At 40.2% G+C, this 288358-nt stretch overlaps 7 protein-coding genes, 2 long non-coding RNA genes and 1 pseudogene across 27 annotated transcripts; 5 read left to right on the top strand and 5 right to left on the bottom strand.

Annotated features, from left to right (window-relative positions):
• Positions 1-61356: 61356 nt before the first annotated feature.
• On the top strand, positions 61357-123802 carry TAB2 (TGF-beta activated kinase 1 (MAP3K7) binding protein 2). Of its 7 annotated transcripts, XM_036316055.1 has the most exons (10): positions 61357-61417; positions 85500-85648; positions 86086-86202; positions 90221-90308; positions 98011-98201; positions 103080-104577; positions 116814-116974; positions 117180-117273; positions 118620-118700; positions 121707-123802. In XM_036316055.1, the coding sequence occupies exons 5-10, from the start codon at positions 98100-98102 to the stop codon at positions 121847-121849; spliced, it is 2079 nt and encodes a 692-aa protein (XP_036171948.1). In that variant the 5' UTR covers positions 61357-61417; positions 85500-85648; positions 86086-86202; positions 90221-90308; positions 98011-98099; the 3' UTR covers positions 121850-123802. The 7 variants fall into 7 exon arrangements, with proteins under 7 accessions (XP_036171948.1, XP_036171946.1, XP_036171947.1 ...); XM_036316053.1 differs by lacking the exon at positions 86086-86202; XM_036316054.1 differs by lacking the exons at positions 86086-86202; positions 90221-90308.
• Positions 123803-136561: 12759 nt separating this feature from the next.
• Positions 136562-139731, bottom strand: LOC118660671. Of its 2 annotated transcripts, none has more exons than XR_004969009.1 (2): positions 137841-139731; positions 136562-137449 (listed from the first exon to the last, which is right to left on the bottom strand). It is a non-coding gene; the product is annotated as an uncharacterized LOC118660671 (long non-coding RNA). The 2 variants fall into 2 exon arrangements; XR_004969010.1 differs by having other exon boundaries at positions 136562-137432.
• Positions 139732-147081: 7350 nt separating this feature from the next.
• ZC3H12D (zinc finger CCCH-type containing 12D) lies at positions 147082-172655 on the bottom strand. Of its 2 annotated transcripts, none has more exons than XM_036317620.1 (6): positions 172466-172655; positions 165213-165588; positions 156261-156400; positions 152427-152661; positions 149139-149245; positions 147082-147882 (listed from the first exon to the last, which is right to left on the bottom strand). In XM_036317620.1, exons 2-6 carry the CDS (start codon positions 165515-165517, stop codon positions 147107-147109), a joined length of 1563 nt encoding a protein of 520 aa, XP_036173513.1. In that variant the 5' UTR covers positions 165518-165588; positions 172466-172655; the 3' UTR covers positions 147082-147106. The 2 variants fall into 2 exon arrangements, with proteins under 2 accessions (XP_036173513.1, XP_036173514.1); XM_036317621.1 differs by lacking the exon at positions 172466-172655 and adding an exon at positions 171059-171298.
• Positions 147244-148605, top strand: LOC118660349. Its single transcript, XR_004968877.1, has 2 exons — positions 147244-147379; positions 148356-148605. It is a non-coding gene; the product is annotated as an uncharacterized LOC118660349 (long non-coding RNA).
• A 5127-nt stretch (positions 172656-177782) lies between the features above and the next one.
• Positions 177783-177883, top strand: LOC118660853 (annotated as a pseudogene).
• Positions 177884-180647: 2764 nt separating this feature from the next.
• Positions 180648-209671, bottom strand: PPIL4 (peptidylprolyl isomerase like 4). The gene is made up of 13 exons (XM_036317001.1): positions 209517-209671; positions 205607-205674; positions 205455-205519; positions 205041-205158; positions 203775-203917; positions 203198-203294; positions 202295-202411; positions 198535-198659; positions 196862-196928; positions 193155-193266; positions 191759-191855; positions 186921-187068; positions 180648-181450 (listed from the first exon to the last, which is right to left on the bottom strand). Exons 1-13 carry the CDS (start codon positions 209584-209586, stop codon positions 181199-181201), a joined length of 1479 nt encoding a protein of 492 aa, XP_036172894.1. The 5' UTR covers positions 209587-209671; the 3' UTR covers positions 180648-181198.
• Positions 209672-210640: 969 nt separating this feature from the next.
• LOC118660045 (non-histone chromosomal protein HMG-17-like) lies at positions 210641-211073 on the top strand. The gene has a single exon (XM_036317011.1). The coding sequence runs from the start codon at positions 210774-210776 to the stop codon at positions 211056-211058; it is 285 nt and encodes a 94-aa protein (XP_036172904.1). The 5' UTR covers positions 210641-210773; the 3' UTR covers positions 211059-211073.
• A 1255-nt stretch (positions 211074-212328) lies between these two features.
• GINM1 (glycoprotein integral membrane 1) lies at positions 212329-228212 on the top strand. Of its 2 annotated transcripts, none has more exons than XM_036317009.1 (8): positions 212329-212486; positions 217860-217919; positions 218050-218146; positions 220860-221011; positions 221479-221635; positions 222383-222516; positions 224039-224202; positions 227525-228212. In XM_036317009.1, exons 1-8 carry the CDS (start codon positions 212370-212372, stop codon positions 227634-227636), a joined length of 993 nt encoding a protein of 330 aa, XP_036172902.1. In that variant the 5' UTR covers positions 212329-212369; the 3' UTR covers positions 227637-228212. The 2 variants fall into 2 exon arrangements, with proteins under 2 accessions (XP_036172902.1, XP_036172903.1); XM_036317010.1 differs by having other exon boundaries at positions 212330-212486; positions 222386-222516.
• Positions 228213-228376: 164 nt separating this feature from the next.
• On the bottom strand, positions 228377-252278 carry KATNA1 (katanin catalytic subunit A1). Of its 6 annotated transcripts, none has more exons than XM_036317005.1 (11): positions 251975-252114; positions 243031-243205; positions 240848-241005; positions 240479-240659; positions 238218-238339; positions 237143-237248; positions 235386-235544; positions 231812-231938; positions 231180-231314; positions 230736-230862; positions 228377-229005 (listed from the first exon to the last, which is right to left on the bottom strand). In XM_036317005.1, the coding sequence occupies exons 2-11, from the start codon at positions 243190-243192 to the stop codon at positions 228828-228830; spliced, it is 1455 nt and encodes a 484-aa protein (XP_036172898.1). In that variant the 5' UTR covers positions 243193-243205; positions 251975-252114; the 3' UTR covers positions 228377-228827. The 6 variants fall into 6 exon arrangements, with proteins under 6 accessions (XP_036172898.1, XP_036172897.1, XP_036172896.1 ...); XM_036317004.1 differs by lacking the exons at positions 228377-229005; positions 251975-252114 and adding exons at positions 229600-229959; positions 252151-252278; XM_036317003.1 differs by lacking the exon at positions 228377-229005 and adding an exon at positions 229600-229959 and having other exon boundaries at positions 252095-252233.
• A 3444-nt stretch (positions 252279-255722) lies between these two features.
• Positions 255723-287366, bottom strand: LATS1 (large tumor suppressor kinase 1). 5 transcript variants are annotated; one of them, XM_036318448.1, is made up of 8 exons: positions 287233-287366; positions 283818-284303; positions 282829-282976; positions 274120-275630; positions 271515-272097; positions 266246-266428; positions 265960-266066; positions 256091-259903 (listed from the first exon to the last, which is right to left on the bottom strand). In XM_036318448.1, exons 2-8 carry the CDS (start codon positions 284157-284159, stop codon positions 259394-259396), a joined length of 3384 nt encoding a protein of 1127 aa, XP_036174341.1. In that variant the 5' UTR covers positions 284160-284303; positions 287233-287366; the 3' UTR covers positions 256091-259393. The 5 variants fall into 5 exon arrangements, with proteins under 5 accessions (XP_036174344.1, XP_036174341.1, XP_036174343.1 ...); XM_036318450.1 differs by lacking the exon at positions 287233-287366 and adding an exon at positions 286605-286629; XM_036318449.1 differs by lacking the exon at positions 287233-287366 and adding an exon at positions 285169-285295.
• Positions 287367-288358: the final 992 nt, after the last annotated feature.

Genomic DNA, 288358 nt, shown 5'->3' with positions numbered 1-288358 from the left:
ACAAATACTTATTTCTCACAGTTCTGGAGGCTGGGAAGTCTGAGATTCATGTCTGATGAGACCCACTTCCTGGCTCACTGATGGCAACCTTCTTGTTGTGTCTTTGCATAGTGGATGGAGAGAAGAGAGGAAGAGAGAGAGAGAGAGAGAAAGAGAGAGAGAGAGAGAGAGAGAGAGAGAGAGAGAGAGAGAGAGAGAGAGTCTTGCTCTTCTTATAAAGATACTAATCCCATTATATAATCTCTACCCTCGTTACTCCATCTAAACCTCATTACTTCCCAAAGATCCTACCTCCAAATACCGTTACTTTGGGTTAGGGCTTCAACATATGAATTCATACAGGACACATTTAGTCCAACGCAGTTAGTATGTGTTATTATTAGGCACATAGAATAAGAAATAATTCCTCCCAATGGATGGCAATCAAGACTTAATCACTGACTCACAATGTCCAGAAGGAGACATGTCCTCTGAGGTTGAACTGCCAACAAAATGGGAGGAGTGTGCCCAATGTATGGTTTAAGAGAATTTCCAATGTGAAACAACACTTTTCTTGAGGAGCATGTAACTCTTCATTTTTGGCAATCCCCCATGAACCCAAGGCCACTCTGGTTCTGGGATGTCTTGCCATGGAGAAAGGATGTGACATAAGGATGGCCCCTCTACTGTTCATGGGGCTGTTAGACTCATCCCCAACACCATCAAAACCCCGGGGAGCTTGACCCCTGGACATACCATCCTACAATGGCAGTCTGTGCAAGTCTCTGCTCACCAGGGAATTACCCACGTATCACACCAGAAAGTGCTTCATAAATGCTAACCCTGGGAACCCAGCCCTTCCATCACTTCGTAATGAACTGGAATTTCCAGAAATTAGAACCCAAATGTAAATTTCTGTGTTCTTGAAATCTAAAAAGAGAGAAGAAATCAGCTGGGCCTGCTGTTGGTCTCAGCATCTAAAATAGTTCCCTGCTGATTCATAATGTAGACACAGGTTAATTTCCTCCTTTCAGAAATCTGCTTGTGTGCACCCCAAATTATTGTTATCTGTGTTCAACCATGAGAGCATGACAAGCTGACTAGCTGCCAGCTTGGCCCTTTGCCTTTCCCAATTTAAATAAATAGATCTGGCTTTGGGCAGGTTTTCCAGACTGACGTGCGCTCCAGACATGAATGTTATTGTATTAAGATATATAGCGACATAAAAATATTTGTATAATCAATATATCTCGCTCAGTTTTAAAATCCAGGACAGGTTTTCAAGTAATCTCATTTTCATAGATCAAGTAGGCTAGTCAGAAGCAATGACGAATGTTGGAAGAGATGGCATGTTTATTTATAACAGATTGATATTATATCTAGTTTCTGTGTACTAGGAAACGGAAATAAGTTTGTACAAACCTTTCCCAGCCCCCATAAGCTAAAAGACAGGCGGTACCTCATCGGAGCCCTTTTACTATATAATGTAATATTTTATCTTTACACAAGGTTATCAATGGCCTATATTTTCACCTACTGACTTATCCCAGGCTTTTTTGCTTGACTGAAAACATTCCCTGTTAGAGCAAGGCTGTTCTTTAAAATGGACCTTTTCATAACATGGTCCCTTTAACAGGTCCCTTTGAAGTATCTTACCTTCCCTAATTGTCTCACTTTAGAATACCATCAAAGGGGAGGAGTGAATGAAAACAAATGAAATTGAAACTGGAACCTGGCTAGGGGTGCTGAAGGTTCTTCATTTAAGAGAGTGGTTTCTTTTCTCCTATATTGTAGAATCTGAAAATACCCCTTGAAATTTGGTGAGCCCAACAGGATCCACCTCCACACTTCCTTCTTCCTAGATTCTCCCATCTCCTTTGGCAAAAAACTGTCAGGCTCAGACTTTTGTAGTGGGCAACTGAAAAAGACACTAAAGAAAGCAAATAGTTGGGCCCACTGTGGCTCAATGGTTGAGCATGAGCCTATGAACCAGGAGGTCGTGGTTCACGGTTCGATTCCCATGGGCACATGGCCAGGTTGCAGGCTTGATCCCCAGTGTGGGGCATGCAAGAGGCAGCTGATTGATGATTCTTTCTCATCATTGATGTTTCTATCTCTAGTTCTCTCCTTTCATCTCTAAAATCAATAAAGATATAATTTTTAAAAAAGAAAGCAAATACACGCTATGAATCCAGTAGCACATAATTTAAGTTGTAATATGACTGATATAAAGAAAGATACATTAGACAATGCACACCAATAAGATGTAAGCACTCACAGGTGCTACCAAATGCAAACACAAATACTGAGGCTTTCAGGAGTATTTGGAAACGACCTAAATAAGGAAGGATCTCAGGGATGGATTTATCCATCCTTTGTTCCTTGCATTTCTTCAACATCAATTTAGTCTTCACTCCATGGCCAGAGAACTCATGGCCATTGGATGAATATGGCTTGTTGTTTAATTCTCCCAAATATTCAAGAGTGGAGAGCTTGGATCCTTTCTTTCTCACATCAGATCGCTTTAAAATGCAGTTTTATATTCTAGAATGGGATGTAAAATCACCATGACATTTTTCCTTGTTCCTTCTTCCTTTTGAGATCTGGTTCAAATTGTTTCTTTAACGTACTTCGAAATCAAATTTCAAGTTTCAAAAGTAATTCAGACTTATTTAACTAAATAAAACAATCCATGATGAAATTAAACATTACTTCTCTTCCTAACCTCCCTCCATTTTCCTTTCCTGAGGTAATATCCCTATCCGTGCTTACACAATTAGATATAATACATATGCACAAAAGTAGGGTTTTGTTGTTTCTTTTTACAAATATGAAAGTAGTGCGCACTTTATTCCACTGCTCACTTGGCTCACTCAGTATGCATCATGGACAATCCTCTAGTTGCTTCTTTTGCTGGTCACACAGTATTCCACACCACCAACGTTCCTCTGTTCCCCCACTGGTTGCTGCTTTCTACTTTTGTGTCTCTCCAAACAGTGCTAAAATAAATATTCCTTTAAATCCATCCCTTCTTCTACCCATTAGGCTTTAAAAATTATAATAGTGTTCAGTGGACTTTTGACCTAAGATGTACTCCTACCTCAGAGGAAAATGGCTGCCTAGAATTTGCTCCGAAAAACAAATAGTCTGTCCAGGCCTAAAAATTCAGTTGTGATCATTAATAGTGTAGTTCTTCTAAGACACTGTTTTCCCAGCAGGTTTCATCAAACAATTTCCAGTAAATGAAAACTCAGATTTTTTTTCAATCTACTTGATTTGCACCATTGAAACAAAACTTTTTATAAAACCACTCATTGGAAGTTCTTATATTGTTTTCTGCTTGACCAGTGCTTTTTAACATAAAAGTTGAAAGGTCAAACAGGTCACAAGTTGGCAGTGGGTGCTCCTGAAAGGGCCATTAACCCTGAACTCTTTGGCATGGGACCCCCCAAAGTGAAGTTAGGAGCCAATGGCTCAAGAAGAAGGCCTTGCTCTCATTCTGAAGAGTTAGGTGTTCTTTTGACACCCCTTTCCAATATTTCAACCTCAAATTTATTCTTATTGACCAACAAGACTAAAACAAAACTGAAAGTTCAAGGGTTCTGCTTTCTCTAAGCCACTTGCTCAGCTTTCCATGTCCCAAGGTCATGGCCAACTTTCGGTTCCTTAACTGGGCAGGCTTCCACCTCCTGCTGCTCTCTGCCCTCTCCACCCTCCTCTTCCAGTCCCAGTCATATAGCTCTTCCTCAGGTCAGCCTTCCTCTGCCCTATTCCCCCTGTGCTGGCTCATTTGGAGTTTGGAGATTTCTGACACTATTCTTATGCTGACCATGCTCCTTATTGGTTTTGATCTTGATTATATGTTTTTCACACCAGCGTTTGTACCTGTCCCTTGAGATCTAAAGCTGATTGGAGAGCTCCTAGTGCATTCATTCATTCTGTTGGGTGTGGCATGGGAGTATGGGCTCCCTAGTATTTTCAATTATACCAGTTGTAATTACACAATACGAGTCCCAGTTGTGAGGTCATCAGGCTTTCTTGAGCCTCCCTCTCTTCCAAATCCTGGGCCATGGATTCTGTCCATCTTTCCCCTGAATTTTAAAAAATCAGCACTCTGAATATTTAGAGTGCATTAACACCATACACAGCTGAGTTTCCCTCGCCAGCTATGCCACGCTTTCTCCCAAGGTGCCCATAAGTAGCACTGTGTGAATTCAAGTGTTGCCTTGTTCATTAAAGTTTATTGAAGGGAACCGTTTCCCTAACCCCTTCTGCATCCTCTGGGAAATGAAATTATCAACAAGCTAAGTCAGGAATTTTTCTGGGGCTCTGTTCTAAAAGGAATGAGATGTCCAGAGAAGACCACCATCACTGCTTTTCTTGACCTGTGCCTGGGAGTGTCTGCCATTTTCTCTGTCTTGTCCCCACCTCCAGTCACTGTCACTTCTACTCACTTTCTACAATAGTTCTGCCTCTTTAAGAACATGTGGCAACCCTCCACTGTTCCTTACCCCATCTTCCCAAGTACACACACACACACACACATGCACACCGAATCACACAGAAGAGGAATGCCAAATGGACACAGACACATTTGCCAGATCCCACCTGTATTTTCTTTAATTTTCTCTCTACTCACCTAGTTTCAAACTTGACTGCTACAGCCTCTTCTCCCTGTTCCCTGCCCCTTACACACACTCACATTCACACACACACACATAAGCACTTATCCTACTAGACACAGCGCCAGTCACATCTGAGAGTTTAGCATGGTGCCTAGGGCATGGCTAATGTCCTAAGCAGATAGAACTCCGCTCCTTAGGGGTTCAAATCACCTCCTAGCTTATCTTCCATATTCTCCTCTACAGCACTGGGTCCTCCAAAACACCCCACCCAGAGCTAGAACTGTTTGAAGGTTTCTCTCTCTCCTCTCCTCTCCTTTCCTCTCCTCTCCTCTCCTTCACTCATCAATCCCATTCACCCTGTGCCCTCACTTTTCAGGTTTGTGTTTTTCCACTCTGATGTGTCTCCTTTATTCATTTCTTTGCTCATTTACTTCCATTAGTGGCTGCCTACCCTGTTTCTAGCCCCTCCCCATCACTGATATTACAAACCAATTCAAAGTCTAGATAAGCAATGATAATAAATTCTAAGTCCTATACTTGAAATACAAACTATCAGCTATTTGACAACAGATAAGGGGGCAACTATTCCTGCCTGGCCTGTGAGGGAAGACTGTAGAGAAGAGCTACATGTGAGTTGGGTCTTAAAGGATGAGTAGGAGTTCTGAGACAAAGGTCATGGTAAGGCTCAGTATGGGAATAAGCAAGGGCCTGTGTGCTACAGTGTGGGAGGCATGTGTGGGCAATGCTTTGTTCACCAGTGTCATGGAGATCCTGGAAGAGCACACAGTGGGCCCTCAGTAAGTATTTATTTCGGATTTTGGATGAAGTAGAATAAAGCAGAATTTTAAAGAACATTTTATGTGATGCAGGGAAGTCTAAATTTTAGTTTATAGACAGTGAGAATGTACCAAACTTGTTTTAATCAAGGAAATGGCATAATTGCATCTGGGGTTTTAGAAAGGGGCAACTCAAGTCTGTGTATAAATAGATTTCTAAGGGAGAATTTAGCAAACTATTTTTAACGACTACATTGATTTGTAAAAAGTTTATCCCTTCCTTTGCTGTATTTATTCCAAATCTTGGTTATTCTTGGGAAATCATATTTACCACCCTGTGTTAGTCTCTTAACATGGATGCTTAGGTCTGTCACCATATAGTTACCTGGAACCAACTTTGTTTCTGCCCCTCCCAATTGTTTTCTCTAAAAATCTCACTCATGTTCACACTTATTTCTAATGATACTTGCTTTCCTCCATAATATCCAGCTTTCAAGGATTCACACTCACTCTCTGTCTCCATTTTCAATCCCATTGGCTGCTCTGTCACTACAAATCTGTCACTCTCTGAGTTAACTGTTAGCATGTTGGCCTTTTGACAAACCTCTGGGAGATGCAAAGCCTTAAGTACTTACATAAAAAACTATAAGGGTGAATATTTTAGGCTCTATATCAGGCCATCATGGGAAATGTTTGGAGGCTAACAGTTCACTTAGCAATTGGTCAGTTCTCACCACATAACAAAATTCTTATTTCTCCTGGGTCTGGTGCCAGCCCCCACCCAATCCCTCCTTTCCGTAGGTTTTTGGGCGCAACTGGATTTGGGGGGAGATAGTGTCAGATGAGGTGGCAAGGTGATTGTCACCGCCATATGACCCAGCATATGATACCCACTAGGATACATTTAAGAAGAAATAAATTATAGCTCTAGCATTTCAAGCTAGAGAAGAGATTTGCTTTTTAAATAAAACAATCCTAGAATTTTGGATCCAATATTTTTTTCCCTTCTGGTTTCTCTGAAAAGTATTTCCCGCATAATCCTGTGGCAGCCCACGGGCCCATGGCAGTTCCACACACAATGAGCGCAATGAACTTGGGACGTCTTCCCTTCCCGCTGGCATCCTCAGTGCTCGGATCAGCACATCACTCACCACACAAGACAGGAGAAAGGTTTCCCTGCACCGACATACAGTCTTGAATTCCTAAGCCGATCTCATTTATAAAAAGCTAAGCACCCATGGCATAACTTGTGATGGATCCAAAAAGACTTTCCCTGCACTTTGTCAAGACAAGTACTGCAAATAAAATCGAAAAACATTATCAGACTTGGTCTCTAGACACTCCCTGTGCTACCCCATTACTTTTAATTTTTCTGGAACTTGTACCAACTGTCAGACTAGCAAAAGAGAAATGGATGCATGTACAAGAACCATTGAATGGAACTTGATTTTTGTTTCTTATTTCTTTTCTTTTTTAACAAAAAAAGAAATCTAAAGAACTATTTTATTCATCAGGATCTCTTCTGGATATTTTTCCTATTAAACTTCTTGCAGATTTCCAGGATAACTGGGTACTTTTGCTGCAGACCTAGAAGGAAACAGGCAGACAAACCTCAAGAGGGCAGAGTTATTTTTATGCCTTCTAAGGCTGAGGCCTGAGAGCCCTATAAAGGGAACATTGTGATTGGTGGGCTATGGTAAAGTAAGCTGTTGGCCCTGATTCTTTACCCTTCTCTATACCGATCCTGTCTTTTAGATTTTGGTATTTTGCTCATAGTGGATTTTTTTTGCATGGTTTTTTATTTTAAAATGCATTTTATTAAGATACCATTTATCTTGATTAAATATCTTGGCACAACGTTAAACTTTTCATTGGAGACAAGTGCTGACTCGCTGCCTCACCCTCTCCTTTGCACTGCCCACAGCCTGGGCCATGTGATTTTGAAGTTCCTCCCCTTGCCAGGCACAGTAGATTTCTTCTCCTATTTAAGGTCAGCTGGGTGACATGCTGTGACCAATAAAATGAGACAGAAGTGATGGTGTGTCACTTCAAAACCTAAGCCCTAAGGGGCCTTGCATGCTTCCACTTGCCTTCTCTCACTTCTACCATCACCATGAGAAGAACTTGCCTATGGTCCTGGGAGGAGAAGCTATATGGCGCAGTGAAGGAGAGATATGTGAGCAGAGGCAGCCCAGCCAAGTCCCATCAGCTGGGCCCATCCTATACCAGACAACCTCCAGGCAACGCACAGACCCATGAGCTAAATAAATGTTCATTGTTAAGCCTTTGTGATGGTTTGTTACACCGAAATGTACTACACATAATAATTATTTCACCCTGGCTGTTTAGTGTGAGTTAGTCCTATTAACCTTTGTCAGTAATTGGCTTCAGAATGGAGATGTCTAGGCTCATTGCAGACAACAAAACATAGGAGAAATTTCTGGAGCCTTCAGGGGAAATTACTCCTTCCTTTTATGAGACATATCAAGTCCTCTCTTTTATTCTCTTCCTTACTTCTTTGTGGATAAGAAAGCATTGTAGCTCTGATGGCCAATAGCAGCCAGCCAAAGAACTCTAGTGGAACTAGCCTGAAAACAAAATCAGGCAATAGAGGAACACAGAGCTCTGGAAATAACAGGAAAAATAAAGCAAAAAGCCTGATCAAACCACACCGGAAGTCTGACCTACCTCTGGATTTTCACTCTTGTGATTCAGTACATGTCTTTATTGTCTAAGCCCGTTTGAGTTGGGCTTCTGTTTCTTGCAGCTGAAAGCATTCTTCCTAGGGAATTCAGATCATATGGCTACTGGACTCACTTTAGGACCATCTCTTTATATCAATCCAGGCTTAATAAATGCAGCTTCTGAGTGATCTGACCTAAACTCCATAAATTATCGAAAGTTCCACGCTCCTTCCCACAGGGAGCTTTACATGGCTTAACTGCCTTCATTGCAGAGCATGTCTCTCCCTGTTTCGATGTGGCCATAATTATACAAATAATTTCTCACCATTCCCCATGCCATTTCTACTTTAAAATGGAAAAGAGAGGGAACTTATTAAATTAATTATAATATTCTCATATGATAGAATATTTTGCATGCATTAAAAATAATTAACTCATCAAATATTTACTCAACACCTACTCTTCCAGGAACTGTTATATGGAAGAATACTTGACAATATGGGAAATAGACTATAATGCATACTTACAGCATGAGCTTAAATACTGCATGTGAAAAAGGAGTTTGTACACATATGTACACTGACCTACAAAAAAAATAAGACTGGAAAGATATTCTAAAAATAAAATAAGAATTATCTCTAAATAGTAGATTCATGGACAGTTTATTTCTTCTTTGTGCTTTTCCATATTTACTTATCATATTTTTATGATTAACTTCTATTACTTCTGTAAACAGAAAAAGTGCCCCAAAAAGATTATGCTACGTTTTTAATAAATCTTGAAGTGTTTATTATCTAGACTCACTAACATTTCTTTCTTTTTTTCAATGAGCCTTGACGTTTAATAGATACTTACACAAGGTTGCTGTGTGTCAAAACTAGAGACAGAACAAAGGAAAGAAATATTTTTGAGTAATCAAAGAGTCATATTTAGTTTTATAATTGTCTCTATTTTCATGTCAGATTTCAAATTTGGAGAAGGGAAGAAGAACCAGAGAGAGGCTGCATACTACATTTTCTGCTCTGACCTTCTCAAAAGCCTGCGTACACTTCTAGGGGCAGGAAAAAGGAGAAATAGAGAGGGTGTCATGAGACTCAGCAATCTGGGGGCTACAGAAACAGTGCAACTAACTCCTCCCACTCCAGTTAGCAGGAGGCAGCTGATGTACCTTTCACCCTCTGATGGACAAGAGAGGGGAAAACCCACATTGTGCTGAAACACTTCCAGGGCCAGCCTGCTTACTATTTAAGGAAAAGACCATTTTTAAAAGAAAGGGAAGTAGAAAGGAAGATGAAACCTTTTTATGATTTGATTTCAAAATTATAATACAATAAGTTATCCCAAAATATAATACAGTAACTTTATCTCAAATGATAATACTTCTATTGTACTACTAGACGGAATTAGAATAAAGGAAAATAAATTGAAATTGAAAAGGCTGGAATGCTTTACTTGCTTATAGAATTGAGTATTCATAAACTACATTTAAAATTATATTATTACAAACACATTATCTTATTCTTACTGATTTTTAAAACTCTTTCACAGATGTTATTATATTTGATTCTCACAGCCTCCCTAAGGAGGACTTAAGACAAATGTTCTCCTCCCTATTCTTTATTTCCCATAAATGAGAACCATAGAGACAGGGCTAGGATTCAAGCCCAAGTCTTATATGGTCCAGGGTCTTTTCTGCTAAATAACTCAAATATATTTGTTCTGCTAATTAGATATTAAAAAATACTTAATTTCCCTCTTTTTAACATGTATATTGAACTAAAAAAATTGATCACACTGGGTAAAATTTTCCACACATGGAAGCACCCAGTCCAGTCCCCACTTTCAGTGGCTATTCCAAAAATATAAGATGACTGACATGCACTTGATCTTAATAAGGAACAGACCTCTTTAGAAAATTATAGCCTTTCTATCAGATTTTTTCATTACTTTTTTCTCTACTTGGAAATCGCCTACATGCTACTGAAAGATTGCATCCTGGGGGATAAAAAATAAATTGTCTCAAATATCAAAGGACTTGAGGCCAAAGTCTCCTAAGGTAGCAATTTCTCCCTCTCCTTTTTTTTAATCAACTCAGTAGAAATGAATTTGAATCGCACTTTTAAAGAAAACCAATCTGATCTCAAATAGCTCATGTGTAAAATGAAAAAGAGTAAACATAGGAATCACACAACCCACTGAAATCAGTTCTGCTAAGAAAATTGCCACAGTCAGAATGGTTTTCTGCTAAGAAACAAGTTGGGTTGGGTTTGGTGAAGGCCGAATCCTCCTCTCATACAATCAACATTGTCTGTGTCTGCACGACAAACAGTAAACACACCATGGATGTGTTTATTGAAAAGTTTAATAAACCATTCAGATGGTTTCAAAAATCAGAATAGTTGGGCCCGTGGCAAATGTGTGAATTATTCATGTATCCACTTGATAAAGTTCTCGAAGAAAGTGTCCTCCTCTCTGGGGACCTGAGAATGTGGTGTTCTGCACCTACCTGCCTGCATAAGAATCATAAACTTTGCATGCCAGATGGGAAATCACTTCCTAGAAACTAGGGTCTATGCTTCTTTAAAATGACTCTGTTCGTTTCCCACTGAGAACCCACGGTGTGCAGACAGAAAGGATGCAACCAAAGGCTTCCAGGCACTTCCACATTGGGCAGTCGGTGTGGCCATGAACCTCTTGCCTCCAAATCACCTGGTGCTTGTCGATAATGCAGATCCTTGGGCCTCACTCAGACCTTCTGAACCAGAAGCTTTTGGGGAAGAGCCTTGGAATATGCATGTTTAACAAGCTCTCTGGATGATTCCCATGAATTTTGAGTGCCACCAATCTCCTATCAGTGGCCGGCAAACTCATTAATCAACAGAGCCAAATATCAACAGTACAACAATTGAAATTTCTTTTGAGAGCCAAATTTTTTTAACTTAAACTATATAGGTAGGTACATTGTTATTAACTTAATTAGGGTACTCCTAAGGCTTAGGAAGAGCCACACTCAAGGGGCCAAAGAGCTGCATGTGGCTCGCGAGCTGCAGTTTGCCGACCACAGTCCTAGCTACTGAAGGAGTAAGATCAACCCAAGTAAGGGTAAGCTAATGCAATTCAGAAAAAGGGGCTCGGGCCCAGTGAGGGTGGAGTACAAACAAAGGAATGATCATAGGGAATTGGACTGGCCAGCCAAAACACCTAAGCAAATGCTAGACAGAGAGAGGTTCAAATAGTAGTGAGTAACAAAGAAACAACCTTTTGCCCACAGGAGAGTAAGCTGAGCTCCCCATCTAGCCCACACCTATGATAGCAACTAAACAGGTCCAGACAGTATTGGCAGAGCCACCAGCTGGTCCTGATGCATTGTGGGATCTGCCCCTTCTCCAGCACCAGGCCTGTATTGCCACACAGTGTTGCTGTGTGCATAAACTGAAAACAGTGAGATTCTACCTGCAATGGTGTGCTGATTAACACTTAACAACGGGCTCTCCGGGGAGAATGAAACCCTGACTTACAGCATTTGTCCATTTCCAAGGTCTAAATTCTCCCACCATGGCTAATTTCGAGCCATTTAACATGATGTCAATGAATGTACACTTAGGAATATAGTTACATAGCGGTTCTCATAAGCCAATGTGAGCCAGCACACATACCACACACACATATACCACACATTTCTCACATAAAGAGAGTCACCACTTTTACATCATTTTGTCCTTCTCACATTCCTATATCTAAAAGAAGTGTCTGTCCTGTCCTATAATTGAACATATAACTATTCTTTGCTAATAATGCATTTAAGAAGGTATCCATTTCTATACAAAAAAAATGATTTTTCCTCTAATTAAATAAAAAGTCTGAATCCAGAAAACATTTACCACAGTTAACCTATCTATTTGAATCAAATAAAGAAATTACCATGTGTCTATGTGGTAGAGTGAGGACCCCCACACCAAAAATGTCCACATCCTAATCCCTAAAATCTGTGACTAGGCTAAATTACATGGCAAAGGGGAATTATGGTGGAAGATGGAATTGAGTTTGCTAATGATCTGACTTTAAGGTAGATTGTCCTGGATTATCTAGATGGGCCCAGTATTATCACCAAAACCCTTAAATGTGGAAGCAGGAGGCAGAAGAGTCAGGGTCAGGGTGATGGGATGTAAGAAAGACTAAAGGCCATTGCTGGTTTTGAAGGTGGAGGAAGCAGCCATGAGCCAAGCAGCATACATGGGCCTCCTCTAGAAGCTGGGAAAGGCAAGACAATGGATTCTCCCCTGGAGCCTTAAGAGAGAAATATATGTTGCCGACACCTAGATTTCAGCCCAGTGAGACCCATGTTTGACTTCTGACTTCCAGAATTTTTTACTCAAGAAAATAAATCTGTGTTGTGTTCAGCCACTAGGTTTGTGGTCATTTTTGACAGTAGCAATAGGAAACTAATACAGCCTGCTTTTCAGGAAAGAGGCAAACTAACGCAAGAATAATATATAACTAGAAAGCCATAAATGGCCCTGGAAATGCTGATCACATTTGCCTGTAGTGCAGAAATCTCTAATTTGTTGCCTTTACATTTTCTCTAAGTCTTAAGAGACCCATTGGTCAAACTGTCACATATTGCAAGTGAGGTCTAAGAGAGATGAAACAAGTGGCTCAAAGCCACCCTTTGAGTTCACTGGCATCAGAACCAAGACTCAGAGCCTGAACCCTGCTCTCAGCCCTTGGTTTCTCCACGATAACTCATGACTTGGATTCTGTGAAAGACAAAGACATAGAACTTCATTTTATCCTCAGGAGTCAAAGGACAGCTATTGATTGTTTTGAAAAAATAAGTAGAACGTATATAAGATTACAAAAGATAGGAAAGGGCTCCTAGTCCCTTATCCCCTTACTTTGGCCTCCTTACCTAACCTCTTTCTCAATCTTTCTCAAGAAGAAACACTAAGATGGCTTTTGAATGCAAATATTGACTGGGCCACATTTGTTCTGGGAAAGGATCACTGGATTTTAAAATGTCAAGCACATTACCTTCTATCATGTTTTCATTTCCACATGACAGAAAGGTAACTAGCCACCTCCTTGGGACAGGTTCTGGCATCATTCTCTTTTTCCTGAGCATTCCAGTCTTGGTACCATATGCTGGTTGGATAATGGTACATCCAAGATATGGGCTAGGGATGGGAGGGGAAAGGTGAGCTAGAGGCCTGACCTGCCGTGAGCTCCAGCTCAGACTTATCAGAGCTCTGCTTTGGGGCGGAGATGTGAGGTAAGAAGTCTTACTGGGCACTTGTTCAATGAATAGTAAAGTCACATGATTTTTGTTTGGTATGGCTCCTTGTACATATGGCTCCCTTCACCTCTCAAGAGGAGAGGCATTGCAGAAAGCCATCTTTAGGAGGGCCAAGGAGGACAACAGAAAAGAAAAGAATGAACTACTGCTATACCCAACATAAACAAAGCATCCTACAGACCTTATGTTGACAGAAAGATGCCAGACACAAAAAGCATGTACAGTTCTGTCTCCATGTATATGAAGATCAAGAACAGGCAAAACTAATCTACGGGGAATGATGTCAGAAGAGTGGTTACAAGGAGAGTTGAGAGAGTGGAATGATACTAAGAAGAAGAGCCTAAAGGGAGCATTCGGTGCTTAAAATATGCTGTGTTTTGATATAAGTGGTAGTCACACAGGTGAAACCGCTATGTTTCAATAAATATGAAAGGTATTTATTGACCTGTGGCTAAGGGTTGGGAACTCTAACACAAAATCCTGTTTCCCACATGAAATGCTAATTTTCAAATAGTTCTGTAAATGAAAGTGCATTTCTACTTTTAGAGCTCTCTGATATCCTTAAAATTAGAAACATAGAAGCTACATAAATTCTTGTTAGGTATAAAAGTATTTCATTTAAGTCATGTCAAATTGCAGTTCTCAGCTTAAATTTTCTTTCTAATTAGAAAGATCAATGGAGAGGCCCCACAGCCTCCACTGTCTCCAAAGGGTCCTTTTTTGTTTGAGGAAAGGCAAGGCAAGAATTAGACATTTTAAAAGAGTTACCACATTTGGGTTTATCTGTAGAAAGCCAAAGCGTTTGCCAACATTTGAGATTGTTCACTGTGTCCTCTTTGCTGCATAAATTTTATGTCCTAAATCTCTTTTTATAAAAAAGGAAATGAAGAGGCATATAAAAGTGTTTCAGAGAGGTGACTGTGGTATACAAAAATTTTTTAATCATCTTGTTGAAGAGTTTAGAGGCGATGTTATAAAATATGCATTTACTGGTATTGGAACAGATGAAAACAGTATTTTAATTTTTAAAGACGAAAAGAGCTATTTTAAAAAGCATGTGTTTTTCATAGCATACTTTATACCAATGATTCTAAGGTTTCTATTAAACAGAAAAACAAATTACAAGTCTGGCAACCACAAAGATGGAAGGGGGAGAAGTCTCCATAAGTGAAAGGGATGGTAACCAATAGGAAAGTGATGACAAAATACCACGGCATATTGACAGCATTGTTAAAGCTCCAAATTATATTTAATGATAGCTAACTGATGTCTGGGGGTACGAGAGCCCATGGATGTCTGACTGTTGACGAAAAAAGGAAAAAAGAGAAATGAGGGCTCACATCTCCTCCAGAGAACAGCTAAGTTAAACTGATCCAGCTGAGACACAGCAGCTTCCAGGGTAAAATAACTTTTATTCTAATCAAGTAGGTACATGGATCAAGCCTGGCCCTCCCTTGCATGCACAACCCAGGCTGCTTTATCAGCCCATGGGGAATAAATTTAGCACCCCAACAGTAGGTCTGGATCCAAATTCCAGAGACACCAGTTCAGGTCAGGACTCTTGTCTCTAAGCAGGTGGAACTTTGCTTGTCAAAGGCAATTTAAATGTGGTATTGAGTGTCAGTTGAAGCTCAGCGAAATCCCTGTTCCTTAGAAATGTAATATTTACCAGGAAATTGTGAGCTAAGTAGACTGGGTCTGGTGGAAGGGTGTGAGTGTTTAAGGGTGTCTACACTTTTAATAGAGAAACTTAATAGTTGCATAAGTAAAGGAGATTATTAGGCTAACTGATGGCCGCATTCATATGCCAAGCATCAAAGTCAGACATTATAAGCTCTGCTTTTCTAGGTAACGATTACAAATGCTAGACTTGTCACCTGGCAAAATATATTTGGAGCTGATGGAGGGAACTTGAGAGGACTGTGTTCCTTGGCTGAATAACGATCCTTGCCATTTGAGGAAACAACAGGATATCAAGAAGAAGCAAATCCACATCACTACCCATCATTTCAGCATCAACTGGTCGATCCCACTGGGAATTGGTCCTGTTTGTAAAAATTAAACCCAAGAGAAAAAAACTGAATTTAATACTTAAGGCAATATTCCCTTAACTCTTTTTAAGAGTTCAACATTCTTTTGTGAAAGAAATAGTCAACCGATCAAAGTTTAATTGGTGCTTTTCTCCTGGTTTTAGACAAAGCACAAACATTGAGAAGTTTTGATAATGGTGTCTAGCTCTCAGAGCTGCTAAAACGTTGTTACTCATTAGGAGAAAGGAGTCATGCTCTCATTGTTACAGAAAAAGATAAAGATGTTTTTAATTAGAAATAAATGGGTAGTTTCTATATCAAAACTTTTTTTTTTTACCTAAATTTAACAAATTCCTATGACTATCCAGACACAGAAACCTGAATTTAATTTGGCCACCTACCATGCACAAAACATGATGTTGATGCTGAGTGGAAGCCAAGACTTTTACCCGTCACCACCCTCCAGAAATTTACAGCATGAAAGCTGCGTGCAGGCGGTAAGTTCAGCGGGAAGAACTGCCATTTTAGCCAAACCAAAGAATTGGTAGGATATCAACATACGAAGATTGACAGAATTTTCCAAATGAATGTCATGAACAAAGTTTCCTCTAAATGGTGGAAAATAGTCCCTCCACGGCCCTGAAAATGCAGAGTAACTTAGCTTCACTTGTACAACCCCTGGCATACAATTTCCCTAAAAGGAATGACTAAAGTTCCTATGGGGCGGGCAGTATTGTTCATACAAGGAGCTCCCCGAGTTCCAAGTGGACACGCCTCTCACGCGGACCCATCTCTGCAGGCTGTTAGGTGGGCAGTCAGTTCTGGGGCATCAACCAGATCTCTCCTTGACTTTGGGCACTAAAGAATCTGGCAGGGTTGACCTCTTCTTTCCATGGCATAGTCCCAGCCTGCCTCTTGCCAGCTTCCAGGGAAGGTCAAGTGAATGCTTTGCAGTGTGCACTGAAGAGGGATCTATTCTGCAAGCCCATCACAGGAGTTCAGAGATGTGAAGGCGACTGCTGTGGGTTGTGTTGGCCCAAGTACCCAGTGGAATGAGCAAATGGCACCCAGTCCAGTCTGAGTCGGTTCATCAAGGGAAAGGAACGAAGGCTACCCTGTAGCTTCTTTGGTAGGGTCTGGAGGCCAAGGAATCCCCTGGCCTCACAGTGAGGTGGGAATGGATGTGCTTGGTGCAGGGACTGTAGGTGACCGTGGACAAGAAAGAACTTCTACTGTAAAGAGGCAACATCTGCCCATTCTCAGAGGGAGTGTGTCCCCACAGAGGGATTTTATGAAAACAAAGACTACGTCAAATGAGCGTTCTGACATTAATGCTGAGGATTGGTATGCTAGTTATTTGTGACTGACAGGAGCAAAGCCTTCTATCTACATCAGGGGCCTGCAACACTGCGGGAGGGAGTTCTTATTCCATCCAGTGCAGTAACTGCTGAAGATGCAGGGAACTGGGAAGCAGAGCAGGCAAGTAAGGAACAGGAACATTAGTGCGCCTGCAGAGATGAGGTCAAGAACAATGTTTGCATGGCAGCCACATGCCCATGACATAGCACGGCGAGCCACAGCAGAAAACTGCAGAGGCGAAAAAGAGTGGATCAGGTATGTGCAGCATTGGTCTCGGAGAAGAACTTCATGACCAAAAAGAAAGTGTGAGCCATGGCGGGAAAGCCATGACGTGGCTACGTTTCCCTTGATTTCCTTGGTAGAGGAAGAGTTAGCCCTGTGAGTTAATAGGGTTGATATTTTCTTGTTTTTACCCAAATATTTTGCTCCATTGCAAGCTGGAGTAGTTTGGGAATTTAGGATATACCTGTCTTTAGCATTGTATCATTTCTAAATCTGATTTAGACAAAGTTAATAGGTTGGAGCCTTAAAAATAAGGGGGTGGGGGAAGAAGAGTTTTGACTCATTTGAAATAACGCTGGAAAAAATGCATTTTAAATGACAAGGGTTCAGAGCCCTGTTTTAAAACACAGCAGTTTCCAAGGTTTACAATTTTGTGGGTCTCTAATGGCGAAGACCCTACAAAGCAAACCCAGCTTTGCCAGCATTCTCTTTTAGAATGTTCTTGGAATTTGGTTGAGGTTAAGGATATTTCCATCACGTAAGTCTACACCTTCGCTGTTTTCCAACATCTGAACATCACTGTTACTGCGACTGCTTCTCTTATATTTTACTGTGGCCTTTCTCAGCTTCCCACAATTGGGATAGTATTTCAGATCCACAGGAATGGAAATAATAACCAATAGCTCACTTTCCTCTTCTGCGGTTTCTGTTTGTGTTTTTCTCCTGCTTTCTTGAGCCTCCACAGCACCCCTCCTCCGCCACCACTTACCCCTTCAAGCTCTGCTTCAAGCATCTTTACTGAAAGCAATGTTTTATGAAGAGTAAGATAAAAGGAATATAATGAGGGCTAATGCCTAGAGAGGCTGACATCTGAGGAGCACTGAACTTGAAGCCAGAAGGCCAAGGTTTCATGCTAACCCCCAAGCTCCACACCGAGTCTGCAAGATTCCCTAATGTCTATAAAAGGTACAAACTCCTTCGCCTGGAATTCAGTGTTTCCCCCAATCTGACATTGACCTGCACCAGTGTGCTGCCACAGTACCCACATGAATTCTCTTCTCCTGCCAGCTGGGAAGTTGCCCCTGAGCAATGCTCATCCCCGATGTCTGTACTGTGCTCAGGGCTCCACTTGCCCATGACTCCAGACTCCAGCCACATCCTTCCCCGCAGAAGTCTTACTGATCTGGAATCTGCTCACAATGGGTCACACACTCAGCTGCTGAAATAAGGTGACACCTTCCAGTAAACGCAGAGTATATTCGGTGATATTAGCTTTCGGTGAAGTCACCTTAAAAAATCTTTAAGTCAAAAGAATAAAAGGAACAGAAAATAGCATCTGGTGTTAATGGAACATAAAAGGGAGCAGTAGTCAAATCCCAGTGCAGAAAGGATGTGTCAACAAAGAAGGACCAGCCTGCGTGAAATCTAGAAAAGGGAAACCCAACAAGTCATCTACCTGGCAGACTGCCCCTTAGCAGGGAGGAATATGCTGAAATCTCATAATCTGGTCACCTCACTGCTGAAACCGCCCCCACGCCTTACTTTTAAAAAAAAAAAATTTTTTTATTGATTTCAGAGAGGAAGGGAGAGAGAGATAAAAACATCAATGATGAAGGAGAATCATTGATCGACTGCCTCCTGCACGCCCCACACTGGGGATCGAGCCCGCAACCCGAGCACGCGCCCTTGACTAAAATCGAACCTGGGACCCTTCAGTCCACAGGCCGATGCTCTATCCACTGAGCCAAGTCAGCTAGGGCCCCCTCCTTACTTTTCCTCAGAGTTCATGCTCACCCAGGAACCTTTGATCACATTTATATTCCCATGTAGGTTTTCTTACAGAAGAGAAAGGCTAATTGGAGAGCATGAATATCCCCAAACGTATGTCATTGGTTTTGTACCTCACACCTTCATCTTCTGTGAGTTTGTTTCGCAGGCACCCATCGCTGAGAACCTAGCCAGCTTGAGGCACACCAACCACATCAAGTCTGTGAGCCTCACAAGCGAAAAGCCAGAGCACAGATGTGGTAACTCTTGAAGGCAAGGCTTTCAGAAAGCCCTGTGTGGGAGGCCAGCCTGATCCCTGCAGCCTCACCTCACTGTCCCTATACCTGCCACACAATCTCCCCTTGACCAGTCAGGGTCTGGAGAAGAGGGGAAACCCACACCAGTTACCTTAACAGAGAGAACTTAATATAAAGAATTGGGCACTAGGTAGTGACCAAAAATGTAAAAAAGGAACACCAAGTTTTCATGGGTGTAACCAGTGCAGAAAGTAGTGTCCACCCCTAGGGCTTGGGGGAACAAAAGAAAGAAGTTTGGATTATTACAATCTAGGAAGTTAGAGTAATGTTATGGGCTAAATGTGTCTCCTCCCACTTCCCAAAAAATCATATGTTGAAGTCCTAACTCCCAGCACCTCAGAAGGTAACCATATTTGGAGATGAGGTAAAGAGGTAACTAAGTTAAAATGAGGCCATTATGGTGGGCCCTAGTCCAATCTGATTGGTGTCCTTATAAGAGGAGGGGATTTGGACACAGATGGGCATAGAGGGAAGACCAGGTGAAGACAAAAGAGAAGATCAACATCTACACACTCAGGAGAGAGGCCTCGGAAGGAGCCAACGATAGCTACACCTTATTTTTGGACTTGTAGCCTGCAGAACCGTGAGAAAATAAGTTTCTGTTGTCTCAGCCACCCAGTCTGCATGCAGTACTTTGTTAGAAAACTAACACAAATAGAGAGGAGGGGATTCCTGCAAAGCTGGAACTCAGAACACTAAGAAGGAGGCATGTGCTGCTGGTATTGGTGTTTCTGAAAGAAAGCAGGCAAGCAGGAAAGAGCATGCATACCCTTCTTCCTCCTCCTGCAATCCAAGTTCTCTGTGGTGCCTCCTATTGGTAGAACCTAGCAAGGATCCAACAGGCAAAGCAGAAAAGTGGTTTGCTGAGTCCCAGCTCCATTATAGTAAAGCAGAGGAAGAAGGATGGTTTGAAACTAAGACAATAGCTTAATAACTAACATCATATTGTATTTATAGATATTCATCATCATCTCTCTCCTCCAGTCAAAAGTGAGCGCCACAGGGTAGAGATTTTATTTTGTTCACTGTTATGCCACCAACATCTAGAATAGTCTCTGACAAATAGCAAGAATTCAATAAATACATGTCAAATAATTAAGTGAATTTGTAACATCACCCCCCCCCCAAAAAAAGGGGGTAAAAATCAAAGACTACAGTGACATATGCTCTCCAAATTACCTCATAATCAATGCATTCGTTAGGATTAGGTTGGCTTTAACTACCAGAAAGAAACAAAATGATAATGGCCTAGAGTAAGGCAGTTATTAATATTTCCTAGCATATAGGGCAGGTGTGGGCAACCTTTTTGTGAGTGCGTGCCAAAACCAGCAAAATCTCTGACAAAAAATTCTTCTGCATGCCAACCCTAATTTTTTGAGAACATGTTATGCCTACTTGATATCTCTTAAGGTGTATGTACGTGAAGAACCTTGAAGAAATAATAAAATTCATTCGAGCGACAAAAACACAGTAGATGATGATGAAAAACACATTTATTTTTTAATGTATACATGTACACCGATAGTCCGACAGAAAACTTTATGACTCTCTTCGATATTATCAGTGGGACTTTTGCTGCTGCATCACTGATGACAGAGATTTTACATCAGGTTTATATTTCATGACCTTCAGAGATATGCACGAGCTACTACTTTCAACCATCAGGCTACTCCTATTATGAGACTTAACAAAATTCATCACTGAGAACAAAGATTCGCAAGCATATGTGGATGAAACCAAAACACTGGTTGGATCTAGGAAGGCAGGGAGAGTTAAGGCAGAGGCATAGCAATTGCTCTTCCCCTCTCTCATCAATCCATGTCTATGGTCTTTAAGATAACTTGTTATGTAAAATTATTTATTTATCTAAGATGCACCTACACTGAATTTATCTGGAAAATAAAAAAGTCGATACTAAGAAAAAAAATTGTAAATGGAAGATTATAAGAGAGGGTTTTGCGTGCCAGCAAAAGTTACTGGTGTGCCATGTTTGGCACGCATGCCAGGGGTTGCCCACCCCTGATATAGGGTATTGAACCTTGAATACATGTGCTGGGTTTGTTGTTTTTTCCCCAAGGACAAAGTATATTTTTCATGGTACTTACCCCAGGCTTCCTCTGGACTTCAGCCACGGCTTTGCTTTATCTCCATGTAGACACTGGAAAGCTCCAAGACCGGAAGCACATTGGCTGCTACTAGCTGAGGAGTGATTCTCCCTTTCTGAAGGGCCAAAGCCTCTTCATTTCCGGAAAAGAATTTGCTGGTGCTGTTCTGAATGTAGTCAGGTTACTTTGCCACCGTGATTATGAAAACAAATCTTCCTTCTGCATTTAATATAAATGATATGCATCTGCAATTGCTTGTATCTGGTTATCCATCATTTCTAATTTCCTTATAATGAATATGTATTTCTTATGTAATAAAAACTTTTTCAAAAAGCACAGTACAGTAGTTGTTTCCAATTTTCATGGTTACAGAATGAGTCAATCTTTTTAATGTCTTTTTTTTTTCTTTCTTTCTTTCATGCTTCTAGTAGAAGGAGCATGAGTCTGGGAGCTGGAAACTTCCAAGTTCTTGTCAAAGTACCGAGAGTCCCTTACTGGGTAGGATTTGCAATTCTTTTGAACTCTCTGAATCTTAGGTTTCTTGTGCAATAAGTAAGGATACTCAGGGACATTGAAAAGTCCAATTGGTTAGTTTTTACTATACCTATAAAGGCACAACAACTTTGTTACTTAGAATAAGTTGAGAATTGAGTCAGAAGCATAACACCTAAATAAAAGCTGCTTTTATCAGCTCTGTGCTGTGAAAAATAGTGCATCCTTTGAGTATACTGTAAAGATCAAGAGTTTCAGTAGGCCAAAGCCTCACAATTCAAAACCTGCTTTAGTTGCCATGGAGAAAGAAGATTGGAAACATTGCTTGTGTACTTTACTCATTTGCCAAGTATTTACTAAAAGCAGCCTATGAACACAACTCACTGGTGGTAAAGGTAGCCTCCTGCATGTTTCTTCTTAAATAATCTAACATATGCCCATAGATAGCCCTGGCGTCTCTGTTCTTCATTACACAAGCTCTCTCCAACCACAGCGGACTGCACTGAAGTGAAGAGCAGGCCCATGAGGAACTGAGTTGGTCAGATTCAGTCTCCTGTGGACTGAGATGGAGTCAGCAATCACTTAGAATTAGGGGTGGCTGCCATATTGGGCCATGGATAAGCAGAAGAGCCTGAGGCGCAGCCAGGACAGGGGAGCATGTAGAGTGGAGAGACCTAGAAACCAAGGAGAGAAGAAAATGGGGGTGAGGAAGAGAAAGCTGCCTGAGGCTGGGTGGTTTCCACAGACCAGGAAGAGCTCTTGTTGGGTCCATGAGAGTCCTCTATAATCCCCAGTAAACTCTTTTCCCAGTACGATTTGAGCAGGTTCTATTTTATTGCACCAACAACCCCTGATTAAATTTATAGAGCCTTGCCTTTTATGGCAGTGAATCCTAGGCTAAAATTGCATACACCAGGAAAAAGTCCACCAAAATCCGGGAACTACTAGAGAGTTGCCAACTTCTTATTCTGCCAAATAAGAAATAAGAAATGTTACATTATACTATCATCAACACAGTGCTATAAATTATAATGTCTGTGTAATATATAACATTTTAAACTTGAATAGTTTTATTTAAAACTCGCTGCATTGTTCTTTTTTCCATTTTTTATTAAAGTACAGTTTGCATATAGTAAATGTCACCCTTTTAAGTGTACAGTTCTTCAAGTTTTGAAAAATGCATAGAGCTATATAATCCCACCACAATGGAACAGTTAAATAGAATAGTTCCATTATCCTAAGAAATATGTATGTGCCCTTTTACAACCCACCCCTATCACCACCCTCGCCTCCTAGAAACCATTGATCTGTTTGCCATCATTATAGTTTTGCATTGGAAGATCTATAACAATAAAAGCATAATATGCTAATTAGACCGGACAGCCAAACGGCCTTCCAGATGTCATTGCAGACCTCCATCTGGACAAAGCCGCTGTGGTGGGAGCCAAGGCAGAGCTGGTTAGGGTGATCAGGCAGGCAGGCGAGCAGTTAGGGGCAATCAGAAAGGCAGGCAAGCAGTTAGGGGAAAGCAGGAAGGCAGGCAAGCAGTTAGGGGAGATCAGGCAGGCAGGCAAAGTGGTTAGGGGCAATCAGGCAGGCAGGCATGCGAGTGGTTAGGGTCAATCAGGCAGGCAGGCGAGCGGTTAGGAGCCAGCAGTCCTGGATTGTGAGAGGGATGTCTGACTGCTGATTTAGGCCAAATCCCAGAAGTCCCGGATTGCAAGAGGGTGCAGGCTGGGCTGAAGAATCCACCCTCTCCCCCCGCCCCACCCCTGTGCACAAATTTTGTGCACCGGGCCTCTAGTTAGTATATAAGTGTAATGATATGTGTAGACTTTGAGTCTGACTGCTTTCACTTATTGCAATGTATCTGAGACTTAGCCATTACTGATGCTGTCACATGCATCAGTAATTCACTTTTTATTACTATGGAGTATTCCATTACATGAATGCACTGCATTTTATCTGTTACTCAGTTTGAAGAATTTGATTTGTTTCTGGTTTGGGGTGATTATGCATAAAGCCACTGTAAATATTCACATGCAGGTTTTTGTGTGAACATAGATTTTCATGTAACTTGGGTGTATATTTAACTTTACAAGAAATTGCCAAACTGTTTTCCAACGTGGCAGTTCCATTTTGTATCACACTAGCAATAGATGAGAGTTCTAATCTCCTATCCTATCCAATGCTTGATAATGTCTGCTTTTTGTTTATTTTAGCTATTCTAATAAATATTTTATAGTATTTGTGGTTTTTTGCATTTCCCTAATGATTAGTGATGTTAAACATCTTTTTATGTGCTCATTTGCCATCTATGTATCTTCTGTGATGAAATGTCAATTGAATTCTTTTGCCCATTTTTTAATTGGTTTGTTTGGTTTTCCTAGTCTTGATTTTTGAGAGTTCCTTATATAGTTTGAGAATAATTCTTTTATCAGATATATGCTTTGCAAATGTCATCTGCCAATCTGTGGTTTTTCATTTCATTTTTTAACTGCTGCATTATCCCTCCTTTTTTTATTTTAACTTGAACAGTTGAAAATATTGTCAAAAACATCATTGGCATGAAGTGTTTAGGAATCCCTACTATGTGGAACACAGAAAATAATGCACAATAATGTGAATAATTTTGTTAGTGAGCTAGTGTACACATAACTTAACCTTACTTTAAGATGGGTAGGCAGCTCTACTCCATGGGGTCACTCAGGGACCCAAGTTTTATCTATCTTGTGGCTCCATCATCTTCTGGCATACTGTATTCATCTATTTGATTGACACTTATTCACCATCCTTTAATTGAATTCCTACCCTAGGGAAAAGAGGAAGTGGAGGGCAACTACTTCCTTTTCAGGACATAACCCGGAAGTTACCAGACCTTAGTCACTGATCCCCAGCTAGCTGCTAGGAAGGCTTGACAGTATACTCATGATCTGGGCAGTGAAGTGCTCTCCTTAATTCTATTCCATTACTATGGAAGAGAATATATTGGAGGACAAGCACAGTTCACCAGAGATAAGAAATGGAGCTATTGTACCTCAAATCAGATTTTCTTACTCATACTCATAGACAACCAGAAAGCAGTTCCTTTCTAAAAGCTAAAAAAGGCTTTTCCCAAAGCTACTTTTAAGGTAAATATAAAGTGGAATGTGATTTTCCTCTGCCTTGGAATTCACAAAAGGAGTCGGCAAAAACTGAGGACAAAAAGGGAGCTAAGCCTCAATTGTGTCAGTCTCTCCCATGAAACCAATACCACACACCTCCAGCCCTGCCCCCAACCTCCCAAAGGCTGAGTTAGTGCAGAGGTTAGAGGAAGTTGTTGAGTAATTGCCCTGTGGGAATGTAATTTTCTGTGGTAAGAGATCATTTCTCCCTCATCCTAGGAGAAGGGAAAAAAATGTGTCCCTTCTCAAAGCTAAGTGAGTAAGACTCAAGAAAATCACTCCTAAAAATTTCTATCCAGGGGAAATTTTGCCCCCTCCCCCCTCCCCACCCCGGGTAAAATGACCAATAATCCTGGTGTGAGTTGGGATTGAGGAGTTTCTAGATGTCTTAGTATCCTATTGTTGCTATAACAAATAAGCATAAACTTGGTGGCTTAAGCTATGAAAATTTATCATTGCACAGTTCTGGAGGTCGATAGTCTTTCGACACTAAAATCAAGGTATTGATAGAATTGTGTTCCTTCTGGAGGCTCCCAGAGGGAATCCATTCCTTGCTTTTTCCAACTTCTGGAGGCTGACTGCATTCCTTGGTTCATGGCACCCTTCCATCTTCAGAGCCATCAATTGCATCACTCTGATCTCTGTTCTTGTAGTCACGTCTCCTTCTCTGGCTCTGGCACTCCTGCTTCTTTCTTATAAGGCCCTACATTATTACAGATAATCTTCCCATCTCAAGGCACTTCACTAAGGGACTTTATCTGCAAAGTCCCTTTTGCCAAGTGAGATAACACACTCATAGGTTTGTGGAATTTGTATGTAGACCACTTTGGGGTTGACAGTATTCTGTGTACCATAACAGGGCATGGGACTTTCAGGAAAATTGGTCACCAAGAGACATTTGGCAATATTTGGGGATGTTTCTACTTGTCACACTGTCATCTAGAGGATAGAGGCAAAGGGTGCTGCTAAACATCCCACAATGCACAAGGCAGTCCTTCCCAACAAAGAATTCCTAAGCCCAAAATGTCAAAAAGGTTGAAAAACTGGATTAGAGGTATCTATAAAAGTCATGAATGGCACTCTAAGAGGTGAAATTGATGATTTTCTCTCTGCTTACCTAAACTAGGCAAATATAAGACAGATATAGGAGATTTTTGCTGAATAACTTTTTATAGCTTTTGATGTTAAAACTACATAAATATACTACCTATCCAAAAAAAATCAAATAAGTTTTAAAACTCTACCTTGTAAGACATAGAAGATCACTATCTATGACACATAATTCTTACTCAGATAAGAGAGAGTCTAAATGCACGTACCATATAGTATACAAGTTAATTATTACACTTCCTATTTCCTTTAAATGAGTCAGAACATAAATATCAGCATTAAAGTCAGGATAATAGTATTTGCTGCAGCTTTTACCTCCAAAGAGCCTAAAGGTAGTTTTAGAGACATGATTTGCAATACATTACAACACTCTCAAATGCATCTTAAGTTAAAGGATACGTAAGTTAAATGATACCAGATAGAAATATAGAGCTACACAGAGCAATAACGAGCATTGGAAATGGTAACTGCTTGGGTAAATATATAAGATTTTTTCTATTATTATTTAAATTTCCTTAAAAGAAAATTGATTTACTGTTTAAGGAAAAACAATAACAATGAAATTTAAAAGTATATGAAAAGCCATGTAAAAATATAAAAGCACAAAGAAGGGAGGGTTGGAAACAAAAGTAACTATTGTAAGGTTCTAAGATTCTATGTGAAATGGTAAAATGGACTTCAAGGTAAACTATGATAAACTAAAGATGTTTACCAAAACCCTAAAGCTACCACTGAAATAACAAAGAAAAGAGTTAGAACTAATAAGTCAGCAAAGGAGATAAAATCAAATCATAAAAATAGTTAATTCAAAAGAAGGAAAGAAAAGGAAAAAAGGAAATAAAGAACAGCTGGGACAATCAAAATAAATAACTAGATGACCAACTTAAACCTAACCTTATCAGTAATCATATTAATGTTAATGGCGCCTAACATACCAATTAAAAGGCAAAGATTGTTCATAATGAATAAAAAAGTGAAACTCTACTATATATTTTCTAAAAGAAATACACTTATATAAAAAGACAAAAAAGGATTAAAAGTAAAAGGATGGGAAAAATATACCATGTTAACACTAATCAAAAGAAGACTGGAGTAGCTATACTAATATCTGACAAAGTAGACTGCAAAACACAAAAAAATACCAAAGATTTAAAAAAGTAATTTTGTAATGTAAAGGTGTCAATTCATTAGAACATAATAAATGCGTATGCACCTTATAACAAAATGTCAAAATATACAAAGCAGTTGCTGATAGAACTGTAAGGAGAAATAGACAAATCCATAATCATAGCTGAAGCATTCAATAACCCTCTCAATAAATGGTGGAACAAATAGAAAATCAGTAAGAATATAGAAGACTCAAATATATCCACCAATTTGACCTCACTGACATTTATAGAATAACACAAAATATTCCTTTTTAGAACACTTACCATCTTAGATTATAATCTGAGCCATAAAAAAAATCTAGAGTTCAAATCATACAAAATATATTCTCCAACTACAATGGAATTAAATTGGAAATTAAGAAAATGTGGCGAGAAATAACTATGATTATTAAATGTGTGATTAAAAATGTTACTCACTGCATTTTTCAGACCATATTTTAGGGCAATAATCAGAACAAATACAAATTTAACAGGAATTGACTTTCTCAAGTCAACAAAACCCAAGACTACGACTGAGTCACAAGGATTAGTCACACGCTGAAAAAGTTCAGCTTGCCACCTCTCTCAGGGAAAGCAGCTCTTGCCATGTACAAACAAAACAAAACTATTGCCTGCATTTAAAAAAAAAAAATCTCTTCCCACCCACCCAAGGCCATAATACATCCCAGAAAAGCATTTGTGACTGCTGGTTCTTAATACATTGCAACTGACTGGCCATTTAGGAGACCTGTAGAGGGGGAGAGATAAAGGGGAAAAAGTCTTTTGTGAAGATTTTATTTCCTACCTTAATCAACAAAAGGTTGACAAGTGACCACCTAGAGAGAGTAATCTAACAATTATTTAACAAATCAAACAATTCTCCAATTAGTAGGCTTGGGTGGTTCTATTGTGGGAGCTCTCCACTCCTATCCCACTGAGCTCTGTTTGAACCACTTGGTTGATGCTAAGTGGGTGGAGATAGTAGAAGCCATGGATTTCAGTTCGTGACCTATGTAAATGGACTGGTAACCAAGAGAGGAATGAAAACTTGATGTAAGTATAATGGGACGATGGGAGGAGGGGAGAGGGTATGTTATATCTTTGTGTAATATTATCAGAAGTCTATTGATAATATCTAGAATTAATAAATCACAAAAACAGACAGAAGAATATCACTTGGAAGTGCAGGGGTAACTACAAGAAGAAAGAAAAAGAGAAGTGGTGGCTTTTGCACAACAAAAGTGTCCTCTTAATGGACATTAGGTTGTTTCTGTCTTTGGCTTTCCTTTTGAGAGAACAGGGGCCATTAATTTTTCTGAGAAGAGGAAAGATGTGATCTCTGTTTTTAAAAAAACACTTTGGTATCATATGATTTTACTTATATGTAGAATCTAAAAGTAATAATAAATGAACAAACAAAACAAAAACAAACTCATAGATACAGAGAACAAACTGAGATATCCAGGTAGGAGGGGTTTGAGGGCATGGGTGAAAAAGGTTAGGGGATTAAGAAGTAAAAAAATGGCAGTTATAAAAACAGTCACAGGGATGTAAAGTGCAGTATAGGGAATATAATCAATAATCTATATATATAAAAGCCTAAGCGACTGGCTGATCGGCCAACTGTTCAACCGGCCGACCAGTAGCTATGATGCGCACTGACCACTAGAGGGCAGACACTCAATGCAGGAGCAGAATCCACAGGCATGAAACATGGAACAGACTGATGAATCTAAGAGGGAAGTGGGGGAAGGGGGTGGGTGGGAAGAGATTAACTAAAGATCTTACATGCATACTAGAGGCCTGGCCTGCACCCTCTCACAATCTGGGACCCCTCAGGGGATGTCAGAGAGCTGGGTTCAGCCTGATCTCCGCAGGCCAGGCCGAGGGACCCCACCAGTGCACGAATCTGTGCATGAGGCCTCTAGTATTGTAATAACTATGGTGTCAGATGGAAACTAAACTTATCACTTCCTAAAGTACATAAATATCTAATCACTATGCTATAAATGTGAAAGTAATACAATATTATATGTGAACTTTAATTGGAAATTTAAGAAATTTTAAAAAAAGATAAAAAGAATCACTTTGGTTCCTGTGTTGAGGTGTAAGGGCAGAGGCAGGGCAAACCATTGACTTGAGAAAAGCTATTGTGTACAATCTTACAAAGAACCAAGGTGAGTTCAGGATACTCTCATCAGAACATTGTTAGCAGAAATCATGTAAGTTCCCCTATCAAGTATTGTTTAGTACTAATAAAGTTTATTACAAGTTCCTTCATGTATACTACAATTGCATCATTTTAAAAGTGTTCTGGGAATCAAGCTTTTCATTAGTCTGGTTAACTATTTCTGCAACGTTTTGGGTGTGAGAGGTTTTGGTAGGCAAGGAGGAAAAGGCCCTTTTCTTTCTCTACTGGCATCCTTGTCACTCACGTCTCAAGGGCTCTGGAGATGAGCAGGACCAGAGGAGAAGTTGCTGGTAGTGCAGTAATGGGGCCACGAAGGACGCTTGTGTTTCCTTGGGGTGTAGCCCTGAGGTGCACAGAGCCTAGTAGTCTCTGTGCGTTTGTCACTGTCTATTCTCTGCTGTTTTGCAGAGAGGGGAGAGGAAAGGCGCCGGGAACCAAAAAAACAACCACTCTACTGAGCAGCCTGTGGTGTGAGACAGAAACAACACAGGGACCACTTTCTTAGCATCTCTGAGCCTCGGGTTCCTCATTTGGAGAGAACAGTGCCCACCTTACAAATGATTTGGAGATGAGTGAGATTGTCCACAGAAGATACTTTGCACAGTGCCTGGCACATACTAAGGACTTAAAAATATTTACTTCTATTGTGCAAAGTGTTTGTTGCTTATGTGTTTAAAATGTTAACTAATTCATCATAACCACAATTTTATTCTTTGGCTTAACAATAATTTGATGACTGAATTAAAATGTTACACATCTTTATGCAAGTATCAAGGCTCCAAATATTATCTAGTGGGAAACTATTTTGTGGCACTTTGTTAAACTGAAATTAATGCTACAACCTCCTTATAAGTAATACACCCAATGCATAAGTTCTCGGGTCTTTTATTTATTAATCCACTTTAGAAAGTGTTCAGTACTAACCTGCCTTTTCCTGAACTCTCTGCAGGGAATAGTGTCATGTGGCAGTTAGAGCAAGCACAATGTCTTTATTTTAACACATATAAAAAATAAAACCAGGCACAGTACGGCGTTGAAAACGGTTCAGTAACAGGCTGACCGAGAGTGGCCCTGTGCTTTGTGGGCTGGCTGGGAAGTTAATGTATACCTCAGCAGTTTGCATCAAAAGAAATGCCTTTCCATCAACTTTTCAAAAGCAGATTTCATTTTCCATCTGAAAAAGTCATAATTTCCTACTACTCTTTTAAAAAACAAACCTAGAAAACAAAGTTTGCTTGTTACAGTTCCCCGTCACTCTATGTGTAGAGGAAGCTTATTAGTTCTCCCCATTTAATATTTCTGGGAGCATTTCCAGTGTGGGGCATAAATTCACATGTTTCAGGTCCTCTCCTGCTTTATTTACTTGTTTTTAAAACAATGATTATTGTTTTTCTATTTTTAAAATTAATACATCTTCAACATAATGAAGAAGAGAAAATCACCTATTCACCCGGAGATAACCCATGTTAACATTTTGTTTTGTTTTCAGTCTTTTTTAAAATATATTCTTTTATGGCTACATAATTGAAGTTAAACAATACATACAATTTTTAAACCTGCTTTGTCCCCTTAACATCATAGCAAAAGCAACATTCTTCATTTTTAAGGGTGCCAAATAGTCCAACACATAAATGCATCATAGTTTACTCAGCTAGTCCCCTACTGCGATAGTTGAGTCTCAGATTTTTGCTAAAATAAATAATGCAGTGGTAAACATTTTTGTTCATAAAGCTTTTGTCAGCTTATTTCTTCAAGATTGGGTTCTGAAAGAGGAATTAATCTCAAAATGTGCAAAAACTTCTAGGGTTGTGATATGTACTGGCAAAGTTCTTTCCAGAAAAATTGAACCTGTTGCCTTTGGTGAGACTTCAAAGCCTGATGGGCTTGCTGGCACTCTTTTTAATAGAAAAAAAAAAAACTTTTTAGATGAATTTTTAAAATGCTATTCACATCCTGTTTTGAAAAAACCAAGCAGAGTAACATCAAACATTAGTAATAACCTAGGAAAACTGAAAATACCCATAGAAAGCAAATTGTTGTCTTGGGTATACAGAAATAATTCACAAGATATATGCCCATGTAATAATATTGGGGAAAATATTTTTCATGGTCTGTGCATATGTCAGATCTTTTTAAGTCCATTGATAGTAACTTAAATCTTTCCAAAATCAAAGATTTAAGATCAGGCATTGTGAAAAATTCAATAGCAGTGTGTAATTAAGTTTGAGAAATATGACTGGAACTATTTGACTATTAAAAAGATATTTGGGGGTAATATATACCTTTTTTAAAAAATGAATGAATTCTTTTAAGAGAATATTAAAAGAGTTTATAAAATATATTTTGGTGCCTTTCTTTCCCTGAAAGCAAAACTAAGACTTAGCGGTTGTAAATTGTACACCATATTATTTAGAGCCATGGTTCTCAAAGTATAATCCCCAACAGCAGGAGCATCACCTGGGAACTTGCTAGAAACACAAATTCTAGGGCTCAAAGACCTAATTAATTGGGAAATGTGAAGGTAGTTTCCAGCAATGTGTTTTAACAAGCTCTCCAGGTGATCCTCATGCATCCCCAACTTTGAGAAAAACTGATTTAGAGTTTAAAAGCAAATCCGTTTGCCCCCCTACCCAAACGCCGCCGCCTAAGGCTCGGTGTCTCCAAGGCCGCCTCTGCCTCATCAGTTTTGCTCATCTGCAAGTGTGGGGAGAAGTCGCTCAGTGTGCTCAGTACACGACTGTGTGTGCTAAAGAAGATGGATCGGTCTATTAAAATACACGTTTTAGAACCTTCTCCCTATTTCTGACTTTATAATAAGACAGGATTCTTTGTGGCTCCCAGACTTCATAGGGTTTATAGCGCGAATAGGTGGAAATGCAGAAACAGTTATGAGAAGGAGGTAGATTACTTTAAGACAGGCCTAGGAGATGTGGGAGGCTACTTCCCCGAGAAGAGATTCTGGGAAATGTACGAGACAGGATCCAGGCACAACTGTGAAATCTCTTCAGAGCCCCCTGGCTTTCTCTCCCCGAGCGGTGTGCCTTCGGTCTACCCATTACGGTAACATGGGTGATAGGTAAGTTTTTCTGAGCCTATCTAACATGCACCCTCTTGAAGAGCTCACTGGGCACTGCAGCATTTCGTCTTGGCAGCTACACCAGGAGAATGTGGCCTCTTACAAACAACTAAGACTCAGGGAGGGAAAATGACCGGTCCGATATCACACAGATATGAGTCAGAGGCAAGTCAAACCAGACTTACCTGATTCCAAAGGCTATGTTCTTACTCTGCACCACAGTGTCCCTCATTCCAGAGAAGTTCATTGCTCCTCCCTGGAGCCAACTTCCACTCCCTCTGATTGTGATCTTAGATGCTGCTGGCTCCGCAGGTGTGGTGGGGATGGGGCAATCCCTCCACAAGGAGAGTGAGCATGATTCAAGGGCAGTCTCTTCCATGATTATTTGTGTCTAAAAGGGAAGCTTGAGAAGGCAGTTCTTTACATCTTAAGCAGTATAGCAGCTAATGAATAAGGTCTTTGAGAGTGGGTTAAGGGGAACTTTCCAGAAACTTTTGGAATTCAGGCAACTGCCTATCCTGCCCATGAGTAAGGACATATTGTTTATATGCTTTGGAGTATGTGTGTAAAGGGATCATTTTCAGCCCAGATTGAAAATTAGATCTAATTTCTTTGCTAGATATTTTCTCCTATTAGTCTTGGGGAGATTAGCATTCTCAGAGCAGACTTTTAAAAAGCAACAACACTTATTGAGCATTTACTATGCACTCAGCCATAGGCACTGAGATACAAAGACTGACTTCAAGAGCAATCTGGGGCATGGTGGGGGGGAGGACTACAGTTGTAACACTATGTAACTATAACCTTGTTGTTAGAACAGTGACGGAAATGTTCACAAAGAATTATGGGAAAGAAGGGAGGCACCCAATTAAGCTTGGGGGAAGTACCGCCTTGCTTATTCTTGAAGAAGGGGTATAAGGCGGAGTGGACAGCAGGCCTGGAGGCACTCAGGTGGGGATGTGGGGAGATGAAGCATTTTGACATTGCTTCGGCATGAAGCGAGTGGAGATGCAGCTGCAGAAAGAGGTGAGGGAATTCACAGGACAGGCATGAAGTTCTTAAACACTGTGTTTAGGAGCCTTGTCTTTCTGCTGTAGTCCATGGGAGGCTCTTAAAACTCTCAGAAGAGAAATGACATAGGTCAGCTTGCATTTTAGGTGTATGGCCTGGCAAATGAGTGTTAGGTTGGAGAAATGCAAGAGATGTTGCAGTTACTCCTTGGTGGTTAGATCCTAGTGACAACACCCCTACAAGCTTGTCATTATTTCAGTTCTGAAATATTGAACTATTCACCTCATTAATTGTAATGATCTTTATTATACTTTCAAAATGCTCTTTAAATCAAACACACACATACAGTTATAACCCACAGTCCTCTCCCCTCCTCCATCCAATTCTCGTCCTATTGTACAAAACTATCACTTCTTTGTTTCTTCTTGTAGTTACTTCTGCACTCCCAAATGATATTCTTCTGTCCCACTTTGTGACTTAATTATTCTGGCCTTCCAATCACGTTACACAAAGATATAATATACCCTCTCCCCTCCACCCATAGATCCATTATACTTACATCACTTTTTCATTCCTCTCTTGGTTATCAGTCCATTTACATAGCTCATGAACTAAAATTCATGGCTTCTACTATCTCCACCCACTTCGCATCAATCAAGGGGTGCAAACACAGCTCAGTGGGACAGGAAGGGGAAGCTCCACAATAGAACCACCCAAGCCTACTAATTGGAAAAATGTTTGATTTATTACATAACTATGAGATGGCCTGTCAACCTTTTGTTTATTAAGGTAGGAAATAAAATCTTCACAAAAGGCTCTTCTTTTCTTTATCCCCACCCCCACCCCCCTTACAGGTCCCCTAGCTATCTCAGTCAGTTGCAATGTATTATGAACCAACAATCAAATATGCTTTTCTGGGATGTATTATGGCCTTGGGTGGGTGGGAAGAGATTTTTTTGTCTGTACATGGCAAGAGCTGCTTTCCCTGAGAGTGGTAGCAAGCAGAGTTCTTTCAGTGTGTGACTAATTCACGTGACTCAGTCACAGTCTCGGGTTTTGTTGAGTCGAGGGAGTCAATTCTTGCTGAATTTGTGTTTGTTCTGATTATTGTCCTAAAATATGGTCTAAAAATGCAGCGAGTAATGTCTTTAATCATATTTTTAATAATCACAATTATTTCTCATCCCATTTCCCTAATTTCTAATTTAATTCCATCATAGAGAATATGTTTTGTATGACTTGAGCCCTTAAATTTTTGAGATTTGTTTTATGGCTCAGATTATAATCTAAGTTGGTAAATGTTCCAGAAAAGAATGTCTATTTTGTGTTCTTTTATAAATGTCAGTTAGGTCAAATGGGTGGATATGTTGAGTCTTGTATATTCTTACTGATTTTCTATTTGTTCTACCAGTTATTGAGAGGGGTTATTGGATGCTTCAGCTATAGTTATGGATTGTCTATTTCTCCCCACAGTTCTCTCAGTTTTTGCTTCATATATTTTTAAGCTTTATTATAAGGTACATATGTGTTTAGAATTATGTTCATTTAGGATTTTTTATTGTAAGATTTTTTATGTTGTTTTTTGTTTCAATGTTATCACATTTAGAATTATGTATGTTATAAGCTGCATAAACATTTTGGATTAAATTTACACTATATTACTTGTAAACATACTTCAGAATATCTTATGCTCAATGATTTTTAATGAAGCAGTTCCATTTATGCTTCACCAAAAATTTCTCCTTCCCCCAACCCCTCTGCCTCCAATGCTAAACTAAGAGGAAGAAAGACAATTCAAAATTTTTCTAATTATTGTATTGTCGTTATTAAGCCCCCTAACTAGAGGCTTGCATTCATGTTGCCTGACTTGAGAAGGCAATTTCTGGAGCTCACATGGTTGTTTATATAGAGAAGCGCAACTCATTTGGAAACTTCCAACTTGCCAACTTTTCAATCAGGGACACTAATGAAGACAGTGCCTAGAGAAATTGATTTACTCATCTGGTCAAAAAATTTTAACTCAATCTTCATATCCTGAGAAACAATAAAAAGGTTTGTAATGAGCTTTGGGTTATATGATATTTTTATGAAAGGAAAACAAAGGAATTTAATTAAGATTAAGAATGTTGAGGAAATAGGTCATATGATTAGCTATGAAATAACTAACTTTTGAATAAGCTCATTGTTGCTTAATTAAGATATATTGATTTATAGAAACTTCAGAGGTGCTTTTGTTCCAAATGGGAAATATGGTGGATATTTTAATATGTAACTTTTATGCTTCTTAATTACCTATTGGAGCACTGTCAATAACATAGTGTTCTTTCAAAAATAAATTTAATAATTTGGTCCTTCCTCTATTTAAAAAAAAATCTATTTAGTTTATTTTATGCTCTTTCTTAAAGTAAACAAAAATTCTAAAATGCTACATGGCATAATCTCATTGTTTAAACTTGTTACTTTAGAGCCAAGCCTTTACTAATGACTTTAATTGCATCAATCATTCTGAAATTGTGCTTTTTATCTTGACTTGTTCAGTTCTCATGGACTCCTGATTATGAAACAGTTTTCTGATGCCAACACTGATAGAGTTCAATCTATGGTCCAAGGCACTGGGAAATGAGGTTAATCAGGTTTTGATGTCAAAAATTTACTAAACCACTCACTCTTTATGAAGCTTTGTACTCATCAGAAGCACAATACTTCTGTCTCGTGAATCAATCCACTTGCCATTTCACTCTTAAATTCTGCAAAATCTGGTAGTCAATTACTTCCTCCTGGAAGGCCACTAAGATTACCTACCCATTTATGTTTGCGGTTGTGTTAATGTGTATAATTATTATGTAAGTTATGTTAATTTTTATTCTCTTAATTTGTATAATTTAATGAATATTTACTGGTATGTTGATTCATAACTTGTTTTCGAATGATATAGTTCTTATGATCTGTCCTCATAGCTAGACTAAACCCTTGAGGATAGACATGGTCTTCTGTTGCTCATATGACAAGTAACATTATTGAGATTAGCACTCTGTCACCTAGAAAACTCAAGTAACATTTCTAATGATCACATCCAGTCACTGTAAAATTCTGAAGTAGGTTTCTGGATAATCAAAGAAAGTTTAAACTGAGCTTCCTGCTCTACTCTAATATTTTGATATTTGACAATCCCTGAATGAAAATGTTCTCGGTCACTTTCTGTTCACAGAGCCTGTGAGCCCCAATCATTCCGAATAAGCAGGGGTTTCCTATGTGGTATTCTGCATAGAGCAGGAACTCGGGGATTGTGTTTGATTTTAACAAAACGGAACAAAATCCCAGAAAGAAGAAAAGCTTTTAAATTTCAATCCCATTATTTTAGATTTTGTGATAAATTGTCAAACAAGGCCCACACTGAAGCATATTCTTGCTAAGAGAGTAGCAATACAGCATTATTAGCACTAGTCGCCATGCTGTACATCCTCTGGACTTCATTGTCATATAACTGGAAGTTTGTACTTTTTGACCACCTTCACCCATCTCTTCCCGCCCCCTCCCCAACTATCAGTCTCACCTTTGTTTCTATGGGTTCAGTTTTTTCAAATTCCACATATAAGTGAGATCATTCCATTTTTGTCTTTCTCTGTCTGATTTATTTCACTTAGCTTAATGCCCTCAAGGTCTATTCATGCTGTCTGAAATATTTTCTTATATGTAATAACAGTGTAAATTTGTTTTATAGAAATCTGCCATCTCATTCAAGATGATTAGTATCTCACTTTTAATCCTACAGAGAAATCTGGAAACTACAATTGAAATTTTCTTCTTTTTGAGCCATCTCCAGTAAGCTGTCATTAATTCACTTCTTAATATGTGTTGCTATTGTTTATTTGCATGGGTTTTCTAGTCTCAAAATAAAACTGGTCTCTGATGCAGCTGTCCTGGCTTGTTGTTTGAATCTTTGCACATTCCAATAGCATTTTCCACTGGAATGTTGAATTTAATGAATGAAAAACCAGATGTTCCAGGTACATGTAGCCTGGGTTGAAAAGGGCATATATGACAGGGCCCCAATACCTTTTGAAATAGTTAATATATCAGTAGTATAGATGTCAACTCTGCAAAATTTTATGCTATAAACATAAGCTTGACATGTTCTGTTAAAGATAAATTTATAGCTTTCAAAATGCTATCAAATCACTTCACAGACAATATGACTTCAGTTATACCATCTGATAACATAGAAGCTCATAAAAGTGTTTATTCTGCTATAATGATACTTTAATTACTAAAAACCTTAATTAGTCCAATACAGTATTATAAAAACTATTGTTTCAATGGTAAAAAGGCGAGACTAGAGCAGTGGTTCCCAAACTTCCCAATGCCTCGACCCTTTAATACAGTTCCTCATGTTGTGGTGACCCCCAACCATAAAATTATTTTCATTGCTACTTCATAACTGTAATTTTGCTACTGTTATGAATCGTAATGTAAATATCTGATATGCAGGATGTATTTTCATTGTTACAAATTGAACATAATTAAAGCGTAGTGATTAATCACAAAAACAATATGTAATTATATATGTGTTTTCCAATGGTCTTAGGCGACCCCTGTGAAAGGGTCGTTTGACCCCCAAAGGGGTCATGACCCACAGGTTGAGAACCCCTGGACTAGAGAGTGTCAAACACTCAATAACAAAGTTATTTTCTCTGGAAAAAATAAAACATCTTAGTAGGGCGTTGCTCAACCACTGAGCCACATCAGCCAGGCTCTGCTTATTTTTTATATGTAAAAAATAGTATAGTATTTTTCTTACTATACTGCAGGTTCCCCATTTATTTAAAAATGCATGGTTTTCTGTGACAATACATTGAATTGTGGAAATTCTAAAAATAATCATTTTATCTTTTACAATATGATAATCAATTTACTCTGTTTTGCCTGGAAAATAGGGCCATCAACTTAAAATACACAAAAAAACCATTGGAACAATATCACAATTTAGTTGAAGGAAAAGAATTCAACAACTCTAGGGGATTTTAGATTATTATCATAGCTACTCTAAAATGTTATACTAAAGTGGCTACTGTTCTAGATATCTCTGAAAATATGCATGCTATTCCTTGGAAATGCATTTTCTTTGAGGGAAGATGTGTAGTTTTAAAATCAGAAGACATTTCAAATCACAACACTACTACTATCTACATGTGTAACCTTGAATCTGTCATTTAAGCTCTTCGAATTTGGGTTTTTTCATTTATAAATTGGAGATTATAGTATGTTCTCTTTAAGATTATTCTAAGGAAAAATTAAAATATGGAAGACATTGTACAAAGTCTAGAACATACACAAACACAGAGAGAAACAGTAATTTTTCTTATTTCAGGAGCAAATCCCTCACAGTGATATTATATTTTCCCACCTAACAGAACCTGTTTGAGAATTTTGAAGATAATTCCTTCTGCTTATGTTGTTTTTGAATTTTAAAAAAACATGCCTAGCTTCATTATTACTTCTCATTAGGGATTTTCTTAAAGAATCTTTTTCATGATAGGTAAATATGGGGATTTATTTTTTTCCTTGACCAGACAGCTAACTATGAACACTTTTACATATTTCATACATAACAGAAAATGAAAAGTATTACAGTGGAAGAGAAAAACTATGTTAAGAATCCATTTGATTTTAGTGGAAATTTTCATCTGCAGATATAGTATTGGTTTGAAATATTTAATTCTGGTCAAGAGACTATAATAATTACATTAGTGTCTATTGTTAGCTGCCATTATAATTCACATCAATATGAATGTTAATAAGCCAGACAGTGCAGTGCAAATTAGGGGAAATTTATTTTTTCTATACTCAGACTTTTGCTAGATAAAAATTAAGCTAGATAAACCAGATAACATTTTTGCTAGGTAAAGATGAAGCTACTGGATGAGAACAAAAGATTTTTTTTCTCACTTTTATTAGAGAATTTTGGTCTCTAAATATTAACAATATAGGAAGAGTATCTTATATAGGACTAGGAAGATGATAAACTGAGGATAGACCCTGTAATCATAATAACTTGTGAGTGAATCCAGTAAAGGATTGCATCCTAAAATGTCTATCTATTGTTAATAGTTACTCTGATTAAATTGTAAGCCCTTATTTGTATGCTTGACTTGAGAAACCCACAATGTCCTATTTCTCACACATAAAAGGAAAATCAGACAGAATAGCTTTGATCAATTAGACATGTTTACTGAATCATGGGTACAAGATGGACTGGAGTCAGATAATCTTGATTCTAGAACTGGTTCTACCAATAACTCTGACCTTGAGCAAATTGCTTAGTTTTCGTGCAGGTGAAATGAGGAAGTACAATGAAATGGTTTTTTAAAATCCCTTCCTTCCAGCTATAAAACTCTACAATGCTGCAAATTATTTTTAAATTTCAATAAGACTGAAAGTGACTCTTGAGATAATTCTTTTTTTTTTTACATTTTCTTGACTGAATATTAGTACTTGAGAATAGTTTAGTGTTATGCAATAGAACTTCTGTCAGTCATAAGTCTGAAACCATCTCTCCCCCTACTACCACATCCACATATCCCAATGTGCATGCATGTGCACGCGTGCACATACACACACATACACACACACATACACACACTCCCACTATCTCGAAAAGGCAGACCCAATAGCAGACTAAGGAAAGGACCAGGAGATCCAGCAGGGAATTAAGGAGACAATGATAGTAAAAAGTGAGTTGAAGGCTAAAAGAGGTGGGGGAAGTCAGCCAATGATCCTTAGCTTTGAGGCCTAAGTTATTGGAGTGGAAAGTTCTAGACTTTGCATCCTGCTGCATGGGAAAGGAGGATCCTGACTCAGTTACCCAAGTGCATTTGGATGCACCTGGGCAAAAAAGAACCCATGTGTAAATTGAAATGCTGTATCAGGTGCTATGCCATTCAGGGTCTATGCCATTCAGGGTCTATGCCATTCATAGGGTTGCTATGAAACAACCTGGGTAGAAACTGAGTGTTGCAAGAGGCCACCTTCCCTCTCACCCATGGAATCATCATGAATTTGGCTAATTGGCAGAGGTTCACAGTAGGGTTGGCCAAAGCCAAACTCTGTGGGAGAGTGCAGGCTCTTGACATGGTGGTTAGAAACTATAAATTATCACCAGTGACACCAGTGACAAACCTCTGGCACTTGAGGCAACCAAAACCAGAAGGTATGGCAAGGAGTCAACAGGTACAGAGTTTATAGCCTCAAGGGACATTTGAGTTTTCTCTTTTCTAATGGACAGTAACAGGGAAACTACAATAATACTGGGAGTCTAGTGGGTGGGGAGGGGGGCACCGACTGGAAAGCTTGATAACCAACTTACAGGTTCTTGGGGCCATTATAATGTAGAGTCCAAGGTAACTGCAGTCTTATTTATACACTGGAGGCCCGGTGCTAGAATTTGTGCACAGGTGGGGTCCCTCAGCCTGACCAGTGATGGGGTCCTTCGGGGCATCACACCCAGTTGGCTGGGGGGAGGGACCGTGGAAGGTTGGCGAGCCATGGCCACAGGAGGTTGGCTGTGGGAGCGCACTGACCACCAGGGGGCAGCTCCTGCGTTGAGCGCCTGCCCCCTCAATGCCGTCATAGCGACCAGTCATTCAGTCATTCGGTCACTTAGGCTTTTATATATATAGATTGACTTTGTTGATGTCTACACTGTATATATTATGCTTTCAGTATTAAAATGTGTTAAAGTGAAGGCCAACAGGAAGCAAATAAGAGGATGAAATGGTTATTTCTGCATGTTACAATAACAACATTCATCAAGAAAACGTGGTCAGGAGAAACAAGAACCCATGTTTATAAATCCTAACTCAATGAATGTCAGTTCACATTTTCAAATCTCTTATTGTTTATTTGTTTTATCCTTGTGAAAGTTGTTTCATCTTCACTCACATACATTTTGACTATGAAGAATGTTTTGTATTCAAGGAATACTTGTCAGCATACACTGTACTAAAAATGTTAACATTCTTTAAAATCTTATTTTTATTATTTCAAAATAAGCCACTTCTATAAGGCTAAGCCACCATTTTGGAAAACAGAAGGAAACTTTGAAGGATTAGGCATATTTTTCCATTACATTCTAATATTATTTAATACAAAATTATACATGCCATTTATGAAAGTTTTGACCTAAGAGTAGTAAATTAAACTATTTTCAAATCTAAGAAGGAAATTATTTTGATATATATAAAGTCTTAAAGTTGTATATGTTGAAAACCTTTCAATCAGCTTCTATGAACTTATAGCTTACCCTGTTTTATTTAGTCAATGTAAATACATACATGTGTATGCACAAACACACATGCACACACACACACACACACACACGCACACCTAACAGGCTCAGGAGCAGGTACCATCAGTCTCACAAATGTTAGAAATTATTATCACACTAGAAGCCCAGTGCACAAATTCATGCATGGGTGGGGCCCAGCCGGCCAGCCCCAATCTGGGCCGATCAGGGCTGGGCTGGCCAGGGGGAGGGGATGCGGGAGGTTGGCCAACCCCACCACCGATTGGGGTGGGGGAGATCGATCAGGGGTGAGGCCGGCCAGGGGGAGGACCTGTGGGCAGTTGGCAGGCCAGCCCCACCCCCAGTCGAATTCCTGGTCAAACTCCGGTCGAGGGGACAATTTGCATATTAGGCTTTTATTATATAGGATATATGTATACAAGTATGCATATTTTGTGTGTATTATGTATACATATATATTCATTATACTGTATATACAAGTATATGATCATATGTTATATAAAATATATTTTTATGGTAATGCCTTTGTTTTTCATATTTTTTTAATCTGAAAAGGCATATACCAAAATATTAACACTGGGTAAAGTTAGGCTTAGAATTGTTAATACGTTTTATGTGCTTTCAGTTTATTTTCCAGTTTCCCTAAAATGGCCATGTATTACTTGCAAAATAAAATTTTCTATTAAAATACTACAGATGAATAGTTTATGGCTGAGAAAGATGTTCATAATAAAAGGTTCCTATTTGGCAGCAGACTTCCAACTTCAGAAGGTACAATTGACCAAGGGCCTCAGCTGCTGGGCTTTGAAGTCCATCAGGCCAGGCACCCTAACTCTGCTCTAAGAGCCCGATAAGGTTACGAAGGCAGGCCCCTCCCTGGGTGACATGGACTCCTCTGATGGCCCATTTTACTTGAGGACCTTCCCAGGGCCTTGCAGAAATTTTCCTAGACTAGAGGCTGTGCAGAATGCCACCACCCAACCTCCCATCCCTCTCTTGGGGTCAGACTTAGGTCATGGTCTGATGCCTCTCCCAGTCTCTCCTAACTCCCTCTCCATTTTCTCTCACAGGTGTTTTCCTATGAAATTCATGTACATTTAATTCTATCTTAGTGTCTGCTTCTCAGCGAACCTGAAATAACACTGTTAATTCAGGCAAAGCAGTATGGCACATTATGATATTTTGGTTAGAAAAAAATATATATGCGTTCGTGTGTGTACACCCACATGTGTGTATTTACATTACGGATATACACATATATCTATGCATGTTTACAAATAGGAAAATAGCAAGAATGAGCGGCTTTCTTTGTATAGAAAAAGTATAGGTAATTTTTGGCTGGTCTATATTTTCTTAAATTTCTACTAGTAGTATGTATTACTGTGTAATGAAAAAAAGTAAACTTTTACATGTTACTAATTTACTTCAATCTAATCTAATTTTACACTTTACCAGATTCGTTAAAGAATAGATCTGTTCATTCATTTCTTCCTGGACACATTTGCCTGTTATGTGCAAGCCCTGTGCTGGGGCATGGCCGATGTGTAGACAAAGATGAATCAGTGAAGTCAGGAAGCAGGAGTCTAAACGCAGTGTCCCGAGAGAGGCACAAAGCAGGTGCTGGGAAGATGGAAAGACGCATGTCTGAAGGACCAGGGAAAACTGGTGCAGAGGTGGCATTTTAGCAGACCCTGAAGGAACAGGTAACTTTCTGTTTTTCACTTTGGAAATGTACTGAAACAGCCTCAGCAGTTTGGGTCAGTGTGAGGGTGCTTCAGAGTTGGAGGCTGAGTGTGTTCATACTCCCTCACTTGTGCCACGTGGGTCTCATCCACCAACTTTATCCTAGTGAGAGTCCGCTTGCCAGCCCAGTCCTGCACCTGCATCATGCAGCAGTGATCTAAGGTTACTGTACACTTGGTTTTCTGGCCACTTGGTATGTTTTCCTCCCGTATTTATCTCAGCTTAAAGGAGATCTCACTAACTTTAAAGGTGCTTTTAGTCTTTATAGCGAGAACATCCCCATTTGGACTGACAGGTACAGTGGATTTTGCCAGAGTCCAGTGCCCTGCTGGCTCCTCCTATTCCTACGGGAACAGGAGTCTGGGGACCTTTGATCTTCAAGTGTTTGTTTTAGTCAGATGAACTCTCTTTTTGGCACTTCAGAAGTTGGGCCTGTCCTGAGTCATCAGAGACAGACATGTGATAGAACAGGTCACATTTGATAGGTAAAGACGGAAAAAATGGCAGGTGCAATAGCAAAAGGCTAGATCCCAGCGTTGTACCTTCAGCTCACAAAGCAGTTGACTTTATGCTGGGGTCCAACCCCAGCAGGTCCAGGGGTCCCCAAAGGTGTGGATGGAGTCGGCGAAGAAGGAAGGACACGGAGACAGTGTTCAGTTGATCAGCAGCCTAGCCAGGATCTCCAGTCAGGATCTCCAGCCAAGTTCTAGTCTGGATCTCCAGAGAGGTTCTGCTTAGGATCTCCAGCCAGGTTCTGTGTCCATGTTCTCTTGCTAGGTTCTCCAGGTTCTCCAGCCAGGTTCTGTAGCCATGTTCCCTCGCTAGGTTCTCCAGCCAGGTTCTGTCCAGGTTCTCCAGCCAGGTTCAGTCACCAGGTTCTAGTCAGGTTCTCTTGCCAATTTCTGTAGTCAGGTTCAGTCCAGGATCTTTTGCCATGTTCTCTCCAGTGAAGTTCTTCTGTCTCTAGGTTCTGTGTAGGTTCTGTCTTCTAAGTTCTGTCTTCTAAGTTCTGTGTCTTGCTGTCTTGTTACATCTGTATTTATACCAGTTGATTCAATCCTATCAATCTCTATTACAAAGGTTAGGGCGTTTCTTATCTCCATTCCAGGGAGTAAAGATTATGTAGCTTAAGCATGATTGTTCATAGTTAAAGTGATTAATTACCTGCCTGGCACTTAGTTAAGAGGTTTTATTCCCTCCCTAACTTCAGGGGAAAATCCCTACCTGGGGAAACAACCTTTTTCAGAGAGGAGACCTTGGTTAAAACACATAGTGCCAAGAAGGTGAGAAAACATTTTAAGAACAGTAGGCCATATATGCCAGGTCCTTTGAAACAGCAAGGATGGACCGGCTCCCGGCAACTTTACAAATTAGTAACGTTGTACCATGGTCAGGATCTCACACGATCTTCCATCGTTTCACCTAAAGGACTAGACCAGCCATGGGCAAACTATGGCCCGCGGGCCGGATCCGGCCCATTTGAAATGAATAAAACTAATAAAAAAAAAAGACCGTACCCTTTTATGTAATGATGTTTACTTTGAATTTATATTAGTTCTCACAAACACTCCATCCATGCTTTTGTTCCGGCCCTCCGGTCCAGTTTAAGAACCCATTGTGGCCCTCAAGTCAGAAAGTTTGCCCACCCCTGGACTAGACTCATGTGTTAGTATTGCGGTCTTTCCAAATTTGGAAACATCACTTGAATAATGCTGAAAATTATTTTACCATGAATACAACATCTTTTTTCCCATTCAAATAGCTTTCTGAAATGTTGGTGAATAGTATACGTGGGGTAGACTTGGGGCGGAAGTATACATTATTAACATAATCTAACATCAAATTCTGTTACATGAGCCCATAATGTTACTTGAAATCCAAATACTGCAATCGCTTGTTGCTTTGAGTGCATTTCCTTTTTGTAAGGCCCTCTCCAACTCTCACAAGACTGGTCTGACTCAGGAACCATTGCACATATGAAAGCACCTTCTAATCATTTCTGTACCTCAAATGTACTGCCTGTTCTTTGCTGTTAATAGATGAACTGTTGGAATCTAAAAACCTTGACATTATCATGTGGAAAGAAAAGTAGTTCAAAGGAAAAACAAAAGAACACCAAGTTCTTCAGTGAAATGCTAACTTTGAGTGTAACATAGACAGAGCCGTTATTCATAAATCTGAGGTAACATTCTTTTCAATTTTATTTAAAGAAATGCTATAGTAGCTGAAACTGGAGTCTACAAGCATTTCCTTAACATGTCATTTTTTCCTCCAATTAAGATACATAGACTTATTATTATAAAGTTCTTCAGAATTCTTAAGATTTTCCATTTTATAATAGCAAGGATTGCAACATTTATTTTGGGGAAAAGAAGTTTAGAAAATTTTGTGAATTTTTCTAGTAAGTAAACCAATAATTAGGCCTAGGAACACAAAGATTACCCAGTGCCTCTCCTCACCCCCGCCTCCAAACAATCAAAGTTAGTTTTCTTTTTCTTTTTCTTTGTATAGGAGTTTTGCTCTTAGAGAAACAAGAGGAAGGGAGAGAAGAGGGGGTGCTATTCCACCCAGTCTATAAAGTTTGGACTCAACAGTCTTACTGAAAACTTGCTGTGTGCTGGGCATTGTGCTCCTGCTGGGTTCACCCAGCAAGAAACCAGGGAGGGGATAGGGGACTCTGCATATACGGAGATAGAAAGGCCCAAAAGACCATACAAAGCTTATTAATTTTGCAGTTTGTACAATTTTTGAGAATAATAACTTTATTAAAATCTAAGTGTCTTAAAATGTGGCTCTCTACACAACAGCAATTGTACTTTTGTTTTTGTTTTGTTTTTTTAGTTTTGAGGCCAAGCTTGAGACCTATATGAAATCACTGACTCCTTATAATAACCCCTAGTCTTAGACTCAGCCCGTCCTCCCACTCCAGGGTCTGAGAATGAGACGCTGTTCTTTTTTGTTCAAAGATGGGTAGAGTTGTGAGTCACAGAACTATTCTGTTACAAATGTGATAAGCGTTAGGGCCTTGAATCCCACAAAAGAGTGGGTTGAATTAAGGATTTTAAACCACCTTAGCGCAATAATGGGTGCAGAGCCCAAAGTACTTACTCTCCAGATAACAGTGCAAGTAAGATCAGGTTCAATAAAGACGAGAACACCGACAGGGACAAGGGGAGCGTTCTCTTGCGCCCTAAAGCCTTATTTATATACGTGGAAATTTCCACAGCTCGGGGGAAAAGTTTTAAATAGGATGACAAACCAAGGAAAAGCAAAAGTCCCCATCTCTCCTCCATCCTGTCACGTCCCCATCCCTGCCAAAGAGCCCACTGCAAACCAAAGGCCAAAGCTGCTCAGATATTTTTATCTGCTGGCCTGTCAAGGTTTATTTTTTTTATTTTATTTTTTTTAGTTCTTTTAACCATCGTGGAAATGAGGTCAGCACTCTAATTGTCATTTTGTTCCAGATTCTTGAAATAGTTTATTATTTACAAAAGATTTCCCTACTGAGTTAGGATAGGGGAAAAAATGTGAATGAGCAAAACCTAGGGGTCGTAATAGCAAAAAATGTCAATTGTCACGGCTTTAGTTAATTAGACAAAGATTATTCCTAAAGGACTTTTGAAGGACAATATTTAAGAAACGTAGTTTTACTTTGTTTCCTTTTATTGGAGAGTTTTATTTGTTTGTTGAGGTATAAGTAGTATACTCATTGTTATAAATTCAAAAATGCCACCCCAAAAAGTATAAAGAATAAAACAAAGGTGTTGCACCTAATGTCACTACCCAGTGTCATGTTTTGGAGTCTATCTTTCCAGACTTTTTTTCTATATATTCCCACATTCAGACACCCGCTCCCCCTCTGTTTTAAATGTGATACGAGTATTTTTTATAATCTGTTACACAATCTATCTACCTTCTTCACTTACTATAATATTGTGGCATCTTTTCATGTCGATGTATATACATCTACATGATCCTTTTAAATCACTGCCTCATATTGTATGGTATCAATGCACCATAATTTAGCTTGTTGCTTATATTCAGGTTGTTTTCTGTTTTGTTTTGTTTTTCTATTTTATTTCTATTATACTGAAGATTGAAGAAAACATCCTTGAACATACTCCTGCAAATAAATGTCCAATTATTCTTTCCTAGGAGTGGAATGGCTAGGTCAGACAGTTTGCATATTTAAAATTCCAATACATGTTGTTAAATAGCCTGTGGGAAGCTTACACTAATTCTACTCCCATGCCAGGATATAAGAATGCCCCTGCCTCCGCAGTGCCAACATTGGTCCTTTGCTTTATTTTCATTTTTACCATTAAATACATTTAAAAATTAAATTCATTGTTTTTGAGTGAAATTGGCTATTAAGAATGAATTTCTTTTCCTACATTTATTGACTAGTAACAATACTCTTGAAAACCTATTTATGCCCTTTGTCCATTTCCTGTTAGCCTGTGGGATTTTAACCTTATAATTTTTAATAACCCTCTGTATATTAGGGGTAGTAATATGAGTCTATATGGATTATAAACTCCATTAAGGACTGAGACCATCTTCTTCATCATAACATAGCCAGCCTCAAGTGCGGTGATTTTCAACCTTTTGCATGTACTGGCACACATAAACTAATCACTAAAATTTTGCAGCACACTAAAAAATATCCTTTTTGCCCATCTGACAAAAAAATATAGGTATGATTTTGATTCATTCACACCAGCTATTGTTGTGTTGGCTATTGCCATTTTTTAATTTGACAATATAAGGGAAAAGAGGTCAGTGCCTCTGACTGAATAGTCAGGTATTGCATGTTTTAAAAAATTCTTGTGGCACATGACTTCAAAATCATTGCTCTCATGTAATGTCTTATCCAGGATGAATACTCAAAAAATATTTGTGGTTTGATTGACCTTGTTCATCATATATGTGGTAAGTATATTTTTCCAGTTTATGTTTTTATTAATCTTTTTTTATTTATTATCACCCATCCAAAAGATTTAAATGTCATGTAGTAATCATCTCTTAATATATTCCTTTATGATAGATGACATTTGAGTCATATAGTTCCCATATCAAGATTATAAAATAACAACATTTACATGTTTACTGCATGTGCCAAGAACTGTTACAAACACAACATATGTTCATTCATTTAATCTTTACAACAAGCCTTCTGTCTTGTAGAGTATATTGATGTAATTCCCCCCAACACACACACAATTATTTCTGCTTTTAAAAACTATTCTGGCCATTCCTCTTAATTAATTTAAATTCACATTTTCTAAATCAGGAGAATAAAAAGAGATATCCCAATCTCTCGCCTTCGTTTCAGCTGCCCCCCATCTTCCTCCTGTGTGTGTGATTCCCTCCCCTTTTTACACTAATTGCAGCATGCTTATACACACTGTTGTGTAACCTGCTTATTTGATTCACTTAATAAAATATCCAATGTTGCCGAAACCGGTTTGGCTCAGTGGATAGAGCGTCGGCCTGGGGACTGAAAGGTCCCAGGTTCGATTCCGGTCAAGGGCATGTACCTGGGTTGCGGGCATATCCCCAGTAGGAGATGTGCAGGAGGCAGCTGATCGATGTTTCTCTCTCATCGATGTTTCTAGCTCTCTATCTCTCTCCCTTCCTCTCTGTAAAAAATCAATAAAATATATTTAAAAAAAATATCCAATGTTCTTAAAATCACTTTGTCAACTTTTGATTATGACTGAGTTAATTTATAGCTTGGGGACAATTTTCATCTTTAACATAGTCTTTCCACTCAAAAAGATATTATTTCTATTTTTCTAGTTTCTGTGTCCTTCATTAGGGCTTTTTAGCTTTCTTCATTTTTTTAATATATTTTGTTGATTTTTTTTTTTTTTTTTTTTTTTTTTACAGAGAGGAAGGGACAGGGATAGAGAGTTGGAAACATTGATGAGAGAGAAACATCGATCATCTGCCTCCTGCACACTCCCTACTGGGGATGTGCCCGCAACCAAGGTACATGCCCTTGACTGGAATCGAACCTGGGAACTTTCAGTCCGCAGGCCGGTGATCTATCCACTGAGACAAACCGGTTAGGGCTTAGCTTTCTTCTTATAAATCCTATATATTTCTTAAATTTATTTCTGAATAATTGGTCTGGTCAGTCTTTATTTAATAGGCTGGAAAAAATAACTACTTTGTATGGGGTTTTCTTAACTTGCATTTACATTATTACCAACGAGATAACTCATTTTCATGCACTTATTGGCCATGTGTATTCTCTGTAAGTTCATCTTCTTATCCTAAACATCTGAATGACAGGGAAGGTTTGAAAAGGTTGCAGAACAACTAAAATCATTGTCAACACTTTAAAAATCTAATTCATCCCTCCCACCAAAAGCAATTTCTTCCCCTTACTCTTTTGTTTCTGTTAATAGGATAGCAATTCTCCATCATTCAGGCTCAAAAATCACAGTGTCTTCTTTGATAACTCTTTTCTCCTTTACCCTCCACTTTATTTCATTTGCCTAACGTGAATTTAAAATATCTACCATCAAAATTTCTCTTGTTCTCTTTTTTTTTTATTGCCACAGCTTTTTTCAGGTTCTCACATCTTTGCCTAGTAAAAGTTGGCTTTATGATCTCCCCACCTCTCTCTTCCTTCTCTCCCTAAACAGAGGACAAATGAAGTGCAAATGCAATTATATGTTATTGTTCATAAAACCTGAATGATACACCACTGCCTACCAAATTTAGTTCATTGTTTTTCTGTCTCTCAACACTATCCTAACTCTCCCTACAGTTCAGCAAAACCAAACTTAATGTTCCCAAAATAAGCTCTACGCTTTTCTGACTCTTTCTATGCCTTTGCTTCTGCCATCACATGCACCTGGGATGTCTTCCTTTTTATTTACTTATTTTAGTTTATTTATAATTGTTGGTTTCTTGCAATCCCATCCCTTCTTCAAGACTCATCTGAAATATGATCACCAAGAAATCTTTCCTGTGATCTCCTCCTCCTCTGAACTCCCAGGGTATACTTAAACTGCCTACCTTATTATTACCACCATGTAAATTGTTTGAGCAAAGAGAATAAGTCTTGCATGATGGTGAAAAGGACCTGGGACATGGGATCAGAGGATCTGTTCAAAAGCCCACTGTTCACTTACTAATTGTTTTAGATTGGGTGAGTCATTTAACCTTTTGAAACTTAAGATCTTTACTTATGAATTGGCGGTGGTAGTAATAACGTATACTACAAAGGAAACTGTGAAAAACAAAGTAGACAATGTATGTGTAAAAACTCTGCAACTTGCAAATCACTATATATAAATATTGGTTAATAATTGGGAAATTTTGCCCTACCCAGTTTGGCTCGGTGGGTAGAGCGTCAGCCTGCGGACTGAAGGGTCCCAGGTTCGATTCTGGTCAAGGGCATGTACCTTGGTTGTGGGCACATCCCCAGTGGGGGGTGTGCAGGAGGCAGCTGATCGATGTTTCTCTCTTATCAATGTTTCTAACTCTCTATCTCTCTCCCTTCCTCTCTGTAAAAAATCAATAAAATATATTTAAAAAAATAATAATTGGGACATTTTGTATGCCCTGAGTTCCTACCCATTTGAGCATCACACCAATGTATCGATGTGCCATATTCTATATCAGATGGTAACAATATTTTCTGATAAGTTTTGGCACCATAATCTAGTCTCAAAAATGAAAATCATTGTTACTGGAAAATAGCAGATTTTTTAACAATGGTTTTATAGTCACTAAAATGTGAAGAAGAGCCATAGCTGGTTTGGTTCAGTTAATAGAACATCGGCCTGCGGACTGAAGGGTCCCAGGTTCAATTCCGGTCAGAGGCACATGCCTGGGTTGCGGGCTTGGAGCGTGCAGGAGGCAGCCGATCAATGATTCTCTCTCATCATTGATGTTTCTATCTCTCTCTCCCTCTCCCTTCCTCTCTGAAATCAATAAAAATATATATTTTTTTTAAAAAAGTGAAGAAGAGCCCTAAAAGTACTGAGCAAGTCCAGCTTAAAGATAGGTGACATTGTTATAGCTTGTAAAAAATTGCAAATGATGCTGACAAAAAACATTCTGAATGAAATGTATTTTAGTTAAAGAGTCTATGATAGATGATGAAAGACAGAGACAAAGATGAGAAGATTAGTAATTCTGATTTTTTCAAGTCTAGTCCTGAGGTAGAGTAGTTGAATAGGTGAAGAGGACTGTTGATCTCTCATGGCTCAATCTGCTATTATTATTCTCCTAAAATAAGTTTTTAAATTATTCATAACAACTTCTGGTATCTCTACCCACAAAACACATACATATTATCTTTTGTACACACAAGAGCATTTGAGTAAAAGACCTTGCCTATCCTAGAGAGAAATAAGACAAGAATGAATGAGTGACTCTCTTCCTTTACATCACTGTCTCCTTTCCATAAGTTTTTAACCCCCTTCTAACACTCATGCTGAGCAAAAGGTCTTGCTTTCCATATATATGAAAGGGAGGAGGTCCCCCACAACCTCTCTAATGTCCCTCTTATTCTAAGATTAAATTTCCCTACATTGTCATTCATCATTCTTCTTTTTTTACTTTTTATTGAAGTACAAGTATAATCAGCAAAGTGCCTAAATAGCACCTAACTTTTGTGTATATAACTCAATGAGTTTTTGCATATGTTTAAATCCAAAACAACCATCACCCAGATCAAAACATAGAAAATACGTATTTTGTTACATGTATTAGTAATTCATTCTTTTTAAATATGTAACAACTTTAATAAAATATAATACACATGCCATAAAATTCACTCTTTCACAGTGCAAAAATTCAGTGGTTTTTAGTATAGAGTTATGAAACCATCACCAATATATAATTTTAGAGCATTTTAATTATCCCAAAAAGAAACCATGTACCAATTAAAAGTCACCCCATGCCCTGACCGGTTTGGCTCAGTGGGTAGAGTGTCGGCCTGCGGACTCAAGGGTCCCAGGTTCGATTCCGGTCAAGGGCATGTGCCTTGGTTGCGGGCACATCCCCAGTGGGAAGTGTGCAGAAGGCAGCTGATCGATGTTTCTCTTTCATCGATGTTTCTGGCTCTCTGTCCCTCTCTCTTCCTCTCTGTAAAAAATCAATAAAATATATTAAATAAATAAATAAATAAATAAATAAATAAATAAATAAATAAAAGTCGCTCCATATTCCTCCAGACCCTGGCAACCACTAATCTACTTTCTGTCTCTATGGATTTGTTTATCCAGGACAGTTCATATACGGTCTATTGTGACTAGCTTATTTCAGTTAGTATAATGCGCTCTAGGTTCATCTAGGTTGTAGTATATGTCAGTACTTCATTTCTTTTTTATTGCTGAATAATATTCCATTGTATGGATATACCACCTTTTGCTTACCATTTATCAGTTGATGGACATTTGGGGTGTTTCTACTTTTGAGCTAGAATGAATAATACTGCTATAAATATTATGTGCAAGTTTTGTGTGGACATATGTTCTCATTTCTCTTGGTTATTACCTAAGTTTTAATTTATATGAAGTCCAATTATCTATATATTTTCTTCTGTTGCTTATGCTTTTGATATATCTAAGAAACCACTGTCCTACACAAGGTCATGAAGATTTACTCCTACTTTTTCTCCTAAGGCTTTTAAAGTTTTAGCATTTATGGTTCATTTTGAGTTAATTTATATACATGGGGTGAGGAATAGTTTCAACTTCACACTTTTGCATATGGCTATCAATTGTCCCAGTACCATTTGTTGAAACAGCTATTTTCTCTCTCTCTTGAATTGTCTTGACACTCTCACTGAAAATTAATTAACCATAAATAAATGGGTAGATTCACTCTTTTTTATTAAGTAATATTCCATTGTGTAAATTTACTACAATTTATTCATCCTTCTCTTGATAGACATTTTGGCTGTTGCCAGTTTAGGGCTATTAAGAATAAAGCTGCTATGAGCATTCAGTTTGGAGCTATTATGAATAAATATGATATGAATATTCATGTACATGTTTTTTGATTGTCATATACCCAGGAGTAAAATCACTGATGTATTAGAGTTCTTCAGGGAAACAGAATCAATAGGATAGATAGAAAGAGAGATGATAGATAGATAGATAGATAGATAGATAGATAGATAGATAGATAGATAGATAGATGATAGGTAGACAAATAAATGATAAATAGACAAGGAATTGACTCGTGATTGTGGAGACTAGCAAATTCATAATTTACAGAATGAGTGCTGGCAGGCTGGAGACCCAAGGAGAGCCAATATCACAGTTTCAGTCTAAAAACCATCAGGGTGGAGAACCAGAAAGAACTGATATTTCAGGACAAGTCATAAAGCCATCTATCTGCTGGAGAATTCCTCCTACTTGGGGGAAGGTGTTCTTTTAAAAAAAAAAAATGTATTCGTATTGATTTCAGAGAGGAAGGGAGAGGGAGAGAGAGATAGAAACATCAATGATGAGAGAGAATCATCGATCGGCTGCCTCCTGCACACTGGGGATCAAGCCTGCAACCTGGGCATGTGCCCTTGACCAGAATCGAACCTGGGACCCTTCAGTCCGCAGGCTGATGCTCTATCCACTGAGCCAAACCAGCTAGGGCAGAAGTTGTTCTTGTGTTCAAGTCAAACCTTCAACGATTAGATGAGGCCCACCCACATCGTGGAGGGCAACCTGTTTTACTGAAAGTCCACTAAGTTAAATGTAAATACACATATCACCCAGAAATACCCTGAATAATGTTTGACCAATAGTCTGGGCACCATGGCCCAGCCAAGTTGTCACATAATATTATAAAATAAACCAACATAGTTGGATCGTGGAATAGGTATATATTTACCTTATTTGAATACTGCCAAAGAGATTTCCAATGTGGTTGAACCAATTTACACTTCATCTGCAGTATATGAGCATTGAGGTTGCTCTATATCTTTTTTTGTTAACACTTGGAGCTGTCAGACTTTTTAATTTTTGCCATTCTGGTGAGTAGGTAGTGATATGTCATTGTGTTTGTAATTTGCATTTCCCTGGTATGAAATTTTGTTGAACACTTTTCCATGAACTTATTGGCCATTTGGAAATCATCTTTGTAGAGTACCTCTTCTAGAGTTTTTCCCTATTTTAAAAATTGGGTTGTTTAGTTTTTCTTATTGATTTGTAGAAGATTTTTACATATTCTGAATGAGTCTATTGTCATATATGTATATAGTAAAATAGATTATCTCTACCCTACCCACTCTCCTGATTGTGTCTTTTGATTAATGGAAGCTTTGGGGGTTTTTTTTAACTCCTCATTTAGGTCTATAAGCCATCTTGAATTAATTTTTTGTGTATGGTGTGATGAGTAGCCAATTGTTCCAGCACCATTTATTGGGAATATTATTCTTTCCTCACTGAATTACAGCAATGCCTTTGTCATAAATCAAGTTCTATTTCTGGATTCTCTATTATGTTTCTTTGGTGCATTCATCTATCCTTGTGCCAATACCACACTGTCTTAATTACGGAGCCTTTTAATAAATCTTTAAATTTGGTAGAGTAAGTCTTTTAACTTTATTCTTCTTCAAAATTGTCTGAGTTATTCTAGATCCTTATGTTTCCACATTTTAGAATCAACTTTCAATTTATACACACACATAAACACACATACATACACAAATATATTGCGATTTTTTTTTTCTTCTCAGAAAGTGTCCCTTCCCCTAAGAAGTTAAACTCTCCTTTTGTGTCTTCAATGTTATTCCCCTATGCTTGTTTTGGATGCTCAAAAGCCATCATCTCATTCTTGCATCTTCAGTCTTTCACACTACTTTGAATTTTCACCTCAGCATATAAACATGGCCAAATGTCTCTTATTTCCTTCCAAATCAAAACAAAACCAAATGTTTTCAACCTTACAGTACCCTCACATTACCATCCTCTGTCTTTGCCAGTTAATATTTTTAAAGATATGCATATACATTTTAGTTATAAAATTTCAGGTGGAGTATTCTCTAGACAATAGGGAGTTACTAATGGTCTTTGAACAAGATAAAATACATGACCTAATAGTTTTTAAGGAAGGTAATCTGGTAGCATGTGTATGACATGGATTTGGTTTAAAGATATAAAGACCATGAAGCATTGCAAGAGCCCAAATGAGAGATAATGAGTCTATCCCTCTGCAGTTCAAAGCTCTTTGTTTTTAAAAACTTTTAATTTTGCAATGATTTCAAACTTAGTGAAAAAACATTACACAAAATTGGGAAAAATAGAGGGAAAATATCCCAATGTCCAACAACTCCAAGACAATTATAATCATATTATATATTTTTCTAGAATCTTATACACACTTCTTGGTGTTGTAATTCAGGTGTTTAATGTTTTTTAAAGTTTTTTCTTTTTCCTTCATTAAATATTATAAAGTTTTCCATATCGTTTCAGAGTCTTTTTGAAAGAATAGTCCATATTTCATGATTTCATGCTTCTACCTACCATAACACCTGAAATCTACCTGCTCCTACCTTACTATGAAGCAACTCTCTTAAAGGTCACAATGACCTCCTAGTTGGCAACCCAATCCTTCTAAGGCAGGATCATTCTGAGTTTCTCCATAGCATTTAACACTGTTGGCCTTGAAATTCCACCCATTCCTCTTGATTTCTGTGCAATATATGGCCTGGGTTCACCTACTTCTCTGGCCATGTTTCCTCTGCTTCCAGCTCATCCTCCAAGGTTGTTGTGTAGACACTCGGTCACTCCTTTGGCAATCTCATGGCTTTATTTATTTTCTCTCTGCAGATGATGCTCAACGTATATCCTCATCTTTGATTCTTCCTTCCAAACTCTAGTCCCATATTTTTGCATGCTGATCATCTGCACCTAGGTATTTCTTTAGCATCTCAAATTAGGGCTATCACAACTATCATATTTCCTTCCATAACTCCTCTTCCTGTGTACCATAGTCATTTAGGCTTAAATCCTAGAGTCGTCTTAAATGCTCACCTCTCTGTCTTTGACTCCCCAACACTTGTTCCAGCATATAAACCTGGGACTGCTTCATGAATGGGCATGTGATTCAACCACGGCGTAGGAGCTGGAAGGGAAGTCAGCCAGAGGGTAAGGGAAGTGGTTCTGGGAAACATTTTCCCTTTCTTAAGAAGATCTCTCTTCTTCTCTGCATATTATGACTTCAGGATATGATACCTGGAACTGTCATTACCATCTTGTTATTAGTCAGAAAATGATGCCAACACCCAAGACATCAGAGCAGATATGGAAATAACCTGTACTTCGATGATAGTATCAAAATTCTGTTCTTAATCTTTCAAACCTGAAGACTACTCTCCTTGTAATCCCCAAATTTGTGAGATATAGAATTTCCTTACTGCTTAAGCCATTTTTAATTGGGATTTGTTAAATGCTGTTGCAAACATCCTTAGTGGTAGACTCATTATCTCTCATTTGTGCTCTTGCAATGCTACATGGTCTTTATATCTTTAAACCAAATCCATTTCATACACAGGCTACCAGATTCCCTTTCTTAAAGAACTATTAGGTCCTAACCGGTTTGGCTCAGTGGATAGAGCGTCAGCCTGCGGACTCAAGGGTCCCAGGTTCGATTCTGGTCAAGGGCATGTACCTTGGTTGCGGGCACATCCCCAGTAGGGAGTGTGCAGGAGGCAGCTGATTGATGTTTCTCTCTCATCGATATTTCTAACTCTCTATCCTTCTCCCTTCCTCCCTGTAAAAAAAATCAATAAAAAATATTTTTAAAAAGAACGATTAGGTCATGTCTTTTCTCTTGTTCAAAGACCATTAGTAACTTCCTATTACCTAGAGAATACTCCACTCTAAGCATCTTAGCATTTATGGTTTCAGACAGCCCTATCCTCCTTTCATGTTACAGATACACAGAATTAAGTTGTGTCTTTCAAATATGTCTCTTCCTTTTCTGCCTAGTTCAAGTTTTCTCTACCTGAAATTCTCTTGTTCCACTTCCTCCTGTCCATATTCGACTTCTTGAAACTATCCCCGATGACGTTTCCCCTACTTCCACACCCTACAAAGTAATCTCTCCTCCCCCTAAACTTCTATAGTGTTTATTATCATATACCTTGTACTAATGTTTTTTATGAGTATATAGTGTAATCTCTTCTACTACCTGTGCTGTTCAGTAGAACTTTCTGTGAAGATGGTTAATGAGCAGTTGAAATGTGGTTAGTGTAACTGAGGGCCTGAATTTTTCTTTTTGTTTAGTTACTTTAAATGTAAATAGCTACAGGAAGCTGGTGGCCACAGTACTAGACTAAAAGACTCCTGACCCTAACCGGTTTGGCTCAGTGGATAGAGTGTCGGTCTGCGAGCTGAAGGGTCCCAGGTTCGATTCCAGTCAAGGGCATGTATGTTCCTTGGTTGCGGGCACATACCCAGTAGGGAGTGTGCAGGAGGCAGCTGATCAGATGTTTCTAACTATCACTCTCCCTTCCTCTCTGTAAAAATCAATAAAATATATTTAAAAAATAAAAGATTCCTGAATGTAGTACAGAGATTATACTTTATTTCTGATATCACTACAGAGATCGCCTAAAAGCAGGAATTGCTTTTCCCCTTATTTTCTCTACAAGCTTGTAGATAATAGGCACTGAATATTCATTGGTTCATTAAATATGGAAATCACATTTACCAAATATAGAATAGTTCCTCACTACTTTCGTTCCAAATTTAAGCAGATTAAATAGGGAAGAAAGGAAAGCTGAATGACCAAAACTTCCATCTGTTACTGAGAAACAGATGGCCAGTTCCACTGTAAAAGGACCTCTCTCTCTCTACCTGTCTATCTCACAACACTCCTCCTCTTTAGTCAAGTAGGAAAACTCCGCACTTCAAAGCTCTTCGTTTTAAAAAACTTTTAATTTTGCAATGATTTCAAACTTAGTGAAAAGGTGTAAGAATGGTACAGAAATTTCCATATTCACCAAGTTTTTAAAATACTGAAACATTTCTTGGAATTTAAAAATACCATGTGGTTGCCAAGGACTGGGGAGAGAGAATTAGTGTTTAGTGGGTGTAGAGTTTCTGTGTGGCAAGCTGAAGAAGCTCGAGATCTGCTGCACAACAATTTAAATATACTTAACACTACTTAACGTTTAAAAATGGTTAAGATGGTAAATTTACTGTTACTTTTTTTTCACCACAATAAAAAACAAAACAAAAACATACCACCATCTTCAAGCATGAGAACCGTTAAGCCATTTTTGGGGGGAAAGCTATGATTTTATTATAGACCCCCAAAAAAGCAAATATCTTCTCTTTTGTCCTGTGAATTATTCTCCTAGGAATCAATCTGTTCTTGTATTTTGGAAACCCCATTTTCTGGAAGTTCTTCCTTATGGCTGATTTTAAATTTTATACGATTATCCCCTTTTTCATCATATTCCAACTTCAATGGAAATAAAATTGGTTCTTCAGAAAAAACAATAATAACCTAGATTTGCCAATTTTTAGATTTTGTTAATCTCTTCCTGTATATGTGTCTGGAAGATGTGAGATTGTGTGTGTGTGTGTGTGTGTGTGTGTGTGTGTGTGTGTGTGTGTGTGTAAGATTTTTCTGAACCATTTGGGGGAAAATTGCATGCATAATCCTATTTACCTCTTAGTATTTCAGTGTTTTCTTATGAATAAAGATATTCCTGTGCATAACATATTCAGGAAATTTAACACTGATACGGTATTTTTATCTATAGTCCATATAGTGCATTAGTTATCCTAATAATGTCCTTCATAGCATTTTTTTCTTCTAGTAAAGGATCCAGTTCAGGGTTAAATATTGCATTTAGTTTCCTTTAATCTGCAGTTTTGTCTTTTAGGACATTCACAGTTCTTTAGGAAAACAGGCCAGTTATTTTATAGAATTTTCCTTTATTTGAGTTTGTCTGATGCTTCCTCATGAGGAAATCCAGGTTAAAGCTCTTAGTGTAGGTGCAAGGATGTATTGTTATACATACTTTCTCTGCCACCCACTGGTTCTTAGACTTGACCTATTCACACCTATAACATCCTTAAGTTTATAAAGAATTTTATTTCTACTAAAATATGTACGTATACATTTCACTAAATACATTCTTTGAATAAAATACATAACTCTACCATTTCAAAAGCAACTGTGCTTATAATGGTTTCAAAGACAAGTGAAATTTACTCAATAAGGGATTCCGTTTCTCTAATTCACTTCATCGATTATTTTAATATTGAGTATGAACATAATTCCTCAAAGGACTACTGTAAAGTATTAAAGTTTAGTGATTTCTTACTGCTCCCAGTGAATACATGAAAAACTATAGCCTTTCCATTTTTTAAATCATAACTTGCTTTTACATCTCTTAATAAAATCGACTCTGTAGAGAAAATACTTCAATTCTGATTTATAAGTACTAATGAACACTTTTGACTTTCGAAGTGGTAGAGGGTTTGAATTGGTCCTATATCCCAAGATTTTGGGTATTTTTACGTGAGTGAAAAGAGCTGGGAAAATCCCCTTAGGGAAACGTGCACTGAAGATGAGCGGGGGGGAGGCTCTGGCAGCAGGAACAGCGCTCACACGGGGGCAGAAGAAGGAAGACGGCCCCGCAGGGTTTCCCTGGGGAGTGAGGACTGTTCCCAGGCGGACACGGCCGATCCAGGCAGCGCGGACGGGGCAGCAGAAGGCCGGCGCGTTTCGGACGCCGTGAAAGCGCTAGAACGTTTGCATCCACGTTTTACCCGGGGAGACACGCCCGAGTGGGTGTCTGGCCCGGAGGAAACGAAGTATTTCTTTAAGAAGATAGAACGAGGCCTGCCCGGCTCCCCCCAAGTTAAAGTGTCGTTGGCTCTGCCTCCAGGACTTCTAGGAACGTGCAACGAGAAGAAAATGGAAACCGCACACGCTCGCAGCATTTCGATTCTGTGTGTTTCCTCCCGGGCGCACGCGAACCCCAGAGCAGCTGGGAGTCCGGGCGTCCGGGCGGCTCCGGGCCCGTCCCTCCCAGCGCTGCCGGCCGCGGGGCTCCGAGGGGGTGTGTCCCGCCGCGGGCCCACCTGCCGCCGCCCGCAGCCCCGGCCTCGGGGCGCACCGCCCGCCCGCCCAGCGCGCGAGGCTCCGCCGCCCCGCCGGCCGCTTCCGCACGGCCCGCGCGGACGGGCGCTCCGGGTCCTCTCCCCTCCCGCCCGCTGCCGGGGAGACCCTGCCTCTGCTCCCCACACGCCGCCCTCCTCCCAGTCTGCGCGGCCGGGGCCAGAAAGTAAAAAAGCAAAAGAGCGCGCCGGGGTCCCGGCCCTCCTCGCGCACGGCCCCCGCGGCCCGCGTCCTCCCTGCGGCCGCCGCGAGACGGGCGTGGAGCCTGCGAGGCCGGGGGAGGGGTGCGGGGCGGGGAGAGAGCATCCCCGCGCCGCCGCCGCCCGCCGCGCCCCCGCGCCCCCGCCGCCCGGCCGGGGGGAGGCCTCGTCACAGCCGCCGCCTCAGCAGCGGCCGCAGATCTCGCGGTGTTTGCCGGCGGCCGCGCCGCCATATTGTGGGACAGTATTTTGATTTGCACTGGGCTGGCCGAGCCGCGGCGAGAGCGAGCGAGAGCTGGGGGGGTGGGGGGAGGGCAGCGAGCGCGCGGGGGGTGGGGGCCGCGGGAGGTAGGGAGGCCGAGCGAGCCCGAGCCGAGGCACCGGGAGCGGCGACGCCACCCGGCCCCCGTTCCTGACCCGCAGCAGCCGCCGGCGGGGCGACCCAGCCCGACCCCCTCCCCTCCCCCTCAGCCACGAGCGGCGGCGGCGGCGGCGGCCGGAGAGAGTTGGCGGCGGCGGCCGATCGGAGCGGCTGAGCGGGGAGGGAGGGCGGGCTGAGGCGTCCCCCCTGCCGGGCGGAATCGGAGGCGGCGGCGGCGCTGGCGGCGGCCGTGGTGGTGGAGGCGGCGGCGGCGGCGGTGGAGACGGCTGCCCTAGCGGGAGAGGCGGCGGCGGCGGCCGAGGAGGAGGAGGGGGAAGCGGCGGCGAAGGGTAAGCGGACAGCGCTGCCGGGCCTCGGCGGGGTCCCCGCTCCGGTGCTCCCGGTCCTCCCCTCCGCTCCCTGCAAAGCCCTCGGTCGGGTCGGGGCGCCGCGGACTTCGCCAGGCCCCTGCGGGCGCCCGCTCCTTCCTCTCCCTCTTCCTCCCTCCGCCTCCTTCCTTCCCCCGGGGGTGAGGCAGAGAGGGAGCGCCCCCCCCCCCAAGCCCCTAGACCGGGTGGGGGTGGGGAGCATCGGCCGGGCCTGGGCTCTCCCTCGGCTGTCTGTGTGGAGGGGGAGGGGGGATCCATCGGAGTCGTCGCCGGGGAGAGCCCGGGTGGGGGAGGGTGCCGGGGGTGGGGTGGGCCCCTGCCGCCCCGGTACCCCCGGCCACCCCTCCGGCCAGTGTGAGTTGGGGGAGCCATCCGGGTACAGATGACCTACAGGCGAGGTGTTGGGGGGAGAGACCAAGAGGGCTGGTGGGGGGGGAGTCTGGGGGAGAAGGTCGTCCCCTTTGCAGTGGTGGTTGTCTGCAGCCTGGAAGTGGGGAGCACGCCCCACTGTGGTCCTGCGGGGGGCCCCCTCGATTGCACAGGGCAGCCCTAGCGTTCTGGTGGGTCGGCGGCAAACCCTGACATTGGCTTGCGGCCGGGCAGGTGACAGGTGTATCCTTCGGCTGCTGATGCTTCGGTGTGGCTCGGGCAGAGCTGGATCCCCGAGGGTCAGCCCGTGTGAGCGTGTATGTGTGTGTTTGGCCACGTTTCATTCCATATATAGTATATTTGAGACGTTAGGTTTCCATTCTTCAAGTCAGCTTAATTGTGGTGGAGAAATTCTTCAAATGTTTCTGATAAGAGGGGTTTGGGGGGGGGGGGGCGTGCAGCCTCTCAGGGGTCTCGGATTCACACAGTGCAGGTCCCCAGGGCAGTGTCAGGCCGTTTTCATTGCCCTTATTCATGGGAAAGTTCTTGAACACTAAGGTGGTATTCGAGGCAGCAGTGAGGCAGTAGAATTTTGCATCCATTTTGTCTGTTTTAGGTAAGTTTGTCAAGTGTCGAAATTCAGGGTCAGGTTGATTCATATTTTATAGGAGTTAATTGGTGCTTTAGTTCACTCAAAAGAGTATGTTGCTCATTATGCAATTTTCAGATTTGGCCGGGAATTTCGGTGGGCATGGAATAGAATTTTTGCTTTCAGTTTTTATACTACTACTGCTCTTCAGACAGTAGCAGGGTATTGACATCTTTTTTTAAAAAAATACCTTTAAACTTTTTTATAACAATGAAGTCGTGATTGATTTTAAGTGTTGACAGCTTGAGACTTTAGATTTTGCATTCTCTAATAAAGGAAGGCATGCTTTTCATCTTATTGTATGCCTTGCCTGAGCACATAAATGAGAAACAATGGAATTGTTAGATAAATGAGCTACAAATTAAATGAGGGCCAAGTTAGTTTTAAAAGGATCCTAGAGTTTTTAAAAAATGTGTATGGGACAAATATATTGAATGATGTTACTATCAGTGTGTTAACAGGAAATAGAACAAAAATTCCAGTGATTCAGAACTTCTGTTGGGGTTTTTCCCCTCTTAAAATCTACTCAGTTTTTAATAGAAGGTGCTTAAGATTTAAATCTTGAAAGGATCAACTGAAAGTGTAATGTGTTAATTAGATAAGTAAGTCATCCAGTGAGTATACCTCCATTATTTCAGTTTTCTCGTGGGTGCATGGAATAATTTTTCCTACGTTTAAAAGTGTTATTAAAGGACAGACACAACCCTCTTTAGTGAATTGTCACTTGTAGAACCTGTGCTTTTGTAACTCATTAAGAAGTGGGAAACGGTCAGACTCTCATATATTACAGATTTCCTGAAAAATAATTTTAACCTGGCTCAATCTCATTTGATGGAAATAGTACTTATATTTGGCCCTCTTTTTAGTGGAAAGGAGAGCTTGCCTTCGGCTAAGGATATTGTTTAAAACTTGCATACCAGTTATTACACCTAATGAGAGGAGGGGTTTTTAAACTCTGCAGAGTTAAAGTAGGTACTACCCATATCCCCAGTTATGTCATTATTGAGAATTGCTTCTTTAGTGTTAGCAACACATTATATTTGAGTAAATGTCTTAACATGATTGGTCTTGTGTGTCTTGATAGAAGTAAAAGTTTATTTACTTCTGTAGTTTTTCCTGTAAGGAAAATTCTTAAAATACTGTTTAGGATGAAATGTATGTACATGTCTATGAACATACTACATTTTGAAAAATAGGTGTAATGTAGACTATGAGTTTCATGCCAAAAAAAAATCTGTGGGAATGTCTGAATTTTCTAAAACAGCAGTTTTTTAGTTATATAAACTGATCAAGACTAAAAGTTTATTTTTTAAAGTTGAAAGGGAAATTTTTGCCTTGTTAAAATATTTTGGAAAAAAGTCCTTGATAATCTTTATAATATGTAAAGTCCATAAATAAAAGTATAATTCAGAATGGCTTCAATTCCATTATATCTCTACTGTCTAGGCCCCCATGACCCAGAGAAGTAGAGTAGTAGCGTTTTTTCCTTATTTCATTTACATTATCTTTACTTGATCCTCTAAATAAATTGGGACTCTCTAAAATAGAAGGATAATGAGGTAATAAGAGAGGCAAATGTGATAATTGGGGCAAAATAGTAAGAAGGAGAAGATAGGGGTTATGGTAGAGGATTAGATAAACAGTTTTAGGCAGCTAGGAATTTGGAGATGTAGGTAGTGGTGGCTGCCAAGCATAGGAAAGTAATCATACTGTACTGAACTGTACTAAGGAGATTTGCTCTAATCTTTTGATAGACTCTGACAATATATATATGTCATCTTATTTTAAACCCTCTGTATTAAGATGGTAGGGATTTGGGGGCAATATATTGTGTGAAATTTGAATATATGTATATTCATACTTATTTACCTCTGGCTCATATTTCCAAAATACTTACTGTATTTTAATATTTCATGAATGATTCTGATCCTAAAAAACCAAGGATACTTGCTTTATCAGAAAGCTGAAGAGCCTGAGTAAGTTTACTCTTAGGCTAGTATGTATTGAATATACTTTTTACATTCTTTTTAGTTAGCCACTACACTTGATTATCTTGATAGTCAGATTAAGAATGGCTGTCTTTGTCTTCTAAGTATTCCATTCCTTAAAATAATACTTTTAGTAGTAAGTACTTACTACTTCTAGCCAGCTACATTAAAGTTATGCTTTTCGCTGAGACTTTTCATTTGGATTTTTGACTCATTTCAGAATATGCTTAGTTTCTAGTTTTTTAATCCTCAGAAAACGAGTGAGCTACTGTTAAAAGCACTGCTAACAAGTTGATGTTTCAGAAAGATATCCACGTCAGAATTGCCACAAAATGAAATCGTGGATATATATTCCCTATGAAAATTGATTAAAGTTTTGGCACTTAAAATGCATTCGTTTGAAATTATTTATGTAGACCCTCTTATTTCCTGACAATGCTTGATAAATGAGGCTTTGCTGAATGTGTATTTCTAACTTGCTTATTATTCTTAATGTAAAACTTCAATAAGAAGTTTTATTATATTCCTAATTATCTATTCCAGTTCAAATTTTGGTATTAAGGGAGTGGTAAATTTCTTTTAACCTTTAATATCTTAATGTTAACCTTTTTAGTGTTTCCTACATAATAAAAGAAAGAGGAAACTAATGCCTACTGAATGCCTATTGGGTAGCCAGCTTTCATTTATTTCACAAATATTTATTGAGCACTTACTATGTGCCAAGGACCTTTGAGATGCTGGAAATGCAGCAATGGATATTAATTGACAAAATTTCTGTCCTCATATAGTTTACATTTTAGTAGTGGAAGGCATACATAAGTAAAATGTAGTGTGTCTGGGAGAAAAAAGTATTGTGGAGAAAAATAAAACAGAAAAGGGGTTTGGGGAATGGATATAGCCTCTTTGTTCTTTTAAAAATTGTGTAATGGCCCAGCCGGTATACTCAGTGGTTGAGCATGGACCAATGAACCAGGAGGTCAGGGTTCGATTTCCAGTCAGGCTACATGCCTAGATTGCAGGCTCAGTCCCCAGTGGGGGCATATAGGAGTCAGCCGATCAGTGATTCTCTCTTCATCATTGATATTTCTGTCTCTCTCTCCCGTCCTCTCTGAAATCAATATATATATCTCCTATGTAATGGCTATCCTTGCTTTCAAAAACTGTCCTATACATAAATGTTTTCTTTGACTAAAAATGCACTTTATAACTTGGGAACACAATTATGTTTCTACTTAAGAGTTACAGTTTCAATTAATATCTATTTCCTATTGTTAGTACTTCAGAAATCTGCTTTCTGACTCAGTAGAAAATTTGGAATTTACTATCCTGATAGCCACCTATTAGTTTTGTGATTTGGGACCAATAAAAATGTCTTACTTAGCTTCTCTGAGCTTGTTTTCTTCTCTGTAAAATGACTTATAATATCTGTAAGGTTGTTGTGAAGATAAATTATACATTTTATGTAAATTACCTGATATAGAAGGGGCTCAGTAAGTTGCAACTTTTTTGTTTACTGCCTACCTGGAGTTCTATAAAAATAGTTGAAGTTGGTGACTCTTCCAAATTCTCATAGTACTGTGTGGGACATTGTTTAATGTACATTTGATTTGAACAACTAAAGCAGTCTTGCCTGATAGTATATAAGGTTAATTAAAATGTAACTGTAACTTATAGTCACTAGTACTTTCTGGGGAGTCTGTATATACATGTTAGCTAGTCAACATGTTATCAGGAGTAAACTTGCTGTCTTCCTTTTTCTGATGAAGAAACATTGTGATACATCTTATATAGGTTGATGAGCTAGGTTTCAGCATTTTGACAAGTAGATATAAATATTGTGTAAGATTCCAATTCATGGAAAAACTTGTAAAAGGTTTAAAACAGTGCCTGGCATATTGTAAATATTCAGTAAATGTTTGCTATTGTCATATTTATTACTCCTTTATTGTGTGAAGAGAGGTAATGCAAAGAATTTACAACTTTTACAAAGATCAAATAACGTGAATGAGTTTCTTGAGGAAAGAGTGGAATAGGCAATCAAACTGCAATTGTTTTTCATTTTTTTATTAGGCAATCACAAAATTGAATTTCTCCAGGACAGACCATGTTTGATTTTCCTTCCATCTTGACTTCACCATATCTTCAGTGCCTGGCCTATAGTCAAACTGTGTGTTAAATGTCAAATGGTTCTTATTGATAGTTTTTCTTTGGTAGTAAGCACCTTCTGAGTCTGAAAAGTGTGTGGTCTAAACATGTCTTTGAATCTCAAATTTTAAGCACAGACTAAGATGTCATGCAAAGTCTTCTGAATGCCTTTTTTAAATCTAGCCAAAAATTTGAAAAATATTCTAGAAATTGAAAAGAAGAAATCAGTTATTTGCAGCTAGATTAGTATTTGTTAATCTATTTTCTGTGAGTTTTTGAAATTAAAGTGAATAGTTTTAAAAAGTTGAAAAAATCATGCATAATTATATGTTCTTAGTTGCTGAAAGACAGTTTTATCTATCTCTTCAAGGCAGTTTCAATAAAACTAGGTTTATACCAGCTTTATAAATTAAGTAGCTCAGTCATACACACACACACACACACACACAAACACACACATACATACATATATACTTTTGATTTCAGAGAGAGAGAAACATCAATGATGAGAAAGAATCATTGGCTTGGCTATCTCCCACACCCCCCATGGGGGATGGAGCCCAAAGCCAGGGCATGTGCCCTGACCAGGAATCGAACCCTGGGACCCGTCAGGGGATGACCACCTGCTGGCTTAGGCCCACTCCCTGGGGGATTGGGCCTAAGATGGCAATCAGACATCCCTCTGGCAGCCCGGCACCCCTCGGGGGATGTCCACTTGCCAGCGGGGAGAGAGGCTCCCACCACCACCGCTGTACTGGCAGCCATCAGCCTGGCTTGTGGCTGAGCAGAGCTCCTCCCATGTGAGAGCGCCCTGACCACCAGAGGGCAGCTCCTGCATTGAGCGTCTGCCCCCTGGTGGTCATTGTGTGTCATAGTGACCAGTCATTCCCAGTCTTTCTGCTGTTAGGGTCAGTTTGCATATTACCCTGTTACTATATAGGATAGAAGCCTGGTGCACGGGTGGGGGCCAGCTGGTTTTCCCTGAAGGGTTCCCCGGATCAGGGTGGAGGTCCCGCTTGGGTGCCTGGCCAGCCTGGATGAGGGGATGATGGCTGTTTGCAGCTGGTCACACCCCCTTCAGGGTGGGAGTCCCCACTGGGGTGCCTGGCCAGTCTGGGTGAGGGGCTGAGGGCCGTTTTCAGGCTGGCAGGTGAGACTGAAGCTCCCAACCTCTTCTTTTTTTCTTTTCTTTTTTTATTCTGGAATTTATTTACCTTCTATGGCTGTCACTGGAACTGAGAGCCGGCTTTAGCTCTGAGGCTCGGCTCCAGCTCTGAGACCTCGGTGCTGAAAGCAGGTATCTGGGTTTGTTTGGTTTCTATAATTGAAACACTGTTGCAGCTCCAGGTCTGAGGCCTGGCTGGCTGAAAGCAGGTTTCTGGGGTTTGTTTAGCCTCTATAATTGCAACATTGTTTCTTAGAGTGTAGCTCAGAGGCCGGCAGCGGCAGGCAGGGAACCTTGGCTTCCTCCATCACTGGAGCAAGCAAGCCTCCTGTTCGCTTCAGCTGCCTGGCTGCCAGGCATCTGGCTAACTGCCATCTTGGTTGGCAGTTAATTTGCATATTGCCCTGATTAGCCCATGGGAAGCGTGTCAGAGGTACGGTTAATTATCATGTTTGTCTATTTTAGATAGGATAAAAGGCTAATATACTAAGTGTCCCTCCCACCCTCCAGCTGGTCGCTATGACACACACTGACCACCAGGGGGCAGACACTAAATGCAGGGGCTGCCTAGCTGCAGTGACTTGGAAGCAGTGGTTCTCAGGTGATGCACCCCAAAACAAGAGAGGAGGGAGCCCGATTCCTCGTGGGGCTGCGCAATTCCACCTTCAGCCTGGGTTATGTTGTTGCTGGGGCACTATCGTCCCTGAGTCTGGTTTACTGCACATTTGTGTTTGCAACTGAATGACAGCAACTTTGCAGAATGCCCTCTCGCACTCTGGGACCTCTAGGGGGATGTTGGAGGAGAGCCGGTTTTAGCCTGATGCTTGCAGGCCAGGCTGAGGGACCCCACCTGCTGGAGTGATCCCACTCACCCCGTAGACACTGGGGAAGGGAGGGAACAAAGGAGGTTGGCTCCAGGGCATGTCCGACCCTTCTCACCAAACCTGCCCCACCAGTCACCTTCTAATTAATTTCCTTTCAATGCTCACAAATCCATGCACTGGGTCACTAGTTTTATTATATTATGATATGTTTTCACAGAAAAGGGAAAACATCCCACCTTACCCTATTTTAACAGTAACCCATTTTTTAGATGTTTAAATCTTAGCACCAGTCAGCTTTTCCTGTTCTGTGGCAAGTTATCCCCTGCCTAATGAATAATAATTTTAGCTTTCCTAAAACTTAGTACTTCCCTTAAGTTGTAAGACCTTTAGTCATTTATACAAATGACTAGAGGCCTGGTGCACGGGATTCGTGCACTGGTGGGGGGCATGGCCTATGGGGATCGGCCAGCTGTGGGAGCGCCACTCATCCTGGTCAGTTGAGCAGCTGTGGACCTGCCCTCTGAGTGGCTGCTCCCTCTGCGGGAGCAGCTGCTCATCCCAGTCAACCCAGCAGCGCTCCAACTGTGGGAGCGCACTGACCACCAGCGGGCATCTCCTGCGTTGAGCGTCTGCTCCCTGGTCGTCAGTGCACATCATAGTGACTGGTCAACCGGTCGTTCTGGTTGTTCTACCACTTGGTAGCTAGGCTTTTCTTATATAGGATACTTCCTGGCTTTAAAGAAGTAGCCACAAACATGTATAGGACAAATTGTTTTCTATTCAAATTTGATGTGACACAATACTATTTTACAAGTGAGATAGAAAAACATACAATTAAGTATTCTGATGCTCTTGTGAGTTGTTTGCTTGTTTTGAACTGTAACAGCCTCCCACTGGAAAAGGATACTGCTGCTTAGTATTAGTTTGAGTGGCTTCAGAAAGAAAGTCTCATTTATCCACAAACAGGTACAGCATAGATAACGGATGGCATTTTAAGAATTTGTAGTATTTTATTAAAGAAAATGACATTCTTATTTTACTTAATTAGAAAAGCAAGCCCTGACTGGTTTGGCTCAGTGGATAGAGCATCGGCCTGTGGACTGAAGGGTCCCAGGTTCGATTCCGGTCAAGGGCATATACCTTGGTTGCAGGCACATCCCCTGTGGGGAGTGTGCAGGAGGCAGCTGAATTGATGTTTCTCTCTCATCAATGTTTCTAACTCTCTGTCCCTCTCCCTTTCTCTCTGTAAAAAATCAATAAAATACATTTAAAAAAAAAAAGAAAAACAATAACAGTCCTAGTACAAGTCACATAAGCCAAATAATAAATTAGGAAAGGTCCTGTAGAGAGAGGCAGGAGAAGCAAGAGTAATAAGGTATATAGAACTTAACAGAGATTATGGTGGAAATACATAAATGCTGATTGTTATTAGTAAAATAATTCAAAAGAACTAATACATTAAAGAAAATGTGTGGTGGGAATGGCTGGGGGGGGGGTCAATTGGGGGAAAAGGAGACATAGGTAAAACTTTAGACAATTAAAAAAAAAACTGAAAAAAGAAAATGTGTGATCCCTGTAACCAGTCCCCCACCCTCAACCTTGCTAAAACAGTAGGTCAAAAGCAATGCCACATTTCTGGGTATATTACAGGAATTAGTGCTACCATTAAAAACTTGAAAGTTTCTGGGGGGTAATTCTGTCCATTTAACTTGCCTGCTTGGCGCAGAAGACAGATAGGTTCTGGGAGAATGAATTATTGCAACAACAACAAAGTGTGTGAAAGTAATATTCAGTTAGTAAATTCTACTTACTCCCAGGTTTACTAACTATACTTTCATCTGAATTATTAAATAATACTATTATTTTGAATTTTACCTTAAAGTTTTACTCTAACATTTATATTAAGGAAAATTTCTTTTGACCTTTAATATCTTAATGTTAACCTTTTTAATATTAGCAGAATTAAACACATCACAAATTTGTTTCCTATCAAATTACCATTCAGACAGGCCAAGGATACTGCTTGTTTCATCAGTATAGAGCCAATAGTAATTGATGGAAAGATTTTCCATTCCCTATGAGAGAAAATACTTGCCAATATAAACAAAAATTTGAAATCAGCATCTTGACCTTACAAAGCGTGGTTCTCACACGCAAGTTTTGTTTAGTCAGAGAAATTAACAAGAACAATAATTCTGATATGAACTGGAGAGATAGGAGTAGAAGGGAGCCTACCTGATTTTAATTTTCGTAGCAACTAAGGAAAATACTGGCTTTTGAGTTGGTCTCTGTCAGCTTGTCGACCTCCACCCCTTTAAATACCTTAATTTTACCATGTTGGGAGTCAGTGAAGTGTAATAATTAAGATCTGGGTTTTAAAGTATGATGAACCAAAGTTCAAGTGAATTCTATTGAGAATTATAGCTATGAGGTTTTAAGTTAATCATTCAAACTCTTTGAACCTAGGACTTTTTTTTAGAAAAAATACATATGTATAGTAACACCTACTCTGCCTGGTAGTTTTAACTACATTATCTGTATTTCTTATGTCAGCTAGTACAGTACCTATCTGAAACCTAGTAGGTAAACATCAATAAGTACTAGTCGAAATGTAAAATATACCCTGTGGTAACCTGTGCTACAGCTTTTCTTCACTGTAATTTATATTAGCTTCATTTTTGAGCACCTTCTATTTAGTAAAGCTTAATTTTTAGAAATCCAATCTTTCAAATAGGACAAGATTGCCCTAGTCGGCTTGGCTCAGTGGATAGAGCATCAGCCTGCGGACTGAAGGGTCCCAGGTTCGATTCTGGACAAGGGCACATGTCTGGGTTGCGGGCTCCATCCCCAGTGTGGGGTGTGCAGGAAGCAGCCAATCAATGATTCTCTCTCATCATTGATGTTTCTATCTCTCTCCTTCTCCCTTCCTCTCTGAAATCAATACAGAAAAGAAAAAAAAAATAGGACAAGGTGAATTCTAGTTCTAGTTACATTAGATATATGTAACTTAAATAATGGGAAGTAATTTCATTGGAGTTTAGTTTTGTTAGACAGTTGTTTTTTTCAGGATACTTGTTCAATTCATTTTTCCTCAACAAATAGAATGAAAAAGAAATAATTTCTATACTGTTTAATTTGCTGGAACTCTTTAGACCATCTGTGGGCAAACTACGGCCCGCGGGCCAGATCTGGCCCGTTTGAAATGAATAAAAAAAAAAAAAAAAAAAAAAAAAGACCGTACTCTTTTATGTAATGATGTTTACTTTGAATTTATATTAGTTCACACAAACACTCCATCCATGCTTTTGTTCCAGCCCTCGGTCCAGTTTAAGAACCCATTGTGGCCCTCGAGTCAAAAAGTTTGCCCACCCCTGCTTTAGACCAAGGATGAAATAAATAAAACATCACTGTTATTTTTTTTAATCACAAAATAAACATGCAAATTATTATTCTTTTTATTTTTCTTACCCATTCTTGTGAAAAACCCACATTTTCAATTTGGAAGTAGTCTACAACCCATAATTCTTTTGTATGAAAAGCACTAGAAAATTGGCATGGATCAGATTTTGAAAACACTTCAAATATGAGTTAAATGTACTATAAACTTGTGCCACTTTATCTGTATAAAATAACCTTGTACTTTTTTTGTTTTAAGTTGCTAATTAATATTTTTTCTGTTATGTCAACGATACTCTTTTCTGTGTCCATGTTTACATTCATTGGGATATAGTGCTAAATTTCCTGATGCTTGTTATTTAATTGCATTGAATGTAACTTGCTGTTTACCTTTTGACTAACATGTACCTGAACTGTACTTGACTAAGTACTGTTTGCCACTTTATGATAATTTTCTAAAGAAATGGAAAGATAAACTTGGAAACGGGGGTTTCAAAAAATTCCTGTTTCCACATAGATGATTCTGCTTTTTTACATATAGAAATGTATTGGCATGTATTGGTTGACCTTGCTTTTTCTTTCAGGTTTTTTCTTTGAGATTTTTCTAGCTGAGGTGATTGGCTGGCCTGCATGAGACATCCTCATTCTCTTCATGAGATTTTCCCCTCATGAACAGTTGCATGAATTTACAGGATGACTGTTTAGAGCAGTTTCTGAAGCTCTGCAAGTGGAACAATAAGTACTTTTGGGGGAAGGTAACTGGTTCATGGGAAAATTGAACTTGTGATCTTAGCCAAGCCAAGCCACAGGATTAGTACTTCAACTTTTATAGGATATCACATGATCAAAAGACTAGCAAGAGACTCCATAGAGTTTGTTTCATATGCCTTCTTTGACACACCTATGCAAAATAGGTGGCTAACCCAAGAAATCTTGCCTGACTCATTCTTTCACTATATCTCATCTCTGCATTTTTTATTAGTCCATCTAATTCACTAATCCAGTGGTTTTGAGTTCCTACTCTGTGCCAGGTACTTTGCTAGGTGATAAGGATGGAGAGATGAGTACAGTTCTTGCCCTCAATAGACATGCAAAATAGTATGCTTTGCTGTAACAAATGCAGTGACAGGGTTAAGCATAGAACACTTCAGGAATCTACAGGAGGGGATGTCTGGCTCAGTGAGGGATAAAGGGATATGAGAAGGAAATCTTCAGAGGAAAAGTGACACTTAATCTAAATGTGTGTCAAATAGAAGTACAAGTTGGGAGAAGAAAAGCCATTTCAGTCAGAACAACATGCACAAAGGATGGAGAGAGAGGAAAGTCCACACGTATTCAGTAACTGAGTAGTTCCACAGTGCATTAGGCACTAGCACTGGGTTAATAGGAAGTGAGGTGAAAAATTAAGGAAGCAGAGTATGAAGATACTTACATGCTTTATAAAGTAGATTTGACTTCATCCTATAAATGATGGAAGGCAAGTGCGTAAATTCATATTCTAGAAAGATTTCTCTGGCTGCATTGTAGAGAGTATCTATATATATAAAAGCCTAAGCGACTGTTCGACCAGTACTTGTGATGCACACTGACCACCAGGGGGCAGATGCTCAAAGCACAGGCATGGAAACATGGAACAGACTGATGAATCTTAGGGGGGAGGAGGGAGGGCAGGAAGAGATTAACCAAAGATCTTATATGCATACTAGAGGCCCAGGGCATGGATTCACGCACAGGTGTGGTCCCTCCGCCTGGCCTGTGGGGATCAGGCCAAAACTGGCAGTCCGACATCTCCCGAGGAGTCCCGGATTGCAAGAGGGCACAGGTCAGGCCGAGGGACCCCACCGGTGCACAAATTCATGCACTGGGCCTCTAGTTTTTTGAAAAGAGCCATTTGTGGGAGAGAGACAGATATTTAAGAGTTGATAAGGAGCTGAATTAGGTCTGTGATTAAGTAAAAGAGTAGGTGATGAATTGAGAAGCCAAAACTGAGTATTAAGTAAAACAAGGTAAGGATTGCACATGCCCTAGCTTGAGTACTGCCATTCACCAATACAAGAACATACCAGGGGACAGCAACAGGTGAGGAAGATGTTTGAGTTCTGTTTGCTGATTTTAAGGTTTCTTTGGAGAGAGAAAGAGGAAGAAGACATCACTTTATATGGTGTGAGATGGGAAAACTTCTCTGATTAGATGAGATTTGAGCAAGTACTTGAAGTGATCAAGGGAAGGGTTTCCAAATGGAGGCAAAAACAAATGCAGAGGACTGTAGGTGGGAGCATGCTTGAAATGTTCAAAGATTAAGAAGGCCAGTGTAGTTGGAGCTAAGACAGAGGGAGAAGGGAAGATGACATTTGGGTATGTGCTTTTCATGTAGCATCTTTAGATTGTAGTAAGGACTTTAGATTTTATTCAGGATGAGATAGAAAGCCACTGAAGAGTTTTAAGCCTTTTGCCCTCACTTATAACATGATTTATTTTTTGGTCATTGTATATGTGTAGTTCTATATCATTTATTATGTGTATAGGTTTACGTAACCATCACAGTCAGGATATAGAACTAGAAATACTCATCACCACAAAGACATTTCTTTGTGTTATCTCTATATAGATGTTCCTCGACATAGGATCCAATAAACCCATCATAAGTTGGAAATACCGTTAAGTCAAAAATGTAGTATGCCTAAGCTACCAACATCAAAGTTTAGTCTAGCCTATGTTAAACGTGCTTAGAACACGTTGCATTAACCTACAGTTGGGCAATTATCTTGAGGTTCATTTCAAGAGTAACTGCCTTCCTCTTCTTATCAGAAGCAAGAGTCAAAGATACGGGCATTTTGTAGACATGATGGGATGTGAAAACAAAACACAGTGTCCAAAATGCTGGCAACACACAACACTGTAGAACACTGGTTGCTTACCCTGATGTTCTTGTGGCTGATGGAGAGCTACAGCTCGCTGCCACTGAACAGCATCACATGAGAGAGTATCTACTGAATATCACTAGCATGAGAAAAGATCAAAATTCAAAATTTGAAGTTCATTTCTACTGAATGTGCATTGCTTTTGCACCATGGTTAAGTTGAACTATGGTAAGTCAGGGACCATCTATATATAGTCAGACCTTTCCCACAACCTTAACCTCTGGCAATCACTGATCTGTTCTCTATCACTTTAATTTTAGTACTTGGAGAGTGTTATATAAATGGAATTATACATTATGTTATCTTTGGTTTATTTTACTCAGCATTATGTCCTTAAAATCCATCCAATATGTTGTGTGTTTCAGTAGTTCCTTTCATTTTAATGCTAAGAAGTATACCATTGTATGGCTGTACTACAATTTGTTTAACCATTGACTGACTAAAGGACTTTTCTGTTTCCAGTTTGGAGTAATAAAAATAAAACTGCTGTAAATAGTTTTGTACAGGTTTTTATGTGAAAATACATTTTCATCTCTCTAGAATAAGTTCCCAGGAGTGTAATTGATGGGTTGTGTGATAAGTATATGTTTTACTTTATAAGAAGCTACCACTTTTCCAGAGCAGCTGCATCATTTTACATTCCCACCAATATACGTGAGATTCAGTTTCTCCGCATCCTTGCCAGTATTTAGTATTTATTTTTTATTTCAGTGATTCTAATAGGTATGTAGTGACATCTCATTGTACCATTAATTTGCATTTCCCTAATGGCTAATGATGTTGAGCATATATTCATGCACTTTGCTATCTATATATCCTTTTTGGTGAATGTCTGTTCAAGTCTTTTGCTCATATTCTAATGGGATTATTGATTTCTTGTTGAAATTAGTGAGTTCTTTACATATTCTGGATACAAATCCTTTTTTGAGTATGTGATTTGTAAATATTTTCTCATGGTCTGCAGCTTATCTTCCCCTTAACAGTGGCTTTTGCAGAGCAAACAAAAAAAATAATTTTGATGAAGTCTAATTTATCCACTTTTTCTTTAATGGATTATTCCATTGTTGTCAAATCTGTAAATTCTTTGCTTATCCTCAGATCCCAAAACTTTCTTCTGTTTTCTTCTAAAAGCTTTATATCTTGCATACATAATTCTGTAATCCATTTTTACTTAATCCTGTATAATAAAAGGCTAATATGCAAATTGTCTCCTCGGGAGTTCTACCGCTCAGTATGACGTGGGCTGACCACCAGGGTGCAGTGCGGAATGAAGGAAGGCCCCGACTGGCAGCCGGGGGAAGGAAGGCCCAGATCAGCCCTGATCACCAGCCAAACCTAGGGACCCTACCTGTGCACAAATTTTGTGCACCTGGCCTCTAGTTTTTACATAAAAGTGTGAAGTTTAGATTGAAGTTTATTTTTTGTCTATGGATGTCCAGTTGTTTCTACACCATCTGTTGAAAAAAATATTCTTTCTCCATGGCCTGGCCAGTGTGGCACAGTTCATTGGCCATCGTCCTGTGTACCGAAAGGTTGCTGGTTTGTTTCCCAGTCAGGACACATGCCCAGGTTGCAGGCTCCATCCCTGGTAGGCGGTATGCAGGAGGCAGCCACTCAGTGTTTCGCTTTCACGTCAGTGTCTCTCTCTCCCCCTCTCCCTCTTTCCCTCTCCCTCTTTCCCTCTCCCTCTCCTCTCTAATAATCAGTTTTAAAAAGTTATCCTTCCTCCATTGAATTGCATTTGCACCTTTGTCAAAAATCAGATGACTGTACTTGTGAGAATCTATTTCTGAATTCTCTGTTCTGTTCCATTGATCTTTGAGGCTATCCTTCTATCAGGAATTACTGTCTTGTTTACTGTAGCTGTATAGTAAGTCTTAAAATCAGGTAGTGAAATTCCTCTAACTTAATACTCCTTATTCAGAATTGTTTTAGCTGTTCCACCTCCTTAATATGTAAAGTTTTGAATCTACAAAATAATCCTGCTGGGATTTTGGTAGGAACTGCATTAAAACCATAGTTCAATTAGGAAATTGACATTTTTATTTTGTTTTTTAACCCATTAACACAGTATATCTCTCCTTATATATAGGAGATCTTTTAAGATTTACACCTAGAAACATTTTTTTGAAGCAATTGTAAGTACTGCTGTGTTTTTAATTTTGTTTTTCAGTTATTCATTGCCAGTTTATAGCAATATGGTTGATTTCTGTGAGTTGACCCTGTATCCTGAGACCTTGTTAAGCTAAACTATTCTAGGAGTTTTTTTTATTGATTCTGTACATTTTCTAATGTGTCTGCGAATAGAGACAATGTTTTCCCTTCTATGTGCCTTTTATTTCCTTTTCTTGCCTTACTTCTCTGGCTAGTATTTCCAGTACTATGTGTCATAGGAGCGGTGAAATCAAACAAGCTCGTCTTGTTCCTGATCTTATAGGAAATGCATTCAGTCTTTCACCATTAAATATATGTTAGTTGTAGGGTTTTTTGAAGATTCTTTTTATTAGGTTGACAAGCTATTCCTAGTTTAAGAATTTTTATCATGACTGAGTACTGAATTTTGTCAAATGCCTTTTCTGCTTTAATTGATATGATGATCATATGGTTTTTCTTCTTTAACTGTTAACTGATGGTATCTTTTCTTTTTAAAGATTCATCCTGGCTGCTCCCTGTGGAGTAAACTATCAGTCTGTTCTCTGTGTCTATGAGTCTGTTTCTATTTTGCTTGTTAGTTCATTTTGTTCATTAGATTCCACATATGGTACTGGTCTTTCTCTGACTGGCTTATTTCACTTAGCATAACGTTCCCCAGGTCCATCTATGCCAGTGGTTCTCAACCTTGGCTGCACGTTAGAATCACCTGGGAATCTTTTTAAAATCCTGATTTCATTCTGTTTCTTTGTTATGGGGTGGGGCCACAACATTAGTAACAAAGAAACAGAATTTCCAGAGGATGAGGCCCAGAAATCAGGATTTTAAAAAGACTCCCAGGCGATTCTAATGTGCAGCCAAGGTTGAGAACCACTGCTCTATGCTGTCACAAAGGGTAAAATTTTATTCCTTTTACTGCCGAGTAGTATTTTATTATGTAAATGTACCATAGCTGTTTTATCCACTCATCTACTGATGGACACTTGGGCTGCTTCCAAATCTTGGCTATTGTAAATAACACTGCAGTAAACACATACTCATTTGAATTAGTGTTTCAGGTTTCTTTGGATAAATACCCAGAGCCTGACTGGCATGATTCAGTGGTTGAGCATCAACCTATGAACCAGGAGGTCACAATTTGATTCCCTGTTAGGGCACAAGCCCGGGTTGCGGACTCGATCCCCAGTGTGGGTATGCAGGAGGCAGCCGATCCGTGGTTCTCGCTCATCATTGATGTTTCTATCTCTCTCTCCCTCTCTGAAATTAATAAAAATATATTTTAAAAATAAATGCCCAGAAGTGGAATTGCTGGGTCATAAGGCAGTTCTAGTTTTTTATTTTTTTGAAGGATATAATAATTATTGTTAAGCCTTTTTTCATTTGTCTCTCTTGATCCCATTCTTTTCTGCGTTTTATCTAACCTTTCTGACCCCTTTTTAGTAAGTTCTTGGTCTTCATGTCTCCTCTCTTCCTGCCTAGTCTCTTTTCCATTATTCCCAAGGTCAATATCACCACCTTCTGCTGAATTGCACTAAAATTATCTTTCTTTGTAATCATATAGTCTGTATATTATGCATTTAAAACCATTCTGAGTGGAAATATGTAGCTTTCTCCAGACTGGCTTAGGGGTCCATGACACCAGATCTAATGGAACCAAACTGGGGATGGTTAGGAAAACATGTCAGTAAGTTTTAGTTGAAGTGCTAAGCAGGGGAGAAGCCTAGTGAATTTTTCATTTGTTTGTTTTAATTATGAAATAAATGTTAATTTAGAACATTTTTAAATTTTATTAAGTTTTTTTTATATATATTTTATTGATTTTTTACAGAGAGGAAGGGAGAGAGATAGAGAACTAGAAACATCGATGAGAGAGAAACATCGATCAGCTGCCTCCAGCACATCTCCTACTGGGGATGTGCCCGCAACCCAGGTACATGCCCTTGACCGGAATCGAACCTGGGACCCTTCAGTCCGCAGGCCGACGCTCTATCCACTGAGCCAAACCGGTTTTGGCAATATTAAGTTTTTAAAAAGAGGGAAGACCTCTTTTTAGCTCACAATGATAGATAAGCTAAGATTTCAAGGTAAAAAAAAAAAATTGTCTATAATCCCAAATCACTTTTGTTACTACCCTCTTATTGTGTATCTCTTCCAGCTTATTAATTTCTTGTTCAAAGGAGTAAAATATTTAAAGCGGTTATGTAGGGGCATTTCTTATTCTGCTAAACAGTACTTGATAGGTCAAGTGGGAAGTCCTTGCCGGCAGGGAGGTAAGCTGTGGTCGGGTCATTTAGATCTTGGATGATTGGGATAGGGTGGTAGCAGTAGGGGTGGAGTAGACTTGACTATTCCAAGAGGTGTTTAGAAAGAAGGACTTACAGGACTCGGTAAATAGTGGGGCTGAAATGCATGGAGTGTAAGGGAAAGTATCAGAAAGGAATAGGGTGCCTAAATTAGGATTGTTGGAATAATAATGCACAGATCCACAATACCATATCCAAAATCCAGAGAACAGCTGTTTTTTAGAATTCAAAATATTTAGTTTTAACATATTGTATATATATAATATAAAAGCCTAATATGCAAATTGTCCCCTCAGGAGTTTAACCAGGAGACTGGGAGTTCGATCACTCACTATGATGTGTGCTGACCACCAGGAGGCAGTGCAGAATGAAGGAAGGCCCCGACCAGCAGCCGGAGGGCCCTGATTGGCCCTGATGGCCGGCCAGGCCTAGGGACCCTCCCCGTGCACAAATTTCGTGCACTGGGTCTCTAGTATTATGTAATACTTAACACCCTCAGTGAGGTCTGAGGCATCACTCAGTAATTAAACACTAATATTTCTGTCATGAAATATGGAAATATTCACAGTAAGTAGGCCTATTAATAGCCTCAAATCAGTTCAAAGCAGATTTTTGCCACTACCAGATGAGTTTTGACATGGTGTTTCATGAAAAAACCTTTTCAGTACTTTTTAGATTTCAGTACTGTGGAAGTGATAGTAAGACTGTATTGACTAGCATCCAGTGAGGAGAGTCTTAGGAATTGTGTTTTAAGAAGTCATAGTTATTAAGTGGATGAGATTTTAAGGAGTTGAGAAAGGTAAAGAAAGGCAAGAGAAGAGCTTAGGTAATTTCAGTTATCAGGCTAAAAAAAGAATTCCTATGTCTTTTAAAAATGACAAGTTGAGAAGGGAAGCTAGTTTAGAAAAGAGTTTTAGGTTTTACCTTGCTTCACATGAGTTTCCCTTTTATGTTTCATGTATTCCATATCATGGGTAAATGAACTTAAAAGTTTGGATTTACTGGACTAAAAAATTTCCTTTTAAGATAAGCTCTGAATTTCTAGAGCCTTCAGACTTTAGTAGGTTGGGAGTGGTTGGAAAGGTATTCCTAGATAACTAAGAATTGGGGCCCTGCACACCTGGAAAATAGACTGAAGGAGTGGAGTTGAGGTACTTGTCCACTAATAGTATTCTTTTCTGTATAGTTGAATCATTAATATGGCCATATTTATAATGATATAAATATATTCAAAAGGAGTAATTGTTGCAGCACCAGTGATAGCTGACGTGTTTTGAATGCTTACTATGTACCAGGCACTGATCCAAGTGCTTTACAGCAAGCAGTCTAGTGATACCTGTTTCTGCCTTGTAAATTGGGGCATGATATCAACCTAGTGCATAGGTAGTGGTGTGATTTTTGATTCCCAGTTCACTTTAGAAATCTGAAATATAGACAATTAATGCCTGAATATATAGAATTGAGTAGGTTTTAACTGTATTGCTATTCTGTGACTTTTTAAAAAATCTACTTTTAATACTGGAATCAGTACATTAATACTGTCATATCAAATCTCTTAGAAATAGGGACAAGTCTTTAATAAATATGAAATGAAGTCCAGTAATTACACTTAAAATTAGTTTAATTGCTTTATATTTACTGTGTATAAATGTATGCATTATTTTGTTATTCATACATATTAAAAGGCAAATTTTGTCGTAAACTTTTATTCAAATTCTGCTACCAATTTGTATTATTTGAACTTTGTTTTTCTTCTTATTAAATAAAGGTGTTGGACTAGATAGTCTCTGTAAGGCTCCTTTTAGTATCGAATTCTATGATTCTGAATATTTAAGTTTCATCACGTGAAATAGAAAACTTAAACTTTAATTCAAAGGAGAGTCTCCTTATATTATGCTCTTAAGTGTAGATGAGATAGATGCCAAAGGAAGAAGGTAGAGAATGAGCACCATAACTTTGCACCTACATACTTTTGATAAACATTAGAAACTAATACAGAAATAAGGATCCTTGGAAACTAGAAAAACAGACCAGAAAAGTTTTCAAGAAAAGAATGATCACTAATTATTCAAGTTAGTAATCAATCAATAAAGTTAATACAGTGTAGAAGAAGGAACCCTGGACCTGGAGTTAGAAAGCCATGAGTGCATTTCTGTCCCTAACTCTGCTGCTTATTGGAGTTTTGATAATCAGTAAATTACTTAATTTTCTGAAACTTGCAAAGTGAGAGTAATAACTACCTCGCCTTTCTCAGTGGTTTCATAAGGATCAAGTGATAATGGTGAATTAGAAGTGCCTCTAATAAAATTTTAAAATATTTATGAACCTAAGTTATTGCAAAAATGTGAATGAGGATCCTTTAAGAGGTTGGATTTGGTGATTTGAATAAAACTAATATCAAGGGAAGAAACTTGAAGGCAGATTAAAACAAGTTGAAGCCAAAGTATAAGTATTCAGTAGATAAGTTTGGCATGGTATGAATGGTAAGAGATACATGGACTAGCATAGCATATTCATTCTTTACATTGCTATAGCAAGGTTTTGTATTCATGTTTCTGTTTCTTACTGGATTAGAAGTAGGTAGAGGACAGGAACTGCAGTTCACTCTGTTTCCTCGGTGCCTTGAAAATAGCAATTTCAATAAATAGCTTTGTGAATAAATACTTGCTAAACAGGACATAACTAGTAAAGAAAATTTTTGTGATATGAGTGTGTACATGGATATATGTGTAAGATGGTGAAGACTTAAGCATGTTCATAGGTTGAAGGGAGAGAATGAAAAGAAAGGGGTTGGTTTCATCAAGAAAATATGAAAGGGATAGCATCTGGAACCATAAATAAAAAGTGCTCGTCTTACTAGTTAGTAAGAGACTTCCCTGAAAAAAGCACCAGACCCAGGAGGAGGTTATACTGTTGAATTCCTTAAAACATCAAGCACCAGATAACTATATTAGAACAGAGAAGGCAAAAAGGTAAGCTTCCCAGTTCTTTTTACAAAGACAGCACATAACATCCTATATAATAAAAGGCTAATATGCAAATCGACCAAACGGCAGAACAACAGGTCACAATGATGTGCACTGGCCACCAGGAGGCAGACACACAACACAGGAGCTGACCCCTGGTGGTAAGAGCGCTCCCACAGGGGGAGTACCACTCAGCCAGAAGTCGGATACACAGCTAGTGAGCGCAGCAGCGGTGGTGGGAGCCTCTCCTGCCTCCGTGGCAGCACTAAGGGTATCCGACTGACAGCTTAGGCCCGCTCCCCACGTGGGCTCCCGGACTGTGAGAGGGCACAGGCCGGGCTGAGGATCCTCCCCGCCCCCCAGTGCATGATTTTCGTGCACCAGGCCTCTAGTGATAAAATATGAGCCCAAAAGGCTATACACCAATCTCACAAAAGTTGTTGCAAAAAAATGCTTAATAAAACTATCAAATGGAATTTAGCATTACATTAGCAGAATAATACTGTAATGGGATTCACCCTAGGAATATAAGAATAAATCAAATTAAATTATATTATTAGGTGAGGGTGGGGGCAATGACTAAGGAACCAAAAAGGGAGAAATAAATGTTTACTTCTGATAGGAATCCTTAGTGAAACAAGAATAAATTAATGTACTTAAGATTTTATATATCTCAGACCAGAAGTCAGCATTTTTTATGGTAAAAAACTAGAATTCCTATTTTATTATTTAGTGAAATACAAAATTCCTTTTAAAAAGCCATGAATCAAAAAAGGTGTGGCCAGCATTAGTATTACGTAACATTGTCTTGGGAATGCTGGCCAATGTAATTAGACAAAAAAAAAACAAAATAGGTGTAATTATTTGAAAAGAAGGAGGCAAATTCTTTATTTATAAGTGACATTATATGTGTGGGAAAGCCAAAAGAATCAACTGAAATATTACTATAATGAGATTTCAGTATGAAACCTAGTTAATCTAAAGTGGGGGGTTTTTTGTGTGTTTCTTTTTGTTGTTGCTTTTATGACCTTTAAACTGAAAATCTATCCATATAGGTTAATGGGGATTCTCATTCTTAAAATACTTTTTTTTTTTTTTGGCCTTCTGGGGAATGCACAGACTTATTTAATCTTATCTCTAAGTAAATTGCAGTCTATTTTGAATAAGACACTTTTCAGGTTAACTTCTACAAACTAGTTTGAGCCCAGCTAGCGGTCAGGGCACAGGCCTGGGTTGCAGCTCGATCCCCAGTGTGGGATGTGCAAGAGGCAGCCAATCAATGATTCTCTCTCAACATTGATGTTTCTCTCTCTCCCTCTTCCTTCCTCTCTGAAATCAATAAAAATATATAAAGGAAAACTATTTTGAAATAAAGTTGCAGCAGTAAATACATTTAGAAGGACTTTAAAGTTGTTTTTTTTTTATTCCTGTGGCTATGATACTTGCTTTATTGCTTAGTAATGCCAGGAAAGGTGTAATCTGATCTTTGAGCCATATTTGGTAAATAATAATTTTGTGTGGAAACCACTGTTCTGTCAGTAAGAGGAAAATTACTGTACAAATGTAAGGGTTTTCTTTGCCCTTAAGGCATTTTCTTACTTAAAGACTTAAGTTATATCATGTATTGATTCTTTTGTTTTTTAAAAAGCACTGTGTAACCTTAAAAAGGGTATTGACAAAAGTATTTTCTACTTTACTTGGAGAAGAATTGCATGTCTTTTTGTTTGCCACTAATTCTCTTTATATCCTAGATGTAAATTCTTATATTTTTATTCATCATTAACTCTCAGAATTGAACTCTCACACACATTTACCTTGTAGTTCTGCAAGAAATGATGAAAAATGAGTTATATCTCTTAGGATGTGATGCAGATGACTTATTTAAAACTAAAGCTGGTTACACAGCTGTTGCTTTAGAATTTATGAAAATGAACACTTAAGTATATCCATGTTTAGAACAAAAAATGTATTGAATACCTAATATATACCAAGTTTTTAGGTGCTTTATAGACTTTAGCGAATTCTCATGGCAATCCAGTGAGGTGGGCAGTGGTGTCCCATTTCATAGAAAGGACTCTTCTGCAGAGTTTTTGTCCAAGGCTAGATCTATCCCTCCCAGGCTTTTTTTTTTTTTTTAACCAACAACATACCATCACAGTGATGGAAAGTTTGCATTTTTCTTAAAAACTACTTTTACTCTATTTTGCTTTGTTGTATTGCTAGTTACCAAGAATGCAAAAAGTTATTTGAATCCTTGTCTTCACTTTTTTTTTTTTTTTTTGGTCCTGTTACAGTTCTCACCAGCAGCCATCATTTGGCAGCAGCAGAGAATTCAATTTATTTTGACTGCTGTGGGATTGGTTTCTTGGAAAAACTCCTTAGGGTGCTAGCCTGCCAAGTATAAGGACATTGTTTGCAGGCCTTAGTGATCTAATTAGTACACCAATCTACCACTTTTAATATCCTACCATTTCTGTAACCTTTGTAGTTGTATGGTTGTTGTTTTTTAATATGGACCTAACAAAAACTTTTTAAAATAATTGAATCTAATTTGGTTATAGAAAAAAGAATTTCCAACGTGATGCAGAGTCACTATAAGCTATTCTTTGCCTCCCTCTTGAAGAATTACCAAGTTTGTTTGTTATTTTTTATTAGAACTTGAAATTAAATTTACTGCTTGGATGTATCTAAAGCATTTTTTAAAGAAACCTCTGAGAATTGATTTTAGGAAATTAGGGGAACAGTTAGAAGACCATTGTAAATAAGATAGCAAGCAAAAGAGAAAAACAAAATGACCTGAAAATGAGGACTTTGGAAAGTTTTACCATTGAAATTGGGTTTATTGTTTTTCTCTTTCTGTTATGCTCTGTGGTCTGATGTTGGACAGTCTATTGCTAAAAGCCACTAGAGATTTCATAAAAGCTACTATTTCAATTTCTAGAATCGGGAGTCCAGAATAGAATTGGGTAGCTAAAGATAATGACAGCTAATGTAAATAGCATCTTCTGATAACTTGTAATTTAAGAGACCCTCTTTCCACTTTGAAATATTTTATGTGAGAGACATTGGAAACTACCTCACTGCTGTTAGATCTCATAATGTTATCTGGTCACGTTTCTTGTTCTGCCTACCTCTAGTTTACTCTAGTTTCTCTTCTGCTTTCAAGGCTCCAGACCCCGTTCCTGGACCTGCCCTGGAAAAGAAGTATCCAGTAGAGATGAGCTCACTGCAGTTACTTAATTAAAAATTTGTAAGCTGCAAAAATGGCAGTGAGCCAACCAAGAACAGCTACAATTTGAATTTTTCTATTTCCAGGTATGCTAAAGTCAATGGCACCAGTCAAGCTTAGCCTATGTAACTGCCTTACGATGAAATCTATAATAACCAAAACTTTACTTTCAAAATTTGTGGTCATCTTGCTTTAAAATATAGTAGCCTCCCTAACATCTAGGTAACTTGCAGCTAGTATTGACCTTAACATACCTTTTGCCTGAATATTCCTAATTGAACTGTTTGCTAGTGGTAGCAAACTAATCCAGAAATAATTTAAGAAAAATAAATTTGAAATACTATTGAGTTAAGCCCTGTAAATGTACAGAAAGTAATCTGGTCTTCATTAAAGAGTAAACATTAACCATAACAGAACTGTCTTCCTCTCAGAGGTTCACATATAGTACAAGTAATATAGGGAATTAAGTAAATGAACTAGTTCTCCATCCTGCATTTCTCAACCATTTCTAAAATATCTTTAGGTAAAGAGTAAACATATTCTTCAGTAACTGGAAGTCATAAGTAAGACTTCTGGATATACAACCAAATAATGTATTATTATATAGAACCATTACCTGAAGAAGTTAATTATTTTAAATGTAAGTATATAACTAATATTTGCTATATTTTTTTCTTGAGTGCGCAAAAGAAACCAGACTAGAAAGTAGTTGGGATTTTAGCAACAAAATTAAAACTGAGGTTTCCTGCTGCCTTAGATTTTAACCAAGAGAAAATTTATGAATATTTTGAGGGTTGAGGTCAGTTAGCTTTTAAGAACCTTTATTGCTTTTACCAATTTGTACAGATTTAGAAACAGAATTAATCCATAAAAGGTGATTTTATTTACTAAAAAAAATAACCATATATATCTTTTGATTTTAAAGGTCAATTCAGATAGGTTAGAGATTACCAATATTGAACAGAGGAATATTCCAATTGCTAGCTTAAGAGATGATACTAATATTCTAGCTTGTGCTTTCCTCATATTCCTACGTTGTTAATGTATAATTAATTTAATGTTAGCCAATCTAGTCAGCATTAGGTCACTGATTATGTGCCATATTATTTGTTTGGTAAAATATGTTTTGAAAAAAATTTAATATGAGTGTTGAATTAGGACTGGAAAGGGAGCTACTACTAGAATTATAGGAACATTACCACTGTTATATGAATTAAAGGAGAAATTGTAGAGGCAATTGCATCTGAATTTCAAGTCTTATTAGTTATCACTGGGGCTATCAGTAATGGTAAAAAAAAAATCTATATTATTGAATGCAAGTTGTGTTTAAAGCACTGTGCTAGACACAGTAAAGATGTCAAAATGAATAAACCTTACTTTCATTGAGTTTATAGAGAGTAATTTTTTTTAAAGTATCATAATAGAAGTATAAACAATGTACTTGAAAGTACCAGAGAGAATCAGTATTTTAGGGAAGGTAATGTTTCTACTGAGCCTTGAAGGATAGATAGAATTCTTCAGAGAGTGGAAAGAGTATTTCTAATTTATGGAAGTGAAAGTAAGTAATATGATCTAGAAATTGTGAACAATCCATTGTGCCTAGAGAATAGTGGGGTACAGGATGATATGATGGGAGATGGAGCTATGCTATACATGCTTTCCAAAGTCAAGTGAAGGAGTTTGATTTAATTCAGTAGATAATGGAATCCATTCAAGATATTTTAGCCCTGGTATATTTAAATCAATGACTCTTTTGAAAAACTGAGTGTGGCAGAGCAAGGGTTGCTTGATAAAGTTAAAGATTAGGCAGTAGTAATACCTAATAAAGGGCAACATTTATTATTATATGTCAGGGGTTGTGTATGAAGAGTTTTATGTGCAATTTCTCATTTAATCTTACTTCAGGAATATTGTGAGGAATAGTATGTGTTAACCATTTAGCACAGGACTAGTAATTATAAGCTCAGAACATTGTTCTTGTCCACATTTATATGTGATAAATCCTATGAGATTGTTGTGTTTATTGGGAGACTCTTAAGATAGTAACAATAAGCTTATTTTTCTACTACCTCTTACCTCTTTCTTTTAAACATTTAAACTAAGGGTGGAGGATCTTTTTCTGCCAAGGGCCATTTGGATATTTATAACATCATTCGTGGGCTATATAAAATTATCTACTTAAAAATTAGCCGTTTATATTTGGTCAAACATTTAATTAACTCACCTCTAATGCCTTGGCAGGGCCAGACCAAATGATTTTGCGAAACTGGATGTTTCCCACCCCTGTTACTTAGTTTGAGGACTGCATATTAGTTCATGTCGAGTTAACCTTAGGGTAAAAAAAGAGAGAGATAGACCAGGCCTTTTTTATTTTTTTTAACCAGTGGATTGATTATAAGGTACAAGACTAAACATAGAGGTAGTTTTGAATAAATTAAATTTATTTAATTAAAACATAACTGTAGATCTCATCTGTCAAGCATCCCGAAAATTGGTAATTGTTGCAGCTGTTAACAGCTATCTCAGTAACAGTTTCAACATAGATAACATAGTCCTTTAAGTATTTAAAATTACATGTAGTTGGCTAAGTACAGGTACTTTCAAATAACTCATTCCATTATTACTCTCCTACCCATGTATCAGAATACAAGCTACGTTATGTGAAAATATATAGGAAATAATTTTATAAGGAAAATATTCTGCTCTAATTATCTCAATTGTTTATGACTAATTATACAAATAATACATGCATATATATTCTTATAAAGAATGAAAACATAGCAAAGATGACTAAACCTCCTTGGACCATCTTCTATCATGAGTCCTTTACCCAGCTCTCTCTTCCAAATAATTAGTGATATCCTTTCAGAACCTTTCCTATACATACATATAAAATATCTGTTTAAAATTTCTCTTTTTTGTATCTTTTTTTAAAAAAGCACAAATCTATAATACATGGGTTTTGCATCTTTTTTTCATTTGGTAATGTCTTACAAGTCTTTCCATATAATTATCTGGATATCTTACTCCACTTTTTAAAAACGGTTGCATGGTATTCCTTAGTATTGCTATACAATGATTTACTTATTCATTCCTCATTGAACATTCAGGTTGTTAATACACACTGAGATGGTCATCCTTGTATGCTCCTCTTTGAATACCTGTGTTTGTCTAGATTAGATGGTTTAATTTATATAGATAGAGAGGTAGAACTCTGGTACTTTATTACTAGCAACTAATTTCATTCAACTCATCTCACAACTAATTGTAGTAACAGTGGGTAGTGACACCACAGTTGATCTGCTACTGACTCCGTTGAAACTAAATATATCTGTTAATATGTCTTTCCGTGATTCTCTTCAGTTTAAAAAACTATGGTATAACAATTGTCTTCTCTGCTCTATATGTGGGGAGGATAAAATGACATAACAGATGTGCTGTGAGAAGTCCAGTATAAATCTGAAATCTAGATTATAATCTTCTCAAAAGCATGGACTATTTTATTCATTTTTGCATAATAAGAGCACATTGCATAGCATATAGTAGGCAGTGTTTGTGGAATGGATCCCAGAAATGGTGAACTAAAAAGTGGGTCATATCTATGAGAAAGTTCCAGACTAGTAGAATTTTCTTATATGTATATTTTACATTATCTGAAAACTGTATATTTTCACTGAAAATTTCTCACCTTTTCATCTTCATCTCACTTCTCAGCTGCATTACAGCCATAATTCCTCAAATTTATCATGTTCTATCATGGCTTTCCCCCCAATACAGTCACCAGTTATATCCTGCAAGACTTTTATTATTTACTAGAGGCCCGGTGCATGAAATTTTTGTGGGGGGTGGGGGGCAGGGACTGCCCAGCCTGCACCCTCTCTAATCTGGAACCCCTCAGGGGCAGTCGGACATCCCTCTCATAATCCAGGACCACTGGCTCACCTGCTTGCCTGATCGCCCCTAACTGCCTCCCCTCCACCCCGCTGGCTTGGTCACCTCTTACTGCCTCCCCCCCTGCCAGCCTGGTCACCCCCAACTGCCCCTACTGCCGGCCTGGTCGCCCCATGCAGCCTGCTGCTCAGTCATTTGGTCGGCCCTCACTAACCCCCCTGCTGGGAGAGAGAGAGAAACATCAATGATGAGAGAGAATCATCGATCGGCTGCCTCCTGCACACCCCCTATTGGGGATTGAGCCCGCAACCCGAGCATGTGCCCTTAACCAGAATCGAACCTAGGACCCTTCAGTCTGTAGGCTGACGCTCTAGCCCAGCCGTGGGCAAACTACGGCCCGCGGGCCAGATCCAGCCCGTTTGAAATGAATAAAACTAAAAAAAAAAAAAGACCGTACCCTTTTATGTAATGATGTTTACTTTGAATTTATATTAGTTCACACAAACACTCCATCCATGCTTTTGTTCCGGCCCTCCGGTCCAGTTTAAGAACCCATTATGGCCCTCGAGTCAAAAAGTTTGCCCACCCCTGCTAGCCACTGAACCAAACTGGCTAGGGCAGTAACTCTGTTTTTATCTTAAAGCCCTAATGTATTGGAAAATAATGAGAGGTGATTTGGAAAATACACAAAAAGGTCGTTATATAATATGTTTTGATGAATTATAACCATTCTGTCTTAGATTTATTGCACTTTTTTTGATCCTTAGAAAATGGTAGCACTCACCACAAAACCACAGTACATAAATTGCCAAGTGTGGCTGAATTGCACATTCCTTTTAGAAGAACGTATTACTGGTAAGCCTTTTAGCCATAATAAATGGTCAACATTCATAGACTTGAGGCAGTGTATTAAAAGAGAAAATTGGGAGGCTTTATTTTTAAGAAGAGGTAGTGTACATCATTATGTTACTTCATCTATTAATGTTTATTATTTTTCTTTAGAAAGTAAATTAGTATAGGATTATAAAGTTGAGAAATCTATAGTTTGGTAACATGATTCATTTCTCCCTTTTAGTTTATAAAGAACTCTAAACATAATAGTTAACCTAAATTAAGTAGCATTCATATGATTGATTTAGTATGTTGCTGTTATTTTATTTTTGCAAATAACTGGTTAACTATGTAAAATTATTAAATATGACATCTGTTTTATGCTAAAGACAGATTATAATTATCTTGTTTTTAATCTTGAATGGTTGTTAGTATTTGAATTTTAGATTTTTTTTACATAGCTATAATTCTTATACTTGAACTTGTAGAAAAATAGCTTGATATTATAGGTTTGCAGGGGAGGGGATTTTGCTTTGCTCTCGTAAATTTGTAACATCATGTTCTAAGAAATATAATTCTACTAATTTGCTGTTAAAAATAATTTTGAAATTTTTCATGTTTAATGACATTTGTAAATTCTTTTAAAGTTAAAAAATGTGAAGTGCACACTCATCATACGAGGAATACAACTGTCCATGGCTTGTAGGCAATTTGAATCTTAATTCTTATATACTATAACACCTCATTGACCCCCTCGTCGTCAGGGAATGAGGCATTCTCTGAACGTGCTATGTAATTTAAGCTTATCTCTTAAAGTACTGAATCACAAAAATAGACAAGAAGACTGGTTGTATTGCTTACTTTCCCTCTGAAATAAACAATACATTTCATACTTGAAATTTTATGATTCAAACCATCATCTTGAGTGAGAATTATATTGTGTGGTTGTAATTTATATGTGATAGGTAATAAAACATTAAAAGGGGGGAAAATGTGAAGTGCATCAGTTATTACCTAACTGACACTTGATGACATATGTACATAATACATCAATAATGTAAAAGGTGCTTAAAATTGTATACATAACTAGGCAGGTAATGGAATTATTTTTCTGGCTAAATCCTAAAATATTCCTTCAGGCTAAAAGGTTTCAAAATTTGCTTTAACTTTTATTTAAAAAATTATAGCATCATCCTGCTATTTTTATTGCATATCATAGTTATTCTTTAAAGAATAACTCAACTGCAGTGTGATAATGTCAGGCAATCCACAGAAAAGATACATTATAATTAGTGATAAGAAACTGCTAACATCATATTGACAACCAAAGATAAGTTGAAACATTCTGCCTTCACATTAGACATCCTGGGGAAGTTAGTGTTAATAGTTGTTGGGGTCAGAGGAGCTTTGCAGTCGTTCTGTTAACATTTGACATAGGTATTTATTTCTAAAAATCACCATGCTTTGCAGATTGTACCAAAAACAAACAAACAGGGTTTATGGGAAAAAATAGAATTTGGGGTACAACACTCAAAAACTTCATTAAGTGAACGTTAAAAAAAGATAGGAACCTTTAAAAAGCATGTATAAATGTTAAGCGGTTAAGAAATATATAAATATTTAAACAGCATTTATACAAATAAATTGTTCTTTGCTTTGAAAAAGCCTGAAGTTTGCTTATGGAAGTGAACTTAAGTGTGGCAGCTTATTATTGTGAAGTGGTCAAAGGAGGGTTTTCTGAAATCAGAAGGAAAGTTGTAACACAAGATGTGGATGGATGTGACCAACTGACTGCATACAGATGCAGTGAGTGAGGGAGCTAGCAGATGTTTGAGGTGTGTTCATATTTACATTTTGTGTATTCCTTAACTTGTTTCAGGTGAATATGATTTTCTGTATTCATCTGGTATTTCTCACAGACAGAATCACAGTAAAATTTACTTAATGCTCAAATTGTTCCCTAATATATCAATTATATTGGAACAAATATGCAGTTTCAAGGCAAGGTATTATAGCAGCACTGACTTATAGCTGAGGGTAAGGAAATCACTTTAGTTTGGAGAGACTACTACTTTTTATAGTAGTCTTTAAAATAGGTATGTATTCTGATACATAGAGATTCCTTGCAACAAATATTTACTAAGCATCTTCTAGTTGCCATACACTTTCTAAATATTTAGGATACAGCAGTGAATAAGTTACTTCCTCCACTTTGAAACTGATCCTGCATAATAAAGAGCTAATATGCTAATTAGACTGAACAGCAGTACAACTATCTGGACAATCTCCCGAACAAAGCCGGGGCTATGAGGGCCAGCCGAGACAGCCGGGGCTGCAAGGGCCGACCGAGGCTGAGCGGGCCAGCTGGGGCTGTGAGGGGCTGCGAGGGCCGAGCCCCTTGCACAGATTTTGTGCATCAGGCCTCTAGTGTTACTATAAAGAATTTGTTGCCAGGAGTTGGTTTTTAAGAGGTAAAATTGGACAGATATGTGAAAGAGGAAGTCTGGCAAGGAGTCTACTGAGCAACAAGGCTTTTCTCTAACCTCTCAAATTACATACTTTTACAAGATTTCCTAGATCCTGTGTAACTCGAGATTCCAATATTCACAGAAAAAAAAAAATATCTCCAGAGCTTACATCCCAAGTGCCCATCAGTAGATGAGCAGATTTAAAAAAAACAAAAAAAAACCAGTGGCCGAAACCGGTTTGGCTCAGTGGATAGAGCGTCGGCCTGCGGACTGAAAGGTCCCGGTTCGATTCCGGTCAAGGGCATGTACCAGGGTTGCGGGCACATCCCCAGTGGGAGATGTGCAGGAGGCAGCTGATCGATGTTTCTCTCTCATCGATATTTCTAACTCTCTATCTCTCTCCCTTCCTCTCTGTAAAAAATCAATAAAATATATTTAAAAAAAAAAAAAAAAAAAAACAGTGGTACATTCATACCCTGGAATACTATGCAGCAGTAAAAAAGAAGGATCTCTTACCCTTTGAGACAGCATGGAGGAAAAGTATGCTAAGCGAAATAAGCCAGTCAGAGAAAGACAAGTATCACACGATCTTACTCATATGTGGAAACTAAAGAACAAAATACTTCCTAAATATCTTTTAAGTTTTTCTTTCTACTCAGTCTCCATTGGTTTCTCTGCAATTACAAGTTGTTACATTTCCTGGTTAGACTACAGCAATTTTCTAACTGGTCTTCTCACATATTCTTTTGCCCTTTTCTCTGTTATAGCCAGCCGTTCTCCAAATATACGTAATTTTTCAATCATGTCACCTTCCCTACTTCTGAGCTTAAATCCTTCAAGTGGCTTCCCATTACTCTGAAAGTAAAACCTCCAAATTTTAATGACCTATAAAGCACTTCATGATTTGGGCCCTACCTTTTTCTTGCTCTGTTCTCTACAATTTTCCATAATGTACCATACCACCTTTTAATTTCTGTTTTTGAATGATGTGAAAAAGATGAAAAAATTGATAGCAAGATAAACTGAGATGGCCGGCATCAGATCTGGTAGCAGAAGGAGGCAGACAAAAGATAAAATAGTGGGCGAGTTAAAATTGTTACCTAAATGTGAATGTGTATTTAACCCGTGGGTTTCTGTGGCCTGGAGAGCAAGGGCATTATGAATGACACACAGTAAAGACTGAATTCTATTGTGTTCCTCCAATTAGTATTGATATTTGGTTGGTTGTTTTGTTTGCTTGCTTGTCTGTTTTAGTTAACTTGGCTGAACTCAACTATACACTGAAATCTCAGTTTTGTTATTTTAGCCTTAGCCTGGCTGCTTGGAATCACTCACATATGTGTAATGTGGGGATCAGAGATGTGTGTAGATAGAATATGTAGAATTTGGTGCTTCTGTTCTTTCTGTGATTTACTCACTAGTTTTCAGCTGTTGTGGTTATGTCAAAGTCTGTCCTTTGTTTCAGTAAGCGAGTAAGGTTGCAGGTTTTCTGTCTAGGTTTTATCTACCCGAACCAACTGGGGCCAGCTATTTTTAAAAATGGAAAGTCACCCCATGCTGTACTCTCTCCTAAGTACTGACTCTCTTCTCCCCATCCCTAGCACCACCACCACCACCACCACCACCACCCCATTGCTGTTTCTGCTTTCTGCCTTCAAGTAGTTGCTTTTTATACTTTGTCTATTGTTTATAGTTGTTCTTGGTGAGAGAGTTGGTCTAGTAGGAGCTACTTAGCCATTGCAGAAAGTGAAACCCCCAAATAAATTTGAACAGTTTCTTCATTTGTATACTTGATAGTCTTTATGAGAAAAAGAAAAGCAAGTGTGATAGTTTTTTAAAGAATTTTAGAGCTTTCTGTATATGTTTTAATAATGAAATAAGTTGAAATTTATTTTCATGATTTATCCTCTTTTAAATAATAAAATGTTCCTGAATTAGACTGAAAATGTATTTGCTTCGTCCTCTGGATAAGCTTCTCCCTCTAGATATTTGCTTCTGGGAACAGCAAATATCTAGATCATTAGAAATGTCGTGAAACAAAGGAATTTGAAGAAATCAAACAGTAAAACCTTCATTTCATCAAAATGTTGCTTCTTTGACCTAGATCCTGGGGAGACAGCAATAAGCTTCAAAGTTCTTAATCCTGTGCAACTAACATTTTGGAGATATCTAGATAGATAATAAGTATATGTCATGTATCGATAAATGCTATGAAGAAAAAGAGTATAAGAATGTGATGGGTTGGTAGACAAGTGTGGCATTATTTTAGATAGATTGGTCAGGGAAGCTGTTTCTGAGGAAGTGACATTTGGTTAGAGATCTTCATGAGGTAAGAGAAGGACCCATGTAAGCAATCCGAGGGGAAAATATCCCAGACACAAGGAACAGCCAGTCCAAAAGCCTAAGGGAGAGATGAGATTGGCTTCTTTGAGAAGTCAAAGAACCAAAGGCTCAGTTCAGAACTGAGGGAACACGGAGAATGGTAGGAGATGAAGTTTGAGGGCTGGTAGTTAGCCAGGAGCTGTGTGTTGTAGGATTTTGAGCAGGGAGAATGATTGACTTAATTTTTACAAAGATCACACCCCTCAGTAGAGTGGGGGATGCATGTAGAACAAAGAGTGAAGCAGGGAAGATACCAGTTAGGAGACCTTTGCTTTCAATCTAGGTCAGTGGTTCTCAACCTTCCTAGTGCCATGACCCTTTAATACTGTTCCTCATATTGTGGTGACCCCCAATTTCATTGTTACAAATTGAACATAATTAAAGCATAGTGATTAATCACAAAACAATATGTAATTATATATGTGTTTTCCGATGGTCTTAGGTGACCCCTGTGAAAGGGTTGTTCGACCCCAAAAGGGGTCGCATCCCACAGGTTGAGAACCGCTGATCTAGGTGAATTATGATGGCTTGGACAGAAGCAGTAACAGAGATGGGGAAATTCAGATTCAGAATTTTTTTTTTTTTTTTTGCAGATATTTCTAACATGATTTGATGATGGATTAGATATGGGATGTTAGAGGAGGAGCAACTGTATGAATGATGGTACTATTTGCTTAGATGAAAAAGACTGGGAAAGGATTGGTTTGGATGGGGGGATATTAAGAATTTGATTTTGGACACAGAATTTTGGATATACAGAAGGAGATATGTCAGGCAGGCAGCAGGCCATATTAGTCTGGGACTCCAGGGTGAGAGCTCCCTTGCAGTTGGAGATTCAAATTTGCAAAGCCTCTGTTTAAAGCAGTGTGTTTGGATGAGATTACCTTGAAGAGGAGTGTAGGTATAGTTGAAAAGAAACCCTAGACCTGAATTCCCTAGCCCACCAACATTTAGATGTCAAGAAAAGAAAGAGAATCTGAAAAAACTGAGAAGGAGCTACCATTGGGTAGGATGAAAACCAGAAGAGTATAAATCTTGAAAGTCAAGTAAAGAAATTGTTTAAAGAATGAGGGAGTGACTGAGGAGAAGTCTGTAAGATGAAGACTGAGGACTGACCTTTAGTTTGAAAATCCAAAGGTCTGTGACAGCTTTGATAAGTATAGTTTCAGTGCGGGAAAGGCTATGAAACCCCGATTGGGATAGACTTATAAGAGATTAGGAGGAAGGAAATGAAGATGATTAAGTATAAACAACCCTTTCCAGGAGTTTTAGTCCAGAGGAGGGAAGGGGCAGAGTAAAGTCAGGGGTAGCTTTCTCAAGATGAGCAGCACCCCTTAAATTATTTTTAAATATCATTTCCTAACTTTCAGTGCTTTTCTCCTGCAGCCCTTTTGTAGAAACACTTTCAGTGCTGAAATTGTGTGTGTATGTGTCTTACATAGAAATAGATTTTGGAAATTTATATTGCAAATAACTTGGTTTGACAGTGCTTTCACCTAATATGTAACCAAGCTAGTCACATAGAATTAAGTAAAATTTAATCAGATGATAATAAAAATCTGAAGGGCTGTACTGTGCATGCTCTCTAAGTGACTTATTCTGTTGTGGACTCAGGAATTCTGTCATAACTAAATTTACTAAAAAATAGTTTAATATCAACTGTTAACGCTGAAAACTGTCTACAAAGTGCTAGATTTACAATAATGAATCGAAGAGACCTAATTTCTATATTCATGGAGTTTACAGACCTGTATTTTTTTAAGGTTATGTTAATGAGGTTAAAAGAAATGCTACAGATAAGAAATTTGTTTTAAAGAGACTGTCTTTCTGTTAAATTTATCCTAAAATGAAATGTATTTTAATTATTAAGCAAATGCCATGATTGTAAATATTTTAATATGCTATTTTAGTTTAATAAACTTATATACTATTTATATCCCAGAGAGGCTTAAATAAGAATCAACGTGGTTTACATTAGGAATAAAAATAAGGTAGACAGTTCTCAACTTTGGCCACACATTAGAATCACTTGAGGAACTTTAAAAAACTTACATGCACAGGCTCCTCCCCAACCAATTAAATCAGAATCTCTGGAGTTGAGGCCAAGCATTACTATTTTTTAAATACTGATTTAATGGAAACACAGAATAAAGTGCTTCTAAGCACCTGAGAATGAATTGATTACACTTGAGGATTAAGTCTATCTGAAAATTAACAGAAAATATCAAGTGTATTGGGTTATAGGTAATTTTTTAAGCAAAACATGCAAAGTTATTTGTAGGACCAAAGTTTTTCAGGTTCTTAATTTTATGTAGAATAAATGAGAATTACTCTCCTCAGGCCATCCTCTAATCATTAAGAAAAAAAATCAGCCCTAACTGGTTTGGCTCAGTGGATAGAGCATCGTAGGCCTGCAAACTAAAGGGTCCCAGGTTCGATTCCAGTCAAGGGCATGTACCTTGGTTGCAGGCACATCCCCAGTAGGGGGTGTGCAGGAGGCAACTGATCGATGTTTCTCTCTCATCATCAATGTTTCTAATTCTCTGTCCCTCTCTGTAAAAAATCAATAAAATATATATATTTTTAAAATAAGTAAAGGTAGTCACTTTCCCCTTTTGAAAGAATGAGGGAAGACTACCTGGACAATGATTTCTTTTTTAAATACCTGTGGGCACAGTAGCTTGCCATCAGGAGTTAAAAACTGAAAAAAATAGTATAACTTATGTGGAAAGCATTGTAAGACTCAATAATATTTTTATAATTTATATTAAATAAGTACTAGAGCACAATACCCTTTAGTATTGAAATTTTAAATCCACAACAATATTCATTCTATAATCAGTTCTCATTAAATTTTTTTTTTCTTTCTTTCACAGAAAATGCGTGGACAGAAGAGATGAGTACTATTTCCACTAAGGCCTAGAACTGCCTACTGTATAAGTAGTCCTGATCGGGCAATATACGAATGGCCCAAGGAAGCCACCAAATTGATTTTCAGGTTTTACATGACCTGCGACAAAAATTCCCTGAAGTACCTGAAGTTGTTGTATCCAGGTGCATGTTACAGGTCAGTGTTCAATGATTTCTGAATCTATTAATACAAACCTGGTATTTTGTTAAACATTGGAAGAAAACTCTAATCTTCTTGTTGGCATTAATGTGCTATGATGAAAAGAGATGAGCTTTGGTGTCTTATAGTTATGTGGCCTTTAACTAGTTATTTAGTCTCTGTCCCATCTGTAAAATGGACAATACCTACCTTGTAAAGTAGTTGTGAGGATGAAATGAGATCCCAGTAAGCATTGGTACATGGCTTATACTTACTATGAGCTTGCTTTACTCTTTCCCCTCCTATTTTACCAGGTCGAAATGTGAAAGTGAGAAAAATCATTAAATAGGAGTCGAAACTCACTCTTGGGTTCTAATCCTAAATAGATACCCCAAGCATATTTGGCAAGTACTATGCCTTCTTTGTACTTGAGTTTTGTTATCTATAAAAATGAAGGAATTGACTTGACAAACTCTAACAACCCAATTCTAAAGAAAAAAGTTTGTCTTTATATTTTTAAATTAATCTAAGTTTTCCAATTAATATCACTAAACAGCTAATAAATTGTTATATTTTATTAGTATGCACAATTTCAGAAATCCATACTTCTAAATATTTAGTGATATTGTGCCTTCTCATTTGATTAAACTGGAAATCTGTCAAAACGATTTTTCAGTTCAAATAGAGATAAAAGAGTAATTTAGATTTAAACATTTACTCTTGACAAATTATTTTTAAAGTTTGAATTTGTATGAAAATTTTAAAGACTCTGTATTTGTATTTGATATTAAGTGACTTCATTTTGTTCACACCCTTATTACCTTCTTTTTTAATATTTTTAGTGATTTCAGAGAAGAAGGGGGGGAGAGGAGGGAGAGAGAGAAATATCAATGATGAGAGAGAATCATTGATCAGCTGCCTCCTGCACCCCCCACATTGGGGATTGAACCAGAAACCCAGGCATGTGCCCTGACCGGGAATTTGACTATGACCTCCTGGTTCATAGCTCGATGCTCAACCACTGAGCCACAACCAGCCGGGCCACCCTTATTACCTTTTATTCGTACATGTAATTGGTGTGTGCCTGCCTTTACTCTAACCTTGTTTGGTATCTCCCATCCATCCTCCTCAACTTTTGCCAAAGTGTCTTTCTAAATGCTGATTTTAGCACATGATTTACCTGCTTAAACCTTGTTATTGTTCCTCGTATCTTCAGAATAAAGTTCACATCTTGACTGGGGAATAACTAGGTCTGTGATCTGGAATTTGCCTTCTTCTGCAGCCTGATCTCTAGCCCAGTCTTTCCTCCTCACACCCTATGCTGTAGTCATCCTCTGTTGGAATTATCTGAATATGCCTAGCTCTTTAAATAATATAGTGTTGAAAATGTTTTAATACTATAATGCCCAAAGAGTAGATCTTGCATGTTCTCACCACACACAAAAAAAAAGTTGACTCTCTGAAGTGATGGATGTGTTAATTAAATTGATTGTGGTACTTTCACAATATGTAAATACATGAAATCATTGCATAGTATATCTTTAAAAAATCATATTGTACAACCTGAATATGTACAATTTTTATTTGTTAATCATACGTCAGCAAAGCTGTAAGGAAATAAGTAAAAATAAATTTTAAAAACAATAAATAGCATATGTTTTGGTGATAAACAGGTTTGAGTTCAAGTTTTTGACAGTTACTAGGAGTATTTAACTTCTCTGATCCTCATTTTTCTCAACTGTACAATGGGAATAAAAAAACTTCACAGAGTATTAAATATGATACTACAGGTAAAGCAATTAGTAGGGGTCGTATTAAGAATGGAGTCAGAGATTAAAGCAAGTATAAGGAGGAGCAGAAATAGTGGGGGAAGGTGTCTCCCCTAGAACCCAGGTACCTCTTCCTAATTTTTCAAATATAATTTTGTGATAAAATAAGACGATGCTGAGAATGTTCCATGAGTCACAGAAAAATACTATAGGATCTGCAGTAAAATTTTATAAGAGTTAATATTGAAAAAACTGTTTAGAACAGTTTCCCAATAGCACAGCTATAGAGATTTTGAAGTACCTTAACTGGGACTAAAGCATAGAACCTTTTGTAATATTATTTAAAATATTTTCTGTTTTTATGTTTTTAATTTTCAATTATAGTTGACATTCTATTTAAAATATTTTCAAAAAATAAAGAACTGTATTACTCTTACAGTATAATCTTCAGGAGGGTGTATTAAGCTAAGAAAACAGATCAGTATATATAGATGAGAGCAGGGGGAATAAATATATACATGTTTATATATTTGCCCATGTTTGCATGAAGAAATGCTGGTAGGGTTAAAAACACAATTAATAAAAAAACTGTTACCGATAGTGGGCAAGAGGAAACGAGTCAGATATCACCTTCACTGTGTTAATCTGATTTTACAAATCAAACCTTCCTACAACATGAACTCTGTTTTGCTTGCCAGATACCCATGAGGCAGACGATATACTCTTTCATATTCAGTTATAAATCATTCTGGGCATCCCAGTAATGTGCTGTTTAGCTGATGGGACAAGAAATTTAATAAGAAAGGAACAGGGAGGGCAACTCGGGGGATACAACTAGAGTGTAAGTCTTCCCAAATTTGGAGAAATAATTTTAAATTGTAAAGGTAAATTAAGCGACATCTAAATGTAGTATAAATCTTATTTAGTGACAGCCTTTCTTTGGAAGCTGCTCTCCCTTTCTCAATTGTGTTGGTATCTGTCCTTTCTCTGGAGAGATCAGATCCCCTTTATAATGTACTGGTTTAGAACTTTTCTAGATGGAAAAAAAAAAAACATAATATACAAAATATAAGAAATAAGTAGTTACAGGATCATGCGCCACTGGCACTTTTCTTCTTAAACATCATGCTTCTTAGGAGAACATAAGGGTCTATCCTCTGTTCTCTTCTGAACTTTATTTACTGCTCAGATCCCTGTTTCTGGAACTACTCACATCACTTCCTTGTGCTCTGGAGTTTCTAAGATAGCTATATTATCAGTAGGCGTAGTTCATATCTTTAAAATTGATTGATGTTTGGTGATAAATCTTAGAATAGTATGAAAATATAGCATAGTTGGTACTTTGATTTTTTTAACTGAATTTTTCACTATTAATATGATTGAATCTGTAAGTTTAAAATTGCTATTTCTTTTCAGAGTAATGCATTAAGTAGTGTTCATTCTTTTTTTGTAAAACTTAGTATTTGAGTAGCATATCCTTAGTTGATGCCTTCTTAGATGACCTCCACCTGTAGTCTTTATCCATATTTCTGTTAAAACACCTACCATTCTGTATTATATTTGTGTACACATTAATCTCCTCCACTGGACTGTGAGATCTTGAAGAGTAGTGATTGTATCCCTTTCTACTTGCCTAATGGGTGCTCAGTAGATACTGGTTGAAAGAGTAAATGAATAAGAGTTTGAGAAGGATGATCATAATGTATACTTTGATTACTATCTATAATCTCCATATCTGTACACGAAGCTTGGGGAAGAATGAAAAAGGAACTGGAATTGTGATTCCGGTTCTTTCGTAGCTTTGAAAAGATTGCAGATTTGTATGTATACAAAAAAGTAATGATACTCAACCTTTAAAAAACTCATCCCACCTGTTCTGATACACTTAAAAGAAATCCTCTACAGTTTCCCAGTAAAAGTAGTAAGGGCTTACTTGAGAAATAGTTGATTCCAGGTCTCTAGGGTATAGAGTGTACAAGGTGAGCTGAACATTTTTTCATGTTGGAAAGCAAGGGAGCTTTGAAAACTACTGGGTTCATGTCAATGTACATGGGAAGCAATTTGAAGTTATTCCTGCTAGCCTGGAAATAGGGAATAATGAAAACAACCAGTTACACACATCAGAATGTTAAAGACACAGGAGTTTATAATGATACAAAAAAATCTTAGTCACCTTTGGAGGTTGCAGGGGTACCAATTCATTACTCTACAAACCAGTACAGAGAAATTATTTATTTATCCTGCCTCTTTTGTGCAAAAACTAACCATGCCTACATACTAACCATGCCTACATATTCTGCAGTAGCCTACAATTTTACTCTCTGTTGAATTTCAGTACCACTTATTATTTGGCAAATACTCAACATTTTAATGTTACCTTTTCAAAAGCCCATGCTTGGTTTGTCTCTCTAATCTGGTTGCAAACTCTTCTAGGGAAAAGTTGGGTTTTATAAGTCATTGAGTCTTCTACAATCTCAGACAAGGTTCTGTGCGTATTGTGGGTGTTTAATAAATATGTTTATGGATAATTTGTGAATAGTGATTAGTCTCTTCTGAGGATTCTTTAGAAAAAAATCTGGTTGGTTTTTGTTTTGCTTTGTTTCTTATTTTTCTGGAGTGATCTTCCTATGGTGCTACCTAAAGACAGATAATAAACTCAGTTACTCTGGAGGCAATCTGGAGCTGACATTTCACTTATATATGTGTTTTGGGGTTGTTTTTTATTTATTTAAGTACTACAAATTTTTTGAAAGGTGATTTTAAAAGGATTTCTGTAGCACTTAAAGATGTAAAATATTTAATCATACAGTAGTATATGCTTAATGATCAGCACTCAAATTGTATTTTTAATTAGGTTGTAGTTTTATTTTATTTGCATGAGTTCATTTTACTATAAAATAAAGACTTGGTTCACTTAGCTATTGCTAATTAGAGAACGTTTCCATTATATTGGTAATAAGGATTTTTAATTCAACTCTTTGCATCAAAATATTTCTTCTCAAATTAGTTTCAAATATATCTTACAATTTTATTAACTAACATTTGTTGATTACGTAATATTTTAGTAATGAGCATAAACATTAGCTTATGGTTCTTAACATCAAGCTGTTTTTATTTTATTTTATAGAATAATAATAACCTGGATGCCTGCTGTGCAGTTCTCTCTCAGGAGAGTACACGGTATCTTTACGGTGAAGGAGAGTTGAATTTTTCAGATGATTCTGGAATTTCTGGTCTACGCAATCACATGACTTCTCTCAACTTGGACTTGCAGTCACAGAATGTTTACCACCATGGAAGAGAAGGAAATAGAATGAATGGAAGTAGGACTCTAACGCACAGCATTAGTGATGGACAACTTCAAGGTGGTCAGTCCAATAATGAACTATTTCAGCAGGAGCCACAGACAGCACCAGCTCACGTTCCTCAAGGCTTTAACGTTTTTGGAATATCCAGTACATCTGGTGCTTCAAATTCAGCACCACATCTTGGATTTCACTTAGGCAGCAAAGGAACATCTAACTTTTCTCAACCAACTACCAGATTTAATCCCATCATGGTAACTTTAGCCCCAAATATCCAGACTGGTCGTAATACTCCTACATCTTTGCACATACATGGTGTACCTCCACCTGTACTTAACAGTCCACAGGGAAATTCTATCTATATTAGGCCTTACATTACAACTCCTAGTGGTACAACTCGACAGACACAGCATTCTGGCTGGGTATCTCAGTTTAATCCCATGAACTCGCAACAAGTCTATCAACCTTCACAACCTGGTCCCTGGACTACTTATCCTGCTTCTAATCCTTTGTCACATACCTCAGCCCAGCAGCCAAATCAGCAAGGCCACCAGACCTCTCATGTCTACATGCCCATCAGTTCACCTACCACCCCACAACCACCAACAATTCATTCATCTGGTAGCTCACAGTCTTCTGCCCATAGCCAATATAACATTCAGAATATTTCAACAGGACCTCGAAAAAACCAGATTGAAATCAAACTTGAACCTCCACAAAGAAACAGCTCTTCAAAATTGCGTTCTTCTGGACCTCGAACTTCCAGCAGTTCCTCTTCTGTCAACAGTCAGACCTTAAATAGAAATCAGCCCACTGTTTACATAGCTGCCAGTCCCCCAAATACTGATGAGGTGATGTCCCGTAGTCAACCGAAGGTCTATATTTCAGCCAATGCCACCACAGGAGATGACCAGGTCATCCGGAATCAGCCTACCCTCTTCATATCCACAAACTCTGGAGCATCTGCTGCCTCCAGGAATATGTCTGGGCAAGTGAGCATGGGTCCTGCCTTTATTCATCACCACCCTCCCAAAAGTCGAGCAATAGGCAATAACTCTGCAACTTCTCCTCGAGTGGTGGTCACTCAGCCCAATACAAAATATACTTTCAAAATTACAGTTTCTCCCAATAAACCCCCTGCAGTTTCACCAGGGGTTGTATCCCCTACCTTTGAACTTACAAATCTTCTAAATCATCCAGATCATTATGTAGAAACAGAGAATATACAACACCTCACGGACCCTACTTTAGCACATGTGGATAGAATAAGTGAAGCACGGAAGTTGAGTATGGGATCTGATGATGCTGCCTACACACAAGGTAATAATAATAATAATAATAATAATAATACTGAAGGGGGATCATTTTCCATTCCAGGCTTAGTGCTGTACATTTGATTTCACTGCAGAAATGAGCATCAGCATTTTTACTTGATCTTTTAAGAGCCTTTGCGAGTATTCATATAAATTTTAAATTTCAGTTTTGTTATTGTATATAACTTGAAGTTTGAATGATCGAGTTGTAAAATGTTTAGAATAATCAACTCTTATTTATTTTCTTAATGTTTATAACACATTTTCAGTTACTGTTTTACCTATGGTGATGCTTACTTTCCCTTTAAAATTACTGCAAATAAAAGTTCATAAAAACATTTTAATAAGAGTTAGTGGACTAATATAGTAAGTCTGTCTTCTTTGATGAGAATTCTCTTCATTTCTCTAATACATGTTCTTCATCTTATTTTATATCAAAGTCTATATTGCTATGAGTCCTAGAATAATTTAAAGAAAAATTTGAATTCTGTTCTTAATATTTGTCTCTTTCAGCCTCACTTTAAAAAAAAAGTTAATGCAACCTTTCCTGTTATTTGGAATTGTCAATGAGAATGTTAGTTTTAAATCTGTCTCACTTTAGTATCCTTTTCTGAAATAGATTAGTTGATATTGGCATAGTAATAAATTAAATATATATATTAATTTATGTTTCATAAGAAATACATTGTTTGATATGCCCTCTGATATAGAATGAGCAGAAGAAAAAGAGGTAAATTAATGAAACTTTTACCAGGAACCTGCTCATCTCATCACCAAGTCTGCCTCCATTACCACCACCAGCTCAAAGGAATAAAATTACTTTTGAGTCCTTAAAGTACTGCAGGAATCAGAGACAAAAATGAGTGCCGAGTAGGGAAAAAAAAAAAAATTTAGAGAGAAATTTCAGCTTAAAATCTATAGATATGAAGAAGAGTCTTATTTTACCTATTAAGAACAAATATTGAAATGCAAACTGCTTACCAGTAATAAGAATACTGGCCAGATACCTATCTACACTTTTCTCTTTCACTCATACCACCTGTCTCTAAATTTCTGGAAAGTACCAATAAATACTTTATCATTCATTGTATTCGGAGACTTTCCGGTGTTTTCTCCCATTCATAGAATATGCTTTTTGTAATATTGGCAACTCATTCAAACCAGTTTTCTTGGAGGGGGTGGAAAGGCCTGCTTCCTGTGTTTCATTATAATAGCCAGAGGCTCTTATAAAACTGACGTTGCTGCCAAAACTGTTTTCTTATTCTCTAATACCTGTACAGAAATCCATCTGTGGTATTGATCTAACGGTAAACTACAATGTGTTTTTTTTTTAATTACTTACTAGTATATAAATATATAAACATTTTTAATGATATTTTAATACTTTCTTTTTCATTTCACTTTTGATCTATGTGTCTATTCTTATGTCCATGCTGGTACTACACTGTCTTGATTATTGTTACTTACTTTGTAAGTTTTGAAATTGGGATGTGTAAGTCGTGCTTTGTTCCTTTTCAAAATTATTTTGGCTGTTTGGGATCTCTGACTATTCCATATAAATTTTAGAATTAATCAATTTTAATTTTATTACACGCAAATATTTTTTCTACATATACTTGTGGGCTTTTTTTATTTTTAATTAAGTATATGTAGAAACAAAAGGTTCTATAATGAAAAGTTACCCTCACCAGAGACAACTAATAGCTATTCACAAATAGTTGATTTTCTATTCTGCTGGAAATTGAAATTATGTATCAAGCATATGTATATTAACATCTCTTTTAAAAAATGGAACATAGTATTTTGCTCTTTTTCTTTATCTTTTTTTTTTCTTTGACTATTCCAGGTCAACAAGTGTAGATCTGTTTTCTTTAAAAATGGCCACAATAGTATTTTGTATATAATCTCTAACCAGTCCTTTCTTGATAGACCTTAAAATCTTGCTTTTACAAACTGCTGCAGTAAAAATTACATATATACATATTTGTGTTCTTGTCCAAGTATGTTGGCTGAAGATATTACTCATAATGGAACTGCTATGTCACAGGATATATGTATTTTTTATTTTGATAGATGTATCATTTAGGCTTGGTTATGCTGCATTGACAAACTGTGTCTTCAAAACAACAAAGGTTTATTTCTAGCTCACTTGCCATTATAGATTAGCTGGTGGGCTCTGTTCTTTATCATCCTCACTCAGGGACCCAGTATGAGGGAAACTCAGTCCCTAGGTTTCCAAGACAAAGGAAATACAGCAAATCTACACTGACTCCTTAAGCTTCTGCCCAAACACATGTTACTCTTTAGCTAAGACACGTCACATAGGCACATTAATTCAGACAGAATGGAGCGGTTCAATTCTATATACAGTAGTGCCCTCTTTTCCGTGGAGAATATGTTCTAAAACCCCCAGTGAATGCCTGAAACTGCAGGTATTACCAAACCATATATATGTTTCACTTACACATACATATCTGTAATAAAGTTAAACTTGTAAGTTAGGCAGATTAAGTGATTAACAACATTCACAATAAAACTAGAGGTCCAATGCACAAAATTCATGCAAGGGGTTTGGCCCTCGCAGCCACGGCTACGTCCGGGAGGTCGTTTGGCTGTCCGATCTAATTAGCATATTATGCTTTTATTATTATAGATGAGAAATGTTAGCAACATACTGTAATGAAAATTATATGAATGTGGTCTTGGTCTCTCTCCCTCTCTCAATATCTTATTTACTGTACTCACCTTTTCAATTATGGCTTCTCTTTGGAACATATGAATGTATCTGAATGGCCAGCATCACCACTCCTGTGCTATGGGAATTAGTAAGTAAAATGAGGGTTATTTGAACACAGCACTGAGATGCTACAGTTTATCTGATAACCAAAAAGTGATTAACAAGGTTGGGAGTGGGGAGGTCATGGCATGGATGGCGCAAGATTTCATCATGCTACTCAGAACAGTGTGCAATTTAAAACTTATGAATTGTTCACTTCTGGAATTTGTGATTTAATATTTTCAGGCCATTGTTGACCAAGGATAACTGAAAGTGAAACTGCAGATTAGGGGGAATTACTATACCTAGAAGGCAGAGTCCCAAAAATATTTGGTGAAGGGCATGACTACCACAGAACATGTTGCCAATTTTAATTTTGAGACTCTCTAAAGAGATTCTTCTACTAGAGTATGAAGTGGTACAATACTTATTTCTCCCATATTTATAAATGGGGAACATTTGGCATCATTTTTAAGAAGGTACTTTTCTTTCATCCCTCTCCCACCCACATTATGTAAGTAATTAAAAAAAAAATACATTTTTATCATTCTGTAGGTAAAAATGTCCTGTTTTATTATTTTTCATTTACATCTTTAAATATGAGTAAGCCCTGGTTGGTGTGGGTCAGTTGGTTGGAGTATCATCCCATGCACCAAAGGGTCCAGAGTTCGATTCCCAGTGGACATATACCCAGGTTTCAGGTTTGATTCCTGGTTGGGGTGTGTGCAGGAGGTGGCCATTTGATGTTTCACTTCTCACATCGATGTTTTCCTCTCTCTCTCCCTCTCCTTTCCTCTCTCTAAAGTCTCAATACAAGCATGTTCTCCAGTGAAGATTACAAAAAATATATGTAAATATGATTAAGATTGAGCATCTTTTCAAGTATTAATTTTTTAAGCCATTTGTATTTCTTATTTTGTGAACTTGCCTTTTTTTTTTGTAGAATGCCTAGTCTATTTTTTCTAATGTTATTTTAACTTGGTCAATAAATTTGTTTTATCATTTTTTTTAACTTTTATATATTTATGCTTATCAACCTTTTTTTCTTCTGGTTTCTGGGTTTAGTTTTATGTCTTATTTACAGAGCTCTTCTCCATTCCAAGATTGTGGGGGGGAAAGAACAAAAATCTTATGTATATATTTTCTTTTAATTATAATACTTCTTTAAAACCTTCAACTGGCCTTTTTCTCTTCCATATGGCATCTCTTCAAAAACTTGAAATAGCCACTATATTCCCTTTTAAAGTATAAACCTTTCTAACTATAAACATCCCCAGTTCCTGTAGTGGTTCATCCAGTTCATCTTTGAGGCTCTGAGCTTTGGTGTGTCTAGACCCCATTTTTCTTTTTCTCTAAAACAAAAGTTTTGGACAGTGTATCTTAACGCTATCAGATTGCTTTCAGCTCTTAATGATATCCAAATGAATGCCAACAAAGTATTATCAATCAGAGGCCTTATGTTCACCTGTTACTAATAATGCTGTGCAAATAATTGAAACTTCTCAAAAATAATTATAGAGGTTAAACATCATTTCTCATAGTCTTCTTTCTATGTTTGTTGCCCAAATTATGGGCCTACTTGCAGAACTGTTACAAGATCTGATTTTTAAACTGACCTTAAAAATGGCAAAATAGATGAAACATCATGATGCTTTATTTTAGAATAATTGCCATCTCTACATTCTTTGCAACTCAGTCACCAAGTGACTGTAATTAGTGGCTTATAAAACAGATATTCCTGCTGTCAACAGTTACACTCTAGAATAATCTTTGTTTATTTTAGAAGCTGACATTGTACCTCTTTAGCTACAATGACTTAGACATGTACCTGACTTAAGCATATAGAACTTACCATGACTGGTAAAAACCTAAAAGAAGTAAGTACCTATTACATTTCCAATGGCAAATTAAAAAAAAAAAAAAAGGCCTAAGCCCTAACCAGTTTGCTCAGTGGATAGAGCATTGGCCTGTGGTTCGATTCTGCTCAGGGACACATGCCCAGGTTGTGGGTTCGATCCCCAGTAAGGGGCATGCAGGAGGCAGCTGATCCATGATTCTCTCTCATCATTGATGTTTCTCTCTCCCTTCTCCCTTCCTGAAATCAATAAAAATAAAAAAGGCCTAAGATCTTTGTATTTATAAATAGCTGGTACATTTTCCAATGGCAAAGGTATGTTGTTAATATACACATTTCGTTTTCTTTTTTTAGCTTCTGGAGTAATTAGACATTATTTAAACTATTAAATGACTAAAATTAGTAAAGCTTACACCATCTAGACTCAGAGCTTCAGGTGTGTTTCTCTAATTACAAATAAAGCTAAGTAAAACTTTATCTTCATTGTTCATCAGAAACTGACAAAAGTTTAGTAAAGGCTAAGTTTTCTAAAATTGCTATATAAAACATCTAGCAAACTTATTGGAGTTCTTTGAGAGCCCTAGTTTTTTAACTTATCAACCACAAGAGGGAGTTGCATGCTTAAATTATCTTTATTAAATTTTAGTTTTGACTGAAAGATGATCTAAAAGGTACTAAATATTTTTTTACTGTTATTTCTCCTTTTTTTTTTTTTTTTTTTGGTCTATTTGGTCTATTTAGACTATATTTGGTCTAAAATAATAAGTAAGTTTAGAAAACCAAAGAAGGCAATGTATGATAGATGTTAAATAGGTCACTTATTTCCTTGTTAGAACAAGCATATAAAAAGCCACTGTTCTGCAATGTCAGCAACCTAAAAGTCTTGCCATATCTCAAAAATGTATTGTCTTACTAAGTGAAAAATATTAAGACTAAATATAGGAGACTTTAATATAAATCTCAACTTTTCTGTCAATATTTCTATTTCTTGGACTTAATATTAGAATTTTACTCTATTATCTATTAAAAGTCAAATTGTTTCATTATTTTACATATAATAGATATCCATCAAGTGACTATAATTTTCAAGGTTTAATATAAAAATTCAATTTTTATCCTCAAGGAACTTGAAGTTTGAGAAATATACTTGATAATGAAAAATCTAAAGTGCTGAATTTTTCCAAATGTGAAATGAAATGAACTTTATTCTGAACTCTGTTTCAGATAAATTTCTTATCTCTGCTTCATTTCTCTTCTTCTGGAGAATTCGCTAGTTCTTTCGTTTGGGGGTTGTTCTTTGTCTCCTCATTTTGGTTGTCTGTCTGGGTTTGTGACTGTTTTAGGTAGGTCCTCTATACTTCTCAATCTCTAGTGCAGGGCGGTGTTAAAGGCTGTTTCTGACTAATTAGATCAGACAAAGCCTCCACAGACTGCCTCTGTCTACACTGCAGACTACTAGGATTCCGAGTTGAATTGCCCCCAGATGAGGCGAGAGTTTTTTCAACAGGGTGGGGCAGTGGCTTCTGCCTGGAGCCTAATTGTTACTTTTATTCTCTTAAGTGGCCTCAGGGCAAGGTGTTTTCCAATAGGGTGTGTCGACTGTCTTCCCCCCAGGCAAGGCAGAGGTCTCTGTGGGAAAGATGTCTTCCTCTGCATGAGGGAATGACTCAGCCCAGGAAGCTTGGGGCGTCTGCCTTCTGAGCTCTATCCCGAGTCCCCAGTCCTGGGTTCTGCTCTCACAGCTCCAGGCCATTTCACCCTCCCTCTGCCAGAGCACAGGGTGGGTGGCTCCACAGGGAATTTTTGTGCGTTGGCCCTTTAAGAGGATGCCTGAACTTTCAGCTGCCACTCCCTGGCAGACAGCACCCCATGGCTTTTCACAGCTAGATATTATGTGGGTACCCTCTTCAGCTTGGTGCTATCTAATGGGGAGCCCAGCTTCGGGATTAGATCCCAGAGTTCTCAGTGGCACCCGTACAGCTGAGATATCTCTCCGGGACTTCATTTGCCATCTGTGGGTACCTGGCCAGCCCTTTCGGGCCTTGGGTATCAGGGTTCTCTCCTGTGAGTTTTCCTTTGATTATTCGGGAAGGCTTTCAGTATTTCAGTTGTAATTCCAGCTTGTTCCTGGGAGCATGTCTGTGCAGCATCCTCCTACTCTGCTGCCATTTTTTTGTGTGATGATGATTTATAAATACAGTGTAATGATCTGTAAACTCTTGAAATAGTGGTTCAATGCAAATACCACAAATGAAACTGCAGTATAGTCTTTACCCAAGCATTATATTGGATATTTCATTTTATCAAGTTATACATATTTGTATGCATACATTTATATATGTTCTGTATGCACATTATATACATTGCTTCTGTACATAGACACAATGTGTCTGGGTGAAGTCTTTTTTTTTTTAATCCCTTGTCCCACTTTCAGTGGACCCCCTCAGTTTAAAAACTGGTAACTCCCTTCAGCCATTCTGATTCCCAGTTTCTCTGTTGTCTCTCTCTCTCTTTTTTTTTTTTAATATATTTTATTGATTTTTTACAGAGAGGAAGGGAGGAAGGGAGAGAGAGAGAGAGAGAGTTAGAAACATTGATGAGAGAGAAACATTGATCAGCTGCCTCCTGCACATTTCCTACTGGGGATGTGTCCGCAACCCAGGTACATGCCCTTGACGGGAATCGAACCTGGGACCTTTCAGTCCGCAGGACGACGCTCTATCCACTGACCCAAACTGGTTTCAGCTCTCTGTTGTCTCTTTATAGAACTTCACTTATTCAGCTGTTTAAAATTCTGGACCAACTTTTTTTTTATTTTGCATTGTTATATCCTCATATATTCCACTTGTCTTTCCATTCTACAATTAATTTTCTAATCTATATATGAAATTTTCATTTCAGCAGTGATGTTTTTAAATTTCTAATACCTAGTTCTCTAGCTCCTTTTTCATAGCAGATTTGTGTTTTATGGGTACATTATTGTCTCACATCTGTTAATGATATTTATTAGAATTTAAGTTCTCAGCTCTCTCCTCAGTTATCTCCACTTAACCTAGATTTAGTCTTTCCCATTGTTTATCTAGATCTTTTTCTTATCAAATGTTCCTCAAATGTGTTGTGGTCCTTGTCTATTGGTTCATATTTTTTAAGAATAAAGGACTATGAAGGCTAATTGAAAATCTTGTGTAAAAAGTGAGATTAGTTACTTGGCAGACTGCTTTGTGTTGAATAAGTCAGGAGCCAGCTGCTACAAGAGAACACTCCATCATCACCACCTAGCATTCTCTACATTTGTGGACCAGCTTGAGAAATATGTTTGGGAGCCTTACAAATAAGCTTACAGGTACTTACCCTTCAATGGGATGGGGAGAGGTTGACTGTTCTATAAACAGACATCCAATTAAGCTCCTGATTTCTGGCCCATTCCTTACTTCTGTCTCCTGTTGTTATCTGTATTCTCCAAAGTCTGGAGCCTCTAGATTTCTGCAGGGCAAGTTCTGCCTCTTTGTGTTAAGTGCCCTTCTTATCTATGAGACTGTAGCTTTCTTCACCATCCTTCATAAGTCTATGCCATTTCATCTGCTCTCATTCAGTCTTCCAGAAACTGGCTGAAATCTCTTGTCCATTAATTGCCTACTTTCTGTGGTACCACTGGATTGTACCAGTTTTATTCATATCATTTTCATGGTGTTTTAGGAGGCAGTAGAATATATATAAATATAATGCTCAAATTATCCTTAAACAAAAATCTTAATATAATTTATTCTTAATAGCTTGGCATTTTAAGTCCATATTAGTCTATATCAGTGGTCGGCAAACTGCGGCTTGGCAAACCGCAGCTCACGAGCCACATGCGGGTCTTTGGCCCCTTGAGTGTGGCTCTTCCACAAAATACAAACTTCTGCGCATGGGCCACAAAGTTTCAATCGCACTGTATGTGCGCGCCCCACGTGGTATTTTGTGGAAGAGCCACACTCAAGGGGCCAAAGAGCCGCATGTGGCTCGCGAGCCGTGGTTTGCCAACCACGGGTCTATCTATCTATCTATCTATATATATATAAAAGCCTAAGCGACTATTACAACCAGATGATAACTATGACGCACCCTGACCACCAGGGTGCAGACGCTCAAGGCAGGAGTGAGCTTCCACAGCAAACCTCCCACGGTCAGCTGACTTCCTGCAGTCCCTCCCCCTGGCCAGCTAGCCCCCATTGGTCCCAGTCGGCCCTGATGATCACCAGCCAGGCCAAGGGACCCTGCACTTGCACAAATTTATGCACCAGGCCTCTAGTATATAAAAGCCAAGTGATCAGAACGGCGAAATAGCCAGTCGCTATGGCACACACTCTGATGGCCAACTGGCCTGATGTGGGCCCCGATTGGCCCCCCAAACCCCCTGTGGCCCCTCCCCCTGCCGGCCTGGCCCCCAATCAGGCCCCCACCCCCACCCCAATTGGGGGCGGGTCCAGCCTGCCAACCTCCTGCGTCCCCTCCTCGCCCCCCTGCTCCACCGGCCTGACCCATGTTGGAGGGGGGGCCATCCAGACCCTACCCATGCACGAATTTGTGTACCGGGCCTCTAGTATGTAAATAATAAAAATGGAGAGATTTCCTTCAGCTTACCCACTGCAGTCTAACAAATCACCCCTCCTATGTAAGTACATGTTACTGGATATGCATGAGCTTATTAATTCATGTGTATGTGTGGTTGGTATAATTTTATTAGATAACAGTTATTTCATTATGCCAAGAGGAAGAAAAACATAAAAAGCCAGTCTAAGGGATTCCTTAAATCCCTATTCAATCATTTCCCATAGATGAGGTAGAATTTTCTAGCTTTTTCCCATAACTGTAGCCCTCATTTTTGTAAGCTTTCCTGAGTCTCTTTCCAAGCTTTCCCCTTTTTTTTAGACCCTGGAAATATAATTGTCATGGTTCTTTCTTCCCAATCAACACCTAACCCTTTTCACACTTAGTGGAAGCTGATCAGAGTGAAAATGTCTATAAATAAACAATAAATATTTTTCTTCATTATGGGTCTGATATTGTTTCTTAATGGTATGTACTGTAATATTTTATACAAGGCAGGTTAAAATTGCAAAAACTACAACTAGAAAAAAAGTTTCATTTTAGCTGAATTTTTATAGCAACTTTTAGAAATTTACCTTGACACTTTTCTTTGTAATTTATTATTCTCAGATTTCTATGTAAAAATCTCAGACCACAAATGAAAAGAGAACTAGACACATAAAAATCTGGGCACATAGAAGAAAGAATTGCTAAGAAATAGAGATCATATCTCTTTCCTACTGTTTTCAGAGCATTTATAGTTTGTTTGTAATTAATAGACATACTTAAAAGATCCTGAGTAGCCTACAAACTAGGTTTGTCATTTCTAAGTAACATAGTCATTCTAAGATTTTATTTTTACAAGAAATAAATACCTCTTAAATTCTAAGACAGTGGGTTCATAGTATTTTAGGGCTTCAGTTTAAGCATAGATATATTCATATTTGGTCATAATTTTTCTGTTGAGACCTTCTCTTCATTGAGTATTTTTCCTCTATGGATCCCATTGTAGTAGCTCCCTGGTGGTGGAAGTGGGTTGCTGGAGCAGTTTGCATTTGCTTCTCCCAGGCACCCCAAGAAAATCACCAGCCTGGGGCTAATGGTTATAATAATTTCAAACCCTCAAGTTTCTGTCTGCCCTGTGGTTTAAATTGTGACCACTCAAGTGTGATATAAACTGAATTTTAATTTTAAATCTTTTCTCATCCCCCCTCTCCATAGATAATATTGAATGAAATCACAAATGCATATCTTATTTTCTAATTTCAGCATAAGCAAACCATCATTTAGTCCTTAGAACCACTAAGTAAATGTCTTTAATTATTCTTTTACACATTTAGAAAAAAATATAACAACTTTTGGGGAGAAAATCTTCAGCATTTTAAGAAATACTACTTTTATATAATTATTAATTTGAACAAATTGTTAATTGATGCCACTTAAGACATGTTGGTTGGTGGCTGGAGTTTAGAAATGATGGAAAGTATATTACTTCTGCTTTGCCTTTGCCTTTCCCTACATTCCACTCCCTGCCTCCATCTTTTCTTGTTGCCCACTCAAAAACTAGAACCCATGTCCTCATCTTCTTTTAGGACAATAAATAAACCCTGATGCAGAATTCCTATATTTTGGTAATAGAGGGATAAAACTGTGCAGTTCAAATAAAATCAAATTAATAATACAAGCTTGACAAAACAAGCTGGGGTAAACAGGTTTTCAACCAGGAATATGTGTACCTTCAAAAACACCTCCCTGTGTTACACAATGTACTAGTATATTGAAATGACAGGGAAGATACCAGGATTTTCATGCTTATCAGAATTAACCGTGGTTTTTAAAACTGAAACATAATGCCCTGTACTTGTTTCTTCCAGTAAATAAGAAAGGAAAATTAGAGGGAAACATCTGTGGATTGTATTAGTGTCATATTTTTGTTGGGAAAAATTGTCAACTGTTTAAAGTTCATTTTGAAGTACTTGAGCCTAACAGCCTTCCCCAATCCACACCCTGACTCTGGTTCTAGAATACACTAGATTAAGTGACCTGAATGTATGTTAATATGCCATAACCTTACCCTTATTTTTTAGATTCATGGAAGTTTGAGTTTAGTTGAAGATGACTGTTCAGCATTAATCTAATCTGTTTAATCTCCTTGTCTTTTTATTTTAATTACTGTTTTTCATTTTTAAAGGTCATTTATTGTGCTTTTCCAAATCTGCCTGTTTTCTCATGGTAGAATCATCCCAAGCTGCCTTTTTATAGAAGTGGATTCAGGTATCTTCACTTTCAGTCCAGTACCCTAAAAAACATGAGCCTCATATTGTCCAGGGATGGCTCACAAGAACATATATCAATTTTTATGGCTTAATAGGTTTCCCAAGCAGTTCGTCATTCATGCTATAAAATTACTTGTGTGCTTTTTAAAAAATATCTTAGGAAAATATTTTTATAAAATGTGATTGGACTATAAGAAAATATGTTTTTGATTTCTCTCAACAGTTTTTACTCTGCAGTTTCAGCAACTTAATGTTAACATTTATTTGGATTAAAATCAATCCGTTTTATTTGTTGAGTCATCAAAATAAATTAAACCTAATCCACCCCTTCTAAAATATTTATAAAATGTTTCTATTAGAATACCTCTGCATAGTTCAGACATATCAGACTTTTTGGAGTAAAAGGGCTTTCAAGAGGTCAGATGTAGATTAAGTAGTAGTTAAGTAGGTTAATTGACTAGACTAGAGCCTTTAGAGAAGTAACAGCCTAAAAATGTTATCTTTGGCCATAAAGTGGGTTTATCCAAACCCTTAAAAAAAATTTTTAAAAGAGTGACATTTGTCCACTTAAATAATTACGGTAATTTTCAAGTTAAGAAGTTTTGAAATTTCAAATGTTTAAACTCACAATATTTTGTTTTAATGTATCTTTGGCACTCTTGGCAAACTCTTGTCACAGAATATTCATTTATTTTTTTCCCCAATGCTGCTGAAAGGTTAATTGACTAAAGTGGGTGAGTTCTCATGTTTACTAATATGTATTGCAGCTCTATTGGTACACCAGAAGGCCAGAATGGAACGACTTCAAAGAGAACTTGAGATTCAAAAGAAAAAGCTGGATAAACTAAAATCTGAGGTCAATGAAATGGAAAATAATCTAACTCGAAGGCGCCTGAAAAGATCGAATTCCATATCCCAAATACCTTCAGTAAGTCTTTCTATAACTGTTGTGATCTCTGTACTTGAATGTGTGAATAGGCAATCTGTCATAAGTATAAAAGCTTGATCTAGTTTTAAAAGCTCTTAATTCATACTTGTTCTTCTGTTCTTACCTTCCCCTGCCAAACTCAACTTTTCTAACTAATGACACGAGAATTCAATGTAGATCCTTCTCACATGGAATTATCTTTCAGCTGGAAGAAATGCAGCAGTTGAGAAGTTGTAATAGACAACTCCAGATTGACATTGACTGCTTAACCAAAGAAATTGATCTTTTTCAAGCCCGAGGTAAAGTTCAGTGCATATTCAGCAGAAATTCAATGTATAAATATACCAACTCTTTTCCTGTGGCTGAAAACAGATTTATCAATCATAATCTTATTGTTTCAGATTTGACTTTGGATCCAGATAGTGCTAAAGAACTACTGGGTTTTTATGTTCTCTTTCTCTACCTCCCCCCCCCCCCAAAAAAAATATATTTGATTGAGGAATAATTTGATACATTTATATTCTTCAAATCTGCTTAAGTCATGTGTTAAGGGAAGACAAGGAGTAGTATCTCTGGCTGCATTGTCAAAAGTATTAGCCATTATGTATTAAGTGAAATGTGTTATTAGCTATTATGTATTAGAGAAATGTGTTACAATCACATTTATTAACTTTAAAATATATGTGCTCATACACCTTTTTTGTATTTCCCGTTTGCCCTTTTACCTTTCAAGAATTATGCTTTTCAAAACATAATTTAAAAAGCATCCCTACCTAATGACACTATCTTAATTGACAAATAGAGAAGAGAATAAAAATACTGCTTGTACATTTTTAGAACAATGATAGTTTATTATGCTTGAACTATTATTGACAAGTAATCGTTGCTTATTGTAGTTAAAAAAAAAGTTGACAATTTAATTCACTTTCATAGACAATTAAAATGAAATTTTATAACTTAAACCTAATTCTGAGGTTGGGAAATAATAGAAATATATACTAGTAAAATGGAAAAGATAGGAAAGGGAAGGAAGCCAACAACAAAAAAAAGTCCTTAATAATACTTTTGAGTGTGTGCCAGAATCCATTAAAACTGAAAGATGATTCATTCTATTTTCTTTTAAAACATTAGTAAGCTGTTTATCTTGAAACATTCATAGCAAATGCCATAATTTAACTTTGGAGAGAAAAAGAAAGGGCTGGTCTAGAAACTATAATTCTGAACTTGTTCCTTTTGTTTAAAATCTGAACCATTATATTACATCAGTGCAAGGTTTTTATACTTATTGGAGGCCACGCTGTTTAGTTGCTTAAGGCCATGTTTGGTCACTTAAAATTAAATTTTAAATTGTAAAATTTTTAGGTATTTTGTCCCATAGAACAGGGGTCTGGTTCTAATTATGTCACTGTATTACTAGCACTAATTTGACTTCTTCCCCAATTTACCACTTATAACCTCTCTTACAAGTACTGTACTATGCCTAGCTCAGCTGTTTTGAAATCCTTACATATAATTTGAGATTAGAGGTACAAAATAAATGAAAAGCATTTCTGTGATTATTTTTTAGAAATAAAATATTTGGTTTTTAAAAAATAAAATATTTGGAGCTATAAACATTGAAATATTTACTTTTTATATATTTCAGGACCACATTTTAATCCCAGCGCTATTCATAACTTTTATGACAATATTGGATTTGTAGGTCCTGTGCCTCCAAAACCCAAAGGTTAGTGTATCCATTAAGTGTGAAAACTGTTACATATTGAAAGCAAGATTTCAGAAAACTTTAGCAACATTCCTCTCTAGAAGTGCTTCAAACCTAGACATTCTTGGATGGATTCATTAGGAACATATTTGTTGATTTTTATTTATATGCTCAGAGTTGGGGAGGATGCAAAAGTGTAATGTATTTAGCTCTTAAAAAGTAGTAGGTTTCCTTAGGATTCATTACACACTCCCAAAATATCAATCTTGGCCAAAAAAAAAAAAAAATCATCAGTTATAACAATTTGTATTCTTTATAATTTTTTACAAATGATGAGGAAGATATAATAGGAAAGTTTATTTTTCATTAGTAGCCTGTTTTATTAAATTTATGCATAATTTTGTATAATCAAATACTCTGAATTTCAGATAAGTGATTTTTGAAAACTATGACCTACTATCATTTTACATCATTGATATTCATAGAGTATATGCTCTACAAACTAGGAAATGTCGAAATATGTTTGTGGAATTTTTACTCCAGGCATTAATTTAAGTGTAATTTAATTAGGCCTAGCTAATCTTGATATTTTGTGACTTAAATGTTTTGAGCTGAAATGTAATGAACTGTTACTGTAGCAGAGCAAAAGTGAGATTAGGGCATTTGGCACAGTACACAAGTATTCAGACACTGGATGCTATTTGGTGTTAAGGAAGGAATAAAGAAAATGGTGGCATAGCCTATTTCCTTAAAAAAAGCAAAGTAGGTATTTCAGATTCTGAATGAGTTGCCTCTAAATAATCTTTTTACTCTTTCAGAAATCAAAATCTTTCTAAGAAAAATTTTCTCTTTTGCTTCAACATAAAGTACTTGTGTGTTGAGGGTAGGAGAGAGGTGGAATATATATAAAATAAGACTGGTTTTGACAATTATTGAAGCAGGATAAGTGCATGAGGGTTTATTTTACTATTCTCTCTACTTTTGTATATATGTTTGAAAATTTGCATGGTAAATTTTTTTTTAAATTCATTACTTAAAAGCTTTTTCACAAAATATAGAAACTTGTAGCTGGTTATTTTTTAAGAAATAACAAATCAATCATTTTTGCCTTGAGGCTAAAATGAGAAAGTAGTTTCACAGATGTATTTCATTCTTAATATGAGATCTGCTTCACAATGCAGTTCTTTAAATAACTGAAATTACAGGTCATCTTTTGCAAAGTAACTTCTTTTTTCAATTCTGATGATTTAGTTTCCAAGTACCTTTAATAAAAATATTTGTGATTCTAAGTTCTAACTGAGATTGTGCAGATGTAAGAAAAGCAGTAGAGATTGTTCATTTAAAAAGGTATAGCTCCTCTATTAATTACCTTAGATATTACTAATTAAGGAGATGCTGGTATTTAATAATAAATTGAAATGTTATTATAGATTGAGTGGCCCCTCCTACCTAAAAATCCTTTGTAGTTAAACAAAAAGGGTAGACAATTTCAAAAAAATGTGCCAAGAATGTTTTCTAACACCTGAGTAAAACTGAAATTCTAGTAACTTAGGATGGATCCCCAGATTAAAATAATCATTCTATAACATGTTTCCCGAGTATGAAATATGAAATAAATTTAGATGGTAAAAAGTCAAACTTTTTAAACTGTATTTATTTTAAGGTGTTTTAGGGGATACTAACTAGTATTGTCAGATCCTGGATTTTTCAGGTATTTTCAAGTTGCTCATGCATGTGCCTAAATATTGTGACCAATGCCTGAAGCTGGGAGTTTTGCAATAAAGTGCTCCTGAAAACTAATCAGTAAATAAGGTACTGCTAAAGGGGCATGGAGTACTAAACACCACTTAATTATTTTTAAATTATTATAAAAACTTACTATATTTTCATCTGATAATACAATAGTTTGTCTTTTAAAATGGAAAATATATCATTTAGTTACTATCTCAGTAACTGAATGATAGTAGGGAGAATTTGCAAATTAATACACACTGTTTTAATAGTTTAAATCATTAAATACACACTGATTTAATAGTTTAAGTCATTAAATTCAAAACCTGACAGGAGAGCTCTAATAACTTTTACTTTAAACTTTCCCAAAATAATTGGAAGGAATACTATTCCAAATTTATAATGGGATCCCCCTAAAAACGATCCATAAGTATAATTTCATTTTAGCCACAACTTTGGAGAAATATAATAATTTCTCATATTTAAGATACCTCTATTCATTCAAACACTCTAGAACATTGGCCTCTTAAAGCTGCAGTGACTTTATACTATCAGTAAGAAAGATTAGACCTAAAGAATATATGATTTATCTAAGATCACAGAGGAAAGAAATCAGGAATTAGTAGCAAAGCCAGATGTAGAACCCCATTCTCACAACCTTCAATCTAGAGTTCTTTCTAATGCTTCATAATAAATTTGATTTAAAAATAAAATGAAAATGGTAACATTTTTACCCTGTTAACTTCTCCAGGCCTCTTATTAGTTATATAAAATTATAGAAATTATTTCATCTTTATATTTTGTTTGTGTTCAAAGCTTACATTTTCAGCAGATAGAGAACATTTAACAAAAACTTAATTCCTGGTAGAAAACAGAAATATAAATACTGCTCAGTGGGAAATGAAACTCTAACTTTAATATAAATTCACTGTAAGTATTGTGTTATAGTAGGACACCTTTCCACAATCTTAGGTGACATTATGGGAATCTTTGCTATCAGTCACTATATGATTTGATTTCCCTTTTCTCCTGCTATAAATTGGGGGAAATGATGCTGGCTTCCCCTTTTAGAAGATATTGAGGTGACTGACTACATAATGTCCATGTAGCTATTCCCCAATGGAGAAGTAACAACTTGATAGAGATTGGTAAGGACCAAGCTTGTGTGTCAGTTTAGATGCTTCATCTGGTTAACAACTGGCTTCGGGCTGTGCAGTACAAATAGTGCTTAAGATTGCCAGTAGTTTATGACTTGGTGATTTTCCCTTCTAAAATAATTATTTTGCTTCCTTACAGATCAAAGGTCCACCATCAAAACACCCAAGACTCAAGATACAGAAGATGATGAGGGGGCTCAGTGGAATTGCACTGCCTGTACTTTTTTGAACCATCCAGCCTTAATCCGCTGTGAACAGTGTGAGATGCCAAGGCATTTCTGAGCCAGTAGGCCTTACATCTTCTCCAAAACCACATCTGAAGTTCAAGAAACTAGTCTGTCATCAGGGGGAAAGTTTCACTGCTACGTAGGATTTTGTCAAATTGAAGGTGTGACAAGATGGTGTTTTGCTAATGTTAAATGTCAGCCCACGGAGCTAATAATACCTCAGTCTAATATCATGGGCAGTTGAAATTCATCACATGAAAGGTAATCTGCTGAAAGACTTGGTTGCCCGCTGCCTAACCATGTACAGTGTTACCAGTAGCCCATTATGGATAATTCTCGATATGTTAATGCCTGCGTGTTCCCAATACCTTTTTCCCCTCATGTCACTACTGAATTTTGACAGGAGGAAGGAATAAAATGATGGCTTTTTTTTTAAGCTTTCAGTGAAACACTACAAACGTGAAGAAAAGGAACAAGGTTTAACTATTTAAAAACTGTTTGCTGCCGCACAGTGCCCACGGATAGGGGAAGAACTTCACAAATCTGTGGTACTCTTGGCCTTGTCTTTGTCTTCCCTGAAAACGTCTCCACTCTGAAGCCAGCATCTAGGGTCTAAAGATGAAAAGGAAAGCAGCATGCATCGTCTGTACAAACATGCAGTGAAGTACCCCAAAGCTTTCCTACTGTACAGATCTCTCAAGTCTGCTTTACGTGATTTCTTTTCTCTTTTATTATTTCCTTATATTTCTATATGTATAGTGTAATAGTCTTTTGTTAACTAATTTTCTTTTTTCCTTTTAGTGATTAAGCACGATCATGTCCCTTTTTAAGCCTTACCCAAAAGAAGCAATGCCTTAAAATAAAAAAAGCATTAATGAAATGAAACTATGCACAAAATAACTTTCCTCTACTTATTCTGTGCTTTACCCTCATGAGTGCCGATATTCTGTGAAGACATACAGATGCTGCACAATGAATTGCAAAAGATATTGCAAGACCTTTGTCTATAGGTTACATTATATACTGACTAGTGGTGGGTGACACAACAGTGTTTTGTCTTCCACAGGGAAGCTTAAAACAAGAAATTTTTAACCCACTGAAAGAGCAGCAAGGTTAAACTTGCTTCATCTGCCTGGTGTCCCACAGAATTCCCACAAGAGATTACTATTGGGAAAGTACAGTTTCAAAACCAGCAACAGCAACAGTACCTACAGCAGCCCCTTTCTTTTTTTTCTTTCTTTTTTCTTTTTTTTTTCTTTTTTTTTTTTTTTTTTTGGAGAGAGAAAGAGAAGTTTAAATGCTTTACTGTTGGGGCAATTTGTTTCTAAACCTGACTTGGTGGCAGTATCATGTGTATTTATAAAACAAGGCTAGTCATATTTAGGACAACTGAAGAAAAGCTGGAAAAAAGAAAAGCAAACTTGAACACTGAAGCAACCTCAAGCATCTCTTTATTTTCATGATATATTTTTATAAGGAAAATAAATAGATGATCAGGAATGTATATAACTAAATAAAATCAAGAAAAGAAATAACAGTATGCATTTAAAAAGAATTATGAAATTATATATCAGTGCTTAGAATGGGGCTAATGGAAGTGCTGAAATGTAGCAAAAGATAGGAGATAATGTAGACTGTCACCCATTGTAAATGTTTGCAAATGGATATTTTTTAAATAAACAGGATTATTACAGGTGATCTATATGAATGTCAAAGCCTTGAATTCCAGGTTTTGCACTGTGTATATGTGAAGAAATATGACAATCCTAGTTAATTAGACAGTAGACCCACAGCCCTTACATTTGATGCATTTTGCTTTAAAAATAGGCCTTGTTTTTCAGCTTCCTCTGCAGTTCTATGTGAAGATTGATAAATCAGTTTTTACTTGTTTTATTAATAAAATGTAATTTGGATATCTTGAGTTGATGGTTTTGTGATTTAGCTGGGTAAACTATCTTTGTAACAGATAAGTTATTTATAAAAATTAAAAAACTTATATTCTAATGTGGATTTTGTGACTTGTTTTTAAAGTTTGTGGGACAGGAGATAATTTATAGTTAATTGAAACCAGAGAAACTCATTGTCTGGAGTCTTCTCATGACATCATGGCATTCAACTGCATTTCTTGGATTATTTTTATTAATTTCCCCAGGCTTTTTAACTGATGAGAGAAACCAGGTTTCAGCTGAGTAAGAAAAATGAATGTAGCTTCTTTTTTCATAGTTAGAGCTTTTCCTTTCTTTTGGGGTTTTTTTAAAGTTTACCCCATTGTTGAAACTGACTTCTTGGGTCATTTAGCCTGAGGAGTCATTTAGTTAATGTTTGTTCTGGAATAATGTGTCGGTGCTGAGAATGGTGTTTCTCTTGAAGAGCATCTTTGTATTAAGAGTTTTCAACAACTTATGACTCAGTTTTTCTGAACTTGAAAAGAGCAAAGTAGCACTTACTGATCCCCTTGTGAACTATAGAAAACTCTGCCTTGCCTTGATTGGTCTTTTAAACCTGGTGGGACAGAAATATTCTCTACCAGGTCTGGAGACCACCTTCCAGGACTCATCGCACTAAGAACCTCAAATAGAAAGATGGACTTCTGTTTCTCGTCACTATCTCTGGGTGCTGACATTCTCTATATTTTAAGGGGAGGTGGATAGCAAGCAGTGCATGTAAACTGGACTTCTCAGGAAGACTTTTATATTAACAAAATGTTGACCAGTATCTACTGTCATAAATACATTATATGGAGATGGGTGTTGTATTACAAATTTGTATGGGGGAAAATAAAAATTTATTTTGCTGTTAAATTTTTTATTTTTTAAAATAACCTGGGTCAATCTATTGTCTTATGCAGAAAACCATAGATCAGGGGTCCTCAAACTTTTTAAACAGGGGGCCAGTTCACTGTCCCTCAGACCGTTGGAGGGCCGGACTGTAGTTTAAAAAAAAAACTATGAACAAATTCCTATGCACACAGCAGCGGCAAAAACACCCAGCGGGCCGGATAAATGTTTTTGGCGGGCCGCATGTGGCCTGCGGGCCGTAGATTGAGGACCCCTGCCATAGGTAGTCCAATATTAGCTATTAACTTTTTTAATCCTCACCAGAGGATATGTTTATTGATTTTAAAGAGGCAGGGAAAGAGAAAAAAAAAATCAAAAAACATTGATGTGCTGCCTCCAGTACGTGCCCTGACCAAGGAATCAAACCCATAACAGGTGTGTGTCCTGACCAGCAATCAAACCGAAGATCCACCCAACGGAGCTGCTCTGGCCAGGGATTAGCTGTTAACTTTAAACATATTTTAATCAAAGCATTCATAAATAGCAAAGTTAACTCCCATTTCAAAGTTTCCCCTACCCCAGTTTAATGTTGATGGGAAGTTTTTAGTGAGCAAAGATAGGTTGAAGAAGTGAATGGTGTAAGATAAAATATTCAGTCCATGAGTAAAGTTGGCTGCATTGCCTTAGAAAATAGAAATCCGTAGTGACAACAAAGGACATTCCAGATTTAATATCTGCCTGCTGGGTGTTAGCATAATTTTCCATATAGCATTACAAAATACTTCTGTTTCTCTATGACAAGTGAACACATTTCTGGCTTCAGTTTTCAGAAGCTACAATTAGATCCATAAAATCGCTCTGGGCTGCATTTTAATTTTTATTGCTTTCATCTGAAAATATAATCAGGCAACAGAGAAAAGGACTCTTTCTAAAGAAAACAAAATTTTGTAGCTTTATATTTCTCGGGTTGGGTTTTTCCCCTCTATGTAGCAAGCTGTTTGGATTTCTTTTTTAAGGGAGTGTAGTTGATCATACAAAAATGTTTGGTAATGCATTATGTTTGTAACTATAAATTTCCTATATTGGTTCAAAAATAGAATTGCTGTGTAGTATAATAATTTATTGATTTACCTAGTTGCTTGGAAAGATTATGAAAGCAATTGCATTTTAACACTGACACATCATTGTTCCCCAGGTAGACCTCACAGATCTCAAGATTCAAGACAGTTAAACTGTGCCATCTCCCCAGATCTACTCCGTAACCTCGGGATACCTCCTTGTTTTTTATATTCACGTTAAACCCACCTCACAAGGTGTTAGGGGACTAATGTGAAACTTCCTGAGCCAGTCCCTTCTCTCACTAGGAACTGGATTGTCCTAAAGTAGTAGGCCGTGTTCTTGTACAAATGAGTGTTAAGGCATTTTTCTCCACAGTGTTAATGAACAAAGTGGTAAGTTTGCTACTTCTCTGAATTGGTCTAGAGATAGACGCAGTGGTTCTCAATATTCTGGCCCTTTAAATACAGTTCCTCGACAGAACCTGGCTAGAGAACCTCGCTATGCTGATCACCTGAACGCTGTCTCCATGTCATTCCTTCTTCGCCGACTCCGTCCACACCTTTGGGAACCCCTGGACCTGCTGGGGCTGGACCCCAACAGGAAATGTATAGTAATGCTGTGAACCACACAATGGAAGGTATTGCTTGTACACTCTGCCTATGTTTTTCATGGCATTTCAATCCATGCTCATGCTTGGAGAGAGAAGGAGATGGATGATAGGGTGAGAAAATAAAACAGGACATTTTGAGCCTTAAGTGGGAAAACAGTGTCATGAAAAGTTTAGTATATTGTATATAGAGAGAATCTGTCTTATTGTTACTTTCAGATTTGAGATATTAATCGTCACTGATGTGTTCCCTAGGGCAATAAATCTCTTTGACTATAGAAATGCTAAATAAATAAATAAATAAATAAATAAATAAATAAATAAATACAGTTCCTCATGTTGTGACCCAACCATAAAATTATTTTTGTTGCTACTGTTATGAATCGTAATGTAAATATCTGATATGTAGGATGGTCTTAGGCAACCCCTGTGAAAGGGTCGTTCGACCGCCAAAGGGGTCTCAACCCACAGGTTGAGAACCGCTGGGCTCTAGAGCTATATCAGGGGCTCGGAATTTAATATTTCAGTCACTGTGGTTGAATTCTTTGCTTTATCAAAAGTTTGGTTGCTTTGCAAAGATAAAATTACGCTGACCTAAAGATCAAGTGTGTTCGTATTTCTGTTACTTGTCCAGCTATTTTATGGAGCATAACAAATTATTTTTCCAGGAAAATAAACTCTTCAAAGGACTCCAATGTTTGCACAACTGCATATTCCTTTTAAGTCTAAAATTGACCCAAGGTACACTTCATTCTAGCATCTTTCTTCACAGATCATCTTTACCTCCTCCTTTCCTGAGGGCAGGGACACATTCTTCCTCTGGTCTCAACTCCATAGTAGAACCATTACAACTTACAGATCTGCATTCTGAAACTGTAATCCTCATGGCACAGTGGACAAATACTGCAGCATCTTCACCATGGAAGTGCTTCCCAGAAATTAAAAAAAAGAAAAAGACTTTAAATCCCACTCATCAGTTCTAGTAGGCTTAGTGCCTTTTCACAGTCTGATCTAGTTAGTCCCCTGCCTCTGGCTCTTGCACCTCGGCACACTGCAGCTAGAATAAAAACACCAAGGGAGTCCGCACGCTGCTGCTCAGAAATCTGTAAGGTTCTGTAGTCTGGTCCTTACCTCCCTCTTCTAGATGGTTTGTTACTTTCCAACAGAATACTCTTATATTAACCTGGCCTGGTCACTTCCCTTAACACATTGCGGGCCAGTAGTTTTATTGCTAGCTTTACCCAGGGGCCAGGTAAGTTTCTATTGAATGAGTACAAAAACGTTTTACATAAATGTTAAAGGCACACCTTAACGTTAAATACCCATTGCATTTTGAAGTTATTACATGTTCTTACAAGCTAATATCTTTTTAAAGTGTGATACTTTGTAAAACACTGTGTAATATGAAAACACGAGAATTCCTGTGATCCGTCCGCAATGTGTAGATATTTTCCACATCCCCATTAATGTACTTTTGTCCATCTCATTTCTCATCTCTCTACTTAAGTTTAACTTTCAAGGGTCAAGATTATGAGACCCTTCCAACCCTTCCAAACTGCACCTTTTCTTTGCACTTGCTGTGTTTTCTGCCCGCTTGGCATTCATTGCTACTTTGACCTCCGCATTCATGTACTGATATGGTAAATGTTATGACATACCCGTCTGTGTCGCCCACAGTAAATACCTTTATGCATAGTATGAGGTCAGTAATTGTTGACAGTGATAATGATGCTTGCAGCCCAGATTTATTTCTAACATTTAATTCCAAGTTAACCATTTTGAATTTGGTATATATTTTCTCATAGGACCAATATTATAATAGGTTTCCAGACCAGCCTGGTAGTTAACTGGAGTGCTTTCCATTTGAAATATGGACATAAGGTACAGTACTATTGGGGTATGTAAATGTAATAGTGACGTTAACCGAGAATGTTTATTATCTCTGTGTAGTTCTGGAAGAGGATGGGAGAGGAGAGACCTCTGTAGATATTCCAGAAAATTAAGAAGTTGGCATTTGAAATTGAGGATGCTGATTCTGTTAACATCCGATTTTACTTCAAGCTCAAATGTTGCCTTTTCTTGGATACAGATATTTGAGTGGCTTCTTGTTCTTTAACAAGAGAACCAATTTTTCCCCTCAAGATTGAAGCACAGAGGAATGAGGGACTCTTTCCTGAGGAAATTGGTCAGGAAAAGAGGGAAGAAAGAAGAAAATAGAATGCAAAGTGTGTAATAACCCTCTCCTCTTTCCCAAGGATGATGTGAAAAGGGTGGGCTTCCGACTAAAGGAATAATAGAAAGCAAGAACTATTTGTATGTTTGTAGATTGGTTGTACATAACCAAGACACTCTGTGAGGAATACCATGAAACAAGTGTGTTTTATTACATGAATTGGCTTGAAATCTTAAACTACTTTTTGGGTTTTATCAGTAATTTCACAAACCCTTTTGCTGAAGTGCCAGATTCTTTTCCTAATAGGACTGTGCACACATAGAACACTAATTTACCAACCCGGGCAACCACACCCTGCTAAGCTACTGAATGCGAAGCAATTTCATTTCATGACAATAGGTGATTGTGAAGTTGCTCAAAGCATAATTATATTTAATGTCAAATGACAAAAACAAGCAAAATTTTTAAAACTCGCTACCTAAATTCCTCCTTATTAAGCACAAACTTACTTTTCTATTATTGATGACTGTTAAGATGCTGCTATTAAATGCACTGGCTTCACATTATATGAAACAAATGGCCTCCACATTCTAAACAAGTGAAATAAAGAATAGACTCACTGAAAACCTTAAGCCCACTGTCATTTTTTTCTCTGAGCATACATGCCCTGGTGTCTACACTTGCTGCAGTGCAGAAATCTTGAGACAACTAACTCCCCCTGAGAGTTGTATAAGGCTTTCATTTCCATAGTAGCCTGACATAATCACCCACCCACGAGTAAAAGGATTTTATTACTGTAATGAGTCCCGTTGATTCTGTTTTCTCAGTTTTCTACAGTCATGATACAGAGAGAGAAAAAATCCGTCATTCTCAATGCAAGTCACACTTCTGCTTTCTCTTCTCCAGGTAGAATAACAACCTTCAGTCTTTCTTCACACAATCTACTTTCCTTCCCTTAGGGGCCAGCTTCCTCGACCACGTTTTATGAATTGTGCTTGGACATTGGGCCTTTGGCATCCCGGTTCATTCAGAAAATGGGCTGAATGCGTGTTTTCTGCCCTGGCATGCCGTGTGCTTTTGATTATGTCAGGGCGTGTTGGAGGTTTCCCACGGTGGCGTTCAGCACTGTGCCTGCGCTTTTACAAGGACCCCGGCTGACCTCAGAATTGTGCAATCAGTTGCTCCTTTGGTTTTTGCTTTTATAATGTGTGTTTTTTAATCTACCCGTGGTTTTACTTCAGGGCTATTGACTTTATGCTATTTTATAGAATTTTTTTCTAATAGTTTAGATTATTTAAACTTTACTTTCTCTTTCATTGTTTCCAGTCCATTCTCTTTTTTTTAATATATATATTTTTTATTGATTTCAGAGAGGAAGGGAGAGAGAAAGAGAGAGACATCAATGATGAGAGAGAATCATTGATCGGTTGCCTCCTCCACACCCCACACCGGGGATCGAGCCCACAACCCAGGCATGTGCCCTGACCAGGAATCGAACCCTACCTCCTGGTTCATAGGTCGATGCTCAACCACAGAGCCATGCTGGCCAGGCTACAGTTCATTCTAAGTTATCCTTCCCTGCATATCTGAGCACCTTCTCAGCAGGCCTGTGTGTCACTCACCAGACCCTGAGCAGAATGGCAGTGCCGATGCTGAGCCCAAGTGTCAGGTATGTCTGTGCAGCACATCCTTACACCAGACTGTCCACCTCAGGGCTAGGACTGCATCTTCCCACCCTAACAGTGAGAATGGCTCACATTTCATTTCCTTATTTCTCTGAAGTTAATCAAATTGATCTGACAAGATCTGCTTCCTCAGATAAATTGAGTACTACTGTACAAAATCTTCACAACACGATTAACAGGTGCTTATTCCTATGCTGGGCACCGTTCTAAACGCTTTACAAATATTCTCATGTAATCCTCACCACAGCCCAGAGGTAGATGTATGCTCTCCCCATTTTACAGAAGAGGAATAGAAGCGAAGAGAGGTTAAGTCACTCACCCAAGGCCGCACAGCTCTTTAGACTCGGGGCCAGAATTCAAGGTGAAGCAGTCTGACTCCAGTACGATGTGCTTTGAACCACTATGATCTTCTGCCTTCAGCCTCTCCTGGGGCCTGCAAATACATTTTTATTTCTATTCATTCCAAGGTAGCTCACGTCCGTTACCAATTCTCAGTCTCTAAAATCATCTCCATTTGAGGAGTTTTACATTTCAAGCCTTGCTACTTCCTCCTTTTGCTAGTCTTCCCACTCGTATTCTTATGGTGAGGACAGGGTCTCTGACTTTGTTCACCACTACATATCCTGCTCCCAGTGCTGGCCTGGCACACAGTAGGTGCACAACAAATTGTAAGTTACCATATAAATCTGTAGCCTGGTGTAACTTTATTTTTCTATCATTCCTCCCATAGTCAGTGTGGCAGACAACACCGGAGATAAAGCAGCCGCCTTAGAGAGCTTACAAAAGGGAAATCATTATGCACATCCCAGCAATTCTCATCCTTGGGTTCCGTAGTTTGTGACTTTGCCTTCTCACTGTAATCATTCGTGGATTCGTGGACATGCATAGAATGGTGAAAATGTTGAGTCCCCTTATGTGCCCTCTGAGGTCAAAGAGGCTGTTTCAGCTGCCACTGTCTACAGTGTCCTTTTCTACGGTCTGTATACTGCCACATTGTTTGCATTTTTGTACTCTTTGTTGATGGTTTTGCTGTTTAAAATGACCCCAGCCCTGCCATTGTGACTCAGTGGTTGAGCATCAACCCATGAACCAGGAGGTCACAATTCGATTCCCTGTCAGGTCACATGCCCGGGTTGTGAGCTTGAGCCCCAGTAGGGGGCGTGCAGGAGGCAGCTGATCAATGATTCTCATCATTGATGTTTCTCTCTCTCCCTCTCCCTTCTCTCTGAAATCAGTAAAAATATATATTAAAAATTTGTTTTAAAAGGAGGTTTAGGGGAGGAACCATCTGATATGATTTAATACATACCCCATCCTGATGAACAGACACCCAGGAAAAAGGCAAAGAGAAAAGCAGAAACAAAACAAGTTACCAACTGGATGCTCTCTTAGTCATTATCAGAAATAAGGTAAAACCTTGTCATATCCGAAGCCAAAGACTCCCAAACATCATTCCATTTGAGGACTTCCATTTTCTATCCTGTTGCTAACTTGTGTTTTATTTACAATTTCAAATTAGTTGTATATATACAAACTCCTCTATGATAGACCACCACTTTATATCTATGACCAACGTTTCTGGCCAATGTGCTTCTCAAGCCATAACCTACTGAATAACGCCAAGAAGCTGACTGGACGAGCCAGCCTGTGTTGAGGAGCGTTGTGGGGCCACCTTTTCCTTCCAGCCAGCACTGCGGCGTCGGTGCCCATGGGTACACTGTGAAGTGGCCGAGTGAGCTGTGCCATATGTCCAAGATCAGCACTCTCCTCGTCCTTGGGTTCTTCTCTTCCTTCCGAAGGATCATTCTTTCTTAGGAAGAGAGGAGCTGCCCTGCTCCGGTGGTGCCCACACACCCACGCAGCCACCACCGGTGGTCCTGAAGGGCCCAGAGGTCAGGCGTGGACATCCTGTGGGCACAGCCTCTGGCCTCGCACCTGCTCACATGCTCTCAGGGGAGCAACCTATCTTTAGTGGTCCCCAGTTTTGAGTGCCTTTTCCTTAAAGTTTATGCTTCATTCTCGTAATTCTCTTGGATATAATACTGATATCTCTGGTTACAATCGCTATGTAGCATCTTGTGCTGACAAATCCCAAACAACGATCAGATGTTTCTACTTCCTAGAAGGAGAAATTGGCATTTTGATTTTTTTTAAAAAGTGCATCCTATGTGCCAAGTGCTCTCTGGATTCTGGGGATACAACCTCGAAGAAGACCCAGTGCCACCCCTGTGCCCGTCTGCCCCGGGGCCCCATGGCCATGGACTGTCACACCATCAACCTTGTCATGTCCCTTCTCTGTATGTTGCCTGATTGCTTTGAGGAGGGGCTTGTTACACAGTATCTTGGCTTCAGATTCTGATGTTCAAATTCAGAAGAATAAATTTCTAAATGTGAGCACACATCACCTTTGCTGAAGAACAATAAACTACCGCTTTTCTGCTTCTGTGATTCTGCAGAGAACCTCACTAGTCAGGGGTGTGGCTAAACGCTCAAAAAGACTAGCTTCCTGTCACTTCAGAGCTGGTTTGCGTTGTGAAGCTGAGAGACGGGGTGGGAAGGGGAATGGGGTTAAGTTTGGGGTTACCAAAGGCTGGCGACCTTTACTCTATGCACCAGGTGCGTCTCACACGTGCCGTGCTTAGCAGCATCGGTTTTGCTTCAAGTTGGATGGGTTTCCAAGTCCGCCATCATTTTTTGTTTCTTTCCCCCGGTCTATCTTTAAATGTCCTCTTCAATGAGGAAGACAACGTATCTCAAAAGGATTCCTCTCCACCTTAAACGCTGTGCTGGGGCGAGAACTGCACACGTATGGTTTCTTTCCTAGGGCTCCACTTTCTTGCTTTCTGAGCACATCCTGAGCCCTCTGTGGCTCAGCTCCTAGCTGCTGAGTCAACAGAATGGAAGTCAAGCACCAGAAAAGCAGGAATACACACAGAGGCTTAGTTACAAGGGACGTTTTCAAGTTGAAAACATTGCTCACCCGGAAAAAACTTCACAGAGAAAAGTTGAAGCCGTTTTCAGTTTTCTCATCAGACAGATTTTCTTACCGAGTTCATATTTCCATCGTTCAAAAAGCACCGTTCAAGCAGAGGATTCAAGTTTTGATTGACTCTAGGATGACACAAGTGTGGTCCGTGGCCCAGCAGGCTTCAAGCAACCTGATGGTAGGGAACGAATACCAAGCAGAGGACGGGCCACGGGGGGTTCTGGGTCAAAGGAAGCGGTCAGCATCCAGACCCCCCCACACACACCTCTCAGCTCCACCCCAGGAGGGACGGGAAATCCATGAGAAGGCCTCACCTGGGTGAGCAGGAAGATCTTTCTACAGCAGGCCTTTACCGACCCATGTTAGCTGTGTTAGGGCATTTAACCTTGAGTAAGATCATCCCTACCCATCTTCACAAAGAACTCATGGAAAAACATGCAGGGATCTCGTGGAGGAGGCCAGCTGTGCCAAGGAAACCAGGTGAGCCCAGCGGGGTGACTTCTGTGGCCCCAAAATGCTAAGCTTCAAACCCACCCCAGTCCATAACTGAGTTTATCAGTGATCTGTGGCAAAAAAAAAAAAGAACAGTGTGCTGAATTTTCATAAAGCAAAATTGATTTTGTTTTAAAGGCTGCCTTTTATTCTAACATTTTAAACTTTTTTTCATTCAGTATACTTATTTTGATATCCACTTTTATTTGTAGCATGATCGACAGTGCATTCATTTTTTAAAATAAATTTTTATTGATTTCAGAGAGGAAGGGAGAGGGGTGAGAGACAGAAACATCAATGATGAGAGAATCATTGATCAGCTGCCTCCTGCACGCCCCCTATTGGGGATCAAGCCCACAACCCGGGCATGTGCCCTTTATGGATCGTCACCCCCTTGAGAAATTCCCAGTAGAGCTTTAAAACCCAAAGAGCATCTCTGTTAGTTCACACCCTCCAAGAAGCAGAAACTGAGGCCAATTAAAGAGGCAGGAGATGAGGGGGAGTGTCGGGCAGAAGGAGGGGAGAGCCTGCCAGCGCTGCAGCTCTGACGCTGGGAAGGGGGGGGTGGGAAACTGGGGGGATGGATCTCAGACCAGGGCACAGGCCTAAGTTCCAGCCAGAGCAGTGGGGCGTCGTAGTTGAGCTACCAGAGGAACCTGTGATTTCGGGGGATGGGCCTGAATTACCACCCAAGCTGTGTCATTGCTGTAAGTGACCTGCAGGAAATCCCCAGGACAAATGTGATGGGGCCAACGGCACTCCCACCGCAGGACACGGGGCAGGACTCACGCTCACAGCCCAGCCATGCACTGCACAGATGGTTCTCTCTCCACGTAGGTCCCAGGAGCAACTCCACAGTTCCCACAGGCCTCTTCCTGAGGTGGTTGGTGGGAGAGACTGCAGCCCCGGCACTGCAGGTGGCCTCGGGGCCACAACTGGTACCCCCTCTCCCTCCTCCCTTCTAATTCCCCTCACCCTCAGCTACCACCTCAGCAGGCCTCCAGGCCCCTGGCAACACAACCGTCCCAGCCCAGGGGCTGCAGGTGCCTCTGGACAATCACACGGAGGCAGGGCAGGAGCAGGAGGTGGCCGCAGGATCACCGGGCTCACACATACTCCTCCCCGTTTTAAAAAGCAGCCCTGATATCTTTACCAACACAGCTCCTAGGGCACTGCAGACTAAGGAGAAAATAAACCAATGGGACTACATCAAAATATAAAGCTGCACAGCAAAAGAAACCATCAACAAAACAACAAGAGAGCCCACTGCATGGGAGAACATATTTGCCAATGTTATATCCAATAAGGGTTTAATCTCTAAAATTTATAGGGAACTCATACAACTTAACAAAAGGAAGATAAACAACCCAATCAAAAAATGCGCAAAGGACCTAAATAGACACTTTTTGAAAGCAGACATATAGAAGACCAAGAGACACATGAAAACATGCTCAACGTCACTAATCATCGGAGAGATGCGAATCAAAACAATGAGGTACCATCTCACACCTGTCAGAATGGCTGTCATCAACAAATCAACAAACAACAAGTGCTGAAATGAACCCTCCTGCACCGCTGGTGGGAAGGCAGCCAGGGGGTCGGGCAGAGGCAGTAGTGGCGAGCTTGGCCTTGGTGAGTGAGAGGCCAGGCCGGGCCTTCCGCAGCCTCCAGCACTGCCACCACGGCCACTCCAACCATGAGCCCGCCATGCCAAGGACCCTGCGGCCTAACGCAGGTCACTGACACCCTCCTGGCCCAGCTTCTTCCTCCGCTGACATCCAGCCAGGGCCCAGGACTCCGAGGGAGCTGTGGGGCTCTGAGCAGGAGGCTCCTGGCAGAGCACTGGCAGGCCCGGAGGGCGTCCTGGTGGAGGCGAATCTCAGGCGCTGGGAGGGGACATGGGGCAGAGATAGCTGAGACTCAGAGACGCTGCGACAGGAAGGAGCCTGGACACCTGGGGAACTGACCAAAGTCCAGGCGGCCTGGCGCCCAGAGAGAGGCGGGAGCGAGGCCTGAGCAGGCGCCGCTGGGAGGGAACACGAAGGGGCAAGTCCAGCCACTTACCCACGGGGCTGGGGCCCTGGGCAGCCAGGGCGTTCAGGGCGGTGGGTGCCGGGTGGGAGCTGCCTCCCAGGCGCTCATCCTGCCCACCGGTGTGGGCGAGGACTGGAGGAGGCAGGAGCTGGCGGAGGACAGCACCCAGCAGGCCGGGAGGAGCAACAGCTGAGGGTGAGGGCCAAGGCGCTGAGCCTCACCTGTGAGCAGGAAGGCGCCCGCTCCCACCACGTGCCATGCAGCCCATCGAGCCGCAGCAGTGGAAACGCTGTCCGTGCCTTTTTGGTGAAAATGTGGGAAAACGAGCCCTGAAACCTTGCAGGAGGACAAGTTTACAGAACCCAGTGAGGCTGAGGATGTGTGTACTCGGCGAGTCTACTCCCAGGAAGGCGCCCTGCGGACACCCATCCACATGCGCAGCACTGAGTGTTAGAACGTCTGTGAGCCTGGCTTCTGATGAAGGAAGAGAAGGGGAGGGGAGGGGAGGGGAGGGGGGGGAGGGGGGCAATCACCTGAGTGTCCTCCCCCAATAGGGGGGTAGATGTGTGAGTTGGGATATGTTCATACCGTGGAATCTATACAGCAATTAAAATAAACTGGAGCCACCTGTGCTAACAGAGCTACATCCCAAAATATAAAGTGAAAAAAGCACATTGCAGGCAGGAGGATTATATGGCATTTGGTACCACTTATTAACATTCTAAATGCAAAGTAGTATGTATTTTCAGACTCATACGCATGTGGCAGAAGGGATGAGAGCCCGCTGGGGAGAGAGGGGCACGGCAGGACTTAGTCATAAAGAGCATTCAACTCTATCTACAGTCCTGGTTCTTTGAAAAGTTTGAAGCGTTCAACCGCCATCATCAGCATTTACAAAATCAGAGCAGTGTGGGAGATGCACGAGTACATGTTACAACAGTTTCTGCACTTGGGTATGTTTAAAATTTTTTATTGGGAAAATATGGGGCTGAGGGGAGAAGATCTGAAACCCAGGAGACAGGTCCTCAGGAGGATCACAGTGATGAGGAGAGGGCTGGCAGGGAGCAAAATGGATATTTGAGATTTTCAAGTGGAGAGGGCAGGGCCGCCAGGTGGATGGAGGAGACGCACGGATAGAAGGGGTTGGAGGAAATTCATGCCATCAGGTTGGGGCGTGTTGAGTCCCAGGCACCGTGAGTCATCCAAGCAGGGCTGTCAGAGGGCGCTGGCCCTGAGGGTGTTCCCGCTGACCCTGAGCGCTGTCAGTGATGAGTCAAGCCAGAGGCAGCATCGCCCAGGGAAAGGGAAGAGGGAGAAGGGTGGCCCGGCTTCACAGACAGGCCGAGCCGGACAGAGGGCAGGACAAGGAGAATCTGAAATGTGTGTCTATCAGATCAGCCACATTCCATAAAACAAACAGAGGGAATGTTCACAACAAATAAAAAAGACAGAAGAATACGGTTTTCAGCACGTACAGGGTGCTTACAGTGAATAAATAAGAAGCACTAAGACCTTGCTAACCAAGCAGGTAAAATGTTCGCACAGACAATTCACCGGAGAAGAACAAGTGTGTTAGCAAACACGTGGAAAAACGTTCATCAGAGATGTGACGTTTCAGCGGCCCTCCTACCAAATCGCTGGTGTGGCGCTGCTGAGGGTGGTGTGGGGTTTCGTTTTTAATGAATTCCTGCTGGTGGGTAGGTGATAAAGTGCAGGGTATAAATTTACATGCCTTTTTGGAAAGCAATTTGGCAATAGGCTGCGGAGGCCTTAAAATATCAAATATTTCTTTGCTTGCTTCCAGTAATTCCACTTTGAGTAAATTCTGAAAGGGTGAAAATGCTTTATGCCAAAGATATTTATATTTGCAATAGCAATAAATAAATTAAGTTCAATACATTAAGTAAATTGTAGCTCTCCACTGTAGAAAACATTACATAGTTCTAACAGATGATGTTTACAAAGTTTGTAATAAGATGATAGAATGCTTATGTTATAATTTTAAAAACGAAATTTTTAAGTTATATGGGGAATGATCTTGCTCATACATCTGCAAAACAACAATACTAACAACAAAAATTTACATATTGAAAACATATCAGAGGCAATACACCAAAATATTGTTTGATTTATTTTCTTGTCATTTTTCTGTACTGCCTGTGCTTTCTATAATGGGTATTTCTTTAATAATTATTTTTCAAAGAAAAATGTATTGTTAGGACTTCTCACTCACCATGCAGGCGTGAGCAGTGTTGGGGTGCAGTGAGGTGGAGTACGACTCCCCTGCTTAAGAGAAGGCGTGTGGGGCGGGAAAGCCTGGGACGGCGGCCGTCGTGTGATTTATTCACCGCATCATCTCTGGGTTCGGCTTCAGTGGCATTTTTGTATTTTCCCAGGGAAAGCAATCGTCTTGCATTCTGTATCACATTTCCTGAAGAGCCCCTTCCGTGAGGAGAGGAGAGGATATAAACGCCAAGCAACCTCACAGGCAGGCCCGCACCAGGCTCCCAGCCGGACTCTTTGCAGACGGCGACCACGAGCCACATGCGGCTGTCCACGTTCATCATTCAGTAAAGTGAAGTGTGAAGTTCAGTGCCTCAGTCACACTGGCCACATTTCAAAGGCTCCATGGCCACATCTGTGCAGGGAGCTCTCTCTTGGACAAAGTAGAACGTGTCCATCCTGACAGAAACTTCCATTAGTGAGCACTAATGGGGAAACTTACCTGGCTTTTCCCATCTGCAAAGATGGCTCACCATTCAAAACTTAGAAAAGAAATGCACGTTAGCAGATTAAAGGGGGGAGATGTGATTATCTCCATAGATGTAGACAAAGCGTTCGGAGAACCCTTGGTGCAGAAAGCCAAGGGCACATAAACTTGGAGAGCTGGCAACCGGAAGCCCAGGTCGGTACATGTTGTGTACAACAGTGCCACCTAATGGCCAGTGTAGGCACTTACATGCGCTCCTGGATCTGAAGGGCTGGGAAGCGGGGTGACCCGTTCCTCCAGCAGCTCTATGTGAAAGAGAAAGGATTCCGACTGGAGTGGGTTACAGTTAATGAACTCCCTTCTCAGTTTAGCTCAATCAGATGGACGCCCCCCGCCCCCCAAAAAAAGACCTAAATTAGTTCTGAGAATTCCAGGAGTTAAGGGAGTGTCCTGAACTTTTCTCCTAGCATCAAAGCCTCCAGAGTTAGTTATTCTGGGAACACATTTTCCATGTAGGTTTTGGTTTTTTTGGTTTTTTTGCTAAAGAGCTTTACTGCAGTATAACGGATCTACTATAAACTGCGCCTATTTAAAATGTGCAGTTGATGAGTTTTGACAGCTGTTTACAACCATGAAACCACCGCTACAATCGGGAGGATGACACGTTTATCCCCCACGCTTCCTCGTGCCCCTTGGAAAGCCCCTCCTGGCCCTTCCTCCTTCCCTGTCTGCAGGCAACCTTTCATCTGCTTTCTGGCACCAGGGCTGAGCTCACATCTCCTAGAGTTTAATGTAAATGGAGTCATGCAGTATGAACTCTGGGTTGGCTGGGTGCTTTCACGCAGCATCATTATTTTGAGGTTCACTCACGTTGCATATACCAGCAGTTCCTTCCTCTATATTGCAGGCCCTGGCTGTGCTCAGACTCTGGGAAGAGCTAACCCATCAGAATCGATATTAATAATTCATCCATCTCTGCCTCAGGCCCCCCAGCAAGAGAAGAGCCCAAGCCCGAGAAGAAGAGGAGGAGGCTGGGCTGTAGGCAGCCGTCAGTGGGACAGGCCTCCCCGGGAAATCTCCCTGGGGGCTTCTTAAAGGGCTACAGGCCAGAGGACGTGAGTGATGTGGCCCAGGGCATCCAAAGGACAACTGCCACTCTGTGTAAAATATGAGGCCGAGCCCCAGCCAGGGTGTGAGCCCTGAGGGCAGGGGCCGCGAGGTCGGTTCTGGGGCTGGAGGAATAGGGAAACCTTCTTGGCCCTGCTGCTCCTAAATCACTCTGGGTAAACAAGCAGAGGAAAGCCTCCCCGGGCCAGGCAGTGCTTTGCCAACCAACCAAAAGGCAGCGGAGTCATAAATCAGTTGCATTTGCCCCAAACAGGTCATGAAGAGTTATTCTGAACATGACTTGACAAAAAAAAAAAAAAAAAAAAAAAAAAAAAAAAAAATTCCCTGGAACGGAATCAACTTAAAAGCATAAATAGAGGGAATGGGGAAATGTTCATTTCCCTCCTCTCCGTCGTGATAAGGCGGTGAGGCCGCAGGGCTGGGGTCTCCACGGGGAGGGCTGCCTCTTTTCCCCTGCGATCATGATGCCGAGTGTAAGTGTTCAAGGCCCAGCATGCCGCAGGGCGAGGGGTCTTCCACGGAACAGCCACGGCGGCCAGCAGGCAGGGATCTTTTGGAGGGTGCAGAGGTGGGGGGTGGGGCCTCCCAAGATCCTCCAGCCTGCCCAGGAACCAGGGCCTGCACAGGACATTCTAGCAGCGCAAGCAGCAGGATGCTCGCCTGGACTGTGATGCCACTGAATCAGCCCCAGCTTGTGAGTTTCTTTCAATTAAATATGCATACATGTATGCAAGGCAGTCTGGGAGGATCTGCACTTTCATATTATCGGATGTCCTGATGTTTCTGAAACTTTTATTATATATATATATATGTATATGTATATATATATATATATATATATATATATAATTTTTTAAAGGCAGCATTGTTTAGCAAGGAATTCTTTTCTTGTTACCAAAATTAGTAACTATAGAAGATTTAGAATAATATAGAGAAATCAAAAGGGGTAGACAATCACCTGTAATTATAATCCCACCTCCCAGATATATCCTGTTATCTTTTAGAGAACTTCCATTGGTTATATTTTATAAATATAAAATACATTTTTTAACAAAAAAGGGATCATACAGTCTTTGCCGGGGCTAACCAGCAGACCCTGAGCAACCGGTGAATGATTTTTCTGACACACAGTTTCTGTGAAAGAGAGGCTAAGGGGCTGTTTTGCTTTAGGAGCAAATAGCCCTGTTCACTGCCTCCTTTGGCTTTTATTGTCACAACAGCTTGAACTAAAATTAACCTCTAGATACAATCAGCAGGGTAAGCATCCTTGAGAAAACACCTGCATCTGTAGTGTCTTTCAAACAAGGACGTTTTGAAGTCTAAACATAAAAACTCTAGCAAAACACCCCGGGGCTCAGACTTGCTTGGAAAAGTCAAGGCAGGGTCAGCAGCCTTCGGCAAGGTCCCCCAGAGGCCTCTGACCTTTCAGAGAATCCTCCTTACAGACTCTTTCAAACAAGTCCCATACTTCCCTACAATTCTTTTTTATCATCTACTTTCATACTTCATAATATATGCTCAACATTTGTATGTCATTAACATCCTCCTACAGTATCATTTTAATAGCTTACAGTATGCCATTAAATGGATGTACTATGCTTAAGTATCTCTCTCTAGTCCACCACAGGCAAATTATCATATTACCACTTTCCCATTATGCCTGCCCCGTACAGACACCCAATAGGACTACACTTTCTTGACTCTGGGAGTTGGGTGTTGCCATGGCACTCGTTCTGGCCAATGGAATGTGAGCGGTGAAGTTTTAAGAGCCCATATTCTCTTTTCCTGCCTCAGCCCAGTGCAGATGAAGACAGCGCCTCCCTCAGCCTGGTCTCTGCATGTGCAGTTAGCCAACCTCCAGTGGACATGGAGCACAATGGGGCAGCCAACTCTGGTCTTGGCCACTGGGATTGGGGACTGCTTTGTTTCTGTGGCATAACCTTACCGGTCCTCAGGCTGATGGAGAGACGAGGTTAAAGAGTCCCAACCCTCCAAGTGTGTGTGGTCTTAAGTACAAGCCTAAAATAAATATAAGCAAAGGGTTCAATGATGAGCAGCAAATAGCCATTCAGAGCAAAGCCATGTCCAGGGTGCCATGGAGCAGTCGGACATGGTCAGCCCCGACAGGACAGCATTGGGGAGGACAATGAGCAGAGGGTGGCTCACAGGCTCTGGAATGGCTTGGGCAGACTTCGTGGAGGAGAACCGAAGGGCGGGTCTTTGAAGGTTGGGGACATTTAAGGGCGGGGGTGTGGAGAAAATGAGAGCTGGATGCAGGCTCAAAGAGAGGGGCCAGGCTGGGAGAAACCATGGCTGCAAGGAGAGGAACCTCGCCTCTGTCCTGGGCTTCCCACCCTTCCTGTGGGGAAAACGCCTCTAGAAACTGCCTGGTCAGGAATGGCAGCGCTGAAACTGCCTTCGGAGGCCCAATATGTCTTATTTTAATCACGTGTGGGCTATTTCCAAGAGTAGGTTTTGGGGGTGGAGGGTGGGCAGGGAGAGATCAATGGGGGGAAAAGGAGACATTTATAATACTATATGTAATACTTTAAACAATAAAGAATTTTTTTAAAAAGGGTAGGTTTGACTTCAGATAAAGTGAAAAACTGCTGTGGTTTGCTAATGCTATTTGAGCATCACGCCCAACAGCCACAGGCGTAGGCCATTCTTTCAATCTGTTAGTCCTCCAGTCGGTGTCGTCCATTCGGTGTCCGTCAGTCTGTCCATATGCCGGCCCGTGTCGCTCAGTGGGTCACTATCAGTCAGGCAGCCTGTCAGTGTCAGTTGGTGTCTGTCAGCCAGTGAATCAGTATTTGTCAGTCAGTGTCACTGTCCATCGTCAGCCGGGGTCTGTCAGCCAGTCGGCCAGGCAATAATTGCAGGGCGTTCGCTGGCTCTGCGACCTGCCATTTCCCTTCCTGTGTACTTACCCAGCTCCTTTCCTACATCTGCACACTGACGTGCGCGTGTCACTCCTCCGTGAGGACAGAGAGCTGAGGTGTTGCCTCAGGAACTCAGAGCAAGGTGATGGCCACACTGGGTCAGGCCCTCGGCCCTCATTTCTGCCGCTCCGTCAGCTGCTGGGCGGAGCTGCCGTGATGCTTGGAGCTTCCTGGGCTCCGGGGGACATCAGTTCAGAAGCGAGTCACAGGAAACATGGCCACCTCTGCACTCTGAAGAGACACTTCCTCCCCTGCAGGGGTTTGTGGCACTTCCCCGCCTCAGTGCTCACCTGGGCACAGGCCCAGGGCGGGCAAGATCAACACAAGGCTACCTCGGGCACCATAGCAGCAGCCCCTTCCAGCTTCCTCCCACAGAGAGCTCTGCAGACACAAGGTTCTTCCTGACTCAGGGAAAAGGGAATGCACACAGCAACTCCTTTCTCAGGGAGGTCCAGAGCTGGGGACAGGGGTGGATGGAGCCATCCTAAACCTTGGCACAGTCCCCAGCTTTGAACATTATTGTGGGCATTTATTTTGTCTGGACACTGTCCCCACTTCTTTGAGGGAACTACTCACCACCCCTATCAACCCCTGAAGCACCACCCCCACCCCAACTATGTGGGTGCTGGTGGGAGCTGACAATCACAGTACAGCCCTCATCCTGGCCAGAGGCTTGGGCACGGACCCAGCTGGACCCATGGTAGTGCCTCACAGTGATTGGTCCAGGGGCGAGCAAGTGATTCAAGCCAGCCAATCAGCATTCTCCCCAGGACTTTCCTGAGGCTGCTTCATGAGTCCTTTAGCTAGAAGCATGTGTGCCTAGGTCTGCCAACAGAATGGCTCTCATTATGTAGGGAAACCCTTAGAAAGAGCCTAAATCTCACACTCGGAAGAGAACAGATGAGAGTCCTGACAGAGTTCAAGCCCCTAATTCCAGCCAGCCCCCGCAGCTGCCTCCACTCCTCACCCCGGGCCTCCTGCCATTTGGTTTGCGAGCCAGGCTTGTAACCGAAGAGCCTTGCCTAATACAAACCAGCCTGCTTGCTGCCTGGGTAGAGCTACCCCACCCACATCTCACACCCATTTGGAAGTGGCCGATTCAGTGTGTGGTTTGCCCAAGCCCCTGACTTCTCCTTTTTAGCTTCTTGCATCAGATGGGCAGGAAAAAACAGGGAGGCCACTCCGGGCCCTGGCAGATGCAGTGGGTATTAGGTCGCCGGAAGGGGGAACTCAGAAGGCCAGAATGGTGAGGGATTATGAATTTATTCAATCATCCGCACACCAGGTGGCTGAGCCTGGACGGCTCCAGCCCCCAGTGATGGGAGTTAGTGGCTTTTAAAGGACTTTTGGCAGACCTGGAGGGGAGATCATGGAATGTGGTCACAGCAAGTGAAATGAGGTCTCAGCAAAGGGAATGTCCTTAGTGAAGTGGCCTGAAAAGCCAGTTCCCCGGGGAGGGATATCGATTCAATTGTTTGATCAGACTTAATAGTGGGTGGTCCCTGAGGGTGAGGCCCAGGGGGCCCAGCACCTGCCCTTTCCCAGCTATGAAGTGTATGTGGCTCCTCCTGGGCTCCCACTCCTTCCTGTTTCGTTAGGACACACTCAGGATGGAGAGTGCTCTTGTTTGTCCTGTAGGTGCCTACACAACATGGGCAGTGACCTGTGCAGTCCCACAGGGTCCTGCACTCGGAAGGACCCCAGGTGGGTTGAATGCTCTGCTGTCACCCTCTTGAAATTCTTGATCCCTTTTGAACAAGGGGCCTGCATTTTCATTTTGCTTAGGGCCCACGGGTTATGTCGCTGGCTCTGGCTCTGTGCATTCTCTCAGGGTGGGATCTGTGATTCCAATTAATTGCTCCAGTTCCCAGAGCCCCCCTCCCCATCCCCCCTTCTGTAATACCTCTTTCCCTCCCACCCCCATGCTCTTCTTCCCCACAGGGGACTTCTCCCCCAGAGGCAGGGAGCCATGCCGGCACACAGGGAGCCAGCTGGCAGCCAGCTCACTGCTCCCCCTCTGCGTTCTCTGTAAAATCCTGAGAGCTGGGATTCATTTTATCCGGAACAGTGCCAATACGAGTGGCTTCCTTGGCTCCTACCCCTCAACCCCCAACATTCTGCAGTTCTGCCTGAAACCACCTTCCCGGGGCCTTGGGAAAGCTGCGCCAGCGTGAACGTGAACGTGGCCCAGCACCGGGCTACTCAGATCTGAGCGATCTGCAGGTCCACACACGAAGAGCAGCCTTTATGAGAACACTCCGTTGTTCTGTAGTGAGGACTTGAAAAGGCAGCAAACAGGTACGCAGCCTGTGTCCTTGGGAACAGCTGGCTGAACAGCCAGCAAAGGCATGTCCTTGCCTGGGGCCTCGCTGCCTCTCCCGGGAAAAGCAGATTCCAGCCCCTCCTCTCCCCTCCCCCTCCTAAGGGTGGAATAGCACTGAATAAAGCAGCCTCAGTCTTCACACCCGTAGCATTTAACGTGAAAAAACAGGCGAGGGGGGAAGTGACATGGGAGAAACTGGTGCACAATTTGACAGTGCAGAGCCCAGGTGTGGGTAAAAGTGATTTATGTTTGGAACATGTCAACAGCTATGCAACTAGGAACATTTCATTCACCCATCCCATCCATGTTTTGTGTCACAAAGACATACCGAGACTTTGGAAAAAATTCCAAAGGGGATTACATTGAAATGTGCTGTTTCTTCACTTGTGAGTCCTGTGCTTGTCTTAATCACAGTGAGTCAAGTAAAATAGCTTTACAGCTTACTAGCACTCAAACCTGTCCCCCAAGGAAGCCGTTTAATGCTTCCAGCCGCAAACCAGCCGGCGGCGATGCCTCGGCAGGAGGCAGCCCCAGGGGACAGAAGCAGCTCTAACATAAAGCTTGTCTTGTCAAATGAAAAAACTTAAAAAGAAACACCAAAAAGATAAAATATAAAGCCCATTGCCAGAAAGGAAGGAAGAAAGACCAAGAGGGAAATTCAATGTATCTAGGAAGAGTGGGTCCTCTCCAGGACTGAGATCCCAAAATAATAAGGTGCCGTGTACTCTTTTGGAAAAAAGAGGTGAGGAACAGATCTGTCTGAAGCCATGCTAAGAATCTGGTTTCAAAAGACAAAACGGGTCTGGCCGGTGTGGCTCAGTGGCTGAGTGTTGACCTATGAACCAGGAGGTCAAGGTTTGATTCCCAGTCAGGCTACATGCCCAGGTTGTGGGCTTGATTCCCAGTGGGGAGAGTGCAGGAGGCAGCCGATCAATGGTTCTCTCTCATCATTGATGTTTCTATCACTCCTCCTCCCTTCTTCTCTGAAATCAATGAAAACATAAAACTTTTAAAAAGACAAAACGATCACAGGCAGGCACGTCCCAGTATCTCCGGTGGCAGCACTGACCATGAATTAGAAGGCCAGGAGCACATTCTCCCAGGGTGCACCCTGGGCTGCGCCAACAATGCAGCCAGTAACGCACCAAGAAGAGTGTCCCCTGCTCTTGCCAGTCTGCAGGAAGCTTGCAGGGGTTGGCAGCTGGCTTTCCATTGCGAGGTGCCTCACTGCCTCTGCCATAACCACGCCACCAAGTCCCTTTAGGAACAAATCAGACGAGACCTGCAGAACTGGACTTGTAATCCCGAATGAACAGGTAGACACCACTCAGAGATGCCTGAGGGCACCGGTCCATGCTCGGGCAACATCATTTGCCATTGTCATTTCTCGTCCATTGCGAATGCGTGGACCACTTCTGCCCAAAACTCAAAGCAGTGGCTGGCTGGGAAAGCAGTAACTGTGCAAGGTGGCAATACGCCTCCATGACTGAGGCTCATCCCCGCGCGCCTCTGACCAACCTGGAGGTTTCTGAGCAAAAGGGCCTGGGCTGGGAGGGGTGGTTTAGAAGCCTCGGCCAGTAGTGGTCCTTTGCTGGACCACTTATCTCTGAGTCAAATGGGGTGTGTGTGTGTGTACCTGTGTGTGTGTGTCCGCTGTGTGTGCATGTGTGAGCGCTGTGTGTGCATGTGTGTGTGCATGTGTGAGCGCTGTGTGGAGGCTGGGCCTCAGGACCACGTGCCCGCCGCACCTCCACAGACCAGCAGGCACGCACACAGCTTCGGAGTGGCCAGTGGAGCCCACCATCCCGGCTAGAGCTCTGCGTTGCCCCCATGAGGCTATGAGAGAAACAGCTCATAGGAAAACCTCCAGATGCCAAAACCTCCACTGGCCAACTGACCACATAGTTCAAACATGATTTGATGCAATGAGATTCAAGACCACTTACCCGGATTTCTCACACCCATGCCCATGACCCATACTAAGTTTACATGGGTACACAGCACACACACGCCTAGCTAACAAGCGAGCTTCCTGTGCTTAGCCTGATGGTGTGGGGCGTGCGCGACATTTCCTACTCCACTCCCTTGCTGGTGTGACCCCTGCATGCACCGTGTGACCCATTTGTGGATCCCAACTGCAGCTGGGCGAAACAGCCCGGAGTGTTCCAGACACGCCCCGGGAGCCGAGGGGCTGTAGTCTTGCAGACAAGAGAAGTCACGCCCTGCACGGAGGTAGCCGCCTTCCCTGCAGGTCGCGGAGCAGCCGGCGTCTTTGGTAACAGTCACCGGGTGCCCCTGAGGAGGAGAGGGAGCCCCCACAGGGACTGGCCAGGTGCAAGCGGGCAGCCACCGGCAAAGTGGAGACGTCCGGGCCGGCCGGGGCTGGGGCTCGCTCCTTAGGGGTTTCCCACGGGCGCGTCGGACCTGCGGGCCCTCTGGATGAGGAGGAGCAGCCTGGTGACGTCAGAGAGCGCGGGAAACAGGGCCATGACGCTGTCCACCTGGTGCGGCGGGAAGATGCTGCAAAGCTCCGTGCGCGCTCGGGCGCGCGCGTCCCCCGCGCTGGCCGCGGGCCCCAGAGGACCCCAGCGGGCGCCTTCGCCCCAGCTCAGCTCCGCCCAGGCCGAGCGCCCCGGGCCCCGGGCGGCCGCGTGCTGGAGGGCCCACAGGTCGGTGGGCGGCCTCCCCCGGGGTAGCAGGTCACTCTGCAGGTCCCCGAGGCGGTCCCCAGGCCGGGGCCGAGCCAGCGGGCCCGACTGGCTCTGGGGGCTCGGGAGGCCGGGCGGAGCGGGCAGGGACAGGGGAGCCGCGGGCGCCACCCAATCGGGGCGGCGTGGCCGGGGCGCGAGGCCGGGAGGGGGCGCCCCAAAGGCGCCCGGGCCGTCGCGGAGGGCGAGCCGGGAGAGGCCCCCCTCGAGGCCCGCCACGTCGGCCCCCCGCCGCGCCGGAGGCAGGCTGCGCGCGCCGGGCTCCCGGGGGCCGGGCCAGGTGGCGGCGGGGGCGCTCGGGGGGCCGCCCTGCTCGGCCCGGGCCCTCGGTCGCTCCTCGTCGGCGCCCGCGCCCCGCCAGGTGCGCGTTTGGGCGCGAAGCTCGTCGGCCACCGCCAGCTGCGTGTGGTGCGGCCTCTCCGGGTGGTAGAACTTGCACTTGATGCCGTAGGTGCATTTCCTGCCTGGAAGGGGCAGGAGGGAAGAGAGGGCGCGGGGTGAGACCTCGGGCGGGCGGGAGAGGCTGTGTGCCGGGTGCGGTGGGCTGCCCCTGGGATGTTGTTAACGGAAAGCGCCCAGGATGCAGAGTTAGCTGGATGGGGCAGGACAAGGTGGGGTGGAGTGGCCCGGGGCGCAGGAGGGATGCGCAGGGTGCAGCACTCGCCTCCCTGGGGTAGAGGCGCTGGGCACAGTAACCCCGGTGTCAGCCAGGAGGTGTCTGCCTGGGAGCTCCCTTTAGCCAGGGAGTGGGACCAAATCTCTCCACCCCTGGACCTCAGTCTCCATTTTCCCAGGAACCCTGTGGATAGGGGGTCTCAGGAGTGCGTGGACAGTGGGTACTTGTGGCATAGGATGCACCTCCAGGGCTGCCCGGTTTCCTCCTCTAGCCCACATTCCTTGTTAACCATTGTCCTCTCTCTACCTACTGTCCTAACAGGTGATCAAATAATTTATCATCACAACCTCGGCACCTCTGAGAGTGAAAGGGAGCAGAATGCATCAACCTGCCTGTGTTTCACCTTCATTCTAACATGAAATGACTCTCCCTGTCACCTAAGGCTTTTTGAACGTCCATGGGCGCGCAAACCAAGGCCTGGGGACATGGGATAACTTTCCAAGCAAGTTAGTGAACGCTGCCTAGGAGGCTGGCGCCCTGGAGGGCTCCGGATAAAATCCCTAACTCTTTTTTTAAATCTTATTGTTTAATTTTTTAAATTGATTTTTAGAGAGAGGAGGGGAGAAGGAGAAGGGAGAGATATAGAATCATCCATGAGAGAGGAACATCAGTTGTCTGCCTCCTGCACACGCTGTACTAGGGATCAAGCCGCATGTGCCCTGATGGGGAATTGAACCAGTGAGCTCATGGTGCGTGGGTTGAAGCTCAACCACTGAGCCAGAATCCCTACCTCTTAATGACAGCATTGACTAACGGACATAAGGGCCCAGGGGTGGGGGGTGGCGGGCAGGGTGGGACACAGCCTGCCAGGTGCCAGGTGAAAGGACTGATAAAGGGGAGCCTGGGGGACACAAAGCCTCCCTGCTTCTGGGACCAGCTCTGTCGTAGGTGTGACCCCTGCATCCACCCCCCAAAATACTCCCATGCAACAGGCAGCCCAGGTGTCAGTTCATTCCTACAATAACCCGTCAGGACACTGCCATCGAGACGCAAGGCCCGGCACTGGGCCCGGGGGGGGGGGGGGGGGGGCGGGGTGTCACCCACCGTATGGGCAGTGCTGCCAGGAGGGCTCCGGGGGCTTTGGCTTCCTGCTCAGGAAGTTGCTCAGGGTGGGTCCCCGACGGCCCAGGGGGTCGTCAGGAGGCATGAACCTGGAAAGCAAGCACAGAGGAGCCACTGCAAGACCAACAGGGACTCACCAATGCCACCTGCATGGCGAGCGCCCAGCAGGAGGGTGGCAGCCCCTGGCATGGCCTGGGCCAGGCTCACCAGCCAGCACTCTTCCCGCACCCACAGGTGGCACAGGGTGTGGAAGCAGCACAGCCCGTTCTCGCCCTGCGCGCGTGCAGAGCACAGTTCGGATCCCTGGAGAGCAGCCCCTGGGCCGCCTCCAAGAGTCTCTCCTGCTGAGGCTCATGCCAGCGGGACCAGAACCACCTTGCAACTCCTTTCCAAATGCAGGTCCCTGGCTTCCTACCAGACACGCTCAATCCGAATCTCAAGTTGCTTGGGAACCTGCATTTTAACAAGGCCCCGGGTGATTTTTATCCACTCAAATTGAAGCATAATTGCTCTTGCGACCCCCTCCTACCCTACTCTGAAAGCGGCTCTGAGCTGCCTTCCCCTGCCCTCAACAGAGAAAGTTAGAGACCTCCGTGGGGCTACAAACAGCCCTGGTCCTCTGAGTCCCTGAGGCTCAGATTCCATTTCTGCAGCTACCCCCACAGCCTGGCATTAACGTGAACAGCGAGTTTGGAACACCCGTAGGCGAGTCAGCAAAGCTGCGGATCCCAGGTGCTGCCTGCACACCCCGCCTCTGTGCAGATCCAACCCTCGCTGCCAAGCTGGGCTTCTGGGTGGGTTTGGTCTCAGCTCCCAGGACTGCCTGACCCAGGCCATGTTCTCTGCCCCACCCTGCCCCGCACCTGCCCCTTCCCCTCCCCCTGGCATTAAGTCTAACAAGGAAAGGAATGCAACCTCAGGGTGCTAACAGCTCAAAGGGGAAAACAACATTCCTGAGAAGGAAAGCTCCCCTGGTTTAGCGCCATCCAGTGTTTTATATGAACACTTTTGTTCCCAGGAGACACTTCCAAGTCACAGAAAGGCTCCGCTGGAGTGGCTGTGGGTTCTAAACAGAGGGCCTGTATTTACACGTTTGTGTTCCCTAAGAGTCAAGGGTCATGCTGAGGTCCCATCCTGCAGACCACGTCTACCAGGCTGGCCAGGAGCTGGGCGATCCCTGGGCAGCGTCCGCAGCTCAGATCCCAGCCACACAGCCGGCTTCTCAGAGCTGGGCCCTGACCAAGAATCCAGGGAGCGGCCCACTGCGGTTATTAAAAGTTCCCAAAGGCTTCACCTCCTGCTCTCTCCCGGCCTCGCAGCTGCTAGCTGGGCCAAGAGGGCCCTACGGACGTGCCCAGGGCACTGGGGTGGGCATCCTCGCCCACAGGCAGCGGGCAGGCCCTGCCTCTGGCAGCCAGGCAGCCTTCTGGCAGACCCTTAGCAGAGGCCTGTGTGTCAAAAAAAACTTGGCCTGGGCCCCAGGCTGTCACCAGGCCAGAGGCAGCCATGATCCGTCAGACCTCAGGGAGGATTTTCTGGAACCCACAGTGCCCAGACTTGCCAGGTTCCTCCAGGCCTGGGCCGGAGAGAGGAGCCGCTGGCCTTGCATATGTGGAAGTGACCAGGGGGGCTACTGCAGGGAGCTGCTGCCAGCATCTGCCCTGGGGCTCGGGAGGGTCCTCCACCTCTGTGCCAGGCGGTAGTGGGGGCAACAGTGTCCCCTGGCGGCACTGTGTCCTGCCCTGTCCTGAGAATAACAGGGTACAATTCTCTCCCGTCCTCAAAACCATCTCAGATATAAATCTGATTAATCCAAGTACATTAATTCAAGGTAAAGAATGTTCAGCTGAATGAAACTGAGTGATTTCCCCAGGACACACGCTCTGTAAATCGCACAGTTTCAGTTTAAAACTTCACCTCCTGGGACCCTTCAGTCCACAGGCCAATTCCGGTCAAGGGCACATGTCTGGGTTGCAGGCTCAATCCCCGCACTGGGGATGTGCAGGAGGCAGCCAATCAATGATTCTCTCCCATCATTGGTGTGTCTGTCTCTCTCTCCCTTCCCCTTCCTCTCTGAAATCAATAAAAATATATTTAAAATATATACCTCCTGCCTCCCAAAGTCCCAGACCTTCTCACCACACCACACTACCTCCCCGGCTTCAGGGTCAGGCACTGCTCTGCCATGTGCAAGTGGCCCGGCCAGCTACATGTTGCCTCCTCTCTCCTCATTCTCCCTTCCCAGCCTGCAGCCACTCCCTCACTCCTCTACAGCAAGCTACTGAGAGCCTATGGCGGGAGCCAAGGCACATAAGATGCAGCGCCTGCCTTCACAGAGCTAGGGGCTTGTCTCAATTCCTAAAAGCCAGCTGGAGAGCCCAGAATGAGGCCTGATCTATCATTGCCTGGAACAGAAACTGAAGGGGGAGTGAAGTCCCGGCCGGCGGTGCCCTCCCCACACTGCCTTGCCCTATGCTAGTCTCACACCCACACCCACATTGCCAGGCGCCTCGCCTGTGCCCTCGGCATGCCTGAGCACATTTGCTGAGGACCAGCCATCGCTTCCTCCCCAGCTAAGCTCAGTCTAGGGGCCCTCGCTAACCAGCACCTGCTCATGGGTTTGTGCCTTGTGACCCTCGTGTAGCTGGTTAGTCTAAGATGGACCTGACCCAGAGGAACCAACCTAAGGGATAGATGAACCAAGCAGATTCTCTTGAAAATTTCAACCAAGAGGCATTGAGACAGAGTCAGTTCCAAGATGGTGAAAGATGCTGCCCACTCCCCCATGTGATTCAAAAGAACAACAAAAAGGTGAAAACAGTGAAAGGAAGTAGAACAAAGTCCAGATCCCCCCTCCCCCATGACTGTTTTAGGGCTCTTATTAAAAGTGTTACATTCTTTGAAGAGAAAAACACAACTGTATGGTGCCCCAAGCCCATGCTTGGCCCACCTGCTGGATGGCTGTCTGCCGGGTCCGCTAGATGTGGACACGGGAACAGAAAGGTCATGGACAAGGTCATGGACAGCAGGGCCAAAGCAGCCCTGTTGGAGAAAGCGGGTCACACAAGAGAGGAGTCCCCGAAGCACAGAGACACCGTGCCGCTGTGGGAGCGGAGAGGGTGCCTCGGATCGGCTGTCTCCAGGCCTGGTGTCCTTGCTTCTGGCCTGGTGTCCTGGGACCTCAAACCCCGCGGGGCCTAGGCTAGTGGGAGTGGTTTTCTTCCCGTCACCCCAACCCACCCGTGCCAGGCCCCCTCGGCCGCCACGTACCGGTCGTTGACAAAGGAGAACATGAGCAGCCTCTGCTCAATGAACCACTTCCACTCGGGGTTCTCGCTCTGCAGGTCACGGTAGTTGTCATTGGAGACGATGACGCCGTCCCGCTCGTAGGCCACCTTCACGATGTAGCGGTCGTCGTAGCAGACCACGCGCTTGCCATTCACCTTGCGAGATGGGGTGTACACGAGCACCGCCTGGCGCTCCAGCTCCTCCAGCACATGCTGCTCTGGGGGCCACAGGGACGGGGGACGGCATGTGGCGGCTTTCTCAGAATGACTCCCTCCCCCCCTAAGATCATCCTGAGATCACGGAGCACATTTGACAACTCAGGGGTCCCCTCTGAGCCAACTCCTGCCTCCCCCGCCCTCTGGCCCAGCACATCAGAAGATCGGGGAGGTCTGGAGCAGAATAAGGCAGCTGCCCAGGTCAAGGGGCTCTTGGCTTCTATCTGCCTGAATCATGAGGAGTCCAGAGTATGGTACCCAACAGAAAAGAGTCACTTTAGACACAAGAGGCCTTTACGGGAGAAAGACATTCACATTACAACTGGAATCCTGGCAATGCCTTCGGAGCTACTAGGATCCTGGCATCCCCCTCAAAGGCTGCTGCCTGGGCCCCTAGAGGAGAGCCACTGTGCAGACACAGGAACCTGCTGGGACACCTTCAGGATGGAGCATCGCATAAGTGACAGCTCTGAGGGCCACAAGAATGTCAAGGGAAGAGTCCAGGATTCAGAATCTACAGCCTGGGCTCTGGCCTTAGCTCCAGCGCTTAGGCACCCCTCCCCTCTTTGAGCCTCAGTGTTAGCCTTTATAAAATGAAGATAGTAACTCCTCCTGCCTCCGCCTGCGTAGACTGGATAAGCTCAGCATATAGAGTACAAAAAATCGTTTCTTTAAATGCCGAGTATGAGGCACTCCCTGAGAAAAGAGAACGCGGCCCGTGCTTCTAAGGTCCCCCTTGCCCCTCCCGGTTGGCATCTCTCTCTGGCCCCCTTATGATAACCCAATCTTTAGAACTTTTTGTTTAGAATTCCCTTGCTTTCACTTTTCAAAAATGCATATACTAGTATATGTATCCCCCAAAAGGACTATTTTCCATGTGATTATGAACCTCTAGACTTTACAACAGTGGATTTAACTGTACATATTCTTGTGCAATGTGCTGTCTTCATTTAACATTGTGTTGGTGAGATTTGGCCATGGTGACATGGTCACTGCTGTCAGCTTCGCACGTGAGTCTCTGGGTGCAGAAATGCAAGGGTTTCTCTAGAGTGTATCTCCAGGAGTGATTTGGTTGAGTTGTAGGAAAAAGTGCTTTACAAAATAGTGTCAAGTTACTAATTATTTTGTAAAAATAAAATAAAATTATATAGAAAAAAAAGTGCCAAATTGTTTTCCAGAGTGGGTATACCAAGTTACTACCCAACAACCCAGCACAGCGCTAAGGCAACCTTGTCAACACTAGGCATTTCCAGGCTTTTGAATTTTTGTCAATTTGGTGGGCGTAAAGTGGCTTCTTGTGGTGGCTTTATTTTACATTTCTCTAGTTACTAATGAGATTGAGCATCTTTTCATATGTTTATTGGCCATTTATGTTTTCTGTGAAAGACCTATTATGCATTTTGCTTCATCTTTCTATTGGTTCTTTGTCTTATTAATTTGGAGACATTCTCTATAGATTCTGGACAGTAGTCCTTTATCAGGAACAGTGATGTAGAGCCTCTCCCAGTTTGAGGCTGCTCTTTTCATTTTATTGTTCTGTAGTATCCACTAATGAACACAGGCTCTTATTTTAATGTAGTCAAATTTATGAGTCTTTCTCCCACACATTGCACATGTGTGTGGCTTGTTTAAAAATTCCTTCCCTACCCCAAAATGATTTCCCTACGCTTTACCCAGACTCGATTTAAATATTACACAACTGCTGAAAGCCACCATTCTCCATGTTCAGACCATAAAGAATAATATGGGGTAGCCAGTTCATGATGGAGAGCTGCACACAAGTGGTTATGCCCCTGCTTCTCATAATCCCATTGAAATGGCAGCAAAGAAGTACAATAGGGCAGGGGGATCCCCAATCACATTAAAAATGTCTTGGGGACAACAGCAAACCCAGGATTTGGACAGATTTTAGGAAGACAGAAAGCAGACTGGATCACACTGATGCAAAATGTGCAGAGGGAGCCATAGGCCAGGATGTGCACAGAAGGCTGAGTGGAGGTGGAGCTCCAGGCACGTGGAGAGGGAGGGAAGTCAGGATGGCTAACGAAGGGCTACTCATGGGGCAGCTGCATCCACCCTTTCCCTATGCCTAAGCAATAGGAAAATGAAGCCCAGCTAGGAAGAGGAAGTTCCCATGTGGCCTTTGACGTCTTAGAGTAAGACCATCATCATTGTGGCCCAGCTGCCTGTCTGCTCTGCAGGGTATGCTGGGTGAAATCTGTCCGTCACCACCTGAGGTCAGCCCAGCCCTTCAGGGAAAGATCCACGTACTAAGAGAGAAAGCCCATGGCAATCACATAGATATTTATATAGATAGATCATTATTTAACCAATCTGGTTTTTTATTCACAAACTAAAGGCCCAGTGCACGAAATTCATGCACTGAAATGGGGGTGTCCCTCAGGCCAGTCTGCACCCTTTCACAGTCCAGGAACCCTTGGGGGATGTCCGCCTGATGGGGATCAGGCCTAAGCCGGCAGGCGGACATCCCTCTCGCAGTCCGGGACCCCTTGCTCCTTACCGTGAGCCTGGCTTCTGGCTGAGTGGTGCTCCCACTGTGGGAGCTCAGTGATCACCAGGGGGCAGCTCCTGCATTGAGCATCTGCCCCTTGGTGGTCAGTGTGCATCATAGCGACCGGCGTTCTGGTCCTTCCGTTGTAACAATTGCTTAGGCTTTTATGATATAGATATAAACTGACAACCAAAGGATCACCAGACTTTTGAAAAGACCTAACAACACAAAAAAGAGAGTGAGAGAGAGAGATAGAAGAGAACAAAGAGAGCTGACTACAGAAAAAAAAATATGATTTATGGAACTAAAGAGAATTTGTGACAGTCTATAGAAATAGTAAAGAATTATTACAGAAATAGTTAGAGATACTGCATCCCTAAGACAAGAATGGCACTTTATTTAATAATTAAGGAGAGAATCCTTAATTAAGGGAAGTAGAAGCAATTGGTAATCTATGGAATTAAAAACAAAAGCTTTTGGGAAAAAGACTGGAAGACAAAGTCAAAGAAATCTCCCAGAATCACCAGGAAGTCAGCCCTACCATCAACTTGGCTGATGCCTTAGCATTTGACTTCTTGTTATAAGAAAGCCAAACAAAAACAAAGCCTTGTTTTTGAAGCTTAAAATAAACCTATATGATATAAGAATTAAAAATGAAGAATTCCCTGTGTCCCAGTGTCCTTTATTTTTAAGTCAGAACAAATGTTGTTGTGCTTTTGTGGTGTGTGTGTATGTGTGTGTTTATGAAGAGACTGGACTAGGGACTCAATAAATAAATATCACCAGACTGAATGAATGTCTCTCTCAGATTCTATGAGGGGTGGGATGCAGATCCAATCTTTCTGTAGAGTGTTAAAAGTTGTAAAACACAATTATTTTTGGCACTTAATCATTCACACTAAAAGATGAAGTCATTTGTTCATTCATCTATCCAACAACTGCATAGAGAGCACCTAGTCAGTGCCTGCATGGAGCTCAGGAAGGCTTCATCAGACAAACAGCTCTGTAGATCACTGCCTGCAAACAATAGCAGCAGGACTCCTGAGGACAGTGTAGAGGGCCTGTGAGCACGCCTCGGCGCCAGCATACCTCTAATGGGGGTGTCGGCTCTCGGGGGGTCCTTCCTCCAGGATGGGACAAAAACTTTGATGTAGGTGTGTCCTCTTTCCCTGAACCAGTCCACAGCCAGCTGGATTCCCCGGCAAGAGAAGACTTCTTTATTTCCATGGCTACAATGGGAAAACAAAGAATCTGTAGAGACACAGAAAGGGTTTCTAAAGAGTGATTTCCCCTGGGAATATCATGGATCGCAGACTCATAATCAGGGGGAATCAGAAAAATCTACATTTTAAAAATATAGTTCATTCTTTGTACAAAATGTGTCTCTTCACTGGAATCACGTAGCTTCTGATAGTTTGTAGAAGGTCTCAGGCTCTAAGACGTGTGCATCCCCAGGATTAATAGACCAGATTCTCTTATTAACTGAAGCTAATAAAGATCAACATAAGCTGGATGCGGGTAGTCATCTGCAGAATACTCTCACCCTAAGAGAGGGCTATAACTATGTTATTGGGCTTCCCAGGTCTAAGCAAGGAAACCAACATTCCCCATAAATTCCACCAAAGGCATCAATGGTGGCAGGAAGGACAGGGTGGTGTGAGAAGAGGCTCAAGACCAGGCCAAACCTTGCAAGTTTTATTGAAGATTTTTCTTGCTCCTAAGAGGAATGAGAAGTCATAAAAGGGTTTATATGTGATGTGATATCATGTGATCCGAAGTATGTTTCAGGAAGTTCAATCTGGCAGCACAGAGGACACTAAATTGGAAGGGAGCAAGAGTGGGTGTTGGGTACCAGTTAAGAAGCTATTGTAGTCATCAAGGCAAAATGGATGGTGACTTTGACCGAGCAGATATTGATGCGTAAAGAAGAGTAGGTGAACTTGAGAGCTATTTAAAAGGTAAAATCTCCAAAACATGGTGATCGGATAGAGGGTGATAGAGAGAAGAAAGCATTGAGGATGCTTCAGATCTCTGGCTTGTGTGATTGACTTTTTGCTGAGACAGGGAACTCTGAAGGAATAGATCTTAGAGGGAAAGATCCCAAGTTTGGTCGTGGGCATATACTAAGTTGGAGGAGCCTTTGTGACCTCCCAGTGAAATGTTAAGTAAGTAGCTAGGGTTCGGAAGAGAGGTCTGGGGGGTGAAATGTGTGGGTCACCTGTATTTAAGCAGCAGAGGAGCCACCGCATGGAGAGAATTGCCTGATTGCCTGAGGAGAGAGAGAGGCCTAGAGCTGGCGCTGGAGGAAGTCTGGAACTCAACAGCTGGTTACAGGCAGAGGAGGACAGTCCTACAGAAGATAGAAAGGACGTGAACAAGAAGGGAGCCACATGGTGGAGGCCACAGGAAGGAGGCAGCCAAATGCTGCTGCGAGGGACCAATGAGGCCGAAAACAACCCGCAGGCTTCGTCGATGGAGGTCAGCGGTGTTTTGCTGGAGAGGAGATACATGGACAGATTTGAGATACTGGGAATGCAAACCAATTAGACTTAGTAGTGATGGGACACGCCTGGCTTCGAGGTGAGATCACTCGGTGCTCCCTGCTTCCGGCTCAGCCATCTGCACCTCCTTCAGCCATTGTCCTGCCCGTGCACCTTCCTCCCCTCTCACCACAGAGCTGCTCGCCAGGCATTCTCTCCTCTCAGCCAGTCCCCTCCTCCCTCAGGTCTCAGCTTTATCTCTGCTTTCTCAGGAAAGCATCCTCTGGCCTCTGAACTCTGTCAGATCCTGAGTATGAGGCCTCACAGCATCAGACATCTCCTTCCTGGCCTTGGGTTCCAGCCTAAGTCTGCATACACCCTTCCATTGGTAAGATGAGGGATGAACCAGGTCTTCCCTTCTCTAAATCCTACATTCCTTCTGGTCCCCATTGAGTTCCCAGGCCCAGCACAGTGCCTGATAATTGGTAAGGACTTAATAAAACGAGTTGAATAAGTAAATGATTGGGAAGAACGGTCTTATGAGCAGCTGGAGGAGGAGCAACCAGGCAGAGGGAAGGGTTGGCTGGAAAGACCCGGATACAGGGAAGACGTGGCATGTTTGGGGACCAAAAAGGGAGAGTGTGACTGGAGCATGTGGAGTGAGCAAAGGGGACAGTTGTAGAAGGTCGGAGGCAGGGCTAGGTTCCTGGGGAGCCGGGGTCACCATGACACGCACACTCTCCCCTGAGAGGCCAGGCCTGAGAAGTGCCCTGTGTCCAGACGAGGGTGACATGATGGTGCTTTCTCTGGTCCCCGGCCTCTCCTGCTATCTTCTTGGAGGGGATGAGGGTAGGTTCAGGTTTGAAAAGAGGGGACGGGCGTGCTTGGAAACATGAATCACCAGTACTGGAAGTCGCCCTTTGTGGAGGCTCAGAACTCTCAGTTCCTTTAGCTCCAGTGACAACCAGGAACCAGGCCTGGCACCCAGATCTGTGGTGTCTTCCAGGTTAGAAAAAATAGCCCTCCGGCCACTGCAGCCGAGCTGTGAGGCTTATGCAAACAGTCCAGAGAAAATATCAGTGAAGCTGTCTGGTTAAAATAATCAATAAGAAGAGGAAGTGGAAAGCTAGCCCCTTCCTCCCAGTGGAAGTTGAGAAAAGAAAGGAGATGGAGGGAGAATGAGGAGGGGTCATTCACAGAGGAGTCTGAGCTGATCCCCAGGCCCCCCCCCCAGACCCCCAAGCTTGTCTCTGAGGAACAGAAGACCCTCATTCAGGTCTATTGCTTTGCAGGACTGACTCCCACACACCTGCTCCAACCTCCCCTCATAAGCCTTGGTCTCTTCTGAGATGTGAAGATGGTCTGCGTTTCCATCCTTGCCACATTTGTTTACCAACCTCAAAATGCCACCATGGCTGCCCTATTTCTGTCCACAGAAAGCTCTGGGCAACCGCAGGATTGATGCCATAGCAGGAGCCAGCTCCTCACATGGGGTTCTGTCTCTAAGAGGAGCCAGCAGAGGCCCCAGTCAAGCAAGGAAGCTCATGGTCACCCCGGGAGCCCACTTCCCACCTACAGAGAACAGCACCCAACCAAAGGCACCCTCCGTTTGTGCTTCGTCCACCCACTCAACATCAGTGCGTGAGTATTGGCTTCAACGAGGCTCTTGCTGGGGCTCGAGACGGGGAGCGAGGCAGGCCGCACCTGCTTCTTGGAGCTCACTTTAATATTCGTGGAGAGCCCTGTGTGCCAGGCCACACGGCACGGGAACCGCATCTAATTGTGACAACGAGCCCATGAGGAAGTGACCTTCGTCCCGTTTTACCCTTGAGGAAACTGAAGCAGAACAGTGTGCCCGCTCGCTGATCTGGCGGATCTCAGAGCCTCCTTTGCTGGGCTGCAACCGCTTCCTCCCCGTCTCCATTTATTCCATTTACCCCTGGCCCTCCCCGGCCCTGAGATCCAGACCGCAGCTCCTGTGAAGCCCGAGTTACTCGCTGCGAACGTCTTGCACTGGGGAGGGGGCTTTGGTGCTTATGACTGGACACTGTGGGCCAGTTTCTCAGGCACCACACTGACAGCCAGGCCCTGGGAAGAGGAAAGAGGAGGGGCAGGTTTTGAATAGAGGGAGGGTGGGAAGGGGAAATGGGCTGGTGCCTGAGACAAATTTTGCCTACATGACAGCCATGCATGAGGCAGCCACAGTTAGCATGTAGCCAGGAACAGGGACAGGACGATCTAACTGGGACACCAAAGTCTCTGCAGAAGTGAGCGGCTCAGCACAGGCCTTGCGGTGTAACATAGGAAGGGCACCACTGTTGGACTGTTCGGTATTTGGGGTTAAGCTGTAAATACTCTGAACCTGGAGGTACAATCCTTCTCACCCAGGGATCACCCCAGCTCAGGTCTGAAGGAAGGGGGTTGTTTGGAGCACCCCCATCTTACCAATGGGAGGATGCATGCAGACTTAGGTCGGAACCGCAGGCCAGGGTTGCCCAGAGGGAATTGCCCCCGGCCGTGGGAACCCACTGACAGGGGCCTGACCGAGACCTGAGCCCTGTCGCTGAAGATGCCTTCCTCCAGAAGAAGCCAGATTCTGCTGAGGTGTCTAACAGCTCAAAAACATCAACAGCAGCACCTCAAACCAAAAGCCCGTACCCCCAAATGAGGGCACAGTCAAATGAAACCCTTGCCTGGGGCAGTAAGAGGATATGAAATTATCAGGTGGATTTCCCCCAAGCTCAAGTCCTTCAAATCACGCCTCTGCTAAATTTGCCTACCGGGCGAGCTTGCCGCCTGTGGCGGTTGTCACGTGAGTTCCTCCCAATCACCACGGGCAGCTTTCCATCTGCTTTCAATGAAAGCGGCCTTCTTTTTAAAACCTGCCGGGCATTTTTCTCAAGGCCAGGTATATAGTGATTCAGGCATTCAACTCACATAGCCCTCTCTCACGTACATACACACACACACACACACACACACACACACACACACACGCACATATACACCCCATGGAGGTGTGGGGATTGGACTTGTCAGTCTGCAACAGAGCCACCAAGCCATGCACCTCGGCGCCCTGAGGCCCTCTGAAGGTTGGCAGCAGCAGCAGAAGCGTCCCTGGCACCAGTCCTGTAGGAGGCCCCTGGGCCCCTGGGGAGGTGCTTAGCACATCCTGCCTGCAGTGGACAAGTCCAAGTCCGGGCTCACCTGGGCAGGCCCTGGCCCAGGATAAAAACCTTGGGGTCAGGGTCTCCCATCCTGAGACCCTTTCCAAGACTGGACATAGGGAAAGGCAGAGGTACCTGGTGCTGGAGGAAACAGAGGACTTTGGCAAGAGCATGGAATCCAGAGCCCGGAATGTAGTGCTCTGTGACCTTGGGCAAGTTACTTACTTTCTCTGAACCTCTGCCAAAAAAGAAAACTTTCTTTATTTATAAAAAAGCATTCATTTCTTTCAAGCCATGGATAAGAGAATCACCCTGAATCTTAGAATGTTAGCGATGAAAAACCAGTTAAGATTATCATTTAGCCCTAACCGGTTTGGCTCAGTGGATAGAGCATCGGCCTGCGGACTCAAGGGTCCCAGGTTCGATTCCAGTCAAGGGCATGTACCTTGGTTGCGAGCACATCCCCAGTGGGGAGTGTGCAGGAGGCAGCTGATCGGTGTTTCTAACTCTCTATCCCTCTCCCTTCCTCTCTGTAAAAAATCAATAAAACATGTTTAAAACAAAAAAAGATTATCATTTATTCTAACCTCTTAATTGTATAAAAAGGACTCAAAAGAGGTGATTCCCGCCAAGGTGACGTAGCTGGGAAGATGGAAGGCTGGAGCTGCACAGTAGGCACTCACCACATGAGGCTATTTGCACTTCAATTCAAACTAATGCAAACAATTAAAATTCAGCTACTTGGTCACAGCAGCCACATTTCAGGTGCCAGGTAACCACAAACGACAAGTGGCGACCCAATGGACAGCATAGGTACAGAGTTTTCCAACATCACAGGGACCTCCTGGTTTTCTACATGAAATACAAAACGATGGGGCAAGCATGAGGTCTGGCTTCTCAGGTTCTGCCTTATGCACTCCTGACATTGCAACTTAGAACTCTCACTGAAGTTGACCTATCACTTACGAAATGCGAATGAGGCCATCAGTCCTGCTTGTAAGAGCCAATGGACTCCCTTTGCTGTTACAATGAGGAGATGAAAGGTGGTGTGGATCTATTTAAATGACTTGAGGACAGTCTGTGTTTTGTAAAACAGGCCAGGCTATCATGTGCTTTGAGCAAATACATTCCCACTTTTTTAAAAAGCACTTGGGGCCAGCCAGCATGGCTCAGTGGTTGAGCATTGACCTATGGACTAGGAGGTCATGGTTTGATTCCTAGTCAGGGCGCATGCCCGGGTTGCAGGCTTGATCCCCAGTAGGGGGTATGCAGGAGGCATCTACACTAATAAAAGAGTGCAAATTGGTGTCACTCTGCTACGCCCACCAGCCAATCAGGATGACTATGCAAATTAACCCAACAAAGATGGCAGTTAATTTGCATACGCAGGCACGGAGCATCCGGCTGGAGTGAAGACTGAAGACTGAAGACTGAAGAGGCTTGACTTCTCCACTGTGGCCAGACCAAAGGCCTGGGTCCCGGGTGCCAGAGGAAAACTGGTGCCGGCAGCCGGGGAAGGAAGGCCTATTGCATGAATCTTTGTGCAGTGGGCTTCTAGTCCGATCAAAAATTCTCTCTTATCATTGATATTTCTATCTTTCTCTCGCTCTTCCTTTTTCTCTGAAATATATTTATATATCCATAATAATAAAAGGGTAATATGCTGCCGAAACCGGTTTGGCTCAGTGGATAGAGCGTCGGCCTGCAACTGAAAGGTCCCAGGTTCGATTCCGGTCAAGGGCATGCACCTGGGTTGTGCGCATATCCCCAGTAGGAGATGTGCAGGAGGCAGCTGATCGATGTTTCTCTCTCATCGATGTTTCTAACTCTCTATCTCTCTCCCTTCCTCTCTGTAAAAAAATCAATAAAATATATTTTTTTTAAAAAAAAGGGTAATATGCTAATTAGACCAGACGTCTTCCAGATGTCATTCTGGATGTCCTTCCTGACCAAGCTGAGGCCAGAGGGAAGCCAGCCCGGGTCCCGGGTGCCTGCGGGCGGCCAGAGGAGGGAAGCCAGGGTCCCTGTGCCAGAGGGAAGCCGGTGCTGGCAGCCAGGGAAAGGAAGGCCTACTCTTGCATGAATTTTCATGCATTGGGCCTCTAGTATATTTATAAAACCTACAGCTTTAATAAATAAATAAATAAATAAATAAATAAATAAATAAATAAAATGTTTTAAAATACAGATTTCTATTTAGGTAACTAAAACACACACACACACACAGAATGACAAGGTCTGCAATACTATAAAACCTCAGCAAAGGAGAATTTTGAGAAACCATGCTTCTGAGGTTAACTGAGTTTTGAGGTCAAAAGATAATAACTAGACACCGCGTGGGGTTTCAGCCATCCGTTCCCTTTGAAGGGCGAGCCCCGCTCTGGGATCTGTCCTGAGGATCTGCCAGGGCCTGGGGCCTAGTCCTGCTGAAAGCCTGGTTGGAGGACACACTCAGCGTTATTGTAGGAGAGGGAGCTGCACCTCAGACCCCACTCTCCCCCAGACTTGCCTTAGACCAGGTCAAGTCCCACCTGTCCATGTGCAATGCGACCTTTGTTTCCTAGCTAGTGAGCTGCAGGGAGTTGGGGATGTGTGTGCATGTGTAGACCTGTGTGTGTGCATACACGTATGTACACACGCTGAGAACACACACAGATGCATGTGTTCCAGTTCACTGGGGTGATTTTCAGGCAGCACGTGTCTGACACATTTTAACTGATAGCCTGAGAGGTGGTTTGCATTTGTAACTTGCAGACTGAGCTTGAAGGGATGAAACTGCCACAACGGGAGGGCCGAGGGTGGGACTAAATGGATGTAGCCAGGACACATCATGGTCATGTGCAAACAGAGGATGTGGTTCCAATTTGAATTCCAGGCAGTAACAGAGACTTTCATCAAAAGAAAACCCTCCACCACCCCCCTATCAGAACAATTCCTAAAACACTTCCGGTCCCCAGAGAGAGATGCCTGCACTTGCCTGGGGCACCTGAAGTACTCTGTGTCCCACAGCCGTTCTGCTCCTTTGATCTGGACTCTCAGAGCTCACAAAACCTCCCGCCTGGAAAGGTCTGAGATGTAAGTGACATCATCTTGTATTTCTATTGATGCCCAGAGGGAGCAAGGCCTGATCAGAAGGAGGCCAGGGTCCCCTCTCACCACCCCTTAGACTTTCTTTCTAGGACCCTCAGAACCTACTGGATTCCTAAAAATCCCATAACTCCCCAGAGATCTTGCATTAACCAGGATTTCACAGGCTCGCTGGGAGCCTGCAGGAGAATGTAATCGACCCCCGAGGACCAGCTCCTGAGCCCTGGAGAAAGGGCTCCGTTACCCTCTCTGATCTAATCGAGCCTAGGAAGCCCCCTCCAGCTACAGCTTGACTCACACACACCAGGCAGGGCATGCGGGAGCAGCCCCTGAGGCCTGACCATCTTGGGATGAGCCATTCCAACCTTGGGTCCTGCAGTTCCAAATGCCAAGGGAGGCCAAGTCCCCACTCGGCCTGTCAGCCAAAGGGTGTGCTGTTGCCACCTCCAGTGCTGCTGATAACACAGTTCTTCTCCATCCCCTCCCGCAGCTCAGCTTTGGAAAAGGGAAGCCTATTTGCAGCTGTGCGGGACTGATTTCCTATGACTCTGCCCTTTGCCCCGTTGTCACCAAGCCAAGCCGTAGGATAATGCACTTGTGTGGGCAAGGCCTCCTCCTCGCCCAGCCCAGTGGGGAGTGTGGGGGAGGCTGCAGAGATTCTCTCACAGCTGAACTCGGCCTCACCAGGAAAAACAACAAGGCGGGGCCTGTCGCTCTCATCACCGAAACACGGGAAGGTGCCAATACCCAGACATTAACTACCATGTCTGCAGCCTGGGGCCATGAGCTACCTCTCACACGGAGCTAGGAAACCACACCCCACCCCGTAGCCCCAGCAGAGGGCTTCCAATGAAGTTCAAGTTCATCTTCCCATGTGATTCTCACACCCTCGAGGGAAGAAGAGGAAACGAGAAACACGGCTTTCCCAGAATCACACAACTGATGCAGGACAGAGTCCCCACAAGAAGCCGCTCGTCCCCAATCACCCACAGCCTTCCTCACAAGAGGGCTCTCTCGGGGTTAATGTGACAAGAGCAGCCAATTGTTGAACCCTTGCTGCGTGCCAGGTACTGTCCTCAGCATCTCATGCGGCTCCCTTCTAGGGTGGTTTCATACCAACATTACAGGTAGAAAAAGCGAGGCTCAGAGAGGGTGAGTGACTTACTTAAGGCCACACAGCTACTAAGCGATGGAAAAGGATTCAAAGCCCCATCCATGGGCCCTACATTGTTTGAACCAAACCACTGAACAGAGGGACAGTTCTCCACCCCACCTCGCACCCCCTGCTACAGAATGAGGAAAGCTACCTCATGGCCACGTTGCTGCCGTCGATCACGATAGGTCTCAAGGAGCTGGCTGGGTCTCCGCACTCCTCCTCGGGATCAGCCCCCAGCCCACGCTGGATGGAGTCCGGGGTCCCACAGGAACCCCTGGGGACCAGCAGGGGTGCAGCACTGCTCGGGTGGGCCCCGGGGCGGCTGCCGGTCTGGATCAGCTCCTGCAGCACGTCGTTGACCAGGGCGTCCTGGCCCAGCTTGGCCAGCACCCGGACCACATCCTCCCGGTCGTAGCCTAGCTTCTGGAAAAACTCCATCTTGCTGGAGTGCTCCATGCTGTGCCAGCCAGGCCCCTGGCAAGGGTCTTGCCCCCGGCTTTCTCCTGGCAGAGCCCCACCGGCATGAGCTAAAGAGAAAAAGCATCCATCAGGCGTTTTCTGGGCAGCCTGGCTGGCTGTCAGGTTACTGAGGGCAAATGAACTACGTTCCCTCTGCGCCTTATCTGTCAGGAAATTGTGTTGAGGACGCCTGGCCCCCTCGGGGATTTTCAGTTGCTCGGTGTGGTTGGGGAGCCACAGATGCAATCACGCTGCTCGCACAGCGCCCTGGCAAGGATCCCCAGCCAGAGGCACCCAGGGCCACTGAGAAGGCCCCCAGGACTGGGGACATTGGCACAGGGGCCAAAGAAATGCTTCTGAGGCTTGGTCATGGGGTGAACTGGGTCCATGCCAATTCATATTTTGAAGCCCTAGCCCCAATACCTGAAAATGTGACTAAATTTGGAAATGGGCCCTAGCTGGTTTGGCTCAGTGGATAGAGCATTGGCCTGCAGACTGAAGGGTCCCGGGTTCAATTCCAGTCAAGGGCACGTACCTGGGTTGCAGGCTCCCAGTCCTGATCAGGGACATGTGGGAGGCAACCAATCAATGTGTCTCTCTCACATCAGTGTTTCTCTCTGTCTCTCCCTCTCCCTTTCATTCTCTCTAAAAGTCAATGGAAAAAATATCCTTGGGTGAAGATTAAAAAAAATAATTGGAGATGGGGGTCTTTAAAGAGGTAATTAAGTTAAAAAGAGGTCCTTGATCCAATATGCCTGGTGTCCTTGTAAGAAGAGGAGATTTGGACACAGATGGCTACAGAAGGAAGACTATGGGAAGACACAAAGAGAAGGCAGCCATCTACAAGCTATGGAGGGAGGTCTCAGGAGAACCAACCCTGCCCACACCTTGATCTCAGACTTCCAGCCCCCAGCATTGACACAATCATAATAATAAATAAAATATTACATAATAGCATATATTATTACATAAAATGTTATTATAATATATAACACATAACAAATTATATATATATATATATGATCAAGAACACCCGATCTGTGGTATTTTGTTATGGCCATCCTGGTAAAGTAATACAGCTCCTCGGCTTAAGGAAAAATCCCCCTGGCAAATTCTATGCCCAGCAAGTGCACCCAAATTCAACTCTATGCACTGGCTCAGCTTTCCCGAGCAATTAATTGAGACCATACCGAACCTCTAAAAGGTCCTAATCCAAATGCCATCCTTTCCCCTCAAGCGTGGCCCACACCTCTGTGGGGAGGGGTGTGCTGATGGGGCCCTGCAGCCAGATGTTTACATAAAGAAGATGATTAAATCAATGGGACACTCTGGACAGACTGGGTCCCTCTCTCATCTGCTCACAAAGGCCGACATCTTTCAAAAAACATCTTAGAATACAGACATAATCATGAAAATAAATTAACTGTGAAAATGCGAAACAATGCAGAAGGATAAGAATAAAAAGATAGACTGTCTCTTCGGACACACCCCAAATCCCACTTGCCTCTCCTCCTGAGTATTTGTTTGCACTCTCCCAGCATTTTTTTCTATGCATTTATTTGCATATCTAATAGACACACAGATGTATTGTCCTAGGAGGATGTTTTGTAACATAAATAGTGCCATACTGTATGTAATATTCAACAACTTGCTTTTCTTATTAAAAAATGAGTTATGGAAATCTTTCCATGCCTGTTTATCTGTTCTGCTTCCCATTGCATCTCCAGCATTTGGGGATTTTTTAAATATATTTTATTGATTTTTTACAGAGAGGAAGGGAGAGGGATAGAGAGTTAGAAACATCGATCAGCTGCTTCCTGCACACCCCCTACTGGGGATGTGCCCGCAACCAAGATACATGCCCTTGACTAGAATCGAACCCGGGACCCTTCAGTCTGTAGGCCGATGCTCTATCCACTGAGCCAAACCGGTTAGGGCTAGCATTTTGAACGGGGGCCTGGCACAGCTGAACCTCGATGCGTATTTATTGGATAGATGCACAGATGGATGGATGAAGGAAGGAAGGAAGGAATGGTGTTTAACCATATGCCAAATGATGACATTTACATTGCCTTCCGTTTTTCCCTGTTACAAATCACGCTCAACGGAACCTTCGTGACATTGATTTTGGTCTTGACCTTCAGTTTAGTCTCCCACAGGAGTCCCCTGAAGGATCCGCATCTCTTTTCTAGCTTCCCAGCTCGGCTCCTCATTCTCGTGCTGGGCCTCTCCCTGTAGTGCTGGAACCCGAACAGAGCCAACAATGACAGGGTCTGGCAGGTGAAGGGCACTTTTCAGCCAGACTCCTGGACAGAGAGGCCTCTGCTGTGCCCATTTGTCACCATCAAATGGTGACAGAGAGGCCCCCTGCCTGTGCCCATATCACCCCCTGATTATAAATACCCTCCGTCCTCGTGTTGACTACAAGAAAGGCACTGGATTCTTGAGCAGGCTGCTGGGCTGTCACCTGTCGACCTCACCACCCACCCCTGGCCCACCAGCTCTTTCTCTAGAGCCATGCTGAATCCCTCTCGGCTCCCCAAGTTTTCCAGAACATTCACATCACTGTGCATGCTTTCCTCTCCACCTGGAGTGCTCTTTAGTTTGGCAAACTTCAAGATGCAGCTCAAAGGCACTCCAAGCGGCCACCCTTAACTCCACAGACAGAATGAGAGGCTGGTCATCTCACCCACCAGGCACTTTGCTCACACCTGTCATGACACACTGAATTCTTTATCTATGTCTCAGGAATCTGCGAACTGCACTCTGATCTATTTGTCTCAGAATCACCAATACCTGGATAGGGCCTACTCTACCTGAGTTTATTAGATTTTCCTTTAGTAAATGTCCAAAGCTGAAATTATCTTCTCTCCTCTTATGTTTTTTTTTCTTGGTTCTGAATCTCACTGAATGGCTTCTCTCAGAGGCCCAAAGAAGAATCTCAGTCACTTTTGACTCTTCCCTTTCTCTCACATCTACATTCAAATGTCATTACTTCTACTTCCTGGACATTTTCCATAACCATCCTCTTTTTTACACTCACAGCACCACCACTCTAGTGCGTTCATTCACTCATTCATTCATCTATTCATTCATTTGTGTAACATACACTGATCACCTACTGTGCTGCAACCCAGTTCTATGAAAACAAAATAAAACACAGTCTAATTTCCATTCATTCAGAACCTATTCAGGGTAACAGACACAACACACACACACAACAAATGTAAATAATAAGCCATCAATCATGATGATAAACACAATAGTTTTGATTAAAAAATGTGTTTTCAAAACACAGGTGAGGTGCTGTGTTTGGCTCAGTAGATAGAGCATCGGCCTGTGGACTGAAGGGTCCCAGGTTCAATTCTGGTAAAGGGCACCAAAAAAAACAAAACACAAAAAACAAACAAACAGAAAAACACAGGTGAGAAATGACTCGTCTTCCTTTGAGGGAAAGGAGAGACCAGAAGGGCCCTCATAGATCCGGAGAACAAAGGAAGGAACAACGGGCCTTTCCCAGAGCCGGCCATGTCGCCTCTCCCAGGGGCTCCTCTCCAACCTGTCACCCACAGCTCCAATCAAGTGAGTGCCCTGACTAAAGACTTCGTATATCTTCTCCAACACGTCCTTGTGCCTCCGTCCTGTACAGAGCAAACTTCAAAACTCTACAGCATGAGCCTAAAGGCCCTCCCCTACTGGGCCAGACCCACCTTCCAGTATCCTTGGTCACGTACCTGTAGTCCAGCCTCTCCTTCTACTCTTAACTAGTGACCAGTCCCCTCTCAGGACAGCTGTTTCCTTGGGCTGGGGGTCCAGTCTCCATGGAGGAGGAGGGCACTCACCCAGCCTGGCAGCCCAGCCTCACACCAGGAGTCGCTCACTGTCTCCCAGGCCAGCAGGCCTTCTCTCCGGCTCTTCCCTCTGCCAGGAGCACCCGCCCCTCCACCAGGCCCAACCCCACTGTCACATCCTCCAAGGAGCCTTACCAGTCCCAATAGCTCCAGCTCCAGTCCCACTCCAGCCCTTCCTGCTAACCCGTGCATTGTAGCACTTACTTTGGTTTGGAAGAAAGAGAGAAATGGAAGAGGAGGAGGAGAGAAAATTAGCAGGATGGGACTAAAGTCAGAGAGAAGAGAAGAAAGACAGAAACAAGCAACATGAACAGAAAAGTCCTTTTCACATAGTTCCTCATTGTTTCCACATCGCTTTCGCGTAGAGACTCTTGCTCGAACTTTCCATGATCTCTGGTGGGTAGGCGGGTAGATGAAAGTACTCTCTTTGCATAGGTGAAGAAACAGGCTCAGAGGTGCACCGAGCAAAGGGCACAAAACTCGTAAATGGCAGAGACTGACCACAGGTAGATGCCAAAAAAAAGCGCTGCTTTGAGCTGTGTTCAGGATGGAGGCAACACCTAGTGATTGCAGAGGGGCAACCCAACGGTGACAGGTCAGGTGCCCTCCCTGGCCACAGAGCAATAGCTACTGGGAGAGTCCGCGTGAGTTTTGTAACCTTGCATTCTGCAATGACAGAAACATGAACACTTTCAAGATAAAACACCTCGGGGCTCTCACCGGGGTGGGAGTGAGTGGCCAGGCGAGGCCCTGCCCCCGGCAGCTCTCTGCAGAGGCTTAACTGAAACATCTGCCCACTTCAGAGGCTTTGCCCCCCTTGAGGCTTTAAAATCAACTTCATTTCCTTTGAAAATTTCCAAATAAGGGAGAAACCTGGGCTGGGGGCTGTTCTCGGGCCCTCGGGTCGCATCTCTCCCTTCAGAGGGGACGGTCTTTGAGCTGCAACACGGCCGGCTTCTTTTCCTTCCTATTTTTAAGACCTGAAACTGTGAACGGGTTCACTTGAGCTTTCTTCCTCAATCTTGACTGGAAGTCACCAACAGCACCACTGATTAGTAACACTGCAAACCTTCCAAGTCTCCCCAGGGCTCCTACGAGGGCCAGCACCGTGACACTTTCCTGTGGTGAGCAGTGCGGGTGACTGTTGCTCAGGTAGAAGCCCAGGTCAGAGGTGACCTAAATAAACAGCGTGGAAGGAAGCGGGGGAGTGACCTCACAGGTGGGACATGGGAGTCAGACCAGACCTGGCCCTTCTAGAATCAACCAATCCACCCCAGTGGTCTGGAAGGGCCCCTGAGGACAGGCATAAAGGGGAAAGAGGAGGAGGAAATGAGAGGGGAAGACCTTCGGTGAGCCGGTAGCTCACCTGCACACAGTGTTTTATAGTTATAGGCGCTTCCTTGTGTATTATCTTTGGAAAGGCTAACTTCCCTGGGAGGTAGAAAGGGCTGCTCACGTTGCCCGAGGAAACCGAGGAGGAGAGAGGTTTTGCTGACTTACCCAGGATCCCACAGCTAATAAGTGGGAGAGGGACCAGACTCCCAAGAGCAGGGATTCCAACCATCTCCCAGGTCAGAGGGTGCTCCCCAGGGCTGCTCAGGGCCTCAGAGCAGAGTGCACCCACACATGGGCCCCAGAGTGAGCACATCCAACACACTGCCTCAGACCCCCACGTCCATCCCGGTACCTCTGCCAGCTCCACTGTGATGGGGAGAACGTTTTTCTAAATGGAGTCCAGGCGGAAGTTGCCCCGTTCAGCTCAGCTCTAGAGCTCTCACTGGAGTCAGTTAGATTTTGGGGAAGTTACAGAGAGGCAAGGACTTCAGCCCAGGCCTTTTTTTTTTTTTTAAAGGGAGTTACAATTTTTTCAATTGTGGTAAAATATACATAAAATTTATCATCTTAACTATTTTTAAGAGTGCAGTTCAGTAGCATTAAGCGAGCATCACTACCATCCATCTCCAGAACTTTTTCGCTTTCCCCAGTGGAAACTATACCAATTAAACACTAACTCCCTCTCACTTTTCCCTCATCCCTGGCAACCACACTTCTACTTTCAGTCTCTCATGGAATCACAGCATTTGTCCTTCTGTGATGGCTTATTTCACTTAGCACAATGTCCTCAAGGTTCACCTTTGTTGTTACATGTGTCAGAATGTCCTTCCATTTTAAGGTTGAATAGTGTTTTATTGTGTGTATGTACTGCATTCTGTTTAGCCTTTCATTGGATAGTGGACACTAGGGCTGCTGCCACCTTTCAGCTGCTGTGAATTGCTGCTGTGAGTGTGGGTAGACTGGCCTGGCCCTTGGTTATCTCCTTGAACTTGTCGCTTGCTACAGGCTACTTGGGTGTACATGTGAGTATGTACACCCTGATCCGTAGCCCAGGGCAACTCTGAAGCAACGTTTCAAAAAAACAAAACCCTCTACTATCCTCCACTCCCAGCCTCTTCACAGGTCAGGTGTTGGCACTCCCGAGCTGGCCTCCCTGGGCCTTGGGGAAGAGTTTATAGTCTTGGGGGCATGGCTGAGGCTTCTAATGGGAGCAGAGAATTGGCCAAAATTGTCTTCACTGCCGTCAGATTAAACTGCATTTCAGCATCCTCATAGGCCTCTGGAAGCCCACAGAGCCACCCTCTAGAGGAGACGGTGTTTGAGCTGCTCTGCTGCCTTCTGTCCCTGGTCGGCCAGGAAACTGACACCCACACATCAATCTCTAATTTAGAAGATGCCTCCAAGAGCAAGGCACAGGTTTAAAATGTTCTAGATCATTCCTTCTGATTTCATAAAATTAAAATCCTTTTTACTGAAACCAAGCAGCTTCCTCTGATTAATCTTTCTCCCACAAAAACCATCCTGAAATTAAAGACAACTTTGCTGAAATAAATAAGGATTTCACCTCAAGGAAATTTAAAATACTTACCTTTTTCCCCCCCCCATCTGAGCACTTACAAGGATTTAAGGTGTGAGAAAATAGATTCCTCCTCCAAGAACTGCTCTCCAACCTGCACCCCTCCGACCCCTTATGCTCGGTCTCTCCGCACACAAGGCTGTGCGGTGTCTGACCGCCTGACAGCCGGGGACGTGCACTCACCAGCAGTGCCTGTCGCTGCGGCTTTCACAGTGGACTCCAGGGGCCTCCGTTCCTCCGGGCTGCCCAGCTGCCGCGCTGCCCTCTCCTCCCCTCGACCCAGGTGTCACTGACGCCACGTGGCTGTGGGGAGACTTCTTATGCCTGAGCACCACTTCCTGGATGCCACGGTCCCCGCTCAGCTGCAAAGGTACTTTTGCTTTGGGTTAAAAAAAAAAAAAAAAAAAAAAAACAAGGAAAGGAAGAAAGCAATCAAATGAGGGAGGCATTCAAGCCTGAGCCTCAGCATGAGTCACGAATCAAAGTTTAACAACCACATGCAAAACGAGCTCTGGGTGAGGGACCTGGCTGGCCGCACAGGAAAGCCAGGAGGGACTGGGGAGGCAGAGGCGCTAATGGGTTGGGGGGGAACTTCCGCTTCGAGTTCCCACCCAGGCTGCAGCTGAGCCCACAGGCTCCCGAGGCCGGTCAGGGCTCACAGCTTCATGCAGAAAGCCACACACACAGAGGGTGAGGGGAGGCCAGAAATGGCTGTGCAGACAGGGTGCACGGGGGCCATGGGCCTGGGGAAGGACCCTGTCCCTTCCGTCACAGAGTCCCAAGGAAGTCCCCACGTCCTGTGGGCTGGGGGACCAGGCTACTTGCCTCTGTCGGGGATATGACCCTGAGCTCAGGTCCCTCAGCCCTGCAAGGGGTGGGAGGCTGCTTCTCTGTCACTGAGGCTCTGGAGCCTGACCCCAGACCCACCTGACCCCAGACCCACCTGATCCCAGACCCACCTGACCCCAGACCCACCTGACCCCAGACCCACCTGACCCCAGACCCACCTGACCCCAGACCCACCTGATCACAGCATTCTGCTGCCTCAGGGGATATGGGCAAACAGACCCCAAACTCTACGTTTATTTCCTGCACTTGGGGATGCCCATCAGGGGCCAGAATAAGACAAAGAACAGGATCAAACCACACAGTAGCCGACAAAACACCATGCCTCTGAAGTGCCCAAGACCAAAGAGAGAAGCTGGCCATTCCATCCCTACATCGAGAGTTTATAAAGGGACCTTACGAGGGGCATCTTGGCAAGATGAAGGAACAGCCTCCTTCCCGTGTGGCAGGCAGTAAAGAATGATCTAGAACAGAGCAGGGTGAGTAGGGGTACTGGGCGTGACCTGGGCCAGACAAGGGCAAAATGCCTTACATACTTGCCTAGGTAGGGCACTGGCCTGTCCCAGGAACCCAGGAACCCAGGAACCAGCACACCTGGCTGGGGCACAGGTAAGGGGTCAATCAGACAGTCTCTGAGGGGATTTACAGGCAGCGACCTGATTGGGCCCTGATCTGCAGCAGTCACATCATGGGACAGACTCTCCTCCAGGGTGACCGGTCCAAGGACACGCCGTCAGCCAGTGGGTTGGGGTGGATCGGGCTGGGTTAGAACCTGGGAGCAGGTGCTAAGGAAGTAAGAATGGCACATGGTAACTGGGATTCACTTCTCTTCTTTATTCCCTCCCCATTTGTCTCCCACAGAAGAGTTGAGGCCATCTAGAAGATTAAAACATACAGAATGGGATTGTTGACATAAAAATTAAAAGTACAATCTGAAACCAATAGAAAAAGGAACACTTTTGCCCTGACTGGTTTGGCTCAGTGGATAGTCAACCTGTGGACTGAAGGGTCCTAGGTTCGATTCCGGTCAAGGGATTGTACCTTGGTTGCGGGCACATCCCCAGTGGGGGGTGTGTAGGAGGCAGCTGATCGATGTTTCTCTCTCATCAATGTTTCTAACTCTCTATTCCTCTCCCTTCCCCTCTGTAAAAAATCAATAAAATATATTTTTTTTTTAAAAAGAAGAAGGAACATTTTGCTAGGAACCTAGAGTAAGATGGTCACTTTGAGCACTAATTCAAGCTTCAATAGATTTTCTAACAGCAGCTACCATTTGTCAACGTAATAATGAAACATAACTTTAAAATGCATTCCTGCCATCTGCTGAGTTTGCAGAATTTGTGAGACCAGTTTTCTACTCAGGAGGTGCCCTCCATGTGCCACACGAGGGCCTGTTCTCAGGACCACAGGCCAGACCTCGCCACACTTCCTACAACGCAGATAAGGGGAGCACCATCAACAAGCCAGTCTTCATTCTGGCCCTACACCATGTCAGTTTTCCTAAAAGCATGTCTGTCCATGACCAAGTTATTTGCATCCTATCTAATAATAGACAAACAGGGTAATTGACTGTACCTTCGCAACGCCTCCCATTGGCTAATCAGCACGGTATGCAAATTAACTGCCAACAAAGACGGCGGTTAATTCGCATACGTAGGCTCCAAGCAGCAGAGCAAAAACTGGAGGTGAGCTGGGACCTCGAAGACAGAGGACGGAAGGCGGCTCTGGTTGGAGCGAAGGCCTGGGTCCTGGGTGCCAGAGGAAAACCGGTGCTGGCAGCCAGAAGAAGGGAAGGCCTATTGCACGAATCTCTTTGTGCAACAGGCCTCTAGTTCCTTTCTATAATGCCAAATGAGTGATTATGTAGCAAAGATAGCAAAACGTTAAAGTTTTTTATTGTTGTGGTGCCCATTCCACATTCTAGTTCTGCAGCAACATGGCTACCAATGCACAAGGTCTCGGCTTCCACATTGTCTCCCCTGGGAAGCCGGCTTTCATGGGAATCTGGATTGGGCGCTATCCAGAGATAGTGAACGAATGGGAGGCAATGTCAAATGAGGAACTGAGGGCTGGCCCTTAGGGAAGAGACTGTATACAACCCCCAGAGCAACTTTTCTCAGCTCCCCAGTGCCACCCACATCTTTAACTGGGAATATGTTCTACTTTCCTGCTGCCTGATAAAGCAAATCCATGCTTCTCAGCTTTGCACTCAGTGCACGCCCTTCCCTAATTTCCTCCTCCCTTCCGACGCTCACCACTCTTCCATCCTCTCTTCAGTCACACCATCACATTGTTCTTCTTTCCATCTGGCCCCTGCTCTTGACTCACGTTTTCTGACTCAGAATCCCAAGCTCTGCCCACCAGACCAAGCTGCCCTTGGAGAAACAAAACAAAACAAAACTTTTCTCTTTTTCAAGAACCACAGGTGAGTGTGGTCTTATTCTAGATCCACGACAACAAAGCCACACTTTTCCTAAGTTCTCTTTTTATACAAGCTCTCTTGCTAGTGCGTTGCCATATTTGCAATCCTTTAGGTGTCTCAAGCTTCCCAGTGTCCTAAGCAAAATAAAATAATAGCAATACAACTTTTTAATTGCACATAAAACACCCCTCAAAACCCCCGCCCATCTGCCCATTCGATACACAAGGACTAGGAGAGGAGGCAAACAAAATTAACCCTAATCAGCAGTCCGCTGTGGAGTAAGATCGGTAAGAATAAAGATTGCCCCAGTAGCGAGAATTGAGATTTACCTGCTTAAAAAAAGAATATTTTTTTGAAAATTAAGGGGATCTCCATATTCTATCGTTTAATAACAGGAAGCACAAGCTTCTCTAAAATTTCCCATCAAAACAGAGTTTCATAGCAACAGCCACTGAAAGGTAAAGGCCTCTGTGATTTCGATTTTACTAGCTATTATGCATTCTTTGTGACTCAGTCTAGATGGGCAAGAAACGTCAAACTTGAGATTAAAAATTTTTATGATCAGTGGAAAACAGATATGAAATATATTTCAATAACTAAAAAGCAACAAATTTATTAAAAAACATTTGTGTGAGTATAAACTTAAAGTTTCTCTGCTTTGAGCCTTTAATAGTTCAGACCAAAATCCTTCAAATTTCAACTGGTAAAGAGATTAACCCAGCCCAGCCGGTATGTATCAGTGGTCGAGCATCAACCTATGAACTAGATCATGGTGCAATTCCCGGTCAGGGCACATGCCCAGGTTGCAGGTTCTATCCCTTCACCTCTAAAATCAATTTTTAAAAGTTTTTAAAAGAGATCAACCTGAAACCTTGCAGCAAGTTATAATGAGTGAGCATTTTTAATTTCAAAATCACATGGTTGCTTTAACCTAGATGTTAATAGTAGTAACAGAGCCCCAGACTGCCCTGTAAGTCAAGGGTGCCTGATGGACACTGTGGTTAGGGGCCATCGCCATTAAAATCACTTCCTGTTAACAGAACTTTGTTTCCATACATACATCTCTTGTTAAAACAACAGTTTTTCATACCTAAAATGTCAGCTTTTGCAATTAAGGGAAATTTTTCCTTAAAATGCTAGGTTCAGAAATTTTTACTACTTTTATTTTTTCCCACTAAACCTACTGAATTCAAGTTTCAGAAATCAGTAAGTTATTTCTTCTCACTACTATCATAGTCAACCATTATTTCTCCCTTGCTCATTCTTCAAGGCCACATTTTAGAGTTCTGTATGGACAATGTTTATCTTTCTCTATTCAGGGTGGTAGTTTCTTTTTAAATAGATTTTTATTGATTTTTAGAGAGAGGAAGGGAGAGGGATAGAGAGATAGAAACATCCATGAGAATCATCAACTGGCTGCCTCCTGCACAGCCCCCACTGGGGATGGAGCCCATAACTTGGGCATGTCCCTGATCAGGAATTGAACCCGCAACCTCTTAGTTCCTGGGTTGATGCTCAACCGCTGAGCCACACCAGCCAGGTGGGGGTGATAGTTTCTTATGTAACGTCATTACCATTTTCTCTATTGATGGCTAAGAGTTACGTAGTGGAGGTTGGGGGCTAAAAGCCTCAGGCCAACAGTGAGGAAGGATGCTGATGAAGACTAGGTTTGGGGCCTGAAAGAGAGTTGGGAAGCTGAGTCTAAAATCTTCACATAAGCCCTGGCCAGTTGGCTCAGTTGGCTGAGCATCATCCTGTGCACCAACAGGTCACCAGTTCAATTCCCAGTCAGAGCAAATACCTACATTGCAGGTGCATTCGGGAAGCAACCAATCAGTTTCTCTCTCACATTGATGTTTTTTCTCTCTCTCTCTCCCTCTCCCTTCCTCTCTCTACAATCAAAACATATTTTTAAAAAACTTAAAAAATATAAAATCTTCACATACAGCCAGGTGATTAGAAGGGCTCACCTTCAGAGAAAGACTAGGCTAGAATAAAACATCTGCAGACATCCTCCCAGCTCTGCAATGATGGAGTCGGGGTAGACCTTAAAAGTAGACTTGTTTTCCCTAATATTTTTACACTGTGTATGTATACATATTTTTTAATAAATTTTAAAATAATGAAGAAAAAAATATTATTTGCAGATATTATTTATCGCTCACATAAAACCTTACAGATTTTAAATTTAGTAAAATGGATGGATGTAAGAACAGTAATTAAAAATATAACTCACTTCAGCAGCACAAATACTAAAATTGGAATGCTATAAATATGATTAGCATGGCCCCTGCACAGGATGTTACACACATTTTTATTTTTTTAACCCTTTTGAAAATCTAAAATTAACTCAAAATAAAAAGTTACAAAATATATATGTAACTTCATAGGTGCGGAAAGAGAAAATCATATTTTTAAATTATACTATTTATAATAGAACATTACGATAAGGAAACCAGGCGTAAATTTAACAAAGAAAGTTCAAAAGCTTTATAAAGGAAATTCTAAGAATTTAAATAATTAAATGGAAGGATATGCTATCTTTATGAACAGGAAAATCCAAAATTCAATATTATGAAGATTTACCCCCCCACAAAATGATCAACTATTTGAATGCAAAGGTAATTAGTCCCAACAGAATTCTTTGGAAAACCTGAGAAGTTGGTTCCACAACTGCACAGAACAAAAGGTAAAGGCATTCCTAATGAAACAGGTGGGGGACTTGTGTAAATACTTTCTATAAAGCTACAGAAATGTAGATGTTTGGTATTGGCAGTAGGACAAACAATAAACCAATGGAATAGAGAGCCCGTGAAACAAAACCCAAACATATATAGAAACATATTTGAGAGAAATGGAACTGTAGATCAACCAAGAATAGACAAACCATTCATTAATGGAGTGTGGACAGTTGGACACACCCATATGTTTAAAAAAAAGGTGAATTTGGATCTCAATATCACACCACACACACACACAATTTAATGAGGATTAAAGATTTAAATGTAAAAAAGCAAAGCTTTATTTATAACTTTTAGAATATAGAATATCTTTATTAAAGATTTCTTAAACAAAATAGAAAAGGCCCAAAACACACAGAGAAAAGCAAATAAATTTGACATTAAACTTAGAAATTTCTACCTAAAATACAAAACCCAATTCTAATCAGACACCTAGTCCTAACTTCCAGTTTACAGGAAATAAAGAGGTTAGAAACACCATAATGATGCCATCAATTCCAGAAGTGGAACATTTTACAAAACAACTAGCCTGAGCTCTTCAAAAAGTCAACGTCAAAGGGACATCTGTAATACTTTCAACAATAAATTTAAACGTAAGTCATCATTAAAAAGAAGGGAGGTAGACATAGGTGGATGGGTAGGAAACTCTCCTAAATGAACAGAATAAACTGACAAGAACAATGTGCAGTGCTTGAACTTGATTGAGTTTAGATTTAAAAACAAACCAACACCTTGACACAATTGACATTCTTGACACAAACAGGGAGTTCATACAGGGCTTAGAATAGCTTTCATTCCCAACAGCCAGAACGGAGAAACCTCATACCAGACCAGGAACAGGGCAGATTATACAGAAAGGTTATTACCTAAGGCTTATCTGGAATTAGCCCTAACCAAAGGCTTTTCTAGTCCTACCTCATTAAGCTTAACAGGAAGCTATGAAAGGATCAAACTGCTTCCAAGTAACTTAATTATGTCCCAGAATAAAGCTCAACATATTTAAAGGAATATAAAAAAACTCCAGCACCTAACAACGTAAAATTAAAAAATCATCAGGCATGCGGAGAAGATTATAATCTAATGGGGGGCGGGGGAGTCAACCAACAGAGACAAACCAGAAATGACACAGATGACAGAATGCACACGAACATTAAAACACCGATTACAAATATACTCCAGATGTTTCAAAGATAAAAAAAAATGCACGAGCATGTTAAGGAAAGACATGGTACATATAAAAAAACAAAATTAAACTTCTAAAAAGATTAAAAATATAATGTCAGCCTAGCCGGTTTGGCTCAGTGGATAGAGCATTGGCTTGTGGACTAAAGGGTCCCGGCTTTAATTCCGGTCAAGGGCATATACCTCAGTTGCAGGCTCGATCCCTGGCCTTGGTTGAACCTGTGTTATCTCTCTCACATCAATGTTTCTCTCTCTCTGTCTCTCCCCCTCCCTTCCACTCTCTCTTAAAAAAAAAAAATCAATGGAAAAATATCCTCAGGTGAGGATTAACAAAAAAATGTTTAAAAATATAATGTCCAAGGTCAAAAATATACTGAATGGAATTAACAAGACATTAGATACTTCAGGAGAAAAGATTAACGAATTTGAGGACATGATGGAAAATGTCTGACCTGGCATACAAAGAGAAAAGACTTTAAAAAAACCACCAGACTGTGAAACAATTTAATGTGGCCTAACATACAATTGGAGTCCCAGAGGGAAAGCAGTGAAAGGACAGGAGACAATTATTATTATTATTATTATTATTATTATTATTATTGAAGAAATAACAGCCAAAAATGTTCCAAATTTTATGAAAACCATAAAACCACAGGAAATAGCCCCAGCAGAAGAAACATGAAAAAAATCTACTCCAAGCACATCATAATTAAACTGCTTAAAACTCAAAAAGGTCAAAGCAGGCAGAGAAAAAGGACACATTACATATAGAAGAACAAAAATAAGAATAATAGTGCTCTTGCTGGACACCACAATAAGATGCCACTTAACCTCCATGAGATTGGCAAAATGAAAAAGCCTAGAATTAAGTGTTGGAGAAACTGTGAAAGAAAGGTAATTCACATAGTGCTGGTAGGGTATAAACTGGTACAGCCACAGAAGAGTTGCATTATCTTGTAAAATGAAGACTTCCATACCACATGGCCAAGCAGTGTCCCTCCTAGATATACAATGTTCATAGCAGCATTGTTTGCAATAGCAAAAACAAAACCAACAAACCCAAACATCCATCCACAGGAGAAGGGATAAACTGCGGTCTATTCATAGAACTATACGGCAATAAAAATGAGTGACTCCCAAAAAGTACTAAGTCGAAAAAAGCAAGTCATAGAAATGAGCATACATTATGCCATTTATATAAAATTCAAAAACATACAAAACTTAACATTTCATCTAGGGATACATATATTGTAAAACTAGAACAAGTGAAAGAATAACAAACACAAAATTCATAATAATTACTTGAGAAGGAGAGGGCACATGAGGGACCTTACCAATATTACCAAAATGCAGGTAATATTCATTTCCTAAGCTAGCTGATAGGTACAAAGATAATTATTTTTAATCCTTATATATACATGTGTGTGTTTTTTATGTATGAAATACTTCATTTTTAAAAAGTGGAAAATGTGAAAGACTTGAAAAATGAATACTATTTATGTTTAACAATAAAATTAGTGTAAAAAAATATACAAAGAAAATGTTCAATTCTTTATTGTCTTTCTGTGCCCCACACAATCAGTATTAATCTATAAGGGGGACACTTAGAATACAGGAAAAAACCAAGTGGAGTCTTTAACTGTTTTGACAGAAAATCTGAACATCTATTACTCTAAGTTAGACAAGAGTAAGTATTTTAGCCACTCATGTCTGATTCTTCATGTTTCATCTGTACTTAGATTTTTCTTTATCTTTGGATTTCCTGGGACTCCTGCTTCGGTCTCTCTTTTTATTCCTTTCTCTTTCATAGGGATCTGTTTGGTATTTGGATTTGTGGCTATTACTGTAGCGACCATCCCTTTCTCGAGATCGGCTACGACTTCGGTTTCGAGGTCGGTCCTTCTTTTCACTCTTTTGTTTCTCCCAACAGCTTTCTTCTTCTTCATAGTGACCGAACCCCATTTCTCTGTAGATATCCTGTCAAAGGAATAAAGAGAATTACAAGTGAATCCATGGAATCACTGTCAGCTAATAAAACTTAGACAAGCCCACCATTAGCAAGCAGTCATAGTGGCTCAAATTTGAACACTACCACTAATGCCAGACATTTTGTAAATTAAAAAGCAAAAATAATTCAGAAAAAGATTTGACCATTTTTCTAATCGATCTCATTGGTTTGTATCTATTTCAGCCAAACTGAAGGATCAGAACTAAAAACAAAAAACTGAAATTACTCAATTGAAATTAGAACAGGTCTTTAGAGAAAAATTGAAATACTAAAAATTCTGGTTATGTACGGTTACCTTTCCACCTCCCCCTTCTCCACTCCCCCAAATGTTCTATTCTTCATATTAAGTAGCAGAGGTACTTTTCCCATATAGGAGAGGGCTAATTATAATTCTATTTCTGCTTGTATTCTGCCCTTAATTAAAATGAGTTCTCTCAGCAAGAGGCTGAAATCTAAAATGACCAGAGCCAGTGCTCTTTGAAGAGATGGCTTGTAAAATTCAACTTTCTTAAAAGATTTCTCAGAGGAAAGGCAAAATCCTAAGGATTGAACTACCAAGGGTCTCGCCTCTATCACCATAGATATTATTAAAGTAGATGTAAATGTCAAGGTTCAAAATCTACAGTAATGGGTACCCCTGGTTAAAGACTGAATTTTAAACAAATGGCTCATAGTTATTCCATAGCTGTCCAGAGACTGTACAATACGCCTGTAATGGAGATTGCAGTATGTGAATAGAGATCTAATGGGATCACTATAATCAGTGTTTGTGAAATACAACATTATAAACAGATTCATTATTTCCCACACAATCCCTATGGCTCTTATCATGAATCGGTATTTGGTTTAACCCCTTACCAATTATTTTCTAACAAAATATTTCATCCTTAGATAAAAGAATTTTTGTGCATCCTGTAACAGATACAAAAAGTAGCCATGTACAATTCTGTCTGTACACCTATTTTATGAATTGGTTGAGACAATAAACTTTTAACATAAAGAGACAGTTAGCTGATGTATAACTCTGTAAAATCTATAGCACATCATTACATACTAGAAGCCCAGCGCATGAAATCACGCGGCCCCGCCCACCCATGCAGCCTGGTTGGGCTCGCAGCCCCACCCACCCGCGTGCGCCTCACCAGGCTCACAGCCCCGCCCACCCGCACCGATCTTTGGTCATTATGGCATTAGGGCCACTGGGTTTTTATAATGTAGATATTGGCACTTAAATGCTTTAAGAGTTTAAAACGAGAGAAAGAGAGGGGGGTTATGTAGCACTTAATTCTTTGAAAAAATTGAGGAACCTGAAAATCTGAAATGGACTGAAACCTTAAAACCTCTCCAACTTGGAGTAATTTCAAAGCTACACAAGCTTTGAAGTCAGGCAGCTTTAGGTTCCAATGGTCTTTGTCATTTCTTGAGATTAGGTTTATCACAGAAGGTTTTATAGAAAAGTTAGAACTTGAGATGAGCCTCAAAGATTGAGAGGGTTTGGGTTGGATTGGCAGTGAGCAGGCTAATGCAAGCAGTGTACGTGAAAACTGAAAAGCAAGGAAGAATTAGCACTGAGAGCATGAAGGAGAAAAGTGCAGGTGTCTGGGAGAAGCCACATTAGAACAGGTCCTCGAAGTATGGGCTAGCACAGTGCTAAGTGCTTTTGAAGTACAATATCATCCTCATTCCAGAAATAAGAAAACTGACACTTGAGGTCTGCACAGGTTGGAAGCAATGATTTAACTAATCAATAATTGGATATATAAAACGGAAATGGGGTGATAAAGAATAACGAAGAAAACCCACACCTGACTGAATCGAAATAAACATTAAACTTCCAGTTTTCCCACTAGCTATAAGGTCCACAGCCTGTGGGGCCAGGCTCTCATATCTAAAGTGAAGGAAATGAATCAGATGAGCTCTAAGTCCTATCCAGTACAGACTTTAAACAATTCTATCATTTTATATGTTTAAGACATAAGACAAGATGGTTAAACTAGCATGTGGCTAAAAAGAAAAGAAAACATAAAGTGGCCAATTTAAAGTAACCAAACTAATCTATGATTTCAAAGTAAAAAAAAAAAAAAAAAAAAGTCTAATCTAACTAAAAATCATCCTTGCTCTGGTCACTGGAATTAAATCAAAGATTTAGCTAAATCTAAATCACTAAAACAACATTAAAGGATTAAAATGACAGCAAAAATAGAGTCCCAAATTATAAGACTACTAAACACCTATGAAAACCACAAAGGACTGACAACCAGTATGAATACATCTGAGCCAGGCAACCCACAGCTGAGGACTCATTTCCTGTAACCCTAGGAAAACCCAAACCTCAACAACACAGAAACCATCTTTGGAATTAAGACACAGGTGGAAAATTTAAATAGAGAAGTTTTCAAATTGAATAATAAGGTTGCCACTAAATAAAAAACAAAGAACTTGAAGAAATAAGTTAAAACATTCTTAGGAAATGAGGCTCACCAAGCAAAATGGCAACAAATAGAAGAAGTTGAGCTATACACAGAAATTACCTAGTATTGAAAATTCCCTTTAATGATTATATTTTTGAGACTGAAATCAAAAGAATGAGAATCAGAGTAATAGAAAAAATTGGGGCCCATTTAAATCTTAAATATAGATGTTGTTCTATTATAAAAAATAGTAACAGAAAATTAGTATAGCTATATTATTAAATGAAAATAGAAAATAGAAAAAGTTACTGTAACAAAGATATAGACAACAGATTGGTGGTTACCAGAGGGGTAGGGGAGTGTGGGGGGCAAAATTGGTACAGTGACGACTAGAAACTACACTGGTGAGCCCACTAGAGTGTACACAGATAGCAAATTACAATGTTGTACACCTGAAATTTAAATAATGTTATTAACCAATGTTCCCTCAATTAAAAAACATCCATCTGCTTTAATACACTTTAAAGGGAGAAATAAAGTTAGGAGATTACTATTTGGAATTTAACAATTTCATAGTTGCCAACTACCTTAATATTCTCTAAAAAACAACAACAGTATTCTCCCAAAATATCACTTGATGCTTTTTGCTCTGTGCCAAATGAGGATATTTGCTAATGTAAGGTTTTAAGTAAGCAAACAGCAGGATAGAAAAGATTCATAAGCCCTGGCCAGGTGGCTCAGTTGGGTGAAGCGTTGTCTCATACACCAAAAAGGTTTCAGGCTCAATTACTGCTCGGGGCATATGTCTAGGTTGTGGGTTCAATCCCCAGGTGGGGCACCTACAGGAGGCAACTGATCCATGTTTCTCTCTCTCTCTCTCTCTCTCTCTCTCTCTCTCTCTCTCTCTACAGGAGGCAACTGATCCATGTTTCTTCTTTCTCTCTCTCTCTCTCTCTCTCTCTCTCTCTCTCTCTCTCTCTCTTTCTCTCCCCTCCCCCCCATCGCCCCCACTTTCCTCTCTCTCTAAAATCAATAAGCATATCCTTGGGTGAGAATTAAAAAAAAAAAAGAAAGACTTATAATAAGGGGAAGAGATAACAGACATAAAATGCAGCCAGTCTTTGGATTTTCTTTAAACCTTATCTCAGACACACCAGTGGGTGTCTCAGGCCTAGATTCATTGATGATTCCATGTACAAGTGCAGGATGGTGATCTGTAGCTGAAGGCGACACATGGGGTGGGGGCGATAATTAAGGGGTTTTAGTGAAAAACATTAAATATTCGTAGAAATGTGATATAGCCACCATTTAAAAAGCTAAGTAGCCTGGCCAGTGTGGCTCAATGGTTGAGCCGCGACCTATAAACCAGGAGGTCACAGTTCAATTCCCAGTTTTGGGCTTGATCCCGAGTTGGGGGTGTGCAGGAGGCAGCCCATCAATGATTCTCTCTCATCATTGATGTTTCTCTCTTCCACTCTGAAATCAATAAAAATATACTAACAAAAAAAGCTCAATTTATAATAGAGTACAAACATTAGGAGGGAGATGTTCCTATTAGATCACACTAAAATATTACACTATGGGACAAATTGTATTAGACTAACAGTAAGATTTAGAAAAGAAAACTGACAAATATATTCCAGCTAAGAAGAGCAGCAGTAAATTTGTTAGGAGTACAAGTCTGAATTTAAATTGTGCCTCCACTATTTATTAGCTGTAAAACTATGGGCAAGCTGCTTGACCTCTTCCGTTTTCACGGTCTTTGTTGTGAAATGGGGCCAACAGTATCCACCTCACTGTAAAGACTCTGAAGATGTTAGCGATTACTGATTCATGTGCGGATCATTTAAAGGACTGACAAAGGTGTCACTTAAAAACAGAAGCCAGGGCATGAAGGAGGGCAAGCTTTAAATAGCTAAAGGGCTGTGGAAAGGAGAAGGTATACGTCTGGTTAGACAACAGCAAAGAATAAGAATATTTGCTATCCAGAAAATAGGGGGCTAAGAATACATACAAAATATATGCTTGCTGAAATCTTTTAAATGAAGAATAAATCATAAAACACATTAAAATGGTTAACTACAAGGGTGGGGGGGAAGTGGCATTACCACAGAGAAAGTACTTCAGCTGATTTAAAGCATCGTAATTTGACTATATAAATAAAAGTAGTAACAAAAGCCAGTGTAGAAAATGATTGCACACATTTTCTTTTCACTTCGTCTGAAGAACATGCCTGTGAAGTAAGTATTACCTCAGTTTCACAGAGAGGAAACTGTGGCTCAGAAAGGTAAGTAACTTGTTGAGGTCACATCAATGACGAGCAGTGTGGGAAGTTAAACCTGGCTTCTCTGCCAGCCATACTGCATCTCTCCACGGTGTCTCTGCCTGACATCCTCCCCGTCTTGAGTTCCTTCTCACCTGGGCCTATGACACCTCCTCCTCCACCAGGGCCCAGATGCCTTCACTTGGTAAAACAAAAGCAGGAGCTGTAGTGCAATTTGTTTTCATTTAACTAAAAGCCAAAATGCAGGCTGGAAATGTTTTCTTCTCTTTATAATCAATTTTTCTTGGGGGAATTTTTACTATTTTTGTCTTAGAAAATGCATTGTTAAAGAAAGCTTTGGGATGATCGATTATGAGCACTGTTTTCATTTCATATATACAACACAGAAGGGAATAAATGTTTCACAGGTCCTAAACCCTCAAGAGTTTTAAGTGCAGCACACAACACTTGGTGATACAACGCTAAGTGAGAACTGTTTGAGCACAACCACACTTGCTTTCATGGGAACAGAGGAGTGTCCACAGGTGGTATGGAAATCACTCGCTTCACAATGGGAAACTACATACTAAGTTAATTCAAACGCAGTCTTTTATAATTTGTGATACGTATTCTTAAAAATTAAAGTTCATTACCCAGTGAAGCCATTCTACACATTAGACTTAGAACATGCCCATCACTACAATGTAATTTATAAAGGGATAAAATATTTATTTCTCCACCACTGAGTCTGGACATTAGCAGTACCTGATTCGTATTTTTGATTGGCATGTAGTTCTCATCTTCTTTTTCTTCGGAGCAGTGACGGGTTTTCTTCTTGTGTTTTTTACTTGTGTGTGAGTGACTTGATTTTGAGTCTTCTGACTGCTCCTCTAATATAAGATCATACTTTGCACTGCAGCAGCTAGTTAAGGACAAGCGTGAGAACGAATACTAGTAATACATCAAAACCCAAGAATCTAGTGAACAAAGGAGACCAAAAAGTTAAAGGTAACTTTTTAAAATAAAAGCATCTTACAAGTATAGTTTATTTCTAAAACAAAATGGATTCATTTTTTTTTCATTACATAGAAAAAAATGGAAAGAACTCTGATTGTATATAGGCAGTTAACAATTATAAGTGGGCAAAAAATATGGAGGGGGAAATATAATATCCACAAATTAAAATATAAGTATCTGAAAAATAAGGAAACATTTGTCAATAATGAGAAAACCTAAACTTAGAAAATGAGGCACATGTTTAACTAGAAAAAATTAAGATAATACAAACTCCAAAGCCAGAAAAACTACATAAGATAAAAGGTACATTCATGTAACTCTTCTTCTTCTGAGCAAATTAGCTCACCTGATAGGAGGAAATTTAGCAGTGCATGTCAACAGTTACTTTGCTTAAATTCAATTAAGAATTTATAAAAATTCTGTGGCATTTCAGAGGGAAGATGGAGGTGGATGGGAAGAGAGCAACCAAATAACTTGTATGCATATATGCATAACCTATGGACACAGACAATAGGGTGGTGAAGGCCTGGAAGGTGGACTGGGGCAAGTAGAAGGGGTCAAATGGGGGGAAAAGGGGAATATATGTAATACTTTCAACAATAAAGATTTAATTGTAAAAAATTAAATTAAATAACAAGTTAAATGAACAAAGGAATACATAATAGGATTATTTTTAATGATAAACTAGGAACAACAAATAGCCTAGTAATAACTATAGATTCAATTATATTGTAGCACTTCAACATGATATTTTATAAAATAAGTTATTAACAATGATAAATTAATGCTATGAAAAACCTGGGAAGGTGTTTCTGAAAAATTAAAAGTGAAAAAAGCTCAAAGCAAAAACCATATATATCATACAGTGATTATAAGTTTACATAGATCAAATCTTGAAGGAACAAGAAAAAATAAATATCATTTGTCTAGATCAGCCGTGGGCAAACTACGGCCCGAGGGCCGGATCCAGCCCGTTTGAAATGAATAAAACTAAAAAAAAAAAAAAGATCGTACCCTTTTATGTAATGATGTTTACTTTGAATTTATATTAGTTCACACAAACACTCCATCCATGCTTTTGTTCCGACCCTCCGGTCCAGTTTAAGAACCCATTGTGGCCCTCGAGTCAAAAAGTTTGCCCACCCCTGGTCTAGATGGTAAACAATGACTGAATTTTTTAAATTCCACATAAATATATTATAAAAATAGTAGTAATGTTTTAATTCAGAGATAGGTATTTTCTCTAATATAAATAAAACTAACCCATGTCTTAGAATAAGAGAAAATATAAAACTACTACAACCTCTGCTGAAAATAATCTCAATTTTGAGGAAGGCTAGAAGAGTGGTTTTCAAAAGAAAGCTTATGAGGAAGCCCCACACGCAGGGCTATTTTAGCGGCGTGGGGGCCTAGAGCAATCGCAGACCCACTTCCCTAGGGACCAGAGTGTCCCATCTGTTTCCACAATGCCACAGTCTATGCTTTCCTCAGGGGTGACTCACTTCTACCTCAGATTAACCAGGAAGCCACTGCACCTTTTCACTTTCATAAGATGGCTAAAGACGCCTAGTCAGCCTGTACTGTCCTATTATTACTCTATTATCTCTGACTTCTTTTCTCCTTTATACTATGGCATACCATATCACACTGTTTCCAGGATACCTTCTGGATCTTTTCCTTTTTCAGATACAAATTCAATAGTCCTTGCCTATGACTTCATCTTAGTGTGTAGCTTTTCACATGCTTCTCCCTCTGTCCAAAAGGCTTTAGAGAGGTGTTTTTCAAAATGCTGGTCATTATCCAGCAATGGAGTGCAAAGTCCATTTAGTGGGTCACAGCCAGCATTGTTTAGTAACATAAAATAGGAAACAGAGTGCAGGGTCAGACTCATGAATTTCCTTTTTCTTGTTCAATATTCCGATTGAGGATAATTCGCAGTGATTTACACCAGGACATGTTTGTCTTCTCCATCAACTTCAAAAGCCTAAAGCAGGCACTGTTCTCTGTAATTGTTTAAATTTAAATTCATTAAACATGTGGTTAGTAGCTATACAAGGCAGTGGAGACATAATAGGTTTCCATCACTGTACAAAGTCCTATTGGACAGGACTGGGCTAGAGGTTTATCCTCAAACATGCCTGATTTCCTTTCTTCACTCTTAGTAATCTCCCATCTTGAATTCAAAACACTGTAACACTACATATTCTTTCTTCTCAGCCTGAGCTAATTCTATGGGGGAAAAGACGCCTGCTTCTATTTTATACTCTACGACTGTACTTCCTTTTATTTGTCCTACACACTCCTTTTCTTCCAGCTGCAGTTACTACTATTTATCCTAAAATTAACTATAGTTAATTTTAAAGATTTGATAAATCTCAACTGTATTTCATCCATACCTTTTATGATTTTAAGATTTCAATCATATCCTCTCTGATGTTTATCTTTTCAGGATAATCTTAGCTCACTGTTTGGTCTGTTTGCAAGTGAAAGCCTCTCCTCATGCTGATTATGTCGGCATACATACTGCAGACTTTACCCACTCTAACCTCTAGAATGCTTTATCTATTGTAAACAACCAACACTGCTTTAAAAATCTATCCTATATAATAAAAGGGTAATATGCAAATTGACCCTAATGGCAGAACCACCAGGACCGACTGCTCGGACACGCATTGACCACCAGGGGGCAGATACTCAACGCAGGAGCTGCCCCCTGGTGGCCAGTGTGCTTCCACAGGGGGAGCACTGATCAGCAAGAAGCCGGCTCATGGCTGGCCAGCACAGCGATGGTGGCGGGAACCTCCCTTTTCCACGGCAGCGCTAGAGATGTCCAATTAACGACTTAGGCCCACTCTCCGCAGGCCTAAGCCATTAGTTGGACATCCCCCAAGGGCTCCCAGGCTGCCAGAGGGTTGTCTGACTGCCAGTTTAGGCCTGATCCCCCAGGGAACAGGCCTAAGCAGCCTGTCGGAAATCCCTCAAGGGGTCCCAGACTGTGAGAGGGCGCAGACCAGGCTGAGGGACCCCCTGCTCGAGTGCACGAATTTTCATGCACTGGGCCTCTAGTCTATAATAATAAAAGTGTAACATGCTAATTAGACTGGACGATCTTCTGAACGAAGCCAGGGCTACGAGGGAAGCCCAGGTCCTGGGTGTCTGCCAGTGGCAGGAGGGAATGACTGGACAACTGGCCGGGAGCTATGGAGTGCACCAACCCAGACCTTGCTGCTGGGGCCCTGACAGCCCCAAATCTGGTTCACCTGCACCCCAGACCCAGACAGGAGAGAGGAGGGAGCCTGATTCCTCACGGAATTGGCCATTGGTTAGCTTGCTGCTGGGGCCCTGACAGCCCCGAATCTGGTTCACCGGCACCCCAGACCCAGACAGGAGGGAGGAGAGAGCCCAATTCCTCGTGGAATTGGCTGTGCCTTACCTTGCTGATGGGGCCCTGTGAGCCCTGAATCTGGTTCACCCACATCCTGGACCCAGACAGGAGGGAGGAGGGAGCCTGATTCCTCACGGAATTGGCCACTGGTTAACTTGCTACTGGGGCCAACCTTCCATAGTCCCTTCCCCCGTCCAGCTGGCCCCCCTGATCAACCCCAATGGGGGGGCAGGCAGCCAGCCAGCCTCCCACAGTCCCTTCCCCAGCCGGCTAGCCCCCCAGATTGGACCCAATCACTGGCCACGCTGAGAGATCCCACCTGTGCACAAATTCGTGCACCAGGTCTCTAGTAAGTACATAACCGTCAGCCCAATATTCATCTTTCCTTGATGACTACTTGGAAAAGAAATGTTCCATATACAGTATAGGAAAAGAGAACCCCTAAAACACCAACAGAAACTAGAAAACAAAGAAACCATTAAAGAAAGAATCCCAAAAGAATAAGCTTTACAATGTGTGGAGTGATAAATTTATAATGAAAACATCAATGAAAAATTAAAACGACATAATATGAACAGTATGTTTCATTGCTCCTTACTTGTCTCAACCTAAAACTTGGAAAAACCTAAACAAAATGGTCAAGTCAAAGAATTTCTTTAATCCTATAGAAGTCACCTCTTGCACACAAGTGAAGCCCAACATGTATTTGTTGCTAGACTGACAATGTACTAAGCAGAAAGTAGCAGCCTAATTATATAAGGAACAACAGGATTTTGTTGTCCACATATTCACCATCTCCAAAGTTAACTATCCAAGGAAGGTTAGCACAAAGGATTTGGTTAGCTATAATAAAGAAATTTCTGACTATGAAGAATTTAAAATATTGCAATTATATAGAGAAAATATGAATCTTACCTGAAGATCTTCTGCGAATAAGTATTAACTTTAACCTAAGAGTAGGGAGGGAAAAGAAGGCTAAAGATTTATTTCAACCCTAACTTTCTCCATATAATAGAGAATACACTGAAAAAGCAAGTATATATAAGACAGTAAAAAGAGATAAACATAATGACTCCTTCACAAACCATCTGGCTTAGGGACTTTTCTACAGCCTTTGTGACTTTTTATAACATGTCGCACAGTACTCTACACAGAGTGTATGCTCAGCACATATTGACTAACTGCTTCCTGTGAAGGATACTCCTGTTTGGGCTTTACTTTATCTTTCAGAACCAAATTAGATGATTTATCCTGTTCCTTTTCATACTCTTTGAAATCACTCTTGGTATATCTTCCACCTATTTATCAAAAAAAGAACAAAAAACTTAGTAAGAAAAATTCCCTAATTAATCAAGAACAGAAATTACTTTGTAAGAGGTATAATATACATGAGCGATTTTATAAGTGGCATATATATCAGGGGCTAGAAAAAGGCTGAGAAGAGAAAAAAGAATCATAATAATTCATTCTCCATTACTATTTTAACTGGTAGCCATATGCTGCCACCTAATGAAATGCATGAATATTACAACACCATACTTTCAAATCCTACACAACACAGTGCATACATACGTTCACTGGAAAATAATGCGGTGTTTCAGTAAAGCCATTATATCCATGAGAACATTAGATCCAAGGGAAGCTAAGTGTTTGGGACTTGAGTCTGAGAAGCCAGAAACATACAAGTTTGGAAGAAGTGAGGCTTTAAAGACCTATGATCTGTCAAAAGAAACATTGTCCCCAAATCTCAACAGAGCACCAAGCAGATAGGGGACAGCAGGATGTGTGTAGAAGTTTGCTGAGAGATGCGAGATGGAGGGATTGGTGTCTCTGCTTTAAAATTCTTGCTTAAGAGCACCTTTATTCCTCCTAAGAGCCAAAAATGAAATCAACAATGATCTCTTCAGAAAAACAGGACCTACTCCTAAATCCTGACTGGCCTACAGTGGCAGGGCAGGAAAGGAGAGAGCATTCCATGCAGCCTCTCTACTCTCAAGCCTAGTCTCCTGCCAGAGGAGGATTCAGCTCCTACCCATGGCCCAGACCTGCTGGCTGCCCTGCCTTTCCTGTCTCCTCCACAGAAATGAGGAAATGCTTCTAATGGGAGGGCTTCCTACAGAAGGGCCCAAGACTGAATGTACAAGTACAAGTAAAGTAAACTGGAGGCACACAGGGAGGTGTTTTGATTGTATATAAAATATATACAGGGAAAGACATGAAATGAAAGGAAATTCTAAACATAAAACAAACTTTAGGCAAAACATATTAGGGGTTTTGCATCTAGAAGAACCAAACCACCGCAAACATAATAATTGGAAAATGTCATGCCTGAAGTGGGTAATTACAAGTAATTTATAATATAGTCAAACATAGAAAATATATTAATTATCCGTTTAAAATACACACACACACGGACCCCTCTATCTTAGATTTTAGGAAACAGCAATGTAAAACCATATAGGGCAGGAGTTTTATCAAAGAGCATTTCTCCAAATTAAGAGCGCTAAATCAGGGGACACACACACACACACACACACACACACACACACACACCATGGGAAACAGAACAGGTAAAAAAAAAAAATAAACCAACATACCTTTTCCTTTCCATTTAACCTTTGCAACAGACTGGCTAAAATCCACATGTATTCTTCTGTCATCTATAAGTACATTGTCCATTTTGAAGAATGCTTTCTCACAATCTTCTTCCTATAGTTATAAAAAAATTAAGCATAAATGTTCCTGTACATTGGGATCCCGACTTTAAAAAAAATACTGATGCCTGAGTTCCTTTTTTCCTTCTCAATTTCAGTGTAATTGGTCTGGGGTGCAAACCTGGGCATCAGGATATTTCAAAGACCTCCAGGTAGTTCAAATAGGCAGCAAAGCTAGAACCACTGCTTTATAGACCACACTTGGTGCTAAGCTGATCTTGTATCTTGTATGGCTGTTTATCATCATTTTCACACATGTTCTGTGTCCCCAACATGAATGTATTTTATATGGCAGCTTTCTTTCCGGGGTGCTTTCCAAGCACTCAGTAAACATTTGCTGTGACTGCTGCTATTGAAATGAATGGTTTACCAGTGGTTGGCAAACTGCGGTTCGCGAGCCACATGCAGCTCTTTGGCCCCTGAGTGTGGCTCTTCCTAAGCCTAAGGAGTACCCTAATTAAGTTATTAACAATGTACCTACCTATAGAGTTTAAGTTTAAAAAATTTGGCTCTCAAAAGAAATTTCAATCGTTATACTGTTGATATTTGGCTCTGTTGACTAATGAGTTTGCCGACCACTGGTTAGCCGATCTGCGGTGGGGCTCAGGCATCGGTATTTTTGAAAAAGCACCTCATGTGATCTTACTGTGCTATCAAGGTTGAACATCACTAGGTTGGCTCCTACAGCTCCAGCTGATGGTTGCTCTGGAGAAATTGGGGTGGAGGAGTGCCAAATGTTCTGATTTTTTTAGAAGAAACTTAAAACCCAGATTTTTATAATGTGTTGTCAACAAATTTAGTTTTTTGAAAAAACTGTGCAAACAAAATAAACCACATCTGCAGGCCAAACCCCCCCCCCCCCCAAAAAAAAAAACACACAACTAAGTCTTTATGAAAATTTTTCAGAACAAATACTGAAAATACAAAATATGTTATTACAAAATGAAGATTTGAATGCTTACTACAACCAAATGATATTAAATTATTTGCATCTATTACCTCAATTAACTCTGATGACAACTGTATGAAGTACTATCTATTATTATCTTATATTTTCTCAAAGAGAAAAGAGAAATTCACAAAGGTACCCAAGTTGCCAAAGGTCACACAGTTGGCAAGGGTGAGTCCAAGATTTGAACCGAGGCAGTCCAATTGTAGTGGACATACATATACTTACCAATTGTCTTTTTTTTTTTAACATGCTTTTTATTGATTTCAGAGAGAGGGATAGAAACATCAATGATGACAGAGAATCATTGATCAGCTGCCTCCTGCACACTCCCTACTGGGGATCGAGCCCACAAGCCGGGCATGTGCCCTGACCGGGAACTGAACAGTGCATGACCTCCTGGTTCATGGGTTGATGCTCAACCAGAGCCTCTTCTGCAGGGCACCAATTGTCTTATCTAAATCCACAAACCCTTTTAGTCAAAACCCATAAATATCCTGAAAATTGAAAGTTGTTTTTATAAATCTGGGGTTAAAATCCATTTGACAGCAAAACCTGACCTAATGGGAGGCTGTGGCCTTAAGTTATCCCATTTAGTATGACTATTCATTTGTTTCAATGAAGAACTACTTTTGTGTTTGATTATGGATGCTGACCCAGAGGAGAATTATATCATTCACAGATTGTGTCTCACACACACACACACACACACACACACACTTATTACAATGAAACACCATGCAGAAACATATATAAATCTTACAAATATAATCTGAGCAAATAAAGCTGAATACAAAAGTCCACACGTGTTGACATATCACATTTAAAATTAGACAAAACCAACCTATGCAGTCAGAAGTAGCAGTGATGGGGAAATTATCTGCAGGGGACACAAAGAGGGCTTCTGGGATCCCGAAAATTTTTTTCCTGCTAATGTTCTATTTCTTGACCTGAGTGACGGTTCTACATGGGTATGAGAACTGTGGTAATTTGTCAAGCTGTTTACTCATGAGCTGTACATTTTATGTATGTGTTTTACTCTTCAGTTTAAAAAATTGGGGGATCAGATTATCCAAAACACATAGAACTTGCCATACATGCAAAAATACAAACTGAATGATGAACACTTGCAAAGAGGCTACGGACCATGAGAAATTATGAAGCAGAATGATGTAGCTTAATCTGATTTTCAAGAAATGATAAAGGTCACAAAAGATCCACCTCAAAAACAGAAATGCTGAATCATGATAAAGAACTCACAGATTCTATAAAGTTGAACTGCACTACATATTCATGGAAAATGGTATATCTGCAGAAGACTGAAAAAACATAGGCAGTCAATAGTCTATGTGCTATAAATGAAATGAAATTATATTTGTGAGTAAATAAATAATATATCTTATAGTGTCATTGATGGAATGACACTGTCAGGTCTATAAGAAGTATCCATAGTAAACCAAAGCACCAATGTACCTTGTAGATACCATTTCTGGTACACCCAACAATATCTAGGTAAAATTTGTTAGGCGTCTGTCTTCCCAACCCTCCATTATTCATCTTGTAATCCTAGGACTTATCACACTGATATATAAAAGGGGTTCAATAAATACTTTGGGATAACTATAATTTAGAATGAGCTACTATTGGACATATATCAGTCCAAAGCTGCATTAAAAAATAGCCTTACCGCCGAAACCGGTTTGGCTCAGTGGATAGAGCGTCGGCCTGCGGACTGAAAGGTCCCAGGTTTGATTCCGGTCAGGGGCATGTACCTGGGGTGCGGGCACATCCCCAGTGGGGAGTGTGCAGGAGGCAGCTGGTCGATGTTTCTCTCTCATCGATGTTTCTAACTCTCTATCTCTCTCCTTTCCTCTCTGTAGAAACTCAATAAAAATATATTTTAAAAAAAAATAGCCTTACCTAGCATAGTGGCAAAAAGCAATGTGAACTTATTTAAGTTCACACATATGAAAGTTCAAATCCCAGGTATGACATGATCTTAAATAAGTCACATTATCACTATGTGTTTCAATTTACTTATTTGGAAAAGGAGGGCAGTACCTATCTCACAGAATTGTAAAGATTAAATGCATAGCAAGTAGCATAATGCCTGGCTTAAAGAAAGTTATTTAAGTAACATAAGTTACCATTATTATTTTAGACCTAGAAGGTACCATCTAATCCAATACACAGCTTTATTTATAAGGACGTTAACACCTGGAAATACGAGTTCTGAACTGCCAAATGTCATACAATAGCTGATCAGTGACAAAGCTCAGATTAATATCTAGAACTTAACACCCAGTCCAGTTCTTTTCCGTTACTCGGTTATATCTATCTAAATAACACTGAAACATCATTTATAGAGTGTGAAGGACTTTACCTAAAACTTTAAAGTTTTCAAGATTCATGAACACAGACTGCCTCTGAATCTAATGTAAAGGTACATACATTAACATCAACAGATGTTGAATTTATCCCCTATTTGACTATAATACAGTTAGTTTTCTTTGGTGCCTAAAGAAAGGGCACAATAATTTCCTAATCTTAGGGACTAGAACAAGTTCTTGCAATTTTCACATTTTAAAACCATAAAAGAACAAAAAAATACCAAACTTAATAGATCTATATTATGACCTACCTTTTCAAATTCAATAAAAGCATAACAGAGGGATTCTCCTGTCTTCCAATCTCGAATAACTTCACAACTGAAAGAAAGTTTGGGAGAAGTGACTTTTTAAAAAAGCATTCACTCTCACTCTTCATAAGTGAAGAACAAAATAAGACAGTTATTAAAAGACAAAGTTAAATTTTACCAATAACAATTTTTTAAATAGTTCACCAGGCTAGTAATCACATTATCTAATTCTACTCTACATGCCCTATATAGGCCTGCAGCCCTAAATTCCCGAAGAACTAAAGGAAAAATAAGATAAAAATATTTAATTTGCCTATAACAAAAGTAAACTACTGCTAAAAAGTTTTTAAAATCATAATTCATTTCTAGTCCCCAAATGTAGATAAATTATAGAAAATCTAATGTTACTATTAGGATAATGTATGCACATTCATACATATATAGCACATGTTTAGTAAGTTTATGCTTTGGAGTTTTTGAATTTTAATGCAAACCAAGCTCAAATTTAACCCCACAGTATAGCTAGTCTACAGAACTAATCCACTTTAACAACCAAGAGAAAGGGCCAATAAAGTTGAACTGAAAGGACCGGCTTGTCCCTTTCCTGACATATCCTAAGCCTCATTTTACATTAAATGGAACAAGAAAATAAAACATTATGAGAAAAAGGAAAAATAATCACATTAAAGAAAATGGTCCAGCTGTTACGGTAGTTACATACACATTAAAATGTAAATATTGAACAATGACCTAACCATAATTATGACATAACCAAAGTAGTTGGAAGAAAGAATGAACATGGGAAGTTACTAATAGAGGTAAAATCCTCATCTTGTTTAGCAGGAAGTCAGCATATGTCTAAAACAGAAAAATAAAAAGCAGCAGTATAGGAATATTTTTTATAAATATGATATATTGTAAGTAGGTGAAGGAATAAAGTTGGGTAATCATTTACAGAAAGATTTTTATTTCAACAGGAAGAGTTAAGAATGGCTTCATGGGAGAAAAACATGAAATGAAATTCTAAACATAAAATAAAAAATTTTTTAAATTGATTTGAGAAAGTGAGAGAGAGAAACATCGCTGTGAGAGAAAAACATCAATCAGTTGCTTCCTGTACGCATCTAACTGTGATCTAACCCGCAACCTTTTGGTATATGGGATGATGCTCCAACCAACTGAGCCACCCTGCCAGGGCCATAAATTAATACTTTTTAATTAATTACAAAATATTTCCCTTTCTCACAGGAATACTAACTTAGTAGACTTTTGCATTAACAATGCAGAGGAAATTAGCCAAAAGAAATATTTGGGAAAATTTAGAATCAAATTAATTTTGATACAGATTGCTGGTAAATCTAAGGAGAATATAAATGAGATAAATGTTTTTAGTACTTCGTTTAAACTGTTCCATCCACCTCCTGTGAAAATGTGTTGGAAATCATTCAATTATATATATATATATATACTGTATATGTATATGTATATGTATATATTCTTATATATACTTATACACATATACATAATTTTTCTTCCCTCTGTCCCAAGGATTCAACTGTCAAATTCACCTGTATAATATTCACCTAGAATTCATAGCTTCATCGAAAATATGTCATTAGAAAGCCACAAATTAATACCTAGTTTTCCTAAAATCTTTCACTAATTCTAGAGATTACCTTCTTATTGGCCCAAATCTTGAGAATATTATCTCCAAATCCTCATCTGTGGTCACTGGATTCAATTTACACACAAACAGAACATTTTCTGGAGGTTTAATATCTGCATCAGGTAGGTCTCCCACCTAAATTATAAACAAACAAAAATATAAATCAATTCCTTTATTTATTTTCCATTCTAAATACTCTATCCACATCAAAATGCCAATTTTCCTAAAACATCTAAATTTACATTATAAACTACAGGCTCAGAAAAAGAAATCTAAATAATACCTCAAAATTCATCACGGACAATTCTTAAAATAATAACCCATTTTGTGAAAGTGGAATTCAAAAAGGTTAAATAACTAACTTGCCCAAAGCCACACAGTGATATGCAGCTGAGTTGCGATTTGACTCCAAGTTTATCTGGGCTTTCTCTTCACTTTTTCTTTTTCCTATTTGATATATTAAAACGGAATTTATGTAAAGTATATCTAAGTTATGAAGCATAAACATAAAAAACAGCCATGATGACAACTAGCTTAAAAACTAAAATGTCTCCTGATCCCATTATCCCTCTGCCTCTCTTACCAGATATAATGAATATCCTGCTTCTTGGTTTTCCTTTTTGACCATCCCCTTGCATATCTTTAGAATTCAGCGGTTCTCAACCTGTAGGTTGTGACCCCTTTGGGGGTCGAACGACCCTTTCACAGGGGTCGCCTAAGACCATCGGAAAAATATATAATTACATATTGTTTTTGTGATTAATCACTATGCTTTAATTATGTTCAATTTGTAATAATGAAATTGGGGGTCACCACAACATGAGGAACTGTATTAAAGGGTCGCGGCATTAGGAAGGTTGAGAACCACTGCTTTAGAGTTTTACCAGATAGGTATGTATTCCTAAGCAATATATTATTTAGTTTTGCTTGATTTTAAACTTTTGAAAAATCTTATCTTATTGAATCTAGCCTTATGTGATTAGTAATACCAGTTCTTTCCACATTATTGTTCAATATGGAACAGCAATAATTCCTGGATAGTGTTTCTAGCTTTTTACTCTCACCCTCACTATCATCTCCTTCAGTCACATTGAAGTCAACTGCACAGTCAACCACTGCTCTGAGCAGAGCATTCCACTTCTCACTGAAGCAGCAGTGAGGGCAACAGTGAGAGAAACCCATGGTGGTACTGGCTTCATTGTGGGAAAATTATTATTTCCCATGGCCTTTAGATGGAGAAAACAATATTCCTTCATTCAAAAACTCTGAGATTATTTCTCATAAGATTATCACATAAAGCATTTCCTCTTTCAATAAACATGCTAAAACAAAAGGAAATCATGAAAATCAGAAACAGCAAGAAGAAACACCACCAGTAAGATCTGCTCAGTGTCTTCAAAGCCTATAAAAGACAAGCACCACTTATGTCCAGTAAGAAGTATCACAGCACATATGGGGAAGAGCAAATCAGTAAAATCGCCAGAGGCACCTACAGTGCAGAAATATCACATCTCAAGGAAGCACAAATAAACAACTTTAATGTTAGGAAAATACTTACTATACTACTTGTCAAAGATAACAAGGAAATTTAAAATACTTTTAACAGTTATGAAGTTCAAAACACTGGTTGATAATGCAAAACACCAGTTAAATTATCATTATATTACTTACACACAAATAAGTAAGAGAAACTGATGTGCTTAGAAAATAGAATAGTGAGGACCAAAAAGGACAGGCTCGTGTATTAAAATGGTTAAAATCCAAAACACTGACAACACCACATGCTGGAAATGAGACAAAGCAACAGGAACTCTCATTTATTACTAGTGTGGCAGTTTCTCACAAGGCTAAACCATATAACCCAGCAATTGCACTCCTAGGTATTTATCGAAATGAGTTAAAAAAAAGGTCCACACAAAAATGTACACACAAATGTTTACAACAGCTTTATTCATACTTTCTAGAACTTAGAAGCAACTGGTATTTTAACAGGTGAATGGATAAACAAACTGTGGTACATTAACAATCAAAAGACATGGAAGAACCTTAAATACATAATGCTAAATGAAAGAAGCCAGTCTGAAAAGCTACATACTGTATGATTCCAATTATATGACATTCTGAAGAGAGACAAAAATGATGCAGACAGTCAAAAAAGATCGGTAGTTATCAAAGGTTGTGGGAGATAGAGATGAAGAAGTGGAACGAAGAAGATTTAGGGGAGTAATGAAACTATTCTGTGTGATACTATAATGGTGGATACATGGCATCTGTCAAAATCCACAGAATATACAACACAAGGAGTTCATCCTAATGTAAATTATAGACTTTAGTTAATAATAATGGGTTTTATACTAATATATAAGTTCCACAAAGGCAAATCTTTTTTTCACTGATGTATCCTATTAAACACAAAGATATGCATCACCCTTCTGGGCTTGACAGGTTTTGAAAGCTGGATTCTACACTGGGGTGGGGTAGGGAGGGGCAGAGCTATAAAGAATATTACCGAAATAACTTACAAAATTGTAGCATGAACTGCAATTTCTATTGATATTTAATTTCCTGATTTCAATAACTGTACGGTGAATTGTAGAATAATAATGTTGATCTTAGGAAATACATAGTGATATAGGCGGTAAAGGGGATGTTTGCATTTAATTTCAAATGGTCCAGAAAAAATAATAAGTGCATGTACATATATCATCAAAAACATAAAGAGGGGGAGAACAGAGAAAAAGAGAGAGGAGGGAGAGGAGTGGGAGAGGAGAGAGAATGAATGATCAGGCAGATGTGGCAAAGTTAAAAATTGGTAAGTCTGGGTAAAAAGTATATAGAAGTCCTCTACACTATTTTTTTGAAAATGTTCCATAAATTTACAATTATCTGCAAATAAAAATTTTTAAAAACACATTAGCCCATTTTCTTCAGGCATGAACTTCTTATACTTTTGCTGCTGAAAATTCTGATGATAATCTACTGTTCTTTTCCTTATATGTCACTTATTCTTGTTGCCCAGTTGTTGCTCAAAGGATTTTTCTTATAATTTGACTTGGTGTTGACTGTTCTGGGTCAATGTTCTCTGATACTGTGTGCTCATTAAAATGTATTAATTTCAATTTTTTTAATTCAATAATGTTATTCCTGAATTATAGTCTTTAATACTTATTCCTTCAGACTGATGATGCTAATATGAATTTTAAAACAGACTATGAGCCCTGGGCAGGTGGCTCAGTTGGTTGGAGCATCGTCCCATGCACCAAAAGGTTTCAGATAGGACTCCTGGTCAGGGCACAAATCTAGGTTTCTGGTTTGATCCTGGTCAGGGATGAGGCAAGCAATGTTTCTCTCATATCGATGTTTCTCTCTCTCAGTTCTACCAAGGTTTATTTTATCCTGTAACTACTATTGTAATATTTAATCTTAATACTTAAGCTGTACAAAGAAGTATTTGTTAATATATATATAAAATTGAATCCAAGAAATGCTCTTTTAAAATGATGAGTATAACTATTAAAATCCATTAAATATTTGTAAGTTGTATATCCATTCCCCATTTTTTAAAAAGGCACTTGACACTTTATTAATAGTGGAATCAAATTTGTTTACTTTCATGTATTATTATTTTACACAAAATCTAATCCAGAAAAAAACTCTTAGCTAAATGTTTATATTTTAAGACTATCAAAAAGCCAGAAATAGATAAACCAACAGTAAGTATGTATTACATATATTACTGAACAACTATTTGAACAAATAAAATTACTTACCATTTCTAATAAAATAGCTTGAGTTTTGGCCTCTTTTTCTGCCTTTATTTCTTCTACTTCTTCAGCTGATCTTCCTTTGAAATCATCAATTTCTTCATCTGCTCCTATTCGACCACTCTGTAAGACAAAAGTTTCTCATATATATGTATATATATAATTTAAAAACAAACAAACAGAAAAATCTGGGACATTATGCTTTATTCTTAGTTCCATCAAATGCATTAGAATAGAATTACTTCATTTGTTTCACATATGTGAAACTTACCTCTGAAAATTAATGTAAATTAATTCAATATTATTAGCCAGACTAATCTTCTAATTTATTGTTACCTCAAAATAAACATTTATATAGAAACTATCTGTATCCAACTAACTGTTGAATGCAGAAGACAAATGATGTTAGAAATTAAGCATCAAATCCAATTATAAAGATAAATTTAGCTTTAAGGGAAGTCTCATAAGCAGAAATTTATACTTTAAAATATCTGAGGAAAAACTGTGCATTATTCCACAGAAATTTCTGGGTTCTAGCCTGGCTTCAGAGTATGTCCCAGCTGAAAAATTATTTTAAAGGTTGATAGTTTAATTTAGCCTAAAATTCTTGAAATTTTAGTTAGGATATTAAAAAAAAACCAAAAAAACATTTTCCCAAAGTAATCATATAAGCTTCCAGAGCTAAGGCTCTTCTGGTGGAACAGAAACTGAAGAAAGGATATTATGATAAAAGCATAGCTAGAAAAATGAATTGCCTCCATAGAAAAGAAAAAGAACTCTACACTTATCCTAGAATAACTGATCAAGCAAGATAGGCATTCTGAAGAAATGTTTTAATAGGCTAAAAAGCAAAAGCTATGCAAAGTATTAATATGCATGGACATTCAATCACAAGAGGACTCAACTTACATCTAGTTGTTCCCTAGTAGGTTCTGGTGATCGATCAGGAATTAATAAATCCGGAGGGTCATCAAATGGATCATCTAAAATCACTGTATGATTAATCCTTACAAAATAAATCCATGTCAAAGGTTACGGTTACATTGCTTCAGAATCTGTTTTACTTTTTGCAAATATTTTAATAAATGTCTATGTATCCTTAAAGCCAAAAAACCATAACCTCCTAAATTTTATTGCACCAGGAGGGTACTAGAGTACTCTGTCACAATTAATGTTACTGTTTTTGATTGATATTATATTTATTACTCTGCATTACTCTAAAATAATATGTCTAATTCTTAGTACTTTTGCTGTATTTCTCAATAACCTGCATTTTTAAATACTAAATTAAAGGCTTAATAATTCCTCCCAGAATATGCAATTATAAATAATTAGTACAAGTGTAAAAACATAAAAATGTAAAAACATAAAGATTCTTATAGTCTTTATTCAAGAAACAGTCTTACGCATACCATCACCACTACCATGTCAAACATCACAGTATTAAAACATTCTAGTACATTCAGATAGTAAATTGTAACCATACCTGATATCTTGATATGGTACAAAATCCTTGTCAACAAAGGTCTCATTAATTTTCTTAATTATGTCCATGCCTTCTGTCACCTCACCAAACACTGTATGAACACCATCAAGGTAATCTAGATTATCTCCTGTAGTAATAAGAAACTATAAAGAAAAACAGAACACAAAAGCATGTGTTTGTATGCATATATATGTAATATATATATACACACACACAGTGGGGCCTTGACTTACGAGTTTAATTTGTTCCGAGACCGAGCTCGTTAAGGAGCTCCTTAAGGAGCTCGTTAACTCAAATTACTCTAACTCAATGCAAAAAATCGGCGGAGAGACAGCTGGTATCTCAAAAAACTCGTTAGTCGGGACACTGGTAAGTCAAGGCCCCATTGCATATATATATATATACACACACACACACACACATACATACACTGAGTGGCCAGATTATTATGACCGGCCAGTTTATTATGACCACCCCATCAGTACTTCATTGACACTTGCAAAAATACTGAATACTGAAAACTTCCTAAGCATACTCTCAAGGTTTTATTATTATTATTTGCATAACTAATTCACTTCATTGTACTGATGGGGTGGTCATAATAATCTGGCCACTCAGTGTGTGTGTGTGTGTGTGTGTGTGTGTGTGTATTTCAAACTGAAATTAGTTAACAGACTGACAAAAAATACACAAAAGATTCTATATTAACTTCATGGATTCTTACCCACTTGTTACTAGTAGTAAGTAAAAAGTTTATACATAAAATGTCAACACATACATAGATGTTGCTCTGATTGTTTAAAATACTTGGCCAAAGCAAGGCTCAGTTTCTTCACGTGTAAACTGTGAGGGAATAAAAGCATCTTCCCCAAATGGGGTTTCAGTGAGTATTAAAGAAGGCAAAGAATGTAAAGTGCTCAACATGGCCCGTTTTGAAATAAGTAATAAATACAGAAAGGAAACGGGCCACAATGTGAACAGTGATGATCCATGAATGGTAGCATTGGGGGTAATGTTATTTTCTTCTTTGTACTTTTCAGTGTTTTCTAAATTTCTCACAATGGACATGCCTTGCATTTAAAAGAACAAAATAATTTTTTTCTTTTTTTGTGATGTCATATAATTTTTGTTATAAAGAGGGTAATATTTTTCCTTTAACAAATATCTTTGATTGAAATGTTCTCCTTACTGGGTAATTCTAACTTTGTAGGATCCTTGTAGTCCCTCATTTTAAAGCAAAACCCATCTTTTCACCCACTTCCTAACCTGAGATCCATGCTGATCACTGCCATTGTTCACCATGGACACAGTGCCTTTCTTCTTGTGCTTAATTCTTGGTACTTTTTCTGCATCGAAAAACCTTGCTTGATCACCATACAGTTGACTGAAAATACATACAATAAGGTAATAAAATATAAGTATTCTCAACACAAAATATAGAAGTACTAGTAACATATAGGGTTGCCATTTCTTTATAGAAATATCAGTATGATTCAAAATATTCCTCATTTCCAGTGGTTGCCAACCGGTGGTCCATGAAGTCCAAAAGGTTGGCAACCGCTGCAGGAACTTGGAAAAAATCTAATTTGAACCATATTTTAAAATGCAGACTGAAATATGCTAGTTAAATAATGTTAAGAGACAATTCTATTTTACTCATTTAAAAATAAAAGAACTTACCCAAAAACAGACTCTCCTCCACGGCCAGTCCCTGTAGGATCACCAGTTTGGATGATAAAGTCCCTCTATAATATATAGGATACTTTATTAATTCACATAATTTGCTAGATGGTTCCAATAACAAAGAACATGACTAATATCCAGCAACTCACCTGTACATTGTGAATAAGGCAATAATTGTAATATTTTATCTTACACAACTTCAGGAAATTCAAACAGGCTGAAAGAAAAAAATAGTAAATTTATCACAGTAGTTCAAATACATTTTAAGCAAGTAAAAGCACAGTTAGTATAATTTAATTTCTAAATTACTATACAAAACCTCCCTCAAATGGTCAAATATTCAAAGCCATTAAAAAAAGGCAGTGAGCTTAAAAAAGAGCAATATATTTTAAACTATTTTTTTATTCTTTTTTTTAGGGTTTCTTGGGCATGTGAGCTAATGCAGAAAACTGACAATTCTGAGATAAGCAATCATTTATAAATTGATTTTATAAGAGAAAAAAAGAAAAATTAGTTACAATACTGGCCATATCTGAAAATACCATTTCTGCCACTTAAATAGTAAAATATAGGTTAAAAAAACGCCACAAGAGTTCAAGAGAGGGATTGTTTCTGGCTAGAGAAATTAGAAGACCTCGTAGAGACTTTTAAAAAAAAACTGGATTGGCAGAGAACAGAGAATGCACAACATGTACAATGTTATATTCTATACAATAAAACCCTAATATGCAAATAGACCCACAGGGGGAGCACTGCTCAGCCAGAAGCCAGGCTCATGGCTGGGGAGCGCAGGGGTGGAGGGAGCCTCCCGGCCTCCGCAGCAGCAGCAGCAGCAGCAGCAGCAGCAGCAGCAGCAGCAGCGCTAAGGACCCCTCGGGGGTCCTAGACTGTGAGAGGGCACAGGCCAGAATGAGGGACTCCCCCCAGTTCACGAATGTCAAGCACTGGGCCTCTAGTGGTACAAATAAATATACAAAAGATGTATGACTCTGGTAGGAAATAATGACAATCAGGGGATGCTGTACATGTGTGGGAGTAGGGGGTATATTGGGCATCTCTGTATCTTCCCCTCAGTTTTTCTATAAAGCTAAAACTGCTCTAAAAAAAGTAAAGTCTTAATTTTTAAAAAAGGAGGGGAGAACCTATATATTAAAAGAGATCTAAGAGATATATCAACCAATATAATACTATATGGTCATTGTTTGGAACCTAAATTACCAAATATTTTTTAAGTTCTTTATTGTTTAAAGTATTACATACAGTATTACATATGTCTCCCCCCACTGACCTCTCCCAGGCCACCCCCACCCCCCAGCCCATGCCCTCACCCCCCTAGTGTCTGTGTCAATTGGTTATGCTTATATGCATGCATACAACTCCTTTGGTTGGTCTTTTACTGCCCTGCCCCCGCCCTTCCCGCCCTTCCCTCTGAAGTTTGGTGTCTATTCCATGCTTCTGTCTCTGGATCTATTTTTGTTCATCAGTTTATGTTGTTCATTATATTCCACAAATGACTGAGATCATGTAATATTACCAAATATCTTCTAAATGTTTATGACACATTGGGAAAATATAAATGATACTAAGGAAATAGTTTTTTATAATAAAAAGTAAAAAAGGAAAGAAAAAGAATGGAGCCGAAACCGGTTTGGCTCAGTGGATAGAGCGTCGGCCTGCGGACTGAGGGGTCCCAGGTTCGATTCCGGTCAAGGGCATGTACCTGGGTTGCAGGCACATCCCCAGTGGGAGATGTGCAGGAGGCAGCTGATCGATGTTTCTCTCTCATCGATGTTTCTAACTCTCTATCTCTCTCCCTTCCTCTCTGTGAAAAATCAATAAAATATATTTAAAAAAAAAAAAGAAAGAAAGAAAAAGAATGGAGAGAGGAAAAGAAGGAGGAAGAAAAATAAATCTGGATATGTTTATTATGGATTGATAAGTAGTTATACATATAAACAGATAACCGATCACATGCTTACAAATACATATAAACAGAGTGGGCTTATGTTTTTAGTGTTCCAAGGTATCTTTGCAAACCCATGCTTGTCTGTTCTAATTAGGTGTTGATTAGGTGGAGTACCCCTACCTCCCCTTAGTTTCTCATAGCTCTGGGGAAAGAGGCCCACTCATTTGCCAGGTGCTGGTCCATGTGAAAAGTGGCAACCAGACTCACAGGAAAGCAAAACCATAATAGGACAAATACAATTTCCTGCAACATCCTTTGATCCCCTGGATCCCACCATCCTTATAGCCAAGCTTACTCCAGTAACACAAGACAATCAATTATTTTTCTTTCAGCCAGTTTGACTTGAATTTCTCCCACTTGCACAGAAAGTCCTAATACAACACACACAAATATGGATGAGTCAATATAATGAACCTGCAATGTGTGCCCTCAAAGGGTCAGCTGAGCATGACACGAAGTGTTCAGGATATAGAGACAGATTATTAAGGCACAGTCCCTGCTCTCTTGGAGTTTATATTCTTTTGGTTTGGTTTTGTTAATCCTCACCTGAGGATATTTTCCTCATTGATTTTAGAGAAAGTGTATGGGAGGAGAAGAAAAGGAGAGAGAGAAACATTGATGTGAGAGACACACATCAATTGGTTGCCTCTCGAACACGTCCCACATGTTCCAACCCGGGATCAGGCCTGCAACGAGGTACATGCCCTTTACCAGAACTGAACCCACGGCCCTTCAGTCCGAGGGCGGACGCTCTAACCACTGAGACAAACCGGCGAGGGCAGAGTTTACATCCTGAGAGGAGATAAGACTTGCAAGTAATTCCAGGACAACAGATAAGTGTCTTAACAAAATCTGTGTTGTGTGATTTATAAAAGACTTGAGACAGAGCAGACGAAACAGATCTAACTCTGCTTAGGGACAATGGAGAGACAGCAGCGATCATACTTGACCCGAGATATGAACAATAAGCAGGAAGTCGGCCAAAAGGACAACAGAGACTGTGGGGTTGAGGCAACAGGATGAGAGGCATGGGTATAGAGTTGAGTACCTAGTGGTGGGGTAGGGGTGGGACTAGGGGTGGGGAGGGGGGTGAGTGTGGGGGAGACAGCTGAGTGTGGGAGGGGTGTGTAACCCGAGGCGCTCACTGTACTGCACCGTGGCTTGTTTCACCCGCTCTGGTAGACTCTGCACCCCATGCGGGCAGGACCCTGACTGTAATAATCTCCCCGGGCCTCCAGATGGCCCTTATGCTGACACATTCTCCACACTGCTGCCTATTAACCTTCCTAAAACAAGTTTGCCAAGCCCACTCCCGATCTCACGCATACCACCAGACTCGCAGCCAGCCGTCCCGTGCCACACACCATTCCTTCAAGCCACACCAGACTCCTTGCTGTTTCCAGAAAATTCCAAACGAACTCAAAGAAAACCCTCATTCCCACTCATCTTTGAAAGAGCGAGTTCAAGTGTTCTGTATTCTTTGCTTGCTTCCCTTCTCCCCACCCCCAACCAGAAAGACTCTGGTTTCCATAGCAACTCACACAAACTTCCTCTACACTGAAAAGTTCAATGGGTTCCAGCGTCAATACCTCCTCACCCCCTCCCCCCACCCCATAGAAAAGTACACCCTCCCGGGAAGGCGCCTACCCCAAGGCTTGGCACAATCTTGCCCAGTCGGCGAAGAATGAGCGCCTGCTCAGGCTCGGGGCACACCTCGGACAGCCCTTCCGCCATCCAGGCAGGATGTCCACGCCCACTGGCCGGAGCACGCCCTCCCGGCTCTCCCCGACTCACAGCTCACACTCCAAGGAGGACCGGTTGTGCTCCGGTCCCCAGGAAAGCGCGGTAAAGCCGCTAAAACTTTGGGGGCCCTGGGTATGCCCCCCTGGATATGCCACACACACACGCACTGGAAGACCACAAGCACCCGCCCCTCACTGGCCAGCACCAGACCGGGGAGAAGGGCTGCGCCCCATGAAAACTTCTCTAACCGAGGCCCGCTCATCGGAGCCGGGTCGCGGGCACGGGGAGCCGGGCGGCACAGGGAGAAAGGACGCCGCCGCCCGGCGAGAGGTGCGCGGGGCGGGCCTCACCGCGCGGCCGCTCCTCGGTGTACAGGTCGATGACCACGTCGCCCAGGGTGGTCTCCAGCAGAACCGCCATGGCGCCCGCTCCTCCTCCGCAGCCAGCCCCGCGGTGACGGGCGCAGTCCGCGTCGTCCAGGCCTCGCGTCACCCCCGGCGCGACGCCTTATGACGTCATCCCTTCGGCGACACCGCCCCTTCTGGCGGCACTGGCGGCGGCCCCGCCCGTGGGTCCCGCCCCCGGCGCGGCCCTTTTTGAAAAATCTTGGTGCGCCCTGGGCTGGGGCGGAATCCCGTCCCAAAAGGGCCTCTGTGAAGGATTCGGGGTCCAGTTTATGTCCGTCTCAAGGACCCGGCGAGCCCTAGCCGGTTTGGCTCACTGGATAGAGCGTTGGCCTGGGGACTAAAGGGTCCCGGGTTTGCTTCAGGTCAGGGGCACATGCAGGCTTAATCCCCAGTCCGGGGTGTGCCTGGGGCAGCTAATCAATGATTCTCTCTCATCACTGATGTTTCTCTCTATCCCTCTCTCTTCCTCTCTGAAATCAATAAAAATATATTTAAAAAGAAAAAGAATAGAACCAGGCGGGCCTCTGAGCGACCTGTTCCTGCCCCTCAGGCCGCCTCAGTTGTAGCTTGAGGGCCACCGCGGTGCCACCCACTTGGGGGGGGGGGGGCGACAACATGTAGGCTTCAGCCGGAAATCTCTACTGATTTTGTCAATAATCTCTAACTTAGAAGACATACAAACTACTTTTTGAAAGATCAGACAGAGGCCGAAAACCAGGACTACAGGCTTTATTAGAGGAGAAGGACCTGCCGGCTGTCTCGCAAGGGGAGGATGGCAACTCGTGCAGGGTGGGCGCTCCTTTTGAGGGGCGGAATGGGAAGGAATGGGGGCTTAGAGTACTCGGGGCACGCTGATGGGTGGCTTACTGTATGATCTATAGGAACAAGGGCTTAGGGCAGTGGTTCTCAACCTTTCTAACGCCGTGATCCTTTAATACAGTTCTTCATGTTGTGGTGACCCCCAACCATAAAATTATTTTTGTTGCTACTTCATAACTGTTATTTTGCTACTGTTATGAATCGTAGTGTAAATATCTGATATGCAGGATGTATTTTCATTGTTACAAATTAAACATAATTAGATAAACCCCCCCGGAGCCCTAGCAGTGTGAGGAGACGAGATCGACCCCCGGACCGAGCAAGGCCCGCGCGCTGCTGCATCCCTGCGTCCCGCTCGGACGTCCCGCCACCATCGCCATCATGCCCAAGAGAAAGGCTGAAGGGGATGCTAAAGGAGATAAAGCCAAGGTGAAGGACGAACCTCAGAGAAGATCCGCCAGGTTATCAGCTAAACCTGCTCCTCCAAAGCCAGAGCCCAAGCCTAAAAAGGCCCCTGCAAAGAAGGGAGAGAAGGTACCGAAAGGGAAAAAGGGGAAAGCTGATGCTGGCAAAGATGGGAATAATCCTGCAGAAAATGGAGATGCCAAAACAGACCAGGCACAGAAAGCTGAAGGTGCTGGAGATGCCAAGTGTGTGCATTTTTGATAACTGTATTTCTGGTGACTGTACAGTTTGAAATACTATTTTTTATCAAGTTTTATAAAAATGCAGAATTAAAAAAAAACACAAATTAAACATAATTAAAGCATAGTGATTAATCACAAAAACAATATGTAATTATATATGTGTTTTCCGATGGTCTTTGGCAACCCCTGTGAAAGGATCGTTCGACCCCAAAGGGGTAGCGACCCACAGGTTAAGAACCACTGGCTTAGGGTATTTGGCAGGTGTGGATTGGTGGTCCAATGTATAGTCCATATAAGGTATATAGTTAGTCGCTCAGGTATTTCCCAGCTGCAGGTTACATCATACTCCGCCACCAGTTGCGGGAAAGGGAGGATCTATCACTTTTGGCCTAGGTAGAGAGTTTCTATGCAAAGCTTATTCCCCAAACTCTCCAGGACAAGCTGATCACTCTCATTTATGCCATTTTTTACATACTTCTAACCTCCAATAACTTCATGTCTGACAATGGCACTGATGCCAATATGCTGGTGCGCATGCAGCTTGCTGTCCTGCAAGAAATGATTGTTTGGCTCTGACCCAGGGGTCTCATATCTCACACCAGCACCCATGAAACTGGCAAGCTAACTTGTTAATTTGAAAATAGTGCAAAATCTCAGACTTCTCATGGTTTCTGACAATTACTTCCTAAATTCCTGTCATTATCTTACATATTTCTTATTAACGTCTTACTTATAGCGTTTTTCTCAGACACTAATTTACAATCTGCTTTTTAACAACCTTGGGTACAGAGGTCGTCTTGCTTTTAGAAACTCGGTGGCCTGGAAAACCCCAGAGACAGTAATTTTTAAAACTGCCCCAGGCAATTCCCCCATGTACAGCTAAGGGTGAGAACTGCCGACTTGATAAAATTTCCCCGCTCAACGTGATATATCTTCTTTTTAGTATATAATAGTGGTCTGACATACGGCAGTTATTTTCACTTTATAGACAGAGGTGAATATATATATACACACGGAGATATAGCTATGTGCATAGACAGTCTAATGCGTACTAATTTTAAAATAATGCAACGAAAATGCTTACACTCGTGTAGGCGGAGAAATCCTCCAATCCAGAGCGCCCGTCTAATGACGCCAGAGGACCTTCTCTGACTTGACTCCGCCCCTCGACATTGTGCGGCGCCGCGCGTGCGTGGTCAGCTCTTCCCGAGCCGTCAGAGTCGCTCCCCTACCTTGCCCCGCCCCAAGCCCCGCCCCAGCCCGCCCCCAGAGTGGGTCCGCCCCGCCCAGCCCTGCTCGCACCTCGCCGGCCGCCGTTGGCCAGTCCAAAATGGAGGGTGCTCCGCTGGCGCCACTCGCACTCCGTCTGCTCTTGCTCGCGACATTGCCGGCCGCAGGGTGGCTGCAGACGGGAATCCCTGAGCCGCCGCCGCCCGGAGCTCCGAAGGTAGGACAGGGCGGGCGCAGTGTGGCCGCTCCGCCGCCTGGACCTTCCGGGGAGGCCAGGGCCGTGGGGCCGCCGCGTCCGTCAAGATGTATCCCACCTCAGGCCTCCTGGCCGTGGACTGCGGTCCGGGCGCCCAAAGGAGAAATCGGGGAGAAGCGCCCCAGGAAATGGGAGGGGCGTGGAGGAGGTAGTGGGAAAGCGAACCGGGCTCTTGGATGTGTGGTTAAGCCTCGCGACGCGAAGCTTCGGGATCTCACGCAGTCTGAACTGTTGCCATCCCGATGGGGTTTCGCTCGAAAATGTACGCGATCGCGAGTGACCCCAACCTTGGTCATGGCTGCTCCCTGAGTAGAGCCGGGCCTGGGACCGGGCAGCGTCTCTGTGCTCGGGAAATGTGGAAGTTGCTCAATCGGAGCGCGCGCCAGGGCGATTCCAGGTACTGTTTACCCGGCGGGCGGCGGGGTCGCCTCCCCCGGTGCAGGGCTCGGGCTGCGCGCCGGGGCCGGGGCGCCGAAGGAGAGACGGAGGCCCAGCAAGTAGCCTGGCGCGTCCGTTTGGCAGGTGATGTTAGCGAAGTGGTTTTTGGTGGGACCAGCAGCACCGACATCCCCTGGGGACCCGGTGGAGAGGCACTAATCAGACGCTGTGGGGTGGCGCCCAGATCTGTTTCCGTGGGTGGTTCGCAGGTCAGCTGAAGTGTGAGAACACCGCATCCTGGTGTGAAAGGGTGTTTGGTCCCCACCGTTGTTGTTGTTGTTGTTGTTGTTTGGTGTGTGTGTGTTTTGTTTTGCCCAGGAGTCGTGCATGTGTGTGTGTGTCTGTGTTTGCCCTCCCTAGAGGCGTGCTGACCTAAACCAAAATTTGCTTTTCATCAATCGAATGTAGGCTGGGAAAAGTTTTCCCAGAATGGAAAGATACAGTACAGGTACACCTTTTCTTACGAAACAGGTACGACTTTTCAGAGGATTTGAATACTCTGAATTCAGAGACAACTGACACTATGTCACATTTTTACTTTCAGTTAATTGTTTAGAGTTATGATATTATTCTCCCGGGTACAAACATAAAAATATCTCAGTTTGAGTTTTGCTGAGGCGTTCAAAAAAGCCACAACAGTGCAAGCCCTAAGAACCCCTTACAACTGGAAGTATATGGAAGACCACAGTTGCAGCTGGTCAAAAATATGAATGTGGTGGGCAATCACCAAGACAATAAATAAAAGTGAAATAATTTCTGAAATTCAAATAAGACATTGTTGTCCCCCTTTCCAAATTTTATAGATTCATTATAGTCACTTTTGAACCCAAAAGACATTGGAGTCTGTCGCTATAATCGGAGAAAAATGCATTTTGACTGCGAGCTGAAAATACTCCATACTGTGGTCTCTTAGTTCATCATTTCAGTTCTCCTTACTACCCCTTCATTCCAGTTTGGAAAGTTCAGATCTAAACTTAGAATTTCGTAGATGAAATTAGTGTGGAATCGCTAGAAGGAGAATCTCATTCGGTGGAAATGTTTATATGGGAAGCTGACAGCTGTTGACCTAAACATTTTCATTGTTTTATTGACTGGGAATCAAACCCTCGACCCTTTGGTCCGCAGGCCAGTGCTCTAACCATTGAGAAAAACTGGCCAGGGCTTCAATGTTTTATTGTAAAAAATTTCAAATGTGCAAAACATTTGAAAAAATTTTACAGTGGTCACCCATATTACTAGTACAATGATGTTGTATGGTCTGCTCTCTCCATGACAGTAGCCATTGGACTACTGTGGCTATTGAGTATTTGAAATGTGGCCAGTGAGGCCGAGAAACCAAGTTTTAAATTTTTTATTTAATTAGTGTTTTGATTAATTTAAATGAAGAAAGCTACATATGGTTAATGGGTGCCATATTGAATAGTATAAACTTAGACTACCATTAAGGTTTTACTGTACTTGCTGTATCACATATTTGCTCATTTCTTCATTTTTGTATCCACCCTGCTCTAAATGTAAGAACATTTGTTGGGAGGTGGGAGTGGGCGGGGAGAGGTTAATGGGGGGAAAGGAGATATATGCAATAGTTTCAACAATAAAGAATTTTTAAAACTTAAGATAAAAGAAAATTTGTTTAAGTCAGGAATATTTTCCCTATTTCCCCTCAGTGATTCAGATTTACTGGATTATAAACATTTTTGTTTTGTTTATATATGGAGTTGTCAGAAGTTGAGGTTAGATTATAAAACTAATAACATTTTTATAGTATAGTCTTCTAATATTAAAATATATGGTCACCAAAAAGAGGCATCCAGAGGACACTTATTTTCTTATATGTGTTAATATTTATTTTATATATTTCCCTCAAGAGTTACTCATTTATTTTAAACTAGGTATCTATAGGAACAACAAATACACACCTATCAACAAGTGAATCTAAAAATCAAGTGAATAAATAATCTGATGAACAATAAACTGGTGATTATAATAGAATCAGGGGCATAGAAAGGGAGTGGACTGACTATTCTTGGGGGGGAAAGGGGTGTGGGGGATGCAGGAAGAGACTGGACAAAAATCGTGCACCTATGGATGAGGATAGTGGGGGGGGAGTGAGGGCGGAGGGGGGGGGGGAACCGGGTGGAGGGGAGCTATGGGGGGGAAAAAGAGGAACAAATGTAATAATCTGAACAATAAAGATTTAATTAAAAAAAAATAAACTAGGTATCTATTATCTTGGTCCTTAGGAAGTGGTTGTGTCCCTGAGGGCTATCCTAAATAATAAAAGCCTAATATGCTAAGTGTCCCGTCGTTCAGTCATCTGTTCAGCCCATCAAAGCATAATATGCTAAGGCTGCTCAACCACTGGCTATGATGTGCACTGACCATCAGGGGGCAGATGCTTAATGCAAAAACTGCCCCCCAGTGGTCAGTGCACTCCCACAGCCAGCTAACCTCTCCTGGTCCTTCCTCTCCCCGCCCCCCCCCCCCCCCCCAGCAAACCACCTGCTGTCCCTCCCCCTGTCCCTCCAGCCCCATCCAGCAGGCCCTGTCTGGCAGCTGGCAGGCCCCCACGGCCCGGCCAGCAGCCCCAGCAGCTCCACCCAACAGGACTGGGCAAAATGGCCCCCAGTAGGCCTGATCGCCGGCCAGGCCTAGGGACCCCACCGGTGCATGAATTTTGTGCACCAGGCCACTAGTCTTGTGAACAAAGAAATTAGAGGAAGAGTTGAAAATGGGTGAGGAGAAATTTCAGTTCTGCCACCCATTTTCTTTTTTATAATAGATTTTTATTGATTTTTAGAGAAAGAGGAAGGAGAGGGATAGAGAGGGAGAAACATTGATGAGAAAGAAACATCATCTATTGGCAGCCTCCTGCACACCCCCCGGGCATGTGCCCTCTGCCACCCACTTTCTAAGTATACACCACTCTGGTTGGTAAACCTGAACTTCCAGTTCAGTTAGGTTCTCAGGAAGAGTAACAAATACAACCTCTCTCTGAACTTTGCCTCAGGAGGCAATAAGGGATTAGAATCTCTTCTGAAATGTAATCATTCAGAAGGACCCCCCAAAATTGAACTTAGTTCTTTAGAAAATACACTATGCTAGTGTCTGTTAATTGTCTTTTACAAATCCCATCTTTTACTGGGCAAGTGATATATGTAAGTGCAGTTAATTATTAACAGTACAGTGTATGTTCACTACTGAAAGGCAGGAGCTATAAAGCAGTTTCTTAGAACATCGTCATTGGAAAGTTACCTCTGCTCTGTAAGAACAGTAGTCTACAGTTAACAGATCCTCTAGTTTGAAAACAGAAAATTTTGACTAGAATTTGTACATATACAAACAGTATAGCCATTAACTTGATGGCTTATTGATTATTGGTTTGTTATAGAGATGAGTTTATTGATTCTAGCTTAATTCTAGAGTAGGGTGGGTTAGGAGAAAGCTGGGCTGATTCTGAGGAATCACTAGTGCAAAAGCTTCCTAGGCTCCAATGGGAGTTGGGACGTGTACAGAGTCAGCTTTAGTGTATGGTGTGGGCCTTACCATGTTAGAATCCCGTTCTGCTGTTGGAATCAACTCAACCTCTTAAAATCAGTTCAGTCTTATTCTCTCATTTGTTGGAAATATAGGAAGTACTGGGGATAGTCACAGTACTAAGAAATATACTTACATATTACTTTGATATTTATGAAGGATTTTCTTATTTTCAAAGTTAAGAATACCCCAAGTAAAAAGTATTTTAGAAGAGTATTGTTTTTTATGGGATAGCAACATGAATAAACTTAGAGAAGAGTACGATTTACAAATGAGAAATTGTAATTCCTGTGGCCAGTGGTGAATAGTTCTTAAAATATTGCTTTCTTGTCTATAGAAAGCATGTCATTAATATACTTAGCTATTGGAGTAGACTGCTTTTGAGCATATCTTGGGAGGCACTAAAGCTGATTGTACACTACACATAACTTGTCCATGGGTAAGAGACAATTTTAAAAGGGTCAGAGAACTTTGTTTATGAAAACAAAAAGTTGGAAACAATTCAAATGTCCGTTGATAGTGGAACAAATAAGTAAATTTGTAATCATTTGATGGAATTAATTATGCAGCACTGTAAATAACACCACATCTGCATGCATCGACAATTTTAAATAGGTCAATATCTCTGATGAACATAGGTGCTGAAATCCTCAACAAAATGTTAGCAAACGAGATCCAGCAATACATTAAAAAGATCATACACTATGATCAAGTGGGATTTTTTTTCTGGGGATGCAAGGTTGGTCCAATATCCACAAATCAATAAATGTAATAACATCACATAAACAAAATGAAGGATAAAAATCACATGATCATATCAATAGATGAGGAAAAAGCTTTTGATGAAATCCAACACCCATTTATGATAAAAACTATCAGCAAAGTGGGAATAGAGGGAACATACTTCTGTGTAATAAAGGCTATATATCACAAACCCACAGCCAGCATCATCCTCAGTAGGCTGTCAGAGGGGAGGGGGTTGAGGGCAGAGTGAAAAGGTGAAGGGATTAAGAAAAAAAACAAAACAAAACAACAACTCATAGACACAGACAACAGTATGGTGATTATCAGAGGGAAAGAGGGGTGCAAAGAGTAGAGGGTTAAGGGAGGATAAATGTTGACATAAGGAGACTTGACTTGGGATGGTGAACACACAGGCACTATACAGATCTTTTATTGTAAAACTAGCGGCCCAGTGCATAAAAACGGCAGTAAAATGAAAATGTGTTTTTTACAAGTGTTCTTTTAATGTTATCATAAGTGATTATACCATAAATATAATTGAGGGAGGGGGAAGAACAGTTAATTTCAGTTTGTGAAATGAATACATATTTAATTTATATCATATTTGATTTTCAGGACAGCATAAGAATTAATGTAACTACCCTGAAAGATGATGGGGAGGTATCTAAAGAACAGGTTTGTCTCCTTTGATTGTTTTTAATATCACTTAGCTAAATATTATGTAGCCTATTTTAATTTAGATAATGTACTTTTATATGAAGAGTTGTCATTTATAAACCATATGTATATGCTGCTTTATTTTAAGGTTGTTCTTAACATAACCTATGAGAGTGGACAGGTACATGTAAATGACTTCCCTGTAAATAGTGGTGTAACCCGAATAAGCTGTCAGACTTTGATAGGTGAGTACTACTAAATTATTTCTATAATTTTGCTGTTTTTAATAATTGTAAATTAGTAAATAAGTTCTTTGATGCTATATATTTTCATTTTTAATTAATAATTTACACTATTACTAATGTGTTTTAACACTGTTTTCAGTTTACATTGGTTATTTCTGTATATTCACATTTTTTTCGTGAGATTGGCATTGATGGAGCTGCATGTGTAGTAGGTTGTTAGCATATAAGAATGTCCATAGAGGTAGTAAATGGACATTTATAAGAAAGAGGCAAAATCATGGGGAAGTGGCTTTTCACATTTGTGAAAAAGAAAAGTTGTCTGATTCTTTAGTTTCCCTTTTCTTCTACTACTGTGCCTGCGTAACATTTTTCTTTTTAACTTTTAAAATTTTTGAGTTGTTGAAAGACAAAATTTGTTACATTGGAGTATGTACCATATTATTTGAATGAAATAAAAAATATGAGAAATATGTATATGTATATTTAAATGTATGCATTTAAGATAGTAAATTTTTCTCTGAGAACTTATAGCCTCTACTTGTTATAAATTTTTAGTATCATTTAGTTTGTAGTGTATTTAAATTATTTGTTTCGATATTTTCTTGTTCTATGAATCGTTTCAGAAATGGATTGTTTAATTTCCAAATACTTTGGGGGTGTTTTCATCATTCTTCTTCATATGTTTGGTTTTTATATTAATTTACTGTTCTTTTAATGGTTACCCTTGAGATCAATAAACTAGTACTTTTCTCATTTCCCAAACAATGCAAGAATCTTAGAACACTTAAATTCCATTTATTCTCTTTCTGGTTTTGTGGTGTTGTCATGCATTTTAACTCTGTGTACATCATCATTACTGTTGTTGTTTCCTATGGTCCAGTACTCATTTATGTTTGCCCTCACAGTTACCCTTTCCATTGCTCATTCCTTCCTGAATCTCTGTGTTCCTCTCTGGGGTAATTTTCCCTTTGCCTAAAGCAGTGGTCGGCAAACTGCGGCCCCTTGAGTGTGGCTCTTCCACAAAATACCACGTGCGGGTGTGCACGTACAGTGCGATTGAAACTTCGTGGCCACACTCAAGGGGCAAAAGAGCTGCATGTGGCTCGCAAGCCGCAGTTTGCCGACCACTGGCCTAAAGAATTCCCCTTACTATTTTTTTTTTTTTTTTTTTTAGTGCAGATTTGTTAGCAATGAATTATGTAAGCTTTTGTTTGTCATCTTCTGTAATTTCTGCTGAGAATCAGTGTGTCATTGGTCCATTGAGAATATTATTTTTCTGTTTTTTTCTGATTGCTTTAAAGATTTTTTTTTCTTTGTCTATGATGTGCCCAAGTGTGGGTTTTTTAATCTGTGACTTAATGTCTTTTGTCAGTTTTGAGAAGTTTGGGGCCATTATCTTTTCAACAAATGAAACAGCAAAGTCAACGAGGAACAGTTTTATGAAGACTTAGTCAGATTGAGCTAAAATGCCAGGTTCTCAATAGAAATGTCTGCACCTATTTAAAAAATTTACAAAAGTGGGTCTATACCATCTAGAGATTTTGATTTATTAAGATTGAGGTAAGGCTGTGTTATCTATACTGTTCTAGGTGTTTCTGATGCAGAGTTAGAATTTAGAACCAGACCAGGTGTTTGAACATTTATATTTACTTTAAATTAAGTGTTTATAATTGTGAATGGAGTCACTGTTTAACAAAAGCTATAGAACAAAAAGCTTGATGTATATTCCCAAGGAATTCAGCCTAGTCCCGGAGGCAGGTTTATAAGCAAAGAGCTACCATTAGTGCTTTAAAAATCAGAAAAGGTATGAACTCAGCATTGTAGGGATACAGTGCTAAACTTCCTAAGTTGGAATTTATTTTTAAAATGTGTTTGGGGGAGAGTGAGAAGTACAGAGTGAGAAGTACAGATAAAGGGAATAGCCCTCTAAAGGCACAGAATCAGTTTAAACCACTGGGTCTGCATTTAAAATCTCTCTCTGTGTTGCATTTTAGCAAATAATCCTCAGATGATAACATTTGAGGGACAGAAACTAAATGTTCTTTTGCGACAGTTTCATTGGTGTCTGTTGATTTATCCTTTTTGTAACTTTCTGCCTTAGTAAGTACCACGAACTCTGTAAACTAGCTCCAACTGCCACACCTCATCTCTACTTGGGCGGGAGGGGGGTTCTTAGCTAGAGAGGAACATGGTCAGTAAGTAGCTATCCTACCCTGCATCCATTAATAGGGAGTTGTTACAGGGCCTTCCCACTTTCTTCCCCTTTCCTTTCCTTTCCAACAGTAACAGATCACTTACTGGGGAAAGGATTGAGCAAAAAGTCAGTTGTCTTAGCCCTGTCTATTACTGGATTTTGTGAGTGAATGAATGCATGAATGTGCTTACTTTGCACACGGCATTGACTGTTCTGACCTGCTTTGTAAATAGTTATGCCATGTTGGTTAGGAAGGATGTTGCCAGTGTGGTGTTTCCTACAAAATCTACAGACCATCAAGCAGTTTTCCCTTTCAAATGACTGTAAGCATTGTAATGATCCTCCAGGTCGTCTTTGTTTTCATAAATCTGAAATATCAATGAGGTCAGAGATGAAGAGAGCCTAAGAAATCAGCTTCCAACTATCTTGTTCCATGTAAATGTCATCAAAATAATCAAATTCAGTAGCAGATTTATAGTCATTTTTTTGTTCAAAGCTGTCACTTTTTTTTTTATATAGTGAAGAATGAAAATCTAGAAAATTTGAATGAAAAAGAATATTTTGGAATTATCAGTGTAAGGATTTTAGTTCGAGAGTGGCCTATGACATCTGGTTCCAGTTTGCGACTAATTGTCATTCAAGAAGAGGTAGTAGAGATTGATGGAAAACAAGTAAGATAATATGCTTATTAATTGGGAACTAAATTGTAAAGAGTTGTGCTAGTTTTTATGCATGTGTTCAATTATTTTATTATTTATTTCTGACTTCATAGGAGGAAAGGTACCCTTAATGTTGCCTATATTTAGTTAGAATTTTTTATTTGTTTTAGCATTTACAAGTAAGTAAAGAGATTGAATTTGGTTCATAACTGCTACCATTTCCTCTGGCTAGGTCTCTCTAAGTTAATGAAATAGAACTGAAAGCAAGCAGATATTAATGAGTGCTGCAGCACACAGGAGTATGATTAAAGTTGCAAATTAAATGCTTCAGAATGGGGGAGGGGGCAATAAAAAGAAATTGTGTGAATATGACAAGTTTCTTAGTTACAGAAATTAGGAGGGAAATTTCAGTTTTAAATTCTTAGGGGATTGTACCATTATTTAAAATAAAGAGTAATTGCTTTTTTCTTTTTTAATAGGTTCAACAAAAGGATGTTACTGAAATTGATCTTTTAGTTAAGAACCAGGGAATACTCAGACATACAAACTACACACTACCTTTGGAAAAAAGCATGCTGTATTCCATTTCCAGAGATGATGACATTTTATTTACCCTTCCCAACCTTTCCAAAAAAGGTACTTTAAAAGGCCATTATTGATTTCTTTAGTTGGTAGCTTTTAAATCATAGTTAATATGTTTGAAATAAGCTTCTTTCAGAAATGCTTTATAACATGTATTACTTTATATATCCTTTTGAGGACTCTGTTTTAAGTCTTAATAGAGTATTATCAATGCTGATTGTATAGAGATATTACTGTAATTATCAACTCTTACTCTGGGTAATCATCATGTAACATGTAATAAGATTATCATTCATTTAAAGGAAGAAGCATTCATTTTTCCCAATGAAATGGAACTTCTTTTTTTTTTAAATATATTTTATTGATTTTTTACAGAGAGGAGGGGAGAGGGATAGAGTTAGAAACATCGATGATAAACATCGATCAGCTGCCTCTTGCACACCCCCTACTGGGGATGTGCCTGCAACCAAGGTACATGCCCTTGACCGGAATCGAACCTGGGACCCTTGAGTCCGCAGGCCGATGCTCTATCTGCTGAGCCAAACCGGTTAGGGCGAAATGGAACTTTTGAAAATTTGACTATGTGACAGAATCATAACTGCTATAGTTTCCTTTTAATGGTCTCAGTTTATGGCTCCTTTCTTGCATTTAAATCTGAGTAACCAAATATGTTTATTTTTTCTCCCATGGAAAGATTTATATTCTTGCTATCTAAATGTTATCGGCATAGCAATCTTAGGACTGGTAGGAGAGACACCAGCATGCGCCTAGCATTTTGGTAACTTGGCTCTTCCTCCTCTGTAGAAAGTGTTAGTTCACTACAGACTACCAGCCAGTATCTTATCAGGAATGTGGAAACCACCGTAGATGGCGATGCTTTACCTGGCAAATTACCTGAAACTCCTCTCAGAGCAGAGGCTCCATCTTCCTATAAGGTAAATTAGGTATTTTGGATTATCTCCACATTATAAACATTTATGGTTTTTAAGAAAAGAGCATAATGAGATGAAAAGCATGTGGTTTGGAACCATGGGACAGTGTTAATAATGAACTCATAACTGTTTTAATGTGGTATTTTTAGGTATTTTTCTTTTTCAAGTTTCATTTAGTAATAATGTAGCCAGATAATGATTATTAAAGCACTGGGTTTTGTTTTGTTTTGGATTTTCAGTTCCTGTCTTTCTCACATCCCCATTTGTCTGTTATTTTATGATTCCCACCTTGCTGCACACACATGCGTGGTGCCCTCAGCATCTTGCACAGTGACTAAGCACACTTGGGTAAGAGTGCACTTTCTGGAGTCAGACTGCCTAGGTTTGCATTCTGGTTCTGCCTGCCACTTACCAGTTGTGTGATCTGGAACAGCCTGGTCTCTGTTTATCTGTGCAATGGGACACCACTTAAGTCTGTAAACAGTGCTTATGTGATGCGGCTGCTGAAAGGATTAATAAATGGGTACAGATGTAAATATGCATTGGCAGCTACTAAGTACTCACATATTACGAATGACATTCTACTGCTGATTGGGAAATATTCAGGGTTCAGAGAGAGTATCCTGATATCTCTGTGTATGGGCTAGGTCCTTTACTCACAATAATTTCCATTAAATGAGCAGGTCTTTGGTTAGTCTTAGGATTCCAGAGATGATTATTGAAATTTCTCACTCAAGATTGGGGTTGCTGAAAAAACCCAGGTCACCTTTTGCTGCCTGAACTCGTATGTAGTATTTTTACTCTGCCTACCTCGCTTCCCTCAGAACAGGATAGCCCAAGAACAGACTGCTTTCAAAGCCCAGGCCATTGGTGCTGCCTTAGCATCTTTCCTCTTTACTATAGCAACATGTTTTACACAAGGCAAATTCCCCATGTGTTCCAGGAGCTAGTACTGTGATTCTCTCCTTTTCTCTCTTCCTTTTCTTGTCCTCCAACTATTGGAAACACATAGTTGACTCCAGTGCATTTTGTATAAAGTAGACTGGCCTAACCTCTGGTTATTTAGCAATTATTTCACTTGGTATATAGTTAGAGAACAGTATACAGTGGGGCCTTGACTTACGAGTTTAATTCGTTCTGAGACCGAGCTCATTAAGGAGCTCGTTAACTCAAATTACTCTATCAACTCAATGCAAAAAATCGGCCGAGACACAGCTGGTATCTCAAAAAACTCATTAGTCGGGACACTCGTAAGTCAAGGCCCCACTGTAATTGTAAAGGATAGTAATATTTCTGTGTCTTAGAATTTTAATATTTAAAATTATAAATAACTTCACTGAGGTAAGTTTTAAAATGAAATGCACTCATTAAAAAGAACAGTTAAGTTTTGACAAGTGTAGACATCCATGTAACCACTACCACAATCAAGATACAGAATATTATCACCCCAAAACTAGAATATGATTTTTAAAGTTTCTTAGAAATCAAATGAAACTTGCGTATGTAATCAAAAGTCTTTTTTTAGGTGATGTGTCAGTGGATGGAAAAGTTCAGAAAAGATCTGTGCAGGTTCTGGAACAGTGTTTTCCCGGTATTCTTTATGTTTCTGAACATCATGGTGGTTGGAATTATAGGAGCAGCTGTGGTAATAACCATCTTAAAGGTGCTTTTCCCAGTTTGTGAATACAAGTAAGTATTTTTTACTTTTGAAACATGAGTATTTTTAGTGATTAATAACTGGGTTGTAGTTACTTTATATTTTTTGCTTTTTAAAAAATTTTGTATTTTTCAATTACAGTTGACATTCAATATTATATTAGTTTCAGATGTACTGCATAATGATTAGACTTTATATAACTTGCAAGGTGATCCTCCTAGTGAGTCCTGTACCCACCTGACACCATAGATAGTTATTACAGTATAATTTACTATATTCCCTATGCTGTACTTTTCATCCCGGTGACTATTCTGTAACTACCAATTTGTACTTCTTAATCCCTTCACCTTTTTTCACCCATCCTCCCAAAAGTCCCTCACATCTGGCAACCATCAGTTTTTTCTCTGTATCAGTTTGTTCTGTTTTAATTATAGTATTTGTAGATTGCACAGTAGTTATCTTTGTCTGTCTGGCTTATTTCATTTAGTGTAATACCCTCTAGGTTCATCCATGCTATAGCAAATGGTAAGATTTCATTCGTTTTTAGGCTGAGTACTATTCTGCTGTATAAATGTACCACATCTTCTTTATCCATTTGTCTATCAGAGGACACTTAGGTTGCTTCCATACCTTGGCTATTATAAATAATGCTACAGTGAACATAGGGAAGCATATATCTTTTTGAATTTGTGTTTTGGAGCTCTTTGGATAAATACCCAGAAGTGGAATTGCTGGGTCATATGGTAATTCTACTTGTAAATTTTTGAGGAACTTCCATACTGTTCTCCATAGTGGCTGTACCAGTTTACATCCCCACTAACAGTGCACGAGGAGTTCTCTTTTCTCCACCACCTCATCTACACTTGTTTGTTGAGTTATTGATGATAGCCATTCTATCAAGTGTGAGGTGATATCTCATTTTGCATTTCTCTGACTAGTGATGTTGAGCATCTTTTCATAAGTCTATTGATTATCTATCTGTATGTCCCCTTTGGAGAAAAGTCTGTTCAGATCCTCTGCCCATTTTTTTTTAATCAGAGTCTTTGGGTTTTGGTGGGGTTTTTTTGTTGTTAAGCTCTATGAGTACTTTAATGTATTTTGGATATTAACCCCTTATCGGATGTATCATCGGCAGATATCATCTTCCATTCATGTTAGTTCCAATAATGCTGTAGTGTTCATTTGTTAATGTACGTATATATCTTTACACATGTATATTTATGTGGAATAGGTTCCTAAAAATAAAATTACTGGATGAAAGAGTATATGCAATTAACATTTCCTCAACACTGGTAATAGTTTTTGCTGTGTGGCCAAAAATATAACCCATTTTAATTTATATTTTCCTCTTTTTTAAAAAAAAAAAATATTTTTATTGATTTCAGAGAGGAAGGGAGAGGGGGAGAGAGAAACATCAATGAGCTCTAGCCAGTTTGGGCTCAGTGGATAGAGCACTGACCTGCGGACCAAAGGGTCCCGGGTTCGATTCTGGTCAAGGGCACGTGCCTTGGTTGAAAGCTCCTCCCAGGCCTGGGCCCTGGTCAGGGGGCATGTAGGAGGCAACCAATCAATGTGTTTCTCTCACATTGATGTTTCTCTGTCTTTCCCTCTCTCCCACTCTCCCTAAAAATCAATGGAACAATATCCTTGGGTGAGGATTAACAACAACAAAAATTAGAAATATCAGTGATTAGTATCTTTGATCGGCTCTCTCATTCATGCCCCCTACTGGGGATCAAGCCCCAACCCGGGCATGTGCCCTGACCAGTAATTGAACTGTGACCTTCTGGATCATAGGTGGACACTCAACCACTGAGCCACACTGGCCAGGCTGCATTTTCTTAATAGCATCTTTGCTAGTCTAAGTGTAGCTAAATCTAGCATCTTTGTGATAATTAGCTATATATATATATATATATATATATATATATATATATTCCTCCTGTGATGTCTGTTTATAGCATTTGCCTATTTTTTCAATTGCATTGCCTTTTATAATCATTAATATGTAGGGGCTTCTTTGTCTGTTATACATCCATAACATGTATTGCAGAAATACCTTTTTTTTTTTATCCCAGACTACAGTTTGTCTTTTGCTCTTGTGTATGGTATCCTATATCATATGGAAGTTTTACATTTGGAGTGAAAGCAATTCATGTTTTTCCTTTATGACTTCTAGGGTTTTTAATGTTCTTAAGTAGACCTTTCCTATCTTAAAAAAACATGTTTTCTTAAAACTTATTTATCATCACTTTTGTGTATAGTTTAAGCTAGAGTAGTAACTTGCCCATTACTTGGAATGTTAACTTACTATGAACTAAATTCCAGTAAACATTAGTCTTGTTTCTGGACTCTCTTCTTCCACTGATCTATTTAACTATTCCTATGACCACGGCAGTTTTGTTATGATGGTTTTTTCTTTGTTCTTACAATTCTGCATTCTCTTATTTTTTATTTATTGTTGATAATATTACAGATGTCCCCCATATTCCTCCCCTTGGCCCCCCTCAGCCCCTGTAATTATTATATTTCAATAAAATCTTTGTTAGCTGTTTAGGGCAGCTGTTTCTTCTCTCCACTGTTCTGTCCAAAAAATTGATACAGCAGTTCTTGCAGTTTCTCTCCTATGGACTTTATAATCAGCTTGTTCAGTTTTATAAACTAACTTCTGTTGATGGTTGAATAGGATGATATTGAACTTGCAGTACAGGTCTTGGATCCAATGCAAATATCCCCCCTCTGGTCAGGGATGTTAGTAGCAAAAGGAGAAATGCTGTCTAAAGATCTAAGGTTCCATTCAAGCAGTGAGTATTGTTTAGAAAGCTGCTTGGGCCTAGTCTTTTTGCCCAGCTTGTGCAAGTCTAGGGCTCTAACTACCTGTCTTGGAGATCTATTCTTAACACATTGTTTGTGGGTAGTTTTTATCGCGCGCTAACAGGTGGCACGGGCCATTTTTGCTAATTTTTTGAGCAAATGGCAACGTTCAGTAAAATTACGATAACTTTAGTTTACGTATTTATACGTTACCCGCATTCTACCGCTAGTCTATAAAAAACGTATTAATACGTGTCCCGCGCTCTACTACACTGGTAGAACGTATAAATACGTAAAACGTGTAAACATGTTTCCCGCATACAATGTGTTAATCCTTTCCTTTCCTACAGTACCAAGTAAGGAACTTCCTCTTAGACCTTTATATTTTCTCAGTTTGCTTAAAGTGAACTTTGGACTCAAGAGTTTATACAATCATTATAAACTAGATAAAATGAAGCAAAGCACCTAACCCCAGGTATATATTTCATTATAACTTGAAGTAGCCCTATCTTACTACCAATTTTAATCTTTATATTTCAGAGGAATTCTTCAGTTGGATAAAGTTAATATTATACCTGTGGCAGCTGTCAACTTATATGCAGATGGTCCTGAGAAAAGAGCAGAAATCCTTGAAGATAAAATATGTATTTGAAACACCACCTCAAATCATGGACTCTGAATTAGTTTATTGGCTCTAAATTTGCCACTTGAATGTTTCTTTAAATCATTAAGAATCAGTTTACACACTAGAGAAATTGCTCAACTCCTAAAACTTGACCTTTAAAATGTCAAGTTAAAGTTCACCTTATTCTTTAACAGGGCTGGCTATTCAGATGATGAATTGTTAAGGAAATTTTAAACAAAGTGGAAGAGAAGACAAGTGACGAAACTTTGAAATTACCAAAAGGAAAAATAATGGGCAAGACAAAATGCCATGTGCCAATACTTTACAAGGTGCCTTTGTTAAGGAAGTTATATCCACTTAATTACTATAATATATAAGACTATGAAAAGCACTTTATGAAATTCTAATTTAAAAACTCAAGAACTTAACACTTATTTTTTTATTCAGTCAAATGTGCCTTTATATTGTCTGTGACTCAGTATAAAAATCACTGAAGTGTATCATGATTTCATTGTACCAAGACCACTTGCCTTGAATGCACTAGGATTCAAAAATAATAGTGACATGTTCACAGTCTAAAATAAACGTTTTTTGAGGAAAAAATAGTCTTTTTGGCATAAAAACTTTACCCAAGCTCGAATTATTTCTGTATAATAGCTGCTTCACGTACACTGGCTGAAACCAACATTCAAGTCAGTTAAAAGGACCGTCAGTATCATGGAATTAGAATATACCTTATGGTTCTAAGTATAGGACTGTTTATTCTACAGTAATGTTTGCCTTTTTTTTTCTTTTTTTTTTAACCATTACCCTATTGACTTATATTTTACAGTGTGACCTAGTTCATATAGTACTTATCTTTACTCCATGTGATAGATACCTTCTATTCTGTTTTATCAGTAAGGTTTTTATTGCAACCCATCATTTTAAACACATTGTCCAAGAAAGTTATGGCAAGTTTTTAAAGCCACTTTATGTGTAGGCTAAATAGATACGGATGTATGGGAGAAGCATGGCAGTAGAGAGTAAAGGAGAGATGCTTCATTTTGCCTGTTTTTAATAATAACAGCCCTGTGAAATGTACTATCTCCATATTATAGAATAAATAATAGCATATAATGTAGATCTTAAAGTCACCCAGTTGGTCACACTATTTTCTGTCCTTCCTCACTAAGTTGCTAGAAATGACCAGTTCTGACTCCAAATGATGACAGGGTCTTATTTCATCCATTCAGCATAAGCTTGTAGACTGTGGTGAGAACAATGTAGAAGGCTACATGGCCAATTGGAGTGCACAGGCTTCGCAGTCAGTAGATCCCTATCCTGCCTTTTCTCCTTACCAGTGGGAGGGACCACAGCAAGGCACTCCGGCTTCTTGAGGCTCTGTTTTCTATGTCTGGGATGATACAATAAGTTTTTTGTTTTTTTTTACAAGTAATCATAAATAGAAATCTTATTTAAAATTTTATACCATTAACTTGTATTTCACTTTTACTTACATCATCAACTGTTAATTATGTTTAGTATCCTGAGTGAGTGAGTTTCATTAGAATACAGTGAGCAGCATAGGCTTAGAAGTATCTACTTGCCTGTAGTGCAGCCTCTCTTATGTAGGCAGAATAAAGTCAGGCAAGGATGTATATAGATACATGTTTTTTCATTTTAAATGCATAGTGAAATGAAGGATCTTTAAAGATCTCCCAGGAAATGGAGGGAAGGTACCATAACACAGGCAGGAAGACACACTGGGCTTGGTTCATGTTTCAATTGGCTACTGTGTAAAAATGTTCCGGAATTTTCAGTTTTCCACTGGCACCCAAGGAACTAGAGCCAGTCTTACCACCTAGAAGAAAGAGCAGCCATGGAGGTGGAAGATGCTATACTTACAAGTGCATATAAAGACAGTTTTCCAAACTAAGTAACAGAGACTGTATTACAACATTTGTAGTAAGTGAAAGAAATCAGGCAATGCTAAAGTAAAACAAATTGCTTACAGCTTTAAAAAATTGCCTTTATTCAGAATCATACGGTTTTTTAAAAAAAATCTTACCATTATGAAAGTTTAAAAAAATATAGCACTCCGTGCAATGAAATACTACATTTAATTATTCAAACACTTAAGGCAGGTTTCTCACAGTTTACATGTGAGAATTAGCATGATCCAAATTCTAATATCCATTTCTCATATCTTTCAATGTCTGCAGCAGATACTGACTTAGAAACCTTTTTTAAAGCCATTTCAAAATCCTCCATAGTTGTGGGCATGTGCATTTCTTCTCTTGAAAGATTTCGGATTTCTTCTGGGGTCAAACCTTCAATACGCCTTCTCATTGCCATCAAGGATGCATCCCTAGGTTTTAAATTTTTTTAGAAAAATTGATATTCTGATTGAGTGAAAACCTATTAGCTAGAAAAATATATTTCCAACATGTCCAGGAAGGTGGTTTCTCCTCGTATTTCGTGCTTTTTTTTTTTTTAAAGGAGAAACTTTGGATTCAAGCACCTCTTTCACCAAATTTTATTCTTAATAGCAGCCACCATTTATGCAAAGGGATGGCAACATATGGCTACTTTTACACACCATCACTAATCCTCACAAGAGCCCTACCTGACAGGCTCACTTTTGAGAGGACGAGACTAAATCAAGCACCTTGCTAAATCATCTGAGTTAATACTTGGACTAGAATAAAATTCATGAATAAGCTGGATTAGAGGGGCAGTCTTTTCTCTTTTTTACTGCTATTCCTGTGACATTTAGGACATTTTCACTGAAAATGAGATTATACTCTACTTGGGTATGCCAAGTTAATTTATTTCACAATTCTGTTTCCTTCATGACAGTATACTAAACAACTGCACCAACATTATTTAATCCAAGACAATTACAGATTTTCTATTTTACACTCTTCGTTGTAACATTAGCTTCTTGAACTTGTAGTTTTCAAATGAACTGTAGACTTGATCTGTAAGATATACCGGTATCTTACTAGCACCTGCTAACACTAACTGAATACCAGAACTTGTGTCTTTGACTGTAAACTATAAAGTGTGTCTTTTTCTTAACTTGGCATGAAAACGTCATAAGTTTAGACCCACAAAAACCTATGCTTCCAAAATAATTCATACCTGCACACGTTGGTAATGTCGGCACCGGAATAGCCTTCCATATTTTCTGCTATACGTGTGAGGTCCACATCCTCAGCCAGTTCCAGCTCACGGAGGCTTATCCGCAGTAGCTCCTCCCTGCCTTTCGCTGACGGGAGGAACACATGTAAAATGTGAGTCTTCAACATAAACACAGTGTGTTATTCTTCCTCAAGCCCACTTTCTATGATAAGTTGTTTACCAGTTCTTAGAGCTCAGTTGCTTAACAATTTAAGAGCTATTCCTCACTGAATTTTACATTTCCTAATATCAAGGCTTTCGGGCTCTAGATATAGCCAAGCCAGTTAATATGAGGAAAAACATGCCACATTTGTCTCTTGAAAGAAAGTTAATAACAAATTTTAAAATTTCTAAGAAAAACTAAGAGTTAACATGAGCTTTCTGACAAGATTCACATGAAGATACCTGATGGTAATGGAATATAGATTCTTTTTTCAAGACGTCGTCTTAAAGCCTCATCAATATCCCAGGGAAAATTAGTAGCTGCCAGAACCATAACCATTTTGGAAGGATCATCATTTTCAGAAGCACCTCCAACACCTAAAAGAAGGGTAAGGGGAGAGTAAAATTATACTCAGATATATAAATAAAGCTCAACTACTTAAAGATCATCAAATGTTTAGCACAACATTACAAGGTAGTATAATCCTCTTTAAAACTTCTAAAACAAACTGGTATATACGTAAACTTCGGTCCAAGAAAAATAAGTTCTTGTAGTATGCAAATAATAAGACTCAAAACAGACTCAATCAAAAGACCAACTCAACTACATACCTTTTTTTTTTTTTTTAATTTCAAAAGCATACATATCCCTCTCAGGCAAATTTATCTGCATTTATTTCAATTGCATGGCTAAAAATAAGAGAACAGCATATATGCCAAAGGGTGCCTGTGAAGAGCCATCATTTCTGGCATGACTCCACTGTCAGTGTACCTAGTTAATGCTGTCAAACTCCAGCCCCCTTTAGTCACGGGGAGTTGTGTGGCCTAGCACCACGAGCAGAGCTTAGTCAATTCACGCATATACACATGCCTACCATCCATTTGAACCAGCAGCTCGGCTTTCACCCTCCTGCTTGCTTCGTGCTCTTCAGAAGTCCCTCTGCGACTACAAATGGAATCAATCTCATCAATAAATATGGTGGCTGGAGAATAAAATCGAGCCTAAAGAAAGAAACCATGCAACACCAGGTTTTTATTTCATTTAAAAGTAATTTATAGTTTAGCAACCACAAAACAGCTGAGGCATCTGCCACATTGTGTATCTTTCCCTCTTGTCCTAATATTGGGGGAGAGGATAAAATTGGAACAGCTAAAATATAGTTTCTAATACAGACTTACTTACTGAAATATATGGCAAATTTTTTTGCCATTCAATACTATAATGATACATACTTAGGAGTGATATAAATTCAGGATTAACCTGTGTACTACAAAAATACTAATAACTGGTGGGAAAACACAGATACTGGTTAAGGGTTCTAAAGTTCTAGAAAAAAAATTGGTTAAAGAGAATCATTATCTTAAGTAAAATTACATAGATTCCCTCTAAGAAATTATAATTGCCATTTTTCATTTGACAAGTACTTTTTAAAATCCTCTTAAGTAGTGAAATAGAAGAGTAAATTTATATGGCCCAAGTATTTTTGTTTGAGATAAAAATTCATATAAAATTTACCATTTAAACCACTTTAAATTGTACAATTTAGTATATTCGCTATGTTGTGTAATAATCACCACTATCAAATACCAGAATATTTTCACGCTCCCCAAAAAACAGCCCTATTTCCCTTCCCCCGACTCGCAATCACTAATTTGTTTTCTGTCTCTACACTATCGATTTGCCTATTCTGGACATTTCTAATAAATGGGATCATACAATATGTGGTCTTTTGTGTCTGGCTTCTTTCACATAGTGTAATGTTTTTGATGTTCATCAGCAGTTGGACATTCCCCGAGGGGTCCCAGATTGGAGAAGGTGCAGGCCAGGCTGAGGGACACCCCTCACCCCCGCCCTGGCCCCGCACAAATTTTGTGCACCGGGCCTCTAGTTTCTAATAAATGGGATCATACAATTTGTGATCTTTTGTGTCTGGCTTCTTTCACGTAGCATGTTTTCAATGTTCATCTATACTGCAGAATGTACAGTACTTCATTCTGTCTTATGGTTGACTAACACCTCCCAAGTTTATTTGTGTACCTTAAATGCATTTCTTCCTCAAACCACAGAACACGAAAGACTAATCCATTAAATAATGGATCTAGTCAAGTATTAATCTAGTAAATAGCTATGTAAGACTCAACAGTATCACTCTTAAGAAGTCTAAAGAAATATATTACAGTAAAGTTTATTGTTAATCATTTTTAAAATGAAATATCCAAATTTATAGAATCACAGCACAAGAAAGAACTAAATGATAACAGAGATTTCTCAAAACAGAGCGGAAGTGAATAAACATCAAGTTGAAGGTTTTTTTTAAAATAAAAAATCCAGCCTGGCCAGCATGGCTCAGTGGTTGAGCATCGACCTATGCACCAAGAGGTCGCAGTTTGATTCCTGGTCAGGGCACATGCCCAGGTTGTGGGCTGGATCCCCTGTAGGGGTCGTACAGAAGACAGCCGATTGATTTTTCTCTTTCATCAATGATGTTTGTTTTTTGGGGGGTTTTTTTGGAAGCTGATTTTTTAAAAATATTTTTATTGATTTTTTACAGAGAGGAAGGGAGAAGGATAGAGTTAGAAATATCGATGAGAGAGAAACATCGACCAGCTGCCTCCTGCACACCTCCTACTGGGGATGTGCCCGCAACCAAGGTACATGCCCTTGACCGGAATCGAACCTGGGACCCTTCAGTCCGCAGGCCGACGCTCTATCCACCGAGCCAAACCGGTTTGGCTCATCAATGATGTTTCTCTCTCTCCCTCTCCCTCCTCCCTCTCTAAAAATCAATTAAGTCTATAATTAATATCTTTAAAAAATAATAAGCTGTTGGAGAGGGCTTCATAAACCTTATTATAAAAAATAATGAGCCCTAGCTGGTTTGGCTCAGTGGCTAGAACCTGTGGACTGTGGACTGAAGGGTCCTGGGTTCTATTCCAGTCAAGGGTACATGCCGGGGTTGCTAGCTCAGGTCTCAGTGGGAGACATGCAGGAGGCAGCTGATCAATTATTCTCTCATCATTGTTATTTCTATTTCTCTCTCCCTCTCCATTTCTCTCTGAAATCAATAAAAATATTTTTTAAAAAGAAAAAATAATGCAATTTAGCACTTTGTCAAAGGCTTCCTATAGAAAAAAATGGTCCATTTTCTTGAATATAAACCCTACATTAGAAAATATATCAAATAATTCATAAAAAGCAACAGCTTAATATCTATGAGCCCTTATATGTCAGGCTCTGTATTAAGCAATGTATGTTTATTAGCTTGTTTCACCCACTAAACATTACAGGGGTATGTCCTCCATTATTGGCCTCTTCTTATAGATGAAGTAACTGAGGATGAGGAAAGGAATTTGCCCACAGTTAGCCAGCTAGGAAAGTGACAGTGGTGGGATCTGAACCCATGCCATCTGACTCTAAAGACCCCCACATTTAGTCATTCACTCTTTGTAACTTACATTTTTAAAGGCCTGGTTATTCTGGAATACTGGCAATATAATTTCCCCCACCCTCCACCCCCTAGCCCCAGAGCTAAAAGAAAACTAATTTTCTATAATGATCTCAGAGGTTCATTAGATTCCTACTGTGGTATGGGCTATTAGTAAGCCATTGAGGACTTCTTAGAATTTGCATCCTGCCTAATAAATTTTCAAATTTGAAGGAAAAATGAAACAGGAATTGAAAACAGAAGAAGCCTTTTTAAGAAAATAACCTGAAATTATGAGGATGTTTGTTTGCTGTTTTGTTTTATTCTGAGCCTAGGAAAGAAGATCTGGTATGATATTAGCATGGTCCAAGGTTCTGTCCACCAAAAATAAGAATGCAAGTCTTTGTCACTATCTAGAAATAAGAATGTGTCCTCATAACAGCACCACTTCTTAAATTCGGCAAGACTGAAATAATCAGTAAAGCTTAGCAAAGTCTACTGAATTCAATCCAGAAGTTGTTAAGTTACATTTTCCCTACTGATACTAGATTAGTGGGAGTGGAAGAACATAAAAGAAATTCAAAGTATGGAGCAAAGAACTTAAGCCAAAGATTGGGCCATTAAACTTGGGATATTTGGTATAGCTCATAGATTGGAGGTGATCTAAGTTCCACAAGTACTTAATGATGTTCAACTTTTTGCATTAACATACTGCATTTACCATGTTGTAACTAAGCTTGCTGATTTTAAAAAACAATTTCAAATTCCTACAGCAGATTAGTAAGGCAGATCCCATAATGTGAGCATGCTCATAAGCTAACAGAGGTGGCTTTTCCTCCAGAGGAAAGGGGACAAAGAGCAACTCAAGTTATTCATATCAGGAAAGGATTCTAGCTTCAGGGGCATAGGCGTCATACTCTGGGCACAATGTCATTCTGCCTAGCTATTCTACACACTGGAGATAGTGACAACTCACTTTCTCCCCTTTTAGAGGTAAAGAATCAGAGCTGTCTCAAACATTCACCATTTCGAACAGAAGACGAACAAGCTTCTCAGACTCTCCTCTGTATTTAGAAGTCAGCGTTGATGAAGAGACATTGAAGAATGTTGTCTTGCATTCTGTAGCTACTGCTTTAGCAAGGAGGGTCTTTCCCGTGCCAGGTGGGCCAACCATCAACACTCCCTGTTGGGAATGTAACAGCATAAATGAAGGACTTATCTGCCATTGTTCTAATTCACTAGAATTCCATTACTAAGCATCACTTTTCAACCAACTTACACATATTAAGACAAAAGACAAATAGAAAGGTAAACAGAAGTATACTTTATCACAAATTTACTTTGTCCATTACAAAAGTATAATAACAGCATTATTTAAAATATGTAACTCAGAACTGAGAAAAAATATAATCAATATTATAATACTGATATTACAATATCATATCCTACCACAGGTATTGTTACAGTATCTGGATATATTTTCTGCTAGTCTTTTTGCTCAAATAAATTAGTTATTTTTTTACATATTTATACTCAAAGAATGTTTATAATTTTTATCTTGCTTATCATTTAACATTTAAAGACTCAAAACTGCCCAGCCAGCCTGGCTCAGTGGTTGAACGTCGACCTATGAACCAGGAGGTCACTGAGTCAATTCCCGGTCAGGGTACATGCCCAGGTTGCAGGCTGGATCCCCAGTGTGGGGTGTGCAGGAAGCAGCCAATCAATGATTCTCTATCATCATTGATATTTCTATCTTTCTCTCCCTCTCCCTTCCTCTCTGAAATCAATAACAATAAATAAACAAATAAATAAATAATAAAGACTTAAAATTAGTAAGTGCTTAGCTATTAGCATATTTTCTAAATCTAAGAGTTTTTGACAGTCTCTTTTCAGATCGACCCATGACCTTAAAAAGTCCTTTTTAGCCGAAACCGGTTTGGCTCAGTGGATAGAGCGTCGGCCTGCGGACTGAGGGGTCCCGGGTTCGATTCCGGTCGGGGCATGTGCCTGGGTTGCGGGCATATCCCCAGTGGGCGATGTGCAGGAGGCAGCTGATCGATGTTTCTCTCTCATCGATGTTTCTGACTCTCTATCTCTCTCCCTTCCTCTCTGTCAAAAATCAATAAAATATATTAAAAAAAAAAAAGTCCTTTTTAGATATAGATATGTTTTTTTAAATATATATTTTATTGATTTTTTTACAGAGAGGATGGGAGAGGGACAGAGAATCAGAAACATCGGTGAGAGAGAAACATCAATTAGCTGCCTCCTGCACACCCCCTAATGGAGATGCACCCCAACCAAGGACCATACCCTTGACTGGAATCGAACCCGGGACCTTTCAGTCCCCAGGCTGATGCTCTATCCACTGAGCCAAACCTATCAGGGCAATATGTCTTATTTCTTAAGAAAAATATCTTCAATAGATGCAAATATGTCTTAATTTCTTAAGAATAGGATACAAGTTTGCAACATGACACATAAAATGGAGTGTTTTTGCATTAGGCAACTTGTTCACATTTGCAAATACAAGCTCATTCTAAATCTGCCATGTGTCCAACTATCCAAGATCATGTTGTACTTATTTATTATTCTGAGAACCTAGAAATAGCTTTTGGTCTAAACAAAATTCTGAATAACACAACATACTGTTTTTAATTTAAATTTTCTTTACCTACTCTACTACTTTCTCTCCTCACTTCACCTAAAACAGATAAATATTGACTTTCTTTAGCGATGTACTGGCCATTCACTTTGACTATGCCATAATAAACTTACTTTCCACGGTCTCCTGATGCCCTTAAAGAATTCTGGCATCCACATTGGTAACACCACAGCTTCCTTAAGCAACTTTTTAGCCTCTACCAAATCAGCAATATCATCCCTGAAAGAGAAGATATTTTAAAAACCACCTTTTAGAGTATATATTTAACTCTATGGAGTCATTCTTGAGAACCCCTGGAAGCACGCGATTTGACATTACTGACAGAATGCTCTCCTTTGGCTCTAGTGAACTAAGGCACTGTGATGAGGCCCTGCCAACCAATCCACATACAGAGTTTTTGTCAGTGACGATTCTCAGCTTGGCGAATGAGAACACATGTCGACAGGCCCACTCAAGTATTAGTATGCCATCTCATTTTAAATTCTTGCTCTGACTGATGCTCATTCCATAAACTTCATGATTTAAAAACAATGAGCCCGTTTAAAAAAAACATAACAAAGAAAAAGGCATAAAAGCAGAGACAGGTTGTAATACTGCTGCTTTGCCCCCAACCCTATTAAGAGATAGACACCAAGGATAAAGGGTATCATAGAAATTGCTATGAAGTTGCAACCACAAAATTACCACCACCACTCCACACATAGTATTTTTTGTAATATGTTTTTATTGGTTTTTGAGAGGAAGGAAGAGGGAGAGATAGAAACATCAATGATGAGAATCATCAATTGGCTGCCTCCTGCAACGTCCCCTACTGGGGATCTAGCCCACAACCCGGGCATGTGCCCCAACCAGGAATTGAACAGTGACTCCTGGTTTATGGGTCGAGGCTCAAACATTGAGCCACACCAGCAGGGCCACACATGATATTTTGAATGAAATTTCTGTGATCTTATTCCCATTCTGTAATTATTTTTCATCTAATAAAAAAATTATTTTATTATTTATTTTATTTAAAAGTCTCAGATAAAAACTTGGTACAGCCTGAACTGGAGTTTTGCATTATATGTAACACTCCCATTGCATGGACTCTGGTTCTATTCCCAAGGACTGATCTTCAGTGCATGCCCACATCTGTTCCATTTCCTATCCCAAAAAGCATCAACAGCACACCCAATTATTATAACTTACCATCGAACATTGGGATTCTGAGAAATTATATCTCTTTCCAAAGCTTCTACTAAGTCCTTATCATATCCAGTACTATCAAATTTATTGGTTTCTGGTTCTGTAACTGCGGCAGGTGATTTGTTCTACATTGGGACAAAAAAACAAGAGCTTTTGATTGACTCAAAAATTTTTATTTTGTTTCTGTGAGTCAGAAAAAAAGATTGGAGTCAAGTGATATTTTTTAAAAAGCTAATATAATAGTACAAGTAATAAGGGCAGGATCAAAGACTAGAAGTCATCCTCTACATCAGAGTTTCATCCTCAATATTTAATTTTTATATAAAAAGTATGACAATGGTGTTAAAAACAAAATGATTATGCACATGAACTGATGAGAATAAAAAAATTAATACTGAGATTAACTGTGGTCACTAGTAAACATCAGATATGTGTGATTAGTCGTCTCAAAGCTTCAGAGGAGATAAGGTTAGAGACAAATGGATTATTCAACTAAGACTATGGTTCAATCTTTAACCAGTCCTCACTAATGTTCCTTAAATATCCCCTTTCACTATTCCCACCCACCCTCCAAAAGAGACATCTCAGTCCTTAGGTGAGTGAGCATCCGCTCCCATCCTGTGATGTCAGTCATTAAGGCCATAGATCCAAAATATATACTAAAGTATTCCAGGGCATGATGGCAAACTCATAGGGCACTGAAAGATAATTAAAACAAAAATGTTTAAATTGTTGACAGTATTACAGATGCCCCCATTTGATATTTTAAATTTCTGAGGGAAGCATGGCAACATCTGTTGAATACTGGATGAACTATCAACTCAAAGCAGTTCAGTTTCTACATGAAGACTGCTACATTCCTTTCAGAAATGCCATATTTTAGAAAGCTAGGTTTTTGGCTATAACTGTGATAAGCTATATAATGGGAAAAATCAATGTGGAAGAGGAATAAGAATGTCCACTCTGCCTCCAAAGTCTGAGAAATCTACAGTGTCCAATAAGTGTTGATAGGATATAAACTAAGTTCTTTGAACCTAACTTCCTCATAAATAGTAGGTATTCTTTTTGAAAAAAATTATTGAAACACTCATGAATTTTATGAACCAAAAAATTTATGAAGCTCTGCATTAGTGTAAATAATCATTTACTCGATCTGGTACTAGGATCATTATCCCATCTCCATAACATTTCATTGCCCATAACATGATGATTTCTCAATGGTGCTGTCTACAGTCAACATTAATGTCTAGACTTAATCCATATTTATGATATTCACAGTCTTACACTAGATGACTAAATAAGTCTGTTGCACAATTTACAGACTATTCAGTATCCAATACTAACATAAACGGTATAGGGAAGGCATTGTTTAACATTTAAAAGAGGAGGTTATCTTTTCTTCTAAGTATTTATGAACTTGTTATTCACTCAGAGATTATCTATTAAGAATCTGTTCTGTGCTAGCAGCTGGGGGGTAGAAAGAAGACACTGTCCCTGACTACTGGAAAAGTACACTGTATGCCCAGGAAGATACATATGGAAGATACTTTCTAGTTCTCACTTTCTTTTCTCCCACAGAACACAGTGCTGAGGGAATGTTTGTAGCCAAAGCAAAACAAATTTAAGCTAGGCAGAAAGGAGAAACAATTCTATAGTAGGTCAGGAAAGAGAAGGTATGGAATTTCAAATTTTGACATTTTTAATAGGATTTTATTGATTTAGCTGAACTAGTACAATTCTCTTTTAAGTATACACTTATGCAATAACTTGCTCTAAATTAACATACTAACAGCTGCCAGGAGGTAAAAGAAAGCAGCAGAGAGATTTTTTAAAATGTAGAGTCCTTTTTGATGCTCAAAATGAAGTTGAAGATGGACCAATTAACCAGGATATAAGTCCCTGGGTTTAAAATCAATTATTTTAAAACCTGGCAAAATTAGAAATGCAAAATCCAAATCCAATGTCTCAATTAAAAAAATTAATCTGGAGCATGCCTGGAAGCTCTGTGTCCCTTCCCTCATTCCTCGCCCTATGCATCTCTTCCATCCAGCTGCTCCTGAGCAGAATCCTTTGTAATAAACCAGCAATAAATAAGTGAACTGTTTTTCCTGAGTTCTGTGAGCTCTCTAGTGAATTATCAGGCCCAAAGAGAGAGCTGCCATAGTCTGGCAGTTTTAATGACTAAAAATTATTAAAATCTGTACAGACTTCATTTTTAAAGTTAAAACATAACTTTTTCATTTATGAAAATCAGTAACATTTACCTTTTCCTCTCTTCCTTTATTCTGTTCTTTCTTTTCCCGGCAACGCACAGCTTTCCCTCTGTCATTTTGAAGATTGTGTGCAGATGGACGGTGAACTCTGACAGTTGTACTTGGACGGTTACTGTGTGCTTTAGGGTCACTGTTTTGAGAAGATTGGCGTTTTCTAGGACCTGGTGAGGGTCTAATCAAGCACAACATCATTAAAATCATAATCAACCCCTGAAGTTGGTCTAAATAGAGATGAACACAAATAGTGTATAAGAGTCCATGAACTAAAGAAGCCATGGCAATAACTGCATACAAGACAGGAGTGAATAAACTTTTTTCCCCCCAAAAAAAGCATGTCTTTCTTGAAAGGTCTCTACTTACCTTCGTTCAACAGGTACAGGCAAGGACCAGACTTCTCCCTCAGAAGCTGGAAGCTCATGTTGTGCAGCTTTCAATGGAGAACTGTCTAATTTAAAGCTCTCTAGTGTTTTCATGATATCCTTAACATGTTTAGCTTCCACATTTATTTCCTGCCACACCTGATGGTTTCAAAGGAGAATATAGTTATTTAAATTTTTATAACTGATAAATCACTGTCAAGATTAATTAAACTAGTGGCCCTGACCGGTTTGGCTCAGTGGATAGAGCATCGGCCTGTGGATTCAAGGGTCAAGGGCATGTACCTTGGTTGCGGGCACATCCCCAGTAGGGGGTGTGCAGGAGGCAGCTGATCGGTGTTTCTCTTTCATCGATGTTTCTAACTCTCTGTCCCTCTCTTCCTCTCTGTAAAAAAAAAGATTAGACTAGTGCCTTTATTACCGATGTAGACAAGTCCATTTGTGCCCTGGCCGGTGTCGCTCAGTTGGGTGGAGCGTCAGTCAGGACACCAGAAAGCGGTGAGCTTAACCGCCTGCCAGTCAGGGCACACGCCCAGTTTGCAGGTTTTACATCTGGTCAGGACACATGCAGAGGCGGTCGATCAATGTCTCTCTCTCTCCCTTCCTCTCTCTAAATATCAATTTTTAAAAAAGAAACCTCCATTTTGACATCAAATATTCAATAAATCACACCAAGCTATTGTTAAGATTTTAATAATGGTTCATTAATTCTTTGTTTTTAATTGCAAAATTAATTCTGATAAAATGAATTAAATATTCTGGCTAATTAAGCCATATTACTGACTTATGGTTCTTATTCAAATTGCATAACAAATTAAAAAGTTAGATGCAACTTTAAAGTTTGATAAAGTATTATTTTTGTAAGCTGCACTTTGATGGGTTTTTAAATGCTATTGGACAATTTTTAAATGCTGATTAGAATCCACTAATTTCATAACTCACTAGTGGATTGCAATTTGGCTTCAGAAGATAAATGGCTCGATTCACATACAATCAAGATGTTTTTTATTTTTTTTTTTTTTAAATATTTTAAAAATATATTTTATTGGTTTGTTACAGAGAGGAAGGGAGAAGGATAGAGAGTTAGAAACATCAATCAGCTGCCTCCTGCACACTCCCCACTGGGTATGGGTCAGCAACCAAGGTAAATGCCCTTGACCGGAATCGAAGCCGGGACCCTTTAGTCCGCAGGCCGACGCTCTATCCACTGAGCCAAACCAGTCAGGGCTCCAAGATGTTTTTTAAAAGCGATCTTGACTCAATTTAAAAACTATGCATATATATATATATATATATATATATATATATATGTATATGAAACATTGAAATGAAATTGGTAATGTTTTGTCTTAAACCTAAATGACTTAAGTATCTTTACAAAAACGCTTAGACTTTTAAAGTAGAAGTCTCTGGCCTAAGAACAAAAGGTCTTATAAGTCTTTCAGTGACAAGCAGAACTCCTTATGAAATATTTTCCCCTTCCAGTAACGTCAGAGATATGCAGAGGCAGATTTAGGAAAAAAGGTTACATTTTAAAAAGTAGGATATTTTCTCTTTTAAAGAAATTAAGGACAAATATGGAATACTATTTTAAAAAAAGCAGTTCAGTAGAATACTATTCTACCTAGAAGACCAGCTCAAAAAGACTATTAATTTCTATAACATTTCTTTCCTCTGTGACATAGTTGAACCTTATTATAAATGCCACCTTCAACTGTACCTATAAGTTCTACAGTTTCCACCTGTGAATTTCTATTGGTCTTCAGTGACTAACGTTCCTCAAATGGAATTCAAATATGGTCTGTTTTATCCTGTTCTATAGAAAATATGGTATCCATGAGATTCAGGTATCATCTGCAGTTTCGTAAATGGCTTAATAAAGTCAACTCTAATTTTACCAGATAAAAACATGATCTAGGGAAAAAATTGAAAACCATTACTTAAAAAAATATTAGATTCCAACAATTAAAATAATTAATAGAGCTTATAATACTGATGGTGGTGAATAGACTATTACTAATATAATAAATCAAGTTTCAAGTAACATTATATACAAATCCATGTAACAAATGATACACTCTCAATGCGTAACTGCAAAAAGCACTGATAACTGAAATCTCCTGAGTATTTAAACCATTTAAAAGATACATAAGTCATGATTCTCACCTGTTGCCATTTCTGCTGGAGGTATGTATCTTTGACTGAGTATAGATACTTGTTCATTTGGTCAAGAACTCCCTGGTAATAGACCATCGCAGAGTCATAGTTTCCCAATAACGCATATTCACGAGCCAATTTTACATTCTCACTAATCATAAGAAGACTCATGCTCACATGTAAGCTAAACAAGAGAAGAAGAAACATTTCATATTATATATCTCTTAAAAATAAGTACTACAAAGAATTTTTTAAAAGTATACTTTCTAGGGCTCCCTCCAGAAGCTCACAAGCACATACATACTGCACTTTCCACCTCTACACATTTGCTCATGCTATTTTCAATCCTTCAAAGAAATTCTTTAGTTCCCAAAGCCAAACGCTACCTATGTGTCAAAGCCCAGGTGAGATGGCAGTTGTCCCTGTATATCTACCTCTGAAATTCTCTGTTCAACATAAACCCTCCCCCTTCTAAAGTCCCCTGGCACTTTATTGGGAGATTCATCTCAAGACAATTGTCTACTTTGAATTACAGTTACTGATATGTCTATTCTCTACTAGAACAAGTTATTTGTGAGTAGGATTAGCATCTGGAAGGTGTGAGGCTGTATCCTCAGTGTATGGCAAATAAGTATTATTGAATATCTACAGAACAAATGCAGAATGTTAGATAGTTTTTGGAAGGCAATGTACTAGTACAGCGGTCGGCAAACCATGGCTCGCGAGCCACATGCGGCTCTTTGGCCCCTTGAGTGTGGCTCTCCCACAAAATACCACGTGCGGGCGCGCACATACAGTGCAACTGAAACTTTATTAAGTTAATTTTAGGGAATGTTGTAGAGTGAAAGAAGATGTAGTGTCGAGGATTGAGAAAGGTATGTTGAGATGGTTTGGACATCTATGAGGATGAACGAAAGGAGATAGATGAAACAAGTATACAAGACGAGTGTGGATGAGAGAGTTGGAAGGGGTCGACCTCAGCGAATGTACCTCAATCAAATTGAGGATGTTTTTAGGAAAGGCCAGCTTAGGAGTACCCTAATTAAGCTAATAACAATGTACCTACCTAAAAAATTTGGCTCTCAAAAGAAATTTCAATCGTTGTACTGTTGATATTTGGCTCTGTTGACTAATGAGTTTGCCAACTACTGTACTAGTAGAACAGCAGAAAGCATGTGTGTTTTGAAGTTAGAAAAATGTTGGTTCCAATTCTAATTCTGCCACCTTGGTCAAATCAGTGGTTGAGCATTGACACATGAACCAGGAGGTCATGGTTCAATTCCTGGTCTGGGCACTTGCCCGGGTTGCTGGCTCGATCCCCTGTGTGGGGTGTGCAGGAGGCAGCCAATAATGATTCTCTCTCATCATTGATGTTTCTCTCTCTCTCTCTCTCTCTCTCTCCCTCTCACTTTTTCTCTGAAATCAATTAAAAAATTATTTTTTAAAGAAGCATGATTAATGGGAAATGTTGGTGGGTGGAAGAGCTAAAAACCAGCAATGCCATAATAGACAAGAAGGGGGTGGGTGCTCCTTAGGGCAGAGATTAGAGTGAGATGGAATCACAACCACCCCAGGGAGAAGTAGGGATGTCAAAATCACAGCAACCACCTCAGGCTTCTATTTTCTGCCAGTCTGATAGTTCTCATTCTTTAAACAATTGTTGTTCCTTTACCCAGTTAGACCTGATTAATACATGTCATGTATTATGTATTCTGATATGTATTAGGAACTTGAACTCAAACATCTTTAATCTCAGCTATTAGTTTCAATTCCTAAATACAAGGCGAGACAGACACCAAAATAACTGCTGGCCCCTTTCCTGAAAACCAATCCTAGAAGAGTAACAGATACTTCACAGAAGGTTGATGGGTCCCAGAATTAAACATAAAATTCTGAAAAACAACTGAACTGACTGATGTTGATGGGGTCTTTGTGTGTGGGAGGTCCAAGGCAGCCCACAGGTAAACAGGGCCAGGTGAGAGTTTTTTAGCTGTGCCCTTTCTGACTTCCACTGTCCTGGCCAATCCTTGCTCACCCTTGCAAGTGCAAGCCCAGCAGCACCCTCTTCTTTTTTTCTTAGTGCCTAGAAAAGGAAATTTTAATAAAAGACCTCCCCCTTTAAAAAGCTCCAGGCAGCCCTAGCCAGCTTGGCTCAGTGAATAGAGCATCCGCCTGCGGACTGAAGGGTCCCAGGTTTGATTCCAGCCAAGGGCACATGCCTGGGTTGCGGGCTCCACCCCCAGTGTGGGGGGTGCAGGAGGCAGCCAATCAGTGATTCTCTCTCATCATTGATGTTTCTATCTCTCTCCTTCTCCCTTCCTCTGTGAAATCAATAAAGAAATATATTTATAAAAAAAATAAAAAGCCCAGAGGGATTTTTTTTTATGGGAGGGCTTTTACCTACCTTCTAAATATAAAAGAAGGTAATTCCAATCACATAAAAGTTGATCCATAAAAAAAGAGAAAAACTGACTAACTCTTTTTTCTGAGGCTGGGATCACCTCAATTTCAAAATTTCAAAACTGAGTAAGAATACAAAGCCCATTTCAATTATGTATGAAGAAGTGGGAATCTATATACAGTGGGGCCTTGACTTACGAGTGTCCTGACTAACGAGTTTTTTGAGATACCAGCTGTTTCTCCGCGGATTTTTTGCTTTGAGTTGACAGAGTAATTTGAGTTAACGAGCTCCTTAACGAGCTCAGTCTCGGAAGGAATTAAACTGGTAAAAGTCAAGGCCCCACTGTATACCAAAAGGCTAATATGCAAAGTGTCCCCTCGGGAGTTCGATTGCTCGCTATGACATGCATTGACCACCAGGGGGTGGCCCAGAACGAAGGAAGGCCCCAATTGGCAGCTGGAAGGCCCTGATCAGCCCTGATTGCTGGCCAGCCCTAGGGAACCTATCTGTTCATGCATTTCATGCACCGGGCCTCTAGTCCTAAATAAAATGTTAGCTAACAGTGTCAGCTAACTCTTTTTCCCTCCCTTCTTTCCTCCCTCCCTCTCTTTCTCTTCCTCCCCTTCCCCTTCTCCATGATCAGGAAGATTTATCACAGGAATGCAAGAAAAACTTAAGATCAGAAAATCCATCCTTACAATTCCTCACACTAATGGACAAAGGGACTTCACACAAGAATGGGTAGGAGCATTAAGGACAATTCATAGAAGGGAAAACTCAAGCTGGCTAAGAAGTACAGATACTAGTAACAGATGAATGCAAATAAGAACAAGAAGACACCCCTTTTACATTTATCAGATTTAAAATAATAATAATAAATCCAATAATATTAAGTATTTCCAAGGATTTGGAGGCGGGAACCTGCACATATAATTTGTGGTTATAAACTGATACAGTCATTTTGGAGAGCAATCTGGCAGTACTAAGGGGAATTATGTATGCATACATCTGATGGCCCTGCAATCCCACTCTTCTGTAAATATCACAGAGAGAAAGTCTCACACAGATCCAGTAAGGGACTTGTTTGGGGACGTTAATGACATGAACTGTTTTGGAAATCAAGGAGTTGGAGGCAATCTACCTAGGGAAATGGATACAAAAAAGTGGTGGATACATACAATGGAATACCACATAGCAGATGGAAGCAAATTTTACAAATAGCATCATGGATAGTTCATCAAAATACAAGGTTGGGCAGAAAAAAAATCTTAGACATAGGCCAAGATGTAAATTCTAATACATTTTGTAAATTTAAAATAAGCTATATTTGCCCTGGCCAGGTGGCTCAGTTGGTTGAATAGTTGTCCTGAAAACCAAAGGGTTGTGGGTTCACTTCCCAGTCAGGGCACATACCTGGGTTGAGAGTTTAATCCTCGGTCAGAGTGTGCCCAACGATATTTCTTTTTTCACATCGATATTTCTCTTTCTCTCTCCCCCTTCCTCTCTCTCTAAAATAAAAAATCCTCCAATGAGGATTTTAAAAAACACTATATTTACTTATATGTGCTATATAAAACACTTAAAGACTACATACACACCTGAGAATATTTATATTAAGTATACTGAAGTGTCTGTGGAGGATAAGATAGGGAAATATGAGTGGAGAAAGAAGATGAAGAATAGGAAAGAAACAAAAAATAAATACAACAAAAGAAGAGCCTTCTATCCATTGATAATCACAGAGAGCCTCTGAAATGGTTCTCAAGGACCTCTGCCTCCCAGTATCCATACCCATGTGTACTCACCTCCCCTTGAATGTGAGCTTATAAAAAACAGAACATGCAAAATAACAGAACGTCATTTCTGAGATTAGACTGTGACTTCCATTTTCCTCACTGTCTCTTGCTGGACCACTCCAAGGGAAACCAGTTACCTTGCTGAGAGCTGCACAGTGCAGAGGCTCTACATGGCAAAGAACTGAAGGAGGGCCCCAGGCCATCAGCCAGTGAGGAATCGAGGGCCTCATTCCAGTAGCCCAGAATACTGCCAAGTACTACGTGCCGTGCAGAGAGGCTGGAAACGGATCCTCCCTGTTGAGCTTTGAGATGACTACAGCCCAGATACCTTGATTACAGCTCATGAATGACTCTAGATCAGAAGTACCCAGCTAAGCCAGGCCCAGAGCCTGACCAAAGAAACCATGAGTAATAAATATCTGCTGTTTTAAATCATTAGGTTTAGGGTAATTTGCTATTCAGCTATGAAATGAGGTCTATGAGTAACTCAAGACTGGGCATCTGAGATCCAAAAGAAAAAGAAAAAAATCCCATGACCTAAATAACAACTCCCTGGAGTCACTTAGGTAATATTCTATCTTAATAAAAGCTCCATGACCAGTGATCACGGCTTTCTGTTACCTCTGCTTGGCACACAGCAGATACTCAATTAATCTTTAAATGAATGAACAGTGCCAAGTTTTTGTCTTAACTATTAAAATTTCTTACCCTTGTCCAGCTCTTTACCCTCAGCACTTGCATTCCTTGACCCTCAAATCAGCCCTACCGGCGCTGTGATTGCCTCTGAAACTACATGCCCGACAGTGACACCTGGTCTCGGCAACATAGAGGCCAGCTGAGGGCAGCTGCATAGATCTGGATGAGCTTGTATATCAGGCTTCTCATGCCTTTCCCCTCTCCCTCCCTCTTTCCCTTAATAGACTTTCTCCTGATCTTTCTTTCCATTCCCCATTTAAAATAATAAAAATCTAAATTAAGTTGTTACTTATATACGTGTGGTCCTCATTTTTTTTTTTTTTTTTAGGGCCATGAGTCAATGGCCTAAAACACACAAACGCACTCCAGGCCTTCTTTGAAGGTTCTCTGTGTTGTGAATATTTCCTTCTAGTCAGATAAAATTCCTTAGGAGCCAATGAATTGACTCTTTCTCACAAACAAAAAAGTAAAGTCAATCCAAGGCCACATTAACAAATGACCTGAAAAATTCTTGGTTATCAAAGTAACGACATGTTTACTGAAAACACTATCAAAATATCCTTAGCTGACTAAATGTTAGATAAAAACAATTCTCCTTGTTCTTTCAGTAGTCTCTGAACCAAAGACATTATTCTTCTCAAATAAATGTCAGCACTGTAAATGTAAAATTCTCCAACTTTCAAGAATATATCCTTATCATTACTAAATTACACTCAGGAGGACAGAAACTGGATCTAACGAGCACAATAACTGGTAATATATAAAGAAATTAATATATTTCAAGAAAAGCCTATAGACAAAAATTTAACCACCATGAACTATAAACACTACCTACTGGTTCAATTAATTAAAAACACATATAAAATTGAGATTGTCCAGCCCTACCTGGTTTGGCTCAGTTAATAGAGGGTCAACCTGCAGACTGAAAGGTCCCAGGTTCAATTCCAGTCAAGGGCACATGCCGGGGTTGCAGGCTCGATCCCCAAGGGGGGGGGGGGGGGGCGTGCAGAAGGCAGCCGATCAATGATTCTCTCTCCTCATTGATGTTTCTATCTCTCTCTCTCCCTTCCTCTCTGAAATCAATTTTAAAAAGTTTTAAGAAAATGAGATTGTCCAAAAATTGAGACTCTTGATTTACAGAGGTTATTAAAGAAAAAAATAACCTTAAGTGCTGATGCCTGCTTTACCTCACAGCAAACTTCCTTTCTATAAGTCTATCAGAACCGAACCACCCTTTTTCTTACATGACTTGAGTATTTATGATTCAGCTAATGGCTAAACTCATTTTTTTTTTAAATATATTTTATTGATTTTTTACAGAGAGGAAGGGAGAGAGATAGAGAGTCAGAAACGTCGATGAGAGAGAAACATCGATCAGCTGCCCCCTGCACATCTCCCACTGGGGATATGCCCGCAACCCAGGTACATGCCCTTGACCGGAATCGAACCTGGGACCCTTCAGTCTGCAGGCCGACGCTCTATCCACTGAGCCAAACCGGTTTCGGCAACTCATTTTTTTAAAACTAAATACGATACCCCATAAAATTTTAATTCAAATAATAAAGTCAAATTTTTAAAAATTAAACACTCACTACAAAATTTCTAGCAAACTTAATTCTGATGTGGTATAGTGTCTCCACAAAGAGACTTAAAGTGTCTTTTTCTCCTCTAGGATTAGGGAAAAGAAGTGATCAAAGACACTGAAAAACAGGCAATAGATCCAAATATTTGAATTCAAAGATTTCTCTTCCAAAACAATAAACTCAGGGCCTTCCCTATTTCACATCTAAAAAGGATACCTTAATAATAGAGATCAGAGCAGAAATAAATGACATAGAGACTAAAAAAAAAAACAAAAAACAATGTAAAAGATCAATAAAAAGTATACCTTATTCACTTAATCGTTAAAGGAATCTTAGACAGGGCTCCACTTATAGTGCAGTGTTTACCATAATGTGCATAGGTTATTCAAAAAATATTTACAGAGCACCTGCTGGGTTGCAAGGAATTTAACTGAAGACAAAAATAAGATGGACTGAGACCCTGAAATCCTTGCAGTTTAGTAAAGGAATATCAATTTATTTGTTCTAGGTGTATTTTTCCTTGCTTAGCACAGATTAAAAAATCAGCATCAATGTTAAAAATATCTGCAAAACTGATGTCCTAAAATAAAAACAAAGTTCAATCATGTATATTCCTAAGGCATTTCAGTAAACCAAATGTATGTAACTTTAAAAGTGACAATACAATGTTAAGCAATTTTCAGTATGTTCGTGTCTAGAATATGAAAGCAACAATAATGCTAATTGACAGTCAGTCACTGATGATTATGAATAAGCAATAAATGAGCAACCCATGACCAATTACAGCATGACAACCATTTTTCTTACTCTTATAATCATCATATAATACCCAAGAAGCACAAGCAAGTTCTTTGTATAAAAAAAGCAATGAAAAACAACCTGCTCAGAAAAAAAATACATATTTAAATGTATGTATTTTTTACATTTACCTTGAACAATGCAAAAATAAATCAGTGAACATGATTTAAATGTAATTTAAAAGCCACATCAACAAACATTACAAGCATAATCTACTTACATCAACACTGACCATTTTGATCTGATATATTATATTTGTTTGTTAATCCTCACCTGAGGATTTTTTCCATTGATTTTTTTCAAAGAGAGTTAAAGGGAGCGAGGGAGAGAGGGAGGGAGGGAGGGAAGGAGGAACATCTGTATGAGAGAGACACATTCAGTGGTTGCCTCCTGCATGCCCCCTAACTGGGTCCCAGAATTGAAATGATACACTATCATTTTTAACCAGTCAAGTAGCTAAGGAAAAAAAAAAAAAAGAAGCAAACATTGTTGCACACAGAAATTCAACAGTTAATACAGTAAATTCTACCGGATTCTCTAATCCTAGGGACCTGTCAGAATTGTGATACCAGGTTTGAAATGAGATGCAGAAACCACTGCAGACTCCCCAGCATGCCTAGTGCTGAAGCTATAAAAGGTGGGCGCTTCTTGAATAACCACGGCCATCGAGGAACTCGATGTCGCTCCTCATCGCCTAGGACTGTTGGGAAGTTGACGGGCACTGCCTTTTGCTTAGAGCCACAGCACGGGGCCACCAGTTACCAGTATCAATACAAGAAAAAGCATGTCGCCGCTCTTTCCGTGTGTGAGAGAGAACTCTCTGATTTCGCGGAGACAGGGCTGCGTTGACACCTGCAGGCATGACGGACACCGAGAGCCTTTCCTGACACCTTCGTGTTCCGGCCTCGTTACTGTGCGGCAGCCAGGGGCCTACGGCACATTCCCAAACACTCGGGAAGGTTTCCGGCAGCGACCACAGGCCTGATTTCAAGGAGGAAGACGTGCACACGTCTTTCAAGAGAGCCGGGTGTAATACTCTGCTGCTGGAATTCAGTAGCTGACATAAAATTGCACTTGGCAGTTTAAAGAGAAAATTACCGTAGGTCCCATACGGGCTTGAGCTTATCCACCGTGAGGCGCTTACAGGTCCACGTTTACCTCGAACTCCGACGTCACATACGATACGATATGAACCCAATGTTTCGAGGGGTAACATTTTTAAAAGATGCCAACTCTAAACAAAAAGGGCCGTGAACTTCCCCGGCCCCGGGATAAACTAAACAAGCAACAACATCCGCAACCACGTCACACCAACCTATCGGGAGTTTTCCTAGGGTGGGGACTGCGGGGACGGGAGCGGGGACGGATGCGGGAGAGGACCCGTCAACAAGAGAATAGAAACATGCCCTCCTGGCCAGAAACTTCTCTAATGGCACCGGTCTGGGGACGGGGTCCTCGGGAGCCCCCCGAGTCCCTGCTGGACGGGAGGAATCAGGTGAGGGGACCGTCACCGAAGCCACAGGTGTCAACGACAACAGCAAGGACCTCAGACCTCCGCGCAGACCAGGGCTGGCTCCCAGCAGGATGCGCAGCGGCCTCGCACCCAGGCCCCGAGGTCCCTCACCGACTCTGCCACGGGGGCCGGGGGTCCCCACAGCCCCGGGCGAGCCGACACTCACCTGTGGAGGCCGAGGCTCCTCGGAAACCGCCCACCGACAGGTGGAGGGGCAGGGTGGAGCGGGGCTCCGGGCGAGGAACGAGGGCCCTGCCCAGCCCCAACCACCCGGCTCGGTGCTCACCGTCCCAGCAGTGCCGGGTCCAACCGCCGCCAGTCCCCTGCGAAGATTCAGCTCACCAAGAATTTGAAGGCAAACTCGCCAGGGTCACTTCCGGTGCCGGGGGTGGCCTCGGCGACTTCGGCGCACGCTGGGCGACGCCCCGGGAGCGAGGACGCCGGGCGGCGTGCGCGCGCCGGGCGCGGAATGGGCGTGGCCGACGGAGGCGGGGAACGTGGTGGGATGCGCCTGCGCAGTCCTCGTCGCCGCCTTCTGGCGGGGTTGGGATGCCTGTTGGGTTAGTAATGGCTACGAGTACCACGTCGCGTACCTCACTTTTCCGAAGTATTTGCTCATTTTTCCTCCCATTTGATTTTCATCATATTCCTCAGAAAGTAAGAAGTCAAAGTGTCTGTTTTTCGGGTGTCAAAGGTCATAAAACTCGTTTATGACAAATTCTGTTTTAGAACCAAATACTCAGAATTTGGCTGGGGCGCTTGTCACGACATAACATGGATAACATAGGGAGTGGGTAAACAAATATTCGGACACGCTGCTGGCGGAATTTTATTCTCGTGATTTTTTTGGTCAGCGTTTTTAAATTATGATGGTTCACGATTTACAGATACTCACTGGACAGAACTGTGCTTCCTCCGATTTGTCTCCTGTTAAGATAGGTTTTCCTTTAGGAGTGCATGGAAATTAAAAGTCTAATTTTAGCCCTAGCTGGTTTGGCTCAGTGGATAGAGTGTTGACCTGCGGACTGAAGGGTCCCAGGTTCAATTCCGGTCAAGGGCACATGCCTGGGTTGCGGGCTCCATCCCCTGTAGGGAACGTTCAGGAGGCAGCTGATCAATGATTCTCATCATTGATGTTTCCATCCCTCTCCCTTCCTCTCTGAAATCAATGAAAGATGTATTTTTTAAAAGTCTAATTTTAAAGCATCCCAGCAATTTAACAGACTTAAAGGCGATTCAGTCTGCCAATATTTATTGAGCAATTACTATGTGCCAGACACTGTTGCAGGAGAGGGTATATAGTAGCCAACAAAATGCTGTACCTTGCGTTTAAAGTCTTATAAAATTCTCAACTAAGTAGAAAATAATAGTTTTGCTATGGTGGATATGACCTCTATTGTAATGGAGCACAGTACACTATAATTAATATATCTTTTTGAAATAAAAAGCATTTCAGGGAGGTACAAATGAGGGTATCAATCAAGTTAGTAACAAACAATGGGGAAGATGATGATGAATTAGAGAAAAATGTACAAGATAAAAATAGCTGAATTTCATGATTGATTGCATGGGAGATAGTCAAAGTACAAAATGACCTCCTTAAATTGATTTGCGAATTAAACACTAATACATATTATACACTCAGGGTGAGGTTCAGCAGCGGTAACAAATGGGTATATTGTTTTTTTCTCTAACATTCTACCGTTGAGATTAGGCTGGACAGACAGCTGTGATTCACACAATCTTGCAGGTAACTGGGTTCTATTCATTTTGTTGATCTACTGCCGGGAGCCGGTCCATGCTTGCTGTTTCAAGGGACCTGGCATATATGGCATACTGTTCTTAATATGTTTGCTCACCTTCTTGGCACTATGTGTTTTAACCAAGGTCTCTGAGAAAGGTTGTTTCCCCAGGTAGGGATTTTCCCCTGAAGTTAGGGAGGGAATAAAACCTCAACTAAGTGCCAGGCGGGTAATTAATCACTTTAACTACGAACAATCATGCTTAAGCTACATAATCTTTACTCCCTGGAATGGAGATAAGAAACGCCCTAACCTTTGTAATAGAGATTGATAGGATTGAATCAACTGGTATAAATACAGATGTAACAAGACAGCAAGACACAGAACTTAGAACACAGAACTTAGAATACAGAGCTTAGAACACAGAACTAAGAAGACAGAACCTACACAGAACCTACAGACAGAAGAACTTCGCTGGAGAGAACATGGCAAAAGATCCTGGACTGAACCTGACTACAGAAATTGGCAAGAGAACCTGACTAGAACCTGGTGACTGAACCTGGCTGGAGAACCTGGACAGAACCTGGCTGAAGAACCTAGCGAGGGAACATGGCTACAGAACCTGGAGAACCTAGCAAGAGAACATGGACACAGAACCTGGCTGGAGATCCTAAGCAGAACCTCTCTGGAGATCCAGACCAGAACTTGGCTGGAGATCCTGGCTGGAGATCCTGGCTGGGCTGCTGATCAGCTGAACGCTGTCTCCGTGTCGTTCCTTCTTTGCCGACTCCGTCCTCACCTATGGGGAACCCCTGGACCTGCTGGGGTTGGACCCCGGCAATCTACCACCACTAGGGTGTTTTCCTAGTTTTAATGGTCAACATCAAGTCCCAACTCTGTTCTTGTTCCATACTGTGGGAAGAGGGAAAGAACAAGTGGAGGGCAAGTAGTATCAACTTTAAGTGTACAAAATAGAATTTGCACATATCATGTCTGCTCATATCCCAGTGGTGAAAACTTAGTACTGTGGCCACACCTAAGTACAAGGGAATATGAGAAACATGGGCTCTAGTGGGGCGGTCAAAACTTGGGACAGGGTGAAGGAGGGCTCTGTTAGTGAAAGGGGGAACAAGAGCAGCCTTGTCATTAGTCAGCCTCTCTAGGGGATTAAGTACTCAGGAGAACCCCACTTCCCACCAAATTCAACCCCTCTCCAGGAAAAACAACTCAAAGTCCCAACAGATTGTGAATCCAGCAAATCGTTTAGGAGCTCTAGGTGACTCTAAGGAAGGAAGGAAAGACTGAATACTAGGGAGGACAATAACTATGTTTCAAATACAAATTTGACATCCTCCCTCTACCCTTCGCACACATAAGCAGATACATTGTTTTGCTTTGGCATAACAAGGTTTAGTCACAACTTTAAACATGCCAAACTTTGGTCTCCACAGTAGTAAAACGAGTCATAAAAATAATGCAATTTGCATCAGCTATACAATGCTTATGGAGACCGAATATAATTTTACAAGGGAATGCAAACAAGATAAAAAGAATGATGGTAATGCTTAAAAGAAAAACCCTAAATATCTCTGTATAAAGTTGATTTAAAATATAACAGTATATATGTTTTCTTGTAGGCAATTCATATAATAAAGGATTATAAAAACAGATTAGGCCCTGGCTGGGTGGCTCAGTTGGTTGGAGAATCATCCTATACACCAAAATGTTGAGGGTTCGATTCCCAGTTAGAACACATGCCTAGTTTTCAGATTCAGTCCCCTGTGGGGGTATCTAGGGAAGGCAACTGATTGATGTCTCTCTCTCAAGTCAATAAAAACATTTTAAAAAACCAGATTAGCCAACAACTTCACATTTTAAAAACTGGACTCAAATAATACTAAATGCAGAGATTAATAATTAAAAAGGTTTAAATCTGTGATCTAAAGGAAGCCTTTAACATGGAATATTGTATTTATGAAGCCATTTTACTGGTTCATACTAACTCTGTTCAGTTTGCCTTAACCTAACTAGGTATTAGTTTTACATATTTTTTAATTCTAAAGCATCAAATTTCTAATGATAAATTTTCTGAGAATAAAATGATTAAAATAAACTTTTGAATAAAAATATCAACATACTTAAGTGGCTTAAAAGTCAGCTTTCCACACATTATTGAAAGATTTGAATTTTGCTTTTTTTTTTTTATTATCCCAGCAAATGTTACACTAGATAAAATGATTGGGGAAATACAAATAGGTTCATTAAAAACACAGGCTGATTATTCATATCTACTACATTCAAAAGTATGCAAAACAATTTATATTGCAAAGCTGTAATTCCTTTTCCTAACAAAGCTTTATTTTATAAAATTGTAGTGTTGTACTGATTCAATTTTAATACAAAATACTTATATACACAATACAATATAAAAGTAAACTGTGGTACAGTGCCTTCCACGAAGGGATATATTAAGGCGCTTTACAAATATACTAATAGGTTGACCCACATTACTTTTTTAGATTAAAACAAATAGGCTATTGTTTCACTTTAAATACCAAATGGATTTTTATTTTTGTTTATTAAAGAAATTGTCTAAAGTACCTTAGGTAACAGCAGCAGCAATATCTAAAAATCCTCCCACTGTATTTTCTAGTTACTAACATATTATTAAGTCAGAATAAAACATTTCCACTCACAGTTTTGCACTTTGCAACAGCAGAAGGTAATCACTTTTTTAAAAAGTCAATCTCAAAGTGACTTCTTAGTCATACATTCTATAGTTTCTATTACAAATAAGGTAGAAAAGATACAGCAATAGGGCCCGCCTTAGGATGTCACTGAACAATACATAACAGTATCTACAATTACATAATTATAGAACACTTTATAAATACTATTGATATGCATAAAAGGGTAAGTATAACAAAAACAGTAAGATTTTAACGAGTGGGAAAATTTTTAAAAAAGAAAACATGTATAACCAATGTTTTCACTCCATTTCAATTGAAGGCATATAGAATTTTGTTCTCATCTTTTTGGTCAGGAAGCACCAGATTCTATACTGGAAGAACTGGATATAGTTTGGGAATAAGATAGCTAATCAGTATATCCAAACTATTAAAAGTACAGATACTAAAGGCTTGTACATGGCTTCGGATAAACACAAAAAGTTTATTCTGTCAGGAAATTTCAAAAGAATATAAAATTTGTAGTGTCTGTTACATTTGAGAAATGAGGGCAAAACAGATTTTGTGGGGAAAGAGAGGAAGGAGACAGCACCTTAGTTTTTCTATTACAGAAATTTAACAAAGTTGGTTTTATACTGTATTACACCATAGTAAAACAACTAAATGGAAACTTAAATGTGACTGAGAAAGCCCAAGAGCAAGAGGGATGTCTTAAAATTTTGAGTAGTGAGCTAAAAATTCTTGAACTAGTTTGTTTTTATAGAACTAATCAAATGTTCCATGAAATGCAGACCGCCATCTCATAGTGCATTTTCTTACGACTGTCTGATTAGAAGTCCTTCGCAAGTATTTCTATATCAAGTCTGTAGAGCCAACCATATCAGTGCCCTTAAAAGGGTGTGTTTAAAATGTCTCAGTAAAAAAAATAAAAATAAAATGTCTCAGTGCTGTACCAGCAAGAGAGGCATTCATAGGGTTATCTTATCACATGGTACAGACCTTTTCCATCACAAATTATCAGTGTTTATACAAGATGTGCTAATCTGAACATTAACCAGTAAATTTAAAGCAAAGTTCTTAGTTTAATATATCAGTGTTCTTATAGGACAGAGGTCTTTAACCAAGAGTTGATATGTTTCAACATCCCCAGAGCCCCTAAAACTGCACACATTTTATTCATTATGTGTTGATGTCCATTATTCTGGGAAGAGAGTCCACAGCTTTCATCACATTTCAAAATGATCCCCAAAGACCAGTCCATTACATAGCGTGTTGTGCAGTGGTTTACAAGCTGAGCTCTGAGAGGGCTACCTATAGAAAGATGAGAACTGTGAGCTAATAAATCTTTGCCCTCCCCAGTTCAACTGGAATAGCTTTGACTTGATTTTACTTACGTATATGATTTCCATTAGCTTTCATATAAAAAAGGCTAAAGGTCTGAAAATCACTAAAAGTATGCCTCTTATCCACAATTATTGTTTTGATAAAATTCCTTATCAGTGGAGCTTAAGAAAAAGAAAATATAAATTTTACTAATAATAAGAATAGAACCCTTTTCCCTAAAAGATAAGTTAAGTATATTTTGGTATGAGAGCACAAGTCTCCTTGTAACCTAAGCCTATATAATAGGAATGTTGAAAACATATTATTTAACCTTAAAATAGGTTAGGAGGACTTGAATTTCTACTAGGACCACTATGTAACTTTCTCTAATTACTAATGGCCCCTAAATTAAGAGTTAAGTAATAATTTTTCATCAATCAATCGCCCATAGGGAAAATATTGCCAAATAGCCAGCTTTTCTTTTGCCAATAAACAATCCATGTATGCAGCACTGTTCTGAAAGAGGAAACCTGCAACATTAGTGATGACATAATCAAAACTATCACAATATAGAAAAAGTACTGTTCTAGTGAGTATCCATAAATAATTTCTAATCAGTTTTATATGAAACTGAAAATCTCTGCGTAGGATGGTGGAAATACTTTTTAAATTTCAAAGCAAAAATATGGAGAATCTTAGCTTTTAGTATAAGAAATTTTGATTCATGGCAGCTTTGTTCCCCTTTTAAAACTGGAAGCAGCACAAACAGCACATGTTGGAATTTTTAATAAATAGATGCAAATAGACATGTAGTAAATAAGATGAAAAGAACAGCCCTCATACTTGATGTAAATATATATCCACAAATATAGTCAGGCTTCTTTTCTAGCAACATATTGATGTCTTTTTCCAAGATAACAATGGATTGACGGCAGAAGAATATGCTCCTGTTAGTGGTTTTAATTTCAAGACCACAAAGTCTTCTAAGAGTAGTAATTTAAGATGTACAGGAATCTCCAAAACATCATGTAATATATCAACCCAAATAATAAAAAATTTTATATAAGGCAAAACACAAACCAAAAAAACCACCTGGAAGCAGCGTTAAAAATACCAAGATGTAAAGAAAAATGGCAGTGCTTTGTTTCCTTTAATGACAGTTATTCTTGAGAAACAAATGCTAGATTAAATATTCCAAGGTGGGAAGTAAATGACGTTTATCTATTTTTCCCTTCTGATGAGCATCCTGTTTCAACCCTGTCACCCTGTATTTCTTAGTTCCAAGACATGAATTATACAAATTATCATTAGCCTAGGAACACTCACCACCATGATGGCTTCATTTCTATAGCTTATTTTGTACCAAAAACAAGGTTATGGGAGTGGGGAATGGGGGGGACTTTGTAAATGTGGGGTATATTTCTTATTTGGTTAAAGCAAAATAAAACTAAAACTGTCTTTCAAAAAATTTTCAAAAACTCTTGTCTTTTAAAATGATTTAGCATATGTACAAATAGATACCAGGCTTCTCCTTTTAAACAAAGCACACAATTTTTATTACTTATTATTTTCAGTACTTTAAGTACCAAGAACCGACTATAATATTCAGTTCATAATTTACTTTATAACAATTTTTTTTCTAAATTACTGATTATAAAGGCTGGAATAAATTAACATTTTAAAAGGATTTTTCCATAATTTAGGAAAATAAAATATTGTGCACAGAGCACACACACACAGCTCTGTCACATTTGCATAATTTTACTCAGAGCCTCAAAACCCCTGCATTTCAGGCCTTTTTGCAAATCCTCATTACAGTTATTTCCTAGTGTGTTAAACATACACTAGATCACGATTTTTGATCTCTGAGCCTGTGTGCTGATCATCTTCATCTGACTGTTGCCCTGAGTCTTGCGAATTAATATATTCATATTCAATAGGCTTTGGATAATTATATGGGTAGCCATTGTCATCAAAAAACCTCCTAAAGGTAAATTCATAGAAAGCATGTTCAGGGTGCTTTCCATTTTTATACCATCCGTTGAGAGTGTCATTCACATTTTCTTCCTCTTTATCATCACTCCATAATTTGTCAGGATCAACAGGATCAAAATTTGATGTATCTGTTGGGTGTGTGATTTTAGGAATATATGAAGCAGGTTGTTGTCTCAGGTCACTGGAGAAATCAATTGTTTTAAAAAATGGATGAGCTTTTATTTCATCAGCACCATTCTTGCCTAAGCGATCTTCTGGTCCTCGGCAAAGTTTGATTATAAGATCAGAGGCTTCAGGACTCAATTTAGCTTGAGGAGGAATGTGAAGAGATGTTTGCCAGTTGATAACCTTTAAAAGATTTTTAAAAATTAGGAGGGAAAAGATAAATAAGAAATCCAAAATTTTCTCCAGATTTTATACCAAAAGTCTTACTGAACTATTTATAAAAAATTTTTAAAGTATATTCTTATTGATTTCAGAGAGGAAGGTAGAAACACAATGATGAGGGAGAATCCTCAGGGGGTCAAGCCTGCAACCTGGGCATATGCCCTGACCGGGAATTGAACCCAGAACCCTTCAGCCTGCAGGCCAATGCTCTATTCCACTGAGCAAAACTGGCCAGGGCCTATTTGTAAAATTATACAATAAATTGCATGGTATTTAACCTTCCTTACCTTTAATAATGAATCAATGGTGGGAAATAACCTTTCCTCTCATTCCCTCCTTTTCAGGCAACTTCATATTAGAAGACTCACTGCAAGTTTTAGCACTACTTGTAGAAATGACTTTCTATTGTGCTTCCCCTGTTCTATATATTTACTTGTATCATAATATCTCTAATACTTTGTGGTACCTATTTATGCCTGTGCTTTTCTACTACAGTATAAAATTCCATAAGGCTATAGAGCATGTATTGTCTTTGTATTTCCTAGTGCTTGGCAAATTGCCTGGCACATAATAGATGTTCAGTAAATACTTACTATGGTTTTGAAGAAACCAGAATGAGGAAGGAAGGAAGGAAGGAAATAAGGGAAGGAAGGAGAGATGTATGTAGGAGGAAGAAAGGGAAGAAAGGTAAATAAATATCTGTTAAATAAATGAACTGCATTCTTCCTTATTTATATAGGACTTTATCAACTAGTGAAGAAGGAACAAAAATAAATCACCTCTTCTAGTATCCGTTAATCTTAAAGTTTTCTCCCAGACTAGAAAAAGGAGATGCCTCAAGTAATAAAATGTCTTTGAATCTTTTTGAAAAAACAAAACAAAAAAAAACATGCTGCAGTAATCGTTACAGTATTATGCCTGGTTCCATAATCTACTTCAAATAAGGGAAATTAATATATACAAGCAGCTGGACAAGTTCTTCGATTTAAAGTTACATTCAGGATTATTTGGTTTAAGGTAAAAATAAAAAAAAATAAAAGACTAGACATAGCAAAAAAAAAAAAAAAAAAGATTCCCCATTAATTCAAAGATTGGTCACTAGAAATTAATGTAAACTGAAGCACAGAAAGAAAAAATGGAATAAAAAATAATAAAGCATGATACATGTAAGATAATTATCAAATGTCTACTATTTGTATGAATACTAAACTAAGTAGAGTCCCAGAAGGAGAGACGAAAGCAGAAGAAATCTTCAAAGAATAATAACGGAATTTTCCAAACTTGATGAAGGTCACCAAGCTACAATTCAAGAAACTTTATGAACCTCTGAAAGAAAACATCACACGAGTATATAATGGTGAAATTGCAGAAAACCAAGGTGACAGAGAAAAAGTCCTAAAAGCAGCCAGAGGGAGAAAGGCTCCAGTTCCGAATAAAATGTAATAGGTAAACTCCACCCTGTCTTTCCTACTGAATGCAGCTATACACCTGTGCAGAATGCATGGAGCAGCTACTTAGGTCCCTGTAGTAAAGAGTAACAGGCAGACTGAGGAAGATGATATGAATTTGAAGTACCAATGAAATGAAGGTGAGTTTACCATTTTTTTCCATCTAGAATCCCTTGACTCAGGAGCCCAAACCCTGAAGATGTATAATACAGAGTGAGCTCTAGGAAAAGTCCTTCTAGTTCAGGCCCAGAGATTGGGAAAGGGGTTTCCTGGCCATAACAGAGGTGCAGTAAGAGTCACCTGAAACTTCCTCTTCAATTGGAAATTAAAGCATGTGGCCGCAAGAAGATAGATCGAATCCCTGGTGCTTTTTCTCTCGTGTGCTCTTGCTACCCTATCATGAGACGTGTGTGACAGAGTAGGATAAATAAAGTCTCACTTTCTAGTCAAGGAACTGAAAAAGGAAACCCAAAGGAAATGAAAAATACCAGGGATATGACAGTGGAGGAGAAGATTATAAAGTTATTTACAAACAGCTGGGCTCACCTCCCAAATGTACCTGTATGGATCTAATCCTAAAGAACACATCAAAGTCTGAGAACTGAACTAAGTAGAAGACCACAGCTGCTTTGACAATGAAACTGACACTGGAGTCACAAGCCACAGAGGGTGGTTAGTACTTGTGGACTGAATCCAACCAGGTTTAATGCCAAAACAATACCAACATTCTCCATAACATTTAAACAAAACCCTGACTCTCATAACATAAAATGTCCTGGATATAATCCAAAGTTACTTGGCATACAAGAACCACAAGTGTCAACCCAAATAATAAAAGAAAATCAACAGTGTTGAGATGACATAGATTTTAGAATTACCTGACAAAGACTTTAAAGTAGGCATTGTTAAAATGTTCTAAGCAAGGATGAATACTCGTAGAATGAAATGAAGACAAAGTCTCAGCAAAGAAATTGAAGATATGAAGAGGTACTAAATATTCATTTTAGAACTGGAGAATGCTATAACCAAAATAAAAAACTCAATGGATGGGCTCAATCAAATGGAGATGTCAGAGGAAAGTGAACTTAAAGACAGATTGATAGAAACTATGCAATCTGAACAAAGAGAATCAAGAGTTCAAAAACAGAGCCCTCAGTAATCTGTGGCACTTTACCAAAGGTTTAACATTGGTGTCATTAGAGTTCCAAGGGGAAGAAGTTGTGATATAGAAATTCAAAAAGCTCAGTCAACACCAAACAGGATAAGCTTCAAGAAATCCATGCCTAGACATTCCATAATTACAACACTGACAGCAGCCAGTGAAATGATGCATTACTTAAGGGAACAATGATTTGAATTGAATGACTATAGATTTCTCATCAGAAACTATGGAGAACAAAAAGAAATGGCTATTTTAAAGTGCTGCTAGAACTGAAACCGAGACTTCCATACCAATGCCTTTTTTTTTCATTGCTTTCAGAGAGGAAGGGAGAGGAAGGGAGACAGAAACATCAATGATGACAATCATTGATTGGCTGCCTCCTGCACACCTGGCCTGCATCCTCTCGCAATCCAGGACCCCTCGGGGGATGTATTAGTGCACCAAGCTGCAGGTGGCCAGGGAGGAGGTGGGCCAGGTGCCGCACAATTGTGCTCATCCCACTGCATCTGCCACTGCCTCTTGGTAGCGCTGCCACAGTGTCAGAGAGGCTCCCAACGCTGCAGCAGCTCGCCAGTACAACCGTGAGCCCGGCTTCTGGCTGAGCCATGCTCCCCCTGTGGGAGCACACAGACCACCAAGGGGCAACTCCTGTGCTGAGCCTCTGTCCCAATGGTCAGTGCGTGCCATAGCGACTGGTCGACCGGTCGTTCAGTCCTAAGGGTCACTTAGGCTTTTATATATATAGATAGTAAGTCCTAAAATCAAGTAGTTGATTCCTCTGTTTTTTTTTTTTTTAAAAAAACTGTTTTCTTTGTCCAAGTTCTTATGTCCACCCATATAAATTTTAGAATCAGCTGATCTGTATCTGAAAAAATTCCTGTTGAAAATTTTTATTGCAATTGAGTTAAATATACAGATTTTTTTTTGGGGGGGGGTGGGGATTGATAGTTTTACTATGGTGAGTCTTCTAATCCATCAACACAGTATGTATCTTCATTTATTAAGATTTTCCTTTCATCAATTTATAGCTTTCAGCACACAGTTCTTGTTCGTGTTCTATTAGATTCATACCTAAATATTTCATTTTGGGGAAGCTATTGCAAATGGTAGTTTTAAAATTTCAGTTTCTGGCCGAAACCGGTTTGGCTCAGTGGATAGAGCGTCGGCCTGCGGACTGAAGGGTCCCAGGCTTGATTCCGGTCAAGGGCATGTACCTGGGTTGCGGGCACATCCCCAGTAGAAGATGTGCAGGAGGCAGCTGATCGATGTTTCTCTCTCATTGATGTTTCTAACTCTCTATCCCTCTCCCTTCCTCTCTGTTAAAAATCAATAAAATATATTTAAAAAAAAAAAATTTCAGTTTCTGATTGTTCCCTGATTAAATACAGAAAAACAATAGATTTTTATGTATTTTCCTTGTATCCTACAATCTTGCCAAACTCATTAATTCTATGGTTTTTTCCTCTGATTCCCTGGGATTCTCTATATAGAAAATTGTGTTATCTTTTGAGTAGGGGAAATTTTTATTTCTTTCTAATCTATATGCCTTTTATTTATTTTTGTTGCTGTGTAACACTGGCTAAGACTTCCTGAACTATGCTGAATAAGACTGGTGAGAACAGACATCATTGCCTTTTTCTTGATCTTAGAAAGCTTTCAATTTTTCACACACACACACACATAGATATTAAAATGAAAGTAAAATAAAGACACTTTTAGACAAACAAATCTAACACAAACCTGCGAGAACGCATTACCAGTATACCTATACTAAAAGAAATTCTAAAGGAAAATTTAAAAATAATATATTAAATGCAATGACAGAAGTAATTACAACTTGGTAAGGAGTATTATAGAAAAGATGATATCTCAAGACACTCTCAAAGAATGATTAAAAACAATCAGAAAATTAAAAACAAAACCACAATCAAGAATTAACCAAGCTTCAGAAAGAGGGGAGGGCTGTGGAAGATAGGACAGAAAGGACACTCCAGACAAAGAGAATGGTGTGAACAAAGGTACAGAGGACAAATTTGGACTTTAACCATGAACAAAGGAACCACTAAGGATTTTTAATGGGACAGTTTATGGTAAAAATTGTGGGAAACTTCTCATTTAAGTGCCAGAGGTAGTTTCAAGTGGAGGTACAGTAGTCCCCTCTTATTTGTGGGGGATATGTTGCAAGACCCCCAGTGGGTGCATGAAACCACGGATAGTACTGAACCCTACATATACTATGTTTTTTCCTATACATACATACCTTTTCTCTTACAGGAAGCACTTTACAGCTCCTCTTTGTTGTATCTGAATTGCCAACATCACTACACTTTCATTTGGGGGCCATTATTAAGTAAAAGAAAATATTATTTGAATGTAAGTACTGAGATACAACAGTTGCTCTGGTTACTGAAAAGGCTACTAAGTGACTAACAAGTGGGTAGCATATACTGCATGGATATATGCTACACAAAGGACAATTCATGGCCCAGATGGGACAAAAAAAGGACAGCACAAGATTTCATCATGCTCCTCAGTATGGGACACAATTTAAACCTTACCAATTGTTTGTTTCTAAAATTTCCCATTTAATATATTCTTACTATGGCTGACTGCAGGTAACTGAAACCTCTGAAAGTGAAACAGTGAATAAAGAGGAACTACTTTATAGACATTTATTTGTGGTTTGGGGCTAGAATGTGCATGGAAGGAAACAAAGCCATGAGCCAACAGGTAACAAAGAGTAAATTGAAATAAATCTTCAAAAGATACTAAAGAACCCAGCCGGTGTGGCTCTGTGGTTGAGCATCAACATATGAACCAGGAGATCACAGTTCAATTCCCGGTCAGGGCACATGCCCAATAGGGGGCATACAGGAGGTAGCTGATTGATGATTTTCTCTCATTATTGATGTTTCTCTCTCTTTCTCTCCCTCTTCCTCTCTCTGAAATCAATAAAAACATTTTTTTTAAAAAAGGTACTAAAGATTTTGATGAGAATGAAATAGGAGTATAGTTTATAAATGAGGGAGAATATGAGCGTGATGAGGGGATGAAGGAAATTTGAGTTCATGCATAGAATCTTAGTGCGTTTCTATATCTTTCAAGTTCATTCATTTAAAAAAAATTTTTAATTGATTTTGTTGAGAGTAAAAGGACAGAAAGAGAGAAAGACATCAATTTGTTGTTCCACTTATTTATGTAGTCATTGGTTGACTCCTGTATGTGCCCCGACCAGAGATTAGACCTGCTTGGCATATCAGGACGATGCTCTAACCAACCGAGCTACCTGGCCAGGGCCAAGTTCATTCTTTAAGTCTAGAATAAGATGCTCTATGCAAAGGACTGATAAACATCTGTAATATAAAGGACTTTGTGACAATTCTTTTGGTATAGATTCTATACCTTACCTTCATTTGTGTTTCTAATGGTGTTTGTGCCAAAAAAGGAGGTTGTCCCACCAACATTTCAAAAAGAATTACACCAACACTCCACCAATCACATAACTGTGTATAGCCTAAAATAAGATACCAAAGTTATAGTTATATAGTTATTTATAAGCACTTTAATTAATATAATCGTAATTAATATTGTCACAAATTATACTATAAAATTAAGTTTTATTATAAACCTGAACACTAAGCTATATTCCAATCAAGTTTCAGCTGGAGATTGTTTATAAAACAAATATTTTACCTGTTCGTAACAACACTTCAGGTGCAATATAATTGGGAGTCCCAACCAAAGAATGTGCTAGACATCGCTGGTGCTGGCGTGCAGCTCTCCGTTCTAGTGGCTTCAATCTATCTCCACATCGACAGTTAGAAGGGTCACCCCATTCATTACTGAAATCCATGCTATCTTGTCGTGAATGGTCACCTGTAAAGTAAAAAGAAATAAAAGCAACAAGAGTAAAAGAACAAGAGTAAACCAAGAGCCTGTTTAATTTTTTGACATCAAGGTTTATAGTTAACAACACTCTTCCCTTATGACAAGCTAAGATACAATGTATACCAAATCACTGATGGTGTTTATTAATGACTGCAGCTTGTGATCCACAGTATTAATAGGACAAATGTTACACTAAGAAAAATTAGCCCAAGATTCAGAAATGTATTTAATGTTAAATGATGATAAAGTCAGGAGTAGATAGGATTAAGAATTTGTTACTCAGACTGCTCCCCATTACTACTCTGGACAAAGTTCTAAACAAATTAGATCAGTATTTCATTCATTCAACAAGTGGCAATGATAAGAAAGACAGCGTTGTTCTCTCAGGCAGCTTCTCTGTAGGGAAGAAACACAATGAACAAATACATAAGTAAGAAACAGGGCTGCTAGTCAAGATGGTGGCATAGGTAAATGGTACTCGTTGCCTCCCACAACCACATCAAAATTTATAACTAAAATACAGAACAGCCATCATTCAGAACCACCTGAAATCTACCTGAATGAAAGTCCTACCACTAGGGAATTAAAGAAGCAGCACATCAAGACGGGAAGAAGGGGCAGAGATGTGAGGCAGAATCTCAGGAACCCTGCTGGTCCCACATCCACGTGTGGCGGTTTAAAATTGGGAGGGATATCTTGGCAGCAGAGGTTTCCCTGAGGACCATGAGGTCTGTGCCCCACGCCATGTCGCCAACCCAGGGTTCCAGTACCTGGAAGAGAAACTGCCACAACTTCTGGCTATAAAAACCAGCAATGATTGTGGCTGAGTGACATGGAGGCTGCAGGAGTTACAGGCAGTTCCTTTTAAAGGACATAGCATGGGACTTAGTCTCACTCCCTCTGAGCTCCAACACTGGGGCAGCAGCTTGAAAAGAACATGGGACATTCAGGGAGGAACTAACTTGTCTCAAATCAGGTTAAGAGATGGAAGGGCAGTTTTCTCCCAGACAGAAGTGTTCCTTTGCTCAATCCTCCCTACCACAGAGATGACAGGCTGCACCATATCTGAATCTCCATCATACTAGCTTACACTTTTCGCCCCACCTGGTGATTCCCTGAGACCCCGCCTCTCCCTACTTGCAAGCTCATCCAAGGCATTTCCAGTGGCTTTTCCACACAAATGGCCTCTCTTGCCTCATGCTTTGGACTTTCCTAAATCTCTCAAACAAACATCAGCTGGCATCAGCATGCCCAGTATCTCTCAATAAGTGGCCCCAGGCCCAGCACTAGCAGCAGCCTACCCTGGTTCACAGCTTGGCACCTCCTGGGCACCTCCAAGCTCAACACAAGTGGCAGCCATCTGTAGATTGCTTTGTAGCTCATGCTGGGTGTCCCTGGGCACAGGCAGAGGCTGACTTTGCACCTCCTGGGAGGCCCCAGAGCCAGTGCACCCAATGGTCGACTTCAACCATGCCACATTACAACCCTACCACCTCCACAAGTAACACATTCAAGGGGAGGACTCAGTGAGCACCACAGTTCCACTGAAGCAAGTCCTGTTCCATAGGGTTGGCTCCTGCACAGCAGCTGTCCCACTATCGTCACAGCTGGTCCACAGAACTGACTGGCCTGGGGGTAAATCCCTCCCAGTGACACCAACATCAATCAAAGCTCAACTACAATAAGGCAGTGCATGTAGCTCACACAGGGGCACATCTGGAGTGCCAGCTCAGGTGACTGGGGAGGCTAAGACATACTAGATTCTACCAAGTCTGGAGACATACCAGATTTACCTAATACAGAGAAAAAAAAATACAGGGAAGGAGCCAAAATGCAGAGACAAAGAAACAGGAGAATGAAAGCACAGGAGAAATCTCCAGAAAAAAGAACTGAATGAAATGGAAGCAATAAAACTACCAGATACAGAATTCAAAACAATGGTTAAAAAAATGCTCAAGGAACTTATGAGAACTTCAAAGAACTTAGTAAGAATTTCAAAGCAATTAGTGAGAACAGCAACAACATAAAAAAGGACCAGACAGAAATGACATGTACACTAACTGAAATAAAGAATAATTTACAGGGGATCAACAGTAGAGGATGCCAAAATCAAATCAAGATTTGGTATATAAGGAAGCAAAAAACACCCAATGAGAATGGCAAAAAGAAAAAAATCTCAAAATATGAAGATATGTAAGGAGCCTCTGGGCTAATAACTTCAAGTGTACCAACATTCACATCATGGGAATACCGGAAGAAGAGAGGGGGCAAGAAATAAAAAACCTGTTTTTAAAAATGACAGTAAATTTCCCTTACCTGGTGAAAGAAATAGACATACAAGCCCAGGAAACCAACTATCAGCTGGTTTCTCAACTGAAACTTTATAGGCCATAAGAGAGGCAAGAAATATTCAAAGTGATGGTTGCAACGATCTACAACCAAGATTACTCTAGAACAGGGGTGGGCAAACTTTATGACTCGAGGGCCACAATGGGTTCTTAAACTGGACCGGAGGGCCGGAACAAAAGCATGGATGGAGTGTTTGTGTGAACTAATATAAATTCAAAGTAAACATCATTACATAAAAGGGTACGGTCTTTTTTTTTTTTTAGTTTTATTCATTTCAAATGGGCCGGATCCGGCAGCCGTAGTTTGCCCACGGCTGCTCTAGAAGGTCACAGGACTTTAGAACTGAAGGTCAGATAAAGACAAGGAAAAGCTAAAAGAGTTCATCACCACCAAACCAGTATTACATGGTATGTTAAAGGGTCTTCTTTAAGAAGAAATAAAAGATCAAAAATATGAAAAATGGCAATAAATGCTTATCAACAATTGAATCTAAAAATCAAAATAAATGGACAAGGAATCTGATAAACAAACTAAACTGATGAATAAAATAGAACCAGAGGCATGGAACATGGAACAGACTGATGAATATCGGAGGGAAGCGGGGAGAGGGGCCAGGACACAGACAATAGGGTGGTGAAGGCCTGGGAAGGGGCGGGAACTGGGTGGAGGGGAGCAATGGGGCGGAAAAAAGGGGGACATCTGTAATATTCTCAACAGTAAAGGTTTAAAAATAAATTTTAAAAAGAAACATAGTGATGCATCCCATGTTGAGAATCAACTGGGGTGATGTGACAAATTGAAGCGACATATGTAAAAAACAAATGGGAATCAACCATTTAAAAACTAAGGCTATTAATGGGGGGGATGAGGACACATTTGTAATACCTTAACTAATAAAACAAAAAACAAAAACAAAAACTAGGGCTAGGCATTCTATACAGAAACAACAGTAACAGAGAAAAGACCAGTGTAATTATAAAAGAGAAGAATGGTAGGAAATGGAGTGGGAACCAGTGCACATGGATTTTGTAAGCAAAAGACATGGTTTGCCTTTTATTCCAAGTACAGTGAGAAGACAGTGGAGAGTATGAAGCAAGAAAATGACAAGATTTGATTTATACTTAAACAGATTATAAGGGAGGACAAAAGTGAAAAACCAGGTAAGAAGCTATTACCCCAAGTATACAGCTTAACATACAAGTTAAGCTTGGTGACTGGGGAGGCTGAGTCCAGTCACTTAAGGTAATAGTAGTGATGGAGAAAATTTCAGGATATATTTAGAGGTGGAGTAAGCAGGACTTAATGATGAATTACATGTAGAGGGTATAGGAAAAAAGAATCATGACAACTAGGTGTCATGATGATGGTGGTATAACTTACTAAACTGGGAAAAACTGGAGGGGGAAGGCTGGAGGGGGAACAAACAAATTAAGAGTTGTTTATTAGTAATGTTAAGTCTGAAAGGCCTATTAGAAATCCATGTGAAAGGGAGACACCATTTCTGTAGAGATTTGGAAGTCACTGACATAGAGATGGCATTTAAAGCCATGATTAGATGATATTATCTAGAAAAATATATCTAAAATTAACCTAGCTGTAATCATCTGGGATGTTTGATTAAAACACAATTTCTATACTCTGAAGACTTTCAACCAGTAGACTGGAATAGAGTCTAAAAATCGTATTTTTAAGAACCCCAAATAATTCAGGTGAATCTGGAAAACATTATAGTACATTAAGCTGAACATTAAAGTAGGTTCAGGTGTCCCAGTTCTATCCATTTACTGTCAATCTACTCTTGTTCACAGAAGGCTAATATTACTTACCTCAGAGGATTGCTCTAAGCATTAAATTAGAATATATGTAAAGCATCTAGTAAGTATTCAACAAATGTCAGATCGACTTACACTTCCATTAGCACATGAAGGGATCTTGGCACTGTGGTGTAGCAGAAATAACATGGGCACTGTAATCAGACAGCCTTGGTTCAAAGCCTAGCCCTTACACCTATTTTCTTGTGTGACCTTGGGCAAGTTACTTCATCTAATGCAGCCTTCGTTTCTTTATTCTGCCTTATAGTGACGTTGTGAGGATTAAACAGAATCATGTACATAATGTATTTAAGGTTAAATAGTTATGTAACAGTCATACAATGGAATCCTAAAAACAGTGAAAATAAATGTTACATGTAATTAACACAGATGAACCTCAAACATACAAGTTAACATAGAGGAATACAAAGAGAATTATTATATTTAAATAAAGATTCCAGAGTAGGGAAAATGAAATAACATATATATTTTTAGGGATACATACATATATGGCAAAAATGTGAAGAACTGATTACAAAGTTCTGAAACACTGGTTATACTTCCCTGGAGGAAAGAAGGTGAAATGATTATTTAAGGGTTTCAAAAGTACTGACTAGTTCTTAAGCTGAATGGTGGGAATAGGGCTTCATTTAAAAATTATTTTTAAAATGTCTGACATATTTCAAAATAATAAAACATAAGATAGTTAACTAAAAAATGTTAATGATATTTGGAAATAATTGAAGCTAATACACTCTTTGTTTAAGTCTAAATGTCTGTAGTATGCATCCATGGTTATCTAACAGAGTCAAGATCTGACCCAGGACTTCTGTGTCCCATCCCATAATAATACCATCTTATATTTTATTGCAATAAATCATATTAATATATACAAATTTTATGATTTTACTCACCACTCTGGTAGTACTTAGAATCATGTGTCCATCTGAAGCCAGTGCAGAGGCCGAAGTCAGTCAATTTAATATGACCATCACGATCAATCAAAATGTTATCAGGTTTAATATCTCTATGAATAAAACCCATTTTATGAACACTTTCAACTGCACAGGTAAGTTCTGCTATGTAGAATCGTGCCAGATTTTCTGGAAAGATGCCCATTCTAATTAGTAGGCTCATCATATCACCCCCAGGAATGTAGTCCATTACAAAGTATAAATTGTCCTTATCTTGGAATGAATAATATAGACGAACTACCCATTCATTGTCAGCTTCAGCCAGGATATCTCTCTCAGCTTTAACATGAGCAACCTGATTTCGAAGTAGAACATCTTTCTTTCGAAGAGTTTTTGTTGCATATAATGCCTTAGTATCTACTTTTCTTGCTAGACAGACTTCACCAAATGCTCCTATTCCTAGTGTCTTTATCTTCACAAACATAGACTTGTCCATTTTAGCCCTCTTAAGACGGATGTAATTAGACTCTTTTTGGCAAAGCATCTTTCTCATTTGATCCTGGGCTTCTTGAGATAATCCAACCTAGGTAAATAAGCTAAATGTTAAATGAAGAATTATTTTTTATACTAAATATTAAGAATAGCTTGGAAAAATCAAGCATATATTTAAAGGTTAAGTGCATAATTTTTAATAAAGCATGTTAGAAATCTAGAATATATTTCAGAGAAAAATCAATTATCAAAAGTGCAAATTAAGGGATAGATAAGAGAATATACAAAGTGAGTGTAAGATCCTACTGTGGAGAGCAAGAAGATGATACCAATGGTCAGCTTTCTACTCCTAATGTACTCAAAAATGTTCCCAATGTGCAAAAACCAAACCTCTGTTCACATGCATCCTCATCTATCCTTTTATGCGTATTCATTCCAAATTACATGATTACTTTGCCTTCATTATACGCTTCTCTTTGAAAATATCTGGTCCTGAGATACTCTTCCTTCCATTTTATCCTTCATGAAAAGAAATTCTTTCAAGTTCATTTATTCTAAAAAATTGATGTATTAAGAGCAGAAGAATATCTTCTCTAACCTAACTATTCATTAATAGTCTTTCCTTTATCTTTCTCAAAACATCAGAATTAAGGGTAGGACTCACAGCCATCACTAACACAAAATGCAAAGAGTTTCTCCTACTTTATTTTTCTTTCCTACTTTGTTTTAAACTAACTTGTGTGATTACCAGGTATCTTTAAGATCTTTTGGAACATTTCAAAGAATAATCAGTGTGACTTATTAAGATACACAGGTAAAAACCAAAACCAACTTCTAACTAGATATGAAATATCTAGATTTAGAAGGAAAAGTTTATTTTTGGCTAGCTAATAACTAATGAAAAGTAAAGTCTAATTCAAGAAATGTAAGACTAAAAAAAAAAGAAATGTAAGACTAATGAAAATATAGCAATCTCATGCTTCTGTTAGGATGTGTATTTGCATGCAAAATATTTTAAGAAGGGTGGCATGCCAGTAGTATAGAACTATTTCTCTTAAAATCTTACTTGCCTACACAGTAATGGAGGCTACAGAAGTCAGCAAAGCTTCCAACACCATAAAAGTTTAAATCAGCTATTAGTGAAAGTGAAGAGGAAAAAGGAAAAATAAACTAAGAAAATACATACAGACAGACTTTAGTAAGAAATCTTAAGAGCTAAAATATGGATAAATCATATAATCATGGTATTTAACAAAATTCAATTTATAGCAAGAATAACAACACTGTGGAATCAGATTTAGAGAAATAATTTTAAAAGAGTGGCTTTCTTAGGTTGTGTGAGGAAATTTCATTACAAATTTAAGCCTCTTGGACTTTGAGCGATAGATGAAATATTAAGAGTCAAACCTTTGAACTGTAAACACATGATAAAAGTAATAATAACAGTACCACTATATCTAATGAAGGCATCTATATGGAATCACAATAGAGATTAAATTTATTCTGATCTCCTTTTAAGTGGACTTTGATTTAATAATTTCAGCACATTTTTCCAGTACATTATAATAATGAAATTAGATGGGTAAATAACTGGAGGGAGATGTCTCTGACATTTTCAAATAAGACCAACCTGATGAATAAACCCACAAGTTCAAAATTACTAAGTAAAGGGGGGCGTGGCAGGCTAGAAGGGCTCAATGGAGGAAAAAAGGAACGTATGTAATACTTTCAACAAGATTTTTTAAAATTACTAATTAAAAATGAATTTTTCATAAATGTATTGAGACCCAGATCATTTTTAGCTCATTTAAAAAAAGTTGTAAGGTAACATGTAAAACCTAAAAAATAACGCTTGTTTCAATTTCCAATTACACCTAAACCGTAAATTTTATTTTTAACTTATTAGAAGAACTTTATTACAGGAATTCAGAGTAAATCTTGAAATACTAAAATGAAATGCTATAATTAAAATACTTTAATGTTTACTGACTTTTAAATAGTTGATAATATATTTAGCTACAAAAAGAAAAAAATACTGGACCACAGTATTTTAAAATAAATGCCAAGGAAATAGATGATCAAGTATAAAAATGGACATTTTAAAAGGTTTTACCCGCATCATTTCATTCTCTAATTGTTTTTTACGATGTAGACGTTGCTGATGAGATTTGAGAACATTTTCTACATGTTGCTCCATAAAGAATTTAAATGCCTGAGGAGAGTAACTTTGAATACGAGATTCCCTTCGCTCTTCATCTTTCTTGTTTTTCCTAACGGTGATAGGTGAAGTTGTAATCTGTTTCTTTTCTTTATCCCCACTATCAACATTTTCATAACTTTTTTCACCCTCATCTTCCTTGGGCACAGCTGACTGATCCTCTTTGTTAGATTTATTGATTGATTCATATGGAGGAACAGATGGGTTTTGGTGTAGCAGATGTTTTGGGTAAGGTGGTGGTGGACCTTGATAGTTTGGAGCTTCAGCAACAGGTGACATAACAGTCATATTTGAAGTGGTACCCTCAGAAAAAGGACTAGGTTGAACAGTTTGAATTGGCTGTGGTATCCAAGAAGGATGAGTAGGTGCTAAAGCAGTCTGTAGCTCTGGTTTTAACACACGTATGCTTTTCACGGGTTGTTGTATTGGAGCTGGTGTAATTGCAGTGACTGTTGTGGCTGAAGGCTGAGAATTAGCAGGATGACTTGTTCTATTTCCTAGTGGGTTATTAAAAGAATTTGACCTCACTGGTATGTTAGGTTGCCATGTAGGGATTTCATGCCCAATGCTTGGGGATGACTGGGCTGGAGCTGAAGATGACTGAGGCCAAGTTGTTTGAAGTCCAGGAACACTAATGTTATAAAGTTCCATATTATGACTATTCCTATTTGGCACCATCATAGATTGAGGAATATTTCCATTTGTATATGATGAAGGAGCAGCAGATCCCCCTGTTTGTAAAGCAGAAGGGCTTTGTCCATTAGTTGGGGTCAGAGGATATGGAGGGGGTGGTTGCCGATTCACTGCACCAGTAGGGACATTTTGGTGTATCATAAAATCAGTTTGACCACTACCATTCTGAATTCCGGGTCTCCCCGGTGGGTAGTTAAATTTGTTAGAACTCTGCATGATGATTGGTTGTCTGCCAACAGGAACAGAACTAATGACTCTCTGTCCCTGATTAGGAGGATTCATTGGGGACATGTTCAGAGGTGGTGGAGGATAGCCCTCCTGCCAGGCTCCAGGTGGAACAGGAGAGATTCGAGAGATTACATATTCCATATTCCCAGAATAGCGCTTTGTTTGAGAGTTTGGTTCCCATGAGGGGGGAGGTGGAGTTGTACCTCTTGGAGGAGGAGTCTGGCCTCTTGGGGGTGGTGGAGGAGTGACACTCCTTACTTGAGGAGGTGGTGGGGGGTTCACTCTCTGTCCGTTGCTAGGGTGAGCTTGAGCAAATGCTGTGATACCAGATCCTGACAAAGGTTTTCCTACATCTGTTTGTGAGTTGGGACTTTCGGAACGATAGGCCACACTTTCTGCTAGTGGTGGCCCATGTCTCTGAGGAACTAAGGATTCTTTAGAACCTTTCCAGCTTTGTCTGCGGTTAACCGATTGTTGCACACTCCCTATGATCATAAAACAGAGGGGGGAAAAACATTTTTAACTTCTTATTTTTGAAAAATTTAGCTTGGAATTCTGACACTACTAAATGAGCATCCTCTTTCGAGAATCATACAAATCAGGGAGGCAAAGGGGGGAATATGGAGAACATCTGTAATAGAGTCAACAATAAAAAAAAGAATTATAAAAATCAAATTTCAGTAAGTGGTTTTATTTTACCTTTTAAAATTTTATTTTGTTTTGACTAGGCAATACATTCTCATAACTCAAAATTCAAAAGGTACAAAGGAATACCCACTTCTGTCCACAGCCAACCAGTTTCCTTCCTTGAAGGTAACCAATCTCATCAAATATCTTGGGGATACACAAGTAAACAGTATACTTCTTATATATACTATAGTGCCTTGCCCTTTTCATTAAAAAACTGAAGATTCTGCCCTAGCCGATTTGGCTCAGTGGATAGCACGTCGGCCTGTGAACTGAAAGGTCCCAGGTTCGATTCCAGTCAAGGGCACATGCCCGGGGTTGTGGGCTCGATCCCCAGTGGGGAGCTTGCAGAAGGCAGCCGATCAATGATTCTCTCTCATCATTGCTGTTTCTATCTCTCTCTCCCTCTTCCTTCCTCTCTGAAATCAATAAAAATACATTTAAAAAAAAATAAAGATTCTGTATCAGTATATAAAGTGTTTCCTTACTTTAAAAATGTTATCTATTTTTTTACTGTATAGATATACCCAAATTTATTTAATCAGTTCCTGTATTGATGGATATTAAGGTTGTTTCTAGTCTGTTGCTTTACAAAAAATAAAAAGGCAATGAAAAAATTTCACTTCAGCCTGGCAGGTTTGGCTCAGTGCACCAAGAGGTTGGTTGCTATAGCATATGCCCAGCAGGGGGCATGCAGGAGGCAGCCAATCTATGTAGATGTTTCTCTCTCATCAATGTTTCTATCTCTCTCTCCTTCTCCCTTACTCTCTGTCTAAAATCAATAAAAACACATTTATTAAAAAATTTCATTTTATGCCCTAGCCGGTTTGGCTCAGTGGATACAGCATGGGCCTGCAAACTGAAGGATCCCAGGTTCGATTTTGGTTGCGGGCTCAATCCCTAGTAGGGGACGTGCAGAAGGCAGCTGATCAATGATTCTCTCTCATCAATGTTCCTATCTTCCTTCCTCTCTGAAATCAATTTAAAAAAATAACATTAAAATATTTTTCATTTTATAAACTATTAGAAGTGGCATTTGTGAGCCAAACATGTCCATTTGTAATTTTGTTAGATACAATAACTAATTTTAAATACATTTCAATATGTATTTTAAAACAAACAAAAAACCCAGCAGGGCATTATTAGCTGAATACTAAATAAGGTATGGATTTTACAGAATCTCTCTCTAATGGAATTTCCAAATAAATGAAGTAGGCAAGAAAAAATGTTACAAGAAAAAAGTACTTAAAATAGTCTGGTTACTTGGCAAAAGATATATATTTTATATATAAAGAGAGTTGTATAAAAAACAATAATATAAATTAATACATTCCAGAATAATTAAACATTTTAATATTAAAGATGAAAAAAACAAGTACTAGGAAAAAACAAGTGATCACTGAATAATATTGGGATACCTCTTTGGAAGGTCTTCCCAAGTATGACAAAGGTAGAGAGCATACAGTAAAATACTAACAGATGTAAACATATAAAACACTTATCACCATTAAAACAAAATAAAACAAACAGAAACGTCCAAATTTGAAAGGTTATTATCATCCTGGGAGAAAACATATCTAATAACACATGAGAAAAAAATAGTAAATATTCAGAATGTAGTTTATTTCATCTAGGCTGGCCAGCATCTTGGGTCTATGACTTCAGGAAAAGTCATCACCCCCGGCAAGCTAGGTAAGTCCTCTGGCCACCTTCCTCAGATAACCAGCGGTTAAATATACCACATCACTCACACTGCTTTTACCGATAAAATGTAAGACACTGCAACCCTCAAGTAGACTACCACCCCTGTTATTCTGTTCCTCCCATAAAGCTCTGTGCTCTCCCACCTCCCAAATCCTGCCACACAATTGCCCTCTAGACATGTTCTTTTTTACAACCACCAAATGCTCCTATATCCCTAACCTCTGCTCCAAGCTTTCCTACCACTCCTTACAGCTGGTTATCTTCTGCTGACACTACTTTCCTTTCAGCCCTTTGCAATTATGGTTTTCATTAAAAGTAAATTGGCTAAAATGTGGGATTCTACGTCTTTGCTCTCCAATTATCCTTCCACATCATCACTTTCCTTTATACTCTTTTTTAAAAAAAGCCAGCTCTTTAGAAATTCATGCCATCTAGGAGCCCAAGTTCCTTTCTCTTAATGAACTCTTGCTTGCTCGCCCTCAATCACCCGTAACTTTGGTCTACCCTACGCCTTGCCAACATTCTATAACATCCACATGGACAAATCATCCATAACCCTCACCTCTGTTTCTCCATTCCACCTCAAATATCACTCCCCAGATCACATTTCTAATTTTGATACCACCCATGTTTCTTTTTCAAAATCACTAATTTAAGGTTTATACTCTTAGACAACTTCTCTTTCTCATGTTTATTCCTACTGCAAATGTTCTTCAACCTCATCAAGACCTATTAACCTTCTACATCAGTCCTCCTCTTTCCTTTTTTAAAATATATTTTTATTGATTTCAGAGAAGAAGGGAGAGAGAAAGAGAGAAAGAAACATCAATGATGAAAGAGAATCATCGATTGGCTGCCTCCTGCTTGCCCCGAATGGGGATCAAGCCTGCAATCCTCACCCATCACTCTTAGCAGATGATCTGATTTTTCTACTTCAGAGAAAACTTACTGGAAAGTAATTCCCTTATCTTACCTACATAACCTAAGCCCATTTGCCCATTAAAGCAAAAGGGTTGTTTCGCTTCCTTTCTAAGGCTAATAAGCTCTCATTCCATGCTTTCGATCCTTTCTTCTGGATTCTCAAGAATCTTACTTGATCCTTCTCTCTTGAATATTTAATATATTTTAAAACTTTTTTTTTTTATTGGTTTCAGGGAGAGAGAGAGAAATATCAATAATGAGAGGGAATCATTGATTGGCTGCCTCCTGCACACCCCCACTGGGGATTGAGCCCAAAGTAGCTCAATCGAACTGTGGCCTCCTGATTCATAGGTTGACACTGAACCACTGAGCCAGGTCAGTCAGGCTTAAATACTTAATTTCACCCTCTTAACTGGAATCTGGTAATTATCTTTTAAACTTGCCTAAGTCTTTGCCACTAAGAAAAATAATAATGAGGCTCTCCATCCACTCCAATATAGACCACTTTCTCAAACTGTTATTTAGTGCTGGTTCACAAACTGATAGTGACATGATAGGAAATAAGTATGAAAATTGAGAATAAAAATTTAGAGACTTACAGAAATTTGACAAAATAATTTTATGTCTGTTAAAATGTGGTAATGAAATATTTGGACTTATATTTGGCATGTCATTTAAAATTTTAATTTTTCTAATAGTTCATTGGTAGTGTATTTTATAAAATTACTAATTCATAATAAATTAAAAATTAACAAATAAAAAGATCTTCGTCACAGTTAGGAAACACTATTCTTACTAATGTCCTCACTCTACCTTCATAGAAAAACTTCTCAGAGAATCATTTATACTTGAGTTCTTTTTACTTCATATCCATTTATTACTCAACTCTCACCAATCTGAATTATGCTCCTATCACTAAACAAAAACAAGTTACTCCATGTCCTATGAGCTGCATCGTGCCCCCCTAAAATTCGGTAAGTTCTCGTAAGCCTTAATCAATATGACTGGGAACTTATGAGGAAATCTGGACACAGAGAAAGGCACCAGACATGTGCATGCAGAGGGACGACCATGTAAAGACCCAGTGAAGATGGTCATCGCAAGCCATGGAAGGAGAAACCAAGTCTGCTGTCTCCTTTATCTCAGACTCTGGCCTCCAGAACAGTTAGAGAATATATCTGTTATTTAAGCCACCCAGTCTTTGGTATTGTTATAACAGTCCTAGCAAACTAATATACCATATCATTAAAGCCAACAAGGTACTTTCTAGTTCTCACCTTGGTCAACCTCTTTCCCTCTATTCCTTCCCCTTCTTTAACATTCTCTTCTGTAGGCTTTCAAGATACTAAAACCATATTGGTTTTTAAACTCCTTTTTAGCTAAATTTTCTGTCTTCTTTGCAGTTTTATCCTCTCCTATCAGCTGCAAAGCAGTAAGCTTGGTTATAGTCCATACTGTCATTTTTGTCTATGTTATTACCTCCTTTAGGTGACCTATTTCATATGTAAGGCTAATACAAGAACTGTATATATCTAACTAGCTTCCTACTTGGCATCTTCATTTGGATAACTCAATGAGCCTAACTCAAACTCATGTCTACAACCAGACTTATGATCTTTCTTCTCCAAATCCTGTTCTCTCTTAGTACTCTCTTTCATAATGTAGTGTATCACCATCCGTTTTCCAAACCAAAAGCCTAAAGAGTCATCCCTCTCTAGTATCATCGCCCATATACAATCACCAATCCTTGTCAATTTTACTCTCCCCATCTCTCTTAATTCATTCACTTTACTCCACTGCCATTGCCCCAGTCCAGAATACTTCCATTTCCTGTGAACAGTCTCTTATCAAGTCTATCCAGATACCATCTCTTGCTCTCTCTAATCTGTTCTTCATCCCCTGCAGCCATGTTTTAAAAACACAAATCTAATCTTGTCATCACCCTACTTGAAATGTTTCCATAACTGCCTGCTGGTCTTACGATAAAATCAATACAGTCCTTCTCCAGTCATATCTCATACTTTTGTTGTCAGTGCTCTAGCCACTTTCATTTCTTTGAATGTGGTATCAAAACCTGTCAAACAGGCCATGCATAAGGACATTCTTCCTTACTAAAGCCATTCCCTTGTCTTTCCTTCAGATACTAGCTCTATTATTAGTTTCACAGGAAGGTTTTCTCTGATCTCCTTGATTAGGTAAAAAAAAAAAAAAAAATCACTCTATTCTCTGAGTTCACAGTACCATGGAACTCTCCCCTCTTCACTCACACTTATGCAGTTATAATTCCACATGTATTTGTGTATTTGATCTTCCTTACTAGAATGGCAACTCCATAAAAGGGCAAGAACTTTATACCCAATGCCCAGCAAAGGGCCTGAAACAGTTGATCAATAAAAATGTGCTGAGCTCTGGCTGGTTTGGCTCAGTGGATAGAGCATCAGCCTGTGAACTGAAGGGTCCTGGGTTCAATTCCAGTCAGCAGCACATGCCTGGGTTGCAGCTTGATCCCCAGTTGGGGGCATGTAGGAGGCAGCCAATCAATGATTCTCTCTCATCATTGATGTTTCTATCGCTCTCCCTCTCCCTTCCTCTCTGAAATCAATAAAAATATATTTTTAAAAATAAATAAATAAAAATAAAAATGTGCTGAATGAAAGAAAAAATGAGTAAGGCCTCTTATCTATCTATATCTATATCTATATATCTATCTATATCTATATCTATATCTATATCTATCTATATCATATATATATAAAAAGCCAGCGACTGTAACGCCATAACAACCGTAATGACCAGTCGCTATGATGCCCACTACAGCCAGCAAACCAGCCTGATTGGGGGCGGGGGGAGGGGGGGTGGCCAGCAGCCAACCTCCCGCCATCTCCTCCTCCGACAGGCCCGGCCCCGATCCACCCTGATTGGGGCCGGGCCTCCCGGACCCCACCCATGCACAAACTCAAGTATTGGGCCTCTAACAAACACAAGATTAACAAAGAATTAAAATGCCATTTCAAAAATAACCTATAAATGATGTAAAATGATAATACTGTCCTGCCAGTGTTTAAGTGTTGACCTATGAACCAGGAGGTTATGATTCAATTCCCAGTCAGGGCACATGCCCAGGTTGTGAATTTGATCCCTAGTGAGGGATGTGCAGGAGGCAGCCAATCAATAATTCTCTCTCATCATTGTTATTTCTATTTCTTCCTCCCTCTCTCTGAAATCAATAAAGATATATTAAAAAACAACAACAAAAACCAAAAACAACAAAAAATCCTCCATTTAAATAAAACAATTTGGATGGCCCATGGAGTTCATATTCTTTTTAAAAATGATTAATAGCCCTGACCAGTTTGGCTCAGTGGATAGAGCGTCTGCCTCCGGACTGAAAGGTCCCTGGTTCAATTCCGGTCAAAGGCATATACCTTGGTTGTGGGCACATCCCCAGTGGGAGGTACGCAGGAGGCGGCTGATCGAGGTTTCTCTCTCGATGTTTCTCTCTATCCCCCTCCCTTCCTCTGTAAAAAATCAATAAAATAAAACAATTAAAAAAAAACATTTAAAAAATGATAATACCTAGGACTTACAAATATAGGAATTCTCATATTAAACTGATTGGGAAAATATAAAGTTGGTAACATCTTTCTGAGAGCAAAATCTAAGAGAAACCTTAAATTTTTGCAAGTTTTAAAAAATTTAACAAAATCATTAGGAATGTACAAATATTTAGGAACAATGCATTTATAATGGCAAAAAAAAGGGAAACAAGACAAATATCAAAATTGAGAGACTGGTTAAATAAAGTATGTGATAAATCTATTTTAATGTAGCTGTTAAAATCATTCCATTTAATAATAAGGAAAGTTATGCATGGTATATTAAGTGAATGAAGTAGGTTTGGGTATGACCCATTTTTTGCTTAAACAAAAGAACCAAAATGCACATGTATAAACCTACCCAGGTTTTCCACAGGAAAAAAGACTGAGAAATAAAACACAACAAAATCTTGTGGGTATATATAGTGTTTTCTTTTTGCTTATTACTTTCTAAATATTCTATGATAAACATGTTTTTACTCTTATAATAAAAAATAGTTTGAATTGTATTTGTGGTTAAAAAGAAATATTTCAGTTGCAATATAAATAATTAAGTAGTTCTTAACTACTGCTGCCTATCAGAATTACCTATGGAACTTTAGGGTCCATCCTCTCATTCATTTTGATCTAGTGTAACACTGTAACGTTGTTATCCTAATCTGAGACTTTCACTTACTGTGATGCTTTTACCAACTTCTTAGACTAAAGATTTGATATACTTATATTTTAAAACAATGCTATAAAATAAAAGTAGGGGAAAAGTTTGATTAATCACCTGGTTTCAAACTGGCATTAATAGGTCTGGCAGCTGCTGTAACCATCTGTTCCCGTCGAGGATCTTGGTAACTCATTTTACTAATGAATTCAATTGCAGCTTCTATACTTCTGTTATTAGTTTTCTGAAGAGCTTGTATAACCATATCCTGACATGAAATTTAAAAACAAGAAACAAAATTTAAATCTTATAATTAATATGAGGGAAAGAGCTATGAGTTCCACTAAAAAAATCCAATTATGAAGAACAGGACCCCAAGTCATAATATTCATGTCCTGTTTTTAAAACTACTATAAAAATCCATACATTTTCAAATTACTAAAGAAAACAAAACAAACCCTCAAATCCTTCAACTGTCTAATATTTTCACCTCTATGTAACAATTAGTTGGGTTTTTTTCCCCCTAGGATTAACTTCTTCCAGGTAAATCATAGCAATATGATTCTAATTATTTCTCTCTCTCTCTTTTTTTTTTAATATTTAGAGAGAAAGGGAGAGGGAGAGCAAGAAACATTGATGAGAGCGAACATTGATGTGCTACCTCCTGTATGCCCATGTCCGTCCCCCCCCCCCCCCATCAAGGATCGGGCCTGCAACCCAGGCATGTGCCTGATCAGCAACCTTTTGGTGCAGGGGATGACACCCAACCGAGCCACACCAGCCAGGGCTATTTCTCATTCTTTTTTTTTTAATTATTTTTTGAAAATATATCTTTATTGATTTCAGAAAGAGAGAGGGAGAGAGACAGAAACATCAATGATGAGAATCATTGATCAGCTGCCTCCTGAATGCCCCCTACCCCCACAATGGGATTGAGCCCAAAACCCGGGCATATGCCTCCACCAGGAATCAAACTGTGAAATTGTGAACATTCTACGCTGATACAATACGCAAATTTGTATACATATTAAAAGAAACATTTAGGCAGGAAGTCACTAAAAATGTGTAATGTAAGAAAAATCCTTTCTTTTGTTTTTAAAAGTTCTTACCTCATCGAATCCAGCAGCTTGTAAATCTTGAAGCATTTGTGGATTAACCTCTAAAGTACTCCGACTTGTTTCATTTGCGAATGGTTGCAGAGAGTTTCGAATTTCCAGCAAGGCTTTATGATGAGTCCCAAATTTGGGTGGATTTCTGACTTGTCGAGGATCTTCAATTGACATTTTACTCATGTTATGTTCAGCCTTTGCAGCATCGGATGGTTTGGATAAATTCCTAAGGGATTCCCGAATTTCTTGCAACATTTGCCGGCTACTGCCAGTATAGTTACTGGCAGGAAAGGTCTTAGGCCTCATTTGTCTATATCCTTCTGGCTTTTCACTTCTCTTCATGAAAACATCTATATGTATAACCCACACAAAGTACTTTAAGGGCCACTTGACAGATTCAGAGCCTTCTCTTGAGCAAAACTGAAAAAGGTCCTTTGCAGAAGTACCCAGGAATGTTAAAGTTCTTTACAATTTAAATAATTAACCCTATAAAAGAAAAATAGATAAAAGCTATAAAGTGATTTACTGATAAAGCAGTACCCTGAATTGGGGATGGAGGGGGAAGGGAGGACACACTGATTTAGGAGGTAGAGTTCTAGGTTATAGTTCTGCCTCTATTATGAATTACTGCATGATAAGGACAAATTTAATTAACTTCTCCATGCCTATGTCTTAATCTATAAAATTACATAATGTAGTGGTTATAATGATAAAAAATAATTTTAAGAGTGCTTTAGTGCCGTAGCCAGTTTGGCTCAGGCCAATGTGGCTCAGTTGGTTGGAGTGTCATCCCATACACCTAAAGGTCACAGGTACAATTCCCAGTTCCGGCACATACCTAGGTTTCAAGTTCAATCCCAGTTGGCACATACTAGAGGCCACAGATTGATGTTCCCCCCTCCCTTCTCTCTCTCTGTCCCCCCCTTCCTCTTTCTAAAAATCAATAAACATATCCTTGGCCGAGGGTTAGTTTATATAAAAAATATAAATCTATTTTCTCCCCACCCAGATGAGTTAATGGATTAAGAGAGGTAAGGTGGCCTGCCTAGGGCAGTGGTCAGCAAACTGTGGCTCGCAAGCCACATGCGGCTCTTTGGCCCCTTGAGTGTGGCTCTTCCACAAAATACCACATGTGGACGCGCACATACAGTGCGATTGAAACTTCGTGGCACATGGGCAGAAGTCAGTATTTTGTGGAAGAGCCACACTCAAGGGGCCAAAGAGCTGCATGTGGCTCGCGAGCCGCAGTTTGCCAACCACTGGCCTAGGGTCATGTAGCCAGTAGAAGATCATACTAGGAATCAACTCCACACATCCTGAACCAACCCAGTGTTGTTCTCATTATACCTACATTTTGAGTTTCCTAAAAGCAGGGATTAAGACTCTCTCATTCTTTGAAGAGGCACATATACAGGGGTGGGCAAACTTTTTGACTCGAGGGCCACAATGGGTTCTTAAACTGGATTCAGAAGAAGGAGCTGCGGCCGTGTTTCCCGACGTTGCCATGTTAACACTGCTGCTGGTGAAGGAGCGGAGAGGAGAACAAGAGAACCCTCCGCTCTTTCGGCTCCGCGGGCCGGATAGAACAGCCGAACGGGCCGGATCCGGCCCGCGGGCCGTAGTTTGCCCACAGCTGGGTTAGAGTGAATAGACAAAACTTCCATTTCTTTAAAAGTTCGAACCTTCATCAATTATGCAAATATCAGTAAATCCAAACAAATATTGTTGATATTTTGTCCAACTTAGAGGAGAAAATAGGTATCATGACCTAAAGAGATTTTGGAGTGTTACCTTGGGTTGAATTAGGGTTATAAAAATTATGGCCTATCTCAATGCTCTGACTAAAATCAATTATGTGAATAGCAACAGTCATATGTACACAAATTTCATGCACTGGGCCTCTAGCCCTACTAAAGCTGGAATATGCAAATTGACCGTAACTTCACAACAAAGATGGTGGCGCCCACAGCCAATAAGGAGGGAATATGCAAATTGATGTGGCAAGGTGAGAGGTGGAAAGGCCACTCCAGGCTGGAGTGAAGGCAGTGCCGGCAGCCAGAGGAAGGAAGGCCTATTCTTGCACGAATCTTCATGCATCAGGCCTCTAGTATTTATATAAAACATCAAGGGCTATCATTTAAAAAATAAATAAGTAAAAACTTAATCTATAGAAGGAAGTCTAGATAATACCATACCAAGAAAATGTAGCAGTATTTTTTTATTTGCTTTTAGAGACTCGCAAGGCATGTTCAGTAAATACTAGGGCATGGAAAGACTGCACTTTTCCCAGCATGTGCCATGATCTAGTTTCCTGCAGTAGCAGCTGGTCAGAGGAACACAATGCTACTTCTTTTGCTGTTAAATCAAATTCTTCCACTTGCCTTAGGGAATCAACTAGCCCATTTTACCTGTCTGTCAACTTATTAAAGGAAAAGAAATGAACTTAGTTAAATCACAAATGTGGCTATCTTAGCAGAGAACATTCATTCTAATTATAATTTCCTCTTCCTGGAGTAAATTTGATAAAAAAAAAATTTAAAACTTCGTAAATAATCCACAAAGGCCTGACAAAGTTCATGATCTCAGGCATTCAACCCATCTCCCAAACTGGAGTGACACCATATCATTTGTGTGTGCAGCTATCCTTCCTTCTCACTAGGTTTATGAATCACTTGCACATGATGACATCTTTTAAGTCCTATTAACATATGGGCCAACAAACATTAAACTTTGTTCCCTTGGAAAATAACTTTCCATTGGAGAAGTCAGAGAACAGAGCGAAGTCACCTGAGAGCCGTTCTTCAACATTCAAGTTCTTCTCGACGTTAAAACAAACCATGTTCCCTTAGTTTTCTTCCCTCCATTCCCCGCATTGACACCGATTCTCCTACATACAGATCCCTCCGTCTCCCGCACTCCCTGGGACTACGAACAGCAGCCGGCACTCCCGCGGGCTGTGAACTGAAATTCCCAGGGCTCCTCCCAGGTGCGTCCGGCCCCGGTCCCTCCAGGCGGCCGAGAACGGCAGCTCAATCCCTGCAATTTTCCTTCAGAACCACTTTCGCTTTCCTTCCCTCCTCAGCCCCGCGGACCCGTGCGTGTGGCGGAGGCGAGAGGCAGTCGCCGCAAGGAAGGCCTCGGGCAAAGCAGGCTCATCCCCGCCTCACCTGCACCTCCAAGGCCGCAAGGCCTGGGGCTCTCCCTCCGGCCCCGGGCGCGGCCAACCCTCGCTTCCCCGAGGCAGGGCTCGGCTCGGTCCCTGCCCCCGGCCCCGTCGGCCGGCCACCCGCCGGGCCGCGGCAGCCCCTGGAGCCCCGCCAGCCGGGATGGGCGTGGGCCCCGGCGGCCACCGCCCCGCCAGCTCCGGCTCCGAAGGAGAAAGTGCGCCCCTCCCGCTACGCCAGCCCCGACCTACCTGCGAGGGAACGCGGGGCTCCTGGACAGCGGCCGCGGGCCGAAGGCGGGCGCCGAGGCGGCCGGAACCCCTCCCGGGGACCCCGAGGATGCCGGGTGGGGCAGGGCGGGGAGAGACGCCGGGGGACGGCCGCGGGCCAGCGCGACCCGTCGCGAGGGTCGCGGGGACCTGGCTCTCCCCTCAGCACCAGGCCATTGCCGCCGCCGCCATTTTGCCTTCCACTCGGTGTCGCCGCCGCCGTACTCCGCCGCAGGTTTCCCGGATGTGGGCATTTCCCGGCGTCGCTTGCGCGGGGGCCGAGGACTGGGGGCTTCTGCCCGCCCGGCAGCCGGCAGAGAGCGCCGCCTGCGGCCTCCCGCCCTCCGCCCTCTGCCCTGCGCCCGCCGCCCGCTCCCCTGCGTGGTGGCCAGCGTCGCCCCGCGCCGCCCCCACCGCGCTGCCCAGGTGACTCGCCGCGGCGCGGCTCGTGGACCGAGCTCTCGCTCGCCAAAGCCCACGCACGGACCTCGCTGTTGTCAGTCGAGCTCTTTCTATGGCGAGTATAGAATTAAGATGCGCATCTCAAGGAGCTTAATTCGCAGAAGGAAACAGCAGTGAGTTGCTCTCTGAAACATCGCTGTGTTCATCAGGATTCGGGATTTTTAGAGGCTTTGAAATAAAATGATTTTTGAAGTAAAATGAAAGGTCTCGTTTCCCCAGTAAATCCTTGAATTTAAGTATTTTCCAAAATATATTCTTGAGCCAAGAAAAATTAACCGAGTTTCGAGATTTTTATGTCAACCAAATCAGCTGAAAAGTCTTTATTGCCATAATTGGAATAACAGTGACGGTGAGGTTTTATTTTCTGGTAAATTGGGAATTTGGGATGGAATCATTGGGCATATGATGTTTGAAAGCACCGTTTGTAGACCGCCTTTGCCAGTTCTGCCTCTTGAAAATGTAGGCAAGTTGGTGTTTTGAAATCCCTTTCATCATTTTTCTACTAGAGTTTACCAAAAAAAATTTTTTTAATTGACTTCTTTTTCTGATGTTAGTTACTGCCTACTGTATCCAAAAAAAAATCAAATGTGAAAAGAAAAGACTATATTAAAAGATTACATTCTAAGAGCACTTGGTTGAAAATCAA

Source organism: Myotis myotis, unplaced genomic scaffold (assembly GCF_014108235.1).
Source record: "Myotis myotis isolate mMyoMyo1 unplaced genomic scaffold, mMyoMyo1.p scaffold_m19_p_7, whole genome shotgun sequence".
NCBI lineage: Eukaryota > Metazoa > Chordata > Mammalia > Chiroptera > Vespertilionidae > Myotis > Myotis myotis.
Note: the sequence above shows the minus strand (reverse complement) of the source record. Positions and strands in the feature narration are given on the sequence as shown.

Bases quoted from the DNA above. Each gene is read 5' to 3' on its own strand.
- TAB2 (XM_036316054.1), top strand. From the start codon at position 98,100: ATGGCCCAAGGAAGCCACCAAATTGATTTTCAGGTTTTACATGACCTG. The intron at 98,202-103,079 runs GTCAGTGTTCAA...TTTATTTTATAG, and splicing joins TATCCAGGTGCATGTTACAG to AATAATAATAACCTGGATGC. The intron at 104,578-116,813 runs GTAATAATAATA...TATGTATTGCAG, and splicing joins TGATGCTGCCTACACACAAG to CTCTATTGGTACACCAGAAG.
- PPIL4 (XM_036317001.1), bottom strand. From the start codon at position 209,586: ATGGCGGTTCTGCTGGAGACCACCCTGGGCGACGTGGTCATCGACCTG. The intron at 205,520-205,606 runs GTGAGTTGCTGG...TATATATTATAG, and splicing joins GCCTTATTCACAATGTACAG to AGGGACTTTATCATCCAAAC. The intron at 196,929-198,534 runs GTAATCTCTAGA...ACTTTCTTTCAG, and splicing joins AGATTTGGGCCAATAAGAAG to TTGTGAAGTTATTCGAGATT.
- LOC118660045 (XM_036317011.1), top strand. From the start codon at position 210,774: ATGCCCAAGAGAAAGGCTGAAGGGGATGCTAAAGGAGATAAAGCCAAG.
- KATNA1 (XM_036317004.1), bottom strand. From the start codon at position 243,192: ATGAGTCTTCTTATGATTAGTGAGAATGTAAAATTGGCTCGTGAATAT. The intron at 238,340-240,478 runs GTAAATGTTACT...GTCCCAATGTAG, and splicing joins ATAAAGGAAGAGAGGAAAAG to AACAAATCACCTGCCGCAGT. The intron at 231,315-231,811 runs GTAGGCATGTGT...CCCTTCTTTTAG, and splicing joins GCTGCTGGTTCAAATGGATG to GTGTTGGAGGTGCTTCTGAA.
- LATS1 (XM_036318448.1), bottom strand. From the start codon at position 284,159: ATGAAGAGAAGTGAAAAGCCAGAAGGATATAGACAAATGAGGCCTAAG. The intron at 272,098-274,119 runs GTAAAACCTTTT...TTATTTACCTAG, and splicing joins TAGAGAATGAAATGATGCGG to GTTGGATTATCTCAAGAAGC. The intron at 266,067-266,245 runs GTAAAATATTTG...ATCTTATTTTAG, and splicing joins TGAAGTGTTGTTACGAACAG to GCTATACACAGTTATGTGAT.
- GINM1 (XM_036317009.1), top strand. From the start codon at position 212,370: ATGGAGGGTGCTCCGCTGGCGCCACTCGCACTCCGTCTGCTCTTGCTC. The intron at 212,487-217,859 runs GTAGGACAGGGC...TTTGATTTTCAG, and splicing joins CGCCGCCCGGAGCTCCGAAG to GACAGCATAAGAATTAATGT. The intron at 221,012-221,478 runs GTAAGATAATAT...CTTTTTTAATAG, and splicing joins TAGAGATTGATGGAAAACAA to GTTCAACAAAAGGATGTTAC.
- ZC3H12D (XM_036317620.1), bottom strand. From the start codon at position 165,517: ATGGAGCACTCCAGCAAGATGGAGTTTTTCCAGAAGCTAGGCTACGAC. The intron at 156,401-165,212 runs GTAGCTTTCCTC...TTCCCATTGTAG, and splicing joins GGCAGCAACGTGGCCATGAG to CCATGGAAATAAAGAAGTCT. The intron at 152,662-156,260 runs GTATGCTGGCGC...TGTGGCCCCCAG, and splicing joins AGCCGACACCCCCATTAGAG to AGCAGCATGTGCTGGAGGAG.